The following is a 279,147-nucleotide window of genomic DNA, read 5'->3' as shown; positions in this document are numbered from 1 at the left end:
GCCCACCTGGGGTTGCCTGGCTTTCCTGGCAAACACCCCCAGTGCCACCATCACAGGAGCAGAAGACGAGAGCCAGCGCCCAGACAGACCAGCCGTGCCTGCAGTCGGAGTGCTCGGAGGACCAGGCCAGGCACACGTCCTGCCTGGGACAACAGGGTGGCCGCTGCCAGCCACTGGGGTGGGGGAGGATCGTGTGTCCTGTATCACGTGCAATGCAACTTGCAGCTCCTTGGCCTGGGAGGGTCAGGGCTCGCACCAATCTGTCACCCTGTGTCACAGGTGTCTGCTGTTTCATCTCCCTCACTGGACCCACTCCTACAGGGGTCAGGGTGCGCTGGGGCAGCTCCCATGCTGATGTCCTGACAGCAGGGCCCCTGCACAGGGCCCAGAGACAGGAACCCCAGCCCCAGCACGGCCACGTCCACCCACCCCAGAGAAGTGGATTTGCCAGTGAGTGGCTTTGGTCTTTGAAGTGGGAGGTGAGGCAGGGCACCCGCACCTGTAGTGCCAACACCCTGGGAAGCCGAAGCAGGAGCATCGCTTGAACCTAGGAATTCAGGGCCAGATGAGGCAATAGTGAGGACCATCTCTGAAAATAAAAGTGGGAAATGGGAAAAATGTTACAAAAACATTCACCTGTCTCAAGCATTTTATCATCTCTGCTGTATGCAGCAGCAAGACCTCTAAAAAGGAGGGCTTCAGGGTTTTAGAACAAGAGAACCACGTGGAAGAGTGCGGCCAGTGCTTCCTAGCACCTCACACTGCTCTTCCGAGCCCACGGGCAGGAGCGAGGACTCTGTGAGGAGAGCAGGGAGAGCTCTCGGTCCAGGCAGGACACCCAGGAGCACATTTGACCCGAATGGTGCCCCAGAGCCGAGAGAAGCTCTGCCTGTCCTGACCACAGGAGGACGTCCCTGAGAAGAGCTGGGACCTGGAGCTAGAACTAGGGCAACTCCTGTCCCTGGTGCCAGGTGGCCACCCTAGGGGGCACACACACTCCTCCTTGTCTGTATGTCTTATCTGTCTGTCTGCCCTCCGGTGGCCTTGCCCTGTTCAGGTGGCCACAGCTTTTCCGAGCTGTTCCATGTGAGAGGCCTTGGCTCTGTGTCCCATCCCCAGCTCCAACAGCTGACCATGGCTCTGAGAGGCCCTGTCCTGCACAAGAGAGGACTGAGGCCAGGCCACCCTGGGCAGGCTCTGTCAAGGCAGCCTCAGAGAACAGAGCCACACAGGACACAGCTGGTTCCTCTGGGTGGAGCTGGGAGGCCACTCCAGAGGGCTACAGTCACAGGAACTCCAGCCTAATGGCCCCCAGGCCTGCGGCCTCTCAGGCTTCCCTGGGTGCCAGCCAGCCTGTGCTCACCTCAGAAAAGAGCCTCATCCTCCAACCGACCGCCAACACGGCCGCTCCAATGGAGAAGACCACAGCCTGCACGCCAGGTGCATCCCAGGCACGACGGCCTCCACGGGGAACGAGGACTGTGAGAAGAGCGTGGAGCACCTTCTCTCCTCAAAACTGTCTGTGATCTCTCTCCTGATAGTCCCTGGGACACCTGGCCACCAGCTGGGTTTGCCCCAGACTGCAGCTGAGTGACAGGTGGGGCCTTGAGCAGCTGCTCTTGCCTGTCATGCTCAGAATGCAGCAGAGTCCTGAGAACCCCAAGGCAGGAAGGCAGCTGGCAGGAAGCATACCAGGGCCCCTACCTTTCTGCCTGCCCTGCAGCTTGGGATGCTGCCTCCTGGCAGGAGGGAGGTGTGATGGGCTGTAACTGATGCCATGAGGCTCAAAGCCTCCACACCTCAGCTTGGGAGGGCAGGAGGGTGTCTGGAGCCCTTTCCAGCCTTCAGACACCTGGTCCCATGGCACGGAGTTCCAGAATTGCGCTGGGTGAGTTCTGAGGCAGACGAAACTGTGGTTAAGAAGTATGGAGAGCAGTCCCCTCTGGGTGGGGGAAGGGACCACACAGACCAAACAGCTGCTCAGGGTTCCCAGTCCCAAACCACAGAACCAGCCATGGGGGAGATGAGAAAAAACTGAGAGGCTTGTGCCCTGGAGAAGCCAGCAAACCATGGGGCGAACCCGAAACCGGAATGGGGAGCTTCACAAGCAGCACTGACCTCCTCACAGCGCCCAGGTCCAGATCCAGGTGTCGGCGACCCCCACAAGGGCCCCCGTGCCCCAGCCCTGGCTGCCCTTGGTGGTGGGCAGATCCCCAGCTTCCATCACCATGCAGCAACCCCTCCCCGCCTGGCCACCCAAGGCTGCCTCTCAAGAGGACACCAGTTGTGATGGTTGACCGACTGAGTCAGCTTGCGTTAAGTAATGCCCCGAAAACAGCTCAGGGAGGCTCTGGGCATGAAAAACCCACGGGCTCCTCACCACCTGCTCCAAAGGGAGGCAGGAAGCAAAGCTTGCTGCCGACTTCAGAGGAGGAACTCCAGTCTTCGTCTTCGCCTTGGCCAGCATCTCCTACCTTCATCTAGATCCCATGGCCTCATGACAGGGACTCCAGTAGGACCCTGCACAGAGGCCCTGGCCTCCGCCTGGGTCCCTCAGTCCCCAGCATGCAGACAGCACCTGTATGAGCTGGACATATGCCACTGTGCTTGTTTACTTGTGAAGAATTTCTAGAGGAGGAATGCTCTTGTCACTGGCAACCAGCTCTGGCAAGCAGGCCAGACAGCTTTTGTTCATGCTCAGGAGGGAGGTATGATGGGCTGTTTGAAGGTGACGTTAGTCAGCTTTCTGTCACTGTGACCAAACTTGCCTGAGAGAATAAGCTTACCCAGAGCAAGGGTGGTTTTGGTCCAGGGTCTGGGTCTGCGGTCCTGGCTGGCACGAGGCTGTACCTCTGAATCTGGGGGAGACAGAGAGAGAGTGAGACAGAGAGCCAGAAGGAGAGACGGTGGAGACAGCTACACAGACACAAACACAGGCACATGGACTGACCGGCTCAGGAGAGGTCCACTGGGTCAGGCGACAGAGCTTCATTTCAGTTCTCGAGGCTGAGCTGTCTCTCGCGGGCTCTTTCTCAGCGCCTGTGGTTAAGGTAAATTTATCACCAGATCTCAAATCAAAATAGCCCGTACACCCGGAACCCTCTAAAGTTCCCTGCCCAGCCTGCTGGCACTGGAGCCCCTCTTGGCTGTCCCTGGGCTGCTGGCCAAGCAGCTGCCCCATCCTCAGCACCGCATCCCCGGGCTCACAAACACTGTGACCCTGTGAGCTGCCATATGGGGGGAGTGGCTCTGATGTAAGACCCTGAGGACATCCTTCCCTTGCAGCAGATCCCGCAGAGCAGAGGGCTGGGGCCTGTGGCATGCAGCAGGGTGTCTCTCAGATGCAGACCTCAGAGCCTCCTCCATGTCCAGAGGAAAGCCGAGATGAGCGAGATGCAGGTGAGGCTGCGGGTGTCCAGGCCAAGTTGCACCCCACAGCATGCCGAGACCAGGCACAGTCTGGTGGCTCCAGACCCAGCACATAGGACGGACTCCAGGACATCAGTCTTCCCGTTCCCTTCTGACATGGACAGAGATAGGGAGAGGGTGCTGTGTGGAGCTGAACGGAACCCGGCTGGGGGAGATGACTTCCCACAGCTGGGACAGATGACTTCCCACAGCTGGGACTGGGCGTCCTCCAGGGCCATACATGTCCTTGTCCACTCTGTGCCCCAAGCGCCACGTCCTTTACCTCAGTGTCCCTCCCTCAGCAGCTCTGGGCCACCTCGTTCTGATGGAAACTGGACACCCACTCTCCCTGATCTCCCACCACCTCTTGTGGGGTGACTGAATTCTGCACCAGATGCCACGCTGTGATCTGCATGTTGGCTGCTCCTCCTCTAGCAGCAGCAGGAGCAGCAAGGGCAACAAATACTCCCAACTTCTGTGGTGGTGACACTGACTGCTGTGCCTTAGAATCTGGTAGCTGGTGCCGTCTTCAAGATATTCCTGGTTTATCCTTGGTTTAGCTGTGTAAGCCGCAAAATCAGCTTTCAAAGGTGTGAAGACGGGCTCCAATTCTGACTGATTTCATGGCCTCTCTGGCTCAGGGCTCGGGGTGTCTTAGGTGTGTTAAGCCTTTCAATTTACAAACACAGTCAACACCACTGTCCTTTTTTTAGGCCTTCCCGTTTCCTCCAGTAGTGGCTTTGGATTTTTGTCAGACTTGTTCCTGATATCTGATGGTTTGCAGTGATATAAGTAACTTTACATATTTTTCCTTTTTTAAAATTCTGTTTCCCATGCAGAGACCGTTGCTTTCCCACAGGGCCCTCTGTCTACTGACTTTATGTGCAGTCACTTGGTGTCCCGTGATGAATCCTTTGTGGAGTCGAGGCCTCGATGACCGTGGCCGCTCAGCCTCCTTCTCTCGGCCCTGGGCACAGGGTGGGCAGCAGTGCAGATGGCCGGCCTCACGTTCGGTAACTCTGGCTGGCAGTGCCCAGCGAGCCAGCGTTTCTCTCATGTGGGGCAAAGCAGCCATGACACTGGGAGAGACCAGTAGCAAAGGGCTTGGCCAGGTGGGCATTAGCGTCCTAGAGACAGTGAGAACAAAGGGAGGGAAGGCCAATGACCTTATCACAGCTGGGGAAGCCAGAGCCAGGTTGGGACCAGCCTGTAGCCACTCCATGTTCTGGGGCTCCTGCCAGCCCGCGCCTCCTTCTCTGGGATGGCCAGGGTTGAGCTGACCTTGAGTGCCAAGTCAGCTACCACTTAGTCGTGCCACTTAGCTCTGTCCCCTGTGCTGCCAGTGCCCAAGGAGGGGTGCACAGCTCAGGCCTGCTGACTCACTGGAAGGATGGAGACACCATGTCTGGCCACGCTCTGTGCAGCAGTCCACTCCATCAGGTCCAGTAGGGCTTGTCCCTAGCACCCCGTGGCAATGGGACAGACTGCACATCACCCATGATAGTCAGAGGACTTAGCCTGGGGTCCCCGGAGCTTGTCCACACAAGGGCAGAGCCTAGAAAAGCCGAGCAAAGTCACAGAGGATGCCTAGAGATGGCTGTGTGCTCTGTCCCTTTCTGGATAGGACAGGGACCTTCCTCCCTCTGTCCTCACAGCTGAAGGTCTGAGTGGGTCACTTCTTCCCACCCTTTTGGTCTCCTAGGCCACCCATTCCCCTGCCACCTCGGCCAGGCCAGTGTGGGTGAAATTGCTTGGAACCCTGGGTGGTCTCCCAGGTCGCTCTGTAGGAGCAGGCCTTGCACCTAGAGCTACAGCCTGGACCTGTACTGTGCGGACCCTGCTGGCCTCCCAGCTGTCCCTATATGTCCCCAGCACTGGCCCTGTTCTCTGATGCCTCCTCCCAGATGCATTTCCTGCTCAATTGGACCAGGCTGGGGTTGGGGGACAGCCTCTTGGCAGTGACCCTCCCCTGCTGTGCCCCTCCCCTTTGTGCCCCACCTGGGCTTGGCCACATGGATCTGTGCACTGCCCCTCAGATTTGCCTTGTGTTTTGGCTTAGCCTTTGTCTGGAATTACTTCTTGGAACAAGTTAATTATAAAATTCTCTGCTGACTTAATCAACAGAGAATTAGAAGTAATTGAGTTAAAAATACTTACTGAGCCCAGGACGGTGCTGCTGATTAACAGAATCCTCTTACCCTAGTCTCCGTCTCCATCACTGAAAGCTGTTCTCCCTTAATTAACCTTCTGGATTTTCTTAAAGCTCTCAGTCAGCCACTGACTGCTCCATGCTGTGGAGGCCCACAGGCTGCAGGGCAGGCCAATCTGTCAGGGAGAGGCACGGCTCCACCTTCACGCTGTGGCCATCAGGCTGTGGCGGGTCACAGTGCCTAGCAGGAAGGACCCTGGGGCCCCCATGATGGCTGTGAGGGTCCCCTTCCCAGATCTCAGCCTCAGGACAAGGAGCTTGCTCTCAGACCCTGGCAAGGCCGGCTCAGTGCACGTTAACCCGGCTTCTGGGGAGCGAGCAGTGGGGACCGAAGCCTATACACGGTCGAGGAGTTTCCTGTCTGGACGGCCTGGGAAGTGGGGCACGTGGCCCTCAGGGGTCCCTGAAGCTTGGGGGCAGAGCCAGGAGCTATGTGGGCAGAGCTCAGCCTCAGGCCCCACTTCTCGAGGGGACAAGCGTTGGTGCTGGATATCGCCTGGCAGGTGGGGGAGGGAGTGTTGATTCTTCCTCTCCAACATACAGCATATAGGAAGTAGGTGGTAAGCAAACACTATTCAATCTGCTCCATCCTGGAAGCCAGCCAGGAGACCTCATGGCCGCTTGAGGTGGCCGAGGTGAGCAAGGCAGCCGCTGTTCCAGGCATGGTATCCAGGGCTGCTGGCCTGAGGTGATGGTGTGGCTGAGGGAGGAGGCCAGCAGTCAGATCTGAGTGGCAAGGCAACAGTCAGGAGCCACTGCCACAGCCAGCAGTATGCACGGTCAGTCGTGGCAGAATCCACGCACCAGCATCCCACTGGAAATTCACTGGCCCCCTCCAGCACCAGGCAGTGTGGCTGGCTCACGGCAGGTGGGATGTGGGACAGTGACCCCATGGATCAGGGCTGGCCCGTGCTGGAGCTCCTTTGAGGCAGGGCTGGATGCCATCTCTTGGGTCACTGACTGGTTTCTCTATTAGTGACCAATGGCCTGGGGCCAAGCATGCTGTGCCAGAGCCCTTGGAAGCATCTCTTGGTGTCTCTGGCAGAGGAGCTGCCATGGGTAGTGGGCACGTTGTGTAGATGAAGGAGGAACGCTGAACATGGAGGGGCCGCTTCTGAAAAGGCGGTCCCCTCTCCCTAGAGGGGTACCGGACACCTGGCACACACAGCGGGCCAGCCAGAAGGCACTCGTGCACATGGGAGGCTGGATTCTCGACTCACAGGAGCCCTTGCTGCACAGGTTGCCCTCCCTCCCACCTGCCCAGGCCCTGCTGGAAGACGGCGTCCTTCCCAAGGTCCAGACAGTACTCATCCCTCGATCTGTGCAAGCCCTGGGGTGCTGAACAGGCAGGGTGGATCCTGGTTTCCTGTTCAGGCCTAGGTGGGCTCTGCCCCACAGCGACCTTGTGCACAGCTCCAGTTCTGAGTGTGAGGCCATGATGAGTGCGGGTGGACGGGGCAGGATTCACATGCCCTAGAGACACACAGCACCACCACCTCTCGACCTGCATGTGCCACTGTCCCCAGACACAGGGCACTGTCCCTGCCCCATGCTCCTGGGACTGCTGCATCTGCTCATGTGGCCATGGGCACAAGGACAGCAGAGCCCTGCTGGGCTTGGTGTGCATGCGGGGAGCTTGCTGTACAGCTCTGGCCCTCGGAATGGAATGCACAGGCCTCTAGGCCATTAGGGTAGCACAGGATGCTGGGCTGCAGGTGCTGGGAAAGGCAGTGGCCTTCCCAGGACTGTCACCTGGGGCTGACCACAAGGCTGGTTCATAAGAGCACAGCACAGCCTCCGCGTCTGTGGGGTGTTGGGAGGGCATGGCGCACTGTGGGCATGGCTGAGTGTGGCGAATGGTGTTTATGTGGTGGGTGTGCACCATGTGTGCATTCGGGGTGGGTAGATAGCAGGTTTGGGGTATGGGGTGGTGTTGCCTGTGTTCATGGGGGTGTGTGGGATGCATGCACAGAGTGGTTTGTGCAAAGCTGTGCATGTGTGAATGCCATGTTGTGTGGAATGTGTGTAGAGTGTGCTGTGTGTCTAAGTGTCTGTGCAGGTATGTATGAGAGCAGTGTGTGGGAAGTGTGTGTAAGGGTGGGGCACTGTGGAATGTGTGTGATGTGTGTGTGTGTATGTGTGCTTTGTGAGCAGTGTGTGTGGTATGCAGTGTGGTGTAGAATGGACGCCGTGTGTGTAGAGTGTGTGGTGTGATATGTGTGTCCCGGTGTGACACGTGTGCGATGTGTTGAATGCACATTGTGCTGTGTGTGCATTGTGTGAGTGCATATCTATGACATAGCCTCTCGACCCCGCCCGCAATGTGGCGCCCAGCCTCCTGGGACGAGCGTGGAGCTGCACTGCAGGGCCAAACCCAGCTGGGCCCAGACCTGCCCAGAGCTACCAGAGCGAGTTGCTCCCACCCTGCTGGGGCAGCACATGCGGCTCTGCTTTCCCGCTCCTGTTCCTTTGCTTCCTGTTTTCATCAACTGTGTTTAATGGAAAGAAAAGCTGTCATTGAATCCCGGCTTCCTCATGGAGCTCATGTCCTGGCAGGAGGCAGTGCCACTGTGGGCAGGGATTCAGGGTTGCAAACTTGCCGTGACCCAGGCCTTTGTCTTCAAGGGCAGCTGAATTTCCCTCCTCAAAGGTGTTGGGAGCTCCCGGCTGAGTTCTGAGCCACTGGGGCACTGTCAGCCGTGTGTGTGTGTGTGTGTGTGTGTGTGTGTGTGTGTGTGTGTGTGTGAAAATAGCCTAGGACTTTTTGTCCTTTTAACTAAGAGAAAATGCACACGTGTATTTTCTGACATCCACCACTCAAAGACAGCTGAAGCAGTTTTAGTTTACTTTCCCCCGCAGAAGATCACTACAGCTGTGACGCAGATCTGGAACCCATCCCAGAGAATCCTATTCCATAAAAGCTAAGCACAGTGAGAGCCAGGAGCAGTGGAAAGCTCCCTGGCAAGCGCTGCGGAGCCCTCAGTAGCCCAGCAGCTGGGAGCCAAGAGCCCAGAGCTGCAGGGCTGGAGGAGCAAGGCTCTGGCCCTTTCGGCCTCTTCAGGTCTGGGCGGCCCTGCTTCCCATCGGAACCCAGAATGGGATGAGATTGCGCATGCACACTGACACACACTAGTTTAGCTCTGAAAAGCCTGGTGGAAAAGGTCTTCCAAAGGCACAGACAGCAGGATGTGTCCAGCCGGGAGCAGATGCCCATCTGGCCGGCAGCTCAGGGTAGACTCGGGACTTGGTCCTGGGGTGTTTGGCCTCTGCTTCTTCCAAATCCAAGAACATCCTGCACCCGGTCCTGCACACAGCTGTGGCCTGGCAGGGCCTCAGTCTGCTGCCTCTACGCCCTGCAAGTTCCCAGGGAGCCTGCACCCACATGCAGTCTTGCTCACCCCACAGTGTGGTCCTTCCGAGGGGCCTTGCCCTCAGCCCCATGGGCTCTCCCCTCCAGCTTGGCCTCCCTAACTTGGAATCAGGCCTTGCCCCACCAATCTCCCTCCTGAACACCCTTGGGCCCACTGGTCAGTGTAGCCCACACTCGCCGGCCCACTCAGCCTCCTGTCTCCTGGCACTGCTGCAGTGGTTTCCTCGTGTGTCCTGGAGTTGTCGCTGACCCCACTGAGTCACTGCCAGGGGCATCTATTGGGCCTCACCTCGTGTGATTTCCATACTGCCTTCCACAGTGATCGTGCATCCATCTGTCCGTTCCTCTGCCTATCTATCCACCCACAAGCGCATCAGGAGGTTGTTCCATGTTTTGTCTGGCTCAGGCTTCCTGGCTTCTGCTCTGGCCCCGCACACCTCCCCTGCCATCCTCTGGATCCCGCACCCAGCCCCTTCTCCTATGCACCGTGCCCCCTTGCCACACACCCCTACCTTGCCTGTCTACAGAAAGGTGTGGAAGGATCAACCTAGCAGCTTCATTTCCAACACTAACCACTGGAACAGCCAGGTGCATCTCAGCGGAGGCTGGGTGCATAAGTGAGGGCGCAGCACAGCAAGAACAAACCGCACGGGCTGGTGGGCTAGAAGCACCTTTTCATCGGAAAAGCCACGAATGTGGGCTCAAGTGTGAGTCGAGGACCACTGGACAGTAGTCTATGGTCAGCACCCCAGCAAGGAGCACCTGCTTCCCTCGGGGGCGACGAGCCACCTGCCCCAGCACCTCTGTGAGCCAGCACCCTCCCCCGCAGATGCGGGCCATGCCAGGAGAAGGAACCTGATTTCCTTGGACCAAGTCCCCAAATTTAGGAATAAACCCCTTTGTCAGCACCTCCTGAGCCCAGGTGCTCACGGGGACCTTAGCCAATTCTTTCCATGGAGATTTCTGTAAAGTGAAAAATGTTTCATTTCTGAGAAGCATGACCTAATCACAAGTTATTGTGGCCATTGAGAAATGAAATGTTTAATTGCTAAGTAAAACAAATTAAAATTCATTTAATCTCAAGAAAAATAAAATTGAACAAAACTTTACACATGTGTAAACACACACACATATATTGCATGTATATTCACCTGATGAAGTACTTTTATTTCATGGGTGGCTTAATTGTAAAATTCAGATTCTCTGTCTTCCATCTGCTCTGCGTGAGCAGGCTTTTCTTGCCTGTCTTGAGTCCTGGTTTGAGATGCAAAATGACACCAGAGGCCCGTGGGGAGCACTGCTGTCCTCCGCCCCTTCCTAGCAGCACTCAGTCCCCAGGTCCCCACGCTTTGCCTGAGCTTCCCTGGCAGGGCACTTGGCAGTGGCCCTGACAAGAATGAGGCATCTGAGGAGAGCACCCCACTTGTTCTACACAAATCAGTGCACCACGTCTTATTTCTTTAACAACTACAGCAAATCTGATTTAAAAAATTTTTTGTTTTGAAATTGAAACAAAAGACCTTACAAAAAAGTGAATGAATTGGTGGGTAAAGATAAAATATGATTGAAATTATGGTTAATATTCAAATTAGAAAAAAATCATTACAGTAAAGATAATTGCCCATGAATCCCCTCACAACCCTCCCCTGGTTCCAGTCACACTCATCCCATCACTCCTGTGGCTTTCTGAAGCCCGCTGGAGTCCTCTTTCCTGAGGGTCTTCTGCTGTGCTGCCCTGGTTGTCTGAAGGTATCTTTTCAGGGTCATTTTTACTTTGGGCTTTGGGGAAAAGACAGCAGTCACGTGGTGTCAGAGCCAGGCCGGTGGATAAGGTGGATGACGACACTATGTCTTGGTTTCTTCCTCTTCCTCCTCCTCCTAGTTCTCTTCCTCCTCCTCCTCTTTCTCCTCCTATTCTTTTTTTTTTTTTAGACAGGGTCTTGCTATGCAGCTTGAACCCACCGTGTAGCCCAGGCTGGTCTTGAACTCACAGACTCATGTTTTTGTCTGACAGAAACTGCTATAGGCATTCTGAACCAATTCAGGACATTGACAAAAAGACACTCACAACAGAAGACTTACAGAGCTGCTCCGGAAAGCGACCAGAATGATGGGCCCGTGTTTGCAGTGAGGGGAGGGCGTGTGCTCTCCCTGTGACACCGTGTTTTGAACTGAGTGTTCACTGTGTATTCTGGTGTCCTTGTATCATCACTAAGTGAGCTCACTGTCCCCAGGGGGCAAGGGCAGCATTGCACCTCAGAAGTCCCTCGGCCCTCCCGCCGCTCCCCCAAGGCCACCGTCAATGCCACCATTGCCCTAGGTGAGTGCTGTCTTTCTGAGACTTCTAAGTCAGCGACATGCAGCACAGAGTCACCGGCACCTTCCCTCCCTGGCCTAACAGTCTTGTGAAGTCACTCGTGGTGCTCTGCGCAGCTGGACTTGGCTGTCCTCGGTGCTTGCTTCCACTGACTCCCGTTCTCCCGCTGTATGGCTAAGGGGTGCGTGCCTGTGCCAGTGCTGGCTGAGCAGGCAGCGCACTGAAGATGGTTCTCTGTGCCCTCTGCACAGAGTCCGCCTGGGATTCTGTGGCCTACACACCCGTGAGTAAAGCACGACGCTCTCGTGGCCTTTGCTCCAGTAGGTGGCACCGCCTGCGGCCCCATTAACGATTTGCTCTCCCCCACTGGCCTCCTTCCTGCAGGGCAGTGTTTCACTGCCCTGCAGGAAGGCCCTAGGTGGTTTTAATTTGCACTTTTCTGATGACTAAGGGGTCAGAGGTTTTTCCATTTGCTTTTTGTGACACTCCATCAGGGTCCATTTTTCCATTCTGATGTCTTGCTTCCCGATGTATGTGTGTCCTCACAGTGCATCCTCTGCAGACACAGCCATGCAGACGTCTTCCACTTGAGGCTCTGCCCTGCTCTGCGTCTCCCCCTCCATGCACTCTGCCTGGTCCCTCTCCCCAGACTTGGCTCTGCCGGCTGCCCTGTAGGTCTCCGGGGCCTTTAAAAGATTCCCCAGCTTTCTTGGGTGTTTCAGAGAAGAACCTGAGAAACTCCCGGCAATGGCCACTCACCCTTCAGGTTCACTCTTCCAGCGTTTTCATGCTTCTAGACATGTCCCCCAGTGTCATTTCTAGACTTAATATTGTAAACATTCTACATTAATTTTTATTGCAGATGGCTGTTTAGTGACCTTACACCTGGGCAGTGGCATTCTGTGGTTTACAGCTTGAAGCCCCTTTTATTGAAACTATGTTACACGCTATTCACTGCAGGTGCATGAGGTTGACGGGAATTTCCCAAGTCAGCTGTATTGGCAGTGATGAGTGCTAAGCCCCTTGAAGCTTACAATGGCCCCAGTCAGTATTCTAAATCTTCTAGAATACTCTCAGTTTCTAATACAGTGAGCAGTAGGTAGCCTCATATTCCTAGATGAGTTCCCACTCTTTCAGTGTACCCCAGGGGCCCCGCCCTGTGGATGGCAGAGTTTGGGCCTGGGATGTCTCCCACGGCCCATGTGTTGAAAGGCTGTCCCCAGAGTGGCACCACGGGAGGCACGGGACCTTTAGAAGCAGGGCCTCATGGGGGGTCTTGGGCTGCCTGTGTGCTCAAAGGGCTCTGTAAGACCCAGGCCCCTTCTGTCTCTCTTTTCTCCCGTTTCTGGCTGTGCAGTGGACATCTCGCTCCAGCACACCCACCTGCATGTGTACTTCCTGTCCGCAGACCGAGAGCAGGGGCCACACTCATGGAGTGGACCATCCAAACCAAGGATTAGGATGGCCACTACCTCCTCCACACTGGTCACCTTGGGGAGGGTGAGTTTATTGTGTCCTGGAGTCTGACCTCGAGTTTCCACGTGCCAGATCCCCCTTCCTGTTCTGGCGCTCTTGGCCTATCCCTTGAGCATCCTTCAAAATGACTTCTTGGGAAATGGCCTCAAAATGATTTCTAGCTGTAGGGCCTGGTGACAGAAGATAAATGAAACAAATTGGGAAAAACTTCAGGTCTTTGCTGAAAAGGATTTTTGGTGCAGTAGACATGATTGATTCATGGGTGCAAGACAGGTGACGTGACCGGGTCCCCCTGAGCTCTGTGTGAATCAAGGGTCGAAGGCTCTCCCAAGGGTGTCACACCTGCTGTGTGTGCTTCAGCATGGCTGGGACAAGCTGTAAGAGGCATCACATCCATCGCAGGCTGCTGTTTCTATGGATATGCGTGTCTGCAGGGCAGGTCTGGAAATCAGGGTCACGGCCATGGTCTCCAAAGCAGGGTCCCTAGTACTGCATGTTGGGCCCTGCCGGCCTCCTCTCTCCTCTGGGCTGCCAGCCCTGCAAGAGACTCCGGATGCAGGTGCAGAGTAATCACAACACACCTTTGGTTTATGTTTTCTTAATGAATAAAAAAAGCCTGTATTAATAAGCATAAAAAAAGGATTGGAATGCAAAATACACATAGGTCCCTTTTAGGATTAAAAAGCCCCAATGTCGACGGTGCAGAAAGCTCTGGTGTGTGAGTCCCTTTGGGGCCTGAATGCCCTGGGCCCAGGTGAGTCCCGCAGCAGCTTTAGGCAGTGTGATGGCCCAGGCACCCCAGTGATCCCTGAGACAGAGTGTGAGGATGCCACAGGCCATCTTCCCTATGGCGGAGAAGGAAGCACACCTCTCCTGTTTGTTTCCTGTTTAGAGTTGGTTTGCAGAGCACAAGGACTCGGAATCACTGTGCAGCCCACTCTGCAACAGAGCCCCAGGGAGCATGGGGCCATCTGTCACTTCTCCCAAGATATCCCTGCCACACTCGGAGGCTGGCTGTCCACACAGCATGACAGAAAGGCCACACCGGGCCTGAGAGGAAGTCAATGGGGAGTGGCTCACAGCTTTACAGCATGTCCTTTCCCATTTGGGGGCAGGAAAATCAAAAGGCAGATGTGCTCTTCACAGCAAGAAGGAGACCCTGAAAGGACTCTCAAGGGGCAACTCGGCACAGACTCAGGGCTTGCTGTGAGCCACACTTTCCCCTAGGACATGGAGGCCACAGTTTGCAGCTGAAAGCCACTGTCTTCCTGCTTTCCCCTCTCTGTATTTAGTATGCGCGGAGAGAGTTTACTGAGAAACCAGCCCACATCCTGGAGGTCCTCAGGCCACCTCAAGTACTACTGCTTCTGCACAAAGCCTCGGATGGTTGCATGTCTCATCAGCTCGTATGCGGACAGCGACCCCCCTCCCCACCACCACGATGAGCACACGCCGGAGGTCGGACACGCACCTGTCCTGGGCATAGCTGAAGGCCTCTAGGTACCACCCGTCATAGAGGAAGTGCCTGCTCACAAGGCACACGACCTTCCTGCTGCTCCAGACGGCCGCCTGCAGGTTGGTGACGTGGTCTTCCCTGGGCACGAAGTCTCTCTCTTCAAAGCACAGGTTCACCCTGTTTTAGTCATCATACTGGTCCCAGCACCACATGCTCTAGTCCCAGCCACCTCTGAAAAGCCCCACCTGGGACATCGAGACACGAGCTACATAACGCCTTGTCAATCCCAGCCTTCACTGATGGCAACAGAATTATTTATAGGTTCACACTACTCAGTGACACTTTGGACACACAGCAGTGGTGCTCTCCAGGATTACATGCACCTGAAAACCATCACTGTGCAATTTGCCTGCATCTTGTCTGAGTGAGGATGTTTGTGGTAATAGCGATCCTGTGGTACATAGCGATCCCATGCTGTGCCTGCACATGACCTAGGGGCTGTGGCTCCCGCAAAGCTCTGTGCACCAGGATCTTGCCCTTCCAAGGTGCCCCATGCACAGTTGTCCACGGTTCCCTTATTAAGTGGCACATGACAATATCGTGATGTGGGCAGACACCAGCATTAAAGATAAGACATGAACACTACCACCCCATGCTCTTCGAAGTTTTTAAGGAGTTTCATGGTTCTCTTGTCTTTTGCTTTTTTTTTTTTTTACCTTTTGGATGTTAATTATGTTCATAAACAGTGACATGAGAACAAGGTGGTCTAAGGCTCACACACTAGCTCTAGGTGAAAGGGTGACACACCCGATAACAACAAGGCTAGTATAGCTTTTCCCGAAATAGCCAGCTCTCTACATTCAGGGTGGCCATGTTCTGCAGAATTCTGCCACTTTCTGTAGAATTTCTGTACAAATTCTCTGCCGCTTTCTGTAGAAATACTGATTTACTCTCTGAAGTTCCCAGTGTTTCCTAGAACTGATTCAAATAGGGAGGACATGGAGTGTTCTATTTATTTCCAGGTAAACTCTTTACATTTCCTGGCTTCTGAAAGTTCTCCTTTCACAGATCGTTTTAAACATAGTTACAAAAATTTTCTATGAAACGCAACAAGTTAAATCCAACAGTACATCAAAAGGAGACACATTGTAATATTTGGGGTATCTCAAGAATTGAGTGTCCCTATCACAACAGATGGGGTTATCTCAAGAATGCAAAGTTCAGGGCCAGGGATTTAGCTCAGCTATGCGAGTGCCTGCCTAGCAAGTACCAGATCATGAGTTTGGTCCCTGGTATGAAAAAAAAAAAAAAAAAAAAGCAAAGTTCCTTTATAATTTGAAAATTAATGGGGTAACTTACCAAACTGATAAACTTTGTATTTTTTGTTTTGTTTTGGAACTGGGAATTGAACTCAGGACCTCATACTTCCCAGGCAGGTGCAATGCTACTGAGCTATATCCCCAGCCCCTGGTAAACTTTAAAAACATAACCTATATGTTGAACTCAGGAGACACCAAAACCAAACAATCACATTTTTGTCAAGCATGGTGGTGCATGCCAGTAATCTTAGCTACCCAAGAAGCTGGGGAGGCTGAAGCAGGAGGATTGTAAATTCAAGGCCAACCTAGGCATTTTGTCTACAAAAACAAAACAAAACAAAACAAAAAAAGGCTTGGGATTCCAGCTCAGTGCTAAAGGGCTTGCCTAGCGGGTATAAAGTCCTGGGCTCAGTCCCCAGCACTGCCACACAAAATGGTCAACAAACTAAGAATAGAAAGGGATATAAACCAGCCTCTGATACCATCTTACAGCTAACCTCAGGATTAGTGGTGAATAATTGGGTGCTTTTCCCCAAGATCAAAAACCGAACAAGATTTCCATTCTTACTACAGCAATTCACCACTGGTGAGGGGTGCACCGAGGAAAGAAAATTTATCCAGATTGGAAAATATAAACTTTAATCTGTATTTTTAGACAACATGAGTATATATGAATAAAATCAGGTAAGATCTAAATGAAAGTTAGAAGTAGGAACTTTGTTTTTTATATATATAGCAGAATATACAATTATCTTCTTTATTCATAGCATACTTATTCAAAAGCTGTTTTATTAATAGACATTTTGTTTCCAGTCTTTTGTTGTTACAAATAATTGTGGAATTACAAAGTTTCGTGAATGTATCTTTCCAATATTTGTGTTTTGTATTCTGTCTTTGAAATACGTTTTCAGAAGTTGGGATTGTTGGGCGCAAGGTGTGGTTTGGTGGTAGAGAGCTTGCATCGCATGTGCGAGACACTGGATTTTATCTCCAGCACCACGGAGAAAGAGAGATTGGGTCCATAGGAAAATCTGGAGGCGGGTCCAGGCAAGGTTGGCAGCGGTCATTTAGGGCTCTTGTCATTCCACACAGCGAGGCACGTGGGAGAGCGCCCCCAACCCATCTCTCTCCAGTGTTGTTCAGGGCTCGGAAGTCTCAGTGCGGGTTTGTGCATTAGGAGCCATGCAGCGCGTGTTCACGTGGCACAGCTACTTACACATCTTTTCTGAGCCTCACTAGCTTGTTCTCTGTGTGTTTTGTTTCTATAGGCAGGGGCTGAACGAGCTTTGATTTTTTTTCACTTCAATTAGATATTATTGGCACATTTAGGGTCATCAGAAAGGATTTGTACCTATACATGGTGCTGTTTTCTTTCCCATTCACCTACTCTCTCTTCAACGTCTCCTTCCCTTACCCATTTACAAAATTTCGTTTCCACGTTTTCTGTTTTGTGTTACGTAATCAGATTTACAGTCTTTCCCCTTTTTGCTTCTTGATTTTTGAGTCATAATCAGGAAAGACCTGTTGAGTACGTAGAAAAAAATCACCCAACGCTTTTTTGACATAGACGTTTGCTTCTGCCATCAGTTGCTGATCCTTCTTCTTCTTTTTCTATTTATCAGTACCAGGGATCAAACTCACGACTGCCTGCTTGCAAGGCAGGCGCTTATGCCACTGAGCTAAATCCCCAGCCCCCAGTTGCTGATCCTTTTAATCCACACTGTGAATAACGCAAGGAGGCTCCTTCACCTATGATGCCCGCCACCTGCCACGCGGCGGGCCGCGGTGCGCTGGAGCCCAGCAGCCGCCCCGTTCGGAGGTGACCCGCCACGCCAGGGGTCTGTATCCGGAACTTTGACGCGTGGCCCGCCCCAACCCGGGGAAGGTGCCAGCCAGGCCGGCAGCCACAGAGTAGCGCGCGCGAGGCCAGGCTCCTAGGTCCAGCGGTAAGGGCGCGGGAGCCTGGTGCCCATAGCTCGGCTACCCGCCGGGCGTGGCTCTGCGGCCACGGGACCCCGCCCCCGGCCTCGCTCATTGGGCGCTCCCCCGGCCCCCCGCGGTGCCCAGGTTTGGCCCCGCCCCTCTCTGCAGGCACGCGGCCCCATCGTGCTGGAGACCGTGTGTTAACGGCTCAGAGCGCAGCTGGAAGGGGAGGGTGTAGCTGTGCAGTCCCGCCCCTGCCACCTCTGGGAAGGACAGTGCTTGACGCTGTCGGTCGGCCCTTGCGGCCGGTCCGCAGGGAACGGTCCTTTGCGATGGACGCGGTGTCAGCCACTGGGCTCGGGGTCACCGTGTCCCAGGGCTTTGCCAAGCTGCTGCAGCCTCTGCAGATGCTGTACGCGGCCCTCATAGCCCGGCTGCTGAGGGTGAGGCCGGGAACCAGGGCCGGGCAAGGGGCGCGGGTCGCCCGCCAGGGGGAGCTGGGCTGCGGGTCCCCTCGGAAGAGCAGTACCCGACCAGCAGGCAGGAGCGCGGTGTGGACGGCAGAGGGGCCGGCTGTCCTGAGGAAGCGGCTGGGGCGAAGGCAGCCATCGCCTTGGGAGCAGCGTTCACGCCCCACCTGTGTGTGCAGCCTAAGGGTGCAGCAAATTGAGACACAGCATCCTGGAGGACTGATGCCTGATTTGTGGCGATCATTGTCATAGTGGTTTTGTTTGCAGCCGCATAAACCGATGGTTTCTATCATGTATTTACAATGTGTGGGGTGTGTGCGTGTGTGCAGTAATAGAAAACAGCTCACTTAAGCATGATCCGGACACATTCTGGCCATGTGTGAGACACCGCGATGAAGAAGGGCCTGTTGCCAACTGGGAAATAGGCTCAACTCACTCCCTAAGTTTAGAGACTCCACATACCTGACAACAACGCGAGCCTGCCTGTATCCCCTTTCCCGCAGTTTCATCAGGGCACCTGGAAGGTGGTTTAGACTATTGAGAGGAGATTGAGAGTATCTGTGATGATCCTTTGTGATTGCTCTGCCAGTTCTGTTAACGTTTCCATTATTTGTGCCCGCCCTTTTCAGCTGGTTGCTACCTTGCCTGAGCATGTTCAGCCCGGGCCTGACTTTTATGGGCTTCCCTGGAACCCTGTGTTGTTTACTGTCTGTCTGGGAATCGTTTCGTTGCCCATTTTCTTCTGGAGGACGGTCCTTGCTGTGAGTGAATTAACTTGGTCTTTGACTTCTGAATACATCGAGCATTCTATTATCATTGGCCCTTTCGGTTATTTACATAAACAAATCAGTAGTTATAATTCAAGCTAGTTTTCTGAAATAATTTAATGTAATCTTGATATTGGCAAGGACTGAAGAGCAAGCTAAGCATATCCACTTGTTAGTAGAGTTGGGGACTCATACAGACATCCTGAAAAGCCATTTAATAATTCTATATAGCACAAGCCTTTAAAATGGGATACAACAGAAGATAAGAAATATACATTCTTTTCATGTGGTATGATAATATCAGTACACAAACTTAAAGAAATAAATTACATGTTAAGATTTTATACAAAGGTGTTAGATGAAATAGTATTTAATAGAGTGATAAGTTGGCAAAACCTAAATGATCTATACTAGGCAATATCATGTTTCATCTTATTTATATCCACAGAACAGAATAATTAGGCTGCTGTGTGTATTTCAAAGGCAGGGGGCAAAGAAGGGGTTCACAATTTAACGTGAAGTGGGAAAAGTGGAAACGGACCGTGAGGTGTCGATAAACTGTGTTGTAGAAACCTACAGGGCAAGAAACACAGTAAGATGGTAGAAACTTCGAGGCAAGACCAGGCATAGTGGTGCGTGTATTCCTGCAGCCCTGGTGGAGAGGGAGGCTGAGGCAGGAGAAGTGCAAGTGTGAGCCCAGCCTGGGCAACTTGGTCACTTACCAAGAGCCTGTCTCAAGAATTAATGGGAAGGCTGAGAATGTAGTTCGTTGTGAAGGCCCTGTCCGCGGTACCCAAAACGACCCCAAAACAGCACTTTATTAAAGATTCCTGTGAGGACTTCTAGAATCTCACTGAACAGCTTTTTGCATGAAAGAACACCTGGAAGGGTAAGCAGAAGTGTGCGTGTGGGTGAAAACGTGCTGCTCCCCTGATCCTCTCCTTCTGCTCCCCTGCAGCTGCTCCCCAGCAGGGCTCTCAGGCTCAGCCCTGCAGCTTCACACCCTGCACCTGGGCTCACTTCCTCCCACTCCCTGAGCTCGCGTGGCTCTGAGGCACTACTCCTCATCCTGGAGAGGACAGTCGTCCCCCACACCCCACCCCGTGGCCACTGCGCTCTGCTGTCCTACACATTTTTATAGCACTCGGAAGGAGAAGACAAGAGTCTGTATTACAGAGAAGTGCAGTGATCGCTGCTGTGGTATTTAATTAGTTACAGTTTAGGATTTATGACCCCAGAAGTCACTGGGAGGAAGAACTGGGTCTGTGCTCCTCCTGGGAGCCCTTAGCTGTCATTTCTCTGTGTTCTTCCGGTGTCTTCCCTTCCGCTTAGATTTATTACTGTTTTTGTGGTCTGGGGAAATCAGATGATGAGGCGTATTAAATTATTTCTTAATTGCGTGAATAGATCACTTGAAATAGGGTTTCTGAGGTATCTTCCAGTGAGTGAGAGCCGTATCTTTGTGCAAAGATTATGCTGGTAATCTCGCTCGCCAATCTTTCATATGATCACCATTTCTAGACTGCATGCTCGCTGTTCAGGATTGTCAAGTAATTCTGAGTAAATAATAATGTGCGTATTATAAAAACAAGCATTTCAATGTTGAAGACAAAGGCTCATCTCATAAGCTTGGTGTTCACTTGGTACTGGCACATAAACCTGTGTGTAGCTGTGGAGTAAGTCACACTCCTTACTGTTATTCTGTACCAGAGGCTATTTATAAGCTATTTTTAATTGTATGGATTTATCCTGAACTAAACAGTTGCTAAATTTTCATTTGGTTATGATCCTGACTTGTGTCAGGAACTATGTATTTCTTTTAATCAAATGTTTGACATCAAATTTAATTCTCTCTTTCTCTTCTAGGTGAAGGAGAGAATATACCAAGGTAAATCTCTTCCTGTTGGTGTTTGGGAGGACTTTTAGGCAGGCTAGGAGACACAGTGACTTTGGTGTCTGATATGACTTACTAACTGCTCCACATTTTACTGTTGCTACTAACCATGGTATAGCGGGGAGGATGATGGTACTGGCTGAGGTACGAGATGTGAGGGCAGGGGGGTGACTGCTTACATGGAGCAGACCGAGCGTGGCTGGACCACACAGGTGTGGAGAGAGGACAGTGTGTCTGTGCTAGGGACACCTCGGCCCCTATAGGTTCATCAGCACAGGAGCTCGAGAGACAGCAGTGAAGATCAGTAGCCTGAAGTTGCTGTTTCTCTTTGCAAATGACATTCATTTGAAGTGATTCCGTTGTCAGAGGACAAGTGCCTTTTGTGAAGTGAGCCTCTCCAACTATGTAACATTTTACTGTACCTCCTGCCTTTGCAGTAAATTGCTATCTCATCAAAACAAGTGTTACTATAATTTTCTTAAAGTTTAACAGTGTCCTGTGCACTGTTGCTGTTAGCTGCGGGTCTCTCTGGAAAGGCAGGTAGCTGTGCGAAGCTCTGTCTCTCACGGAGCCTCACGCGAGTCCTTGCTGCTGAGACACTGTGCAGCTCAGTTCCATGTAGTGCTCCTAATGCTGGCTTTTTCCTCTTTTTATAGTCACTGAACAGCAGATGGCTGAGAAGCTAAAGAATACCACAAAGGACAATGAAGAACTTGTCCAAAAGATGTCAAGTTATAAACGGAAGGTAGAAACTGTTTTCACGGCCCCTCCTCTAGCGTGTCTCTGGTGTAGCTCAGTTATTACGGTATTTTGGCCTATGTTCTCACTTCATCATTTCCCCTGAGCCCGCCAGATCTTACGCACCATCATGTATAAAGCGAATGCTCTGCTTGCTTCCTCGGAATAAGGTTTGTTTTAGTAGCACAGTGACTTCTGTTACTTAGTTCTGAATGTGCTTTTACATAGATGGCAGAATTCAAGATGCTTATTGTGAAGACCAAGGACAAGAGTTCTCAGCAAACAATTACATACAAGGTAAAAGTCCTTCTCTGTTTGGGATTATAGTCTAAAACTGAAGCAGGCATTAATGCATATTGTTACTTTTAATATCTTTTCTTGTAGGCTGAAATCGAGGTTCTTCAAGAAAGAAATCAATTTCTGATGGGTATTGCCAAAACTCTTGGTGTTATATTCCAATCTAAGAGGAAAAGAAACGTGCAAAATCAGGATTTGGTGAGTTCTGCTGCTGCGTGTTACCACAGTTGTATTTTTAGCTATTTCATAAATTAGCTGAACTGTGTCCATGCTGTTAACTCTTTAAGATTAGGAATAACAGAACTGAACTTGCCTGTACCCATTTTGTGGGATTTTTAGTTCTAACCCAGTAGGACATTTGTATAGGCACGGGAAGTGTTTTGATCCTGAATCTTGGATAATTTCATAGCTGAGTCCTCCAGAACACACAGAGTCACTAAGAAACTGGTCCAGTTGAGTAGTCTGTGTAAACTGGTTTTATTTCACAATAGACTCTGTGCCTTTCGAATAGTTTTAAAATCTCCTAAGTGGAAATGTAGTGAGGAGAGTTCTCATGCTTCCCGCCTCCTGTGTGGCCTGGTCCTTTGCTCAGCACAGAGCTGGAAAGTTGTCCATTTTCAGTCCTTTGTGCACCATGCTCTTTGGCAGGAAGTCACGACACACAACCTGCAGTTAAAAGAACGGTGGGTTAGGGTCACCCCTTGAGCCTGGATTGTCATAAATATTGAGAAATCCTGCACATGAGATTTTTCTCTTCCCCCAGAAACACTTTTTTTGTGTTGTTTTGTTTTGGTTTTGTCTTTTTGAAACTGGGTTTTGTTATGCAGTTCAGGCTGGCTGTGAACTCACTTTGTAGCGTAGGCGGGCCTTAAACTCTCCTCTCCTGCCTCAGCCTCCCAAGTGCTGGGATTACAGGCATCCACCATACCCAGCATTCTTACCGTTCATACAAGAAAATGTTTAAAGTGATTTTGGAGCTTTTTTGGGGGGGGCAGGGATGGAACTCATGACCCAGTGCTTGGCGGGCAGGCACGTATGCTGCTGAGCTAAATCTCCAGCCCTTTTGGGGCTTTTTTGTTTCCATGCCACCAGAAAAGCTGTTCATTTTCCGTGGTTTGCTTGAACATTTCTTTATACTATGTTGTGTGGTCACCCCAAAGTTGGAGGGTACCATGAAATGCTTGACTTCAGTTTTTACCCTCAGCTCTTTTTTTTGTTTTAAGAAAGACTAAACAAAACAGAAAATGGGTAGAAATAATACATAATTTCAAAGAAAAAATAAACAGTAAGAAATCACTAATGGATGATTACACATTGTCTCCGTACAAATAATTATTGAAGATAATCAAGTAGAGCTTATAAAGTGGGATTCAAACAGTGAGATTGCAACGAGTTCTGTTCAACTATCCAACAAAAACTTAGAAATATGGTTATCAACCCTACACACTTAAACATACATGCAGTTATTCATCTTTTCAATTATGTTGAGATTGAATAAACCCAAGCAGGCTAATATCACTCTGAACAAAGAATAATACTATTGCTGGGTTTCACATTATGACACTCCAGGATCACCACTGGGTATTTTAGTGTCTCTTTTTCTTCACATTATCTGTTCATTTCATCATGTGTCATATGTTCAGTTTTCATAAACTGTTTATTGATTCTACACATGCATGAGTCTTAACATGTATTTCTATCTTTGCTATATTAGAGGGAGAAACAAAACAAAGCAAGGCAAGACAAAACATATTCCTATAAACACATGAAACAAATAAATAAGACCATTGTACAAATCATTCTACCATAGTTTCCGTGTTGTCTCTTGTTATCTCCAATAGAACTGGCTATATCATCAGACAGAGTATGATTGAATATGTTAGTACTAACAGTATTAATAAAAACAGAACTTTGTATATAGTATAGAACTTCAAAATCTGGCAGTTATCAAACCAGAATGTGTATCATTGAGTCTTGTCAACTTCAGGGTAGTTGTCTATACTCTCAGACTTGATACTATCGATCGTATCAGTTGTGAATAAAATCTTCTCTGCCTCATTTCTGTTATGCTCTTTTTTTGTCATCTGTTGTCTGCTTATCTTCTTCATTCTGTTTTCTGTTCCATTCATTGAGGCCTCTCTGCCACTGTTCCTGGAGTCCTAATACTTTTCTCTCTCTCTAGAATGCCCTGGAGTATTCTCTGTAGAGTTGGTTTAGTGGCTGCAAATTTCCCAAGTTCCTCTTTGTCTTGGAAGCACCTTGTCTCTCCATTAATTTCTAGAGACAGTTTATCAGGGTATATCAATCTGGGTTGGAAGTTATTTTCTTTCAGGGCTTGGAATAATTTGCTCCAGGCTCTTCTTGACTTGATGGTGTATGTCAAGAAGTCTGCCGTTTTTCAGATGGGCCTTCCTCTGTAGGTTATCTGTTTCTTGTCTCTAACAGCTTTTAATATTCTGTTCTTATATTGAATTTCTGGGGTCTTGATTATTATATGCCTGGGTGTAGATCTGTTTTGATTGTAGGTGGCTGGAGTTCTGTATGCCTCATATATCAGAATATCATTTCCTTTTCCTATGTTTGGGAAGTTTTCCTTAATTATTTCTGTGAATAACCTTTGTAGTTCCTTTGTTTGTATCCCAGATTCTTCACTTACATTCTTTATTCTCAAGTTATAAATTCTTTTGTCATCTTCTAGCCTTTGTATTGTCACTGCTTGTTTCCTTGTTATTTTTAAAGTTCTCCCTTTCATAGTCCCACATGGGAAAATTGTCCTCCAGTTTGGATAATCTATCCTTAGGTTCTTTCAAGCTGACTTGCCATCTTTCCATAGAGTTTTTAACTTCCTGGTCATCTCTTTGAATCTGCTTCATGTATTCTATGTTTTTTGTATTCTTCACCAAATGGTACTCTCCTGTGTTTGAGTTCCTCCCTTCTTCCGTCTGCTTGAGGGGTGCCGGGTATCTCTTTTATTAATCTTCTTACATCTTGCTTTATTTGGCTAAACGTTTCACTTGTGAACTCGTCTATGAGGTTCCAAATATATCTCTTTATGTACACTGGTGCTGTGTCTGATATTGCACGTTTGCTGTTCTCATTCTCCTTTGTATTTACCTGTCCTGGGTCAGTGTTCTCAGGGTTGGGGCCTGGGGCTTTTTGTTGTTGCTTCATCTTCCCATCTTTTTTGCTTCTTCCAGGAGGCCCCAGTTTCCTTCTTCGTTGGTTACAATTCTTCTGAAGCGTGTTGGCTAGATGACCCTTCACACTGCAGTGTGCTAGTGAGTTGCAGACAGGGACAGTGTATGCTGGCCCCTCCCCTCCAGATCAGTCAGGCTGCTGTGGCCTACCTTACTGTATTACTTTGCATGGCCCCCCCTCCAGACCAGCCAAACCTCCGAGGCCCCACTTGGCCAGTGTGGTTAGAGTGCGACACCGCTGCAGGGACTTGACCTCAGATAACTTATTGGGTCTCAGCCGGTTCAAGTGACCCAGGCCTAGCTCACTCCACCAATCCCATTCGGGAAGGGGACAATTGACTGAAGTCACTGCTGCCCCTTGTACTTGCCAGTCCTGCCAGGTCCCAGAACGTCATCTGCCAGAACCCCCTATTTATGAAATGACTCCACTCCCGTCACTCCCCACAGGTCGATGTAGGTTCCCCGCCAACTCAGCTCTCCTTTCAGCTCGCTGACCCTCCAACTCAATATAACGTCGCCTCCAGTGAGTCCAAGCAGCTGGACCTCCGAAGGCTTGGCAAGTCACGGCGGGATCCCGGCAAGTCACAGCGAGGCCCCGGCAAGTCACGGCGGAACCCCGGCCAGTGGCGCTGGAAGCTTTGCAAGGTGTGGTGGGGACCCGGCAATGCGTGGCGGGGACCCGGCAAGCCCTCTCGGGGACCCAGCAAGGTGCAGCCGGACTCAGCAGGACGCAGCGAGACCCTGGCAGGACGCGGCAGGACCTCGGCAAGTCACAGCATCAGCCAGTCACAGCAGGACCTCAGATGGTTGGCAAGTCACCTTAATTTCTTCTTGGGACGAGAGAATTCATCTCCCTCTGTTTGGGGCTCCCCACTCTGTATTATGTTGAATTCTAAGTTGACTATCTCAGGGAGCTTCCTTAGCCAGTTCTTATCTATCCGCCTTCTTTGCTCCAGGATCTGCCTCAGCTCTTTAACCTGATTTTCATTTTCCCTAGACCGCATTGAATCCTGAATTTACCTAAAACATAGTGGATGGCTTTGCTAAGCCTCCTCTGATGGTTACTGCCTCACATTGGCCATTGGAAGGTTAGATCAGGGATCTGGGTTCAACACACCCACAATGAGGCCAGAATTCCCATGGCTAGCTGCCAGCATCTCCCATTTGAATGGGACACACGTGTCCACCTGCTAGGGGGAACACACAGGATAGTCCCATTAGGTGGTATGGACAGTCCTGCATGCCTTGCAGCACTTCATGCCAGTGGGAATGTGTTAAGCCCCAACAATACATGCCCACGTGTGCATCTGGAAGTCAGGCATTTGAGTCAGCAGGCATTTTTCAGAAGGACCTGATGGATGGGATCAGCTTCCTTGACAGCTCAGGGTGGAAGCCATGCTCCACGGTCCTGAAGCAAGTCTTAGCCTCTGCAATGGGGCAAGGAGGGACATGACTCCTGCTTCCCCATCCCTCTTGCATGATCCTGTGTCTCTGTGGAGTCCCCAGTCCACAGGGATCCTTGCATGTGACTTTCAGCTAGAGCAGGAAGCTGAAGACCGCAAGAAGGTGCACGCTGAACTCAGCGAGGAAATCAGGTCCTTAGAGATCACTCAGAGGCATCTGGAAGCTGCTCTGGCTCATAAGCCTGCAAGACCGTTAGAGTCATGGTAAGTGGATGGTGATCCTTTCTCTTCTTTTCTGGCACGGGTCAGGCATTAAGTAATCATAAATGCTTTGTGTCAAGTTTAAGTAAAGCTTTAAAGACAAGAGAGACAAAGGCTAAAGAAAAAGATTTATTGCAGCACTTTCAATTTATTCATAAGGTTTGCCCTTGGTTTCCTTTAGAGGGCTCTACTGATGCAAAAAGATGGGAAAGAGTAGGAGATGCATTAAAAGATTACTAGTGGGTCTTTTGTCCTGAAAAGGTCCGGTTACAGCCTTTGCCTACTGGAACCTAATCTCGGAGCTACTTACACAGTGCTGCTGAGACTCTCAAATTTATAAAACAATCACCCATGATGAAGCCGCCTTATGCGCTTCCACTTCGTCAACATCGCTCCCTTCAGGAGATGAGCCTAAACCTTCTTGCCTCTCCAATGAGTCAAATGATATGTTTAAAAATAAGCAAGATAGCAGCCTGACTCCATCGGAGCCACTACCACCTGAGGCCCACCACAACTCTTTATATCACAACCTTGCTCCTTTACAAGTGGTCGATTGCAAACAATTGGCATATCACTCGGACCCTATTGTAGCCTCCGTTTACATAAAACAACCTCCTCCCTACGATAAGATACCCAAACTGTCCAGTCTCTCTACTGAACTTCTCGACTTACAATCAGAGATTTATGACTTGCAACAACAGGTCCAATTAGAACAACACAAACAAAGACTCATTCTGCAACTCCAAAGTTTACGAATGAGCAATTTAGACGCCACCCCTAAGATGGCACCAGCTTCTTAAATGGTGTGGCCTCTCTTCCACCACATCAGGGTGGGCCCCCTCCCCAAAATGGCGTTCCCGGTGATGGAAACAAACGTACCTCCCAAAGGTGGTGCCACACAGCCACAAGACAGCGTCGCGCTGCTAGCTCCACAAGTCATTAGGACCCATATGCCATTCACAGTGGCAGCTATAAAAGAATTAAAGACAGCCATTGCCCAAAAAGGCCCTACAGCTGCTTTCACTCTTGCTGTTTTAGATTCTATGACCCAAGGTTGGATCATTCCAAATGAATGGAGGAATTTAGCCAAAGCTACTCTCTCTGGGGGCAATTATTTACTCTGGAAGTCTGAATTTATGGAACAATATGAAAATATTGCTAAAGATAATGCTGCTAGACAAAACCCCTGGACCCTTCTCACATTAATGGGAAACTGGGGATTTTAACACCAAAGAGGCCCAAACGAGATATGATCCCAGCCTCTTTGCACAAGTTAACGTGACCGCTACGAGGGCTTGGAGAAAACTTCCCTCCAGGGGTGATGTAACCTCCTCCCTCACCCAAATTAGACAAAAGCCAGACGAACCATTCTCTGATTTTTTCAACCGCCTCGTACAGGCAGCCAAGCAACTTTTTGGCACCGTCAAAACTAATGCGGCCCTAATTAAACAATTAGCCTATGAAAATGCAAAATCAGCTTGCCAAGCTGCAATTCGGCTTCATACAATAAAGGAAGATCGGGGCTAGAGATTCCGCTCAGCAGCATAAGCCCCTGCCTTGCAAGCAGGCAGTCATGAGTTCGATCTCCGGTACCGATAAAAAAGGAAAAAGGAAAAAGACAAACAAAAAAGGAAGATCTATTTGGCTACATAAGCCTCTGTGCTGACATAGGCCCCGCCTACCACCAGGTTCTAGCTATGGTCACCACGGTCAAACAAGACTTTCTTGCAAATAAAAAAAAGAATGGTAAATGCTTTAAATGTGACAATCAGGGCATTTTGCCTGGGACTGCCCTCAAAGCTAAAACAAGATCCAACAAACCCCACAAAAAAAAAAAACCCAGGCCTCTGCCCTATATGTAAAAGGGGATCACTGGGCCAATGAATGCTGGTCCAAAAAGGATGTTCATGGTAACCCTCTACACCTGCAGGGAAATGAAAATCGGGGCCAGCCCCAGGGCCCCAACTACTACCAAAAATCTGGGGCACCAAGGTTCATTCCAACCAAAACAATACATTTCAGACCTCATCAGGGCAACCCCAGAAGGCGCAGGACTGGATCTCTCTTCCACCTCCAACACAGTATTAACCCCTGATATGGGCCTCCATGCCATCCCCACTACAACCTTTGGCTCCCCTCCCCCTGGGTGCATTGGACTTATTATAGGGCACTGCAGCTCCACGTTACAGGGACTGCAAGTATTGCCTGGTGTTATAGACTCAGATTATACAGGGCAAATTAAGGTTATGGTCACTATCTCCACACCTTCCGGCGTTGTGTCTATGAAGGCTAACCAGCGCCTCGCCCAATTGCTCCTGTTACAGTGCGTCTCTACCCCCAATCCATTCATGTCATCTCATAGGGTTGCTTCCCTCCCTGGGTCCTCAGATGTATATTGGGCTCACTAAATATCTAAAGATAAGCCCCTTATGGTCCTACAACTAGATGGAAAGGGTTTTTCAGGCCTCATAGATACAGGCGCTGATGTGACTATTATCAAAAAGGAAGACTGGCCTCTCACGTGGCCCTTAGGGACAACTATAACACATCTACAGGGAATTGGACAATCAAAAAACCCACAGCGTAGTGCCAACCTCCTTACCTGGAAAGACCAAGAAGGTAACCAGGGACACATACAGCCCTATGTCATTGCAGGACTACCTCTTAATCTATGGGGCAGAGATTTACTAACCCAAATGGGAATGATTATGGGTAGCCCTAATAATGTAGTCACAGCACAAATGCTCAAAAGCGGATTTCTCCCAAATCAAGGCCTAGGAAAACAGGGCACAGGCATTAAAATTCCTATCTCCCCCATTCCAAATCTAACAAAAACAGGATTAGGCCATTTTCACTAGAGGCCATTGATCTTGCTGTAATCCACGCAGACAAAATCACCTGGCTCTCAGATGATCCTGTATGGGTTGATCAATGGCCTCTTGCTCAATCAAAACTCTCCCCCGTCCAACAGCTGGTGCAGGAACAGCTTGCCCTGGGACATATCATCCCAAGTAACTCCCCGTGGAACACACCCATCTTGCTATTAAGAAAAAGTCAGGAAATTGGCGCCTATTACAAGACCTTAGGGCCATCAATAAGACCATGGTTCTCATGGGGGCCCTGCGGCCAGGCCTCCCTTCCCCCTCTGCTATTCCGCTAGGCCATTATAAGATCATCATTGATCTTAAAGACTGCTTTTTCTCTATTCCCCTTCACCCAGAAGACCAAAAGAGGTTTGTGTTCAGTGTCCCAGCCCCAAATTTCCAAGCCCCCATGCAAAGGTTTCAATGGCTCACCCTCCCCCAGGGGATGGCAAATAGCCCCACCCTATGCCAGTCTTTTGTGGCTTCTGCCTTACAACACGTGAGAAATAATTGGCCACAACTCCACATCCTCCATTATGTGGGTGGTATTCTGGTCGCGGGACAACACGTTTTCCTATGTTACTCAGATCTCCAAGAGGCCCTCCACACAAAAGGCCTTACTATTGCCCCAGACAAGGTCCAGCTGACAGACCCATACACCTACCTAGGTTTTCAATTGAGGGGCACCCGCCTCTTCTCCCCAAAGCCCCAACTAAGACTTGATGGCTTAAAAACCCTAAATGATTTCCAAAAGCTCCTAAGAGACATCAATTGGCTCATTCCATACCTAAAGATAAGTAAACATGACCTCCCACCCCTTTATGACCTGTTGCGAGGAGATCCAAATCCGACCTCTCCCTGACCGCTTACCCCAATGGCCACACAGTCTATCTCAGCTGTAGAAGAGGCCACCTCTAATCAGACCATTTCCTTTATGGACTATAGCCAACCTCTACAATTCCTCATCTTTAATACCAAACATTCTCCCACCGCTGTGTTTTGGCAGCGGGCACCCCTCATGTGGGTTCACCTGCCGATCAATGCAAAGCGAATGTTTAATCCTTACTATCAGGCTGTCTTAGGCCTAATCATCCAAGGCCCAAAACAAGCTAAATGCTACTTTGGCAAAGATCCCGATATCATCATACAACCCTACACAAAAAATCAAATAGACTGGCTATTCGAGGCAACTGAGTCCTGGCCCATTGCCCTGGCTGCATTTAAAGGACAAATTGATAACCATTACCTATCTGATAAGCTTTTAGATTTTTCCAACCACAACACTTTCATTTTTCCAAAGGCTACAGCCTCTCAGCCCCTTCCCAACGTCCTGGTGCTATTCACTCACAGATTCCTCCTCGGGCAGAGCCGCTTATGCCTTCCAAGATAAGGTGGTTTCCTTCCAAACCACTCCCACCTCAGCCCAACTAATGGAACTCCAGGCCATCCTGGCTGTTTTCTCCACCTTCCCCCTCCAGCCTTTCAACCTCTATACAGATAGTTCCTATTTGGCTCACTCTGTCCCCCTATTGGAGAAACTAGGTGCTATTTGTCAGGCCTCCCCAGCAGCAAACCTATTTACTAAATTACAAAGCCATATATGGCTCTGCCACCACAAGTTTTTCACTGGGCACCTAAGAGCCCACTCAGGCCTTCCTGGTCCCCTAACAAGGGGCAACCACCTTGCAGATCTAGCCACACGAGCACAGATCTTTTTTCAAGATTCTGATCCCCCAGGCAATAAGGTAGACCAAAACATCTTAGACGCCCAACACACTCACTGGCTGCACCACCTTAATGCCCAGTCCCTTCCCCTCCTCCATAAAATTACCGATGACCAAGCCAGACAGATTGTAAAAGACTGCCCATCCTGTGCTATCCACCTACCCGTGCAACACTTAGGGGTTAATCCAAGGGGCCTTGTCCCCAATGCCCTGTGGCAAATGAATGTCACTCATATCCCAGAGTGTGGCAACCTAAAATATGTCCATGCGAGTGTTGATGTATACAGTGGCTTTATCCTCGCCACCCTCCAAACCGGAGAGGCTACTAAACATATCATTGCACACATGCTGTCAGCTTTATCAGTGCCTGGAAACCCTCATCCACTTAAGACCGACAATAGGCCTGGATATACTAGCACTTCCTTTGCCCACTTCTGCAAGTGCCTCAACATCCTCCATACAACAGGAATACCTTACAATCCACAAGGCCAAGGTTATTGTTGAACGTGCACATCGTTCTCTCAAACTCACTATTGATAAAGTCAAAGGGGGATCATGGTACCCTACCCAAGGATCCCCCAGAAATATTCTATCTCATGCCTTATCCATCCTTAATTTTTTAAATTTGGATGCTTCTGGACAGTCAGCAGCCATGCGTTATTGGCACACTGAAACACAAAAGCAATTTGCTTCTGTACTATGGAGGAACTCCCTGACTAATTCATGGCACGGCCCTGACAACCTGTCTCATATGGGGACGTGGTTCAGTGTGCATATACTCCCGCCAAGACAAAGAGGCTAGATGGTTCCCCGAATGCCTCGTTAGGCAAATTAATGAGCCAAATAATAATAACTCAAAAAAGGCCCAGAAGTAAACACATACCCTGAGGCAACTTCTTCTGCTTCCTTACAGAAAATGCCAAACCGATGGATTACGTGGTGCCTTCTCGAGAACCTCCTTGGACCACCCTTGACCAAGGGTGGATTTGGACCTCCTGTCACAAATGGCCTCTAACCATGCTCTGGGGAGGGCTCTTCCCCTACCTAGCACCCTTCCTGGGGCCCCTAGCTGCCTTGTTGCTTCTCCTCTCTGTGGGTCCTTGTATTTTTCAGAGGATTACGGTGCTCATTAATAACCGGATAGACGCGTTCATGGCAAAGCCCATTCAGGTACACTATCAGCAGCTGGAGATGGCAGATCAAAAAACCTACCGGGAAAGAATTCCCATGAGTGGCCCATATGACGATGTGGCCTGACTGCTCTGAGACAATGGACAGACAGCCAGAGACGGGCAACTAGGACATACATGCCACACCACCGGTCACCTAAGACAGGCACAGGGCCAACTGCTGTCCTGCAAGCCCATGATGGGTAAGGCCCGGTTGGGTTCATGTAAAGAGGTCCTTGACCTAAGACAGGCGCTGTCCTCACAGGGCCTGCCATACTCCTGATTAAAAGATATAGAAAGGGAGGAGATGTAGGGAGCGGTGTCACCGCCCCGCTGCTGTCTCCCCGCCTGTCCCTCATATGGGCACATAATGCGCATACATTAACCATAATCCTCTCCTACTTACATCCTGTACACCCACGAGACGATGACCCCCTCAGAGATCACCCCATAGCCTCTTCCTGTCCCACTGACCCGCTCCTGCCCTATAAAAGCAGCAACCACTTTATCAATAAATGAGCCTCGATCGGACTTCCTCGACTTCTCTCCAGCTCTGTGTCTCCTACTCTGCATCTGTCAATCCCCGTTCCTTCACCAGGAAACTGCCCCCCGGATCTGGATTGATCCGTGGGCTGAGTCAGAAATATGTGTTCCTCAACTATTTCCAGAGGAAATAGTCATTTTTATGACATTCTGAATCATTTTGTACATACCTATGCTATATTAACTAAAACACAGGGATCATTATTGCACATTTCAAAATTGGAACGTCACTCTAGCTTAAGAGGCAATTTTTAGATAGGAAGATGAGACTTCTGTATTGTTTCGCTTGAAAATGTACACCGTTCAAGGCAGGTTAGTAATAAAATCCTTTTAAAATGAACTGGGCCTCCAAAACCAATAAAAGCCTTGGCCCTGTGATTAGTGAGGCCATTATGCACTCTGCCTCAGAGTGTGGGCAGGTTCTCGGCTGCTTTGCGGTGAGGCTGGGGCCTCTTTGGGCTCCAAGAGCAGGGGCTCCCCTGCGGCAGGCGGCGGTGGGTAGTCCAGGGGCCCGGCGGGTGGTGCTGGCATTCGAGGACCAGGAATGAGCGGGCCTCGAGGCCTGAATGGCACAGGTCCCGGCAAGAACTCACGGGGGTGCAGCGGCACGTCGCAGCGTCCGGGCAGGATGCGGGCGCATATTCTCTTAAGCCCAATGGTGGGCCCATGCATGAGACTGGAAAGCAAGAGGGACACGCGGACACATCCTGAGGAGCAGCCCAAGTGTGCTCAACGTGTTTCCGTTCCCCTGAGCCAGGAAGCCGAGTGATGCATCAGACTTCACAGATAAGGGAAACTGAGGCTCAGTACAGCTCAACTACAGCCTGACCCTCCCTTCTCGCATTGCCACACGCCCATGGTGGCCCGGGTGACCACCCCGGTGGGACTGGCACTTCGGCTCTGCGGGAAGGACCCTTCTGGTCTGAGCAGCTGTCCGGAGGCTGCACTGGGCTCAGAGTGCTGGACCTCGTGCTGCGAGTCTGCGGGGCTGCAGCTGCGGATCAGGACAGGAGAGGAGAGGACAGGGCAGGCGGTGGTGCCAGCCCAAGTGTCCTACCGTACCAAATGTCAGCGGTCGTGGCGGAGGCATCGGCCGAGGCCCGAAAGGCCCGCAGAGCCTTGGCTGTGGCGGAGGTCCATAGTCCACGAGGCGCGGCATGGGGCCTCCCAGGAACGGGGGCCCTGGATAGGCTGGGGGACCCTTCGCAGCCATGCTCACCTGCGAACAGCAGCAAGCCCAGTTCCGAGCGTAGCAGTGACACCGGGTGCCCATCCCGAGAGGAGTCAAGGGATCCTGGGCCCTGCCGGCCCCTATGTGAGCAGCATGCCACCCAGCGGGCACGCCCACCATGCTGTCCCCACTCTCCTGTGGAGAGATGAGCTCCAGAGGGGCCTGCGGGCGCTGCACCAGTTCGCATACTCCTGCCAGCACGAGTGTGGCCCTGGGCATGACAGGGGCAACGCAAGGGCTCCCAGGGGCCGGGGGGTCCCTGGGGAGAACAGGGAGCTGCCTCGGCCAGTGACACTGCACAGTGAGGGCCTGGTGGAGGTGCCTGTGCCTGCGCTGACCAGAAGGCAGGCCAGAGACCTCTGACCATCGCAGGTGGGCCCCGTGCATTGGGAAGGTTGCTGAGGCGGCAGCGTCAGGACCAAGGAGGCACAGCAGCCTGGGCCGCCCAGGACCCGGGGACCTGGTTCATGGGTCCCTGACCCCACCAGAGCACCAGAGCCGACACCCACTCATTCTGATCATTCCAAGGGTCTGCCTAGCACAGACCCCGAGGACCCTCACAGCTGCTCCCCAATAAATCACACACCCGTCATCCCGGCACTCGGGTGGCTGAGGCAGGAGGACTGCTAGGGAACTGGAGGTCAGCTCTGGGTACTGTGAGGTCAAGGCTAGTTTGAGCTACATAAGGAAACTCTGACTCAAAATAAGTAACAAGCAAAAGACATAAGGCACCGGCTGCCCAGGGTGTGAGGGGCGCTTTGCCCCAGAACTCAGCACGTGCCCCGCGAAGGCCCGAGTCAGATGGCGACAGCTGAGTGAGCCTGGGGTCTCTACGCCCAGGCCCGCTGAAGAACAGAGAGGATACCGAGGGCGCGTGGAGTGGCTTGGGTGTGGGCTCCCAGGCTCACCTTGCCATTGTCCATGCCCTTTGCCAGGGAGGAGCCGCGGGAATCGCTGTTGGCCACAGGCCTGGGGCCGGGATCTGGGGACAGAGAAGGCACTCCGAGGACTCTCCCAGGCCGAGGACGGAAAGAGGCCGCGCGCGCACTCTCGGACATGCACCCTCGGGGATGAGGCAGATCCCCATCCACTGGCCCTGGAGGGAGCTGAGGCTGGGCCGGCTCTGACTGGGCAGCTGCAAGGCCACCCTGCTCACGCACTGCAATCGGGGTGGACCCGCACATGGCCCAAGGCTAAGTGAAAACCTCGAGCTCAGAGTACCCGGGCTCTGTACCAGAGCTCAGGGAACTGTGCCCAGGGCAGGTGGCACGGTGTCCCTGAGTCTGGGCCTCGAGGCCTCGGAGAGACTCAACTGAGTTGGCTCTCGCGATGTTGCGGCCTGCAAAGTTCAGGCTGGCAGAGGGCTGCCTTGCTGGGGGCTCTGCACCTGTGGGCGGGGAGCACTCATCACTGCTCACAGGGTATGGGCCAAAGGAGCCTTTCTGGCTCAGGGGACCTGTGGCGACAATGCGCGATGGTTACCACTTCTCTGCAGTGGCTAAGTTCCCTGAGCCGCACTCAGAAGGACAGAGCGCCCACCTCTGCGGGGTGCATTCTGCACTCCTGGCCGGTCCGGCATCGGCTTGCCGATCACAGGCTCCTCTTGACGCATAGCCAGCTTCTAGGTCATCTCCACGAGCCTGCATGCAGACAGAGTGGGGCTGGGGTGACCATAGCCACTCCGAGCGGGCTGAAACGTGGGCGCCACGCGTCACGCCACGTGGCTGCTCACCTGTGCCGCAGGCTGACGGCCTCCCGCTTCTCCGCTGCAATTAGGCGCTCAGTATGCCGGGCTATGACCTGTGGAGACAGAGGGGCCAGCTCAGCACAGAGGCTGAGTGAAGCTGGAGGGGGCGAGGCCAGGAGGCGGCTCTTACCCAGTTCTCGTGGGCTTTCTCCTCATGAATAGCAAGCTGCAAGAGAACAAGGCAAGACGCAGGTTGAGGGACTCGGCACCATGGCCACAGCCCACCGCTGCAGCCCTCCTATGTCTGTGTGGGGAATTAACGCATGCTGTCACCACACGGCTGTCTATTCCTTACCTGGTTTTTAAATGAGCTCTCTGTTTTCTGTAATTCTTGCTTGATTTCATGAGTTCTCTGCCTAAAAATAATACTTAGCAGTTAGAACCAAATAAAATCTGAAACAATCTGACCATGTCTGATCTTTAAAGACCTCATCATACAGAAACGTTTCATAACGTGACGAGTGCACTGTGAACAACCTCAGTTTCCTGATTTTTCATTTAATGGCTAGAGATTATGAGTTGATAACTTGTAAACTTCCTTAACTCTCCTTGTAATAACGTTCTCAAAATAATCTGGCTAAGGGTACCTTTCCCATAAAGGTTTTCCCTCAAATTATAGCCACAAGAATGATCCAAAATGCGGCCCCTGGCCTGTCGGGGCACCGAGACTCTGGTGGGTGTGGACACGTGGCAGAAGCATGCCGCTTTCCTAAAGATGGGCACAGGACACATCTGCAAAACAGCTTCGCTGTTAACAAGCTTCCGTCTTGAGTTAATGCGTTAACTCCCGCTCCGTGTGAGTTAAATGCATTCCATGCTTGGACTATCCATATGCTTCTGTGCCCATCTCTTCTATGTAACAAAGCAACTCAGCCCAGCTCCTTTGCCTTGGATGCCACACTCAGTTGTAGACTTTCACCTCCTCTGTGGCCAGCACCACCTTCTCATCCGCAGCCGACAGCCGCTGGTCTCGCTCCAGCAGCTCAAATTCTGCCTGAATCAGCTTCCTAGGAGAAAGGCAGCTGCCGGGGGCGAGCTCGGCCCACAGGCCACTTCCCCACCCAACAGCATGCACGGGGTCTCAGGAGGGAAGTCAAGCTCCAGGCTCTGGGCCATTTGCTTGTGTTCTTGTATTCTCTTACATCTCCTTGTAATTGTCTAATCAGCAATCAGAACAAGCTAAGAGCAAAGCATGCGCTAGGTGCCAGCTGCCTGCGTGGGAGATGAGTGCACCCTGAGGGAAGCCAGGATTGCCCAGCAGAGCTGGCTGGGAAAGCAATAGCTTGAGGCCCCCCCCCCACTCCCACCCTCCATGCTGTCTGGGAGAGCTGTTCCTCTAGACCTAGGCCATGATAAACACACAGGGAATGCCACATGGGTGGACGGGAGCCTGTGGCCCCAGCCAGAAAGTGACCTGTGGGCCCCAGAGGCCAGTGCTGCCCTCCTTCACCCACACATTGAGGACAATGCCAAAGACGCTGAACTGAGCCCTCGACAAATCCCTAGGCTTTAAGAAACAGGCAGTGGAGCTGAGGCTACAGAGGCAAGGACGCCGGGCTGAATTGCTAGCTGGATGATGGTGATGGCCGACAGGCAGGAGCATCCTTGGGTTGCAAAGCCAGCAGCACCCTGAGCCCCAAGGTTCCTCTATGATCACTGCACATCGATGCTGCTAGGCAATCAGAAGTGACAGGAATGGCCAGCATGAGACACTGGGCAAAATCTCTCGGACTCACTTCTGCAGTTCCATCTCCTTCTCTTGGTACAGCTCCTTCAGGATCTCGACCTTCTGCTGCAGCATCCTACACTCCTCCTCCAGCCCGGGCTTGGCTGCCTGCAGCGTGTCACAGTCCTCATTCAGCTTCTTGATCTGGTCTGGGAGGTGAGACGTATCACCAAGGGCACCGCCAAAGACACAGAACCAGGCTGCCAGCATCCTTGCCTCATCCATGCCGGCGCTCAGCCTGACCACCATGTGGTCAGGGACCTACCTTTCAGGTCAACGTTGGCAGACAGGGAAGCTCTCAGCTTCACTTGCAGGAGTTTGAGATCCTCCTGAACCACGGATATTTTCGCTTGTGTCTGAAAATTGTGAGGGAGAGGCACAGGCTTGAAAGTGAGGCACAGTCAAGACTCATGGACCCCTGGGGGCACACTGTGAAGGGACTCACTCCGGACATATCCATCAGCTGGTGAATGCGAATCTTCAGCTTACTCTCCTCACCTACAAAGAGAACAAGTGTGGCTGTTTCTTCCTGTGCCATTTCTAACACTGTTGTCCTGACTTCCACAAAACTAAACTAATGCTCATCAAACACTTAAAGAAAAACAATTCACCAACAGAACTGGCACACTGACTTTTATGACAGCTGCACCCTTAGATTTTGTGAGCTCCTGCCAAGACAGCATGCCACCTGGGCTGTGGCTGAGCAAGCCTAGCTCTGCCACACGATGGTCTAGGGAGAGCCGGCCGGCGTGGGTCCAGACTCGCACCCTGAGCACCCTCTGCAGCTGGGGTGGTGCCCTGAACACTTTCCTCCTCTCACACGCTGCTGCTCTCCAGCCTCTGTCCTCACAGCCTGAGCTGTGGCTCCCCCATCCCCATACTCTAGGTGACCCTTGGCCAAGGGCCTGAGAACCGCAGAATAGCAGAGGCCATGAGTGTGGACCCAAGTGTCATCTGCAGGAAGCTGAGAAAGTTTCCTCTCCGGCTGTCATGCTTTATGTCTGTGGCCCCCAGGCCTCATGACTTTGCATTGTACATTTGTGATTGGTTCATTGTCTAGTGCTTGGATTGATAGTGGCAGTGCTACATGCACAGAGGGGTGGAGCCAGGGTGTGATGTAATGGCCGGAGGGTGGTGTGTCTTGGTCTTTTGCCAGTTTCGGCCTTGCTGTTTGGAGCCGCCATGAACTGTGGCTCTGCCATGCTACCTGCCTTGGAGCCAACTGAGTATGGACTGAAACCTCCACAACTGTAAGAAATAAACCTTTCCTTCCTCAACTTTAGGCTTCAGATATTTTGTCTCCGCAATGAGTACAAAGTAACTAAGACACTGGAACAGGGGCCAACACAAAGGCAAAAGGCTCCAGCGTACACATCCGGTTCTCAAGGGGTGGAAAAGCAGCTTTCCCCGCTTGCCTGCTGCTACTGCACCCCAGTGACCCAGACATGAGTATGAATCATTCAGATGTTGGGAGCCATTGAAGCTGGAAACCTACCACATGTGCAGGGCCGGGTATGACTGTCCCAAGAACAATGAGCCCTGGGGCTGCCACGTGAAGAAGCTACCTCAGCCCAGAGAACACCAAGCCCCAAGACAATCTGAACAGTGGGCTGCTAGGACAACAGGGTGTCACATGACATTAAGTTGCTAAAAGATATAAATAAACACCCCTGCAGTGAGGGACCAGTTCCTTTATTCCCATCAGGAGGGTAAGGGCTCCACAGGACCCCTGATTTGTCTGTCTATTTTCTCATCCTCTCGTGAGCCTTCACACTAAAAACCTAAAGAGCTGCATGGGTCGGGGCAAGAAGAAAGTCAGCTGAGAAGCAGCATCCGTGTATGGAATTAAAGACAAGTATGCTTAGGAGGCTGAGGTGGAAGATTTGCTGTGGGTTTGAGGCCAGTGTGGGCTACACAGTGAGTTCAAGACCAGCCACTACATAGAGACCTTGTTTAAAATCATAGTAAAGACAAGAAGACAAAAACGGGGGCCTTGAAGGGCTGGGGATTTAGCTCAGTGGCGCAAGGTCATGAGTTTGAACCCTGGTTCAAAAAAAGAAAAAAAAGGCCCTTGGGCTAGGGCCAGTCTTACCTCCCACTTCTCCATCAGCTAATTCACCTGGCTCACATCTGCCTGGACCTGGAGATCCACTCTCAAACTGATTCAACTGTATGATGCAGTTGGTCAGAGCCTAGCAGAGAAGCAAGAGGCAGTTAAGAGCCTCTCCATCCTCACGGTGAGTGTGTTTGCCAAGTGTTCACGAACAGGCTGGGTTGGCCAGGGTAACTTACACCGATTCTATCATCCTTATGAGCCAGAGCAGCTTCCAGATGCCTCTGAGTGATCTCTAAGGACCTGATTTCCTCGCTGAGTTCAGCGTGCACCTTCTTGCGGTCTTCAGCTTCCTGCTCTAGCTGAAAGTCACATGCAAGGATCCCTGTGGACTGGGGACTCCACAGAGACACAGGACCATGCAAGAGGGATGGGGAAGCAGGAGTCACGTCCCTCCTTGCCCCATTGCAGAGGCTAAGACTTGCTTCAGGACCGTGGAGCATGGCTTCCACCCTGAGCTGTCAAGGAAGCTGATCCCATCCATCAGGTCCTTCTGAAAAATGCCTGCTGACTCAAATGCCTGACTTCCAGATGCACACGTGGGCATGTATTGTTGGGGCTTAACACATTCCCACTGGCATGAAGTGCTGCAAGGCATGCAGGACTGTCCATCCCACCTAATGGGACTATCCTGTGTGTTCCCCCTAGCAGGTGGACATGTGTGTCCCATTCAAATGGGAGCTGCTGGCAGCTAGCCATGGGACTTCTGGCCTCATTGTGGGTGTGTTGAACCCAGATCCCTGATCTAACCTTCCAATGGCCAATGTGAGGCAGTAACTATCAGAGGAGGCTTAGCAAAGCCATCCACTATGTTTTAGGTAAAATAGGGATTCAATGCGGTCTAGGGAAATAAAAATCAGGTTAAAGAGCTGAGGCAGATCCTGGAGCAAAGAAGGCGGATAGATAACAACTGGCTAAGGAAGCTCCCTGAGATAGTCAACTTAGAATTCAACATAATACAGAGTGGGGAGCCCCAAACAGAGGGAGATGAATTCTCTCGTCCCAAGAAGAAATTAAGGTGACTTGCCATTTTCCATCTGAGGACCTGCTGTGACTGGCTGACGCTGTGACTTGCCGAGGTCCTGCCGCGTCCTGCCAGGGTCCCACCACGACTTACCAGGGTCTCGCTGCGTCCTGCTGGGTCCTGCTGCACCTTGCCGGGTCCCCGAGGGGGCTTGCCGGGTCCCCCCCACGCCTTGCCGGGTCCCCAACACACCTTGCCGGGTCCCCAACACACCTTGCCGGGCTTCCACCGCCACTGGCCGGGGTTCTGCCGTGACTTGCCGGGGCCTCGCCGTGACTTGCCGGGATCCCGCCGTGACTTGCCAAGCCTTCGGAGGTCCCACTGCTTCGACTCACTGGAGGCACCGTTATATTGAGTTGGAGGGTCAGCGAGCTGAAAGGAGAGCTGAGTTGGCGGGGAACCTACATTGACCTGTGGGGAGTGATGGGAGTGGAGTCATTTCATAAATAGGGGGTTCTGGCAGATGACGTTCTGGGACCTGGCAGGACTGGCAAGTACAAGGGGCAGCAGTGACTTCAGTCAATTGTCCCCTTCCCAAATGGGATTGGTGGAGTGAGCTAGGCTTGGGTCACTTGAACCGGCTGAGACCCAATAAGTTATCTGAGGTCAAGTCCCTGCAGCGGTGTCGCACTCTAACCACACTGGCCCAGTGGGGCCTCGGAGGTTTGGCTGGTCTGGAAGGGGGGCCATGCAAAGTAATACAGTAAGGTAGGCCACAGCAGCTTGACTGATCTGGAGGGGAGGGGCCAGCATACACTGTCCCTGTCTGCAACTCACTAGCACACTGCAGTGTGAAGGGTCATCTAGCCAACACGCTTCAGAAGAATTGTAACCAATGAAGAAGGAAACTGGGGCCTCCTGGAAGAAGCAAAAAAGATGGGAAGATGAAGCAACAACAAAAAGCCCCAGGCCCCAACCCTGAGAACACTGACCCAGGACAGGTAAATACAAAGGAGAATGAGAACAGCAAACATGCAATATCAGACACAGCAGCAGTGTACATATTTGGAACCTCATAGACGAGTTCACAAGTGAAACGTTTAGCCAAATAAAGCAAGATGTAAGAAGATAAATAAAAGACATACCCGGCACCCCTCAAGCAGACGGAAGAAGGGAGGAACTCAAACACAGGAGAGTACCATTTGGTGAAGAATACAAAAAACATAGAATACATGAAGCAGATTCAAAGAGATGACCAGGAAGTTAAAAACTCTATGGAAAGATGGCAAATCAGCTTGAAAGAACCTAAGGATAGATTATCCAAACTGGAGGACAATTTTGCCATGTGGGACTATGAAAGGGAGAACTTTAAAAATAACAAGGAAACAAGCAGTGACAATACAAAGGCTAGAAGATGACAAAAGGATATATAACTTGAGAATAAAGAATGTAAGTGAAGAATCTGGGATACAAACAAAGGAACTACAAAGGTTATTCACAGAAATAATTAAGGAAAACTTCCCAAACATAGGAAAAGGAAATGATATTCTGATATATGAGGCATACAGAACTCCAGCCACCTACAATCAAAACAGATCTACACCCAGGCATATAATAATCAAGACCCCAGAAATTCAATATAAGAACAGAATATTAAAAGCTGTTAGAGACAAGAAACAGATAACCTACAGAGGAAGGCCCATCTGAAAAACGGCAGACTTCTTGACATACACCATCAAGTCAAGAAGAGCCTGGAGCAAATTATTCCAAGCCCTGAAAGAAAATAACTTCCAACCCAGATTGATATACCCTGATAAACTGTCTCTAGAAATTAATGGAGAGACAAGATACTTCCAAGACAAAGAGGAACTTGGGAAATTTGCAGCCACTAAACCAACTCTACAGAGAATACCCTAGGGCATTCTAGATGAGAGAAAACTATTAGGACTCCAGGAACCGTGGCAGAGAGGCCTCAATGAATGGAACAGAAAACAGAATGAAGAAGATAAGCAGACAACAGATGACAAAAAAAGAGCATAACAGAAATGAGGCAGAGAAGATTTTATTCACAACTGATACGATCGATAGTATCAAGTCTGAGAGTACAGACAACTACCCTGAAGATGACAAGACTCAATGATACACATTCTGGTTTGATAACTGCCAGTTTTTGAAGTTCTATACTATGTACAAAGTTCTGTTTTTATTAATACTGTTAGTAGTAACATATTCAATCATACTCTGTCTGATGATATAGCCAGTTCTATTGGAGATAACAAGAGACAACACGGAAACTATGGTAGAATGATTTGTACAATGGTCTTATTTATTTGTTTCATGTGTTTATAGGAATATGTTTTGTTTTGCCTTGCTTTGTTTTGTTTCTCCCTCTAATATAGCAATGATAGAAATACATGTTAAGACTCATGCATGTGTAGAATCTATAAACAGTTTATGAAAACTGAACATATGACACATGATGAAATGAACAGATAATGTGAAGAAAAAGAAACACTAAAAAACCCAGTGGTGATCCTGGAGTGTCATAATGTGAAACCCAGCAATAGTATTATTCTTTGTTCAGAGTGATATTAGCCTGCTTGGGTTTATTCAATCTCAACATAATTGAAAAGATGAATAACTGCATGTATGTTTAAGTGTGTAGGGTTGATAACCATATTTCTAAGTTTTTGTTGGACAGTTGAACAGAACTCGTTGCAATCTCACTGTTTGAATCCCACTTTATAAGCTCCACTTGATTATCTTCAATAACTATTTGTACGGAGACAATCTGTAATCATCCATTAGTGATTTCTTACTGTTTATTTTTTTTCTTTGAAATTATGTATTATTTCTACCCCTTTTCTGTTTTGTTTAGTATTTCTTTAAACAAAAAAAAGAGCTGGGGTAAAAACTGAAGTCAAGCATTTCATGGTACCCTCCAACTTCGGGGTGACCACACAACATAGTATAAAGAAATGTTCAAGCAAACCACGGAAAATGAACAGCTTTTCTGGTGGCATGGAAACAAAAAAGCCCCAAAAGGGCTGGAGATTTAGCTCAGCAGCATACGTGCCTGCCCGCCAAGCACTGGGTCATGAGTTCCATCCCTGCCCCCCCCAAAAAAGCTCCAAAATCACTTTAAACATTTTCTTGTATGAACGGTAAGAATGCTGGGTATGGTGGATGCCTGTAATCCCAGCACTTGGGAGGCTGAGGCAGGAGAGGAGAGTTTAAGGCCCGCCTACGCTACAAAGTGAGTTCACAGCCAGCCTGAACTGCATAACAAAACCCAGTTTCAAAAAGACAAAACCAAAACAAAACAACACAAAAAAAGTGTTTCTGGGGGAAGAGAAAAATCTCATGTGCAGGATTTCTCAATATTTATGACAATCCAGGCTCAAGGGGTGACCCTAACCCACCGTTCTTTTAACTGCAGGTTGTGTGTCGTGACTTCCTGCCAAAGAGCATGGTGCACAAAGGACTGAAAATGGACAACTTTCCAGCTCTGTGCTGAGCAAAGGACCAGGCCACACAGGAGGCGGGAAGCATGAGAACTCTCCTCACTACATTTCCACTTAGGAGATTTTAAAACTATTCGAAAGGCACAGAGTCTATTGTGAAATAAAACCAGTTTACACAGACTACTCAACTGGACCAGTTTCTTAGTGACTCTGTGTGTTCTGGAGGACTCAGCTATGAAATTATCCAAGTTTCAGGATCAAAACACTTCCCGTGCCTATACAAAGGTCCTACTGGGTTAGAACTAAAAATCCCACAAAATGGGTACAGGCAAGTTCAGTTCTGTTATTCCTAATCTTAAAGAGTTAACAGCATGGACACAGTTCAGCTAATTTATGAAATAGCTAAAAATACAACTGTGGTAACACGCAGCAGCAGAACTCACCAAATCCTGATTTTGCACGTTTCTTTTCCTCTTAGATTGGAATATAACACCAAGAGTTTTGGCAATACCCATCAGAAACTGATTTCTTTCTTGAAGAACCTCGATTTCAGCCTACAAGAAAAGATATTAAAAGTAACAATATGCATTAATGCCTGCTTCAGTTTTAGACTATAATCCCAAACAGAGAAGGACTTTTACCTTGTATTTAATTGTTTGCTGAGAACTCTTGTCCTTGGTCTTCAGAATAAGCATCTTGAATTCTGCCATCTATGTAAAACACATTCAGAACTAAGTAACAGAAGTCACTGTGCTACTAAAACAAACCTTGTTCCGAGGAAGCAAGCAGAGCATTCGCTTTATACATGATGGTGCGTAAGATCTGGCGGGCTCAGGGGAAATGATGAAGTGAGAACATAGGCCAAAATACCGTAATAACTGAGCTACACCAGAGACACGCTAGAGGAGGGGCCGTGAAAACAGTTTCTACCTTCCGTTTATAACTTGACATCTTTTGGACAAGTTCTTCATTGTCCTTTGTGGTATTCTTCAGCTTCTCAGCCATCTGCTGTTCAGTGACTATAAAAAGAGGAAAAAGCCAGCATTAGGAGCACTACATGGAACTGAGCTGCACAGTGTCTCAGCAGCAAGGACTCGCGTGAGGCTCCGTGAGAGACAGAGCTTCGCACAGCTACCTGCCTTTCCAGAGAGTCCCGCAGCTAACAGCAACAGTGCACAGGACACTGTTAAACTTTAAGAAAACTATAGTAACACTTGTTTTGACCAGATAGCAATTTACTGCAAAGGCAGGAGGTACAGTAAAATGTTACATAGTTGGAGAGGCTCACTTCACAAAAGGCACTTGTCCTCTGACAACGGAATCACTTCAAATGAATGTCATTTGCAAAGAGAAACAGCAACTTCAGGCTACTGATCTTCACTGCTGTCTCTCGAGCTCCTGTGCTGATGAACCTATAGGGGCCGAAGTGTCCCTAGCACAGACATACTGTCCTCTCTCCACACCTGTGTGGTCCAGCCACGCTTGGTCTGCTCCATGTAAGCAGTCACCCCCCTGCCCTCACATCTCGTACCTCAGCCAGTACCATCATCCTCCCCGCTATACCATGGTTAGTAGCAACAGTAAAATGTGGAGCAGTTAGTAAGTCATATCAGACACCAAAGTCACTGTGTCTCCTAGCCTGCCTAAAAGTCCTCCCAAACACCAACAGGAAGAGATTTACCTTGGTATATTCTCTCCTTCACCTAGAAGAGAAAGAGAATTAAATTTGATGTCAAACATTTGATTAAAAGAAATACATAGTTCCTGACACAAGTCAGGATCATAACCAAATGAAAATTTAGCAACTGTTTAGTTCAGGATAAATCCATACAATTAAAAATAGCTTATAAATAGCCTCTGGTACAGAATAACAGTAAGGAGTGTGACTTACTCCACAGCTACACACAGGTTTATGTGCCAGTACCAAGTGAACACCAAGCTTATGAGATGAGCCTTTGTCTTCAACATTGAAATGCTTGTTTTTATAATACGCACATTATTATTTACTCAGAATTACTTGACAATCCTGAACAGCGAGCATGCAGTCTAGAAATGGTGATCATATGAAAGATTGGCGAGCGAGATTACCAGCATAATCTTTGCACAAAGATACGGCTCTCACTCACTGGAAGATACCTCAGAAACCCTATTTCAAGTGATCTATTCATGCAATTAAGAAATAATTTAATACGCCTCATCATCTGCTTTCCCCAGACCACAAAAACAGTAATAAATCTAAGCGGAAGGGAAGACACCGGAAGAACACAGAGAAATGACAGCTAAGGGCTCCCAGGAGGAGCACAGACCCAGTTCTTCCTCCCAGTGACTTCTGGGGTCATAAATCCTAAACTGTAACTAATTAAATACCACAGCAGCGATCACTGCACTTCTCTGTAATACAGACTCTTGTCTTCTCCTTCCGAGTGCTATAAAAATGTGTAGGACAGCAGAGCGCAGTGGCCACGGGGTGGGGTGTGGGGGACGACTGTCCTCTCCAGGATGAGGAGTAGTGCCTCAGAGCCACGCGAGCTCAGGGAGTGGGAGGAAGTGAGCCCAGGTGCAGGGTGTGAAGCTGCAGGGCTGAGCCTGAGAGCCCTGCTGGGGAGCAGCTGCAGGGGAGCAGAAGGAGAGGATCAGGGGAGCAGCACGTTTTCACCCACACGCACACTTCTGCTTACCCTTCCAGGTGTTCTTTCATGCAAAAAGCTGTTCAGTGAGATTCTAGAAGTCCTCACAGGAATCTTTAATAAAGTGCTGTTTTGGGGTCGTTTTGGGTACCGCGGACAGGGCCTTCACAACGAACTACATTCTCAGCCTTCCCATTAATTCTTGAGACAGGCTCTTGGTAAGTGACCAAGTTGCCCAGGCTGGGCTCACACTTGCACTTCTCCTGCCTCAGCCTCCCTCTCCACCAGGGCTGCAGGAGTACACGCACCACTATGCCTGGTCTTGCCTCGAAGTTTCTACCATTTTACTGTGTTTCTTGCCCTGTACGTTTCTACAACACAGTTTATCGACACCTCACGGTCCATTTGCACTTTTCCCACTTCACGTTAAATTGTGAACCCCTTCTTTGCCCCCTGCCTTTGAAATACACACAGCAGCCTAATTATTCTGTTCTGTGGATATAAATAAGATGAAACATGATATTGCCAAATATAGATCATTTAGGTTTTGCCAACTTATTACTCTATTAAATCCTATTTCATCTAACGCCGTTGTATAAAATCTTAACATGTAATTTATTTCTTTAAGATAGTGTACTGATATTATCATACCATATGAAAAGAATTTATATTTCTTATCCTCTTTTGTATCCCATTTTAAAGGCTTGTGATATATAGAATTATTAAATGGCTTTTCAGGATGTCTGTATGAGTCCCCAACTCTACTAACAAGTGGATATGCTTAGCTTGCTCTTCAGTCCTTGCCAATATCAAGATTACATTAAATTATTTCAGAAAACTAGCTTGAATTATAACTACTGATTTGTTTATGTAAATAACCGAAAGGGCCAATGATAATAGAATGCTCGATGTATTCAGAAGTCAAAGACCAAGTTAATTCACTCACAGCAAGGACCGTCCTCCAGAAGAAAATGGGCAACGAAACGATTCCCAGACAGACAGTAAACAACACAGGGTTCCAGGGAAGCCCATAAAAGTCAGGCCCGGGCTGAACATGCTCAGGCAAGGTAGCAACCAGCTGAAAAGGGCGGGCACAAATAATGGAAACGTTAACAGAACTGGCAGAGCAATCACAAAGGATCATCACAGATACTCTCAATCTCCTCTCAATAGTCTAAACCACCTTCCAGGTGCCCTGATGAAACTGCGGGAAAGGGGATACAGGCAGGCTCGCGTTGTTGTCAGGTATGTGGAGTCTCTAAACTTAGGGAGTGAGTTGAGCCTATTTCCTAGTTGGCAACAGGCCCTTCTTCATCGCGGTGTCTCACACATGGCCAGAATGTGTCCGGATCATGCTTAGGTGAGCTGTTTTCTATTACTGCACACACGCACACACCCCACACATTGTAAATACATGATAGAAACCATCAGTTTATGCGGCTGCAAGCAAAACCACTATGACAATGATCGCCACAAATCAGGCATCAGTCCTCCAGGATGCTGTGTCTCAATTCGCTGCAACCTTAGGCTGCACACACAGGTGGGGCGTGAACGCGGCTCCCAAGGCGATGGCTGCCTTCGCCCCAGCCGCTTCCTCAGGACATCCCGCCCCTCTGTGGTCCACACCGCGCTCCTGCCTGCTGGTCGGGTACTGCTCTTCCGAGGGGACCCGCAGCCCGGCTCCCCCTGGCGGGCGACCCGCGCCCCTCGCCTGGCCCTGGTTTCCGGCCTCACCCTCAGCAGCCGGGCTATGAGGGCCGCGTACAGCATCTGCAAGAGGCTGCAGCAGCTTGGCAAAGCCCTGGGACACGGTGACCCCGAACCCAGTGGCTGACACCACGTCCATCGCAAAGGACCGTTCCCTGCGGACCGGCCGCAAGGGCCGACCCACAGCAGCAAGCACTGTCCTTCCCAGAGGCGGCAGGGGCGGGACTGCACAGCCACACCCTCCCCTTCCAGCTGAGCTCTGAGCCCTTAACACACGGTCTCCAGCACGATGGGGCCGCGTGCCTGCAGAGAGGGGCGGGGCCAAACCTGGGCACCGCGGGGGGCCGGGGGAGCGCCCAATGAGCGAGGCTGGCGGCTGCAGCGCCCAATGAGTGAGGCCGGGGGCGGGGTCCCGTGGCCGCAGAGCCACGCCCGCCGGGTAACCCAGCTAGGGCACCAGGCTCCCGCGCCCTTCCCGCTGGACCTGGGCGCCTGGCCTCGCGCGTGCCGCCTCGTGGCTCCCTCTCTCCCTACCCTTTGGTGAATGTTCTTAGATCTTAGCCTGGTATGTTTTTCCAGGCTGAAAAGTTCCGAAGGGTTGCAAATCAGAACCCAGTGGTACTGATCAGACTTCGAATTTTGTTTCGTGAGCAGGCAAGTGTTAGGAAACTAGTCGACTCTGTAGCTGCACAATGAAATTTCATTAATGTTTTGTCACCGTTGACTTACTCGTGACTATAATTGTCATCATTCTGTGTTGAAACTCCTAGTATAGTATATCTTTTCTTGTGCCGTGGCAAGCACCACTCTGCTTTGTGTTTCTTGGGTTTTTTGTTGTTGTTGTTTATTTTTTTTGTTGTTGTTGTTGTTTTGTTCTTGCCTTTTTGAGACAGGGTCTCCCTATGAAGTTTAGGCTAGCCTTTGGCTCACTTTGTAGCCCAGGCTGGTCTCAAACTTGTAACGATTCACCTGCCTCAGCCTCCTAAGTGCCGGAATTACAGGAGTGTACGGCCACAGCCGGCTTCTGCTTTATGTTTCTATAAGGTTGACTTACTAACAATCTGTGTACGTAGTGTTCTGTGACTGCCTTATTTCAGACGCATAATTTCCTCAAGATTATGGCTGTTGTAGCAGGTATCAGAATTTTGTTTCTTTTTAAGGTGACTAGTATTGAATTGTATGGATTTCTGTTTTTTAGTCCTTGTGCTGTGACTCAAATCCAGATCTGGACGCATGCAGAGGCAAATGTTTGCACTGGGCTCTATCCCAACTTGAATATTTGGGTTGTTTCCATTTTTTGTCTATTGTGAACAGTGATGACACGGACATATGTGTATATGCTTGCATGTACATTTTTTGAAGTCTATGGTTTTTTAAAATAGGATCTCACATGCGCCTAGGCAAGTACTCCACTATTGAGGTATGCTTCTTTTTCAGGCCTTTTTAAAGATTTCTTTTGGTAGTGGACTCTTTTTTTTTTTTTTTTTAATCTTTTCGAGACTGTCTCACTATGTAGTTCAGGCTGGCCTGAGCTCACTTTGTAGCCCAGGCTGGTCTGGAACTTGCAATCCTCAGCATCCTGAGTGCTGGGATTACAGGTGTGTGCCACCATGCTCGGCTGGTATTGGACTTTGATTCTTGTCTCTGTACTGAGATACAGCCCTGGCCCGTTTGTCTTCTTCTTCTTCTTCTTCTTCTTCTTCTTCTTCTTCTTCTTCTTCTTCTTCTCCTTCTCCTTCTCCTTCTCCTTCTTCTTCCTCCTCCTCCTCCCTCTGCTCCTCCTCTTCCTCCTCCTCCTCCTCCTCCTCTTCTTCTTCTTCTGTTCCTTCTCCTGCTCCTTCTCTTCTCTTTTCTTTTTTTGTACCAGCCAATTTAACTCACAACTTAACATTTGCCAAGTAGACACTTATGCCATTAAGCTAAACAACTGACCCCCTTTCTGCTTGTTCATTAATTTTTAACCTTGAGTTTTTTTCAGAGAGTGTTGCTATGTAGTTCATGCTGACTTTGAAGTCACTATGTAGTCCCAGGCTAGCCTCAAACTTGCAGGGATCCTCCTGCCTCACCCTCCTGAGTAACTGTGATTAGAAGCATGTACTACCATGTTCAGCTGATTTTTTATTTTGGAATAAGGCCTAAGTTCTTGCCCAGACATGACCCCAACCTGTAGCCTTCCTGCCTCAGTGCTCTGGAGTGCTGGGATTAGAGACATGGGTCACCCTATTTCGCTGTTTATTTTTCGTTATAGCTGTATTTTACAGGTTGGTCCTCCTTCCTCAACCTCTCAAATAACTGACATTGTTCATGTGTGCCACGTTGTCTGGCTTTTGATTATGTTATAGTTTGGGTTTTTAAAACATTTAAGTACCACAGCCGGGCATAGTGGCTCACGCCTGTAATCCCAGCCCTCAGGAGGCTGAGGTGGGAGGATCCTTATGAGTTCGAGACCAGCCTGCGCCACAAAGTGAGCTCAAGGCCAGCCTGAATTGCATAGCAAGACCCCATCTCAAAAAATACAAAAAAATTGTAAGTACTTTTTGTTGTAGATCTATAGTCTTCTTTTAACATGAACAATAGCTAAAACATTCTGTGTATAACACAAGTACTATACTCATTATTAGACTAACATTAGAATCCATGTTCTTGCTGAATGTGGTAGGCAGGTGCCTTCTAATTCCAGCATTTAGGAAGCTGAAGCAGGAGGATTGCTGCAAGTTCCAGGCCAGCATGGGTCACCTACTGAGTTCAAGGCCAGTGTGGCATATATAGTGAGACATTGTCTCAACAAAAAAAGAGGGGGAAAAATGATTTACTTGTTTTAACCTTTCAGAGATCAGTCCATGGTGGGCTGGCTCCAAGGCAGAAACTTCACGATGAAAGGGAATGGAGCAGAACTGCTCACTTCACAGCAATGGGAAGCAGAGCACAGGAGACAAGCCCCAAAGAGGAAAGGACCAGGCGCCCAATATAGTCTCCAAGCCAAACCTCCATGACCACTCAGATTGTATGCTTTAGTTATCCTGTAATGCATCTCTCAAGCCAATCAAGATTCACCATCATAATCCTAAATGGATGCTGAATTTTGTTAACTTTTTTTTCTCAATCCATTTGATAACACTCATGAGGGTAGATGTTTATGTAGTGTACACAAGAACCCCAACAGAAATGGATGAATTAGAGATACAAGTTTAGAAGGAAAAAAATCACTTTATTAGAAAGGGAAGTGAAATGAGGAAGCAAAATCATTTTATTGGGAGAGGAGAGATAGATAGATAGATAGATAGATAGATAGATAGACAGATGGATAGATAGATAGATAGATAGATAGACAGATAGATAGACAGATGGATAGATAGATAGCTACCTTATCAGAGTAAGGTAGGGAGCCAGAGCTGGCACAGGGTGGGGTGCGGTGGGGGTGTCTTTGTTCTCTACCACTTTTATAAGGCAAGAAAGGGACTCTTCCTCCTGGAGAGCTATTACAGCTTGACTGGCTGTTCTGGGGTCTGAGACACCTGATTTGGCCATTGCCCTTCCCTTGCCTACAAGTACATTGTTGGAGAAGCACTTGTTTGGGCTCTTTGTGCTGTCCAGGTGCTTATCTTGTGAGATTTACAGCAGGGTTACATTCAAGGCTGAATTAGTAAAAAGATACATGTACATTTGGTGTATTACTATAGTGAGAAATATATATGTATATATTTATACGGAACGATGTGTAAGTGTCTGGGAATGTGGTTTTTTAAATACTATAGACCCCTCCCACTTGTTTCTTTTGTGCTGAGTTGGAGATGGAGGAAGGAGGGAATTTTGTCATGGCATGAAGTGAGTCAGGCTGCCTTTTCAGCTGTTTTTCTTAGCTACTTTCATGAGTAGGAATTTAACTCTTTATTTGCCAAAAACTTCACCAAGTTTTCCTGCCTGTCCCCCAGTTTTCCTTACAAATTTATTCTTAGGCTATTGAGTTACATGGAATTTTTTTTGGTAATGTTGAACCAGTTTTGCATTCCTAGGAATATATGCCACTTGATCATGATGTGTTACTCTTTTGTATTGCTGGATTTAGCATCTATTTTTCTAAAAAACATAATTTTGTGTATATGTCTAAGATGGGTAGTGGTCTATAAGTTTTATTTTGTGCCTGTCTGGCTCAGTTATCAGAGTGCTATTAGTGTCATAAAATAGGGAACTACACTATTCCCTCTTCCATATCCTCATAGTTTGTATGAGGTTAGTATTGAGGATTTTGAATAGAAAAGGGTCACTGTCTGACTGAAGTCAGCTTTAACAGGCTGTCTCTGACTGTTGTGTTAATAGACTGAGGGGGCAAGGGCCAAAGAAGGAAGATAGAGGGGCTTTGGCAATCTTGGAAGGAGGCAAGAAAGGTTTGTTTAAAGTGGTAGCACTGGCAGTGGCAAGAGGGGAGCGGGTTCGAAACATATGTATAATATTTAGTCACTCTTACAGATTTGTTTATTTTAAGTGAAGTTCTTGCTGAGTCACTGTTGCTCAGGCTGGGCTTGAACCTGTCTTCCTGCTTGTCTCAGTTTTGCAGAGTCTAAATACAATTTTTAGGGAATAACAAGACAGTTTGCTGGTGGATTAGATGGAGGGTCTATGAAAAAAGAAAGCAGAAAAGAATGATCTTTAAATCTGATCTGTTTTTCTCTTCAATGCTTTTTTTTTGTTAATCTATTGCAAAATAGAATCCAAGTGACCATTCTTTATTCCTCTTCTCTATTGACTCCTGTTCACACTCAGGTAGGTTAAGGTATCAACCTATAAAGGCACCTAGAATCAGGAGAACAGAAGTGGTTTTCCTTCTGAATTTTTCTTCGTAAAGTTACATTATGAAAAGTTTCTTAGCCAGACCTGGTAACACACACCTGTAATCTCAGGAGTCTGTAAGAAAGAGAATGATCCCAACTTTGAACCCTGGCTGGGCAAATTGGCAATTTAGGGAGACCTTGTCTCAAATGAAAATTTTTTAAAAAGGGCTAGGGAAAAATAAAAAGCACTAGGGGAATGTAACTCAGTGTTAAGGCCCTGTATTCAAAGAAAGGGAGAGAAAAACTGAAGCTTCTAATATAAACTAAAATACAATAATTTTATGTATACTCATTTAACTGTACTAACTTTAATGATCAATTTATTTTTTAATCAGATTTTATTGGTACATTTTTGGTACCAGGGATCAAACTCTCTACCCTGCACTTGCTAGGCAAGTGCTTATGCCGCTGAGCTAAATCCCCGGCCCATATAGATCTATGGTCATAGTCATCACAGAGCAGTTATACAACTTAAATCTGAATTTGTTTTCCTTTAGTCCCTAAATCATTGTTGTTTTGAGGCCGATTCCATATTTCATAGTACAGGTTGAGTATTCCTCATCTGATTTTTCTTTTCTTTTTTGAGACATGGTCTTGCTACGTAGTTCTGACTGGCCTCCAACTTGTAGCAGTTCTTCTAGCTCAGCTTCTCGAGGGCTGGGATTATAGTAATTCACCACGGTGCATGGCTCCTCATCTAAAATGATTGTGAGTAGAAAAGGAACTATTTTTAGATTTTTAAGGGTTTTTTTGTTTGTTTTAAATACTTGCATTGACTTTTGTGGTTGAAGATTTCTAATCTGTAAGCCTAAAATCTGAACTGCTATGTGTTACGTCAGCTGTTAAGTTTCAGATGTCAGAGCACTTTACATTTTGGCATTTGTTTGTTTGTTTTGTTTTTTGAGACAGGATCTTGTGTAGTTCAGGCTGCCCTGAACTCCCTGTATAGCCCAAATTGGCCTCAAAATTCCAGCAAACCTCCTGCTTCAGCCTCTAGAGTGCTGGTATTACAGATGTGTGCCACTGTGACTATCTCAGTTTTAAATTTTTTTTTTGAGATAACGTCTCACTCAGGCTGGTCTTGAAATCACTGTGGAGGCCAGACTGGCCTCAATCTTGGCAGTGATCCTCTTCCCTCAGCCTTCTGAGTGCTGGGATTACAAATGTGTTCTGAAAGGGTTTTGGCCCAGACAGGACACTGTAGCCAGGAAAGCCTCAACCGGAAGCAGGAAGCCCCTATCTCCCCTGCCCCTAAGAAGTTACCTGTGACGCCATCTTCCCACATCTTTCCATTTCCCTGGAAATTTACATATGGTGCCAAACCTAGGACCAATGGGCTACCTGTGCATCCCTAATGCCTGCCTTAGGTTCCACCCCAAACCGAGGCTATTTACATACCCGCACACCATGTGTCCGCCAGAGAGATTGCTGGACGCGCAAGTCGTGGGGATGCTGGTCATCTCTCCGTGTTCTCAGAATAAAGGCCGCTTTTTATTTTATACTTCCCATCTTTTGGAAATAATCCTAGCATTTGGGGCCATGACTCGGATTGGCAGGCGATTGACTCCTGGGACACACCCAGTTGAGTCCCCTACCCGGTAACCAGATAACATCCTGGATTAATTCCGAGCTTTTTCCTCTCCAGAGACCCTCACTGTCAATGGGCGCCCCCTTGTGGCTCCTCTTGTGAACTGCAACCATCTGCTGGTGTTTCCCAGGGTGACCCGCAGCAACTCTGTAGCCGCTCTACAGATGATTGCTCACACTTGCCTACCAGACAGATGGCTGCTCAATGGCCCTCTACTCCGGAATCTTCTGCTCAGGCTCTGCTACCACTTTGGGAGCAAGCTGGCTCCAAGAAACTTAAAAACATCCATGTGCCTTTTTTCCTTTCTGATCTATCTCAGATTACCCATAAATTACATAGCTTCTCTATTGCACTGCAGAATTATATAAGGAAATTTAAATTTGTTACTAATTGTTATGATTTACATTTTAAGGATGTTTATGTTATTCTAAATACCACTCTCAGCTCACAAGAATGGAATCAGCTGTGGCAAACAGCTCAAAAAAGAAGCTGATCACAGACATAAGGTAAACACTGCTGATAATGACCCTGGGCCTATAGCTGTGCCAGAGCAGGACAAGCATACTAACTATAACAAACTTTTAAAACAGGACCAGGAGGACAATCAAAACCCAGCTGTGTTCCTAAATTGGCTTTCTAATCCTCGCGCCCTGCGAGCAGTTCCAGCTTCGCACGCTGCATCATGCCACCTCCCAGCCCCTCCCTCCCCAGAGCGCCCTCATCGCTGACACCTTACACGTTTCCAGGGGCAGTCCCAGCCCTCCCCTGCATGCTACATCCTGGAGCTCGCCCCTCCCCCATGCTGGGTGTGCTCTGCCGGTGCACCGCAAAACAGCAGCTCAGCGGCTCCGCTCGGCATGCTTTTTTTTACAATTCGGCTCCACTCAAGAGATGCTATTTTTTTTATCACAATTCTCAAACCATTTAATCAAAGTTACTGGCCACCTGATAATTTTACCAGTCTTGCTTATTGATCAAAGCCTTCACCAATCTCCTGTTTAACAACTAAGGTTCTAAATTCCTTTTTGCTGGGAACCACTAGCTCTATTTGAAGACAAGGGTTTTCTTCAAAGTTTTATTTTATTTGTCTTGGTTCATACTAGTGCAAATAACAACTTTAAAAAGTACATGTGTTCAAAATTTGACAGTATTAGATCAGTTTTGATAGATTTATTCATAAGACTGCTAAACCCTTACTGCAAAATGTTTCCATTAAAGCCTTTTTGGGCAGACTAAAGCTTTTTTTGTGAATTCCATGTGGCACCCTATTAAAAATAAAAGCAGTGTGCCATCAAGATAAAGCCTGCTCTCTGATCTGAAATAAATTCCTGCATACTTAATTCTACTATAGTCCAAATCCCAAACAAAAGGGCAAAACTTAACCTTCAAACCTTATAGAGATCTTAATATGGTTTATCATATTTTTAACACTTGTGACACTTGGAGTTCTGAGGCAGGTAAACCTACACAAGGTGGAGCTGCCTGGCGCCTGCATGGACCACACTCAAGTGCAGCAGAAGACATTGGACAACAAAGTGCCCCATCCTGGCGTTCTTTGAGACCTTACTCCAGGGCTGCTGGACTGTCCTAGCCACCAGAGTGTGGGTAAGCCATCCTAACTTCTAGCCCTCACAGGAAATGTGCAAACTGCCAGATTCGTCACCAACAGAAAATTGCTGCTGAAGACTAAGGGGACTCAGGGCCAGCAGCCCCCTTTGTGGGTGTCCGTCTCAGAGTCCAAATTCCATGAAAACTCTCAGGTAAGACATTCTCTATATTTGTGGACATAGTGGCCATATGTACAGAGTTCTTCCTGAGTTTTCAGGCTGCTATATTAAGTCCTCAATCTCTATGACGGGGTATTGGTGGTCAACCTATGCCATTTATAAGAATAGCCAGGAAAGCCTCAACTGGAAGGAGGAAGCCCCTATCTCTCCTGTCCCTAGGAAGTTACCTGTGATGCCATCTTCCCGCCCCTGGATACATGATAACACTTGCAGTTCTTTTTACCCTCAGCTGTTGGTTAAATTGACATCCCTAAAAGCCTAAGCCCTTACCTTCCCTATACTGGGACAGCCACCGCCTTCCCTGCTCCCCCTATTTTTTCCAGTTCACCTCCTGGACTGGAGACAAGTTTTATATACTTACCGTCTTAACTTTTATGCTTTCAGATGGGGGAGTAATCACCTCTCATAACTTCACTCCTCCTAATCCCACATTTAATTTTCAGAATTCTGCCTTACTGTGGAACATGTCTAAATCAAAAGCACCTTTCCCTCTACCTCACTTGGGTCCTTAAATATGACTGTGCCATGTCTCCTCATAACATCTTGTCTCTTTGTTTTTCCAGTCTAACATACGTGCATTCACCAGTGAAGTTGTCCTGGCCAAAACACCTGGCACCAGCTTCTACCTGGGCATCAACCATCATCCCGTCGACTCCCCTAGGTTCCAGTGCAGCACCCTCTGCCAGCAGGAAGTAGTTAAAGAGAGAAATCTTGCCACTTTTCATAATAATAATCATAAGACGGGATATGAAAGGGTTTTGGCCCAGACAGGATACTGTAGCCAGGAAAGCCTCAACTGGAAGCAGGAAGCCCCTATCTCTCCTGTCCCTAGGAAGTTACCTGTGACGCCATCTTCCCGCCCCTGGAAATTTGCATATGGCACCAAACCTAGGACCAATGGGCTACCTGTGCATCCCTAATGCCCGCCTTAGGTTCCACCCCAAACTGTGACTATTTACATACCCCCACGCCACTTGTCCGCCAGAGAGATGGCCAGATGCCAGTGGTGGGGGGTGCCGGTCATCTCTCTCCATGTTCTCAGAATAAAGGCCACTTTTTTATTTTATACTTCTCATCATTTGGAAATATTTTTCATCTTTGGAAATAATCCTAGCATCTTCCACTGTGCTTGACTAGTTTCTTTCATGTAGTATGTTTTTGAGGCTTATGAATATTGTTACATTTATTGCTAGTTCTGATTTATTGCTGAATAATATTGCTGAATGGGAATATCATATGTTGTTTATCCTTCTCTATGTGGACTCCTAGGTTATTCTACTTTTGGGCTATAGTGAATAATGCTGCAGTGGACATTTGCATAAATGCATTAAGTAAATGTGGTTGTTTCTCTTGGATAAATACATAGGAGTGGAATGTTTAAGCCACACAGTAAGCATATGCTTGTCTTTTTCAAAATGTCAAACTGTTTTCTACAGTGGTGTTGCCTTTTTACATTCTTACCAAGACAGTTCAGATTCTTTCACCTCTCAAAGGTTTGGAGAAGAAGGGTTATGTGTGAAGAATGGTCTGCAATACTTCTTTTGTTATGGAACTTAAGCGGGCTGTTACAGATGTATAGTTTTCTAGCACAGAAAGAGTTGTGGGGTTCCTGTTACCTACAAGGCGTTCCTAGGCGAGTTACCTTGATGTTATGAAAGGAAGAATGCTGCAGTATAGTTAAATGTCTTTTTTCTTCCTGTTTATGAAGAACGTGCCTCATCCCAGTACCTTAATAAACATGATTTAGGTTGATGTGTCTGTTTGTTGGCAGAGGTGGGAATAGGCATTGACCTTTGTCGCTTACCACTTTACAATTCATTGCTCAGGAATTGGATTTTATTTCTTCACAAGAGCACAGGAGCTTGGATTTTATTTCTTCCCCTTATGTGGTAACAGGCAAATACGGTTGAGAGCACTGAAGGCATTAGCCCTTCTTTGAACAAAGGGCACCTGGGCCAAGCCATCTGAAGAAGGTGCTTCAGCCCCAAAATCACTAAGCCCGAAGACAATCCAAACAGTGGGTTGCTAGAACAGGGTGTCATATGGACATTATGTTGCTAAAAAGGTATAAATAAAAGGCCCTGAAGTCAAGGGGCCTTTGCTTTTGTCTCTTCTTTATTTTTTCTTATCCTCTTGTAGTCTTGATCACCTTAAGAACCTCAAGAGTCCTGCGGGTTACAGCAGGATACAAAACTTGTAAGAGTTTTCTGTAACTCACTGGTAGAGCATTTGCTCAAGGTAAGCAGTGTCCTGCACTCAATCCATCACAGTACCTAGAAACAAAACAAAGCAAACCCAAAACCTGAAAACAGAATTGCTTCGAAGCAAGAAAACTAGGCATCTGGTTGGTGTTGGCGGCCTTTAAAATGTCTTTTGTCATTTGTTTTCCTCTTTTGCCTCCCATTTATGTATTTTTGTTCATTTTGGCTTTTGGACAAGTGTCTTACTGTGTCGCCCACATTGATGTCACACTGGCTGTGTAGCTAAGGCTGATCTCAAAATTGTCATCATTCTGCCCCAGCATCCTGAGGGCAGGGATTGCACATAGGAGTTGCTGTGCCTTACTTTACATTTCTTTTTCAATCAAAGAAAGGAAGCTCCTCAGCTGATTCTGATGTGCAGCCAGATAAGGAAACTATGGCTGTACACAACCCCCTGCTTATATCTGCACACAGTGAGTTTGTCCCTTCACGCTGCACATAATAGTGTATAATGGTAGAAAAGTCACTTTTCTGTTGCTGGTACAAAATGTTCAACAACTGCAATTTAAAGGAGGAGAGGTTTATTTGGCTCACAGTTTCCACTGCATCCAGTCCACGGTTGGCTGGCTCCAAAGCACAAAATCATGGCAGAAGGGTATGGCGGAGGAAACACAGTAGCCAGGAAACGCAGAAGGGAGGAGCTGAGGAGGCAAAGAGACCTTCTGTATTTATTACAAATAGGTGCTCAGTGTTTGTTGAATGACTGGATGCGTCTAAGTGAAGGGACAGTTTAAAATCGTATATAGAGCAGGGTTTACCACTCTATTTGTTCCAGATTACTGGAAGCTAAGGGGTTTGTACTTTCTGTTCTGAGTATCACAGACTTGAGGAAAGCTGACAGGATCCAAGACACTGGTCAGTGCTGCAGTGACATCTGTTGTTGAAAAGAAGGCATAACAATTTCTTTTGCTTTTGCTCTCATAGAAGTTTGGTTCCTAGAGTAAAATGGGACTTTAGAGATCATGGACACACACACACACACACTCACACATACCCAGTACTGAGGCTCAACCCTGGGCTCTGTCCGTGCTAAGCAAGGACTCTGGCCCTGAGGTACATCCTTAGCCTATTCTTACCCTTTTATAGATGAGGAAGCAGGCCTAGAGTGCTGAGAAGTTACCTACCTGGTTAGAGGCATAGGTGTGGCTCGAGCCAGGTGGTGGAAGATCCCTCTGAGCTTCAGGAACAGGGTGGATTTGAGGTTGTGTTGGGGAAGAGGATCTCTGGGAGGCTACAAAGTGGAGCCAAGAGGCCAGAGTGATAAGGCCAGAAGTGAACTGCACCAAGGAGCTGAGCTGAGGTCAGCAGCTGGTCAGTCGAGGGGACAGAAGGGAACCAGGATTGATGGGAACCACACAGGTGTGGCGAGAAGGTGCAAGTCCTCATTTGGGCTTGTTGACTCAGGATGGAACTTGAGGCAGAAATGTCAGTCAGCAAGCATTTTCAGCCCTGACACTACTCTTCTTTGAAAGCTGATGACATCAGTTGATTATCCAAGAATCCAAACCAGCTTTCAAAGTTGCATTGATTTTTGTTAACAGTCTACTTATTGTGAGTTTATTGAATGTCGTTGTTAAGAGCAGCATTCCATGTCTTGGTGTAAAAGTGCTGGAGCAGGTTTTCCTCTTCTGCTCCTTCAGGGAGTCTTCAGACCTGGACTTGATCTTGCAAGCGGTGTCCTCTAGCTTCAGGCAAGTGTAATTTTAATGATGACAGAGTTGATGAATACCACTTAGTGACGGCCAGAAAAGAAGTCCCCTACCCTCCGCTGGGTTTAACAGAAACAAGGAAGGATTATAAGAGATGAAGGTGACAGGAAATAAAGGAAAGGATTTTAATTCTGAGGAACACTATGTATTTAGGGAAGTTGTTTGAAGTCTGAGAAGCACATCCTGTCCTGAACACTCCGTTACCATTTCTGGGGACTGGAAGTGTAGCTCTGTGATAGGGCACCTACTTACCTGTGTGGAACAGCTGAGCTGTGGCTGAGGTGGAGGTCAGTGAACTCCCTGGGACTAGAGCAAAGCTGGTCCCAGGAACATGGAATGCCAGAAGCATTCCCCGCACGTGTGAACAAGTTGACCTCTAGCTTGGCTGCGTATCACCAGGTGTCCAGCCTTGCTGTCCCTTCCTGTTAATTATAGCACAGATAATCTGAAAATGTTCCCTTTTTTGTGTTGTTACCAGGACCTTGCCCTTTCGACCCTGTCGCATGCTTTCCTTTTTACTGTGTATAAATGAGGATGCTGGTATGCATCACTACTTCCCATTGGAGGGCCACGTGTCGGCCAGTCCCAGCTTTCTTGTGTGTTTTGTCTTCTCTTAATCTTGCGCTGTCCTGTCAGTGCCCGCATTGTTTGCACGGGATGTGGCACTTAACATTTATGAGGCTCTGGGTTCAAACCCAGCAGCACAAGCAAAGCAATGATTATATCCTCTTGAAACTAATATGATTTGTATTGGTTTAATGTATAGTTATAAAAAGAATATATAAATACAGTAAATGTCAACATTAAATAATATTTGCATGTAGATCTCTTCTGTTTGCAGTGCACAAGGTCACATCTTAGCTATTTGGCAATAGAAATGAAACTTTAGTAACAGATTCATGGCCTCTTCTATGTGTGGTACTGCAGACTGAAATCAACACCTCACTGAGCTGCATCCTTGGCTCTTTTTACTTTAATTTTTTTTTGTCTTTTTCGTTTTTATCGGAACCAGGGGTCGAACTCATGACTGCCTGCTTGCAAGGCAGGTACTTATGCCGCTGAGCTAAATCCCCAGCCCCTTTACTTTAATTTTTAAAAATTTGAAACATCTCACCCAGTCTCTGTTTTGCTGAAGTTGGCCTTGAGCATGCTATCCTCTTGCTGTAGCCTCTACGACTGGTCAGGTTATAGATATGCACCATCGTACCTTCACTACTTCATGGCTTCTAAATTTCCTTGCTGTCTGTCAAATGCTATAGACAAGAAGAATTATTCGGGGAAATTTGCTCAAAGTCTGAGAAACCCATCCTGGCCTGTAAAATACATTCTTATGCCAGGCCATCAACTAACACTGTTAAGTAGTTCCCTTGCTTTTTAAGCACTTGTTTATTCTTATTATGGAGACTGAACTCAGCTCTGGGTTATATCTACAACCTTTATTATTCTTACTATGATTTTTGCTGTGTGCGCGATAGGGTCTTGCTAAGCTGTCCAGACTGAACTCCTCTTGTGTCATCATTCCTAGTACCTTGGATGACAGGTGTGCACCACCACTCTGGGCCCATGATCTGTATGATTCTCATGAAAATCGTGTGCAGATGTCAACACGGACCTGACCTGACCTGAAGACTCTTATTGGTCCAGGGGATTTTGAGGGTGTATTGCCCAGTTCACCAAAGGCAAACGCAGAGGCAATGAGACTGGAAAATCTGAAAGCCCCCACCACGTCTCTCTGAAGCAGTAACAAAGCAATTGCGTGAGGCTCTGGGAAAAAATGAAATCAGATATAATCTCACAAATAACTACAGAGATCACCAAGATACATACCATGCTTAGTGATGTTAGAGCAGACACAGACAAAAAAAGATGAGCTTAAACAAGTTATGGAAGCACAGCATAACACAGGAAAGAGATGGAATCCCTGAAGCAGATCCAAACAGATCTCCAGGAGGATAAAACTCCACTGAAAATATTTGAAGCAGATTAGGCCAATGTGAGGACAGGGTCTCAGATACTTAAGACAGGCTTGCAGTTAGTGACCGGGAAAAGAAAGATTTCTTAAAACCAGCAAAGAAACATGAGACATCAATCCAGTAGCTGCTAGATGAGACCAAGATGAATAACTTAAGATTAATTGGAGTCAATGAACAAACAGGAGATACCACAAATGACATTAAAAACATGTTCACAGACATTGTGACAGAAAAGAATTTGACATACAAATAAATGAGGCATATAGAACTCTAATTAGCAATGATCAAAAAAAAAATCCACATCCAGGCATGTCATAGTCATGATTCCAGAAATTCAACACAAGAGTAGAATTTTAAAAGCTGTTAGGAAAAATAAACAAATCACTTATAAAGGAAAGCCCATCAGAATCACAGCTGACTTCTCAGCACAAATTCTCAAGTCAAGAAAACCTTGGAGTGAAGTACTCCAGATTCTAAAGGAAAACAACTTTCAGTCCAGACTAATGTATCCTGCAAAACCATCTTTCAAAACTGATGGAGAAATAAGATACTTCCATGACAAAATCTGAGGAAATGTGTGACCACCAAACCAGCACTCCAAAATGTTCTGAAGGACATTCTAGAAAGAGATAATAAGGACTACAACCCCATGCACCCCAACAGAAGGAATCCACCAGGAAAGGCAAACGATTAGAGGGAAGGGGGGAGGAGGAGCCAATAATAGGAAAATGACATGACAAGGATAAGTTAATACATACCAGTTTTACCCATCAATGTTAATGGCCTCAATCACCAGTCAAAAGACACAGACTGGCAGAACAGAAAAAGAAGCAAGATCCAACAATAGTCTGCAAGAAATACATTTAATTCAAAAAGAAATTCACAGACTGAATGTCAAAGGATGGAAGACAATACTCCGTGCAACAGGAATTCAGAAAAAAGCAGGGGTTGCTATTCTATTTTCAGATAAAGTGAATTTCAAGCCAAGACTGATTAAGAGAGATAAAAATGGTCACTACATCCTGGTAAAGGGAACAAGCAAACAGGAAGAGATAATTATCCAGTTATATGAAACAATTATTAATGGACATGAAAAATCAAATGAGCCTTAATACAATCGTATTAGGAGACCTTAATGCTCTGCTGTCACAAAAAAAAAAACACAAAAAATCAATATTGAAATATTAAAACTAAACCAAATTTTTGAGCAAATGGACTTAGTATATGTCTATGCAGTGTTCCACCCTACAACATCAGAATACACATTCTTCTTACTGCACATGGGACATTCTCCAAAATAGACCACATACTGGCTCATTGAACATGCTTAAGTAAATGCAAAGGAACTCAAATCCCATGCATGCTACCAGACACAGTGCAATGAAATTGGAAATCCATGCCAAAGGGAAACCACAAGAACTTCACAAACACATGGATGATAAATAGCATCCTGCTGAACAACCAATGGGTCACAGATGAAATTAAAGAAGAAACTAGACAGTTTTTACAGTTCAACGATAATGATAATACAATATACTGGAACTTGTGGGACACATTGAAAGCAGTATTAAGAGGGAAATTTATAGCAGTAAATACCCATATCAGGAAAACAAAGAAAGCATATATAAACAACTTAATGTTGAACCTCAAGCTTCTAGAAAAAGAAAAGCAGACTAATCCAAAAGCTCATACAAGAGAGGAAATTATAAAGGTCAGAACAGAAATTGATGCACTGGAGAATAAAAAACCAATACAAAGAATCAATGAATCAAAGGATTGGTTTTTTGAGAGATTAAGTAAAATTGACAAATCCTTAGCCAACCTTATCAAAAAAAGGAAAGAAAAGGCTCAAGTACATACAATTAGGAATGAAATCATAACAGATCCTGTAGAAATCCAGAAGATCACGTATACCTACTTTAAAAACTTATATTCTAATAAAATGGAAAATACAGAACAAATGGACAGATTCCTAGATACGTATAAACTACCAAAACTGAGTAAAGAAGCTATGAAAATTTAATTTTATATTAAATTTAACTATATTAATAAAGAAGCTATGAAAATTCTCAATAACCCAATATCAATAAATAAAATTACAGATGTAATTTAAACCTATCAACAAAGAAAAGCCCAGGCCCTGATGGATTTACTGATGATTTCTACAAGAAGCTTAGTGAAGATCTAATACCACTACTTCTCAAACTCTTTAATGACATTGAAACGGAAGCAATACTCCCAAATTCATTCCTGGAAGCAAGCATTACTCTGATTCCAAAACCAGAGGACCCAACTAAGAAAGAGAAGTATAGGCCAATCTGCCTAATGAAGACTGATGCAAAAATCTCCAGTAAAAATTTCCAGTAAGATATTGGCAAACAGACTATAGTAAAGTATCAAGAAGATTGTACACCATGATCAAGTGAGATTCATTCCAGGGATGCAGGGATCCATAAGTGTAATGCATCATATTAACAGAGCTAAGGACAAAAATCATAGTATCATCTAAACAGATGCAGAAAAAGCTTTGATAAAGTCCAGCACTGATTCATGACAAAAATCCTACAGAAAAGTGGAATAGATGGTCTTTATCTCATCCTGATAAAAGGCATCTATGACAAACCAACAGTCAACATCATACTAAATGGACAAAAAATTACAACTATCTCTCTAAAATCAGGGACTAAACTAGGATGTCCACTGTCTCTTCTCTAATTCAACACAGTCCTGGAAAGTTTAGCTGGAGCATTAAGCAAGAGAAAAAAACAAAAGGAGTAAAGATAGGAAAGAAAGAAGTTAAACTATTATCATTTGAAGATGACATGATACTCTACTTAAAAGACCCCAAAAACTCTACCAAAAGGCTACTAGATTTAATAAGCAAATTCAGTAATGTAGCTAGATACAGAGTCAACACTCAAAAACCAATAGCCTTCCTATACACAAATAATACATTTGCTGAGAGAGAATCAAGGAAACTTTTCACAATAGCATCCCCCCTAAAGGAAAGAAAACCTAGGAATCAATCTAATGAAGGATGTAAAAGACTTCTACATTGAAAACTATAGTAAAGGAGATTGAAGGTATTAGAAAATGGAGAGAGATGCTGTGTTCTTGGGTAGGAGAAACCAATATAGTGAAAATGGCTACACTTCCAAAACTGTTACACAGATTCAATGCAATCCCAATCAAAATTCCAATTGTATATTTCACAGAATTAGAGAAAACAATCCTAAAATTTATCTGAAACCAGAAGAGACCTAGAATAGCAAAGGGGATACTGGGCAACAAAGACAAGGCAGGGGGCATCACAATCCCTGACTTGAAATTATACTATAAAGTTACTGTGATAAAACAGTGTGGCACTGGCAAAAAACCAGACCTGATGATCAGTGGAACGCATTAGAAGATATAGAGACAACTGCAGACGCACTAAGATATCTTATCTTTGACAAAGGTGCCAAACACATTCTCTGGTAGAAAGACAGCCTCTATAATAAATAGTGTTGGAAAACTGGCTCTGCACATGCCGAAGATTAAAACTGGGCCCATGTCTTTCACCATGCACTAAGCTAAAATCAGAATAGGTCAAAGATCTTAATATTAAAACAAATATTAAATCTGCTGGAAGACAGTGAAGGTAAAACTCTTGAAGACTGGTATAGGCAAAGGCTTCATGAACAAATCCCAGAATGCACAGGACTTACTGCAAAGAATCAACAAGTTGGATCTTATCCTACTGAAAAGCATTTGTATAGCAAGAGCAATCACCAACAGAGTGAAGAGATAACCCATAATGTGGGAGAAAATATTTGCCACCTGTTCCTCAGATAAAGGATTACTACTGAGAACATTTAAAGAACTCAAAAAAAAATCAGTGCTCCCAAATTTAAAGACCCAATCCAAAACTGGGCCTCTGAGATGAATACACACATTTCTCAGATGGAGAAATATGAACAGCAAATAAGTAAGTAAAAATGTTCAACAGCACTGATTATTCTAGAGTTGCAAATTAAAACAACACTGCAATTCCACCTCACCCCAGAAAGAATGGCTATCATAAAGAAATCAACCAGTAACAAATGCTGGAAAGGCTGTATGGAAAAAGGAATCTTCCTGTACTGTTGGTGGGAGTGTAGACTGGTGCAACCACTGTGGAAATCAGTGTGGAGATGCCTCAAAAGACTAGGACTAGAGGTCTCATTCAACCTAGCTCTTCCCCTTTGTGTATCTTCCTAAAAGAGTTAAAAACATCATACCACAGTGATATATGTGCACCCGTGTTTATAGCAGCAGTTTGTAATTAACCAGATCTTAGAAACAACCCAAATGCCCATCAACTGAGGAATGGATAAGAAAGATGTGGTATTTCTATACAATGGAGTACTGCTCAGCCGTAAAGGAGGACAAGCTGGACACTTTTATAGGTAAATGGATGCATCTTGAGAACATACAAGTGAAATAAATGACATGTGTAAATATCATTGTTTCGTTATATGTCAAGCAGAAGGAAAAAACATGTATATTAAAAAATAAGTCAAGATAGTTAAAAAAAGAAGGAAGCAGCATAATGACCTCCTTTGTCATCGACATGGCCTGTGCAGAAGCAAATTCAGTGCCTCCCTTCACTGAACACCTCTGTAGGTCCTGTCTTTCCTTTTATACCTTGTCCCAGTCACTTTGTCCCAGAGAGAATGATCTGAGCCAAAGCAACGACTCAGGTCACACCTGCCTTTGTTTTAACTAACCCACTGGGTGACATTTTGAGTTGACTTTTGGATGTCTTAAGAAATTTTTGGTGTGCTATAAGGTTTGGGTTTTTTGCATGTGGATGTCCAGTTGTTCCAGTGTATTTATTAAAGGTATAATCCTTTTGTCACTTAATTGCTTTTGTATCTTTGCCAGAAATCAATTGTCTGCTACAGGGGAGTCTATTTTGGGACTTCATATTGATTCCTTGGTGGTTTGTCGATCTTGATATCAGTGCTGTTCTGTCCTGATTAGTGTAACTTTGTGATAAGTCATGGGATTGGGGAGGGTTAGAGCTCTAATTTTGTTCCTTTAGCAAAGTTTTAAAAAATTAAAAATAAAATCAAATAAAACAGAATAAAACCAATCAAAATAAAAGAATGAAAGTGTATTTTATTTTATTTTATTTTATTTTATTTTATTTTATTTATTTGGTACCAGGGATTGAACTCATGACCTCACATTTGCCAGGCAGGTGCTTATGCCACTGAGCTAAATCCCCAGCCCCTGAAAGTATATTTTAAAGAGAATAAAACCAAACAAAATAAAGTGAAACAGTAAAAACGATACAGGATTTCAAGACAGGACACTAGGAAATCAACAATGGCTACCATAATATCTTGTTATCTTCAAAATTGCTGCCCTTACCAACAGATATAAAATCAAACAAAACAGAACCGAATAAAACCAACCAAAACAGAACACTGAATAAAACAAAACAGTAAAGTGCAACAAAAACAGTGAGAACAATATTGGATTTCAAAAACAAGACAAGGGAAACCCCCTTATTTGCTGTAGTACATACTGTTAACCTCTTAATAGATGCTCAGACTACTGGCCTTAGGCCTGGAAAGTCAATCAAACAATATAAGCATTAAGTGATTTTGGTACCTCAGATGCTGTCAGCTCAGCCTGTTCTCCAAATCAGCCAGTTGCTTACGGGGTGGGGGCTGGTGGTGTTCTTGTCTCCCTGTCCGCATCTCATTTGGCTCACAGGAAGGGTGAACCGGCTTCTTGTTACTTCTCCCAGGCCCAGCCTGGTGGAGAGAATTTTTTAAATGAAGATCAGCAAACCACAGATCAGGGCCCCACCACCTCACAACCACAGGAGCCTGCCTTGCTGAGCAGGGTGGTGCTGTCTCAGGGATCTTCAGGCCACAGCACCCCTATTATTTGGCAGGGCTGTGGCAGGCCCCACTGGAGTTTCCTGGAATAGGTCAGCCTTCCACATCAGTTTCACATTGAAACTCATTTTCCCAATGGTAGCCTCATCTCCGCAATGTTTCGCTTAAGACACAGATAATGGCTGTGCTGCCCTCACAGGTGCAGCAGTGCAATCTCCGGCAAAATGCCCCTCACATTTGCAGCTGAACAACTGACCTTTTTTTTCTTCTAGGTTCAGATAAATACCCTGAATGACAGTTGTCCCCAAGGTCTGCACAAACTGAACCAGCTCAGTCTACTTTTTATGGGCTCCTAAAGTCTCTTTACACTGTTTGCATTTTTAAAGGCTAATTGTTGAGCAATTAAAGCATGACTTTTATTTTAACAAGGGTGGAAACTGCAGTCTGTGATGCAGCAACATTTCCCTGAACTGAGAAGGTGGGAATTGCTGCTTGTGGCTCAGTTAAGGTTTCAAGGTGGCTGTTGTTCCACCATCTTTTTCCCACTCTTTTTTAAAAACAGTGCTCCACGCCAAATCCTCTGTGGCTATCCCATCAAACTTGTGACCATTAAGACACTCTGTAATCCAAATCCACAGAAAGAAAGTAAATGTGGAATTCAACAGAACAAGCATTTCCATATACATCTGTGATTTTTAAGAACATGTTTGCCCCCATTTTACCCCTGCTATCAGTATTAATACACCTCACTCACTATTTCTTCTTACCCTGGTCCTTGTTCAGGCACCAATATGCCATGGCCAGCACAAAGTTCCCAGGGGGAAGGACAGCAAGAGGGTGGAGAAATACAGACAAGGGAGAAAGCTTAGGTCTGGTGGAGCCCTCTCTCTGGCTGGGAAGAGAGGAACTGCTAAACCCTCTGTAGCACATTTATTTATACACTCAGGAGGTTGATATCAACTTTTTTCTTTTTTTATTTAAGGAGAAAAAAACAGAGAAAGGGTACAAGTAATACAAAATTTTAAAAATATACAGTAAGAAATCACTAGTTAATAGATTACATATTCTCATCTTAGGAATAGTTGTTCAAGTTACAAAATTAAAGCACATAAACTGGACTTTCAAACAGTGAGAGTAAAAATAGTTTTGTTCAATGATCCAAAAAAAACTCAGTAATATGGTTATCCATCTTATACACTCAAACGTATATGCAGTTATAACTTTTAGAGCATCTTCTTTTCTTTTCTTTTCTTTTGTACAATGACAATTACATATTTTGGGTTTTATTACTTCCACAGTTCTTATTACTTTTTTTGAAGAGAGTAAAACCAAATGTGACATATCAGAACAGAGTCAGTCAAATCAAAAGGATGGACATACATAATAGAGAATGTAAAAACAAACTACAAGGTGATCAACAATGATTACCATACTGCCTCTTGCTGTCTTAAGAATTGCCTATATCATCAGTTATAATAAGATTGAACAAAACAGTAGAGAATACAACCAAAACATTGGAGACTTTACAGGACTTTAAAACAAGATAATAGTCAACCAGAATGGGTGTCATAATGGATCTTATTGTCTTCACAGTTGTTGCCTATACTTTCGAACTTGGTACTATCAAGCAAAGCAGAATAGGGGAAAATCAGTCAAAGCAAGATGGTGAGAGCAATACAGGATTTTAAATCAAGTGAATAGGAAATCAATGTAGGTTACTATAATGTTTCCTGCTATTTTTTATTTTTCCCTTAATCAAAAAGATAAAAAAAGAAATAATTTTAAAAAAGAAAAACAAGGGGGGGATTGAGATAAAAGAGGGCATAACAACAGAACAGCGCAGGTCAAAACATAACCATTTAAGCAAAATAGTGTTTCACCTCAAGATACCTTGACATAAAAGTAGTTACCACAGTGACTTTTTCCTTGATATCTTTGAATATAAATTCATATACTGTAGCATCAGACCTATCAACACACTGTAAAACCATTCAAGAGAATGACATTATTACAGGGTATTTAGAACCAGCTAACAGAAAATGAAAAATGTTTTCTGCATAATCTCCTAGTCTATAAAAGTTTTTGTTTATATTATCATGTATAATAAAATCCACTAAGAAACAACCTTTAAGACTGATGGAGAGAGAAGAATACAAGCTTGATGGGACTTCAAAAAAGATGATACTAAATCAGCACTAGCTATTATGATGTTTTGTTTTCTCCAAAATAGCTGTTCCTACCATCTGATCTTCTTTGCCTCATTTCTGTTGAGATCTTTTTCTGTCATTTGTTGTCAGTTTGTCTTCTTCGTTTTGCTTTCTGCTCCATTCATTGTGGCCTCTCTGCCATTATTTCTGGAATCTTGGTATTTTTCTTTTTTAGAACATCCTGCAGTATTCTCTGTAGAGTTGAATTGGTGGTTGCATATTCCCCTAGTTCCTCTTTATCCTGGAAGCACCTTGTTTTTCCATCAATCTCCAGGGACAGTTGTGCAGGATGTATCAATCTTGGCTGGAGGTTATTATCTTTCAAAGCTTGAATTATTTCCCCCCCCACTCTTTGTGATTTGATGGTTTGTGCTGAGAAGTCTGCTGTAATTCTGATGGGTGTTCCCTTGTAAGTGATCTGTTTCTTGTCTCTGATGGCTTTTAATATTCTGTTCTTATAATGGATTTCTGGAGTTTTTATTATTATATGCCTGGGTGTAGCTCTGTTTGGGTTGTAGGTGCCTGGGGTCCTGTATGCCTCATACATCTGAGTATCTTTACCTTTTGCTAAATTAGGGAAATTCTCTTGGATTATTTCTGTGAATAGCTTTTGTAGTCCATTTGTTTGTGTCCCTACTTCTTCTTTTATGTTCTTAATTCTTAAGTTATAGATCCTCTTATCATCTTCTAGCCTTTGTTTTATTGCTGTTTGGGTTTTTTTGTTGTTGTTGTTATTTTTAAGAAGTTTTTCATTTCATGCTCCCATATTACGAATCTGCCCTCCAGTTCAGATAATCTATCTTTAGTTTCTTTCAAGCTGTTATGCCAGCTTTTGAGAGAGTTTTTAGTTTCCTGGTAATCTCTTTGAACTTGCTTCATGTATTCCATGTTTTCTCTATTTTCTCCATCAAACAATTCTCCTCTTTTTTTCTGTTCTTCCATTCCACCATCTGTTTTTTCTTGGGCAGTGCTTAGCATTTCTCTAACTATTCTACGTATATCTTGCTTTAGGTTGTTAATAACTTCATTCCTAAACTCGTCTATGAGGCTCTGGAGATATCGCTTTATGTATTGGTGCTGTGTCTACTATTGCATGTTTCTCAGGCTTGGGGGCCGAGGATCCTTTCTTGTTGCTCTCTCTTCCCATATTTTTTGTTCCTGCTATACAAGCGTATATAGGAGGCTCAGTTTCTTTCTTTGTCGGTTACAGTTGGTTTGAATTGTTCTGGTGAGGTATTCCTGCCCACTGCAGTATACTAGGGAGACACAGACCTGGGCAGCCTCTGCTGGGCCTGCCCCTCCAGGTCAATCTACTGAAGGCTTCACTGCTAGGGTGCACCTCCAGGCACTGGGACCCGGTTTGGGCTAGCCCACTGGGTCTTAAGTCAGCAGCGTCACCCAGGCCAGGCACTCCCCACCAATCCCACTTGAGAGGGGACTATATTCCTAAGGACACTGCAGCCTCCTGTTCCGGCTAATCTGCCCGGTCCCAGTGTGTCCTTTGCTGAAGCCTCCTACTCTGTGGAAGACTCTCCAATCTTCTCACTCACCGCAGGTTATTGCAGGGCTCCTGGCCAGTCCTGCTCTCAACTCCATTCACTGATTGCCACTCTCAGAGCTTTCGCACCTCTCTCCTTGCCATGCTGATTGGGATGCAGCAGCGGCTGCAGGAAATTCAAATCGTGACTGCCAGTGGCGTGGGCTCCAGCTTCCATGCTGAGACTATATCTGTTCCTGTTATATCATCAGGATTGCGTTTCCAGTTGGCCTCTCTTGGTTTAGTCCATTCTTGGGTAAGCAGGGTGTATCTCCCCTTGCTTAGGACTTCACACCCAGCACCATTCCTGGATTTTAAGTGTGGTTTCTCAGAGAGCCTCCGAAGTTGCTGCTATCTATCCACCATGTTCTGCTGGAAGTCCTGTTAAATGTCGGGGATATCAATTTAAACCCTGCTGCCTAGCAACTTGTCTACCTGACTAGCCTGGGCCCTTTGCCTTCTTGAAACTGGAACAGCCTGTTTAAGTGGCTTGCCTTGGGCTCGCTGTGTTCTCAGGGCTGGCCTTGCTTTAGCCCCCAGTGTGTGATCAACCTCCAGCTTTGGCCACTCCCACCGGCAACTTACTGAACCCTTGCCTCAAATAGAAGATCGGCTCTGAATGTAGCTCAGTATGAAGGCCCTGGGTTCAATACCCAGTACTGGAAAAAAACAGAACAGGAATGATGGGCCCACAGCAGACAACATACTGTATTCCAGAGGGCACTGAGCCAACATACTGAACCATCCTGCCTCATGGTTGCGCCAGGGAGACACTGACACAGCAGCTGTTGTCACCAGGATACAGATCTGCTCAGTGGGAACTGAGGCACTCAGGCCCAGCCTATGCTGATGGGAAAAGCTAACAGGAGGAGCGACATTGGTCCAACAGGATGAAAGCTACTGTTCAGTATCGCCTGCTTCAAGGCAGTGGTTCTTTGGTTCTTCAAACTGCAGCAGAGCTGTGATGCCACAGTCTCTTACTCCACCACTGATCCTGTGCTCTGTCCACTGGGTCAGTTCCTTCCTTCCCCCCAGCAGCAAAGTGGGATCACTGTCTCAGCCACCGCTTCAGGAGGGGCCAGGCGCCAACTCTCCTGACCTGCTGCCTTCATGTGTCCCTGAGCAGCCTTTTCTGTGTGCCCTTCGAGCCCCTGAGGACCCTGTCCACGGTCCACAGACTCTTCCAAGCTGACCCTCTGCCACGCCCTCGCTCCCTGTGCTGGAGCCCTTGCCTGTTCTCCTGTAAAGATAGGTTCTAATCTGGGACCTGAACAGCCGGATTGCCCAGCACAGGTTTTCTTACCCTTGAGTTTTTTCTGAATCCTGCATCTAACCAATTTCACAATGAATACAGTGTTTAAATTGATTTCTGTAAATCAAATTGTTGGATTCAGGCATAAAGATTGTCTGCATAAATATTTTTCTTCTTTTTTTTTTTTTTTTTTTTTTTTTTTGAGATGGAGTTTCACTATGCAGTTCAAGCTAGACTTGAACTCAATCTGTAGGCCAGGCTGGCTTCCAACTCACAGCAATCCTTTTAGCACAGCCTTCCAAGTGCTGGCATGCTTGTGATACCACACACAGCTTCTTTTTCAGCTACGATGGGAAATTATCTCCTTCTTGTGCATTCAGGGTTGAGACCTAGGGAGGATTGCAGGAAGCTTGCAAATTGAAGCCCACGTTGAACTCCTTATACACAGTTACCAAGGCGAGACCTGCTTTTAAGGCCCATACATCCTGTGGGGTCCAGACTGGCAGCAGGACAGAGTGTCCCTGCCCCACGTGAAACTGAGGGTCCTCTGAGCCCCCCAGGTGTCTAAGACACTTGTCCTGTCTCTCCTCGTGGGTCAGTGCGAGGGGAGCACATGGCTCAGGGGACCCATCCTTCCTCCCTCCTGACCCCAGCTGCCCGTGATGCTGAGCTTCTCACTTGGGAGGGAGCTGTCACCCAGAGTGCCTCACTCAATAGCAATTTTTCTCTTCGGTAAAGTAAGTTACTGAGGAATAACTTGTGGGTGAATAACCTGAGGTAAGTGAAGATCCCACCGCCCTGAGGCCTTTCTCTCCAGCTGCACATCCCATCTGCAGTAAGCCTTGCCTGAACCCATTATCACACCACTGACACTGAGTTGACAATTTCCAACTCTAGCGTTCCTTCTTCGCCTCTTAGCTGCTATCATTCTGTTAAAACATGGCCACCCTTTTCTTTTTGAGGCTCATTATGAATTCATGTGCTCTTCCTCGCCTTGCCCCCACTTTCCTTCCCTCCCTCTCCTCTTTGTAGTTCTGAGGTCCAAACCTAGACCCGGGAGGCGCTAGGCCAGCTCTGCCCCGAGCTGCACCCCAGCCCTCCTCACAGGCTCCAGTGCCATCTCTGTGGTTACTAAACACCACCCCGAGGGTAAACCAAGGCGTTTCCCGGCGCAGGGGGCGCCCTCCTGTTCCCCACTTCCCAAAGCAGTGGGCGCGGGCCTTTCTAAGACTCAGCACAGCGGCTGCTTCTCCCATCTCTCCCTGTGCACGCCCTTGGCTGAGCCAGGCTTTGCAGCTGGGTAGAGATGCTCCTGCAGGAAGCGGCAGCTTGTCCCGGGACCTAAGTCCCACCCGGCCCGTGGGCCGGCCCCACTCACTGCCTGGTTCACCCCTGGGGCCGCGGACCGCCCGTTTGAGCATGTGCAGTGTTCCTGAGCAGTCCTGGGACGGGGGCATCCCCCAGGCGCCAGGCCGGCTTCGGAGATGTCTCTGCAGAGCCCTGGGGGCCTGGCTTGTGCCTCCCATCGCTGCGGGAGCCCCTCTGCTCACTCGCTTCTCCGTGCTTCTCCTTGCTCTGCGCACAGGATGCACCTTGACAACAGCAGGGATTCAGCTGGTCCTTGGCTCCCTCACAATCCGTCATGCTGGGAGCTTTCTGAAGGCAAAAACGCGCCAACTACCACCTTGCACCACTACGCCTGCAGGACGAATAGGATGCACTGCGGCTGCGCATCGCATCGCGGCATACTACGCCTGCCTCAGACCCTCCTGACTCCTTTTTTTAAAAGGCAAGAGAGGTTGCGGGGCGTGATGGACTAGTGCGAAATGGGCTAGGATTTGTACCTGTGCTCCAGCCACTCTGTCCCAGCGTCTGCCAGCCTCAAGCTTCCATCCAAGCTCGTTTTTAGGGTCGAGTTCTAAAGGCGCCCCACGGCATGGAAGGCACAGATGCTGTATAGCAACCAGCTTCCTCCTCCGCCCCGAGCAGACTGGAGCAGCCGGCAGGGGGCATCACATGCAGGGGAGGGCGCGGAAGCGGGCTCTGAAGCCGCCCTCTCTCGGGGAAGAATGTCCGGAGGCTCAAGTAAGACCAGAGGGCGTGATCGGTGGCGAGCGCCTTGCTGTGGCACCGGCCTTCCTGAGCCCGACTGCAAATACCCGCACCGATGGGCCCAGTGTGGACTGAAGATCTCGCGGATTCCCCTGCGCAGGCGCGAGCTGAGCCCCGCTGAGGCGAGCCTCGCGCAGCAGGTGCACGCGGGGGCGCTATTTCGGGAGGCTTTGGGCTGAAGCCTGAAGATACCCGCTTCCTACTGCATGTGTAGCGGGGCCCGTGGGAGGTTCACGCTGCTGTGTGCATGCGTGCTGACGTGGCGGGCGAAACCCACGTGAGCAACCTCAGGGATCTGCAGGTGCACTGGGGCTCCCAGGTGTCAGAGGGGATGCGGGAGACTGGTGGGCTTCCCTTTCCTGCTTCCAGAGCTGGAGACAAGGTCCAGGGCTGAAGGTGGGCTGTGCATGTGTGTGCAAGTCTGTGTGATCCCTTCCGTAGGTGCTCAAGACTCTGGGCACCAAGACAGGGAAGAAGAACAAGACCAACCTGCCCTTTCTGCTGGGCACAAACACTCTCACTCTCAAGGATTTTGGTTTGGAAGTAGGGCAGTATTTGAGACAAGTAAGAGGTATACAAATTTGAGATGCAGGAGGAGAATATCAGCTAAGAAGATGTAATTAAATATCTATTAACAAAGAAAGGCCCAGGCCCTGACAGATTCACTGATGTATTCTATGAGAAATTTAGAGAAGAGCTAATACTTCTACTTCTCAAACTCTTCAATGAAATTAAAAGGGAAGCGACACTCTCACATTGATTCCTGGAAGCAAACATTACTCTGATGCCAAAAGCAGAGAAGGGCCCAACTAAGAAAGAGAACTATCGGCCTTAATCTCTTTAATGAACATAGATGCAGAAATTCGCAATAAGATACTGGCAAACAGAATACAGGAAATCATCAAGATTATACACCAAAAAAAAAAAAAAAAAAAAGATTATACACCGTGACCAAGTGGGATTCATCACAGGGGTGCAGGGATGGTTTGACATATGTAAATCAATAAACATAACATACCATATTAACGAAGCCAAGGACCAAAACCTTACAAACCTCTCAAGAGATGCAGAAAAAGCTTTTGACAAAGTCCAACACCCATTCATGATAAAAACTATACAGAAAATTGGAACAGATGGTCTTTATCTCAATCTGATAGAAATCATCTATGACAAACCAACAGCCAGCATTCATATGAAACAAACAAAAATTGAAAACTTCTACTCTAAAATCAGGAACAAACAAGGATGTGTGCTGACACCATTCTTATTCAACAAGTATCTAGAAAATTTAGCCAAAGCAATTAGGATAAGGAAAAAGGATTAAAAAAAGAAGTCAAATTATCATTATTGAAGTATGCTGTGATACTCTACATAGAAGACCCCCAAAAGTCCACCAAAAGGCTTCTAGATTGAATACCAAATTGAGTAGCATAGCCAGATACAAAGTCAAAACTTAAAAGCCAATAGCCTTCTGATGCTGGGACTGACCAACCAGCCAGTTTTTCTGGTGAGCCGTGTCAGCTGTGCAGGTTCCAGGGAGAGAGTCGTCCAGACAGCTCCTCCCGAGAGCCTACTGATGCATGGGCTGGGTACCAAACACTGTGCCCCTCCACTACCACCCCCGTAAGCATCAGGCTAGTTTGGAGGACAGGCTGAGTTGAGAGCAACTAAGGTACAGAAAACTTGTCTTGCCTGGATGACTTTTCAGGCCTGGGGCCAGCAGTCTGAGTGGTTCTTGGGAGGATGACCGTGTACAATATAGCAAATATGGGGGATATCCTTCTGTCTTCTCTTTGGAGTTCAATATTGTTCTGTTTTCCTTTGTTTTGATTGTTTTTGCTTTACCCAATATTCTGTTTTGATTGATTTTATTCTATTTTGTGGTTGGTTTGATTGTGCTATACCTGATGAAATGAACAACTATTGTGAAGATAACAAGACATACTGTGGTAGCTATGGTTGTTTTCGTAGTATTCTGCTTTGAAGTGCTGTACCAATTTTGCTGCATTGTTTTGATTGGCTTTGTTCTGTTTCATTTCCTTGGATTTTACTATCATTAAAATAAAAAAGGGGCTGGGGATTTAGCTTAGTGGCTTAAGTGCCTGCCTGGCAAGCACAAGGTCATGAGTTCAATCCCCAGTACCACAAAAAATAAAAAATACAAAAAATTTTTTAAAATCAACAGCCTTTCAGTACATGAGTAACAAACTCACTGAGATAGAAATTAGGAAAACAACAATTTGTACCATAGCATCCAAAAAATGAAACAATTGGAAATCAACCTAACAAAGGAAGTAAGAGACCACTACATTGAAAACTACAGTGCTCTGATATTGAAGATGATATCTGAAAATAGAAAGATATCCCTTTTATTTTGGCTAGGGAGAACCAATACAGTGCAAAATGCCCATATTTTGAAAGTTGTTATATAGATTTAATGTAATCTTGATAAAAATCCCAACAGCATATCACACAGAATTACAATTCATTTGGGGCCAGAAGAGACTTAGAATAACAAAGCCAATTCTAGGTAAGGCTGGGGGCATCACAATCCCAGAGTAAAAATTATAGTACAAAAGCTACTGTGATAAAAATAATACAGTACTAGAAAAATAAAAATTCCAAAATAGACCCAAGGATCGATGGAACAGATTAGAAGATGCAGAAAAAACTGCAGACATATTCAGGCACCTTACTTTTGACAAAGGTACCAAACACATTCACTGGGAGAAGGATAGTCTTTTTAATAAATGGTGCTGGAAAAACTGACTTTCCACATGCTGGATATTAAAAGTTGACCCATATGTTTCACCATGCAGTAAATCAAAGTCAAAATGCACCAAAGATCTCAATACTGGGGAAAAATCCAAATATTGAAACAAGCATTAAATCTGCAGGAAGACAGACTAGGTAGATGTCTCTTGAAGACATTGCTGTTGGCAAAGATTTTTTATGAATGAAACCCCAATTGCACAGGAGCTATCACAAAGTATCACCAACTCAGATCTCATTTATTAAAAAGGTTTTGCATAGTAACAGAAAACACCAATAGAGTAAAAAGACAACCCACAGTTTGGGAAAAATGTTTTGCCCGCTGTTCCTCCAACAAAAGAGGAATTATTATTATTTAGAATTATTATTATTATTATTTAGAATTTAGAATTATTATTAAAATTATTATTCTTATTATTTAGAATATATAAGGAAAACACACAAAAAAATCCAGACTCCCCAAATTTAAACACACCATCCAAAATGGGCATGTGAGATGGATATGTACTTCTGAGATGAAGTACAAATAGCAAGTAAATATATTAGAAATGTTCACTGTCACTAGTGATTCGAGAGATGCAAAGTAAAACAATGCTGAGATTCTATATCTCCCCTGAGAGAATGGCCATTATCAAGAAATCAACCAATAACAAGTTCCAGCAAGGCTATGTGGAAAAAGCAACGTTTTCCACTGTAGGTGGAAGCATAAACTGGTGCAACCACTGTGTAAATCACTGTGGAGATTCCTCAAAACCTAAGAGTAGATGTTCCATATGACCCGACTATTTCCCTCCTTAAAAGCATCATACTGGGCTGGGTACAAAGCTCAGTGGCACGAGTGCCTTCTTGGCAAGTCCAAGGGCGTGAGTTCAATTTCTGGTAAAAAAAAAAAAAAAAAAAAAAAACAAAACCAGAAGACAACAGCAATATATTCACAGCCAGGTTACAGCAACACAGTTTATAACAGCTACAACTTGTAAACAGCCCAAATGCCCATCAACTCGTGAATGGATAAGGAAGATGTGAAGGTGTTTTTTAATACAATGGAGCACGTCCATGCATAAAGAAAGATAAGTCTGAGACATTGCTAGATAAGGGGATGCAAGTTGAGACTATACTTTGGTTTTTTTTTATTTAAAGAAAAAAACAAAAAGGGTGGAAATAATACATAATTTAAAAAACAGTAAGAAGTCATTAGTTGATGATTTCATATTGTCCTCTTACAAATAGTTGTTCAAGTTACAGAAGTGAAGCATACAAAGTGAGCATTCAAACAATGAGACTGCAAACAGTTCTGTTCAATACAACACAAACTTAGTGATACAGTTATCAATCCCACACACTTAACAATACATGCAGTTACATCCTTTAGAGCACTTTCTTTTCCTCTATTACAATAGCAATTTCACATTCTGGATTTTATTACTCCAACATTTTTTACTACTTTGTACACTAGAGAGACAATGTGATATTTATAAATATGATTCTTATTTATTTCAATAATGAGGATAGCCTCAAGTTGTCTCCATTTGCCTATGAAGGCCTCAAGATAATCCTTTTTATAGCTGAGTAATATTCCATTGTATAAAAATATCACATCTTTTTCATCCAATCTGCGATTGATGGGCATCCTGGTTGTTTCCAAAATTTAGCTATTACAAATTGTGCTATGAATGTGGGTGCACACATATCACTATGATATGACCTTTTCAGTTTTTCTGGGAAAATACCCAGGAAGGGAATAGCTGGGTTGAATTGAACTTCTGATCCTAATCTTCTGAGAAATCTCCATACTGATTTCCACAGTGGTCACACCAGTCTGCACTCTCACCAACAGTGGAGCAGTGTTCCTTTTCCCCTGCAGCCTCACCAACATTTGTTATCATTTGATTTCTTGATGGCAGCCATTCTTTCTGGAGTGAGATGAAATCTCAGTGCTGTTTTATTTTGCATTTCTTGAATGACCAGTGATGGTGAACAATTCTTCATGCATTTATTTGCCATTTGTATATCTTCATCTGAGAACTGCGTGTTCATCTCAGGTGCCCATTTTTGGAGAGGGTCTTTGAATTTTGGGGGCTTGATGATTTTCAATTCTTTATATGTTCTGGACACCAGTCCTTTGTCTGAGGGGTTGATGGCTAAATTTCTTTCCCATATTGTGGGTTTTCTTTTCATTTTGTTGGTGATTTCTTTTGAAATGCAGAAACTTTTCAATAATATGAGATCCTGGTTGTTGATTATCTGAAATGTTTCCCATGCAGTTTGCATTTTGTTCATGAATTCTCTGCCTACCCCTATGTCTCCAAGACTTATAAGACTTATTGTCTTCCAATTGATTTAGTATTTCTGGTTTTTTGGGGTTTTGGTGGTTTTTTTTTTTTTTTTTTTTTTTTTGGTACTGGGAATTGAACTCACAACTGCATGCTTGCCAGGCAGATAATTAAGCCACTGAGCTAAATCCTCAGACCCTCTGTTTTAATATTTAGGCCTTTGATCCATTTAGACTTTAGTTTAGTGCATGGTGATAGGCATGGACCTAGTTTTGGTCTTTGGGATGTGGTAGGCATGGATCTATTTTCGGTCTTTGGCATGTGGAGAGCCAATTTTTCCAACACCATTTATTAAAGAGGCTATCCTTCTTCCAATGAACGTGTTTAGCACCTTTGTCGAATATCAGATGGCTGAATGTCTTTGTAGTTGAGCTTGCATCTTCTAATCTGTTTCATTGAAACTCGGGTCTATTTGTTTACCAGTATCATGCTGATTTTATCACTGTGGCTTTGTAGTATAGTTTCAAGTCAAGAATTGAGATTCCTCCTGTCTTGCCTTTGTTGCCCAGAATAGTCTTTGCTATTCTAGGTTTCTTCTGTCTCCAAGTGAATTTTAGGAGTGTTTTCTTTAGATCTGTGAAGTATGTTAATGGTATTTTGATTGGGATTGCATTACATCTGTATAAAAGTTTTGGGAGTATGGCCATTTTCACAATGTTGGTTCTTTCTAGCCAAGAGCAAGGAATATCCTTCCATTTTCTAACATCCTCTTCAATCTCCTTTTTTAGCATAGCATAATTTCAGCATATATGTGTTTTACATTCTTAGGTTGATTCCTAAGTATTCCATTTTTTAGATGCTATTGTGAAGGGCTATATTTCCATAATTTCTTTTGCAGTGAGTTGTGTACAGGAATGCTATTGATTTTTGAGCACTGTCTTTCTATCCAGCTACACTGTTGAATTTATTACTTCTAGTAGTCTTTTAATGAAGTTTTTTGGATCTTCTATATAAAGCATCATGTCATCTGCAAATAGTGATAATTTAACGTATTCCTTTCCTATCTTTATTCCTTTTCTCTCTCTTGTCCAATTGCTCTAGCTAGCATTTCCAAAACTATGTTGAATAGAAGCGATGATAGTGGACATCCTTGTCTTGTTCCTGATTTAAAGTGAAAGCTTCCAGTTTTTGTCCATTTAGTATAATGCTGGCTGTTGGTTTGTCATACATGGCCTTGATTAGATTGAGGTAGACACCATGTATTCTGAGTTTCTGAAGGGTTTTTATCATGAACATATGTTGGGCTTTATTGAAAGCTTTATCTGCATCTATTGAGATAACCATGGGGTTTTTGTTTTTGGCTCTGTTGATGTAGTGTATTACATTTATTGATTTGCATATGTTAGATCATCCCTGCAGTTCTGGGATGAATCCCACTTGGTCATAATGCATAATCTTCTTGATGATTTGCTGCATTCTATTTGCCAGTATTTTATTGAGAATTTTTTCATCAGTGTTCATTAGTGAGATTGGCCTATAGTTTTCCTTTTTTGGTTGGATCTTTCTCTGGTTTTGGTATCAGAGTAATACTTGCCTTAGAGAGGATTGTTTCCTTTTCAATTTCACTGAAGAGTTTAAGGAGTATTGGCATCAAGTCTTCTTTAAATTTCTTGTAGAATTGAGTTGTGAATCAATCAGAATCTGGGCTTTTCTTTGTTGGTAAGTTTTTAATTACATTTTCAATTTCAATAGCTGATATTGGATTATTCAAAATAGCTATATCTTCTTCGTTGAGCTTTGGTGGTTAATATGTTTCTGGAAATCTGTCCCTTTCCTCTGTGATTTCCACTCCATATAAGTAGAGATTTTTTTTTCTTTTTGGTCTTTTTCCTTTTTATCAGTACCAGGGATTGAACTCACAACCGCCTGCTTGCAAGGCAGGTGCTTATGCCACTGAGCTAAATCCCCAGCCCCATGAGTAGAAATTTTCAAAGTAAGCATTTATGATCATTTATACTACCATAGGATCTGTCGGAATTTCCCCATTTTCAGTCACTATTGCGTGAATTTGGGTTTTTTTCTATTTTTTAATAAGCTAGAGGTTTGTCAATTTTGTTTATACTCTCAAGAAAACAGCTTTTTGATTCATTAATTCTTTGTATTGTTTTTGTAGTTTCAATTGTATTGATCTCTGCTCTAATCTTTACAATATCCACTATTCTATGAGCTTTGGGTTTAACTTGCTCTTCTTTTTATAGAAGCTTGAGGTGAAGAATTAGGTTATTTGTGCTCATTGTGTTTTCTTGATATGAAAATTTATTGCTACATATTTCCCTCTTAGAGACTATACACTTAAGTAACATAAATCAGACACACATTGTAAATATCACATTGTATCTCTGGTGTGCCAACCCAAGACAGTAAACAAGGACCAAAACATATATTAGGTATTGTGAAATAGGAAGAAAATGCTTCCATGGGGAGGAGAACAAGGCATAGGATTGGAAAGCAAAGAAAGGAAAAGTGAAGAAAATGAGAAACAAAGAAAGGGAAACAAAGCTTTGTAAGTGGGGAGGGTAGGAGAATGGGGGGGAAGTTGTATCATGTACAGGTAGAAATTCCCTATGATGAATGCGATTATGTATATCTAAAATGGACTAATAAAATCTGATTGAAAAGTAAAATACCACGCAAGCCCATTCCTGTAAGCCCAGCAGTCTGGGAGGCTGAGACAGGATCACAAGTTCTAGTCTCACAGGGGTAACTTATGTAGCGAGACCTTGTCTCCCTCCCTCTCTCTGTCTCTGTCTCTCTGCTCCATCACTGCTTTTGCTGTTTTCTGCTGACACGAATGGTGGTTCCTTTGCCATATACCACTCTGCTTTGGAGCTGATATGGGGTAAAACCTCCACAACTGTGAGCAAATAAAGCAATCTATTCCTCCTTAACTTTGGGTGTCTGGTGTTTTTTTCTCAGCAACAAGAGAACCATAACTAAGACACACTGTGGTACTAGAGAGGTGGGGTCATCGCTGTGACTGTACCAGCCCACATGGTACAAAGGCCTTTGGGAATGGTTTGTGGGAAGAGTTTGGAATGATTCAGAGATACCAGCTGAAACATAGAGCTGGAATGCCTGGGGATGTTCTGTATGGGAGATTCTGGTCAGAACTCAGGAGACTAGAAGGCTGACAGAAATCCTGCTGATAACAACCAGTCTCCAATGGTTCTTCCTGGGAAGGACTGCATTGGATGCTGGACTCCACAGTGTGTGTGTTATGGCTTGGCAGACAAAGTCTGTGTGCATTTTGATCATGTCCAGAGACTTTGCCTAAGATTAAGGGTAGGAGACTAGTTAAGGTGGCACAAGAAATTTCAAGGCAGTCTAATGTTGAAGTGTGGCAGGGTTACTGTTAGGGGCTTTCTGCTAGATTTATTTTGAGAAACAAGAGCAAAGAGCCCAGCAGGATGATTTAACATGTTCTGAGTTTGGTCACAATGGAAGCTCCAACAAAGCTGTGGATTGCAAAGATAGATCTGGGGAGATCTTGACTGCTGAGGTGGGATCAAGAGAGTCAAAATGATGATCTGTGGGGCTGCAGATTTAGCTCAGTGGCATAAGCGCCTGCCTAGCAAGCGTGTGGCCATGAGTTGGATCCCTGGTACCGGTTTAAAAAAAAAAAAAAAAAAAGGTCTCTCTTGCCTGGGGGCCATGTCACAGCTTCCTGCCAGGAACAGTGAGGTGGGCCGAGCTGCAGGACCCCATCCCAGCCTGGCGGCCTGCTCTCTCTCACCTGGGGGCCATGCCGTGGCTTCCTGGGGGGAACAGTGAGGTGGGCCGAGCCACAGGACCCCATTCCAGCCTGGTGGCCCACTCTCACCTGCGGGCCACACCACAGCTCCTGCCAGGAAGAGTGAAGTGGGCTGAGCTTCGGGACCCATTCTAGCCTTGCTGACCATCCTGTCTCACCTGGAGGGCACACAGCAGCTGCCCCAGCTGAAGGAGGGAACTGGGCCAAGCTGCGGGAAATTGCTCCAACCTTACCTGCGACCTTCTTTCAGCCTGGAGAGCTCCAGCACTACTGCCACCACCTGGAGGAGGGAGCAGCCCTGCTGAGGAGGGAAGCTTTGCTGCCACAGCGGGGTAGCTGTATAGCTTGGGGAGGCTTTAGGTCTACCTGAGAAGAAAATGGCAGCTAACTAGAGGATCGGGCGGAGAGTCTCTCCGGAGAAATCATATTAAAAGCTAGAATATCACAACATGGAGAGGGCCAGACAAATGGATAACGATTCTTATTAACCAAGACAGTGCAGCTGGAGGATTTAAAGTCATGCTGAGACTGTGAAGGCTGAAAACGGGAAGATGCAAATCCCGCGCCTTTAAATCAACAGTTTAACCCATGGACGCAACAGGAAAAGCTGTGTTGGCTTTTGACTGCCCAGCTACACCAGAGGAGATTGTGAAAGACTCTCGAGCTCCAAAGCCAAACGCTGCTCCGCACTGTGCTGGGAGGGCACGCCGCGCGGGTTTCTGAGCCTGACAACTTTCTCTTAATCCGAGGGCTTCACTGCCCAAGGACAGAGCTACACTACCAGAAGAGTCCCAGGAGTCCAGGACATAGGAGATAATTTCCAACATACCCAGGGGAAGCTTGGAACAACACTTGAAGCTTGAAAATCTATGAAAATGACAAAAGACCAAAATGCAATCTCAAACATCCAGCCCATCCCAAGAAAGCCTAGGAGCCATGTACATAAAAGAAAATGCATGCCACATACCTGAAATACCTGAAATAATAGTAACCAAAATAAAGAAGCAACTCTGGGAAGCCTTAAAGGAATTCAAACTAGAAATAATCTCTCAGGTAAAAGAAGAAATGATAAAAGAAATTAAAAGGGTTTTGGCCCAGACAGGACACTGTAGCCAGGAAAGCCTCAACCGGAAACAGGAAGCCCCTATCTTCCCCACCCCTAGGAATTTACCTGTGACGCCATCTTCCCACCCCTGGAAATTTACCTATGGCACCAAACCCAGGACTAATGGGCTACCTGTGTATCCCTAATGCCCTCCTTAGGTTCCACCCCAAACCGAGGCTACTTACATACCCCCACGCTACATGTCCGCCAGAGAAATTGTTGGACGCCAGTCATCTCTCTCCATATTCTCAGAATAAAGGCTGCTTTTTGTTTTATACTTCTCATCTTTTGGAAATATTTTTCATCTTTTGGAAATAATCTTATCAGAAATGAAGGAGATGCTGAACATATCTAAAGAAGACACAGTTAAAAAACTGGAGGAACTAAACAAAAAGAATCCCTGGATGAACAATATAAAAAACAAACAGAATATATAAAGCAGATGCAAAGAGATATACAGGAAATAAAAAATTCCATTGAAAGTTGTAAAAACCGCCTCAATGAATGTGAAGATAGAATTTCAGACCTCGAAGACAAGATTGCAGCCAGTGAACAGGAAAGGAAAGATCTTTTAAAAATAACAAGAAATCAGGAAATAAGAATTCAACACCTGCAAGATGATGCAAAGAGGAACAACATAAGGTTGATAGGGATAAATGAAAAAGGGGACAACATAAAGGATGTAAAGAGGATATTTAGAGAAGTGATAGCTGAAAATTTCCCAAACATAAGATTGGAAACTGATATCAAGATCAATGAAGCATATAGAACTCCAAATAGTCATATCCAAAATGAAACTACACCCAGACATATAACAATCGCCATCCCAGAAATCGAACAAAAGAATAGAATATTAAAAGCTGTCAGAGAGAAAAGACAGATCACCTATAAAGGAAAACCTATCAGAATCACAGCAGACTTCTCAGCACAAACAATAAAGTCAAGAAGAGCATGGAGTGAAGTATTTCAGATCCTAAAGGAAAATGATTTCCAACCTAGATTGATGTACCCTGAAAAAATGTCCTTCAAAATCAATGGAGAAATAAGATACTTCCATGACAAAGAACAGCTGAAGAAATTCATGATCACCAAGCCAACTCTGCAAAGAATACTGAAAGACAGCCTAGATACATTTAGGAAAAAACCACTAAACAAAGCAGACAATTACACAGAACAGAAAGATAAAGATGCAACAGCAGAAAGATAACATGTCAACAATAAACCAATATATAACCATTATAACCATTAATGTAAATGGTCTCAATGCACCAATTAAAAGAAACAGACTGGCAGAATGGATCAAGAAACAAAATCCAACCATATGCTGTCTATAAGAAACCCATCTTACCCAAAAGGATACTCACAGACTAAAAGTCAAAGGATGGAAAACAATACTTCACGCAACAGGAACCCAAAAATAAGCAGGGGTAGCTATTCTGTTTGCAGACAATGTGAACTTCAAACTAATAATGATCAGAAGGGATAAAGAAGGTCACTACATACTGGTTAGGGGAAAACTTCAAGAGGAAGAGATAACTATCTTAAATATATATGCACCAAATTCCAGGGCACCCAGTTATATAAAAGAAGTATTAACAGAAATGAAAAACCAAATTAGCAGTAACACAATTCTAACAGGAGATCTTAACAGACCTTGACACCAATGGACAGATCAACCAGACAGAAAATCAGCAAGGAAATAAAAGAACTGAATCACACCTGTGAACAAATGGACTTGATAGACATATACAGAGTATTCCACCCAACAACAACAGAATACACATTCTTTCCAGCAGTATATGGTTCATTCTCTAAAACAGACCATATATTAACTCACAGAACATATTTAAATAAATGCAAAAGGGTTGAAATTATCCCTTGCATGCTATCGGATGATAGTGCTATGAAATTAGAAATTAATGATAAAAGATACTGCAAAAATCCCACAAACACATGGAAACTGAATAACACACTCTTGAGTAATCAGTGGGTCACAGAGGAAACTAAAGAAGAAATTAAACAATACCTACAAACAAATGAAAATACAAATACAACTTACCGGAATGTGTGGGATGCAATGAAAGCTGTCCCCAGAGGAAAATTTATTGCACTGAGATCCCACATCAGGAAAACAGAACAAACACAAATAAATAACCTGATGTTACACCTCAAACATCTAGAAAAAGAAGAGCAGGTCAAGCCCAAAGCCAAAAGAAGAGAGGGTATTATAAAAATCAGAGCAGAAATCAATGCAATAGAGACTAAAAAAAATCCAAAAAATCAGTGAATCAAAGAGTTGGTTCTTTGAAAGAATAAATAAAATTGACAAGCCCCTAGCCAACCTTATTTTTAAAAGGGAAGAAAAAGCTCAAATTCATGCAATAAAGAATGAAACAGGAGAAATCACTACAGACCCTATAGAAATGCAGAAGATCATCAACACTTATTTTGAAAACCTCTACTCTCAAAGGTTTGATAACAAAGAGGAAATAGACAGATTCCTAGAAGCATATGAAGTACCAAAACTAAGTCATGAAGATGTAAAATTGCTGAATAACCCAATTTCTATTAATGAAATTGAAAACATAATAAATCCTTACATAATAAGTCCATACAAAGAAGAGCCCAGGCCCAGACAGATTCACTGCAGAATTCTACAAGAAATACAAAGAAGACCTAATGCCAACACTCCTCAAACTCTTAATGAAACTGAAAGGGAAGCAATCCTTTCTAAATCATTCCTAGAAGCAAATATTACTCCAGTACCAAAACCTGAGAAGGACCCAAGTGAAAAAGAGAACTACAGACCAATCTCCCTAATGAACACAGATGCAAAAATCCTCAATAAAATATTGGCAAATAGGATGCAGCAAATCATCAAGATCATACACCATTACCAACTGGGATTAATCCCAGGCATGTGGGGATGGTTCGCTATACATAAATCAATAAATGTAACCCACCATATCAATAGAGCCAAAAGTAAGAATCACATGATCATTTCTATAGATGCAGAAAAAGTTTTGGATAAGGTCTAACATTGATTTATGATAAGAACCTTGCAGAAAATTGGAATAGATGGGTCTTTACCTCAATATAATAAAGGCCATCAATGACAAACCAACAGACAGTATCATACTAAATGACCAAAAATTGAAGGCCTTTATTTTTTTTTGTTTTTGAGGCAGGGTCTCGTTATGCAGTTCAGGCTGGCCTTGAGCTCACTTTGTAGCTCAGACTAGTCTCAAACTCGCAATGATCCTCCCACCTCAGCCTCCTGAGTGCTGTGATTACAGCTGTGAGCCACCACGCCCAGCTGAAGGCCTTTACTTTAAAATCAGGCACAAGACAAGGATGTCCCTTATCACCGCTCATATTTAATATAGTACTGGAAATACTAGCCAGAGCAATTAGACAAGAGAGAGAAATAAAAAGAGTAAAAATAGGAAAAAAAGTAAATTATCATTATTTGCAGATGACATGATACTCTACATAGAAGATCCCAAAAACTCCATTGAAAGACTAATAGATATAATAAATAAATTCAGCAATGTAGCTGGATACAAAATCAATACTCAAAAATCAATAGCATTCCTATATACTAACAACAAAATCACAGAGAGAGAACTAAGAGAAGCCACACCCTTCACACTAGCAACCAAAAAAATGAAATATTTCCAAATTACTCTCACGAAAGAAGTGAAAGACCTATACAGGGAAAATTATAATAAACTGAAAAATGAAATTGAAGATGCTCTCAGAAAATGGGAAGACATCCCTTGCTCATGGTTAGGAAGAATAAATATTGTGAAAATGGCCATTCTCCCAAAACTCTTATACAGATTCAATGCAATCCCGATAAAAATATAATCAACATACCTCCTAGATATCGAGAAATCCCTCCTAAAATTCATCTGGAGAGAGAAGAGACCTAGAATAGCAAGGAAAGTTCTAAACAGCAAAGGCAAGGCAGGAGGCATCACAATCCCTGACTTGAAGTTATACTACAAAGCAACTGTAGTAAAATTAACATGGTACTGGAACCAAAACAGAGCCGAAGATCAGTGGAATAGATTAGAAGATACAATCACAACTACAAACACACTCAACCACCTTATTTTTGATAAAGGGGCCATACATGTTCACTGGAAGAATGACCGTCTTTTTAATAAATAGTGTTGGAAAAACTGGCTTTCCATATGCCGAAAACTAAAACTAGACCCATGCCTATCACCGTGTACTAAAATAAAATCTAAATGGATCAAAGATCTAAATATTAAAACAGAAACACTAAATCTATTGGAAGACAATTGGGTAAAAACCTTGAAGACATAGGAGTAGGTAGAGAATTCATGAACAGGACTCAAACCACACAGGAAATACTTCCCAGAGTCAATAATGGGATCACCTCTTATTAAAAAGTTTCTACACGTCAAGAGAAATCTCCAGCATAGTGAAAAGAAAATCCACAAACTGGGAAAAAAATCTTAGTGAACTGTCCCTCATACAAAGGACTTCTAAAACATATAAAGAATTTTTAAAAATCAGACCCCCAAAATTCAAAGACCCAATCCAAAAATGGGCATCTGAGATGAATACACAATTCTCAGATGAAGAAATAACAAACGGCAAATAAATACATGAAAAAATGTTCATCATCATTAGTCATTAGAGAAATGCAAATTAAAACCACACTGAGATTTCATCTCACTCCTGAAAAGAATGGCCAAGATCAAGAAAACCACCAACAACAAATGCTGGATAGGCTGTGGGGAAAAAGGAACTCTCCTGCAATGTTGGTGGGAGTGTAGACTGGTGCAACCATTGTGGAGGTCAGTCTGGAGATTTCTCAGAAAGCTGGGATTGGAAGCCCCATTTGACCCAGCTATTCCACTTCTAGTCATATTCCCAGAAGAACTGAAAGCATCATACCACAGTGATACATGTGCACCCATGTTTATAGCAGCACAATTTGTAATAGCCAGATCTTGGAAACAACCTAAGTGTCCATCAACTGAGGAACGGATAAAAAAAGTTGTGGTATTTTTATACAATGGAGTACTAGTCAGCTATAAAGAATGATCACATTGAGATATTTATAAATAAATGGACACAGCTTGAGACCATACTCATAAGTGAAATAAATCAAACTCACATGCACAAATACCAAATAGTTTCCCTAGTGTAAGAAATGATAAGAATACATAAAAGTGGTAATCATGATTCCCAATCATATTGGTTTGAAGCCATATAATGTTTTCATTCATTAATTGGAATGGCTTTAATCTGGGTTGTTTGATTTTATTGTCTGTGATAGTACAAATAGCTATTTTGAAGAAAACAAGACATCATAATAGCTAGTGCTGATTTAATAGCATCTTGTTTTGAAGTCCCATCAAGCTGTTGTCTGTTTTCATTGGTTTTAACTTGTATCTTATTATATTTTACTATATGCGATAGTATAAACAAAATTTTTATAGGCAAAGAGATAATATAGAAACCATTGTTAGTTTTCTGTTAGCTGGTTCTAAATACCCTATAATTCTTTCATTCTCTCGAATGGCTTCACACTGTCTTGATATGTCTGATGCTATAGTGTATGAAGTTTACTCAAATAATTCAAGGAAATAGACACTAGGGTGACTACTATTATGTCAGGTTATCTGGTGGTGAAACACAATAATGCTCAAATTGTTTGGTTCTGACCTATGTTGTTCTGTTACTATGTCCTCTTTTATCTCAATCTCCCCCCTTTTTTATTAAATATTTTTAACTTTTTAATTAAGGGAAAACTAAATTAAAAATTAGTGGGATATATTATAGTAACTTTTTTGTTTTCCTGTTAACCTGATTTGAACCCCAGTATTGCTCTCCCCATCTTGTTCTGTCTGATTTTACTACATTCTGTTTTGTTTGATAGTATCAAGTTTGAGGGTATAGGCAACCACTTTGAAGTCAATAACATTTACTATGGTGCCCATTATGGCTTGACTATTATCTTCTTTTGAATTCCTGTAAGGTCTCCAGTGTAGGTTTTATTGGTCTTGTTCTCTACTGTTTTGTTCAATTCTACTATACCTGATGATATAGGCAACTCTTTTTTAAGATAGCAACAGGCATAATGGTAACCATTTTTGATCACCTGATATTCTATTTTTGCATCATGTACTATGTCCATCCTTCTGTTCTGACTCTGTTTTGTTTTGTCATATTTGATTTTATTTTCTTCAAAAAAAAAAGTAATAAGAACTGTGGGAGTAATAAAACCCAAAAACTGTAATTGTCATTGTAAAAAAAGAGGAAAAGAAAGTGGCCTAAAGGATATAACAGCATGTATATTTAAGTGTGTAGGACAGAAAACTATAATATTGAGATTTTGTTGGATCATTGAACAGAACTGTCTGCAATCTCACTGTATGAATGTCCACTTTGTATGCTTTAATTTTCTAATTTGGATACATGTTTCTAAGATGACAATATGTAGTCTATTAACTAGTGATTTCTGACTGTATATTTTTTTCGCGAAATTCTGTATTACTTGTAGCATTTTACTGCTTTTTTTTTTCTTTTTAAATAAAGAAAAGTTGATCCGAGGGTGCCACAAGTAGCATCAGGGTTCCACCCTTTGCAGCCTCAGAATTACAACCGTTTCATTCCAGTACTGAAAAAACAAAGCAAAATTATATCAAAATTAAAGACTGCTACAAGAGGAGAGCCTCAGCAAGCTATGTTCCAGTATAGTGGCAGTCTAGAGAATTTCTTCTTCAGATTTTGATTCAGGGCACTCAGAAATGCAGGCACTTGAGTACAGGCAAGAGAGAGAGGAACCTGGTGACTGCTGCAGCTGGTAGCAGATCTTGGCATCATCTACATGGCCGTGGTTTTAGGCACATGCAGAATGCAAGAGTTGTGGGATCAGGGGGGCTTCCAGTCCCATTTCAGAAGATGGCCCGGGAGGCCAGCCCGTGTGCTCCTATAGGGCCGTGTGGGAAGATGTGTAAAGCTGAAGGTGCAGTGGAGATGCCAGGCTTTTGGAGAAGCTGGATTGGTGGATTCCCTTAGAAAAATTGCAATGTGGGGGCAGAACAGGTCCCAGAGAAGCCATGGGAGCTAGGGCCACTAGAAGTGACACACAAGCCATGTGTCTTTTTGGGACAGGGTTTCCCTATGCAGTTCAGGCTGGCCTTGAATTCATTTTGTAGCCGAAACTGGCCTGGAACTCATAGCAATCCTCCTGCCTCAGTGTCTGAGTGCTGGCATAACAGGCATGAGCATCTGTGCCAAGCTCTGTCAGTTTTGAAGGAAGCAGAGCTTAGTGCACTGAGCACTGAGCAGAGGATGAGCCTCTGTTCCCAAAGTGACTCTCCTGGGACACGAGGGTGAGAAGCCCATGCCACCTCCCCAAAGGATGCAGGTGGCCTTGAGGGGCAGGCATGGCAGCCCATGTTCTGCTCACCTCTGGCTCTGTGCACATGGGTAGTTCAGTGCCTGCTCTGTCCGTGCCACCATGGGTGAGGAGCAGTTATGAGTGGCTTACATTTTTCTTTCAGAAAAATTCTTTTTATTACCAATGGAAAAATAAGATTTGCTGGTGCCCAGGTTGGGGGGGGGGGTATCACCGCAGGGGCTCCTCCATCAGGTCATCATTCCTGCATGTTGGTCACATTGTCAGCCGCCATTTCCTCGTTGCCTGGTTCCACAGGAGGCGTCTTCACACTGGGCCTCCTGGGGGAAGACAGCACGAAGTCCGGGCATCTTCCTGTCCTCCTCCCCTGGGAACTGACATGCTGCCCAGCCACCCTGCATCCTCAGGGCCAGCCCCATCCTGTGGGGAGGCCCCTATCCTGGAGTTGCTGGGCCCTGCTGCTCTTCTGCCTGTTCAGGCAGGCACCCTTCTGCAGTAAACACGCTGCTGGGAAGAGCACGCTCACCTGACCTTTTCCCCTCACCCCCTTCCCACTGAGTCCCATGGGCATCCACTGAGATGAGGGAGAAGGGGCATTTCTTTTCCTTGCCTAGTCATCCTACAGAGGAGTCCCAGGAAGCCTGGAGCCAGTGCCACCTAGGGGAGCTGTCTAGCTCGTGGGTTTTCATGCTGAGTGCAGTCACTCAGAGTGGGACAGGAAATCAGTTTCAAGGAGACAGCTAGCACCAAAACACAAGATGTCATTTGTGAACCGGACTAGTGGTGCACACCTTTCATCCAAGCACTCTGGGGGCTGAGGCAGCAGGAGGATCACTAATTCAGGCCCAGCCTGGGGAGTTTAGCAACTTAGGAAGGCTGTGTCTCAAAACAAGAAACAAAATATAAAACAAAAAAGCAGCAGCCAGAGATACAGCTCAGCGCTAAGACCTTCAATCCCATTACAAAAGGGAAAAACACACAAACACAACACATGGCCAAAGGAGGCTTTTGGGACAGGAGCCTGATCAAAATTCCAACAGCATATCACAACAGAATTAGAATTCATTTGGGGCCAGCAGAGCCCTAGAAGAGCAAAGGAAATTGTGGGAAAGACTGGAGCATCACAATCCCAGAGTTGAAATTATAGTGAAAAGCTACTGTGATAAAACAGTTTGGTACTAGAAAAATAGAAAAAGTCCAAAAGAGACCCAAGGATGAAAGGAACAGATTAGAAGATGCAGAAAAAACTGGAGACATACTCAGGCACCTTACTTTTGACAAAGGTACCAAACACATTCACTGGGAGAAGGATAGTCTTTTTAATAAATGGTGCTGGAAAAACTGACTTTCCACATGCTGGATATTAAAAGTTGACCCATATGTTTCACCATGCAGTAAATCAAAATCAAAATGCACCAAAGATCTAAATACTGGGGAAAAAATCTAAATATTGAAACAAGCATTAAAACTGCTGGAAGACAGACTAGGTAGAACTCTTGAAGACACGGCTGTAGGCAAAGATTTTTATGAATGAAACCCCAGTTGCATAGCAGCTATCACAAAGAATCACCAGCTCCAAAAAAAAAAAAAAATCACCAGCTCAGATCTCATCTTTTTAAAAAGGTTTTGCACAGTAACAGAAAACACCGATAGAGTAAGGAGACAAGCCACAGTTTGGGAAAAATGTTTCGCCAACTGTTCCTCAGACAAAGGGTTACTACTTAGAATATATAAAGAACACGCACAAAAAAATCAAGACTCCCAAAATTTAAACACAGGATCCAAAAATGGGCATCTCAAATGAATACATACTTCTGAGATGAAGTATATATAGCATGTAAATATACTAAAAATGGTCAACATCATTGGTGATTCCAGAGATGCAAGTAAAACAATGCTGAGATTCCATGTCTCCCCAGAGAGAATGGCTATTATCAAGAAATCAACCAATAACAAGTTCCAGCAACGCTACGGGAAAAAGCAACGTTTTCCATTGGAGGTGGGAGCATATCCTGGTGCAACCACTGTGTAAATCACTGTGGAAATTCCTCAAAACCTAAGAGAACAGGATCCATGTCACCCAGCTCTCTCCCTCCTTTAAAGCAGCATTCGGGGCTGGGGATAAGGCTCAGTGGCATGAGTGCCTTCCTGGAAGTCCAAGGGCCGAGTTCAATTTCTGGTAAAAAACAAGACAAAACAAAAACCCTAGCAGACAACAGCAATATATTCACAGCCATGTTTACAGCAACATGTTTAAAACAGCTTGTAAACAGCCCAAATGCCCATCAACTGGTGAATGGATAAAGAAGATGTGAAGGTGTTTTAATACAATGGAGTACTTCTATGCATGAAGAAGAACAAGTCTGAGATATTTCTAGATAAAGGGATGCAAGTTGAGACTATACTCTTAAGTGACATAAATCAGACACACATTGTAAATATCACATTGTACTTCTGGTGTGAGAACCCAAGAGTGTAAATAAGGACCAAAACTTATAGTAGGTATTGTGAAACGGGAAGAAAATGTTCACATGGGGAGAACAAAGTATGGGAGAGGAAAGCAAAGAAAGGAAAAGTGAAGAAAATGAGAAACGAAGAAAGGGAAGCAAAGCTTTGTAAATGGGGAGGGTAGGAGAATGGGGGGGAAGTTGTATCATGTACAGGTAGAAATTCTCTATGATGAGTGTGATTATGTATATCTAAAATGGACTAATAAAACCTGATTGAAAAGCAAAATACCACGCAAGCCCATTCCTGTAAGCCCAGCAGTCTGGGAGGCTGAGACAGGATAACAAGCTCTAGTCCTACATTGGTAACTTATGTAGGGAGACTTTGTCTCAAATTTTTAAAATAACAAGGGCTGTCTCCCTCCCGCTGTCTCTGTCTCTCTCCTCCATCAATGCTTTTGCTGTTTTCTGCTGCCACGAATGGTTGCTCCTTTGCCAGGCACCACTCTGCTTTGGAGCCAACTGATTATGGGGTGAAACCTCTACAACTGTGAGCTAAATCAAACCTTTTCCTCCTTAACGTTGGGTGTCTGGTGTTTTTTCTCGGCCACAGTAGAACCGTAACTAAAACACACTGTGGTACTAGAGAGGCGGGGTCACTGCTGTGACTGTACCAGCCCATGTGGTGCAAGGGCCTTTGGGAATGGCTTGTGGGAAGAGTTTGGAATGATCCAGAGATGCCAGCTAAAAAGTAGAGCTATAATGCCTGGGGATGTTCTGTATGGGAGATTCTGGTCAGAGCTCAGGAGACTAGAAGGCTGACAGAAATCCTGCTGATAACAACCAGTCTCCAAAGGTTCCTCCTGGGAAGAAAGACTGCATTGGGTGTTGGACTCCAGAGTGTGTGTGTTATGGCTTGGCAGAGAAAGTTTGTGTGCATTTTGATCATGTCCAGAGACTTTGCCTAAGATTAAGGGTAGGAGACTAATTAAGGTTGCACAAGAAATTTCAAGGCAGTCTAATGTTGATGTGCGGCAGGGTTACTGCTGGGGGCTTTCTGCTAGATTTATGTTAAGAATCAACAGCAAAGAGCCCAGCAGGATGATTTAAAATATTTTCAGTTTGGTCAGAAGGGAAGCTCCAGCAAAGCTGTGGATTGCATAGATAGACCTGGGGAGTCTTTACTCCCGAGGCAGATAAGAGAATTAAAAGATGACCCAAGGGCATGACAAGTAGCATCAGGGTTCCACCCTTTCCAGCCTCAGAATTACAACCGTTTCATTCCAGTACTGAAAAAACAAAACAAAATTATATCAAAATTAAAGACTGCTATAAGAGGAGAGCCTCAGCAAGCTATGTTCCAGTATAGTGGCAGTCTAGAGAATTTCTTCTTCAGATTTTGATTCAGGGCACTCAGAAATGCAGGCACTTGAGTACAGGCAAGAGAGAGAGGAACCTGGTGACTGCTGCAGCTGGTAGCAGATCTTGGCATCATCTACATGGTCGTGGTTTTAGGCACATGCAGAATGCAAGAGTTGTGGGATCAGGGGGGCTTCCAGTCCCATTTCAGAAGATGGCCCGGGAGGCCAGCCCATGTGCTCCTATAGGGCCGTGTGGGAAGATGTGTAAAGCTGAAGGTGCAGTGGAGATGCCAGATGTTTGGAGAAGCCGGATTGGTGGATTCCCTTAGAAAAATTGCAATGTGGGGGCAGAACAGGTCCCAGAGAAGCCATGGGAGCTAGGGCCACTAGAAGTGACACACAAGCCATGTGTCTTTTTGGGACAGGGTTTCCCTATGCAGTTCAGGCTGGCCTTGAATTCATTTTGTAGCCGAAACTGGCCTGGAACTCATTGCAATCCTCCTGCCTCAGTGTCCCAGTGCTGGCATAATAGGCATGAGCCTCTGTGCCTAGCTCTGTCAGTTCTGAAGGAAGCAGAGCTTAGTGCACTGAGCACTGAGCAGAGGATGAGCCTCTGTCCCCAAAGGCCGAGTAGCCTGGGACAGAATGGGAAGGATCCCATGGTCTCTCACCAGAGGCAGCAAGGCAGCTGTGAGTGGTTTGCACCATAGCACATCTTCTGCCCTTGTCTGGCTCTAGGCACAGGCAGAATTCACACCCTTCACTGTGCATGCAGCTGTGGGCTGGGAGTGCTTATGGTTTTTCTTTTAGAACACTCGTTTTCATCAGCAGTGGAAAAATAATTTTCCCAGTCTACAGGAGAGGGTAGTCACCTGCTGGGCACCTGCACCACGTCTTCATTTTTCACCTTGGTCACCGTGTTTCCCTCCTTGTCCTCGATGGCCAACTCTGCAGGAGGGGTCTTCACACTGGGCTGCCTGGGGGAAGACAGCACCTAGTCTGGGCATCATCTTTTCCTTCTCCCCTGGGGATTCAGGTTCTGACAAGCCACCCTGCCTCCTCAGAGCCAGCCTCAGACTTGGGGAGGACCCTGTCCTGGAGCTGCTGGGCACTGCCACTCTTCTGCCTCTTCAGCCAGGCACCGTTCTGCAGTGAACATGCTACTGGGCAGAAGCGTTTCTGCTCCCCCATACATTTCCTTCATCCACTTTGCACTGAGTCCCATGGGTGCCCTCTGGGGTGAGGGAGAAGGGCCATTTCTTTTCCTGGCCTAGTCATCCTACTGAGGAGTCCCAGGAAGCTTGTGGCCAGGGCCACCTAGAGAACCTGTCTAGCTCAAGGATTTTCATTCTAAGTGTAGTCACTCAGCGAGGGACAGAAAATCAATTTCAAGGACACAACTAGCACCAAACATAAAAGGTCCTTTGTGAACCAGACTGGTGGTGCACACCTGTGATCCCAGCACTCTGGGGACTGAGGCAACTGATGGATCTCTAATTCAAGCCCAGCCTGGGCAGTTTAGCAACTTAGTAAGGCTGTGTCTCAAAACAAGAAACAAAATATAAAACAAAAAAGCAGCAGCCAGTGATGTAGCTCAGGTCTAAGGCCTTCAATCCCTTTACAAAAGGGAAAAAACACCCACAAAAAAAAATACATGGCCAAAGAACCTTTTAGGACAGGAATAGGCTGGGTGCCCTCTGCCTCACCTGTTATATAGATTTCATGTAATCCTGATCAAAATTCCAATAGCATATCTCACAGAATTAGAATTCATTTGGGGCCAGCAGAGACCTAGAATAGCAAAGGCAATTCTGGGAAAGGCAGGGAGCATCACAATCCCAGAGTTGAAATTATAGTACAAAGCTACTGTGATAAAAACAGTACGGCACTGGCTAAACAAAAAATCCAAAACAGATCCCTAGGGTCAATGGAACAGACTAGAAGATGCAGGAAAACCTGCATATATATTCAGGCACCTTACTTTTGACAAAGGTACCAAACACCATAACTGGAGAAAGATAGCATCTTTAATAAATGGTGCTGGAAAAACCAACTTTCCACATACTGAATATTAAAATTAGACTCATATCTTTCACTATGCAATAAACTAAAATCACAGTGGATCAAAGATCTAAATTTGGGGGGAAAAAACCCTAAATTTTGAACCAGAAGCATTAAATGTGCCAGAAGATAGCCTAAGTAGAAGTCTTTAACACATTGATGTAAGCAATGACTTTATGAATGAAACCCCAGTTGCACAGCAGCTATCACAAAGCATCAAAAACTCAGATCTCATCTTATTTAAAAGCTTTTTCACAGTAACAAAAAACACCAACAGAGTAAAGAGACAACCCACAGTGTGGGAAAAATGGTTTGCCAGCTATTCCTCAGACAAAGGATATTACTAAGAATATATAAAGAACATACACACAAAAAAATCAAGACTCCCCAAATTTAAACACACGATTCAAAAATGGGCATCTGAGATAAATATACACTTCTGAGACGCAATACAAATACCAAGAAAATATATATTAAAAATGTTGAACTTCGTTGGTGATTCCAGAGATGCAAGTAAAACAATGCTGAGATTCCATGTCTCCCCAGAGAGAATGGCTATTATCAAGAAATCAACCAATAACAAGTTCCAGCAACGCTACGGGAAAAAGCAACGTTTTCCATTGGAGGTGGGAGCATATCCTGGTGCAACCACTGTGTAAATCACTGTGGAAATTCCTCAAAACCTAAGAGAACAGGATCCATGTCACCCAGCTCTCTCCCTCCTTTAAAGCAGCATTCGGGGCTGGGGATAAGGCTCAGTGGCATGAGTGCCTTCCTGGAAGTCCAAGGGCCGAGTTCAATTTCTGGTAAAAAACAAGACAAAACAAAAACCCTAGCAGACAACAGCAATATATTCACAGCCATGTTTACAGCAACACAGTTTAAAACAGCTTGTAAACAGCCCAAATGCCCATCAACTGGTGAATGGATAAAGAAGATGTGAAGGTGTTTTAATACAATGGAGTACTTCTATGCATGAAGAACAAGTCTGAGATATTTCTAGATAAAGGGATGCAAGTTGAGACTATACTCTTAAGTGACATAAATCAGACACACATTGTAAATATCACATTGTACTTCTGGTGTGAGAACCCAAGAGTGTAAATAAGGACCAAAACTTATAGTAGGTATTGTGAAACGGGAAGAAAATGTTCACATGGGGAGAACAAAGTATGGGAGAGGAAAGCAAAGAAAGGAAAAGTGAAGAAAATGAGAAACGAAGAAAGGGAAGCAAAGCTTTGTAAGTGGGGAGGGTAGGAGAATGGGGGGGAAGTTGTATCATGTACAGGTAGAAATTCTCTATGATGAATGTGATTATGCATATCTAAAATGGACTAATAAAATATGACTGAAATACAAAATACCACGCAAGCCCATTCCTGTAGGCCCAGCAGTCTGGGAGGCTGAGACAAGAGGATCACAAGCTCTAGCCTCACGGGGGCAACTTATGTAGCAAGACCTTGTCTCAAATTAAAAAAATAACAAGGGCTGTCTCCCTCTCTCTCTCTCTCTCTGTCTCTCTGTCTCTGTCTCTCTCTTCCATCACTGCGTTTGCTGTTTTCTGCTGCCATGAAGGGTTGCTCCTTTGTCATGTACCACTCTGCTTTGGAGCCAACTGATTATGGGGTGAAACCTCTACAACTGTGAGCAAATGAATCAACCTTTTCGTCTTTAACTTTGGGTGTCTGGTGTTTTGTCTCAGCAACAAGAGAACTGTACGTAAGACACACTAGAGAGGTGATACTAGAGAGGTGGGGTCATTGCTGTGACTGTACCAGCCCACGTGGTGCAGGGGCCTTTGGGAATGGCTTGTGGGAAAAGTTTGGAATGATTCAGAGATGCCAGCTGAAAAGTAGAGTTGGAATGCTTGAGGCTGTTCTGTATGGGAGATTCTGGTCAGAGCTCAGGAGACAAAAATCCTGCTGATAACAACCAGTCTCCAAAGGTTCCTCCTGGGAAGAAAGACTGCATTGGGTGCTGGACTCCAGAGTGTGTGTGTTATGGCTTGGCAGAGAAAGTCTGTGTGCATTTTGATCATGTCCAGAGACTTTGCCTAAGATTCAGGGTGGCAGACTAGTTAAGGTGGCACAAGAAATTTCAAGGCAGTCTAATGTTGAAGTGTGGCAGGGTTACTGCTGGGGGCTTTCTGCTAGATTTATGTTGAGAATCAAGAGCAAAGATCCCAGCAGGATGATTTAAAATGTTCTGAGTTTGGTCAGAAGGGAAGCTCCATCAAAGCTTGCATAGATAGAGCTGGGGAGATCTTTACTGATTAGGGAGACAAGAGAATTAAAAGATGACCCGAGGGCATGACAAGGAGCAGCAAGGTTCCACCTTTTGCAGCCTCAAAATTTCAACAGTTTGATTCCCAGTACTGAAAAAACAAAACAAAATGACATGAAAATGAAAGACTTTGCTATGAGAACAGAGTCCTAGCAAGCTATGTTCCAGGAAAGTGGCAGTTTTGAGAATTTGTTTCTCAGATTTTGATTCAGAGCACCCAGAAATGCAGGCACTTGAGATTTACAGGCAAGAGAGACAGAAACCTGGCGACTGCTGCAGCTGGCAGCAGATTTTGGCATCATGTACATGGCCCTGATTTTAGGCACATGCAGAATGCAAGAGTTGTGGGATCAGGAGGGCTTCCAGTCCCATTTCAGAAGATGGCCTGGGAGGCCAGCCCGTGTGTCCATAAGAGGGCAGTGTGGGAAGATGTGAGTGTAAAGCTGAAAGTAGAGTGGAGATGCCAGACATTTAAGAAGCGGGAATGGTGGATTGCCTGAGAAAAACTACAACGCTGGAGCAGATCAGGCGTGAGAGAAACCATGACAGCCATGATCACCAGAAGTGAAACAAGTCCTTTGTCTTTTTGAGACAGGGTTTCACTATGTAGTTTAGGCTGGAAGCACACTCACTTTGAAGCCAAGACTGGCCTGTAACTCACAGCAATCCTCCTGCCTCAGTGTCTAAGTGCTAGCATGACAGGCATTAGAGTCGGTGCCTGACTCTAACTTCTCAAGGAATCAGAGCACAGAGCACTGAGCACTGTGCGGAGGATGAACGTCTGACTCTAAGGGCCAACTGGCCTGGGGTCCATAGGGGAGGACCCTACGCTGCCTCCCCACAGGAAGCAGGGAGGTTGAGTGGGTCCCACCACAGCCTGTCTTCTCCCCATGCCTGGCTCTGTGCACACGCTGACTTCACAGCCTGAGATGGGAGTGGTTATGAATGGTTTAATTATTCTTCCACAAAGGTCATGTTCTTGGGTATTTTTGGTGTTTTAGTATAGGGAATAGAAATCATGACCTTGCAGTTGCCAGACTGGCACTTATGCCACTGAGCTAAATCTTCGGCCCAAGACATACCCTTTTTATTAAGAGAAAAGTAAGATTTTCTGGTCCCCAGGGCAGGGGCGTCACCTGATGGGCACTCGGTCTTCACTCTTCACCTTGGTCACCATGTAGCCCATCTTATCGCTGCTGGCCATTCTCACAGGAGGTGTCTTCATATTGGGCTTCCTGGGGGAAGACAGTACCAAGCTCTGGCATTGTGCTATCCACCTCCCTTGGGGATTCAAGCCCTGCCCAACCACTGTGCATCCTCAGGGCAAGCCCCATCCTGTGGGGGCCCTGTCCTGCAACTGCTGGGCCCTGTTGCTCTTCCGCCTCATCAGCCATGAAACCTTCTGCAGTGAACATGCTTCTGGGTAAAAGCTCACTCACCTGACCTTTCCATGTCAACACATTCCACCGAGTCTCATGGGCACCCTGGGGTGAGGGAAAAGGGCCATTTCTTTTCCTGGCCTAATCATCCTCCCGGGAAGTCCCAGGAAGCCTGTGGCCAGTGCCACCTAGGGGAGCTGTCTAGCTCATGGGTTTTCATGCTGAGTGTAGTCACTCAGGGTGGGACAGGGAATCAGTTTCAAGCATACAGGTGTCACAAATGTCATTTGTGAACCAGACTGGTGGTGCACACTTGTGATCCCTGCACTCTGGGGGCTGAGGTGGCAGGAGGATCACTAATTCAACCCCAGCCTGAGCAGTTTAGCAACTTAGTAAGGCTGTCTCTCAAAACAAGAAACAAAATACAAAACAAAAAGAAGCAGCCAGATATGTAGCTCAGCGCTCAGACCTTCAATCTCATTAGTAAAGGGGAAAACACACAAACTAACAAAACACACAGTCAAAGGTGCCTTTTAGAAGAGGAGCAGGCTAGGTATCCTTTGCCTCACCTGTTATTCAGATTTCATGTAATCCTGATCAAAATTCCAACAGCATAGTTTACAGAATTAGAATTCATCTGGGGCCAGAAGAGACCTAGAATAGCAAAGGCAATTCTGGGAAAGGCAGGGAGCATCACAATCCCAGAGTTGAAATTATAGTACAAAGCTACATGATAAAAAGAGTATGGCACTGGAAAAATAAAAACTCAAAATAGACCAGAGGATCAATGGAACAGATTAGAAGATGCAGAAAAAACTGCAGACATATTCAGGCACCTTACTTTTGACAAAGATACTAAACACACTGACTGGCAGAAAGATAGTCTCTTTAATAAATGGTACTGGAAAAAATGACTTTCCACATGCTGAATATTAAAAGTAGACCCAATATGTTTCAGTATGCAGTAAATGCAAATCAAAATGCACCTAAGAGCTAAATACTGAAAATAAACCTATATACTGAAACAGAAGCATTAAATCTGCTGTAAGACAGACTAGCTAGAACTCTTGAAGACATTGCTGTAGGCAAAGATTTTATGAATGAAACCCCAACTGCACCTATCACAAAGCATCAAAAATTCAGTCTCATCTTATTAAAAAGCTTTTTCACGGTAAGAGAAAACACCAACACAGTAAAGATGCAACCCACAGCTTGGGAAAAATGTTTGCCAGGTGCTTCCCAGAAAAAGGGTTGCTATTTACAATATGTAAAGAAATAAAAAAAACCCAAGACTCCCCAAATTTAAAGACACAATCCAAAAATGGGCATCTGAGATAAATACATACTTCTGAGATTAAGTACAAATACCATGTAAATATATTAGAAATGTTCAATGTCATTGGTGATTCGAGAGATGCAAAGTACAAAAATGTTGAGATTCTGTATCTCCCCTGAGAGAATGGCTATTATCAAGAAATCAGACACTTGGAGAACTGCTGAGCTCCCGACGGGTGGGCGGGCCCACACTATCAGCCTAGCCCAGCCTGTTTAGCTGCCGCGCCTGGCCATCGGTGTGCAGAGGAGGAGCTGGGCAGATCTGGGGTGCCCTCACCGGCCTCTCTGCATGTCTGGAGGACTCTGGATATCTCCGCCCAGACTGCTGGAGTCCCCCCAGGCTTCCAGGTGCAGTGAAGGGGAGAGGTGGGTTTGAGGCTTCCACATCAGCCTCCCCATTCCGGTTACACTTGAAGAACTGCTGAGCTCCCGACGGGTGGGCCGGCCCACACTATCAGCCAAGCCCAGCCTGTTTTGCGGCCACGCCTAGCCATCAGTGTACAGAGGAGGAGCTGGGCAGATCTGGGGTGCCTGCATCGGCCTCTCCGTGTGTCTGGAGGACTGTGGATATCTCTGCAAGCAGGGAGGGTCCACAGGTTCCTGAGGCACTGCGGCCTGTGGTGCGTACCCTAACCCGGCTGCGGTTGAAGAATTGTGGAGCTTCCAAGGGGCAGGTGGGCGCACAGTGTCCCTGAGGCCCAGCTTGTCTGGAACTGCGGAGTTCTGAGCAGGCAGAGGAGAGCCACTGGTTCTGTAGGCCCAATGGCTTGGGGTAGTGCGGTGCCAGAGTCTCAGTAGCTACAAACATAGAAGGGGATTTTCAACAGATCCTGAGGAAGCTTTCAAATAACACTTGAAACACAGAAATATAGGAAAATGACAAAACGAAAGACCAAATCACCTCAAACCTCCAGCCCATCTCAAGGAACCCTAGGAGCGATGTATATAGAAGAAAATATATCCCATCCACCTCATATATCGGACACAATAGCTACTGAGATTGACAAGCAACTCCAGGAAGCTTTAAATAAATTCAAATTCGAAATAATCTCCCAGATAAAAGAAGAAATGATAAAAGAAATGAAAGAGATTCTAAATATATCTAAAGAAAACACAGATAAAAAATTGGAGGAACTAAACAAAAAGATAGAATCCCTAGACGAGCAATATAAGAAACAAACAGAATACATAATGCAGATGCACAGAGATATACAGGAAATAAAAAACTCCACTGAAAGTTGTAAAAACCGCCTTAATGAAAGTGAAGATAGAATTTCAGACCTTGAAGACAGGATTGCAGCTAGTGAACAGGAAAGGAAAGATCTTTTAAAAATAACAAGGAATCAGGAAACAACAATTCAACAACTGCAAGACGATGCAAAGAAGAATAACATAAGAATGATAGGGATTAATGAAAGATAGGGAGACAACATGAAGGATGTCAGGAGGATATTTAGAGAAGTAATAGCTGAAAATTTCCCAAGCATAAGATCAGAAACTGACATCAGGATCAGTGAAGCATATAGAACTCCAAACAGTCAAAACCAAAATAAAACTACACCCAGACATATAATAATCACCATCCCAGAAATCCAACACAAGAATAGATTATTAAAAGCTGTCAGAGAGAAAAGACAGATCACTTATAAAGGAAAACCTATCAGAATCACAGCAGACTTCTCAGCACAAACGATAAAGTCAAGAAGAGCATGGAGTGAAGTATTCCAGATCCTAAAGCAAAATGATTTCCAACCAAGACTGATATAGCCTGCAAAACTATCATTCAAAATAGATGGTGCAATACGATACTTCCATGACAAAGAACAGCTGAAGAACTTCATGAACACCAAACCAACCCTGCAAAAAATATTGAAAGACAGTTTAGATACACAAAGGAAAAAACCACTAAGCAAAGCAAATAATTAAACAGAACAGAAAGATAAAGATGCAACAGCAGAGAGATAACATTCCTACAATTAACCAGCATTTAACAGTAATAACCATTAATGTAAATGGTCTCAATGCACCAATCAAAAGAAACAGACTAGCAGAATGGATCAAGAAACAAAATCCAACCATATGCTGTTTACAGGAAACCCATCTAACCCAGAAGGATACTCACAGACTGAAAGTCAAAGGATGGAAAACAATTCTTCATGCAGCAGGAATCCAAAAAAAAGGCAGGAGTAACCATTCTGTTTGCAGACAATGTGAACTTTAAACCAACAATGACCATAAAGGACAAAGAAGGTCACTACATACTCGTAAGGGGAAAACTCCAAGAGGAAGAGATAACTATCTTAAATATATACGCACCAAACTCCAGAGCACCCAGTTATATAAAACAATTATTAACAGAAATGAAAACTCAAATTATCAGTAACACAATTGTAACAGGAGACCTTAATACACCACTGACACCAAGGGACAGATCAACCAGACAGAAAATGAGCAAAGAAATAACAGAACTGAATCACACCTGTGAACAAATGGGTTTGATAGACATATACAGAATGTTCCACCCAACAACATCAGAATACACATTCTTCTCAGCAGTACATGGATCATTTTCTAAAATAGACCATATATTAGCTCACAGAACATATTTAAGCAAATGCAAAAGAGTTGAAATCATCCCTTGCATATTATCGGATCATAGCGCTCTGAAATTAGAAATTAATGATAAAAGATACTGCAAAAATTCCGCAAACACATGGAAACTAAATAACACACTCTTGAGTAATCAGTGGGTCACAGAAGAAATTAAAGAAGAAATTAAACAATACCTAAAAGAAAATGAAAATGCAGATACAACTTACCGGAATCTGTGGGATGCAATGAAAGCCGTCCTGAGAGGAAAATTTATTGCACTGAGTTCCCACATCAGGAAAACAGAACGAATACAAATAAATAACTTGATGCTACACCTCAAACAGCTAGAAAAAGAAGAGCAAGTCAAGCCCAAAGCCAAAAGAAGAGAGGAAATTATAAAAATCAGAGCAGAAATCAATGCAATAGAGACTAAGAAAACAATCCAAAGAATCAATGAATCAAAGAGTTGGTTCTTTGAAAGAATAAATAAAATCAATAAGCCCCTATCCAACCTTATTTAAAAAAAGGGAAGAAAAAGCTCAAATTCATGCAATAAGAAATGAAAAAGGAGAAATCACTACAGACCCAATAGAAATACAGAGGATCATCAACACCTATTTCAAAAACCTCTACTCTCAAAAGTTTGATAACACAGAAGAAATAGACAGATTCTTAGAAGCATATGAAGTACCAAAGCTAGATCAAGAGGATGTAAAACTGTTGAATAACCCAATCTCTGTTACTGAAATTGAAAATGTAATTAAGTCCTTACCCACCAAGAAGAGCCCCGGCCCAGATGGATTCACTGCAGAATTCTACAAGAAATATAAAGAAGACCTAATGCCGACACTCCTCAAACTATTCAATGAAATTGAAAGGGAAGCAATCCTTCCTAAGTCATTCCTGGAAGCAAATATTACTCTAGTACCAAAACCTGAGAAAGACCCAACTATAAAAGAGAACTATAGACCGATCTCCCTAATGAACACAGATACAAAAATCCTCAATAAAATATTGGCAAATAGGATCCAGCAAATCATCAAGAAGATTATACACCATGACCAAGTGGGATTCATCCCAGGAATGCAAAGATGGTTCAACATACGCAAATCAATAAATGTAATCCACCATATCAATAAAGCCAAAAATAAGAATCACATGATCATTTCTATAGATGCAGAAAAAGCCTTCAATAAGGTCCAACACTTATTCATGATAAGAACTTTACAGAAAATTGGAATAAATGGTCTTTACCTCAATATAATGAAGGCCATTTATGACAAACCAACAGCCAGCATCATACTAAATGGCCAAAAATTGAAAGCCTTTACTTTAAAATCGGGCACAAGACAAGGATGTCCTTTATCACCACTCCTATTTAATATAGTACTGGAAGTACTAGCCAGAGCAATTAGGCAAGAAAGAGAAATAAAAGGGGTAAAGATAGGAAAAGAAGAAGTTAAATTATCATTGTTTGCAGATGACATGATACTCTACATAGAAGACCCCCTAAACTCCATTGAAAGACTCTTAGATACAATAAATAAATTCAGTAATGTGGCTGGATACAAAATCAATACTCAGAAATCAATAGCATTCCTATACACGAACAACAAAATTACAGAGAGGGAAATAAGAGAAACTGGACTATTCACATTAGCAAGCAAAAAAATGAAATATTTAGGAATTACTCTTACAAAAGAAGTGAAAGACTTATACAGTGAAAATTATAATACACTGAAAAAGGAAATTGAAGATGATCTCAGAAAATGGAAAGACATCCCTTGCTCATGGATAGGAAGAACAAACATTGTGAAAATGGCCATTCTCCCAAAACTGTTATACAGATTCAATGCAATCCCAATAGAAATACCATCAACATACCTTATAGATCTAGAGAAATCATTCCTAAATTTCATCTGGAACCAGAAGAGACCTAGAATCGCAAAGGCAATTCTAAGCAGCAAAGACAAAGCAGGAGGCATCACAATCCCTGACTTGAAGTTATACTTCAAGTATACAAAGCAACAGTAGTAAAATCAACATGGTATTGGAATCAAAACAAAGCCAAAGATCAGTGGAATAGATTAGGAGATACAACCACAACTACAAACACACTCAACCACCTTATCTTTGATAAAGGAGCCAAGCAGGTTCACTGGAAGAACGACAGTCTCTTTAATAAATGGTGCTGGAAAAACTGGCTCTCCATTTGCCGAAAACTAAAGCTAGACCCATGTCTATCACCATGTACTAAATTAAAATCTAAATGGGTCAAAGATCTGAATATTAAAACAGAAACACTAAATCTATTGGAAGACAAATTAGGTAGAAACCTTGGAGACATAGGAGTAGGTAAAGAATTCATGAATAGGACTCAAACCGCACGGGAAATACTTCCCAGAATCAATAACTGGGACCACTTCTTATTTAAAAGTTTCTGCATGTCAAAAGAAATCTCCAGCATAGTGAAAAGAAAACCCACAAACTGGGAAAAGATTTTAGTGAACTCTCTCTCAGACAAGGGCCTCTTGTCTAAAACATATAAAGAATTAAAGAAACTCAGACCTCCAAAATTCAAAGATCCAATCCAAAAATGGGCATCTGAGATGAATACGCAATTCACAGATGAAGAAATGCAAATGGCAAATAAATACATGAAAAAATGCTCATCATCATTGGTCATTAGAGAAATGCAAATTAAAACCACACTGAGATACCATCTCACTCCTGAAAGAATGGCCAGGATCAAGAAAACCAACAACAAATGCTGGAGAGGCTGTGGGGAAAAAGGAACTCTCCTGCACTGCTGGTGGGAGTGTAGACTGGTACAGCCTTTGTGGAGATCTGTCTGGAGATTTCTCAAAAAGTTGGGACTGGAAATCCCATTTATTCCAGCTATTCCACTTCTAGGCATATTCCCAGAAGAACTGAAAGCATCATACCACAGTGATATATGTGCACCTATGTTTATAGCAGCACAATTTGTTTTTTTTGTTTTTTTTTTAATTTTATTTAAGGAAAAAAGAAAAAAAAAAGCAGAGAAAGGGTACAAGTTATACAGATTTGCAGAAAAAAAATGAACAGTAGGAAATCACTAGTTAATGGATTATATACTGTCATCTTAGAAATAATTGTTCAAGTCACAAAATTAAAGCTTGTAAAGTGGACATTCCATCAATGATACTGCAAACAGTTCTGTTCAATGATCCAATAAATCTCTGTGATATCATATTCTATCTTATACACTTAAATATACATGCAGTTATATAGTTTAGAGCACTTTCTTTTCCTCTCTTTTGTACAATGACTATTACACATTTTGGGTTTCATTGCTCTCACGGTTCTTATTACTTTTTTGGAAGAGAGTAAAACCAAATGTGACATAACAGAACAGAATCGGTCAAGTCAAAAGGGTGGACATAATAGATAATGTGAAAACATAATACAAGGTGATCAACAATGGTTACCATAATGCCTCCCACTATCTCTAATAGAATTGCCTATACCATTAGTTATAATACAATTGAACAAAACAGTAAAGAACAAAACCGACAAAGCCAAACCATTGGAGACATTGTAGGTCTTCAAAAGTAGATAAAAGTCAACGAGAATGGGCGTTATAATGAATCTCATTATCTTCACAGCTGATGCCTAAATTTTCGAACCTGATACTATCCAGCAAAACAGAATAGGGGAACATCAGTTAGCAGCACAATTTGTAATCGCCAGATCTTGGAAACAACCCAAGTGTCCATCAACTGAGGAATGGATAAAAAAGTTGTGGTATTTCTATACAATGGAGTATTATTCAGCTATAAAGAAGGATCACATTGAGATATTTATCAATAAATGGGCGCAGCTTGAGACCATACTCATAAGTGAAATAAATCACTCTCACATGTGTGAATACCGAATAGTTTCCCTAATGTAAGTAATGATTCAAATATATAAAAATATGTGGTAATCATGATTCCCCATTAGGTGGCCTTGAAGCCTTATAAAGTTTTCACTCATTAATTAGAAAGGCTTTATTCTGGGATTCTTGATATGGAAATATTTGAAGCTAGAGTATATGAAGTTTTATCCAAATATTTCAAGGAAAAAGACAGACACTATGGTAACTACTATTAAGTCGGGTTATATGGTGGTGAAGTACTAGGTTGCTGAAACAGTCATGCTTTGACCTCTATCGTTATATTGTTATGTCCTGTTTTATCTCAATCTCCCCCTTATTCTTTTAAAAAAATTTAGTCATTTCTTATGTTTGTCTTAAAGAAAAAATTTAAAAAATTAGGATATATAAATAGTAACTCTTTTTGATTTCCTATTAACTTGTTTTGAAGTCCTGTAATACTCCCACGATCTTGTTTTGACTGATTAGACTCTGTTCCATTCTATATGATAGTATCAAGTTTGAAGACATAGGCAACTACTTTGAAGGCAGTAAGATTCACTAAGATACCCATTCTGGTTCGACTATTGTCTTCTTTGGAAGTCCTGTAATGTTTACAATGCCTAAGTTTTATTGGTCTTGTTCTCTACTGTTTTGTCCAACTTTATAATATCTAATGAGATAGACAATTCTTTTTAAGGAAACAAGAGACAATGTTGATAACCATTGTTGATAACCTTGTACTCTGTTCTACACCATGTGCTATGTCTATCCTTGGTTTTGACTGACAGCTTTGTTTTGCCATATTTGACTGTATTCTCTCCCCCCAAAAAATAGTAATAAGCACTAAGGAGTAATAAAATCCAAAATGTGTAAATTTTGTTGTAAAAAAGAGAGGGAAAAAAAGAAAAAGAGCTCTAACGGATATAACAGCAAGTGTGTTTAGGGGTGTTAAATAGCTGACTATATCAATGTTTTTGGATCATTGAACACAGCTGTTTGCAGTCTCCCTGTTTGAATGTCCACCTTGTATTCTTTGATACTGTGATTTGAGCAACTATTTTCAAGATGATAATATGTAATCTACTAACAGGTGATTTCTTACTGTTATGTTTTTTTTTTTTTTTGTAGTTCTGTATTACGTGTACCCTTACACCGCTTTGTTTTCTTTTGTGTTTTTCTCTTTTTCCTCTTAAATAAAAAAAAAAAAAAAGAAATCAACCAAGCGGGGTTGGTGGCTCACGCCTGTAACTCAGCACTTGGGAGGCTGAGGCATGAGGATGGTTGTAAGTTGAAGACCAGCCTGGGCTACAAAGTGAGCTCAAGGCCAGGCTGAATTGCAGAGAAAAACCATGTCTCAAAAAGACAAAAAAAAGGAATCAACCAATAACAAGTTCCAGCAAGGCTATGGGGAAAAGCAACGTTTTCCACTGTAGGTGGGAGCATACACTGGTACAACCACTGTGTAAATCACTGTGGAAATTCCTCAAAACCTAGGAGAACAGGATCCATGTCACCCAGCTCTGTCCCTCCTTTAAAGCAGCATTCCAGGCTGGGGATAAAGCTCAGTGGCATTTGTGACTTCCTGGCAAGTCCAAGGGCCGAGTTCAATTTCTGGTATAAAAAAAAACAGCAGACAATAGCAATATATTCCACAGCCATGTTTACAGCAACACAGTTTAAAACAGCTTGTAAACAGCCCAAATGCCCATCAAGTGGTGAATGGATAAAGAAGATGTGAAGGTGTTTTAATACAATGGAGTACTTCTATGCATGAAGAAGAACAAGTCTGAGATATTTCTAGATAAAGGGATGCAAGTTGAGACTATACTCTTAAGTGACATAAATCAGACACACATTGTAAATATCACATTGTACTTCTGGTATGAGAACCCAAGAGTGTAAATAAGGACCAAAACTTATAGTAGGTATTGTGAAACGGGAAGAAAATGTTCACATGGGGAGAACAAAGTATGGGAGAGGAAAGCAAAGAAAGGAAAAGTGAAGAAAATGAGAAACGAAGAAAGGGAAGCAAAGCTTTGTAAGTGGGGAGGGTAGGAGAATGGGGGGGAAGTTGTATCATGTACAGGTAGAAATTCTCTATGATGAATGTGATTATGCATATCTAAAATGGACTAATAAAATATGACTGAAATACAAAATACCACGCAAGCCCATTCCTGTAGGCCCAGCAGTCTGGGAGGCTGAGACAAGAGGATCACAAGCTCTAGCCTCACGGGGGCAACTTATGTAGCAAGACCTTGTCTCAAATTAAAAAAATAACAAGGGCTGTCTCCCTCTCTCTCTCTCTCTGTCTCTCTGTCTCTGTCTCTCTCTTCCATCACTGCGTTTGCTGTTTTCTGCTGCCATGAAGGGTTGCTCCTTTGTCATGTACCACTCTGCTTCGGAGCCAACTGATTATGGGGTGAAACCTCTACAACTGTGAGCAAATGAATCAACCTTTTCGTCTTTAACTTTGGGTGTCTGGTGTTTTGTCTCAGCAACAAGAGAACTGTACGTAAGATACACTAGAGAGGTGGTACTAGAGAGGCGGGGTCATTGCTGTGACTGTACCAGCCCACGTGGTGCAGGGGCCTTTGGGAATGGCTTGTGGGAAAAGTTTGGAATGATTCAGAGATGCCAGCTGAAAAGTAGAGTTGGAATGCTTGAGGCTGTTCTGTATGGGAGATTCTGGTCAGAGCTCAGGAGACAAAAATCCTGCTGATAACAACCAGTCTCCAAAGGTTCCTCCTGGGAAGAAAGACTGCATTGGGTGCTGGACTCCAGAGTGTGTGTGTTATGGCTTGGCAGAGAAAGTCTGTGTGCATTTTGATCATGTCCAGAGACTTTGCCTAAGATTCAGGGTGGCAGACTAGTTAAGGTGGCACAAGAAATTTCAAGGCAGTCTAATGTTGAAGTGTGGCAGGGTTACTGCTGGGGGCTTTCTGCTAGATTTATGTTGAGAATCAAGAGCAAAGATCCCAGCAGGATGATTTAAAATGTTCTGAGTTTGGTCAGAAGGGAAGCTCCATCAAAGCTTGCATAGATAGAGCTGGGGAGATCTTTACTGATTAGGGAGACAAGAGAATTAAAAGATGACCCGAGGGCATGACAAGGAGCAGCAAGGTTCCACCTTTTGCAGCCTCAAAATTTCAACAGTTTGATTCCCAGTACTGAAAAAAACAAAACAAAATGACATGAAAATGAAAGACTTTGCTATGAGAACAGAGTCCCAGCAAGCTATGTTCCAGGAAAGTGGCAGTTTTGAGAATTTGTTTCTCAGATTTTGATTCAGAGCACCCAAGGCACTTAACGTCTACAGGCAAGAGAGACAGAAACCTGGTGACTGCTGCAGCCGGCAGCAGATCTTGGCATCATGTACATGGCCCTGATTTTAGGCACATGCAGAATGCAAGAGTTGTGGGATCAGGAGGGCTTCCAGTCCCATTTCAGAAGATGGCCTGGGAGGCCAGCCCGTGTGTCCATAAGAGGGCAGTGTGGGAAGATGTGAGTGTAAAGCTGAAAGTAGAGTGGACATGCCAGAAGTTTGGAGAAGCCAGGATCCTGGACTGCCTGAAAAAAACTTCAAGGTGGGAGCAGAACAGGTCCCAGAGAAGCCATGGCCACCAGAAGTGACATGGAAGTACTTTGTCTCCTTATGACAGAACTTTGCTATGCAATTCAGGCAGGATTCAAACTCACTTAGTACCTCAGACAGGCCTGGAAATCTCAGCAATGTGCCTGCCTCAGTGTCTGAGTGCTGGCATAACAGGCATGAGACTCTGTGCCCAGCTCTGTCAGTTCTGAAGGAAGCAGAGCTTAGTGCACTGAGCACTGAGCAGAGGATGAGCCTCTGTCCCCAAAGTGACTCTCCTGGGACACGCGGTCGAGAAGCCCACACCACCTCCCCAAAGGAAGCAGGTGGCCATGAGTGGCAGCCATGGCAGCCCATGTTCTCCACACCCCTAGCTCCGTGCACATGGGTAGATGGGACTGCCTGCACTGTCCGTGCCACCATGGGCGGGGAGTTTTCTGAGTGGTTTACATTTTTCTTTCAGAAAAATTGCTTTTATTAGCAATGGAAAAAGATTTGCTGGCGCCCAGGGCAGGGTGGTTACCTCAGGGGCACCTCCATCAGGTCGTCACTCTCTGCATCACTTTCTGTGTCGGCTTCCTTGTCCTCGCTGGCAGGTTCTGTAGGAGGCGCCTCCACACTGGGCTTCCTGGAAGAAGATAGCACCAAGTCCAGGCATCTTCCTGTCCTCCTCTCCTGGGGATTCATGTCCTGCCCAGCCACCCTGCATCCTCGGGCCAGCCCTATCCTGTGGGGAGGGCCCTGTCCTGCAACTGCTGGGCCCTGCTGCTCTTCTGCCTATTCAGCCAGGCACCCTTCTGCAGTGAACACGCTGCTGGGAAGAGCACGCTCACCTGACCTTTTCCCCTCACCTCCTTCCACTGAGTCCCATGGTGGCCTCTGGGGTGAGGGAGAAGGGGCATTTCTTTTCCTGGCCTCCTCATCCTACCAGGAAGTCCCAGGAAACCTGTGGCCAGTGCCACCTAGGGGAGCTGTGTAGCTCAAGGGTTTTCATGCTGAGTGCAGTCACTCAGGGTGGGACAGGGAAGCAGTTTCAAGGACACAGCTAGCACCAAAACACAAGAGGTCATTTGTGAACCGGACTGGTGGTGCACACCTGTGATCCAAGCACTTTGGGGGCTGAGGCGGCAGGAGGATCACTAATTCAGGCCCAGCCTGGGCAGTTTAGCAACTTAGGAAGGCTGTATCTCAAAACAAGAAACAAATTATAAAACAAAAAAGCAGCAGCCAGAGATGTAGCTCAGGGCTAAGGCCTTCAATTGCATTACTAAAGAGGAAAACACACAAACTAACACAACACACTGTCAAAGGAGGCTTTCAGGACAGGAGCAGGTGAGGTCCCCACTGCTGTCATTGGTATCACATGCTGAGGACCACAGAGCCCGAGCACAAAGTATGCAGTGATGGAGGGCACTCGCGGGATCCGAGCTGCTCCTCCTGGCACTCGGGAGGGGGCTGTCGCTTGGGCAGGTTGCTCCCCCAAAGCCTCCCTGGCCTTTCCTGCTACATGCTCGCATCACTGCGGTGAGGTCAATGCCCAGGGTCAGAAGACTCGGCCTCCCCTGGTACCCCCACCCTAGGTTGTACCCCTTGGACCCCTTTGGACTCCTTTACCTCCAGGACTCTCGCTCTGTCGCCAAGGCTTTTCGGTGGTAACTCTGGGAAGAAAACGCCATCCTGAGTGTCACCCGCTGCGACTGCTGCCTCCTCAGGGGCTCGTTCCAGGGGCACATCCTGCTCTCCGGGGCTGGACCCCATCCTGTTCTCTGCCTCTGCCACAGCCCACGAGAGGAGGGCCTCACACACAGCTCATATTTAGTGTTTTCTCTGTGGCACTGGGGGAGAACCCAGGGCCTTCACCCAGAGCTACATCCTCAGCCCAGGTTTTATTTTTTTTCTTTTGGGACACAGCTTTGGTAAGTTGTTGCCTGGATGGACTCAGACTCACCATCCTTCCTCAGCCTCCAAGAGGGCTGGGGTGACAAGTATGTGCCTCCACTCCACAGTTCACCCAGGCCTGTGACTCTAGCACTCTGGGAGGCTGCTCAGGCCAGAGGAATGTAAGTTTGAGACCAGTCTGAACAACTTAGCAACTTAATGAAAAGAAAATTAAATACTCGAATACAAAAATGGGCACAGAGGGTAGTTCACTGCAAAGGCCCTGCGTTCAATACTCAGCACCACAAAAATTAAGTAAATAACACAAAAAATAAGACTACATCAAGAAAGAGAGTACAATGCCTATCATTCCTGGTACTGTTTATCCTTCTCCAAGGTCCTAACCAGGGCAGAGAAATAACTAGGATGGCAGAGGTTGGAGAGGATGAGCGAAACCATCACGGTCTGTGTAAGCGACGTGAGACCACCCAGAAGCCCAGGCGATCTGCGGTTGGCATCACAGTGGAGACGCGCACTCTGCAAGGAGCCCAGCAGGAAATGAGGTGGTCACTTGTCCACGGCCAGTGCCCTTCTGTGTTCTGCCCACTACCAGGAAAATGCGAGAGGGGTCTCAGGCAAGCAGCACTGGAGATGCAGCAGACAACAGCTCGAAGGAAACTTGGTGAACACAGGCAGGTCCTCGTGGACCTGAGTGTGCCCCGAGTGCCCAACCAGACACGCCAGCCACCAGAACACTGGACAGATGACAGCCCACATGCAAGTGGTGTGCATGTTCAGTGCAACCTCAGTTACACACAAGGCAGGTTGTTTTTCTTTGGGGCAGGGCCTTGGATAGTGGTTGCCCTGGCCTGCCCAGGCTCAAACTCACCAGAAGGGACCGGAGCCGACTCTGGCAGGGGAAATACGTGAGAGCAGCTCCAACGTGCGTGAAGGAGTGGCAGATGTTCAGCCGGGCTCTGCAGCAAGCAGGCAGCCACTAGCCCGGCTGTATCTACGCCCTGCTCCTCACCTGCTGACCTTGGCGTCTCTCCTGGGAGCCGCCTCTCCCCCACGGTCTACCATGGTTTCAGTTCTCAGAGCTTCACTGTGGCCACAGGAAATGAGGTTGAATGTGATAGAGGGCCCAGGAGGCAGAACTGCAGTGGGCTCTGAGGGTTCTTGGGATCTACAGGTGGGTGAGATGGGGAGGTCTCGGGGATAGAGGTGTTGACACAGGCAGCAGTGGGCCCCGAGGGGCTGCGTGGACGTGGAAAGCTTGGTTACTTGGTCACCCTGCTGGTGAACTGTAACAGCAGGGTAGAGCCTGTCAGCTTATTACATTGCTCTTGTGATAGTCTAGCCTCAGCCTGTGGAGAAATGAGCTAAACCACTGTGCAATCGAAAGTTGACCTGAGGTAAGGCCCCAGAGCAAGTTACGGTCCACGGGCCCCAATTTCCAGCAGCATAAGGTAGAGCCGGCAGCCAGGTTTAACTGAACCTGGAAGCCTACGCCTCGAACCAGGGGCGGGGCACAGGCCCATGCCTTCTCTCCAGAGAGATGGATACTCGCAGGGGGATGCTCATGGGACTGGAGAGGTCCTCAGACTGCAGATGCAGTTTTAGCTTGGAGAAGGCACATGGCCGTGTCCCCTCCGGCTGCCACACTTACCTGCCCAGGACGGGTTAGCCGAGAGCCAGCTTGGCCTCTGTTCCTCAGGGATCCCGGGAGCTCATTTAAAACCTCGCTACTACACTTTTCAGTGAAAGAACGGGGATCAACTCGATCTTAGTGGCTGCACAGGGACGCCGGGCAGGAGGCAGAAGTGGCGCAGACGTTCAGTTCGTGCATTCCGAATCTGTTACCAGGTCAGACGCAGGCCGCAAACGTGAATCAATGGTCCTTACCTGCATGATACAGATGGCGACGATGACAGCCATCAGGATCACAGACAGGGCTGCCAGTGCCAGGATGATGTACATGTAGATGTAAGAGCATTCAGGAACATGCTGTTTGAACTGAAAAAAGAAAAAAAAGGACAATATTGGTTAAACAGCAAAGTGGGGAGGATGATCTTTCACTGCTCAGTGTGCCCTGCTTCGGGGAGCGGCACAGCTGTAGGACCACCCGTCCCTTAGTATGCAGCTGATGCTATGTCCTGTCCCCTGGCTTGGCTCTTTCCTTCTCCCCAGCAGTGAAGCAGGATCATCTTGGCCAAAGCTATGCAGCTGGGACAAGGCGGCGGCTGGAGGCCTGGTCTCCCTGCTGTGGGGCAGACACTGCATGCAGACCCCCGTGGGGGCCTCACCATCACTTGCTCCTGTGGCCCCTTTGGTGTGCTCTGGGCCGTGGTGCCCTGGGTCTCGGTGCCCTGGCTGACGGGGGCAGCCGTATCCAGCTGCTCCAGCTCCCACTGGGCCTGCAACACCTTGGCTTCCTGTTGCTGGCTGAGCAGTGTCAGCAGGTAGCGTGTCCTGGAGAAGAGCTGGGCACAGGCCCGGGTCACTGGGGGCTTGGTGCAGTCTGTTTTCCAAGTGTGGATGATGTGGGAAATGAGCCCTCTCAGGTCCTCATCAGGAATGATCAGCTGGAGCTGCTGGTTCAGCTGAGTTTCTAAGCCATCATCCAGGGACTGCAGCACGGGGGAGGCTGAGACCCTGGGTGGTGAGTCTGTGTCAGAAGTAGAGGCTGCAGCAGAGGTGCGTGATCCTTCTAGCACAGACAGGAAGCGTTGGGCAGGGGAGTCAATGAGGCGCCTCAGTGCCGGGAAATGGGGCCTCTTTGCAGGGCTCTGACCACGGTGCACGCTTCCTTTAGGGAGCTGAGCACCCAGCTTGGCTTGGACTGTTCCAAAGGCCACTGGGGAAACAGTTCTAGCCAGGCGGTGGTGACCCTGCCGTGGACGCAAGGCAGGTACAGTTTGCTTCATTCTCAGGACCCTGTCCTGCGCGTGCTCTATGACCCACATGCTGTGGGTGAAGTCTTCCCCCCTGTTCCTCACCACTGGTGGGGCTTTGGCAGGGGTGGCAGTGGGGGACCTGCCCAGAGGGGGAGCTCGCAGGGAGGTAGAGGCGGCTGCCCGCTGTGCCTGTGTGTGGACGGGGTTTCTGGCCAGGTTCCTGGGCCTAGGTGCCCCTGTGCTGCTACTCCAGGTCCGTGGCACTGGGGACCCCAAGGCTTCTATGAAGGGCCGGGCAGCCCGCCTCTCCCTGACCTGCTGCTTCCCCATGTCCTTGAGCAGTCTTTTCAAGATGCCCTTCGGGCCCCTGTGGACCCTGTCCCCTGTCCACAGTCTTCTCCTTCCATGCTGATCCTCAGCCATGCTGTCTCCCTGTGTTTGAGCCTTTTTCAATGTTTTGGAAGAAACTTGGGGTTGCAATTTGGGGCCCAAAAGACTGGGCTGCGTAAGAGTGAGACTGTCCTCTTCCTTCTTAACCTGTTTGATTTTTTTCTGAATTTCTGCATCCAACCAATTTTGGAGGAAATACAGCCATTGTAATTTATTTTTGTAAGCTGAACTGTTGGACTCAGGCATAAAGGACTTCCTTATATTCTTTTTTAAAGAAGCCTGATCATTGTCTGGCTCTAGTGTATTCATGAAAAGCAGCTCAATGAGCGGCATGAGCCTGGCCTTCAGGTCCCCAGGGTCTCCCTTTGAGAAGAACGGCAGGATGTAACTGAGCGCGTTGATCACATCACTTCCGTTATGGAAGTCGAGCTGCTGGTCCACGAAGCCTGACCAACTGACACTGCCTTCCTGGGAAGGTGACCTTGCAGATTTGATGGTCAGCTCGATACTGGTGGCCTTCTTCCGGGCCTGGAATGCCTTCATGAGCGGCCCTTCCACGTTCCCCATAGCTGCCGCTTCAACTGCCGGAAAAGGAGAGACGGGTTTTGGTCAGGGATACTTCCACCCACGGCCACATGTTCCGGCCACCTAAAATAGGGGTCACTTAGAAGGCAGAAAACTAAACCCAGACTTAACCAGCAGCAGCAGAGAGAGGAAAGACTGCTTTCAGCAGGACCCATCAGGAGGGCTTGTGGGGCCACAGGGCCGGCCACTCTCAGGACAGCCGCTGGGTGTGGCAGGGAGCAGTGGGCCAGTAGGCTCTTCACTTCCCAGGGCCGCTAGTGTCCACTCCAGCTACACAGGGAGTGCAAGGCTCCCCTTGGCACCTGCTCCCGTGTGTCATGTTCTCACTGCCATCATAGATAACCACGATGGATGACAGCCTTCTTAGGGATAGCAAGGCACGCATGAGGAAGCAGAGGTCCCTTTTGCTCACAGGTCCTTCCCTTGGTCCCCGCCCCCAACTATCACAGCCCCAAAACAAAAGGCTCCTCGCAGAAAGATGTATTATGTCTGCCCTGATTCATTCTTTTTGTTTGTTTTGTCTTTTTCCTTTTTATCGGTACCGGGGATTAAACTCATGACTGCCTGCTTGCAAGGCAGGCACTTATGCCGCTGAGCTAAATCCCCAGCCCCTGCCCTGATTCATTCTTCATTTTGGCAGAGATCTGGGGTACAGATTAAGAGATTTTTAATTTGCTCAGTTTTGTACCTATGCAGACTAAAGTGGGGTAAGTCTACAGAAGGCTGGCAATTTCCAGATAAACATTACTTTGTACAAGAGGACTGGGGTGCAGCTCAGTGGCACAGCATTCAATTCCCGGCAGCAAAAAAAAAAAAAAAAAAGTCCAACAGAAGCAGCTGCTTCTCAGCCGCCCGCTTCCTTTCCATCCACCCCTGCCGCTCTCCGAGGGAACCAGCCAATGTGTCTGACTGCGTGGAGGGAAGGTGCCATCGTGCGACTGAATCTCTTTCTCACAACAGAGGTGCGTGGGCTGAGGGGAGCCCAGGTGTGGGGACAGAGAGCCCGGCACCTCTGGTCCTGTTCTCTTGTTTTGTGTGAGGAGGTGAGAAGCCTATTTTACTCTCTTCTAGCAAGAAGAAAAAACGGAATGGGGGAGACTCATCCCCCCTGGGACATGCGCCGCCAAAGCCAGGGCAAGCATTGCTTTTCTGTAAGCAGCGAGCGCGGTTTCTCTACTGTCCCAGCCAGCAGAGTCCTGTCCTATCTGAGGGGAAATCAATCCGCGCTGGCACCATTACATGGATACGAAGGAAGTGGAAACGTGGAATGCACAGAAGCCCCCAGACTCACGTGGGTGGAAAGAGGACGCTTCGAGCAGCGTGGAGCGGGCCGGTGAGCCATGGGGCGCCCTCTTCCCTTCCAGGAGCAGGGCCAGTTTCTGCTTATGGGATCAGAAACTCAGCTTCACATGCAAGAGCCTCCCTTATTCTCCCAGGAAACCACACACACCAATAGAGCTCTCAGATCTGGACACGAGGGAGCTGCCTGCTGCACATCAGCACTTGCAAGCCATGGGCACCGCTGAGGGCGCCGGGCAGCTGCAGCAAGGACATCCTTATTTAAACACCTATCACCACCACTTCGAGGTTAAAGATGGGAAACCAAGGAAGAACGACAACGGGGCCTCGGGTCCCCGACACTCACTGCACTGCGTGGTGTTGGACACGCAGGCGCCGTTGCAGTGCAGCTTCACTGTCTGGCACACGACCTCGATGTCGCTTTTAAACTGGCAGAGGCAGCAGACCATGTGGCTTGGTAAGATCCTGAGGCCAGAGCACGGAGAAGCAAATCAGTGGAGAGGCTCCCACAGCGAGGGAGGCATGCACCCACTGCTTTGGGAAGTGGGGAACAGGAGGGCGCGCCCTGCGCCGGGAAACGCCTTGGTTTACCCTCGGGGTGGTGTTTAGTAACCACAGAGATGGCACTGGAGCCTGTGAGGGGGGCTGGGGTGCAGCTCGGGGCAGAGCTGGCCTGGCGCCTCCCGGGTCTAGGTTTGGACCTCAGAACTACAAAGAGGAGGAGGAGGGAAGGAAAGTGGGGACAAGGCGAGGAAGAGCACATGAATTCATAATGAGCCTCAAAAAGAAAAGGGGTGGCCGTTTTTTAACAGAATGATAGCAGCTAAGAGGCGAAGAAGGAACGCTAGAGTTGGAAATTGTCAACTCAGTGTCAGTGGTGTGATAATGGGTTCAGGCAAGGCTTCCTGCAGATGGGATGTGCAGCTGGAGAGAAAGGCCTCAGGGCGGTGGGATCTTCACTTACCTCAGGTTATTCACCCACAAGTTATTCCTCAGTAACTTACTTTACCGAAGAGAAAAATCGCTATAGAGTGAGGCACTCTGGGTGACAGCTCCCTCCCAAGTGAGAAGCTCAGCATCACGGGCAGCTGGGGTCAGGAGGGAGGAAGGACGGGTCCCCTGTGCCATGTGCTCCCCCAAATGCTTAACTCGCACTGACCCACGAGGAGAGCAGACTACTCACAGGACAAGTGTCTTAGACACCCGGGAGGCTCAGAGGACCCTCAGTTTCACATGGGGCAGGGACACTCTGTCCTGCTGCCAGCCTGGACCCCGTAGGACACATGGGCCTCACACTCAGGTCCTGCTATAGCCTCCGTGAACAGGGAGCTTCAGACTAAAGGCTGCTATGGCAGCACCGCCTCACAGATCCTCCATGATGGGTCCCAGCTCAGTCAAATGGCTTGGGGTGACATCGCCCCAAATACAAGCAAATATACATATACAAGCGGGTTTTTAAGAGGATACAAATATGTCATGCCCAACAAATTAAAATTATCTTTTGGAGTCTAATAAATTTATTGGGAGGTAATCCCAGCAATAGGGAGGTTGAGGCAGGAGGATCACTGTAAATTTGAGGCTAGCCTAGGTTACACAGTGAACTATGTAACTCTTCCAAAAAGAAAAAGAAATTACTCAGTAATCAAAGAAGTAAGAAAATATGGTCCATGACTTGGTTAGAGGCCATAACCAACAAAACAGGTATTCAGGATGAGCTAATAAAGACATTAAGTTATTTATCATAAATGTGCGCACCTCAGACTCTCACCACAGAGACTGAACATGTCCACAGAGCAGGCTGGTGCCTGTCCTTCCCAGGGAGCCCTGGTCAAGGCCCTGTCCTCAGGGCCTCAGGGCTGAGAAGGCCAGTGGGCAGCGCTTTAGCTGCAGAGGGAGGCGCCAAGTGATTTGGGCAAGGCTGAAGAGGAGACCAGGTTGGACTCTGGAGCTGTGAACACCTCAGGGGTCAGCAGCAGATGTGGTGACACAAAGCCCGCCTCAGGTCAGAGCCTCTTTCTGAAGGGGTCCTGTGCAATCTTCTGCCCACTGAGTGCCAAGTGAACTCCACCTCCCTCACAAGAGGGTGTGTGGGCTGCTGATGGGACACACAGCATCTCCACAGGCCTTACAGAAACACTGCTCATAATAAGAACCCAGACAGGAATCCACCAGGGAAAACAAACAATTATAGGGAGGAGAAAAAAGAAGGAACCAACAGCAGCAAAATAACATGACAAGGGAAGTCAATATGTATCCATTATAACTATCAATGTTAATGGTCTCAATTTACCAGTCAAGAGACACAGACTGGCAGAATGGGTCAAGAAGCAAGATCCAATAATATCCTGCATAGAAGAAACATATCTAATTCAAAAATAAATTCATAGATTGAAAGTCAAAGGATGGAAAAGCAATACTTCATGCAACAGGAACCCAGAAAAAATCAGAGTAGCTATTCTATTTGCAGACAAAGCAGATTTCAAGCACAAACTGCATAAGAGACAAAAAAAAGGTCACTATGTCCTTAAAAAAGAACAACCCAAGAGGAAGAGATAAGAGTCATAACTATATGTACACTCGATTATGCAAAACAAATATTAACAGACACAAAAAGTCAAATAGGCATTAATACAACCCCCACTGTAACAAATAGATCAACTAGACAAAAAAAATCAATGAAATACTAGAACTGAACCAAACTTTTGAACAAATGGACTTGTAGATGTCTGCAGTGTATTTCAACCCACAACATCAGAATACACATTCTCAGCTGCACATGGAATGTTCTCCAAAATAGACCACACATTAACTCATGGAACAAGCTTAAGTAAATGCAAAGGAATTGAAATTATCCCATGCATATTATCAAACCATAATGCAATGAAGTTGGAAATCAGTTGCAAAAGAAACTGAGAAGTTCATAAGCACATGGAAATTAAATAACACTCTGCTGAACAACCAATGGGTCACAGATGAAATTAAAGACAAAATGAGAGTGTTTCTACAATTAAACAATAAGTCTGATACAATGTACTAGAACTCATGGGACACAAAGCAGTCTGACAAAGGAAATTTACAGTGGGAATACCCATATCAGGAAACAGAACAAGCTCATACAAACAACTTAATGGTGAACCGCAAACATCTAGAAAAAGAAGAGCAGGCTAAGCCAAAAGGTCATACCAGGGAGGAAATTATAAAGATCAGAGCAGAAATTAACACACTGTGACTAAAAATACAAAGAATCAATGAATCATAGAGTTGGTTCTTTGAAAGATTAAATAAAATTTACAAATCCTTAGCCAATCTTATTTTAAAAAAGAAAATAAAAGACTCAAATCCATGCAACTAGGAATGAAAAGGGTGAAATCACCAACAGACCCTGCAGAAATCCAGACCATCATCTATACCTACTTTGAGAACTTGTGTTCTAATAAGATGGAAAATGCAGAAGAAATGGAAAGATTTCTAGATACATACAAATTGCCAAAACTGAGTCAAGAAGATATAAAAACCCTAAAAAAAAGTATCAGCCAATAAAATCGAAGACGTAGTTAAAACCTATCAACAAAGAAAAGCCCAGGCCCTGACGGATTCACTGCTGAATTCTATGAGAAATTTAGAGAAGACCTCACACTGCTATTTCTCAAACTCTTTAATGAAATTGAATGGGAAACAATATTTCCAAATTTATTCCTGGAAGAAAGCATCACCCTGATACTAAAACCAGAAAAAAAAACCAACTAAGAAAGGGCATTACAGACCAATTTCCCTAATGAACATTGATGCAAAAATCCTCTGTGAAATACTGGCAAATAGACTGCAGCAAATAGTCAAGAAGATTATACACTGTGATCATCCCAAGGATTCAGGGGTGGTTCAACATATATAAATTCATAAATGTAATACACCATATTAACAGCCAAGTACAAAAATCATATGATCATCTCAATAGATGCAGAAAAAGCTTTTGACAAAGTCCAGCACTGATTCATGACAAAAATCCTACAGAAAATTGGAACAGATGGTCTTTATCTCAATCCAATAAAAGCCATCTACGACAAACCAACAGTCACCATCATACTAAATGGACAAAAACTGAAAACTATTTTTCTAAAACCAGAAACAGAACTAAAATGTTCACTGTCTCCATTCTAATTCAACATAGTCCTGGAAACTTTACCTGGAGCAAGTAGACAAAAGAAAGAAGAGGAATAAAATAGGAAAGAAAGAAGTTAAACTATCATTATTTGCAGATGACAAGATACTCCACTTAGAAGACCCCAAAAACTCCACCAAAAGATTACTAGATTTAATAAGAAAATTCGGTAACGTAGCTGGTTATAAAGTCAACACTCAAAAACCAATAGCCTTTCTGTACATGAATAATAAATTCACTGAGAGAGAATAAAGGAAACCGCACCTTTCACAATAGCATCCAAAAAATTGCAATACCTAGAAATGAATCTAACAAAGAATGTAAAACAGATATTAAAAACTATAATAGAGATACTAAAACTACAGTACTCTGAAAAAGGAGACTGAAGAAGATATTAGAAAATGGAGAGATATGCTGTGCTCTTGGGTAGGAACAACCAATATAGTGAAAATAGCCATGCTTTCAAAACTGTTACAGTTTTCAGTGCAATCCCAATCAAAATTCCAATAGCATATCTCATAGAATTCAGAGAAAACAATCCTAAAATTCATCCGGTATCAGAAGAGACCTAGAATAGCAAAGGGGATACTGGGCAACAAAGACAAGGCAGGGGGCCTCACAATCCCTGACTTGAAATTATACTATAAAGCTCCTGTGATAAAAACAGTACAGTACTGGAGAAAAAAAAATACCACCAGACCCGAAGATCAATGAAACAGATGAGAAGATGCAGAAACAACTCCAGACATACTAAGTCATCTTATGTTTGACAAAGGTGCCACACATTCACTGGAGGAAAGATAACCTCTGTAATAAATGGTGCTGGAAAAACTGGCTCTACACATGCCAAAGATTAAAATTGGACTCATATCTTTCACCATGCTAAAATCTTTCACTAAGCTAAAGTCAGAATGGATCAAAGATCTTACTATTTGGGGGGGGGGGAGCACCAAGGATCAAACTCATGACCTCATGCTTGCCAGGTAGGTGCTTATGCCATTGAGCTAAATCCCTAGTCCCAAAAATATTAATATTAAAACAGAAGCATTAAATCTTCTGGAAGACAGTAGGTAAAACTCTTGAAGACACTGGTGTAGGCAAAGACTTTATGAACAAAATCCTGACTGCACAAGAATTATCACAGAGAATCAACAACTGGGACCTCATCTTACTGAAAAGCTTTTGCACAGGAGAGAAACCACCAACAGAGTGAAGAGACAACATGGGAGAAAACGTTTGTCAGCTGCTCCTCAGACAAAGTATTACTATTGAGAACATAAAAAGAACTCAAAACAGGGCTGGGGATTTGGCATAAGTGCCTGCCTGGCAAGTGTGAGGTCACGAGTTCAATCCCCAGTACCAAAATTTTAAAAAAAAAAACCTCAAAACAATCAGTTCTCCCAGATTTAAAGACCCAGTTAAAAACCGGGCATCTGGAGCTGGTGATTTAGCTCAGCGGCATAAGCACCTGCCTTGCAAGCAGGCGGCCGTGAGTTCGATCCCCGGTACCAATAAAAATGAAAAAGACAAAAAAAAAAAAAAAAAAAAAAAAAAACGGGCATCTGACATGAGTATACACTTCTCAGATGAGGAAATATGAGCAGCAAGTAAATATGTGAAAAAATGTTCAACAGCACTGGTTATTCTAGAGATGCAAATTAAAATAACACTGTGGTTCCACCTCACCCCAGAAAGAATGGCTATCATAAAAAAATCAACCAGTAACAAATGCTGGAAAGGCTGTAGGGAAAAAGCAATCTTTCTGTACTGTTGGTGGGAGTGCAGACTGGTGCAACCACTGTGGAAATCAGTGTGGAGATGCCTCAAAAAACTAGGACTAGAGGTCCCATTCAACCCATCTATTTCCCTTTTGTGTGTCTTCCCAAACGAGTTAAAAACGTCATACCACAGTGAAGTATGTGTACCCATGTTTATAGCAGCACAGTTTGTAATAGCCAAATCTTGGTTTTAGCTTTTTTTTTTTTTTTTTGTAGTACTGGGGATTGAACTCATGACCTTGTGCTTACCAGGCAGGCACTTACACCACTGAGCTAAATCCCCAGCAATAGCCAAATCTTGGAAACAACCTCAATGCCCATCGACTGAGGAATAGATAAAAAGGTGGTATTTTTATGCAGTGGAACACTATTCAGCCATAAAGAAGAATAAACTGGAGACTTTTATAGGCAAATGGAGAAGACCATACTAAAAAGTGAAATAAATAAGACACACCTGTGTAAACTTGTTCCTCAGAACAAAAAAGCCACAATCAGAAAAAACATTCTCTAAACACAAGTCAGTGAAAAGGGCCATGTATCTGGGTACACAAAGAACACTTCGTTTTGCTTCAGCATTTCAGATAGCGTCTTGCTCTAGAGTTTAGGTTCCCCTCAGCCTCACTCCATAGCCCAGGCTAAACTGTACCTTGCAGGACCCTTACTCGTGCTAAGTGAATAAAAGCGAGTCACAAGAGGCTAGTACTGCATGGTTTCATTTCTTTTTCTATTTTTTTTTTATCAGTACCGGGGATCGAACTCACAACTGCACGCTTGCAAGGCAGGCGCTTATGCTGCTGAGCTAAATCCCTAGCCCCCGTGGCTTCATTTCTAAACTGCGCCAGCAAAGGGGGAACTCTGGGGTCGGAAGTGAAGGTTGGCAGTTTGCAGGGCTGCTTATGGGAAGAGCAGATGGGTGGCAAAGGAACACTGGGAGCTCTGCATGGCCACCCCACGTGGTTTACAGCACTACTGGGGTCACACCATGGGCTCCTTCATTCCACTGTGCCTGGGAACACTGGGGATTTATGACATGGCTGCCAGACCTCAGCAATCCCCATTTAGGAGAACAGTGAGCCAAGCCTGGAGGGCTGGTGCAGCACGTCTGCAGTCCCAGCAATCGGGAGGCTGAGGCAGGAGGACCGCTGCAAATTCCAGGCCACCTGGGGCTATAGAGTGAGTTCAGGACGCCCGCCAGAAAGTCGGAGAGAGACACAGACACAGATAGAGACACAGACACAGACACACAGACAGTGAGAGACAGAGGACAGTAAAACCTGACAAAATAAAAATGAAGTGAAACAATCTAGGGAAGGACTTACAGCATCTCCAGCTCCCGCGTCACAGTGAGGACATTCTCCAGGACCACCAGGCGCACGTGCGTGGCTCCCAAGTCTCTAAAGGAGGAGAAGAGAGCCTGATGGAGTCACGGGGACCCCTGCCTTTCGGCAGGTGCCCCCCGGCCGAGCCAGGGCTTCAGTCTTGCCTCCCCCCGTGCGAAAGTTTATGTATCCCAGAGGAAGATCCCAGCGGCCTCTTCAGGAAGACACTGAACATCTGCCTCCTCCCAGTAATGGTCTTACCATCGAAGAGCAGGACCTGTGTTAAACCGGCTGCTGCTCATTCCCATATGGGCATCCCCTCCCGGCTCCCAATCGCTTGGGTTTTAGTCATAGCACTCTGCTTTCCCGGATGGGCAACGTCCTCACACCCGAGTGCCTGTCCCAGACCCATAGCCCTCAGCATAGCTTCTACCCCCCAAGTCTCCTGCCCATTACACGTCCATCCATCTGTCCTTCCTTCCTGTCTTTTTTTTAGATGGGGTCTCCCTATCTGTCCTTGAATTCGAGAAAATCCTCCTGTCTCAGCCTCCTGAATGCTGGGATTACAGGTGTGCACCACCACGCCCAGCTATACATCATTTTAACCTTTCTTTTGCTAGTTATTTTTTTCAATAACCCGATTAAAATTAACATTAGATTCAATACTTAACCTTTGATGGAAGGAACTGAGAAGGGCAGAAGCCTGAGCATGGCTTGTAAGAGTACGGCTGTACTTACAGGTATTTTAAAGCTGGTAATTTAAAAAGAGATGGATCTTCGATAGTTGTCAGAGGGTTATGGTTGAGAATTCTGAAAAAGGCAATGGAATTAAAATCATCTAGAGTTTCAACATGTATGAGACAACATGAAAAGTATATATTCCTTTTTTGACAGTGAACTAACAGATTAAACATCGCCTGCTGTGACTACCTGTGAGTAACCCTGAGAGCCCGGAGAGCCCTGTTCCTTTGAGAACGAGAACGAGGCAGGGAAGGGCAGGGAAACAGTGGGCAGAAGAAAAAAGGAGCGAAAAGACAAAACTTCTCCGAGTGGCGGCCCTGGTGGAGGCCCTTGCCTGCAGGACTGGGGTTAGTGTCCTCCGAGATTTGAGGTGCTTGTCTTCCATCTTTAGAAATTGCAAACAGCTCATGGTCTAGTTCAGTTAAAAAAAAAAAACTGGGCTAATTGTGGCAAATCTGAGAGGAGCAGCCAAGTCAAAACATTGTCCCATCACACACTTGCACTTGAGGCCTGCTCTCGCACGCTGGCTCTGGCACGTGAGGCGCAGTTGCCTGGGGGTCACTGTCAGGGCTGTGCCGGCTGCAGCGCCTGGGCTTTACTGGGCTTTCCCATGTTGGCTCAATAAGTACCTAATATTCGGTTTTCATACCAAAAAAGGAATAAATTCTCTCTCTTCCTCTTCTCTTCCTTCTTCTTCCTCCTCCCTCCCCTCCCCTCCCAGACTTACCCAGACTGCCTGCAGCCTTGTAGGGTAATAGAGGGGTCTGAGCCCCTCATTTGCACCCTGCACCACCACAGCAAGCTCTCCAGGAAGATTCCTTGCCCCTTGCACCCTGGGCCGCTCTAAATGCGCTGGTGATTTCTCTCTCTGGTGGGCATGAACAAGAGCAAACCACCACTCCAAACTATTAGCGCCAAAGCGCTCTGGAGACCAGCAGCCAGCAGAGACCTGTGGTGGAGACTGGTGCCTGGCAGAGTGCCCACACAAGCTGGCATTGGGGGGATGGCCAGCAGCTGGCTGGGTCCACTGTTGGCAACATGAGGACTGCTAGCAGAGCTGCATGTGGCCCAGTGGCAATTTCCATTTGAGTCTAGCAAGAGAATCCCAGGCTGACTGGGAACATTATTAATCTGAAGCACATGTCATTTAAGACATTAATGATGACCTGTAGGGAAACCACTAAAAATACAACTCAGAACACACAGTAAAAAGAAGGGAACTGAAATAGTACACTAGCAAATATCTAACACAGAGAAGGAAGCCATGGAGGAAAGGAGAAGAATAAAAAAGAAAAAAACCAATGGTAAAATGGGAAATATACACCTTACCCCATCACCAAGTGCACTGAGGAAACTCTCCCATGAAAAAGCTGAAATGGGCAGAATGAACTTTGAAAAACATGTCCAGCGGTACTCTGTGGACAAGAAACTCACTGTAGGGTTAAAGACACAAATCAGCTGACAGTGAAAGGGAGGGATGGAAGAAGATACAGGATGCATAGCAGAACTAGCAGAGCACCGAGTGGCTCTGAGAATACCATCCAGACAGAGCTCCCCAGGAACCATCACGAGGCACAGCAACAACCACTCAGAATGGCAAAAGGCACAGTAAGTTAAGAGGATGAATGGGCACCAGATCAGCGAGGAAACACGGGATGAAGCAGCGTAAACCAAGTGGACTTGAGAGCCATCCAGAGAACACTTTGCAACAAACAGCTGAAGGCCTTTTCTTCTCCATGGCACAAAGCACATTTCCCAGCATAGACCTGTGTGTCAGAAACACGTGTGATCTCGGTACATTCTTTTGCTTGACATAGCAGTGTAGCCCAGATCAGCCTTGAGCTCCTGACCCTTCTGCCTCAGCCTCCCGAGTACTGAACTGGGATTATCAGCATGTGTCTCCATACCTGTGCTCAAATCTCAGACTTAAAAGGAAGAACACCATACAAGGTATATTCTCCAACCAAAGTACAATGGAATCAGAAATCAGTAAGAAAAATTAATTTAGGAAATTTGTAAATATGTAGACATTGAACACACACACACATACCCAAATGAATCAAAGAAGGAATCACAAGAAATACTAGAAAATACTCTGACATTGCTGGATGTTGTGAATTTCAGACCAGCCTGGGCTATAAAGTGAGCTCAAGGCCAGCCTGGACTTTATAGTGAGACCCTGTCTCAAAACGACCACAAGAAAAAAAGAAAAGAAAAGAAAGAAAAAGAAAAAACTCTGACATTAATGATAATAAACATACAACACACCAACCCTGGGGTCCAGCTAGAGCAGTGCTCAGAGGGAAAGGCACAGATGAAAATGCAGTATGAAAAAGAATCTCACTGAGAGCATAAACTTCCTCCTGAATAAAGTAAGAAAAAAAAACCCAGCACACTAAACCCAGGGCAAAAAGGAAGGAAGAAAAAGGAAGGAAAGAATAAAGATCAGAGCAGAAAAAAATGAAATAGAAAACAGAAAAAAATCAGCATAAACAAAAATTGGTTTTTTAAAATAAACAAAACTGATAAGCCAGATCAATAAAGAAGAAACAGAAGACTGAAATTAGTAGAATCAGCAATGGAAGAAAGGACATTATTACCAAAGCTATGGCTGTGTCTAAAAGTCCCCCCAAAACCTCCTGTGGTCAAAGGTCATTTTCAGAGGTAGCTGAATCTAGCACGTGTAACCGACTCACAGTGCAATGCTAGGGTTCAGGGTGGGTGACTGCTGGCTCAGTCCACTGATTAGATTGGCACTGCCTGACCCAGGGAGACCGGATACAATATAAGGGGAACAGACTCATCAACCAATTTGCACTGAAACCTCTACAAACTGTGAGCCAAATAAACCTTCCTCCTTTAATTTTGGGTGTTGGGTGTTTTGTCTCAGCAAGAAGAAACGTAACCATGACACCAATCTTATAGACATGGGATGATGAATTTTAAGGGAAAACTATCAAAAGTTGTTTGCGAATATATTATACACCGGGATGAAATCAATACAGTCCTAGAAACTGATTTAAGAAAAAGCAAAATTGGGGCTGGAGATTTAGTTCAGTGGTGTAAAGCACCTGCCTGACAAGCATGAGGTCATGATTTCGATTCCGATATCCCCACCCCCCGCAAAAAAAAGAAAGAAAAGAAAAAGCAAAATTTGCACAGATATATTGAGTTAAAAAAAAAAGAACAGAAGGGTCACCAGCCTGGGTTACATAGTGAGACACTGTCTCAAAACAAACAAACAAACAAACATCCCTCCAAAGAACATTATGAATCAGTATCTCTTGTGAAAATAGATGTAAAATCCTCAGCAAATACTTCAAGAGTGAGGAATACCATGACCAGGTGGGATGAGCCTAGGCATGCAAGGTCAGCTCGACAGATAAAAGCCAATGTAATGCATTATACTGACATACTAAAGGAGACATGATCATTTAACTTCATGTAGTAAAAACATTTAAGACTGACACCCACTGATTATAAAAACATCAACAATCTAGGAATAGAAGGAAATATTAACAGATGACAGCTACCAAAACACAACACAACACAGCACTGCTAACGTCTCACTTAATGGCAAATGCCCAGAAGGTCAAGGACACAGCAAGGATTCACTCTGCTCAGGTCTATGAAACTTTGTCCTGGAAGTTCTAACAAGGCCACTGGGGGAAGAGCATAAGAGGGCATCCACTTGGGAACAGGACTAAAACCACGTGTGTGTGCTTGCATGTGACATGATCTCACATGCAGAGAAAAATAAAGAGGCTGGGTGTGGAGGCATAGGTCTCTCATCCAGGAGGCTGAGACAGGATTGCAAGCTAAGTAGCCCCTTAGTGAAACCTAGTCTCAAAATAAACCATTTGTTTAAAACCGAGGGTCGAACTCAAGACTTTACACTTGCCAGGCGGGTGCTTATTCCACTGAGCTATGTCCCCAGCTAACTAAACAATTTTTAAAAAAGAAGGCCAAGGAATGTAGCTCAGTGTGAAGGCCCTGGATTCAGCCCTCAGCCCAAGACAGGAAGGAAGGAGCGAAGGTAGGAAGAAAGGGAGAACCACAGAGAACATATACACAGATGAAAACTAGCACTAATTTAGTATGGCCCCTTGACCTGTCACATGAATTTTAGAACACACACCTCGATTTCTGGTAAGACTCCAGCTGAGATTTTATATTGGTTTATTTTCTTCCTTTTGTGGTCCTGGGAGTCAAACCGATGCCCTCATGCCTTCCAGGCAAGTGCTCTGCCACGGAGGGACAGCCTGGCCCAGTTGGCTGGGACTTGGGCAGGAAAAAGCTGTACATTAATTTGGAGACTGAGTCAGTCTCAAGAATGGACTCCACAAACATGGATGTCTGTCCATCAATTTAAATTTTTAATGTCTTATTGTCTTTGACATACTGTAAATGTGAGTGGGGTTTTTTTGTCTTTGTTGTTTTGTTTTGGTTTGGTTTTTTGGATACTAGGGCTCAAACTTACGACCTGCATTTGCCAGGCAGGTGCTTATGTGACTGAGCTAAATCCCCAGCCCAGACTTTAAGATACAATCCTGTACTTTTTTGGCTAATTTACTCCCAACTATTTTCTTCTTTCTAAACACTATAATATATAAACATAAATATATAATATAAACAATATTATATATATGGGATTTTTTGTTAATATCACTTGTAATTTTCTCTGGTGCTGGAGATCAAGCCCTGCATCTTGCACATGCTAGGAAAGCATTCTACCATTGAGTTTCACCCCAGCCCAGAAATACAGCTAATTTCTGCAAGGTGATTTCATGTTTTGTGTCTGACATAAAAGCAGAATGGGAAGGGAAGATCGCAGGCTGCGCTGGGAACCTCCCAGGACCAGCTGTGCTGCAGCCAGCTTTCCTGACAGGACCCTGGCTCTTATCATCATCACCAGCGCTTAGATCCTCACTGTCACCAGGGATGGCTGTGGTTCTCTTCGCAGGAGCTCTGGTCCTTACCTTGAGCATGGTACCTGGCTCCATGCAGATCCCTCAGTCTGTGACACAGACCCTTCATCCACCGGCCCAGACTTTTTGGCTTCTACTGCTACCCCGTGGGCCTTCCTAGTGCAAGATCTTTTTTTTTTTTTCACGGTATTTTTTTTCAAATCCATTTTATTTCAAGGAATAAAAACTAATACAAAATTTCAAAATACATCAATCAGGGGACAAGAATAGTACACACACTGTGCATTGTCATCCCCAAGTCACCCAGAGCACGAGACAATTGTCTGAACAACACCAGCACAAATCTTTCTCTTCTCTGAACTCAGAGAAATCAGCAGTATATCTTAACTATTTTATATACATATACATACACATATACACACATTCTCTCTTTCAGCTTCTCACACTAATGAGATGATCCTATGTTTACACATGTGTGTCTTATTTATATCACTAATCAATATGGTCTCATTCGTTTACCTACAAAAGTCTCCATCTTATTCTTCTTTATGGCTGAGTAGTACTTCATTGTATAGAAATACCACATCTTCTTTATCCATTCCTCAGTCAATGAGCATTTAGCTTGTTTCCAAGATCCAGGTATTACAAACTGTGCTGTTGTCAACATGGGTGCACATATGTCGTGGTATGATGTTTTTAATTCATCTGGGAAGAGCTGGGTCTAATGGGACCTCCCATCCTATTTTTTTTGAGGGATTTCCACACTAATTCCCACAGTGGCTGCACCAGTCTACACTCCCACCAACAGTGGAAAAGGGGTCCTTTTCCCCCTGCATGTTATTGCTTGATTTCTGGACAACAACCATTCTTTCTGGGGTGAGGTGGAATCTCAGTGTTGTTTTAATTTGTATTTCTTGAATGACCAGATGTGTTGAGCATTTTTTTCATGTATTTATTTGCTGTTCATATTTCTTCATCTGAGAACTGTGTATTCATATCAGATGCCCATTTTTTGGATTGGGTCTTTAAATCTGGGAGAACTGAGTTCTTTATATGTTCTCAACAGTAATCCTTTGTCTGAGGAACAGCTGGCAGACATTTTCTCTCACTCTGTGGGTTGACTCTTCACTCTGTTGGTGGTTTCCTTGCTGTGTAAAAGCTTTTCAATAAGGTGAGATCCCTGTTGTTGATTCTCTGTGATAGCTTCTGTGCAATCAGGGTTTTGTTCATAAAGTCTTTGCCTACACCAGTGTCAAGAGTTTTACCTAATCTATCTTCCAGCAGATTTAATGTTTCTGTTTTAATATTAAGATTTTGATCCATTCCTGTTTTCGTTTAGTGCTTGGTGAAAGACATGAGTCCAGTTTTAATCTTCAGTATGCGCAGAGCCAGTTTTTCCAGTGTCATTTACTAACGAGGCTGGCTTTCTTCCAGTGAATGTGTTTGGCACCTTTGTCAAAGATAAGGTAGCTTAGTGTATCTGCAAGTCATTTCTGCATCTTCTAATCTGTCCCATTGATCTTTGGTCTGTTTTGTTGTTGTTTTCGGTTTTGGGTTTTTTTGCTGTTTTTGTCACAGTAGCTTTAGAGTATAATTTCAAGTCACGGATTGTGATGCCACGTGTCTCGTCTTTGTTGCTCAGGATTGCCCTTGCTATTCTGGGTCTCTTCTGGTTCCAGATAAATTTTAGGATTGTTTTCTCTAATTCTGTGAAATATGCAATTGGAATTTTGATTGGTATAGCACTGAATCTGTGTAACAGTTTTGGAGGTATGGCCATTTTCACTATGCTGGTTCTTCTTACCCAAGACTCAGTGAGATCCTTGACACAGACTTGCATGAGGCACTGTCATAGGCTCCAGTCCTCTGGCTGGACTTCTCTCTCTCTCTCTCTCTCTCTCTCTCTCTCTCTCTCTCTCTCTCTCTCTCTCCCCGTCTCATCTTTTTGAGACAGGGTGTCCCTATGCAGTTTGGACTGGTCTTGAACTCACTTTGTAGCCCAGGTTGGTCTTGAACTTACAACAATCCTCCTGCCTCAGCCTCCCAAGTGCTGGGATTACAGGTGTGAACCACCATGCTGGGTTTTTGGAGAAATCTCTTTCACTCTTTTGCATCTGACTTTTTGGGTGAATATTAAAAAAAAAAATCCTATAACTTATGTGCCCTATATCAAATGCTTTCCATCCAAACTACTAACTGCAACAAATGCTCAGTGCCTTGCCATTCCCTAATGCAAACAAGTCAAAGCTACAATAGGAGGCTTGTTTCTGCTCACTTTTGACTATGATAAAAAGATAACAAGTGTTGGCAAAACTATGGGAGAACTAGAACCCTCCTGCAGCACATGTGGAAGTATAAAATGCTGTAGCCACAGTGGAAAACAGTTTAGGGTCTCAAAGAAGTTAACCACAGAATTGCAAATGACCCAGCAATTTCACTCCTCACTATGCACCCAAGAATTAAAAATGCATAGAAACAAAAACGTGCATGTAAAGTGATCATGGCAGCATTACTCACAGGAGCCCCAAATGGAAAAACCTAAATGTCCATTAGCTAGTGAGTCGGTAAAGTGGTATAGGCTGCATCTTTACAATAGAATAGCATCAATATTTGGGTTTTTGAGATAGGATCTTGCTATGTGGTTCAGACTGATCTTGAACTCGCTATGTAGCCCAGGCTGGCCTTGAACTCACAGTGATCCTCCTGTCTCAACCTCTCAATTGCTGGGACTATAGGTTACAAAATGGAAAATCATTCAGGCTTAGGAATACAGTACTTATATATGTGACAACATAGATGAACTTTGAAAACTGCCACCTGAAAGAAAATGGACGCCAAAGGGCATGTACCCTATGATTTGCTTCTGTGAGACTTTCAGAATAGGCAAACCCCATAAGACCAACACTAGCCTAGCAGCTGCCTGGTCTGGGGAGGGAGGGGATGGAGAGTGACAGATAACGCAGCAGTCAGTGCTGCTTTGGGGGCCAACACAGACATCTGGGGATCAGACAGTGGAGGCCGGGGTTGAGCCTGTGGATGCACTAAACGCTACAGACATTACTAAACATCATAATGTCTGTCGCATGGTGACTAGAAGGGAGCAGCTCCCAATTTTTATTTTTTATTTTTTATTTTTATTTTATTTTATTTTTTCATACTGGGAATTAAGCTCAGACCCTGTTCTTGCTGGGCAGGTGCTTATGCTGCTGAGATATATCCCAAATCCCCAGTTTGTAAAAGAGAGGCATGTTGTACTATTCCAAGCACCAAGTGCCACAAGTCCAGGCAGGCTGGTGGATGGGAACAGAAGCGATTTTTCAGACTCTGGCTGGAGCAAGGCCAGACTGGCCATACGCTGCTGCCTGAGCACAGGGGGCTCCTCCCAGGGAGGCCAGATGTGGTGCTTCTCGGCGGTTTCATTGCAACATTACAACTCAACAGGTGATGTTACCAGAGGAAGAAAGTGACAGCCACACAACTGGCCGAGCACTTGTCCTTAAAGAAGGGCTTTATCCCTTTTGGGCAGGGGCATTAACCCTGGAGAGGCCACTCTGGTGGACTCTGTGGAAGTGAGCTCCTGCCCCACTCCCTGCCCGCCAGCCATTAAGAATGATTCTGAAAGGCTTGGTGTGGGGGCACACGCCTGTAACCCCAGGCAGCAGGAGAACTGCAAGTGTGAGCTCAGTCTGTGTAATTTAAAAGACTTAAGTCAGACCCCGTCTCAAAATAAAAATAAGGGGTGGTGATGCAGCTCAAGGTAAAGGCCCTGGAGTTCAATCAACAGTACCTCAAAAAGAGAAGGAGGAGGAGGAGGAGAAAGAGAGGAAGAAAAAAAGAAGAAAAAGCAAACGAAAGAACTGTATTACTGACATCCCATCTATACTGGCTGCCCAAAAGGGTGTGGTAGGACTTCTAGAAACATCAAATCCATACAAGAAAACAGAGCTCTCTGCTTCAAAGTCCGACTCAAGTCAGAAATCCATTTAAAGATGCAAAGCACAAGAAGTCAAATTGCTCGCAGTTAGCCCCTATTTCCATGGAACAAAGCTGCATAGGCAAAGCCCCTAAGTGGCCTGGCACCTATTCACAGTGTGAGTAGTCCAAGATCCCTGGGTTTCAACAGTCTCCTCTGCAGAACGGAGACAGGGACACCGACAGGAGGAGAGTTGCTGGGAGAATGAAAAGAAAGTAACATGCATTGAGCATTTCCCACATGCAAGCACAAGAACTCCCAGGCCATTATCGGACTCGTACACACATGGAACGTGTAGTACCTGGGGCACCAGAAACGCCTCATGACTGGAGGAGTCACAGAAATGCAATGGGCTGAGGAGGAAGCCCTCAGCCTCCACGAGCAAAGGTGATGACTTGCTGTCCTGAGGCAGGGAATGAGACGCAGTTGGGAGAAGGATGGCAGGATAAACGCTGGGAGTGGCACCCTAAAACTTTTGAACCATTATAAAATGCGACAGCCCACCTAGGTCAGCCCAAAGGACAAAACTGAGGTGCTGTCTGCATCTGTGGTGTGTGTGCCTCTGGATCTGAGAAGATGCTGCCAGGACACCAGGACAGACCACACAGCGATGCCTGGCCCACGTGGGGGAGCTTGAGCAGCTGCAGAACCCCCGGGAAACTGTGGCGAGGGCCTGATAGGAGCAGGTGTCTGGGAGGCAGCTCACTAGCTTCTACACTCCGGCCACGCAGGCCTTGAGCTTCTGCTCGAGGGAGAAAGCTGGGCTCCCCCTACTCCTCTTCAGTGCTTCTACCCTTGACTCAGGCAGGCACTCCGCAGCTGCTCAGCCTGAGTGCATCCAACCAGGTTGGGGGATCGCCACCTGCAAACCCTGCGGCCTCCAAACGCTCAGGGAGCGTGCGCTGTCAGGGGAGTGGAATCTGCAAACACGGTGGCAGAGCTGGACCATGGGGCTCAGCCAAGAACTGGATGGGACTTTTAACACACAAATACTGTTTGTGATTTGACACGTGTTTATCTTTCATGTCACTTACACTTGTTGTAAAAACTGCATTCTGTGCCATGCCTCAAATGTTCCAAAGCCCAGTTCTGTAAGTAAATTGCAACGGAGATTTCTAAAAAAAAAAAGTGAAAAAAAAAAAAGACATAAGCCCAATGAAGGGAGAAAGGGAGAAAAGAAGGGTGAGAAGGGTGAGGAATCTGTTCTGAACTTTTATCGTTAGGCAGTGATTCTGACTCATATATAACGAAACATTACCTCACTGCTTCCTGCACATGCACTGAAGCCATTTCACTGTGGCCTGGGCCAGCTTAGGACTGATGCGTGGGTATCTACACGCATGCTGCGTTAGGTGCAGCACAGTGAATGCTCCTCCAGTCCTTGTGCTGCGCACCCTTTCTTGCTCTGGAGCAGGGCTTCGCAGCATCACCGCTCTGCCTCTGGGGCTGGCTGCGTCTCTGCCTTGGAAGCATCTCCAGCACTGCAGGTTCAGCAGCCTCTGCCCAGCAGGCACCCACAGCACATCCTCTCACCCAGTGTCACCTGGCTGCAAAATCACACCTCCCAGGAGCCCACTGCCACCACTAACTCTGACCTGGCAATGACCCTTGCAAAGCTTAGCCAGGAATTTAAAAGTCCGTATATAATTTAGTAATATTCTACCAGTAAAATTTTAACCATGTTCCAATGTAGGTAGGTGAAGTGTGTGTAATATTCAAAATATGAATTTCTATTTGGAACTTACATGAACTGCAAAAAAGACATTGATTCAAATGTTCCTCTTTCAATTGACTGTATCTTATTGCAGGATAAATCTCTAGGAAAAAGAAAAAGATTTCCTCAATTAGCTGGAAGATACCTAATTAACATGATAAACAGACTTCTGAGTTTATACTATTGAACACAATTTTTCTTTAAACTCAATCTTCCCACCCATAGTCAAGCTTTCTGGAGGCCCTAGGTTAGCATTTCTCCTAGAGTCTTTCCTTCATTATCTCTATAAACAAAATCCACAACTGTAGTACTAGATCCAACTTGGAAGTAATATTTCCTGACAGTAGGAGAATGTTTAAGTCACTTTGTATAGTCTTGTCTTGGTTACTTTTCTCCGGTTGCTGAGACAAAAACACCTGACACCCAAAATGAAGGAAAGGTTTATTTTAGCTCAGTTTGTGGAGGTTTCAGTCAATACTCAGCTGGCTCTAACGCAGGGACTGCGGGGCTGAGGGGCAGCAGTCCATGGCAGCTGCAGCAGACTCCAAAAGCCACAAGAACAAAAGGGTAAAGGGGGAAGAGCACCCCCCCTCCCCCACCTTACATTGATGCCATCTCCCTGCCTTGGGCAGGTACAGCGTTCATACTACCAATGCAAGTGCTAAACAAGCCACCTCCAAGAGGCCCAGCCCCCATATATCAGGCTTTTATATACAGATATAAAATGTATCAGTTTCATCAAATCCAAGATCATGCATTCAAAGTTTTAATCTCTGTATGCAATTTCTGGTAACAAAGGCATATTCTCATATTTCCATAGCTTCCTGGTTGCACTCTGTTTTGATAAGCCAGTTCAGTACCAATGGGAATAAGAGAGAACCTTTCATGTCACTTAAAAGGCAGGTACTCTTCTAATTCATACACAGTTCTGAACTAACTCAGAATTTTACTTCCTATCATAGGAATGGAAATTCATTTTTGGCTTCATATTGCCTTAATGTTCTGTGAACAACATTCACAGGCCTGGATCCCATGGACAAAGCATATAAATCAAATTTTCACCCCAAAGAACACGATGTCTTCTCATTGCCTTTTTTTTTTTTCTTTTTTGAGGCAGGGTCTCAGTATGCAGTTCAGGCTGGCCTTGAAATCACTTTGTAGCCCAGGCTGGTCTGGAATTTGCAAAGATCCTCCTGCCTCGGCCTCCTGAGCGCTGGGATTACAGATGTGTGCCACTATCACTGGCTGACATCTTATTTCTAAACTAACAGAAATACCATGCAACTATTTTCTCCTTGGCAACAGGTAGGAGAGAAGTTTGTTTTGTAACTGGTAAAAAGTTAAGAGTTATGACATGCTTTCTGGGTACATACATGTTTAGCTAAACTACTTAGCCTTTCTGATACTTATTTTAAACATGCGTATGCACAATTCCTACCCTGAAATGCTTTTCTTCTGGTAGCTTAATCACCTTGATAATATTATTTATGTAATTTATCTACCTAGTTAATTATGTAGCATTTAAGTGTTGGTGTAATTCAGGTTAAATGATCAAAACTTTCTGGCTTGGTAGCACTGAAATATAAATTTGAATAGTTGACATTTTGTTTTCCTGAAGTTGGCACTATTTGTTCTATAACCCAACTTTTTTTTTTCTTTTTTGGTATTGGGGATCAAATTCACGACCTCACACTTGCCAAGCAGGCACTTATGCCACTGAGCTAAATCCCCCCAGGCACTAACCTAACTTTCTTGTAAATGCCAGATAGTAAATATTTCCTGCTCTTCAGGCTAAATACAGTGGCCTTTTTCATTCACAGCATTTTAAAGATTTAACACCATTCTTAACTTATGGCCTAGATAAAAACAGGCCATAGATGTGGTTTGATCCACAGACTAAATGTGGACACACAGGTGGCAGGAGAGCACTTAGCAAACAGGGCATCAGCGAGCACCCAGTTTCTGCTGCCATTCCTCCTCTGCACGCAGTGTCTTTCCCATTTGAATCTGCTTGATAAAGTTTAAAAATTGAAAATGAGCAGGCGGTATTTGGCGCTCAAGGTATGCTGAGATCTGCACAGAATCACACAACTGTAATTTTACTGCTTGAGGAGAATATAGAGACGATCTGACTTAAGCTTCCTGCTCATTTCATGGATAACTCATCAACAACTCATTAATACCTATGATGAACCAGCTAACTTACAAATACCGGAGGGACACCAGGCCTTCAAATGAATCTTTTCGTAATTCAGTCAGGGAATTTTCACTGAGGTTTCTGGAAGATGAAAAAGTTATTTCTGGATCAAATTTTGGGAAAAAGGCAGAAAATGTATAGTAGTTAAGAGAACATGAATACTGTCATACTCTGGCATCTGGAGTGTAAACTGGCAAACTATTGTTTGGGGATTAAAGTTTCATATCTACAACAGTGATCACCACAACAGTCCCATTTCTGCGTTTCTGTTCTGAAGAATGACCTACCAAGGTTCACAGAGAGGCACACACAGGGATGCTCACGGCATCTACACACGTAAATGTGAAAACTGGACATGTTCTGAATATTGCTCATAGGGGAATTATTAACTCTGCCATGATGGATACGTCCTGTGGAATATTATGCAGGAGTGCAAATGTATCGGGTGACCCTCTACACATGGGAAAGGTAAGAACCCTGACATATCTAAGGAAAAGACTCAAGTTGTGGGATGCCACCCTTTGGGTAGAAAGATAAAAGATCTGGACACACCTGGGCTTCTATATGTAAACTTGTACATAGGCAAACACTTGGGGACAGTCTGAAAAGATGTGTACCCAACTCAGCAGAGTTTACCTCGGGATGGGGAGTTAGGGAACACAGGGGATTTCACTTTACTGTATCTCACTGTTACCCATTAAGAATGCAATCATGCTTATTTGTATAACTGATGATAAACATAAATTGCTTCTTATTTCAAGCAGATTCCACACGATTTATTTATTTTTTGCCGCAATGCTGGGTATGGAACCCAGAACCTGAGTCATGCCAGAAACGTGTGCTACCAATGAGCACACCTGAAATTTCCTTTTTACAATAATCAGAATTTCAAACCACAGAGGTTGCTTTGGAATACAGAGGAGGAAAACTTGTTTTCACAGGTATCGACATCAAGATTCTGGACCGAGAAGCTTGCTACAAGGCAAATTTCTCAATTCCTATACTCACAGTTTCTCGGTCCACCGGTATGTTGTCCAAATAGTCTTATTAAGGTAAGAAATAGCATTTCCTTGGAAATTTCTGTAAGCAATAAAAATAAACAGAATATGTAAAAGAGTTGTGGTTACTGGTGGGGGACATTTACATACAGGAAGGAAACACTGGCTTTGTGCTGCCCTGTGCTATCGGCTGCCCAGTCCATGTGGGCAAGCACATGGGTCCAGCTGGTGCAGTGGGGAGGCCTCTCCATTGTTCCTCCCAGCATCTCCTCTGTCCATGCTCCGGTGTGAGGAATGCCAGCCACACACTTGCAGTGCACTGCCACTCCTCAGGACCTGGCCGCTTTTCCTCACAATCACCTCATGACTTAATTCTGAACAAGGATGGCACTGCAGCCTATGTCCTCTTTAGCACGCACTTACATACGCGCTCCCCTACCACCTCCACATTAAAAGAATTTTTTCCATTTTATTTCTTGTTTGTGACAGTCTCACTAAGTCATTAAGTTTCCCAGGCTGACCCTAAAACTGTAATCATCCCGTCTCAGCCTCCCAGAGTGCTGGGCTTACAGGTGTGCCACCCTGTCCCCTTTCCTTCCCATCCATAAGCTTCATGGTTCAGGAGGCAGAGTCAGCCTTCTACGGCTCCCACTGAACTTAGCCCTTGGCCGTGCACCAGAATGGATGCCATATGGACACAGCCCTGGACTCGTGTGAAGGTGAACGTCAAGCTGTGGTGGAAGGGTGCCATCTGTTCCCTTTTCCACTCAAAGTTTTGCCAGCCTAGAAAATGGCAACTATCACAATTCCCACTTTATAGATGAGGAAACTGAGTTACAGAAGCCAGTATCTGCTCAATGCCACAAAATAAACAGACAAACCACTGGGTTCAAACCCAGGTGCCTGGTTCCCCAGTCTTCTCCTCCTCCTCCTCCTCCTCTCTTCCTTTGGGCTGCGGATGGAACCCGGGGCCTCCCTCTGGGTGAGGCCCAAGCCTGTGATCTACTCTTCCCCACCAAGTTGTCATCAGCAATGGGAACAGTGGCAAGGCGTGTGGAGAAAAGTGGGAGAACACTGGTGGGGCTAAATCCAAATGGGCATGGAAAAAAAAACCTGGAAATGGAGCACAAGAGAAAGAAGGCCAGGATAAAGAATGTGGCTAAGGATCCATCCTCGTGGCTGGGGGTGAGGATGGCCCAGGGAGACCTAGAGGGAAGGTGGCCACCCATGGCAGGCACAACGGGGCCACCGCGGAGCACGGGGATCTTACACGACGATGAAGACGCTGTTGTAGGTCTTGAGCTCGAGGGCAGGGATTTGCTGCAGCCTCTTTGCTGGGCTGAGGCCTGTGCATGACAGGGTCTCCCTCTTGCAGGAGCAGAGCTTACAGACATTGGTGCGCCTCAATGAACTCTTTCCCTTCCGCAAAGGTAGAGGCTTCACCACCACACGTGGAGTGGCAACTCCAGTCGGTCTTTGATGCCGATGCCAATGCCCAGTCACAACCGGGGCTGGGGGCAGAAATGTCACCCCAAGATGCACTGCAGGAGGGTTTTGCAGGGTTATGAAGTATGTGGCCTTGGCAGTAGGGGTGTTACCCATGCCTGACAGTGTGACACCGGGTGATGGGGGATGCGGAGCAGGCCGCTGGCCAGGAAGAGCTGGAATGCTCATCTCTGGTGGCTCTGGAGACTGAGTCACAGTCTCCGTAGGGGCTTCTGTTGGCCTTAAAGCCTGAATCACAGTCTCCCTAGGGGCTTCTGCCAGCCTTGGAGCCTGAGTCATGGTCCCCCCAGAGGCTTCTGGCAGCCTTGGAGACTGAGTCACGGTCCCACTAGGGGTTTCTGGCGGCGTTGGAGTCAGTGTCACGGTCTCCATAGGGGCTTCTGGTGGCCTTGGAGCCTGAGTCACAGTCCCTGTAGGAGTCTCTTGTGGCCTTGGAGCCTGAGTCACGGTCTCCCTAGGGGTTTCTGGTGGCCTTGGAGACTGAGTCACGGTCCCCCTAGGGGTTTCTGGAGGCCTTGGAGCACGAGTCACAGTCTCCATGGGGGTCTCTGGTGGCCCTGGAGCCTGAGGCATGGTCTCCCTAGGGGTTTCTGGCAGTCCTGGAGTCTGAGTCATGGTCTCCATAGGCATTTCTGGCGGCCCTGGAGCCTGAGTCATAGTCTCTCTAGGGGTTTCTGGTAGCCCTGGAACCCGAGGCATGGTCTCCCTAGGGGTTTCTTGCAGCCCTGGAGCCCGAGTGATGGTCTCCCTAGGGGTTTCTGTTGACCCTGGAGCCCGAGTGATGGTCTCCCTAGGGGTTTCTGGCTGCTCTTGAGCTCGAGTGATGGTCTCCTTAGGGGTTTCTGGTGGCCCTGGAGCCCGAGTGATGGTCTCCCTAGGGGTTTCTGGCTGCTCTTGAGCTCGAGTGATGGTCTCCCTAGGGGTTTCTGTCGACCCTGGAGCCCAAGTGATGGTCTCCCTAGGGGTTTCTTGCAGCCCTGGAGCCTGAGTGATGGTCTCCCTAGGGGTTTCTGGCTGCTCTTGAGCTCGAGTGATGGTCTCCTTAGGGGTTTCTGGTGGCCCTGGAGCCTGAGTGATGGTCTCCCTAGGGATTTCTGTCGACCCTGGAGCCCGAGTGATGGTCTCCCTAGGGGTTTCTGGCTGCTCTTGAGCTCGAGTGATGGTCTCCCTAGGGGTTTCTGGCTGCTCTTGAACTCGAGTGATGGTCTCCTTAGGGGTTTCTGGTGGCCCTGGAGCCCGAGTGATGGTCTCCCTAGGGGTTTCTGTCGACCCTGGAGCCCGAGTGATGGTCTCCCTAGGGGTTTCTGTCGACCCTGGAGCCCAAGTGATGGTCTCCCTAGGGGTTTCTGGCGGCCCTAGAGTCTGACTCAAGATCTCACTAGGGGTTTCTGGCAGCCCTGGAGCCCGAGTCAAGATCTCACTAGGGGCTTCTGGTGGCCCTGGAGTCAGAGTCATGGTCTCCATAGGGGTTTCTGGCGGCCCTGGAGTCAGAGTCATGGTCTCCATAGGGGTTTCTGGCGGCCCTGGAGCCCGAGTCAAGGTCTCCATAGGGGTTTCTGGCGGCCCTGGAACCCGAGTCAAGGTCTCACTGGGGGTTTCTGGCGGCCCTGGAGCCCGAGTCAAGGTCTCACTGGGGGTTTCTGGCAGTCCTGGAGCCCGAGTCAAGGTCTCACTGGGGGTTTCTGGCAGTCCTGGAGCCCGAGTCAAGGTCTCATTGGGGGTTTCTGGCGGTCCTGGAGCCCGAGTCAAGGTCTCACTGGGGGTTTCTGGCGGTCCTGGAGCCCGAGTCAAGGTCTCACTGGGGGTTTCTGGCGGTCCTGGAGCCCGAGTCAAGGTCTCATTAGGGGTTTCTGGCAGTCCTGTAGCCCGAGTCAAGGTCTCATTAGGGGTTTCTGGCAGTCCTGGAGCCTGAGTCAAGGTCTCATTAGGGGTTTCTGGTGGCTCCGGAGTCTGAGTCACAGTTTCCCTATGGGCTTCTGAAGACAGAGAGGGGGTCTCCAGGACAGTGGGAGAAGGGCTAGCTTTTGTAGTAGATTGTGCAGTGCTGTCAAGTTCCAGGTCCAAAGGTCTGACTGTAGCCAGAGTCAAGTTTGGATTCTGAGCCGGAACAGGGCCTGGAGGCGGAAGCGTCACCCCAGGGTACGTTGCTGGTGGAACTATAGGTTTCTGTAGGGTGATACTGTGTATGGCTTCTGAGGTGGACACTGGAGCTGTGGTCAGCTCCTGGTCCACAGGCTGGCCCGTTATCCTAGCTGATGCTGGACCCTGAGTAGGACTTTGACCTGGTGTTTGAACTCTGACCTCGCCAGGTGCTGGAGTCTGAGTGGCAGCCTCCTTGGCTGGGGTTGGGGACTGAGAGGAGGCCTGCTGCACAGTTGGAGAAGCTCTCAATTCTGCAGTTGATGGTGGAGTCATGGTAAGCTCTGGGGCTGGAAGTCCAGTTGTGCTCAGAGTCTGGTTTTGGTTGGGAAGCATCACCTCAGGGAACCCTGGAGAAAGAAATGTAAGTTTCCCCTCCGTGGTGGGTTCTATAGTGACGGCAATATCCAGGTCTGGAGGTTGAGACGTGACACTGGACAGTGGTGGCAGCACACTTTCACTGGGGGGCTGCTGTGGTTGAGATGGGCCCAGCATTGGGGTTGCAGAAAGTTCCACCTCCTCAGGAGGCTCCGCAGGGGGGGACGGGGTTGGCAGCAGCACTGGCAGAGGGCTCTCCACCTCTGGGAATTCTTCGGGCTCAGGTGGAACCACTTGCTGAGCTGGAGAAGTTTCCATCACGTTAGACGGCTCCGAAGGTGAGGCCGCAGGCTCCAGGGGAGTAGGGAATGGCTCTGTGTCCTCGGGTGATATTGGAGGCTGGCCTGCAAACGTTACCCTTCCTGTGAACTTAAAAGTGACAGCACTCACAGAGGGTGTCCAAGGCTGAGCTGAGAGCTGGTGCTCAACTGCTTCCAGTGCAAATCCTGCATCGGTGTTTGGGGACAGAGCCAAGTCCTCAGGAAACTCTGTGGGCTGACTTGACTCCATGCTATAGGATGGAGGTGTCTCCTCCACGGCAGAGTCAGCCTGCTCAGTTAGACCCTCTTCCTTGGCAGTGAAAGTTCCAAACAGCTCAGGGGTCACTGAGGACTGAGCTGTGGCCTCCTGTCCTGTCGAGCTTTCAATTTCAACCTCGTTAGTTACCTCTGGAGGCTCTACAGTGACTCTGTGCAAGACCGGAGGCTGCACTTGGTCATTAACTAGAGGAGAAACGGTTGCCTCATAAGGTTCTGGAAGCTGAGCCGCAACTTCGAGAGGGAGCTCTGGAGGAGCCAGCTCTTCAGGAGTTTGTAGATGTGCATCTGTGCCCTCCTGCAGGGCTGAGGAAGGTCCACCCTGCTCAGGAGCCTGGAGATGCCCTTCTGAGGTCTCCTGCTGGCTGGGAGAGGCTTGTTCATCCTCAAGAGATCCTGAAGGTGCAACTGGAATCCCCTGCTGGAAGGCTTCAAGCTCTTCAGAGGGCTCTGGGGACAGAGTTGGGGCCTCCATCAGGATCACAGGAGAGTCCGTGTCGGCCGGTGGAACTGCGTATTGTGCTGTAGTCTCATGACGGGTGAGGGGAGCTGGCACCTCCGCAGTGGATTCTGGTGTTACAGTGAACTGTAGGTATGGAGATGTCACTGTTGTCTTGGGTGAGTGTGAATAGTGTTGTGGAGTTGAAATTGTTACTTCCTGGTGTGACAGATTCTCATTTAGAGTCTCCAGAAGGGCCACTGAAGCTGTAGCATCCTCCTGGACTGGAGGTGTGTCTTCCTCAGGAAACCCAGCAGGCTGAGCTGGAGTTCCCAGCTGGTCTCTGGAAGATCCAGCCTCCTCAGCAGCCTGGGACAATTGAGCCAGCTGCTCCTGCTCATGGGGAGGTTCCACCTCTGCAGGAAAACCAAAAGGATGAGACACGGTCTCCTGCTGGGCCAAAGAAGGGTCAGCCTCCCAGGAAGGCTCTGAAGTCATAAGTTCCACATCCCCCGGCCTAACTGTCACATTATATAGGTTATGGTCAGGGGCTAGCTCCTGATCTGGAGGTCGCAGTGTCACCTCCTGAAGTAGGGGAATTTCACCTGTACTCTCCTGAAGGGCCTCTGAGTCTCCATCATCTTCCTGGACTGGAAGTTTAACTTCTACTGGGGAATCTTCAATTTGAGGTGGGGCTTCCAACTGGCTTCCAGAAGATTCTGCCTCCTTGTCAGCCTCTGAAGATTGAGTTGGCTGCTCCTGCTGATGGGGAGAAGAGTCAGCCATTATAGGTGAGTCTAGAGGCTGATATGGGGCCTCTTGCTGGGCGGGAGAAGAATCTACCTCCTCGGTGGGCTCAAATGTTAGATCCATTGGCTGAACTGTCACGTTGGACAAATTATGATCAGGAGCTGGATCCTGACCTGGAGGCTGGGCTGTCACTTCATGAAGTAGAGGAACCTCACCTATACTATCCAAAGGGGCCTCTGGAGCTCCAGTATCATCTTCCTGGACTAGAGGTTCCAGCTGGCTTCCCAAAGTTTCCACCTCCTCAGGAGCCTCAAAACGTTGAGTTGGCTGTTCCTGACCATGAGGAGAAGCTTCAATCTCTCCAAGAGAGCTGGGAGGCTGAGACAGGGCCTGCTGGGCAGGAGAAGATTCCATCTCCTCAGGACTGTCTGCAGGTGAGACTAGGGCCTGCTGTTGGCTTGGAGTAGGTTCCATCTCCTCAGGACTCTCTGCAGGTGAGGCTGAGGCCCCCTGATGGCTTGGAGTAGGTTCCATCTCCTCAGGACTCTCTGCAGGTAAAGCTGGGGCCCCCTGATGGCTTGCAGAAGGTTCCATCTCCTCAGGACTCTCTGCAGGTGAGTCTAGGGCCCCCTGCTGGCTTGGAGTAGGTTCTATCTCCTCAGCACTCTCTGCAGGCGAAGCTGGGGCCCCCTGATGGCTTGCAGAAGATTCTATCTCCTCAGGACTGTCTACAGATGAGACTAGGGCCTGCTTCTGGCTTAGAGTAGGTTTCACCTCCTCAGCACTCTCTGCAGGCAAAGCTGTGGCTCCCTGATGGCTTAGACTAGATTGAGCCTCCTTCCTTGCCTGGTCAGTTACTGTAACCTCCATCACCACATTAACTGTGACAAATGCTGAGTGTGAGTGAGGAGCTTCACTCCTGCATGGAGTTGGAGCTTTCCCCTCCTGGGGCATCAGCAGCTGATCTTCACAGTCCTCAGCAGCAAGTTCCCCCTGAGCCTGGGCCTCCTGTTGGGTGGAAGACGCTTCTGCATCCTTGGGGGGCTGTGAGAGTGGACCTTCGACTTCTTGCTCAGGTGAAGGGGATTCAACCTGGGGAGTCTGGGCCTCCTGCTGGAACTGAGAAGGTGCAGTTTGCCCAGGGGGCTCTGGAGGCTCATCTGGGTTCTGGGATTCTAGATCAAGGCTGTCGTGGTCAGCTGCATCTGATATCAGGTTAACATAGTCATCCTGCGCGGTCTGCTTCTGAAGCTTAGATTTTGCAAGCTGAGGCCCTGGGTATGAGGCCCAGCCTGGCTGTGGAGCAGCTGGGACCCACAGCCACAAGTGTGGCCACACCAGCACCCCTGCAGCCCAGAAGTGCAGCAGAAACATGAAAGGGTGAAGTTCGGCTGCAGAGATCTGAGCCAATATGCTAGGTCTGCTAGAACCTTTCTGGCAGCTGCCTGGGTGGCAAGTGCCTCGGTAACTGTGCACACCATGCCTGCCCTTTATGACATCATAGTTTAGGAAACCTTTATTAAGGCTTGCCCAGCAGTGACTTCTTTTCCCTTAGAAAGTGACAGTGACCTTTCATGGGCTGCTTCCCCCACAGCAACACATGTGCAACTGCATTGGGTGGATGGTTTTGGATGTCCAGTAGGTTGGGGAAGGTGGGGTAGAGCTTCCCATGGAAGTCAAGACTGGGCCTTGGGGTTCTCAGAAGTACTGGTCCTTCCCTGGCAACTGGAGCTCTTTCTCCTCCATGCTGAAACCTCACAGAGACTGTCTTCCTCTGACCATGCCATATCCAAAACAACTGATCTCCAAAATCAGGACCAGTTAGGTGGAGTCAGGAGGACACACATGAAGGCAATTTATTCCACAGGGTTGCTATTTGCTTTGAACTCAGTAAGGGGTTCCACGTTTCATAATTCATTCCTCTTTGTCAGACTGGAGCTCCATAGACTCCATGATGATGCCACAATTTCTGCAGGAGGGCTTTGGGTGGCAGGCAGTTTTACCCTGAGTGACAGGGTTTGAATCAGTGCACAGCTCTTTACATTAGTATGGAGAACTCACCCCATCCCGCCAGGGCTCAATGCAGTCATGTATAGACATGACACTGATAACCAGAGCTCTCCCCAGTGTGCACACATAGAGAAGACACTTAAACACTAAAGTCTATGGGTTAAACACTTTTCTAGAAATACTACTCCAAACCTACTTACTTCAGTTTTTTAATGAAAAGAAATTCATAACAAAATAATAGGAGAATAACAATAGTTAATACACTGCATATTGTCATCTTTAAAGTAGTTACTCAGAGTATAAAATATGGGCATAAAAAATTCCCCAATCAAATTAGCATGACCCTTCCTTTCCAACAATCTAAGAGACATTAAGTAGTACAACTAATTTGCACTTTTTCCCCACATAGCTTCATAAGAGGTTTTAATATGAGTAATTTACAGAAAGGTTCTTCAGCACAATATTGAATCCCAGGTGCAGGGAGAAGCTGAGAACTACAAACACACCATACTGAAAGGCAGCACTGTTTAAAGCTACAGTGCAACTGTACTTAAGGCTATGGTACCTCTGACCCTGGAATCCTGCCCCAGGGGAGTTTAGGGACTTCCCCAGACCCTTGAGAAAAGCCTAGCCCCTCTCCTGGGTCCACGACTAGAGGAACATCTGAGAGGCCTCAATTATGTTCCCCAAATTTCAAACTAGGGGCCAGGACCCAGGGCAGGGGTTTATGAAAAGTCTCAGATATTCCCTGTACCCCACAGCATTTTCGAGATACATATGAAATCTTCCAAATCCTGCTTGATAGGTCTTTAGTTTCTTAGGTGTATTTCTGCAATATAAAGCTTGAACCTAGGAGATCTTCCACGCAGCAAGAGCCCCACTCCTGAGTTTCATCCCTACCCTTTTTATTCGCTACTGCTGATGGTTTTGAATCTTGGGCACACTGGTTACTTCCACATGGAATTAAACTCTACAGTTCTGCTTCACTTCTGGCAGCTATGGTCTCTTCCCTGGATTGTGTGCATCACAGCTATTTAGTACTCTCTGAAATGAAGTTAACTAGGGTCAACTCAGACCTTCTCTTATTCTAAAACTTTCTGCGTAGAGTGGTAACATCTAAGAGAGACATCCTTTCAATGTATAAATGCATATCCGTAACAACTGTCCTTGTTAAAAAATCTGTATGAAGTGTCAATTGGGTGTGTTTCACAGAATTTTGTGGTCTCAGAGATAGGAACTAACATGTGTTGACTTTGTATCCAGTTACACTACTGAATCTTGTTATTTAGGCTACAAGTCTTTTGGCAGTTTTGGGGGTCTTCTACGTAGTGTATCATGTCATCCTGAGTAATGGTAATTTAACTTCTTTTCTTATCCTTATTGCTTTTATTTTTTTATTTTATCACCCTAGCTAATGTTTCTAGAACTATACTGAGTAACAGCGGTGAAGGGGGACATGCCTGTCCTGTTCCTGAGTTTACAGTGAAAGCTTTCAGTTTTTGTCTGTTTAGTATGATGTGTTTGTCATAGATGATTTTTATCAGATTGAGATAAAGACCATCTATTCCAATTTTCTGTAGTTTTTTATCATGAATGAGTGTTGGACTTTGTCAAATGCCTTTTCTGCATCTACTGAGATGGTCACGTAGTTTTTGTCCTTGGTTCTGTTAATATGGTGTATCACCTTTATTGATTTATGCATGTTGAACCATCCTGCATCCCTGGGATGAATCCTACTTGGTCATGATGTACAATCTTGATGACTTGCTGCATTATGTTTGCCAGTAGATTATTAAGAATTTTTGCATCTATGTTCACTGGGGAGATTGGCCTGTAGGTCTCTTTTTTGGCTGGATCATTCTTTGGTTTTAATATCAGGATAATGCTTGCATCCAGGAATGAATTTGAGAGTATCACTTCCCTTTCAATTTCATTAAAGAGTTTGAGAAGTAGGAGTATTAGGTCTTCTCTAAATTTCTTGCAGACTTCATCAGTGAGTCTGTCAGGGCCTGGGCTTTTCTTTGTTGATGGGTTTTTAATTACATCTTCGATTTAACTTACTCATATTGCTTTATTTAGAATGTTTACATTTTCTTTATTTAGCTTTGGTAATTCATATGTATCTAGGTATCTGTCCATTTCTCTGTTTCCCATCTTACTTGAATATAGCTTCTCAAAGGAAGTATAGATGATCTTCTGGATTTCTGCAGGATCTGTTGCAATTTCATGCTTTTCATTCCTAATTGCATGGATTTGAATCTTTCCTTTTCTTGATAAGGTTGACTAAGGACTTGTCAATTTTATTTAATCTTTCAAAGAACCTATTCTCTCATTCATTGATCCTCTGTACTGTTTTACTAATCTCCATCCATTAATTTCTGCTCTGATCTTTAAAATTTCTTCTTGAAATTATAAGCCCTTGAGTTTTGGGCTTCACTTTCTCTTCTTTTTTTTTTAGAAGCCTGAGGTTCAACATCAGGTTTTTTATTTGAGCTTGCTTTTTTTTCCCTGATCTGGGTATTCACTGCTGTAAATTTCCTTCATCAGACTGCTTTGTGTCCCATGAGTTCCAGTACACTGTATCAGCCTTATTGTTTAATTGTAGAAACGCTCTCATTTTGTCTTTAATTTCATCTGTGGCCCAGTGGTTGTTCAGCAGGGCATTATTTAATTTCCATGTGCTTATGAAGTTCTGTTTCTTTTGCAACTGATTTCCAACTTCACTGCATTATGATTTGGTAATATGCATGGGATAATTTCAATTCCTTTGCATTTACTTAAGCTTTTTCTATGAGCTAGTGTGTAGTCTATTTTGGAGAACATCCCATATGCAGCTCAGAATGTGTATTCTGATGTTGTGGGTTGAAATACACTGCAGACATCTACAAGTCCATTTGTTCAAAAGTTTGGTTCAGGTCTAATATTTCATTGAGTTTTTGTCTAGTTGACCTATCTGTGACAGTGGGGCTGAGAGGTCCCCTATTACCATTGTATTAGTGCATGACTTTTCATGTCCATTAATATTTTACATAATTGGGTGCACATAAATTTATAATTGTTATCTCTTCCTCTTGAATTGTTCCCTTTTCAAGGATGTAGTGACTCAGTCTGTGCTTGAAATCTACTTTGTCTGCAAAATGGAATAGCTGCCCTGATTATCTTGGGTTCCTGTTGCATATGTTTCTTGTATGCAACATACTGTTTCTTCTCCATCCATTCTGCCAGTCTGTTTTGAGTGGTAGATGAAATAATTAACATTGATGATATGTACTGAATTATCCTTGTCATGTTATTTACCTTTGCTGCCTTTCTTTACCCCCTCAGTTTAATTTGCTTGCCTTGCCTAGTGGATTCACTCTGTTGGGGTTCATGGAGTTGTAATTCTTATTATCTGTTTCTATAATATTCTTCCAGACTTTTTGGAGTGCTGGTTTGTTGATCATGAATTTCCTTAGGTGTTTCTTGTTATAGAAGTATCTAATTTTTACATCAAGTTTGAAAGATAAGTTTTGTGGACTACATCAATCTGGGTTGTATGCTGTTTTCTTTTAAGCCTTGATATTATTCACTCCAAACTCTTCTTGACTTGAAGATTTGTATGGAGAGTCTGTTATGATTCCAATAGGTCACCTTTATAGGTGATCTGTTTCTTCTCTAAGTTATCCTTTGTTTTACTGTGTTGAATTTCAGGAATCTGGACTATTATATCCCTTGGTACAGTTTTTTGATCATGTCTAACAGGAATTCTATACACCTCAATTATCTGTATGTAAAATTCTTCATTTCCACAGGATCTGTTTTGATTTCATCCTTTTTTTTTTTTTTTTTTTTTTTTTTTTTTTTTTTTGTACCAGGGATAAAACTCATGACCTTGTGCTTGCCAGGCAAGGGCTTACGCAGCTGAGTTAAACCCCCTGCCCTCCGTATCTCAGATTCTTTATTCCTGTTTGGCAAGTTTTCTGCCATGACTTCTCTGCACAGGTTTTTTTTGTGTGTGTGTGTTGTTTGCACTATCTCCTGCATTTTCATTAACTCTAATCAATCTTATTCTTTCCATTATCTAGCAGCTGCTATGATTTCTCATGGCCCCTTGCTATTTTAATCTTTCTTTTCATGATCATTAACCACAAGCCTGTCTTCTATATCTGAAATTCTGTCCTCATTCTGCTGCATATACTTTGAATTTTTAATCACCTGGATATCTTTTTTGACTGTTTCATAGATTCCATTACTTTATGTTGGGCATTCATAGTTTTATCCTTTTTTTAAGCTCTTTTTAAAATCTGTATCTGTTCTAAAGTTACTCAGCATGTCTTTCATTATATTCACTGTCTCTGTAGCTATCTCGAGAAATTATTTCTGATCTGATTTTTTTCTAGAACCTCACTCATGTGCTTCATTAATTCTGCTGTCACAACTTCAGAGTTCAGGTGAGTGGCTATCAAATTGTTCCATCTTACTGCCTTCTGGGTTTGCCTTTGAAGAGCAGGAAGTCTGGGATTGTATCTTGCTTAAGTGTGTTTTGATTTTCTATTTTTTTAGTTTAATTCTTGGGTTGATGCTTATAAATTGCCTATGGTAAGTATCTTTATCGCTAATATTTAGAACACTTAAGAAATTAGTACTTCTCAGAGATGTCTTCCACGTGGAGCTGGCTTTTGACTTTTGAATCTGTTATAAGATCCTATGTCTTGAGCCGGGTATGGTGGCTCACACCTGTAATCCCAGCACTTGGGAGGCTGAGGTAGGAGGATCATTGCAAGTTTGAGACCAGCCTGGGCTACAAAGTGAGCTCAAGGCCAGCCTGAACTGCACAGACAAAAAGACCAAAAAAAAAAAAAAAAAAAGGATCCTATCTCTTTGGGGATTGAGAAGTTGCTTCCTATTTTGGCCTAGCCCACGGTTCTTTGGCACTGGCCTATAGTACTGTTTATGACCATCAGGCAATCTCAGTTTTGGTAAGCCAGAAAGAACAACTGATTTGAATAATTATGTCACCTTGGCTAAAGTAGTAGAAGCAGCAATAACAATACTATCAAACACAGTTTTTATGGATTAAGAACTGGTGGTCAATTTCATTCCAGCTGTATTACATCAGCATGGCACTGAGCTAAGATGCTCCACCTGAGGAAAGTTGCCAGCATAAATAGGTAGAGAAGGAGAAGGAGGACATTAAGGTGTTAATGAGTTGTTGCGTTGACACATTGTGGGTTCTCTTGGAGAAGCTTTGTCCTCACATTGAGCATTGCTTCCTGGCTCTGGAGGGGAAGACATGTGCCGCTTGGTCTCCAAGATGAACTCGTCACGCTGCTTCCTGGCATGTACTTGACTGTGCTTGTTGTCAGAGGAGCTCAGAGCCTCCGTGTTGCTGAGAATGGCTATGGTGCTTTTCAGGACAGCCTTGGTCCTTGTTGTGTGACTTCTTGGCTCCAGCACAGCTCATCCCACCAGCACAGCTCCTTCACCCCACTGGCATGGACTTTCTGGCTTCCACCACTGACCTTTGGGCCTTCCCGGCACAGATCCATAAAAAGAGAGTGGTGTGAGCCCTTCTTGTGGGCTCTGGACCTCCTGTTGGACTCTTGGGAGGCATTGTCATGAGTTCTGGGTTTTCATCTGGACTCATGTGGGACATTGCTGTGGGATTTAGGCCCTTGACTAAATATTCTATGTCTTTAGTGTTGCAGATAGATTTCCTGCATTTTCTTGTGTTAACTCCCGGTGACCATTATAAAAATAATATTATAAACTCCATGTCCTGATTCTAATCACTCTCTGTGCACAACCCCTGACTATAACAACAGTCTAAAAAATGACAAACTGTGCTATTTGCCACCTTTTTCTGTATGAACTAGATTTGTGGTTATACAAGAAAATCTAATGCAACACAGAAAATAATATATAGTAAATAAGACTTCAATATGGTGACTTTACCCTCAGGGGAGAAAGTTTAAAAGGTGGTAGGGGAAAAAACAGAAAAATAGAAGAAATTAGAACCAAAGCTGAAGGATAAAAGAATATATTATCCAAACTTTGGGAAACTGGTGAAGAAAATAGAAGGGAAAGAGAAAATGAAGAGATAAAAACAAGAACAGAACAGAACAGCAACAACAACCAAAACACCCTAGAAACAATGTTCACACTCATAAAAACAAGAACAGTCAAGAAAAATAAAAGAAGTTGGACATGGTGTGCATGTCCATAACCCCAGCACTCAGGAGGCTGAAGCAAGAGGGTCATTGCAAGTTCAAGACCAGTCTGGGTTACAAAGTGACATCAAAGCCAGCCTGAAATACACAGTGAGACCCTGTGTCAAAAAGATAAAAAAAAAAAAAAGCAAAGGTAAGAAAAGGAACAAAATAATGCCCACTTTCAAAGCATGTTTCTGCTGTCACAGGTAGAACAATGTGGGCAAACAGAGTCCATGTTTGCTGATCTCAGCAAGTCAGCTGGAGCTTTATGGTGCTGCAATGGGTAACTCCAGCAAGCCTGCACTTTTAGTTCCACTGAAGTTCAAGCTGGTTTCTGGCTGTGAGGCTAGAATCTGATGTGCCTCCTGCAGCCTGAAATCAGCTCTCTGACCTCCTGCTGACTTGAACTGGGCAGCCTCAATCTGACACTGGCAGGTGCTAGATGGAGCCAGCTCACAGCTGTTGAGTTCTGAGCTTAAGTGGCCCCTCTCCAAGCTGGCTACCGGCCAGTTGCCCTCTTCTAGAGCGCATCTGAACCCGAATAACTCACCAGCCACTGCACTCTGCTGCATCCACTGCTCTTGTCCACTGGTACATTTCTCTGTGGAGGCCTCTAGTGTAGCCAGTAGTCACCATGAGTCTGCAGGTTTGAGCTTCCCCTCCCATTCAGCAAGTCAGGGCTCAGAGGGAAAGTACTGCTTGTCACCTCCTTATTCTTCATTGAAGTTTCTCTCCCTTCATTCTCCCAATGGGCTTTAATTTTCACTTCAGATCCTTCCTGGGTCCTGGGTACTCACTTCCCACCTTCTTCTCTTCTTCATGTTGTTATATTCCAGTGTCTTCCCACCATTTTCACACTGACAACTGGAAGCCACTGCCGCCCACCTGCTACAGACCCAGACAGCTATGCATCTGGACTGGAATCACAGTGAGAAGGGCTTGGAGGTAGAGCAGGTGGCTGGCTGCTCCCTGCTCAGCAGCCACAGCAGCCTGTCTACTCCAGTCCAACAGCCTGCTCTGGACTTAGCCCCAAGCAGAAGGCTGTGGATTCTCGTCACTCATTATCTATTGGCACATCCTCCAAGTATCCATATTCCACTCTTTTTCTGATCAAGCCATTTCATAAGTAGACAAAGGAATGAATATTTACACAAATGTTTATAGAAATCTTTTTGTTTGTTTTAGTTCAACTGGACACTGAATTTAAGATCTTTTAGGTCTGGAGATTTAGCTCAGTGGCATAAGCGCCTGCCTTGCAAGCTCCTGGTCATGAGTTCGATCCCTGGTGCTGACTAAAAAAATAAATAAATAAATCCTCATCTTCTATGGGGCTGGGGATTTAGCTCAGGGGCTGGGGATTTAGCTCAGCGGCATAAGCACCTGCCTTGCAAGCAGGCGGTCATGAGTTCGATCCCCGGTACTGATAAAATTGAAAAAGATAAAAAAAAAAAAAAAAGATCTTCCCTTGAGGTACATGCCCTGAGTAGTATGATTCTGGAAATGACAGAATAGATTCAATGACAGAATGGATTCAATTCAAAGTCTTCAAGAGGAAAGACTCACGCTAGGTGTGGGTGGTGCCAACCAATAGACTTGCAGCCTGTATGGAATAAAAGGGAAAGGTGGCTGCTGCTGCTTGCTGCCTGCCACACCATGAACTGTTTCTCCTCTGCCATGCCCCTCAGCCATGATGACCTGCTTGAGAGTCATTTTGCTCTGGACTGAATCCTCTATGAACTGTGAACCAAATTAAAACTTTCCTCCTTTAATTTGTGAGTGTCAGGTATTTTGTCCAAACAACAAGAAAATAACTAAGACAGATTTTGGTACCAGAGAAGTGGGGTCATTGCATGATGATATCTGATCATGTTGTTTAGAAGTTTTTGGAACTGGCTTGTGGAAAGTTTGGAAAGGTTTGGAAGTGCCAACTAGACCAGCAGCCCCTGACTTCTATAAGCTTAGCTTTATGGGAGATTCTGGTCAGAGCTCAAAAGACCAAAATACTGAAAAAAATGCAGCCAGTGAAGACTAGCTTCAGGAGATTTCAGTTAGGAAGAAGAATCACATTGGCTATTGGACTCCAGATCATGTGTGCTATTCTCTGGCTGAAAATCTGTCTGCATTTTGCTCTTGTCAAAAGACACTGCAGGAGACTAGAATTATAGGCAGTGAAATAATTAAGAAATTTCAAGGCTGTCTAATGTTGAGATGGCAGCATGGCTACTGGATTTTTTGGTTTTTTTAGTGTGGTGGTCTTTTTTTTTTTTTTTGTCAGCTGTACCTTCAGAATCAAGAGCAAATGGCCTAGCAGTTTGATTTAAAGTATTTGAGTTTTCCCAGAAAGGAAGCTCTGGTAAAGTGAAGGCCTGCAGAGATGAAGCAGAGGAGAACCCGGTTTTCAAAAAGGAAGAAGACAATAGAAAAAGGCTTGAGGGCATCATGAGAACCAACAGGACTCCACCCTTTGCAGTCTCAAAATTGTAAAAATGAGAAAAGAGTCCCAGGTTGACTACTTCCAGGATGGTGGTGGCCAAGGAATTTGTTCTTGGGACTGGGTTCATAGAACTCAGCAATGCATACACTTGACCCCTACAGCTGGGATAAAGGAGCTTGGCTACTGCTCCAGCTGACAGCAGACACTGGTGTCATGTATGTGGTGCTGGTTTTAAGTCCATGAAGAATGTGAGTGTTGTGGGGTCAAGAAGGTTTCCAGTCAAATTTCAGAAGGAGACTTAGAAGGCCATGCAGCATGCCCCAGAGAGGGCAGTGCATGAAGCTACAGGAAGCTGAAGTGCAGGCGAGACTCCAGAAGGTTAAAGAAACCATAAATGTGGATGATGGGAGGAAAGATGCAAGGAGGGAACACAGATAGCCCAAGAGAGAAGCTATGAGGGCTATAATTACTGGCAGTACTGTAGGGTGGAACAATCAAAGTCCCTTTGGAGCTGCTATGTTGCCCCAGGTTGCCCTTCATGCTGGACATGGAACCATAGGATTTAATATTTGCCCTGCTGGACTTCAGTCTTGCACTGGTCCCATTCCTTTCTATCCTGCCCCACTTTTGTACCTTATGAAATGGAAATGTTTACCTTATTTTATTGTAAATTGGGAGTATATAACTTCCTTTTCATTTTTATGAAGCTGAGAGAATTTAGACTTATACTTTTAAGCAATGCTGAAACTGTTCAAACACTGGCAACCTTTAGAAAAGGAATAAATTCATTTTGCATAAAGGAATGCACATGCATCTTTTGGGGGCCAGGGATGGAATTTTGTTTTATATCTAAAACATGCCCCCAAAACCTTTGAGCTCCTTTCAGAGAATTCTGGGAGGCAACTGGATCGTAGGTGTGTGGTTCTAAATTAGTTGATGGCTGGGTTTAGTGGAGTTCTGAATGTGACTGAATGGATTCAATAGAAGAGGGAAGACTCACCCCAGGTGTGGGTGACAACAAACAACAGGCTTGTAGCCTGGATGGAAGGGAAAGGAAGCTGTTGCTGCTGCTTGTTGCCTCCTTCCTGCCACACCATAAACTGCCTCCCCTGTGCCATGCTCCCCTGCCTTGCTGCCCTGGCTTGGAACATCTCACTATGGTCTTGAACCTCTAAGAAGCATGAACTCAAGTTAACCTTTACCCTTTAACTTGTGAGTGTCATGTATTTTGTTCCAACAAGAAAGTAACCAAGACAGCACTGAACCCAGGATCTCACATAAGCAAGGCAATCATTCCGCCACTTTGCTGTGTAAAAAAAAAACTTCAATAATTCCTGCTAAAAGGTGAGGTGTCATAGTTTCAAAATCAAGTATGACTTGGCAAATTAATCACTGTATGTAGACCACCCTTCTTTATGGCATACTACACAAATAGTGGAGAAAATGACAAACGAAACCATCCATGGGGCTGAGATGACTGTTATTTCTAACAGGCCTGAGTCTTTGTTATTTTTATTTCTGCTTCTCTTAGGATAACAAAAGAAGGACTGGCCCTGGGGTGTTGCCCAAATTCAGGTGGGTGGAGGGGGAATGGTCTCCCAGACCCAACTATGCTATCTTTACTATTCTCCATGCTTCCCAGAAATCTGTAAGGGACTGCAGAAGGAGGAAGGTCCATCTTCCATGGCTACTTCTGGCTGAATAGGGGTGTTGGCTCTACCTAGGTGGAGATCAAGGCATTTTCACCCTGCTTGATCCAAAGGGCATGAGAATCCCACTCCCCCTCCAAGGATTTCTCGATGAGCCATGAAAGTGAGGTTTGGGCTTAGGCCAGCACAAGTAGTTTAATAACTGTCAAACAAGGAAAAACGAGTTTGCCTAAGATTAAGTATGTAAGATCTAAATGATAAGGTTATGAGATCATAAGATCAAGTCCAGTGCAATAACCAAGATGCCCAGGTTTGGATATTCAGACAAGTACCGCATCTCTTTCTAGTCCTCAACTCTCTTGCACTTTCCCTAGATCACATCACAAAACGATATGATTCTTGTGACAAAACTTCACAATGTAAAATCAGGCAAGATAACTTAATCATCACACATAGCTTACACATCCTTTTAGATAGGGACATAATGCTGAGGCCAAAGTTATCCCAGCAAAAGCAGAACCAAGTAGAATGGAGAGAGGAAGAGAGCTAGAGAAATAACCCCAGGATGAGCTAGCCACAGGCTGGCTCTAGGGCTAGGAGAATACCATTGCCAAAGCCACCTCTGCAGCTTGAGACAGAACTTTTAAAACACACTGGAGCTGGGGATATAGCTCAGTGGTACAGAGCCTGCCAGGCAAACATGAGGTCATGAGTTCAACTCCTGATACCCCCACCCCCAAAAACAAAAAAACAAAAATTCACTACGTTAGTCCTTCACCTTCCAACTCTGCCTCTCTCAGTTGACTAGTACCATAAAAAAAGCCAAAGAATTTGCGTTCCCTGACAGACAAAGGTTGGGGGCACAGGGATAAGAAGGGAACTGGACTTCCTCCGGAGGAGAAAGAGATGGAATACAAACCCCGAAAAGGGCACCCACTCCATGTGAGCCCACAGGTTCCACCAGGCCTCACAAACAATCCTGGTAACTCCCCAAGTGCCACCCAAATCCACATGGTCCAGGGCATGCTGCCAACTAACCCTCACCCCAAATAAGAAATAGTATCAGGTAGATGTCCCCAAGACTCTTTGTCCTCAGAGAAAGATTAGGAAAGTGGCCTGGGGAATCCTGCTGCCCCAGCTATGGCGTCCCAAACTCTGTGGGCTGGCATGGAGACCCAGAGGGCAACCCCTGGCAGTCTGCAGCTCTGAAAGCTGTGCCACTTGTCAGCCATCTCCATTCGGCTGGCCTCAACACCATGAGCACAGAAGTGTGGGAAACCATGGCCACTGAAGGCTGTAACAAATTGCGAAAAGGGGGGTCACATAAACACAAACCACCTGTCCACTCAATGGGGCACTCCCGGCCCCCACAAAGGCCAAAACCTTTCACCCCAAAGCCTGCTCATCTCCTTCCTTTGGGAGTCCTCCCCAAGGCAGCAACTACTCCAAATGGCCATCAGGTCAGCAGTCTGTTCTGTGTCCTCAAGAGACCCTGGTCGCTTATAATAGGGACAAGAGAGAAAATAGTGACCCCTAAAGGAATTTACCTTCCTTCCTGGCTGCACTCCTGGCTGCTAGCTCCTGCTGCACTTGCCAAGAAACACACCATGGGATCCCTCCCTGCTTTTCTGGTGATTCTCACCTCACTCCCTGATCCTCCCCACCACCATCAACCTTAGTTCTCCTGGGAAATAAACTCAGTCACATGATGACTCCTTGACTCCCCACACAGTCAAAGATTTGGGTGTTCCCTAAGAGTGACAAGTGTTAGAAAAGAAATGAAAGCCAGTCAAGTATCTGATAGAAGTAGGTTTTTCCCTTGTACATTTTTAGGATAAAGTAATATTTATTCAGAAATCGCCATCATTCTGTAGATTTATCCCACATTAGTCCAAATACGTACAAAATTGGGCAAATTAAAAATCTCTTACCCTATAACCCCGTGTGTGTGTGTGTGTGTGTGTGTGTAATGCCTTTTGTTTTGGTTGTTTGGGAGCAGGGAGAAAACTATCACCATTATTCACAGCCATTCAGGATCCCCAAATTTTTACAAGAAAATTGGTAAGGGGCCTGTTGTGGCTTGTGTCTAGATATCCCTCCAAAGCCTCAGGAGGTGGGGCTTTTTGGAGACAGCTGGATCCAGAGTGTCTAATGCTGGGATCCAGGATATATAGTTTCTAAATTAATCCACTGACTGGCTTGGCATAGTTCTGGAAGTGGATAATGGGAAAGTTACCCTAAGAACAGGTATCCTGGACAGAGTATAAGGGATACAAAGATGGCTGCTGTGGCCACCTGCTGCTTGCTGTGTCTCTGCTTTGGTGCCTCCTCTGCTGTGCCACCCTGCCTTGGTGCCAGCCAACTACGAAATGAAACCTCTACAAACTGTGAGCTACAAATGCTTTCCACCCGTAACCTCAGGTGTTGGGGTATTTTGTCTCAGCAACAAAAGAAGCCTCAGACGCCCCCGGCCTGTGCCAGAGCTCATCTGCTGGACGCTTGTTGATGCTGCTCACTGAGCAGCAGGAAGCTCAGGTATCATAGGTCCAGGGGAGCTGAAGCAGCTGGATACTGCCGCCCCATCATGAGGGCATCGAGGCCCAGGGCAAGCTGAATGCAACATCTTCTCGAATGCATCAGTGCCAACACATCTGCCTCGGCGTTGGCAGCCCCACTTGCATTCCGATGCCCGGCGTCAGAGCCCGGTGTCAGCAAGGAACGGTTGCTGATCCGGGTTTGCTACCCACATCCCGTCCTGGGAACAGATTCAGAAACGCACCCCAACTTCCGCCTCTTACCTGACATTCCCCTTCGGACACTAAGATCCAAGCTGTGCCTTGTTCTTCATTGAACAGTGTGCGCGAGTGATTTTAAAACGCACTCCACCCCCAGGAGATGTCTGAGGAAGGGACGCCAGCACCGGGCAGTCCTGCTGGTCCCCAGGAGGCCAAGTCCTTGAGCAGAGGCGCTGAGGCAGGAGTCCATGATCCTCTCAGGAGGAGCGTCCTCTTCCTTAACTCTCCTAGTTTTGGCTCAACTGAAGGGCCCAGGGGCGATTAACTCTCAGTTAAGGTTTTGCCTCTGCAGTGGCAACCACAAGGATGACCAGCCACTATCATGCACCACTGTCTAACTTTTGGCAGTACTGCACCTGCGCAGCTGTGTTTCATGCAGTACTGCACTTGCGCAGCTGAGTGCAAGCAGTACTGCGCCTGCGCAGTTGAGTTCCATAGTACTGTGCCTGCGCAGCTGCGACTCATGCCATAGTGCACCTGCGCTGATCAGGCCCGCCATTTTAGAAAGGAAGAACGTGAGGCCAGGCACGGTAGCACAGGTCTGTGGGCCCAATGCTGGAAAGGTTGAGGCATGAAGAGTGCTGTGAGTTCCAGGCCACCCTGAATAACACTGTCTCAAAAAACAAACAAAAAGGCAGCATGTAAGCAATCCATGCCGGAACTGGACTCGATGGGGTGGGGCAGGCGATGCGAGGCAGCCCCGTCGCACCAGTCCATGTCTCTGTGCCTGTACTACAGCCACTCTGCCCCAGCGTCCACCAGCTGCATGCTTCCATCCAGGCCTGTTTTTAGGGTTGAGTTCTAAAGGCGCCCCACGGGATGGAAGGCACAGACGCTGTATAGCAGCCAGCTTTCTCCTCCGCTCCGAGCAGACTGGAGCAGCCGGCAGCGGGCATCGCAGGGGAGGACGCGGGAGGGGACTCTGAAGCCGCCCTTCCTTGGGAAGTGTGTCCAGAGGTTCAAGCATGGCCAGAGAGCAGGATCAGTGGTGAGCACCTGTGGCACCGGCCTTCCTGAGCCCGACTGCAAATCCCCCGCACCAATGGGCCAGGAATGCATTTAAGCTTATGAAGCTTTCCGTGCGCAGGTGCGAGCTGAGCCCTGAGGAGCCAAAAGTTTCCAGGGCAGCAGGTGCGTGCGGCTGGGGCACTGCACCACAAGGCTCTGGGTTGAAGCCGGAAGATGCCCGCTGCCTGCAGGAGGATCACGCCGCTGTGTGCGTGTTGATGTCACTGGTTGGACCCACGTGAGCAACCTCAGGGTGCCTCAGGCACAACCTGCAGGTGTGCCGAGACTTCAGGGTGTCAGAGGGAATGCAGGAGACAGTCAGACTCCCCTTTCCTGCTTCCAGAGCTGAGGACAAGGTCCAGGGCCGAAGGTGGGCTATGCGTATTGCCCAAGTCTGTGTACTCCTGTAGTCTTAAAGACCCTGAGCACGGAGAAGGGAAAAAAGAACGACCAACCTGCTCTTCTTGGCCAGGCAGCTGCATGCTGAAGTGGGTGGAGCAGAGCCACTCAAGTGGAAAGGTTCTGACTGAGCTGCTCAAGGACATCTTTCCAGTCCCTGTCCTGTCTGTGGCCCTGTTTTTGGCTCAGTCAGTGCCCCAGCATAGGCCCTTAGCTCTGGCCCTGCAGGGTGAGCATCCGCAGGAAGACGGATGTAGGTGAGGCCCACCCAGAGTTCCTTCTGTGTCCCCCACCCGGCCCTCCTGGACCTGCTCCCAGAACCCTAGGCCAGGCAGCAGGCACCTTCTTCCCCTCCCACAGGTGTGGGGCCGAGAACCACATGCAAGCAGTGACCAAGCTCCAGAGCTCTGTGAAGCTCCTGCAGAAGGTGACTGGTCCATGGGTGCGGAGAGGACCTGCCCCACCTAGAGTGGATGTTCTCCACTTTGGCCTAAACAGATGTTCAGTTTTCCAGGGGGTCAGGAAAGAACAGTGAGGGTGGGAAGATGGCTACCTGTTCTGTCCGCTCCATTCCAGAACAACCTGAACCTGCTCAGAGACCTGGTCGTGCATGTGAGGCACAGCCTCATGGCTGATCCAGACTGGGGCACAGGGTGGAGGTGGAGAGTGAGGGGTGGCACTGCACAGGTGAGGAGCTGGGTGAACAGTCAGCTTGTCCTGGATGGAGGATGTGTGGCACGTGGAAGGTACTTCTCTTTTCCTGGCCTAGTCATCCTACAGAGGCGTCCCAGGAAACACATGGCCAATGCCAACTAGCGGAGGTGTCTAGTGCAAAGATTTTCATGCTGAGGGCCATCACTCCAGGTAAAATGGGCAATTGATTTCAAGCACAACTAGCACGAAAACACAGAATGTCCTTTGCAAATTGGACTGGTGATGCACACCTGTGATCCCAGCACTCTGAGGATGATAGTAGGTTCAAGGCCAACCTGGACATCTTATTGAGGCCCTGTCATAAAAAAATAAAATATAATGAAATAATAAAATGAAATGAAATGGGCTGGAGACAAAGCTCAGTGGCAGAGCACTGGCTTAGCCTGGGGTTTGAGCCCAGGTACTCAAGGAAGAGAGCGAGCGTTATATGTGCTTAGTACAGAATAATTGAGACAAAAGAGAAACATGCAAAGACCCAAAAATAGCCATGATTCCTCCACCCAGGGACAGTTGATGTGGACATCAGTCTCATTCACTTGAAGTCATAGAGACAGGGTCAAATATGTCTACACACAAAAATGTATACATGCTTCAGGAAAACAAAAACAGTATGTGACATGCTTTCAACAGATGGAGTTGCCCTTGTATGTGGGACCCTAGAAGATGTCATGTATTGCAGAAAACCCACAACACTGCTGACCCTTTAGAGAAGAAATTGGAAATACATGGGCAGCAGTCTCCACGACCCAGGTTACCCAAGCATAGTTCCCTGTGCTAATGAACTTCTGGAAGCTCATGGTCCCCACTTTGAGCTCCTCTTGTAATTACAGGGGCCAAAACTAACTTGTATTAATCTCATGATGTCTCAGTAAATTTAGTATTAAAATATTTATATAAGTTTTTTGTTTCCTGAAGCATATATACATTTTAGTGGATAATATAAAGATAGTTTTTGCAATTTAATTAGATATGTTTGTATAAGATGTTTCTATTTATTTATTTATCGACAGGGTTTCACTGTATAGTCCTGGCTGAGCTTCATCTTACTATGTAGTCCAATCTGACCTCAAACCTTTGGCGATCCTCCTATCTCAGCCTCGTGCGTGCTAGGATTAGTGGTGTGTTGCACTACACCTGGCTTTCGCAGCGCAGATGAATATTCAGGAAACAGAAGTGATTTGAAACATTCAGAACTTTAAAAGAAAACCTAAAATCCAGTTGTGGTGTTCCCACCTGCAATCCTAGCACTTGGGAGGCTGAGGCAGAAGGATTGCCAAGAGTTCAAGACCAGCCTGGGCTACATAGTGAAACCCTGTCTCAAAAACCCAAACCAAGCCTAACCGAACAAACAAAGATTATTTGGTTCAGGATTCTGGAAAGTCTAAATTGAACAGATTCAGAATCTGCTGAGAGCACCTGGTGTGGCCCAGCTGAGTGACACTGAAAAAGAGGGGAGGCAGGGACATTGGCATATGGGTAGCCTTGCAATAAAGAACTGATCCCATCACAAACAACAGGACCATTCCACAGGACCAGCATCTGCCCAGAGCCCCTCTGAGCGCCCTACCTCTGGGGTGGCGCCAGACCTTGGCTATGCCAGTTTCCTTCAGGAGCCTGAAGTCTCTGCGCATTCTTTGGGGTTTTGTTTACTTACTCGTTCGCACCGCTGGAGCCAGAACCCAGAGCTAAGCATTTATGCACAGCTTTTATTTCTTTGTTTTTTGAGAGAGAGTCTTGCTGTGCAGCTGTCATGGTTTATGTCTGTGTCCCCCAGGCCTCATGAGTTTGCATTGTGTATTTGTGATTGGTTCATTGTCTAATGCTTGGATTGATGGTGTCAGTGCTCCACCTACCTAGGAGTAGAGCCAGGATGTGATGTAATGGCAGGAAGAAGGTGTGTCCTGCTCTTTGCCCCTTCCGGCTTGCTGTTTGCAGCTGCCATGAACAGCGGCCCAGCCATGCCTACCTGCCTTGGAGCCAACTGAGTGTGGACTGAAACCTCCAAAAACTGTAAAAAATAAACCTTTCCTTTCCCAACTTGGGCATCAGGTATTTTGTCTCAGCGACAAGTAAAAAGTAACCAAGACAGCAGCCCAGGCTGGCCTGGAACTCACAACAGTCTCTTGTCTTAGCCTCCCGAGTGTTGGGATGACAGGCATGCATCTCATACCTGGCTATTTCTTTTCCTTTGCAGCTGGGCTCTTGCTACGTTTTCCTGGCTGTGCCGCTGGCTCTCAAACAAAGGCTGCTGACCTCGCTCCCTCTGCTGGTGACTGCAGGCCTACAGCTGCCTGGGACAAGTTACTCATGACTCCACCAGCGAGAGCCCCTCCCGGCTACAGAAAGAGTGTATTGCCATCTTGTGTTTTGTTTTAAACTTTTGCAACTCTTTCCCCTACTGAAGAGGACAGGAGGAGAAGGTAGGGTTTTTGGTTTTGGTTTTGGTTTTTGGGTTTTTTTGGTACTGGAGATCACACTTGCAAGGCAGGCACTTATGCCTCTGAGCTAAATCCTCAGCTGATGAGATACTGCTTGAGCTGCTAGGATGCCTCAGGGCTGCCTAGGGGGTGCTCTGGCTGCGCAGCAAACCAAGAGCTATGAAACTTTTGGAACCTTTGACTCAGTGATCCCAATGTGGGACTCTGCCCCAAGGAAATCATAACTCAGAAGGAAAAAAATATAATTTATGCAACGATTTCCATGTGCTGTTTATAAGAGCAGAGAACTGGGAGTAATCCAAAGGCCGAATAAGGGAAAGGGCCGGCCTGAGCTGCACCAAGGAAGGGTTAGGGTTAGGGTTAGGCTCTGGGAGACTCGATTATTTTAAGCCATCTTTCCAAAAGGAAAAGCCAGAGCTGTGTAAAACGTGTGTTCTGTGAAACGTTCTGAGACAGGTGTGAAGAAGGGAAAAGGAAGTGCGGAGCTGGTGTCCGCCGAGTCTCCAGCTCTTGCTGCAAGGTCTCAGTCTGCGACCTACGGCTGCCCCAGCCCAGCTGACATCCACAACACACACGTAGATGTGTGCAGTCTCGTAACAAAAACCTCAACATCATTACCGCCCAAGCCAGCCAAGAGGGCACCCATGTCTGAACTCCGCCCTGGGGCTGGGGGTACAGCACAGTGTTCAGCTCAGCCCGCCTATGCGAGGCCTTGCTCCCCAGCACTGCAAGAAAAAAAAGAAAATAAAGGAGATGCATTCGCTACAGAATCCAGGAGCTCGGGGCAGGCTGGTAGAGGAGCCTCCAAGAAGCCAGACCTCCATGCTCTGGGGGATCAGTGCCGGCCCAGGCCAAGGGCTGGTGACAGCCAGCCAAGGGGCAAGGACTTGTTTTTTTAAGTGACAAAATAGAAGCAAATTTGATTTCAGAAGGCAAAAATAAATCAGAGGTGCCAAACAAACTTTTCCAAAAAGCTAATACAGGCTCTTTCCTTGTGGTTCTGGTCTCAGGCTCCCAGCAGAGAGGCACTTCTTTTAAAAAAAGAAAAACAGTTGACACAGTGGTTCCCAGTAGGAAGCCGAGGAAGAGGGGGTACCGCTCAGTGGCACAAATGCTTGCTTGACAGTAGGAAGCTAGAGACAGTCAGATCCAGCAACTTAAGTAGGCTGGGGACATAGCTCTTGACACAGCGCTTGCCTACCACAGGCAGGGCCCCAGGTTCCATCTCTATTCCGGAGAAAACAAACAAAAACAGAGCCAGGCCTGGTGGCCCATCCCTGTCATTCTGGCACTCTGGAAGGCTGAGGCAGGAGGATGACAAGTTTGCACCTACCTTGGGCAGCTTAGTGACTTAGACCCTGTCTCAGAATAAAGAAGAGTTGGACATGTACCTCAATGCAGAGGCCCTGGGTTCGATCCCAGATGCTGCCAGGAAATAAAGAAATAAACACGGGAGAAATAGATAAATACTTGTTGGAAGATTTAAACATTACGGTTAGTGAATATGAGTTAATATTTAACAACTAGGAAGCAGGGATGTGTTCACTAGAGTGAAGGATGATTATTTAAAATTTGCATAGCATTTAAATCCACTTCTCTTGTGACTTACTACTTTAAAACATCAGAAGGCTATCTAGCCTGAAATTTTCTTTCTTTCTTTCCTTCTTTCTTTCTTTTTCTCATAACAATTAAGTTGTGGGTTTTCATTAGTGCCTAACAGAAAATTATACCAACAATAATGAGTTTTGTTTTGTTTTTGTTCTGGGGATTAAACCCAGGGCCTTCTCACTGAGCTACATTTCAGTCCTTTTTCACATTAAATTTTAAGACAGTATCTTGCTAAATCACAGTTACACAGGCTGGGTTTGAATTTGTCATCCCAGCCTCCCAGAGTGCTGGGATGACATGTATCACCCTACACCTGGCTAGTGGTAGATGTTGAGTCTGGTAGTAATGTGACATCAGAGACACATGTCTCAGGCTGGGGTGTAGCTCAGCGAGGGAGCTCTTTGCTAGTGTGTGCGAGGTCCTGGGTTTAATTTCCAGCAGGAAAAGAATATAGCTATTTCATCTCCTGGGCACCAAGAAAAGCAGAACCCAGGTGCTGAGCACCAGGTCTGGAGCTTTGTCTTAGCCACACTTTGTGTTGCCCTTGGTTTCCGAACAGCGGGTCACTGAGGGGGAGTTTACCCGTCCCTCCCACCCGGCTCTGGGCTTCTAGCCACCAGCCACACCACATCCTGTCAGTAACGACATCCACAGCTGTGGCCACCAGGTTCTGCAAAACACCCAGAGCCACGAGCAGCTCAGGGGAGGCCGCTGTTGGACCAGCTCTTTCCAAGGCCACTGTGACCTGGGACACCAGCCACCTGCACTGTGGAGCCCATTGGAGGCTGCAGTGCGGGGCATCTTGGAGAGACAGAGCCGTGGCAGTCACATTACAGTCCACCAAGGATGAGCTTAGCAGCTTGAAGACATGACCCAGGCAAGAATCCTGGGAGTGCTGACGCACACCTGTCATCCCACCGCTCAGGAGAGTGAGGCAGGAGGACCTCTGCAAGTTCAAGGCCAGCCAGGGTAGCCTAGTGAGACTCAGTCTCAACAAAACAAAGCCAAGCCAAACCAAACAGTAGAGAAAAGGAAAAGAAAGTTGGGATTGGGCTGAGCTACTGTGAAGACAACGCCTACAAGCTGAGAAGACAGAAAAGAGACATGACACAACAATGGTTCTTAAACCAGCCTCGCATCCCCGGTTAGGGGGCTCACCTTGGCGCCTGCTCAGGAGTAATACAGGGACAGATGATCGGAGCTGCCTTGCAGACTTTGAGAGAACCAAGTGCTTATAGTTTGTTTGGGTTTCTTTTGTACCTGGGATGGAACTCACAACAGTGTCCTTGCAAAGCGGGTGCTTGTGCCGCTGCACTAAATCCCCAGCCCTGTTTTATCTTCCTTTAATGCTGGAGTACAGTCAGCATTTGGCACCCTTTATCTGTCATCGCATGTCCTTAGCCTTGCAAACTGCCAGAGGCCTCTTTTTGTTTATTTGTTGTTCAGTTTCATTTTTTGAGACAGGGTCTCACTATATAGTCCAGGTCTTGAATTCACTATGTAGCCCAGACTGACCTCAAACTAGCAGCAACTCTCCTGCCTCAGCCTCCCAAGTACTGGGCTCACAAGAATGTGCCACCATACCTGGCTCAAGAATCCTCTTGCAAGGAACCTGAATTTGGTCCCTGGGAACAAATGGAACTTGAAGGATGGGGCCAGACCTAGCTCCAGGGATGAGTTCAGACAGATGGAGATCATGTCCTTTGTCAGAGGCACTTCATCCCGACTGCCAGGGAGCCAGAATCTAGTGGAAGGACCCCCTTTTCCGGAGTTCCGAGGTAGATTAGTAGCCCTGGCAGCTGACCTGGGGGGCTGGCCACAGTCAAGGCCTTTGGTGGGGAACCCTGCACCCGGGAGGAAGGCACCTGCTCTGCAGAAAACCTACACGAACTTCCTTGACCTGTGACCCCAGGCCTCGCTTGCCCCAGCTCACTGGACTCTAGGGCTTGGCTTGCTCTGTGCCGGGTCTCTGCCAGGAGGGATGCCCTCGCATCTGCCCGTTGCAGTCTGAGCCTTAGGGAGTGGAGGTGACCTCTGGTCCAGTCTCAGCTGACACTGCAGCCTCCCTGCCTCTGTCCATGGCTGTCAGAGCAGGTGTTTCCTCTCCTCACCGTGACTGTGGTGATCGCTGGGCCACGGGAGCCCCCCTCCAGCCCACCACCCTGTGATGTCCAGGAACTGCAAGTGGCAACTAATTGGCAACAAGAAGAGGATTCGAGGCTCTCGAGGTCTACAGAATGAAAAGGGTCTCAACACCAGCCAGACAGCTATACGCACCTCTCATCCCAGCATTCAGGGAGGCTGAGGCAGGAGGATCGCATACTTCATGTTTGAGGCCAGCCTGGGTTTCAAAGTGAGTTCAAGGGCAGCCTGAACTGCTTAGCAAGACCCTGTCTCCAAAAATGAAAAGAGAAAAGCACCTTATGACGAGGTGATCTGCCCCAGGTCAGCTCCAGGAAGGGCCCTCGGCTGCCACCTCTCACCAGCTGGCAGATTGCAGCCCTGTTCATTCTCTGCCACCACCCTGGCCTCCCCCAACCACCTCCCACAGGATGGCAAGCTGACCGGTCCACACGTGACACCAGCGCTGTACCTGTGCTGTCCCCTGCCAATGTGCTCAGCACTTCTGTGGGAACCCTGGGTAACCAGGACTGAGCCCCCTTCCCATCCCCCAGGAAAAAGGAAGGCGCTGAGGAGCCAAGTTATGTAAGGAAACAGAGAAAGATCTAGAAATTTAGCTGGCTCAGGAGTTGAACCTGGGACGAGGGATATAACAGCAGCATACCTGCCCAGCAAGCACAAGGTTATGAGTTCAATTTCCGGTACCAAAAAAAAAAAAACCAAACAAAAATACAGTGGAACCTTCCAATCACATTTTGTGTAAAGCACAGTAATACTCAAGACTTTATCTTTAAATAAAATGCTTTAATAGAAGACAGCACATGAGCTTTTCTCCCAGGGTATGAAGTGCAGCTCAGTTGGGTGAATGACAGTGCATGACATTCAGCATTGTCACAAACACAGACTCTTAGGTGACAGGCTGTGGCACCTTTGGTGTCGAGGTATATTCTGTAAACTGGCATGAGGAATGGCTGTTCGTCTGCAGTGGTGGCCAGGGTGGCTTGGGGTAGAGAAAGGAGTTGTGTGCACCCTGCAGGGGTCGAGAGTGACACTGGAGTGACCTTCCTCAGAGGAGCCCTGGCCACCTGCCAGGGGCCCACAGCTTAACCAAAGCCAACAAAGCACCACCAAAGAATCACCCACCAGGCTCTAGCGGGGCAGATGCAGGGACAGGATGATTCTGGGAACGGCAGGGCTGGACTAACAGAAAGGAAGATTCAGGAGACACAAGAGAAGTCAGTGCCCACACATGCCCGAATGTGCAGACCTGACCCAGTATCTTAGGCACTGCAACCATTGGGAAATCGACACGATGGCCACGCAAGGAGAGTAGAAAAATACCGGAGGCAGAATTTTGTTCTTTAATGCATAGCAACAGGGATTGAATCCAGGCCCTTCATACTGAGCTACACCCCTAGCCCTCTCCTAGTTATTTTTTTTTATTTTGAGACAAGGTCTCTCTTAGGTTATTAAGTTGCCTAGGTTCAATTCAAACTTGCAATCCTTCTGCCTCAGCCTCTCAAGTGCAGGGATGTGCCACCACACCCAGCTGGTCTAGCATTATTGAGAGCACCACAGCTAAGGCTTCAAATGTCATTGAAACCATTTAGACCCTGCTTGGCATCTAAAAACTATGTGCCAGATACAAAAGTCCCTCTTTGGCCTAACCTCCTTTCCCTAGCATATCTACCTCGCCTTTCTCCTTTGGAGGTGAGGACTACACAGCAGGGAATCTCGGCTGTGAACTCTGTCCTGGGCTCATGAGCTCCACCCAGAGGTCTGGCTGTGTCCCCTGGACAGGAGAATAAGAAAAATTCTCAGGACATCAAGAAAGTCACAGCTTCTGACAGACCAGGCTTCCAACGCCGGGCTCATCGGCTTCTTAAAACCATCGCGCATCATGATGGGGACCATGGAGCGGCAGAGGCTCTCAGCAGCCGGCCTCATACCTCTGACCCAAAAGGCCCAGCAGGAGGCCCTGGTCCTCTGGTCTTTGCAAGTCACTGGCTTGGATGCGCAGCCCCCGTGCACCTCACAGCACCTTCCCATGCGGCCGGCCTAGGAGCTGGGCCAGGCAGTAAGGGATGAGGCTGACAGATGCCAAGGGCACCGCGGCGCTCTTGCAGAAGGACAGGATGTAGAAGACTAGCTCGACCTGGGCTGGAGGCTTCCAGGTGTCCAAGAGGTGCAGGAGCACGAGCGAGGCCCCGATGCAGCCCAGGCGGAAGGGGAGTCCATGGAGCCGGCTACCACAGCTCTGGCGGTACATGCCCGAGTGCAGGGCCAGCCCCAGGCCCAGCAGGGTCCCCAGGTTCTTGAGGAGGCTGGCGAAGGGCGTGGTGTCGATATGTACCCACTCAGGTCGCTCACACCACCGCCTGGCTTTCTCCAGCGTCCACAGGAGGTCCACGCCCAGCACCCTGAGCAGCAGGTAGAAGCCCACAGCGAAGCCAAACAGGAAGCCGGTGACCAGGATGTACTTCCTGAGGCTGGCATTGTAAATGCCCCGAACGTGGTAGGAAGTTTCTGCAACAGCAATGCCTGGGCGTGGGGCGGGATAGCGGTGTGAGGCTTGGGGAAGACCCGAGATCTCAAGGCTGGTGGACGGGAGCGATGGTGACCGTCACAGGCTCCAGCCTCCCACTGCACCTAAGCTTCCTGTTGCCTTCCTGCCCCCCAGTGCAACCTGGAAGTCACTTCCATGGTTACCAGGAAGCCGCCTTCTCCCTTGTTCTCTGTGCCCTTCTGGGGTGGCTGCTATGTTCTGCTCTGGGAACTCCAGGGACAAAATTCCTTAAAATCTGATACTCAGGAAGCTTGCACAAAGTTGAGAAATTCTGCTCTATGCTTACCTTAAAATCTTTTAGCCCCTTTATTAATCAGATCTCAGGGAATGCAGGTATGCAAAACTTTGAGCCTACAGCAGGGCATCTGCAGATACTAGGCATCTGCAGATTATATATATATATATTTTTTTTTTTGAGACAGGATCTCAGTTTTTGGCGTTTTGTTTTGTTTTGTTTTGTTTTGTTTTGTTTTGGATCTCAGTTCTGACTGGCCTTGAACTTACTTTGTAGCCCAGGCTGGTCTCAAACTCAAAAGAATCCTCCTGCCTCAACCTCCCAAGTGCTGGGATTGCAGGTGTGTGCCACCACACCCAGCAGAAGAATATATTAAGAACTTTCCTGAGACATGATGTGAGTGCATTTAAATTTGGTAGTTCCCTGAAAATGCAGTTAGGGCCCACTTCCCGTGGAAGATCAGTAAGAAATAAAGCCTGTGAAAATCCTGGCGTGTTCAAGCTAATTTGGTTGGGCTATGCTAATGCACTGCTTTTATGGAGCATATTTAATTGCATAGGACTGAGTGATGCTCTAGAGAGTAATTCAAACTTCACTCTGTCTCTGTCTCTCTCTTTTCTGGCTGCATACTGGAGACTGAACTCAAGGCCTGACCACTGAGCTCCTCCCTTTTTTTGTTGTTGTTTGAGTCTCCCTAAGTCCCTGAGTTGCCCAGGTTGGGCTTCAAGTTGCCATCCTCCTGCCTCAGCCTCTCCACCCTTGATTTTGAAACTCCTATAGTCTACCAGTGTGGAGGATGTGTAGAGCGTGGCTGGAATGCAGGGGTTTCATCCTGATTCAGAGGGAGGAGAGAGTCAGGTACCTGACAGGACTCCAGCGACAACCTGGTGCGGGAAGTGCGCCGCAAGGTAGATCCGGGACAGACACACGCTCAGCTGCACGACCCAGAATGCCAGCCACAGAGTGACATTCAGGCACCTGCAGAGGAAGAGGCCAAGAGGGCAGAGCTGGCCCCTGAGCCCTGGAAGCCCCCACCCCCCGTGTCAGGCCCCATTCTCTTGTCTGAAAGACAAAGGTCACTCGAGCGGGTCCCGTCCAGCCCTGACATTCTGTGACTTCAGTGTTCACCCTCAGCAGAAGTGCCCCAGCTCCCAAGCACAGGAAGGGGCCAGCAAAGTGGAAAAGAGCACATAGTGTCAGCCGGGCCACCTCCTGCCACCACCCCCACCCCAGGGGGCTCTTACCGAAATCTGTATGTTGGCTTTTTCTTCCCCCGAAAGATAGAGAGGATCGATGTGACCATTACATAGTATACACCTGCCGTGCCCATAGCATGGCCAGAAGGGCTCCCTGAAGGGCAGGAAAGATGAATGGACTGAACACGAGAATTTCTCCATCTGAGGGACCACCAAAGGCATCACTTACCCATCCTTTCATCCTTCTATCCATCCTCCCATCAGTACCATCTTCCCATCCATCCATCCTCCATGGATGCATCCTCCCATCCATCTACCATCTTCCCATCTTCCCACCCCACCCATCCATTCATCTTCCCAATGATGCATCCTCCCATCTGTTCATCTATCTTCCCACTCATCTATCCATCCACCATCCTCCCATCTATCCTCACATCCTTCCATCCTTCATCCATGATTCCTCCCATCCATGTATCCTCCCACCCATTCATCCATCCAATATCCTCCCATCCACCATGCTCCTATTTATTAATCCATCCTCCCATGCATTCTCTATCCAGTCAACCTCCCATCCATTCAACCTCCCATGCATCCAACCTCCCATCCTTCCATCCTCCCACTCATACATCCACCCTCTCATCCACCTACCCTCCTATCCATCCATCCGTCCCTCTATCCTCCATGCAACCTCCCATCCATCCATTCTCCCATCTATCCATCCACCATCCTCCCATCCATCTATCCACTTCCCATCCATCCATCCTTCTGTCCATCCTCCCATCCATTCATCTACCCTTCATCCATCCTCCTACTCACCCGTTCATCTACCATTCATTCATCCATCAACCTCCCATCCATCCTCCATTCGTGCAATCTCCTATCCATGCAACTTCCCATCCATCCATGCTCCCATTCATCCATCCACTATCCTCCCATCCTCCCTCCTTCCATCCTCCCATCTGCCCATCATCCATCTTCCCTTTTCTCCATCTATTCTCTCATCTATCCATCTATCTCCCCATTTGTTATCCCAACCACTGTCCTCCCATGCATTCTATCAACCTCCCATCCATCCATCCACCCTCCCATCTTCCCATCCATCCATCCACCCTCCCATCCATCCAACCATCCATTAATCTACCTTCCTATCCATCCATCCAACTGTCCATCCTCCCATTCATTCATCCATTTACCCATCCATTTGCCTGCCCTACTTCCATTCATTTATACCTAGCTTACTTGTTTAACAAATATCTTTTCCTACTATGGGCCAAGCATTGCTCAAAGCTCTGGGGGCACAGAAGGGAGCAGGCCTGAGAAGACACTGGCTGCTGCAGTCACGCCCAGCCTGGAGATTGCACAGGACATTGCACGCTGGATGTGACTCTTGCGCGGCCCTGCCTGGCACTGACTTTCTTTTTTCCTCCTGCCCTTTGCTCCCTGTTCTGGCCACACTGCTGCCTCGCTCTGCTTTAAGCTTGCCTGGTGGACCCCGCTCCAGGGCCTTGGCATTGCTGTGCTCTCTGACCAGATAGCTCTTCCCTGAGTCCCTCAACCAAGTCCCTGGTTCCTTCATGTGTTGGCGCAGATCCCTCCTTAGCAGTGGGTCCCCGCAGGCCACCCCATTCAACCCCACAGTCACTTCCTGTGGCTGATCCTTCTGCCACAGCCATGCAGGGCCCTGCATTCCTCGGAACCCCCGGGCTGAGGCTGTGGTGCAGACGGCCCTTGGCTTCCCTGGGCACTGCCAGGCCTGGTGGCCACCTTGAGCAAGGCCACCTCTTCCTCCCGGTAGCCTGTACCCAGTAACCGGTCTGCACCGGGCCATAAAGGCCAGGTGCTGGGGCCACAGGGCGATGATGAAGGCTGCCCCATCTCCCTGTCAGCCAAGCCACCCTGGACATCTCCACTGGCCACCCAGTCTCCCTGTGGGCCGAGCCACCGTGGATACCTCCACTGCCCTTTCTTCATATTAGCATAAGCGTCATCACCTCCTCCTCCACTGTCACTTATTATGCCTCTTGCGTGTCACATGCCCCTTGCTGCTGTCTCCTCGGGCTGGGACTCACCTGGTCCCGTCTCACAGGTGACAGAGAACTGCTTGATCAGCGGCGCAGAGGTGTTGCTGTAGTAATCCGTGTCCCGGACCCACCAGTACGGGCGCTGCCCAAAGAGAATCCTGGGAGGAGCAGAGGAGTCTGTCTGGAGCAGTCCTGCAGACACATCTGCCCAGAGCCCGCACTTCTGGGAGGAGAAGGGGGCTTGAGGACCCCATACCCGCTCCAGGCAAGGGACTGGGTGGCCGGGGAGGGGCTTGGGAAGACTTTTATGACATGGCCTTTAGGTAACTTTTGAAAGTCAAGTGTTTTATCTATTTGAACCTAAATAAATCAGGAGTCAAGCATGGTGGTGCATCCTGGAGTTCCAGCTACTCAGGAGGCTGAGGCAGGAGGATTGCATGAGCTCAGGAGTTTAGGGGTATCCTGGGCAACGCAGCAAACCCCGTCTTTTTCTCTTTTTCTCGATTTTATGGGGGTGGGTGCTGGAATTGAACATGGGCTCACACGTGCTGGGTGCCTGCTCCACCACTGAGCTGCACACTCAGTGCCGTATTTCTCATTTGGAGACTTGTTCTCCTGAGCCTCCCAGGTAGCTGAAGTTACTGCCCTGTGCCACCAAGTCGGGCTCGAGATCCCATTTCTCAATACGAATAAATAAATAAACAAGTAAAATAAAAACCAAGATAGACTATTTCATATCGGTAGCAGCTAAGTGATTTTTTTTAACCCCCAGAAGAATTTGTCTGGGAAAGATGCGTCAAGAAAAGCATTTCCCCATGGGGGCCTGCTTATAACAGCGGACTCGGTCTTCTCCAGGCCTCAGGGGATCGGGTGTTCCCTGTGACATCTGAGGACATGGGCAGCCCCGTGGGCACCTCGCAGGAGGCCTGGCCTCTGTCCCCTTCAGAATCGTCCCTTTGGGGTGGCACATGTGCCAGCAGCCTCCTGCCCCCTCTGTCTTGAAGCTGAACTTCTCAGATGCCCCTTCTGCCTCGAGAGTGCTGGGTCCAGTCGTCACAGTGAAGACAGGCATTGAAAGGCCTGGTGGTGCTGATGGTCAGCACAGAGACAGCCGCCAGCCCCATCTCTGCGCACCCCGAATCATCCATGGCTCTTCCATGAGACTGCCGACCCTGTGTCTTCCTATTTTTTAGATCATGCCACTGAGTAGGGGAAGATAAACTTTGACAACTTTTAAACCAAGGTTTCAAGAGTCTTAAGCTTTGCCTGATCACACTTTTCCCTTACCCTAGAGGACTTTTATTGTGTGTACGGCCTGACACTATCAGAACTGGGAGTTTGTGTTTCTGCTTTCTTGAGACAAAGTCTGAATGGCCGAAGCTGGCCTAAGTTTTGGTCTTCCTGCCTCAGCCTCCTGAGAGGCTGAGATTAAAAGCATGACCACCAGTCTCAGGCTTGAAATCGCCCTCGGACTCTCCCAGGGCAGAGGCAGAGCTTGAGGCAGAGGTGTTGCTCAGTGTGTGCCAGCACAGGGCCGGATTCCCCGTATCACAAACATAAATAAGAAAAAATAAACCTGCTTTTGTCCTGACAGTTCCCTCTGGCCGTAGCTAATGAAGCCAGGCAGGGTGGCCCAAGTGCCGAGGCTGGGGCATCACCAGCCCAGTCAGTCTGGGGCCTTGGTCTCTCTTGAGATACCATAGGAACCGCGAATGACCCAGCATGACACGTGTCTAACATGCATTCATGGTGATCACCCAGGTGCTGGAGGTAACCAGGGCCCACAGACTGCAAAGCAGGAGCTCAGAGAGCTGCAGGGCCCTGCAAGGTTCCCGCAGAAGGGCAGGCGAGGGCACAGAGCCCATGTCCCTACCAGTGCAACGGGGTTCCCGGCCACCCCATATGTCATCTACCTTCGTGGTCTCAGTTCTCTCTTTTCTTTCCCTTCACAGTCCTGGGGATGGAACCCAGGGCCTCATCACGCTGGGCAAGCTGCACCCCAACCCTGACTCTCTTTCCAGGTCATCTGAGTGATTTTTTGCGTAAAGCCTGAAACAGCACAGGGCTGTGACCAACCTCCCCGCTGCAGCTCTCCAGTGAAACCGGCCACCCTGTGGACAATGCTGTCTCTATCATGGCCCCCAAGGGGGAGCAGCGCAGGGCTCCCTGGCAGCCAGGGATGGGCTATGGACACCCCGCTCCCCAACCTGGCTTCTTCCTCCCCATCCCTGCTGCAGCCACTCACCACTTGAAGACCAAGTTGAGCCAGTCTCCAATGACAGCGACCCACAGCAGCCTGATGCCCACGGCCTCCTGCAGGTGGAACCAGATGGGGAAGAGCACGTAGAAGGCGTTCCTGAGGTCGGCGAGCACAGACACCAGGATGAACCAGTCCTGGGAGTCTCTGTAGTTCACCTGCAGGTAGTGCGTAGACTGGATGCCAAAGTCGTGCAGCGCATCCATCCCCAGCGCCATCCTCGCACTAGGCTCCTCGGAAAAGGCCGGGGCTGTAGGGCCTGCAGGCCGTGAGGCAAGCGCTCTGCTATCAGCCTGCGCCTTGCCCCATGTTTTATATGCCCTGCAGCTGGTCCACAGGCCAGCCCAGCCCTGATCTTTGGACCTGAAAACCACTTTTGTCTAAATTCTATTGATCAAAGGTACACCATCAGGAGGCTGATGCAGACGTGTTCAGGTGATTTACGTAAAATGGCAAAACAGCCACACACGAAAACAGCCTGGTCGGGCCCTGGCAGGGCCAATCATTAACCTGGGCATGCTGCTTAGGGGGCAAGGGGCTGCCCTTCTGGTTCCTGCAGCAGCCCGGGCCACAGGGCAGAGTTGAGTTCCACCCCAGGTCAGGCTCCTGGTCTCAGTCTGCAGCCCTGCTACCTGGGGCCAAGGAAAGCTGTGGCCGGGCCGCCACTGGGGTTTCACTCCTCTTAGAATGCATGGTGACTGTCCCGGGCCCTGTCCTTTTCTGGGCCTGCCTCCCTTCTCTGGGAGCTGGAGTGACTTCTGTCCAGTTTGGGGGATCAACCCTCTTCCCACTGATTGCTCCGTGTCTCACAGGACATGGAATTTGTGACCTCAGTGAACACATGAATGTGATGAACTCGCTCATAGCCTTCACGTTAGGCGTTCTGTGTGCATATGGTAAGCAGTGGAGTTAGTAACGTGCCTTCACACCGAAGGACACCAGCAAATTGGTAACTGGGGACTCTGGAGAAAAAGTGAGGAGTCCTGGGGCCTCTCAGGACGATGGGCTTCAGCACGGTGCACGCACTTGTGGGTTCCTTTACAGAAGCAGCCCGAGAGAGCCCAGAACTCCCAGAGGACCCAAAAGGGAGCAGGGGAGTGTGTGGGTGACCAGGTCACACATTTTCAAGGATCGGGCCTGACTGTCCCATCAGGAAGCCTGTAGTGGCCAGTAAGGGGTGGACTGGGGACAGCCAAAAGAAACCCAGAGCTCAGGTAGCAAAGACGGATGTCGTCTTCTGCTGGAAATGACTTCAACCTCATCCAGGAACTGTGACCAGGCCCTCACCCCCACCCAGGTCCCCACCACTGCAGCCCACAGACCCCAGTTGTCCTCAAGCTCAGTCTCTACCAGGCCACATATCCTTCTGTGCCAGCTGGCTGGCCGGGGAGGTGGGGGTCACCGGTGGAGAAATCGGTGCTTGGGGCATGGACTTGTGTGCTGTACACCGTGGTGACACAGGTGGTGTACACCTTGGTGTACACTGACTAAGTTGGTGGCCTCACCAGGAGAGGCAACTGCCTCCTCCACCAGGAAGTCTGCCAGACAGCATTGAGCAACCACGGTGGCGATGCCTGGACCCAGAATGTTCATGGTTGGAGGGAAACTCAGGGTGAACGGGGCAGACAGGTGCTGTCACACTACATCCAAGGTCACCCTTTGGGGTCCCTGAAGGCCAGCGCAGGGTCAGTCCTGTGCTCAGTAGAGTGGGAGGACTTGGGGAGCCCAGGAGAAATCTGAAAGCCCTGGGGGCCTGCATCACCCAGGTGTCTTCTTGGGCTAAAGATCCATCCTGAGAGGCAGAGGCAGGAGGAGCCTCTGCTGAGTGGGCAACTCTGGGACCCCGTTGCTCAGAACCTCTGTGGTTACTCAGTGACATATGCAGGGCCTCCATCTTCTGACCCTTCAGTCCTTCTCTCTTCCTGCAGCAGATTTTTATCATGTGCAGAAGGAGGGGCACCCTGAGGCCATGGAGCACTGACCAGAGAGAAAACTTGACTTTAAAGGCTTCAGGTGATGCAGACTGCAGATGAAAACATATGAAGCTTTTCTTTTCTTTTTTTTTTTTTTTTTTTTTTTTTTTGGAAACAAGGGCTCCCTATGTGGCCCAGGATGGCCTTGAACTCACAGCAACCCTCCTGCCTCAGCTTTCGGAGTGCTGAGATTGCAGACACGTGCCACTGAGCCCGGCTCCAGAGGAGGAAACACATGAGTTCCTGCAATTCTGCTCTGCTAAGAACCTACCCATTTGTGGAGCTATGGTGGGCTGGCGTGTGACATAGTGCTAAAGCTCTGTCCTGTCCTGTGTGAAGCCCGGTTCCCTCCCCATGCAGAACACAAAACAAAAGAACTATTTCCAGGCAGGAGGCCCCACCCTTTCCCCAACGGGGCCTCCAGTCTCCCTCCAATGGGGTAAACTCTGGTTGCCCTTGGGATTTCAGCAGTCCAGGGACTCCGGGAGGTGAAGGGGAAGAACTGAATCTCGGTCATAGATCACCGAGCTCCTCCTTCTTAGCACCCCAGGGAGATGCTCATGAAGCCAGGGAGTAGTGGGAAATTAGGGCTCCTCGAGGTTGGGACCCTTGCAAAGCACTTCCCAGGCATTTTCGCCAAAAACAGAAATCCGGAGGTCTAGGGGAAACATGAAGGGGCAGAGACAGAAAGTACAGCCTGGCCCAGGACGAGAAAGCCTGACAATGGCCAGCACCAGGCTGGCTTCTCCTGCCAGGACAAAGTGACCCAACTCTGTTGCAGTGGAAAGCAAGGAGGGGACAGAGCCAGCGGCACCATTCCAGCATCCAAAGATTTAATTTAAAACACTGTTTTTGTTTGCAGGCTGGCTTCAGAGCCCAGGCTGGCCTTGAACTCACAGCAGTCCTCCTGCCTCAGCCTCCTGAGTGAGGAAGTACAGGTAGGCATCACCACACCCAGCCAAAAGTTGCACTTACTACCCAAAGAAAACCTGGCTTCCTCTGTCCCTGCAGGTGCTCTGGATTCTGTGCAGGGAGTTGCTAGCTTCACTTTTACCGTTAGCACCACTAGGAAGGAGTCTGTCTCTACAGGAGCTCGGGACCCAAATCCGGCTTCAAGCCCAGCTTTGTATGAGCAGCAGATGGTCCTCCAGGCTGCAGCCCCAGCAGCTGGGGAAGGGGGAACACTGAGGGCATGTGATGCCCATCTCGTGTCCCAGCTCCCCGTGAGAAAGGTGATCATCGTCTACTGAAAGAGTGGCCACATCAAATCAAAATTTAAAAACAAATAAAACAAAATTAGATAAAAAGATGTACAGCCTGATTTATTTAGTTTTTTCTGCTGGGCGTGGTAGTGCACACCTGTAATCCCAGCATTCAGGAGGCTGAGGCGGGAGGATCGCTGTGAGTTTGAGGCCAACCTGAGCTGCATAACAAAACCCAGTCTCCAAAAAACTTTTTTTGTTCTTTGCGGTGTTTAGGTGCTGTATTCCTCCAGCTGAGCAATGAAAGAAGAAGAAACCCAGCACTGTCATCCACGCTGTGAGTGACCCTTCATCTGCCAGAAAAACAGACGGGAAGGTTAATGATTGTCAGCCGGGAAAATGGCTGAGTTATCACTGGCACAGTGAGAAAGTTCAGCTCGAGGACCTTGACCTGTGCATCTGTTGACCAGGTGGCAGGAGCCTGGTGTCAGGCAGGGGGACATCGTGTCCACAGGAAAGGCCCTGAAGGCCCATCGTGTCCACAGGAAAGGCCCTGAAGGCCGTGGCCACACGCTGGATCAGGTGTCCCTTCCTCCACCAAAAGCCAGCAGAGCTCCAGGCCTCCATGGGAACCCAACCCCTTCCCTAGTTCCCGGGAAGCAGAAAGTGTCCTTGGGCCAGAAAGTCTGGTTTCCACATCACTGGTTCCTGCCGGGCAGGCAGGTGGTGGATTCTTCTCCCTCCTAGCGCCTGAGCTCTCAGCCAACAGGCAGCCCCTTCCCACTGCCGGCGACACTCGGCCCACAGTAGCAGAGGTGAGCAAGGCAGCATGCAAAACTGGGGTCTGCTGGGCGTGGTGGCACAAGCCTGTAATCCCAGCTCCCAAGAGGCTGAGTCAGGAGGATCCTTTGAGCCCAGGGGTTCAAGGTCAGTTTGGACAACATAGTGAGCCCCAGTTTCTTAAGGAGAAAAAGAAAAATGTCCCAAAAGAAATACATTTACTTTTAATCCATAATAAACTGAGGGGAAAAAAAAGAAATACATTTACATGATTTTTTTTAAACAGGCTTCAAAAGAGTCCTCAGTGGAGGCCTTCTCCCCCTCCCACCCAGGGCTCCGCCACAGGCTGAGGAACCAGGGGCTGGCAGAAGTTGCTCCCAGGCAGAGTCCCTCTGCCTCTGCTCCTGGCTCCCCAGCTCTGTCCTTTGGGACCTTCGACCTCTGGAATGCCTGGATGTCCTCCAGGCCCTCCAGCCAAGAGCAACGGTCAGGGGAGCTGCAGGAGAGGGGGTTGGGCTACAGCCGCCCCGCACCCCCTCCCCCCCGTGGGAGGGAAACCAGGCTAGAGTGAGGAGAAAGCGCAATGCAGTGTGTATGTGCACGTGTGTGTGACTATTGTGCGATGTGGAAAGCCCGCAGGGCTCTGCTAGGAAGTCAACAGCAAGCTCATTTCCCGCCTGATCTTGCCTGAGTGGGCACAGGGCCAGCAGGGGCTCCTATGTTTTCCACATCAGAGCGTGTGCAGCCCGTCCTGTCCCGCCCAGCCAGGGCCTCCACCACCTGGGTCACCTCTGTCACCTCAGCTCCCACGACTGCAGCTGCCTCTACTGCGGGGACACCACCCTGGGCTCATCACCCTGGGTGCTCTGCTGGGCCTTCGCTCGGCCTCTTGTTCCCCAGGCACCCAGTCATGTCTGCCGGCCTCATTGCCCATATCATAGGAGTTGCCGCTCCTGCCCTTTTCCGTCCTCCTTAGACAAGGGACCTCAGACCATGGGCAGCCACCCTTGGGTCACCACCATGAGCTACATCCCCAAGGCTTCTTATTCTTTTAAATTTTGAAACCGCAACTGGCTGAGTGAAAATACCCCAGCTGAGCTCAAACTCCCGGTCCTCCTGCCTCAGCCTCCCAGGGTGTTGGGATTTCAGGCCCCTGCGCCGCCGCACCCAGCCAGCGATGCGGTCCTTGTCCCTGGAAGTACATGCAGCGCCTCCCAGCCACCTGCACATGAGTTTGGGCCCCATCCACCCAGGCAGCCTCAGCTACCCTTCCTGTCTGTGCCTTCCTGTCTGTGGGGTCCCTCTGTGACCCCACACCCCACATCCTGGATGAGCTCGAATTTCCAAAGCCTCAGTTTCCCTAACTCAGCATCTCTCCACCTGGCATCCCGTGGTCCCCGTGCCCAAACATCCAGGTTCCAACCTGTCTCAAGGCCCAGCTACGGAAGCCCCACCCACCTGCCCAGCCCATGATTGGAGCCCCCTCCCTTCCCCTGCTCCTGCCTGAGGGAACACTAATGTCACACAGTCTCTAAGCAACTGCTAAGCAAAACACTGGCAGCATCACAATTACCCCAGTTCCCAGACCCCAGGGGGACCCCGCACCCAAAGGTCGCTCTGCCTTCGCTCCTACAATAAACCGCGCCGACCTCATACGGTCTGCGCATCCCTCTGAACTCATTCCTACCTGGACCCGACTGTTGCCCTGCCCACGTCCACCCCTTAGAACCGCTGACCTGGTCCCCTCCTCCTGCAGCCTTCTCAGTATCACAGTCCAGGAAGGAAATGCCGGGGCCTCTGTGTCAGTGACACCCTTTGGCCTTATGTCCCAGCCCGATCTGGACAGCACGGGACTGTTTGTTTGACTTGAATTTTTGGACTTCCTTCTATCTTTCCTTTTGAGATAATCCAAGGAGAAGATGAATGTGAGGTGGATTTTATTATTTCTGTTTAGACAAGGTTGAGCTATGTTGCCCAGGCTGGCCCCAACCAAACTCCTGGGCTCAAGGGCCCCTCCTGCCATAGCACCCCACACAGCTGGGGTTTTAGGCAGGTGCTGTTGTGCTCACTTCTGACATGGCTTTCAAAAAGGCAAGAAATAATTGGAATGTAACAATTATTGTTTATTAAATGGCAACAAAGACATGTTTAAGGCCCACAAAGGGCAGCATGCCATACTGGACACAGGGCCACCTGGACAAGGGGCCTGCCACTCTAGGGAGCTCCGGGTCAGCCCCGCCCTGGGTTCCAGGCAGACCAATACAACTCTTCGTCCCCATGAGGGGGTTTTGGGCATTGATGAGGCGTCAGTGGGTGTGGGAGGCACACGGCCACATGGTCCAGCGGTCTGGCCAGGAGCCTCGGATGGTGGGGTCTGTGGTTCCCGCATGCACACCACAGAGCACTGGAGCTCCGAAGTCTGAGGGCCAAGGGAAGACAACAGGAAGAGAGGAGGACAGGGACATTTGTACTCCGGCAGGAGCCTGTTATGGATTAAAAACTGGTGGTCAGTTTAACACCAGCTGGATTAAATCAGCAAGGTGCTGAGTGTAGATGGCCCAGCTGAGGAAAGTTGGCAGCATAAGGGGAGACATGGAGAAGGAGAGGAAGACATTGTGGGTTTTCCTAAGTGTTGCTGTTTGAGCCATTGGTTCTCCTGGAGGAGCTCGTCATGCTGGCTTCCCCAGTGTGAGTTTGACCATTGTGATCGAAGGAGCTGGGGACCTTGATGGTGAGAGTGGCTGTGGTTCACTGTGGGGGAGCACTGGGCCTTACCCTGAGCATCGATTCCTGGCTCCAGAGGAGAAGACGTGTGCCATTTACTCTCCAGAAGAAGCCTGTCACACTGGCTTCCTTGCACGTACTTGACTGTTCTTATCATCAGAGGGGCTCAGAAGCTCCGTGTTGCTAAGGATGGCTGTAGTGCTTTTCAGGGCAGCCCTGGTCCTTATTTTGAGGATCACTTCTTGGCGCCAGGATAGAATTCTCAACGCGCTGGCACAGCTCCTTCACCCTGCTGGCATAGACTTTCTAGCTTCCATTGCTGATCTTTGGGCCTTCCCAGTGCAGATCTGTAAAAGAGACTGGGGTGAATCCTTGTCGTGGGCTCTAGACCTCCAGTTGGACTCGAGGGAAGCATTGTCGTGGGTTCAGGCCTTCATCTGGACTCATGCAGGACACGGTTGTAGGATCCAGTCCTTGGCTGAATGTTCTGGGTCTTTGGTGTTGTGGATAGATTTCCTGCACTTTCTTGTGTTTAACTCTGGGTGACCATCATAAAGTCACATCATAAATTCTGTGTCTTGATTCTGAATGTTCTCTGCACAACCCGACCACAACAGAGTGTCAACACCCAGCGGTTACCAGCAGGACATAGCTGGGTTCTTCTGCATCCGGAGCTGAGTGACCGGTGTGTCTCCTTCCCAGAAGGGGGTCTCCCTGACCTCATAGCACCCTGAGCTCAGAAGAGGCCTTGGAAAGCAGGTGAATGTGGGTCCACAGCTGACTAGCTGTGAGGAGGCAGGGTCGGTGGGAAGGACCGTCCACTGGGGGCGTGGCCCGTAGCCCCTCCCTCCCCGGCTCCTCCCTTCTCTCACTGCTTAAGGTTCCCCATGCTCTCAGCCCCTCTCCTCCGCAGGACCCTTCAAGCGCACTGCAACCACGCAAGGACTGAAACTTCTGAAACCTGCGCTGCAATGAAACCTCTCCACCCAATGACAAGGACAGTGACGGAGACTGGAGGGATGCTGGGGGAGCGACTGGCTTGTTGAGCAGCAGTCAGAAGCAGCAGTTGGTCCCACAGCGGGCTCCGCGGGGCCAGTCCTCCTGTCCCCTACCTCGGGTGCCTGCAGGGCTGGGCAGGCCAGGCCTCAGGCAGGTCTCCTGCTCCTGGGATGCATACCTTCGTGGTTCCTCCCGAGCAGGCTCTGCAGTGTTCTTCTCTGAGACTTCAGGTCAGTGCCTTCTTGGTGTATTGCAGGCTTTCTGCTCAGTGCAGTCTCTGGCAGCCACAGGAGGCTGAGAACAGTTTGAACAGTTGGGCAAAGCAGCAGTCCTACAGCCAGGCAGTGACTGCTGGCCTCCCTTGTCCCCAGCACCTAACATGGGGCCTGCTGTGTCAGGGATGGGAATGCAGCCTCCACATCCCTGAGACAGGCTGGCCATCTCCCCAGGGCTCCAGAGTCTGCTTGCCCCGGAACCCCTGTGCTTGTGACCGAGGAGAACAAGAGGGTGCAGCAGCTACTTCTGTCTGCCAGAACACCAGAAGAACCCTGTTGGACCTCACTGTCTTCAAATATGGGACAGGGAGCTAGGTGTGGTGGCACACGTCTGTCATCCCAGCAACTTGGGAGGCTGAGGCAGGAGGATCACTGCAAGTTCGAGACCAGCCTGGGCTACAAAATGAGCTCACAGGCAGCCTGAACTGCATAGCAAGATCTTGTCTCAAAATGACAAAAGCAAAAACACCCAATATGGCATAGGGAAGGACTCCTGGTGCCAGAAAAAAAAAAAAAAACCCAGACACCTCAAAAGCTTTGGAGTGATTCTGATGTGCAATCACTTGGTACTGAGGAGGGGCCCTGGTGGGTGGGGGCTCATGTTGGGCTCGGGGAGGGACCTGGGTGATGGCAGCGCAGAGCCTGGGCATGTGGATATCTGCCACATGATGCCATCATCTAAAGCCGTCCACCAATGCCAGCATCCTGTGGACACATGTCTGGTCCTCTGTCTCCTATTTTGTTCTATTGTTGTTGGTTTTTTGAGATAGGGTCTCGTCATGTAGTCCAGGCTGGGACTCAAGGGAATCCTCCTGCCTCAGCCTTTCCAGTGCTGGGATGACAGGTACATTATACCACACCCAGCCTTCCATCTCTTACCTGGTACTGAGAATGGAACCCAGGGCCTCCACACCACCTCTGTACCCAGTGACAGCTGGCACTCACACACACTGCTCTGCCTGGCCCCCTCACTGGGGCTGGTTCTCTTCTCCCAGCACACTCTGGGACTGTACTCAACTCCTCCATGGCTTTGAAACATCACCACCAGGACAAGGGACAGAGTGGAAACTCAGAGCAAAGCCAGGGTGGCGGAGCTGGAGTCCAGTGGGTGCCGCTTTCTTGAGGCTTACGTTGCCTTCCCACGGCCAGGCCGTTTGTAGCAAAGCACTCAGCGGGCTTCGCTGCACTCAGCTTGCCTGACCCTCACTGCAGGGGTAGCCGTTTGTGCTTTTGAAGATTTTCCCGTGTGTTTCACTCAAATACATGAGCGAACACAACACACACACAACCTTCACCTCCGCTGGGAAGCCCCCAACCCCGCCCTGCAGTTTGTCACGGAGCCCTGATTTAGGGGTGCCAGTCTCGGTTCTGATCCCTACATTTTGTTTACACCCTGCTTCAAGCTTACTGAGGGACAGGATGATGGGGTTCCCCTCTGTCATACATTAGTGTGAGTCTGGGGTTCAAAACACATCTAAAAAGTGTTTGATGAGTGAATGCATGACATTGGGACAGTCCCCATTGCTACCCCCCCAACCTTATACCCAGACAGCTTCACTCCCTGTGTGGTGGTGACATCAGGAGGGAGCAAAGTCACAGACCACGGTGACAGTTGCTGTGGAGGAGCGGGAAGCCTGTGTCAGGGACAAGGAGGGGAGGGGGTCCCTCCAGCAGCATGGGGGTGGGGGGGTGGAGCATGGACCAGAGCACCTGCAGAGCCTCTGCAGAGGAAGCTGGTTCTGTGTACACATGTGTGTGTGCGCGTGTGCATATGTGTGTGTGGCTGAGGCCCCTGGATGCCCTGTCCTACACCCCCATACAGGCCAGACCTCAGCCAGGAGCTGGGAGTCCCCATCCAAGTCTACCCTGGTGGAGGTAGGTGTGGTGTCTTTCTGAATTTGTTTTGGGAGCAAGACAGTATTTTTAGCCATCATGGCCCAAATTTCTTTAAACAAGAAAAAAAAATGATTTTTCTGGGCTGAGAGAGTAAAGAGAAGCTGAATCACTTAAGCAAGATGAAAAGAGCCATCTCTCATTCCAGCACTCAGGAGGCTAAGGCAGGAGGATCACGAGTTCAAGGCCAGCCTGGGACAGACAGGGAGACCCTTTCTCAAAAAAAAAAAAAAAAAAAAGAGCAAAGATGGGAAGATCCAGTAACCCAGTGGACAGCTCTGCCTGCCCTACCCCATCCATGGAGCACCGTCCCCGCCCCAGAGGTCCCTGAGTCAGGGCTCCCGAGTGAGCTAGGGTCCAGCGCGCGGCCTGAGCCCCACGCTGCAAACATCTTCCAGTCACAAGCTGAGCGCCTGGCTCTGTGTCCCAGGCCCCCCTGTGGCACTGAGCCAGCTCTGGGGCACTGATGCCGGCTGCACAGCGTGTTCCGAAGGGACCCGAAGCAAGCCCCGTCCTGTGAGCCACGTCCCAGGTGAGCGCCCTGCTGCTTCTCTGCTCCCCTCACCTCCACACCTGCCCTGCCCTGCCAAGCCATCCCTGCGCCAGGGCCTGAGCAATGGGCCACACGTGTCACCTGGGTTGCGGCCCCCAGGCCTGGGGACCCAGGAGCTTTCAGCTGCCCACAACAGGGTGCCCAGAGCTGCAGCTGCTGCTGCTGCTGGAGGGAGGGACTGCAAGACCCACAGCACAGGGACTCCCCAGGACCAAACGGAGACAGTGCAGACTGGCTTTGCAGGCAGAGTATGTTGGGCAGAACGCAGACACCTTCCCCAGACGCAAGATGACATAGCAGCCCTGTGGGGCCCAAGCCCTGCAGCCTGGCCACAGCAGGTCCTGAGCCCCATCTTACTATTGTAAACCCAGGTCAGGACCATGCAAGCTTCCAAGTGCACTGAAGCCACTGAAATATGTCTGAAACCAGGATTTCAATGTGTATTTTATGCCCTAAAAAGGGCTAAAGCAGTGACGTGGAGGAGCTGGCAGGTCCTGACCGGGTCACACCAGCTCTACCCCCATTTCCAGCAGCTCCTGAGCTGGGTGTGGCTGCGGGGGACACACATGCCCCAGGTGTCACCCGAAGGAGGAGACAAGGCAGACATGAGATGGACAAATCCCAGCTCCACCACCTGTGTGCTCAGCAGTTAGGGGCCAGGCAGGCGACAACTGACTCCTGAGGACAAGCGTTCACTTTCAAACAAGCAACAACAAAACAAATACGATCCAAAGTCTAACATCATGTACTGGAATATTACTGTGCAGAGAGCAAGGAAGCACTGATTGTTAATACTCTAGAGCCTCCTCAGAGAAGGCACCAGTCAGAAGGGAGACTGTATCAGTTGCAGGTATTTCTACAAAATGTTCAGGTCCTCGGCGACAGGAAGGAGATTCAATGGTGCCCAGACCTGGGGAAAGACTCGGAGGAGTAGTATGATGGCTGATGGCAACGAGGTTTCTCTCTGTGGCCATGAGAATGTTCTGGAATAACTGGCTCTGCTTGTATCACTTTGAGCCTGGATGGAAAATTATCACCGAGGCACTTTCAGTAGTGAGCTAAGTCTCATTTGTGAAAACAAGGGAGAACCCAGGAGAAGGCATCATCTGGGAGCAGCTTGGCCACCACTGGGCTCTGGCCGGGCCGCCCCCTCCTGCCTGGTGGGACCTGTGGCCCTCCAACAGGTACCCCAAGCTCAGAAGCCCCCAGAAGGAGATGGGCGCAGAGACAGCGGGAGGAGGGTTGTGCAGGGGCCAGCAGGGCTGAGGTAGGACTCGGGGAGCCAGGCTGGCCCATCCCTCACCTGCCACTAGTGGTGCGAGAAGCCCCTGTGGGAGAAGGCAGGAACGTGGGGCTGCAGGTGGCGACCTGGGGCAGGCAGGCCTGGGGGTTCAGCTCTCAAGTGCTGGCGTCCTGCTCCCCCTGGAAGTACATGGAGTCTGCAGAGCGAAAGGAGGGGTCCTTGTCAAAGAAGTTATAAGGCTGCAGGAAGAAGCCCACGCCATTGCCCACTGTCACCGTGTTGGGGACGTCCTCTGAGTGTGGGATGTGCAGAAATTCAGCCATCATCCAGGCCACCAGATCCTGGCAGGGGACAGGAAAGGCGACCCTAAAGCCTGGCTTTGCTTCAGGGGCACGCCTGCCTCCCACAGTGGCCTTTGGGGACAGCTTTCCTGTGCTGGATGAAGCACTCAATTTCTCAGGAAAAAGGAAATCATAAAGTATTTTTCCAAACCAGGAGTGATGGCCCATACAGGTAATCCCAGAACTTGGGAGGCTGAGACAGGAGAATCAAGACTAGTCTAGTCTGCTTAGCAAGCCCTGCCCACCCCACTTTTCTTCATGGGCTCTAAAGGTCCCTCAAGGATGTGGTGGGGAGAGCCAGGTGCCCCGTGATGGTCTCATTGTTGATGAAGTCACTGAAGTCCACAGCTGGTATCCAGGGGTCATTCAAGTTGTAGATGCTGGAGCTGCTGGGCTCCTCCTCCTCCCACTGGGTCACAGCCACCTGGTACCTGCAGCAATGTTGATGACAGTGACAACATCGTCCAGGGTCTCCCTGCCCCAAGTGGTGCAGGAGTGAGAACAGACTGTCATACATCTTCCTCCCCCCAGGTCCAAGCCAAAGTGCAGCCCGATCCCTGTCCCAGGCCACACTCAGAACCTCATTGTCTACACAGTGACCCCGCCCCATCTATCTCCCTTTTATCCTTTGTTTCTTTGCTTTTACCCTTTACTGTGAACATTTTAAGAGTACAGAGAAGGCTAATCCGAGTGCAGTGGTGTTTACAACTAATTGATCACAACCAGTTACAGATTTCTTTGTTTCTTCTCCACTCCCACTGTTTCACTTGACTAGCCTTAAAAAAAAAAAAAAAAAAAAAAAGTACAGAGAAGGCCACACATGGTGGCACCCAGCTGTCAGCCCAGCACCCTGAAAACAGAGGCAGGAGGGTCGCCAGGAGGTTGAGGCTGGCCTGGGCTAGGCAGCAAGATGCTGTCTCAAAATTCAAAAGTATAGGAGAAGAGCGGGGCATGGTGGCATACTCCTAAAATCGCAGCACTCACCAGGCTGAGGCAGGAGGACCATTGCAAGTTCCAGACCAGCCTGAGCTACAAAGTGAGCCCAAGGACAGCCTGAACTGTATAGTGAGACCCTGTCTCCGAAAGACAAAAAAAAAAAAAAAAAAAAAACACAGACGAGCTGGAAGACTCTCTGGTAAAAACCCCATGGGCCCTTGCACTAGAGGCTGCCATTGGTGTCCTATTACATCTGTGTCCAGATGTGGCAGCTGCCCTTCACCATCCACCCATGCAAAGGGGAGGGTGTGTGCCATGCCATGCACCCAGGAAACGAGTCCAGGGGCCTCCATTTACCCCCTCATTGACCCACTCACCACCCCTAGCTGAAGGCACCCTCATGGAGCTATTCTCGGGCAGCAGCTTCCCCAGGGAGCCCAGAGGCTGCACCTGGTAGCCCCACAAGTGCCCCCACTTGCTGCTGTGGTAGCTGGCCAGGTACAGGTAGCACAGGGTGGCCCCACCCAGGGGGAAGGCGGCCTGCTCCTCTGTCTCCAGCAGCTTGCGGGTCACCTACAGCCTCTGGATCTGCTGCTCAGGGTGCCAGGGCAGGGTCTCAGGGACAAAGGCCAGGTCCTCGGCCCAGGCCCAGTTCTCAGCTCCTATGGGGTGTGAGGGGCTGGTCAGTCAATGTCTGGGGCCCTCTGGACTGTGCCCACCCCTGCATCAGAGTGGGGGCCACAGAGCAGCGGGGCCAATGGTAGTCAAGTACGCCCACCCTCTGCCCACGTCGTGCCCCACCAGCCTCCTCCCTCCAGGGCCCTGAGGTGGGTGAAGGTTGCTGGGATCCTCGCCTGGGTCAGCGCTCTGGACTGTCCCGAACTGGGTGCGCTGTCCCTCCACCCCCTTGGCCAAGGTAAAGCTGGGCCATGGCTCAGGGGTGGATCACTTGCCTAGCAAGATTTGAGCCCCCCCCCCCCGCCGCCCAAATATCCTCGTGGTCTTTCTCAGGATGACCCCCCCCCCCCAAGAGCTCATGTGCTCCTGGACAGCGCTATTGGGCACAGATGGAATTCAGAGGTTCACAGCAGCCTTGCTGGCAGGGGGTGGAGCCTTGAGGAGGGGCGGTCCCTGGGAGTGTGGCCTCGAAGAGTTGGGCTCCTCCCAGCTCTCTCTGCTTCCTGTTGTCCCACCTTGAGCAGCTCTCCTCCACCAAACCCCTGTGCCATGGTTCCATTTTGGAGCCAGGGGACCATGGACTGAAACCTCTACAAAATGAAAACCAAGCAAGCCCCTCCTCTGTTACACAGTAGATGTTGGCACTCTGTCCCAGTAACAGAGAAAATAACTAACACAAATGCATAAGCAAATGAAAAAGGAGGGATAATTCTACCTTACGGGGAATTCTAACATATTTAAGGAAGAAGGAAAAATGAATGGGGATAGACACTCGGATACATGCACACAATGAAATACTATTCAGCCCTTAAGAGGAAGGAAGTCCTCTTGTTTACAGCCACACGGGTAGACCTAGAGGATGCCATGAGGAGGCACAGGTTGCAGGATCTCAGCCATGCATAGTCGCAAAAGCAGCAGAGAAGGTGGCTGTGGAGCTGGGTGGAGGGCCAGATATTAGGGACCTATTGGTCAGAGGGTATAAAATCTCCATCCTATAAGAGCGTAATGCCATATTAGACTCCTGAAGATTGCTGAGAGAGGAGATGTTAAGGGTTCTCCCCCCAAAATAATGATAGCACCTGACAGTACACCTGTGTTAATGAGTTCCACTGAGCCATTCTACAATGCCTGGTATTTCAAAACAGCATGGTGGGTGTGGCAGTGCAAGCCTGTAATCCCAGCACTCAGGAGGCTGAGGCAAGACAAACTCTTATGAGTTCAAGGCCAGACAAGGCTATATAGGTGAGTTCAAGGCCAGCTTGAACTATATAGTGAGACCCTGTCTCAAAAAATAAAATAGAATGGTGTTTATGATCAATATATACATTTGTATTTGTCAATTTTAAAGTCCTGGTTTTTATGTTTATATATATATATATATATATATATATATATATTCTTTGATAATAGGGGTGGAACCCAGGACATTTACACTAAGCCACATCCCTAGCCCTTTTCCCATTTTTATTATTATTGGGGATCCTCCTAGAGCACAGACATTGCAGGCAGGGACCACCACCCCTGGCTAAGAAAATCTTCCACAAAGGAGCAAAGTTTAATGACTGCTGGGAAAGACTGTAGTAATACCTGTTGCAGGAAAAATCCACCAAGAGATGCTTAAAAAAATGGGCAAAAGTTTGAGGAAAAAAAAGGTAGGACATTTGCATAGCATCAAATTATTTTCCCCCAACCATTTGAGTTGCAAGAGTGAAATAATTGGCTTTTAGGATGGACAAACCTGAACACAGGACCCTTGTGTGCCTGAAGAGAGGGCTTATCCACGTCAGGCACCTGCATGGTACGTGCTGAGCCAAGGGCCCCATTTTCATGATTTTCCTGGCTCTGCCCCAAGGAATCATCTCAGGGCAATCAAGGCAAAGCATCAGAGAAACCCAAGCTGAGGGGTGTTCCACAAAATCAGTGACCAGTGCTCCGCAACCGACATCACAAAAAGCCCAAGAGCCATCCCTGCTGAGGGGCTCAAGGGAGGTGCACCCTTGAAATGCACGGTGGCCTCCAGGCCTTCAGGGGCACATGAGAGGAGGGTGAGGAGCATGAGTCACAAAATCCCAGCAGCCGTGGTGATTAGCACAGTCTGATCCCTTCCTCTGCTCTGTTCATGGCTGCCTGCGGTTAGGTGAGACAGTCATCGTGGGACAGTGGGGTGGGGGCAAACAGTAACAGGGCTTGGCTATTATCTGCACCGTTTAAATGGTTTCAAGCCGGGCACAGTGGTGCACACCTGTCATCCTAGCACTCAGAAGGCTAAGACAGAAGGGTCATTGCGAGTTCAAGACCAGCCTGGGGTACACAGTGAGCTCAAGCCTGAACTGCAGAGAGAGAACCTGTCTCAAAAAGACAAAATACATACATACATACATACATACATACATACATACAATGATTTCAAAAGAAAACAGTTTTCAAGAGAGTTATTCTCCCCCACAGCAATCCTATGCGGAAGGCACTATTCTGTCATCTCCAGGAACTCTCCAGGAGCTCATTGTGCTCCCCAACCAGCAGATGTGCTGTTCAAGTTGGGGTGTGTAGTGGGGCACTGGGCACAGGTTTTCCCCCAAGTGCAGGTTCCTTTTGGCTCTGGACTCCACCTCCCTGCCTCCCTGGATCCAGAGGTCAAACCACCCGCTTTGCTTTTTTGCGCATGCACCAATGCTCCTCCAATCAGCTGTCACTACGTCATTTCACCGCCCTATTTACCTCCACCCCTGTCAAATTCCAAATAAAGCCACAGTTTTTCCTGAAGCTTCCAGAGGGAGCCTGCAACTCTTCAGCAGCCCACCCTTGCCCTCGGGAAAGGCCTTCCCCCACCCCTTCTGTTTTCTCCTTCCCACCAAGAAGACCAAACAGAAACAGGGGTCGCCACTCCAATGATGCTGTCATGGGAAAAACAGAAATGGCTGAACGAATGTGCACCGCAGTCCTGTCCTGAGATGTGGAGGAGAGAATGCGTCAACGTCGTGCGGACTCATAGACACCAGCAAGTCCTGCTGCTCCACAGGACACAGTGTGGTCCATGCTAGACGATGGAGGCAGCGTTTAAAGGAGGAATTCTGTTTAAGCTCGGGAGGACACCCAACCTGCTAACAGGAAAAGCCTTCATGTGACTTTCACAGTGTCTTCACTTTCTGCATTGTTAACTATTCAAAGCAAACTCTTTGAGCTGGGCACTGAACCCTCAGACCACTCCCCCACATTTGCCCCCAGGGGGACGTCTCACCTGCTACATCCAGGTCCACCTCGATGTGGACGCTGTGGGTGTGGACTGTTCCCAACGTGTGCTCCTCAACTCGGTTCCCATACAACCGGGCAGCCCTGAAGAGGAAGGAGCTGATGTAGCCCGTGGCGTGGACCTTGACCTCGATGGCCCCATTGGGGTGGAAGATCATGTCCCACACATAGTCATAGTTGAGCAAGGTGGCCAGGGACCGGAATACCAGAACCGTGTCCACGACACCCCCATAATAATGGGAGTACAGATCAGAGTGGTGTCGCCGCAGGCAGGCCCTGGTTCCGTTCAAATACACATCACGGACAGTCCTTGGACCCTGCGACTCCACCAGGAAGTGCCAGTCCACATAGATGGCCAAGTAGGGGCAGTCCACTCCGCGGGTCAGGGGTGTGGAGAAGTGACCCAAGCCAAAGCCACTGTCTAGGGACTGGCCACGTAAAGCAGCAGGGGAATTTCCCCCATAGACGGCCAGGGCCTCCTGGACACTGACCTCATAGGCTACCCTCTCACCCTGAAAGTGAATGTCAAAGACCCTCGGGCCACTGAAGGTTCCTAGGCCAAGGGAGAAAGTCCACAGAGAGGAAGTCACACAACTGCCCTGAACGCTGAAGCGGGGGCCCTCAGGGTGGAACTGCAGAGGGGGAGCTGGGCCCGGGGGCACCGGCGACTTCAGGGACCAGGCCCCACCTGTGCCTTTGTCAGGGACCTGCACCGGCTTCACCTGGCCAGCCACAAATTTGTCCTCCAGCTGGGCCAGGCTGTCATAGTAGTGGCCCTGGAAGAATACCTTCTGGACAGTCCAGCGGGCTGGGTCCAGAGCCCCATGGTCTACCAGAAGCTCCAGCCCCACGGGGTGCAGGAAGATGCCAGTGCCTGAGATGTTGTAGTAGAGACCAAACCAGGTGGCCCGGTCTCCTGACTGCAGGCCACGGGGTGCCGTGGTCACTGTCACCAAGCGGCCTCCCTGGGGTGTATAGGAGCAGCAGTGGTAGAGAAGCCCTGCGACCTTGGGCAGCTCTTGCTTGAAGATCATGTGGTTGATGTCCTGGTACTCTCTGGTCAGCACAGAGCACTGGTGGTAGGGCAGGGGGCTGCCATAGCACTGCATGGTGACATCCCGCAGGTAGGACAGCCAGGTAGCAGGCCCCACCAGCAGCTTGCTCACGTTGGGCTGGGTTTGGGCCCCGAAGAACAGGATGGCCAGCGCCTCGAGGGTGGGAGGGGGACCCCGTCCCTCCAGTGAGCCAGGGCTGCCACCTTGGGGGGCAGCTGCAGCTCCACTGAGTAGATGCAGGTGTCTGAGGGCTGCGCCTGGGCTGCATCCACTAGGCCTGGGCCCAGTCTTGGCATCAGAAGCCCATCATGGCCTCTAGCTCCTCTGGGCTCAGGTCTGCAAAGAGCTGGCCAGGACCTAAGTGTGTGTGGGGCCAGGCAGGGTGCACAGTTGATGGGCACAAGGGTGCCAGGCCCTGATCACATCCCCCATGGGTGTTTCTGTCACTCCAGGCCCCACCTTCATCCAGCGCTGTCAGCAGAATACTCCACAGGGGCAAAATCGTGAGCAGAGCCATAGCTAAAGCTGGGTGGCTTCCAACTGCGGCACAGAAGGCAGAGGTGCTTGGCTCTGCCGGGACCAGGCACAGGATACTCCACCTCGCAGGGTCCCAGTTTCTGGCTGCCTGGCAGGAGGAAGCAGGGTCAGGGACACGGTCAATGGGGGATGGTATGGCTAGAGGCTTGGGTCAGCTGAGTGTAGGAGGAGGGTTAGGGGTGGGACCTGGACTTTGTATAGTCACATCAGCCTGTGTCCTCTTGGCCCAAATCAAACAGCACACTCAGCTCAGGGGACGGGGATGCAGCTGGCAGGGCAGGGATTGGATTTGGCCCGGGGCACCGTTCCTTAACCTGGAGTCCTGAACAGAGAACTGGACAAGACCCAGAGGACAGCCCCGAACCTGGAGTCATCTGGGGCCTGGTGTCCCGTGTGTCTTCAATTTTGGAAAACACTCTGTTAGCGGGGGTCCTGTGAGCTACACTTTTCCTTCCAGGGGGCTCTGGGGGTTGTTCCATCCTGCCTTGGGATTCCCCTCCTTCCACCTCACTTCAAACGCCCTCCTGGCTCTGTTTCCCCTCCAGTAGCAGCATCCTCGGGCAGTAGAGGGGACCCCTGGATCCTTGGATCAGGTATAGAAGTTTCTGAAATGTTCGTGCTACCAGCCAAACTTTTACAGGAAATTCAGCATGATTCCCTGTCACTCATCCCTGAAAGCTGGAAGAGGAGGAGCAGGCTCCTTCCAAAGATGAGAAAAGTGAGGTCCCTCTTCCTCTTGGGTGGAATTTTAACCCAGTAGCCTTCTCTCCAGAGGCCACCCCTCTTTAACCCCCAATATAACAGGAACTGGGTTTTCCCCAGCTGAGCTGATTTTTATGCTTTGCAGCAGCTCTCTATGAAAAGCAGCTTTTTCCATAATGTGAATTTTTTTTCCAAACAATCCAGCACAAATCCTTTTTAGTGAATGCAGCAAAATCAGTAGTATAACTGTCTTATCTTTTTTATATGCATACACATACACATATGTATACATACACATATACATATGTTGTTTCAGTGTCACACACTAGTGAGACAATATGATGTTCACACGTGTGTCTGATTTATTTCACTTCTGAGTACAGTCTCAAGTTACATCCATTTACCTATAAAAGTCTCCAGTTTTACCCTTATTTATGGCTGAGTAATACTCTATTGTATAAAAATACCACATCTTCTTTATCCATTTCTCAGTTGATGGGCTTTTAGGTTGTTTCTAGGATCTGGCTATTACAAACTCTGCTGCTACAAACATGGGTGCACATATGTCACTGTGGTATGATGTTTTAATTCTTCCGGGAAGATACCTAGAAGGAGAAGAGCTGGGTCAAATGGGACCTCCAATTCTAGTTTTTTGAGGAATTTCCACACTGATTTCCACAGTGGTTGTACCAGTCTACACTCCCCACAGTGAAGAAGGTGTCCTTTTTCCCTACAGCCCCTCCAGCATTTGTTACTGGTTGATTTCTTGATAACAGCCATTCTTTCTGGGATGAGGTGGGATCTCGGTGTTGTTTTAATTTGCATCTCTGAAATGATCAGCTGTGTTGAACATTTTTTCACATATTTATTTGCTGTTTGTATTTCTTCACCTGAGAAGCATGTATTTATCCCAGTGGCCCATTTTTGTACTAGGTCTTTGAATTTGAGGATCTGAGTTTTTTCAATTCTTTATATGTTCTTGAAAGCAATCCTTTGTCTGAGGAGCAGCTACAAACATTTTCTCCCACATTGTGGGTTGTCTCTTCACTCTGTTGGTGTTTTCTCTTGCTGATTAAAAGCTTTTCAGTAGGATGCGATCCCAGTTGTTGATTCTTTGTGATAGTTCCTATGCAATCAGGGTTTTGTTCATAAAGCCTTTGCCTATACCAATGTCTTCAAGAGTTTTACCTACTCTGCCTTCCAGCAGATTTGTTTCTGTTTTAATATTAAGATCTTTAATCTTAATATTAATTAAGCTAATAATTTTAGCTTAGTGCATGGTGAAAGACATGGGTCCAGTTTTAATCTTCGACATATGAAGAGCCAGTTTTTCCAGCACTATTTATTAAAGAGGCTGTCTTTCTTCCAGTGAATGTGTTTGGCACCTTTGTCAAAGATAAGGTGGCTTGGGGCTGGGGATTTAGCTCAGTGGCATAAGCACCTGCCTTGCAAGCAGGCGGTCGTGAGTTCGATCCCTGGTACTGATAAAAATGAAAAAGACAAAAAAAAAAAAAGATAAGGTGGCTTAGTGTATCTGGAGTCATTTTTACATCTACTAATCTGTCCCATTGATCTTTAGGTCTGGTTTTTTGTTTTTACTACTACCTAACTTTTTATCACAGGAGCTGTATACATTTTATACATGTACAATTATACATTTCGAGTCAGGGATTGTGATGCCCCCTGTCTTGTCTTTGTTGCCCAGGATCACCTTTGCTATTCTAGATCTCTTCTGATTCCAGATGAATTTTAGGATTGTTTTCTCTAATTCTGTGATACGTGCTATTAGAATTTTGATTAGGATTGCATTGAATCTGTGTAACACTTTTGGAAGTATGGCCATTTTCTCTATATTGGTTCTTCCTACTCAAGAGCACAGCCTATCTCCATTTTCTTTTTTTTTTTTTTTTTTTTTTTTTTTTGGTCTTTTTCATTTTTATTGGTACCAGGGATCAAACTCATGACCGCCTGCTTGCAAGGCAGGTGCTTATGCCACTGAGCTAAATCCCCAGCCCCCTATCTCCATTTTCTAATATCCTCTTCAGTCTCCTTTTTCAGTGTACTATAGTAGTAGAGGTCTTTTGCATCCTTCATTAGATTGATTCCTAGGTATTTCTTTTCTTTTTCTTTCTTTTTTTTTTTTCTTTTTTCTTTTTTTTTTTTTTTTGATGCTGTTGTGAAAGGTTGTTTCCCTGATTTCTCTCAGTGAATTTATTATTCGTGTATAAGGCGGCTATTGATTTTCAAGTGTTAACTTTGTATCCAGCTACACTGCTTGATGACTTGTGTCTTTTCATTTTTCCTTTCTTGTTTTTAGTTTAATTCCTGTAGTAATGTTTGTAAAATGCCTTTGGTGGTTTACTTTTATTGCTAGTATTTAGGACCCTTAAGTGATGACTTCTTCTCTGAGGTACCTTCCAGGTGTAGCTGTTTTTTGGGCTGAGTCTGTTGGAAGATCTCACCTCCTCAGTTAGAGATGAGGAGTTGTTTGGTCCGGTCCCTGGTTCTCTGGCACTATGCCACGGTATTTTCTGTGACCCTTAGTCAGTCTTGGTCATGGAACACCGGAACCAGCAGCTCCTTAGCACAATTATGTGACTTTTGCCTGTAGCAGTACTGATAGCATCAAACACAGCCTAGTGAATGACAAACTGAGCTGACCCTTAATTTGCCACTTTCAACCATATGAACTAGGTTTGTGATTATACAACAAAATCTAAAACAAACCAGAAAATTATACACAGTATACAAGTCAATTTTGCCCTCAAATGTTAGAATTTAAAATAGATCAAGGAGATGTGGAAGAAGAGGAAGACGTTAGAAGCGAGGTCAGAGGACAAAGGGGGATTGCACCAGCTTTGGGAAACTGGTGCAGAAGCCTGAAGGAAAAGAGAAATGGAAGACAGAAACGGAACAGAGCAGAACAGAACCACACCCACAGAGAGGTTAGGAACCACTTCCACACTCTATAAAAATGAAGGAGAAAGAGAAAACAAGTGAAAAGTAAAGAAAAAAAGTCCACTCTCCTGACTCACTAGTAGACAGCTATGGAGCCAGAGTCCTGACCTGTGCCAATCTCTCCCAGCAGGCCAGCAGCAGTTTTTTGGCAGGGTAGTGAATAATCTCAGCAGGCAACCCTGAGACCAGAACACTGGGCTCTCCACCTTCCAAGCAATTTCCAGGGGCCTGAGCCCAGCCTGGATCTGCTAGATGGAGCCGGCTGCAGTTCTGGGTTCCAAGTTCAGCTGACTCATCTCCAGAATGGCTCCTAGCTAATTGCTTTTTCCCTCAGGGGAACTAAGTCCTCTGCACTCACCACTAGCCAGTGCAGTCCCTCAGCTCTGCTGCTCCCCTCCACTGCTGTGTGTCTCTTCAGAGGCTGCTGGGGTCACTGGCTGTGACTGTTACCTTGGCTCTGCAGGCTTGAACTACTCCTCTTAGGGAGAAGGTGTCACCTGCTACCAACCCTCTTTGTTGGAGTTTCTTCACTCTCTCCATGGGCTTCAATTCATCCTTCAGACTCTTCCTGGATTCCAGGGGACCCACTTCCTTCCTTCTTGTCTTCCTCACAATGCTGTATTCCAGTGTCCGCACAGTGACTCTCAGAGAGGCTGCTTACCCCTCCAATATCAATTAAACTTTTAATACCTTTTTATTTTTTGGTAATAGGAATTGAACTCAGGACCTTGCATTTTCCAGGCAGCTGCTGTGCCCCTGAGCTATATCCCTGGCCCCTAAATCTAGTCTATATTTAGAAAATATACATACGGAGGCTGGGCATAAGCCCCTGCCTGGCAAGCTTGAGATTGTGAGTTCAATCCCTGGCACCACAAAAAAAATACATATTAATAAATATAGGACCCCTTCTGTCATTTCAGCCTTTCTCTTCTTTGCATGATGGATGTGTGTCTTATTTTTCTCTCATTGCTGAGATAAAATACCTGACATCCAAAGTTAAAGGAGGAAAGGTGTATTTAGCTCACTGTTTGTGGAGGTTTCAGGTCATAATCACCTGGCTCCAAGGCAGGTTGGCATGGAAGAGGGGCAACAGTTCATGGCATCTGAGGCAGCAGAAGCAGCAAGAACAAGAAGGAGAGCAGCCTCTTTTCCTCCCTTATACTGCTTGCAGGCCAAGGGCAGGTGTGGCACTCACCTCTTCAATCCCAGCACTACATGATGAGCCAATCACAAATTCTAGGTTCAGCTGCCTCCAAAAAGCCTGTCCCATGACCACCTGGGGCTTTGGGGGCATCCAGACACAAACCATAGCAATGTGCTTTTAACCATGCTTGCTAGGTAACAAGTATAAGTTTAACCTGTGAGCGTCAGAGACATAGAAATTTTGGATTGTACTTTAAACAAAACACAGCCTTGTCATGCTGCTAAATGAGTTCCTGGATGATTAGACAGATAACACAGATGTCCTGGAGGTTTCTCCACCAGAGCAGAATTCCTTTGAACCATTTATTTGCTTCCTTCTACCTGTAGAGGTGTTTGAAAAACAGAAAAAGGATGATATCTCTAGAGAAAATCTCCTTCACAAGGTAAAAAGTGCGCCAACTATTTCCAGTTGGCTTTTTGATACTTTCTCACTGTCTCTCAAAAAATTAAAAAACAGCAGGAATATAGCTCAATGGCATAAGTGCCTGCCTGGCAGACACAAGGCCATGAGTCCAATCACTGGTACCAAAAAACAATTGTAAACAATGACCTAGATCTCTTGATTATTAGCCTTGCTACTAATGCTTCCTTCTTCAAACATGACTGTCACAGCTCAAAATAGTTCTAACTTATGTTAACCCTGGCTCCTTCCCAGACCTTGTTAGCTTAGCTGCTGAGGACGGAAGCTGCCCAGGGACTCTGGAGGCCCCAGGACATCTCAGAGGCAAACTCTGGGTAATTCACAGAGGAGGGCAAGTCCATCCCATTTTTGATCCATACAAGCACTGCTGCTCCACCTTGCCTTCCTTCCAACCTCCTTGGCCTCCTTGAGCATTGACAATAAATTCTCCCCAGTCTGGTGCCCAGGGGGTCAGCACCTCTTCCCACACTTGCTTTGAGTTGCCCCTGTCTGTCCCTCTCCCTTTTTGGATGAGACACCATAACCGAGTCGTCACCTACTCCGACCGTCACCAGGATGCTACAATGCTCACAGCTGCCCTAATGACGCTGTCCCTGTGCTCCACCATGGCTGCCAATGTTCCCCTAGGTGGGGACATTCCCGCCCCATCCCTAGCTTCACCCCAACAGCCACTTACCATCCTTCACAGGCCTAACCACTCCTACCCTGCCCAGCTGCAGGATCTCACCCTTCTCCTGGGCTTACGGGGACCACAGCCCACTAATTCTCACTTACTGCAACATGGTCTTCAAACCCCTTCGACTCCCCTTACAGTGTTCCCATTCTCCTGGTGCAAAAGGCAGATGGTTCTCACAGGCTGATACAGGATCTCCATGCTCTCAGTCAGGTTGTCCTTCCCATCCCCCCGGGCCTGGTGCCTGCCACCTGCTGAGGGACTCCTCTCCCTCCGATGTATAACAAGGTCCTTCCAGCTTTCCTCTCGTCACTCAGCCCCTCCGCAAACTCAGAGGGGACCCCACTAAGCTCTTAGATCACAAGACCTTTCCTCACTCGTTTTCTCAGACTTTCACAGAGGTCTTGTTGCTCCTGGAAGTACTGGAAATCCTGTCCAGGGCCCACTCATCCTCTACGCCTCCCATGACCTCAAGGGGCTCCCATCTTCTGCCCACCTCTCACACCTGCCCCCTGCCCCTCTCCTGCCTCGCCACCCTCCCAGCCACAGCCACAGAGACAGGCTTGTCCCATTTCCCATGCCTTTTAACCCCAGTGCTGGTCACGGAACACCCTCCAGGAAGAACTGTCTTCCCTTGGTGTCCGGTTAACTGGAGGTGCCTGCCCCAGCCACTCCCCAAGGCTCTGTGATGACTGAGTCCCAGCTGGAGAAGTCCACTGTGGACCTTGTCGCTGCTCTCATTTCCACATGTCAGACACGAGTGACCTCTCTCTGCTCTCCCAGGGAAACCTTCCCTCTTCCATCCCCCAGCCTTCCCCCTACCCTGTTTCCCCAGAACCCCAAAGCCTGCCCGCCCCCACTGACTCCTTCATCCACAAGGTAAAGGGAGATGATGACCCCTGGAGGCTCACCTAGTTAAGCGCATGCCAGCTCCAAGAAGCAGGTTTCCTACTCCTGATAGCTCTGCTGGCATCCCAGCCACTCCCCTCAGAAACCTACAAGATGCGGTCCATTCAAATTTTTATATGGTCATACCCTCTGCTTGGGGCAAACCTCACCTCAGAGGCCAGCCCCTCAGAGACTCTCTCCCAGTACCTGTGATGAGTCTGGAAAGAAAGATAACACACTGCAACCTCTGGCCCTCTCCTGACACCCAGGCTTACAAAACAGCCTGAGTTGGCCACACCTGTCATCCCAGCACTCTGGGACACTGAGACAGGAGGATCTCTGCAAATTCGAGGCCAGCCTGGGCTAAACAGTGAGTTCAGGGCAGCCTGAGCTGCATAGGGAGACCCTGTCTCAAAGAGACAATGATAATAAATAGCCTGACAAACAAATTAAATGTTTAAACACACGGGCCCTGTAGCCTAAGTGGACAGTACTCTGATGGTATCCATCTACAAGACACTCCCAGGGGGACACTGAACCCAGGGAAAGCTGCATCCTGCTGATAACCTGCCTGAGTCTGTGGTCTCCCCGACTTCCCCAGGCTGACCCAGAGGCCCACTGACCTGCCGCTTCTCCTGCGGCCTTGCCTCAGTCTTTGTCAGGTCACCCCTCAGAGGCCCACTGCTGTGTCACTTCTTGTGTCAATAAAGGACATCCTCCTTAGGGACACCTTGTGACTTCTCCCATCGGGTCAAATGATCCTCCTACTCCTTCCTGTCCCTTTCTCCACACCCCATGGCCACACCCCCGACACTCCCCTTCACCTCTATAGCACCCCTGACCTGGCCCAGCACCTCTTCAGCTGAGATCACTAGCTCTGCATCTCGGCATCTTCAGCCACCTGCGTGGCTACTCTGGTCACTCCCCAGGTCTGGGTCCTTATTAACCTTGAGCCCCATCCTGCCCCCAGGAACTCTCCCAACTGAGGCACCCACACCGCCCACCAGTCCCAAACGGAGAAGCCACAAGAAACAGCTCCCACCTCCTCTACTATTTTTTTCCTCTGTGACAAAAAAGAGACAAGCATGTCACAGCCAACAGGAGAGGTCCATAGCAGCAGGCACAGGAGAAACAGAGAAACAAAGCCACACCCACCCGCACATTCTTTCCCCCCAAATTCCTCAAGGCAGCAAACTCCTCCCCCACCATTTAATTTGTATTTTAGAGGGAGTCCAGGGATCAAACTCAAGGCCTTGGGCTTGCCAGGCAGGCGCTGCAGTCCCTATTGCTCGCCTGCCATTTAACCCTTGGTTCTACCCTGGCTTCCCCAGGGCGCAAATGCCAGACCCTCCTCCTGCAGGCCTGCAGCACTCCTTCCTGGCACCTGGAGCCAGAGCCCTTCCTTGGGGCTCCCAGAGGAGAGGGAGGGGTCACAGGCCATGTCCCTCCCCGGGTTCCCATGTCCGAGGCCTGAGGGAGCCTGTCACCCAAGCCTTGCCCCCACCTTGTCCAGCTCCTCCTTCCCAGGACAAGGCCCCACCCTAAGAGCTAAGCACCGCTCAGGGCAGCCCCCATCTCTTCATCCAGCCATGCTGCCCCCTAGCTGCTGTTCATGCCTAGATGCTTACAGCCCAAGGCCAAGGCCAAGGCCGGCTGAAATCTGTGGCCTGCAAGGCATCTGCATATCCCCCCACCCCCGCTGCCTCCCACCCCCTTCATGGCTGAGGTTCCAATGCTCTCGATGTTCATCCTGCCTCCCTCCTAGGGTGAGGGGCTCCACTCTCAGACAGGACCGCCCTGCACACAGCGTCTGGAGTGCTGGCCAGACAGAGATCAAGGGGTGGCAGGCGCCTTGCTGTGCTGCTCTTCTGGCCAGCACTGACCATGGGGCACCGGCCCAGAGGAGGAGCCAAGAACGGAGACCATGGCTGCGCACATCAAGGGGTGTCGGATTCTTCAGTCAGGAGGTATGGCTAGCTGGACACCCTTTCCCCTCTGTGTCCTCTCAGAATCTCCTGTTCACCTCCTTCCGGTTCTGTTCTCTAGCCAGACCTACCAGAGCATCTCTGTAACCCCAGCATTCTGGGAGGCTGAGGCAGGAGGACCACGAGTTCAACCCCAGCCTAGGCAATTTAGCTCTTTAGTGAGGCCTTGTTTCAAAGTTAGAAAGGGCTGAGAATGTAATTCAGTACAAAGGCCCTGAGTTCAATCTCAGCAGTGGAAAAAATATAGACTAAAAATAAACAGTGGAAGCCAGGTGGGGTGGTACATATTTGTGACCCCAGCACATGGGAAGCTGAGGCAGGAGGCTCACTGTGAGTTCAAGGCCAACGGCTGCATAGTGAATTCAAGGCCAATCTGCACTACAGAGTGTGATCCTGTCTCAAAAATAATCTAAAAGGAGAGGGGAGTAAGCCTGCTCCAAATCTTCTGTTTTGGGGGGCCTATTTCTCTCCAACTCACAGACCCCTCCCAAGCTGCTGTACCATTGATCTAGGGGTGGATGTGGGTTGGGACAGGACAGACAGAAGACAGCAGAGACCTCCATGGGGTATGAACCCAGTCTCCTCCAGTCAGAAGCCAAGCAGCACCTGGAACCATTCTGGGCAGGTGGCCTTCCACCTGCTCTGGCCTCTAGTACTGGAGCAGGAAGAATGCGGCCAAGCGAGCCTCTGAGACATGCAAGAAGAAAGGCCGAGGAGCTGGCCTGGTGGTGCACACCTGTGACCTGAGAACTCGGGAGGCTGAGGCAGAAAGACTGTGACAAGTTCCAAGCAGCCTGGCTACATAGTGAGACCTTGTCTCAAAATAATAAGGAAGAAAGGAAGGAAGGAAGGAAGGAAGGAAGGAAGGAAGGAAGGAAGGAAGGAAGGGAGGAAGGAAGGAAGGGAGGAAGGAAGGGAGGGAGGGAGGAAGGGTGGGAGGGTAGAAAGAAAGTGTCAGCTCTGGGCTCGCCCAATGCCCAATGAAGAGAGAAAAACTCCCCAAGTGGCTCCATTGTTTACACTGGGGAGTGCTAAGTCCCACAGGAAGCCAGTGGCTGCCCACACAGCTCCACCTGCAGAGAGCTGGTTCCACGGAAACCACAGGAGATCCTGTGCCTGCCAGCAGCCCTGTGCCCAACCCTGTCACCCAACCCTAGACCCCTGACTCAGAGACACCCTCAGCAATGCCCCACCCTACAAAACTCCCTGTAAAACACCCACACCCTTCACTCAGGACCAACGGTCTTTTTACCCTGGCCTGACAGCACCCGGTCTGCAAAAAAGCCCTCGCCAGCTGCTCCAGCCTTGGCCGCCCCAGTGGTCTCAGTTGCACCTCAACTTCCCTGAAAGAAAGAAAGAAAGAAAGAAAGAAAGAAAGAAAGAAAGAAAGAAAGAAAGAAAGAAATAGAGGCCCTGGAGGCCAAAGCCACCTCTGGCTGTGAGGAACTTGGGAACCCGGCCCCTCCCCTAACCCACTTCGTTCCACCTTTGCCCACCTGTCCCAAGAAGTAGGAAAAAGCAGCTCCGGCCTGTTTGGGCCCAGACATGATTTATTCCACTCGGCAAGGCAGGCGGGGCATGCAGAGGGCTCAGCCTAACTACAGAGGCGGGGTATGCAGGCTCCTCTTAAACTTAACGTGCGCAGGGTACATGCTCCCACACCCTGCATGTCTCCCTCACACTGGCAGATGACGCCCAGGTACAGAGTGGCAGAGAAGAAGCCTTCAGTGGCATGGTGGCATCTCAGCATGCAGGGGGCGTAGCCTCTTCAGTCCCCTCCCTGGCACACAGCCAGGCCCCACCCACCCGAAGCCCTGGCTCATCAGCATGCCTGAAGGTGACTGGTCAGCCCTGCCCAGGGGGCGTAGTCTCCAGAACTTTCTGCTTCTGGCCCCAGGTACCCACCACAGTTCCTGACCAGCTCCCACTCCCCACTGGTTCCACTCTGGTCACCTGCAGGCCTGGCACTAAATGACCAGTGTCACTCATCACCTGCTATGCTACTCTGAGCTGCCCTCTCACTGTAAGCTCCCTTCTTGAGGGCTAGAGGGCTTGTGGCCCCAGCAGGACAAGGTCTAGGCATGAGAGTCCACTGTGGGTCACCCTTGTCCAGGAGGCAGTCCTGGCATCTTTGGGACTTCTACAGGCTCAGGACGGAAGAGGTTGGGGTTGTGAACTGAGGGCTGGACCCCCTCAGGGCCGGGAGGGAGGGAGCTCATCCAGGGCAAGGAGTGGAGGAGGGGGTGAGGGCACAGGGTCCATGCGGCCACCTGAGGGTGTGCAGGACCAGGAGTCTGCCCTGGGGCTACCGTGGGGGAGGGGGAGAGGGGTCACCCCACTGTGCAGCCCTCGGGGCAGCCTGTAATGCTTTGGGAAAGCCATAAAGCATAAGAAAGGGACTCATCTGGGAGCAGCTTGACCACTTCTGTGCTCTGGCCGGGCAACCCCTTCTTCCCTGGCGGGACCTGTGCCCCTCATACAGGCACCCGAAGTTCAAAAGCCCCCAGAGGGAGACAAGCGCAGAGACAGTGGGAGGAGGGTTGTGCAGGGGCCAGCAGGGCTGAGGAAGGACTCGGGGAGCCAGGTTGGCCCATCCCTCACCCGCCACTAGTGGTGCAAGAAGCCCCCGTGAGAGTAGGGGGGGACGTAGGGGCTGCAGGCAGCGACCTGGGGCAGGCAGGCCTGGGGGTTCAGCTCACAGACGCTGGCATCCTGCTCCCCTTGGAAGTACACGGAGTCTGTGGAGCGGAAGGAAGGGTCCTCATCAAAGAAGTTATAAGGCCGCAAGAAGAAGCCCACGCCATTGCCCACTGTCACCGTGTTGGGGACGTCCTCTGAGTGTGGGATGTGCAGAAATCCAGCCGTCACCCAGGCCACCAGATCCTGGCAGGGGACAGGAAAGGCGACCGTGTAGACCAGCTTTGCCAAGGTCAGGCTCCCCTCCCACGGATCTTGAGTCTAAAGTTTTTCCTCTGGCCAAGAAGCCGAATCAAAGGATCCATTGGAGATGGGGAGTGGCACCTGCACCTGTCTCCGGGACACTTCCTACCCTGCCTTGGGGACACACCCCTGAGGGTGATACCCCCAGGCTACCATCCTGAGAATTTCCAGACTATCACCAGCATGGGGAGCCATCAGGGCTCTGGCAGCCGAAGCAGGCTGACGCAGAAAAAGCCACTGTTCCCTGGTCCCAGCAGCAGTGGGGGAAGCTGGGGTTCTGGGTCCATGCGCTTCCCTGGAAGCTTCCACCCCTCAAATCTAGGGGCCCTGACTGGGCTCTGTGTGTCAGCGAAATCCCGACACTCATGACATTTGGGGGCTCCACTGACTTGCAGAGGCAGGAATTGGCTCCACCCAAAGGCCGGAGAAGTTTAGGCACCCTCCCAGGGACAGTGAGGCCTGAGCTGGCCCCTGCCCATCCCGCTCAGGGTCCACTCACCTCCCCCTGGATGGTTTCCTTGTTGATGAAATCAGCGAAATTCACAGTGGGCGTCCAGGGGTCATTCTGATTAAAGATGCTGGAGCTCTTGGGCTCCGCCTCCTTCCGCCGGGTCACAGCGAACTGGTACCTGCAGGGACAGCAGTCACTGAAGCTGTCCTCTGCAACGGGATTATGATGCAAATGCTCACCTTCCTACACAGCTCAGGCTGTAGAGTCCCTGAGATGACGCCAGAGGTCCTGTCCCTGTCCCTTCTGGTCCCTGCCCAGCACACAGCTCCCCTCCACTTCTGCCCACCCTGGCTGCTCTGCTGCCTTGAATACCTGGGGCTTCTTTCTTCCCAAGGCCCCCAACCCACTACTCACCGCCCCCAGCTGAAGGCGCCTGCCATGGAGCTGTTCTCGGGCAGCAGCTTCCCTGGGGAACCCAGAGGCTGCACCCGGTAGCCCCGCAAGTGCCCCCACTTGTTGCTGTGGTTGCTGGTCAGGTAAAGGTAGCGCGGGGTGGCCCTGCCCAGAGGGAAGGCGGCCTGCTCCTCCGTCTCCAGCAGCTTTCGGGTCACCTGCAGTCTCTGGATCTGCTGCTCAGGGCGCCAGGGCAGGGTCTCAGGGACAAAGGCCAGGTCCTCGGCCCAGGCCCAGTTCTCAGGTCCTGTGGGGTGTGATGAGCTCATCAGGCAGTGGCCAGGGCCCTCTGGACTGCACCCACCCTGCAGCAGGACGATGCATCGGGTGCTCCCCACCTTCTGCCCAGGATCTCCCCAAATAGAAAGGCTTCTTCCAGGATTTCCTCATGTACCCTTGCAATGTTCCTTAGCTCCCAGGAATCCTGCATTCACTGATGGAGACAGAGCTCAAGGCACACGTGCTTCCCTCCCTCTCCCGCAGGGACGCATACAGGCCAAATGCCACCATGCCTGCAGTGAGTGCTGGGAAGCCTGGACACAGGTACAGGGACAGTGTCCTCCAGAGCCACTCTTTGGCCTGGCCCTAAAGGGGATCACAAGATGGGCTGGATGGGTGCCTTAGGCAAGGCCAAGGCCAAGACGGTCTCGGACTGTGTGCCACCAACGTGAGGGCGGGGTACAGCTGTGGCAAGCACAAGCAAGATTTTCAGGGCAGGCAGCACTGGTCTCCTTGGGAAGAGCACCCTGCAGCTCATCCTGCCCCTGGGGAACATCTAGCTGGTGCACAGCAGGCTGGCACCAGCTCCCAGCGCAGCATGGACCCTGCATCTCAGAACAGGCAGTGCAGCTCACAGAGAGGGCAGCAGTGGGACCCGAAAGAGTGCAAAGCGATTTCAGAAGCAGGATGGAAAAAAGATCTGGCACTGAGAACGCAGAGGAGGAAAGCGAAAAGACAAAGATGAGACCCCAGACATCAAGGCATCCAGCCTCTACCCTGACGCCCACTCCGAGGACTTCCCTAAACTCTGCATGGGGGCTATGCCACCCCCCACTCAACGGACAGGTGGCAAATCAGGAGGTGAAGGTTCCACTTGCAGGAAACACACGCCAGCTGGGTCATCCCGAGCTGGCCCCAGCCGGAGCAGAAGCCCTCAGGACTCCACTACACAGCACCGACAGACACAGCCAGGTGCAGAGAGCACAGGACGGAAGAGGCAACAGAAGAGGCATGGGCCACCCTGTGACTCTGGTCCTGCCCCTGCCAGAGCTCAGCCACAGCCGGGACTGTGGAAGGAGGGAGGCCAATAGACTGTGTACCCGATGCTGAGCGAGAGGGAAATCAGCGCCAGGGCAGCTCACGCCCAAGCACCCCAGGGAAGCAGGGACCCCCAAGTCTCTTTCCTGGAGAAACCACATGACACAAAGCAGTAGGGACAGCTCTTCAGCCATTCTGGCAGGAGCCTCAATCACCCAGAACATCTCACCTGTCACGTCCAGGTCCACCTTGAAGTGGACGCTGTGGGTGTGGACCGTGCCCAACGTGTGCTCCCCAACTCGGTTCCCATACAACCGGGCATCCCCAAAGAGGAAGGAGGAGCTGATGTAGCCCGTGGCGTGGACCTTGACCTCGATGGCCCCATTGGGGTGGAAGATCATGTCCCACACATAGTCATAGTTGAGCAAGGTGGCCAGGGACCGGAACACCAGAACCGTGTCCACGACACCCCCATAATAATGGGAGTACAGATCAGAGTGATGTCGCCGCAGGGGCAGGCCCTGGTTCTGTTCAAACACACAAAGGGCATCACGGACAGTCCTTGGACCCTGCGACTCCACCAGGAAGTGCCAGTCCATGTAGGTAGCCAAGTAGGGGCAGTCCACTCCGCGGGTCAGGGGTGTGGAGAATCTGCCAATGCCAAAGCTGCCGTCCAAGTAGTGGGTCAGCACTGCTCCTGGGGAATTTCCCCCATAGACAGCCAGGGCTTCCTGGACACTGACTTCATAGGCTATCCTCTCACCCTGGAAGCGAATGTCAAAGACCCTCGGGCCACTGAAGGTTCCTAGGCCAAGGGAGAAAGTCCACAGAGAGGAAGTCACACAACTGCCCTGAACGCTGAAGCGGGGGCCCTCAGGGTGGAACTGCAGAGGGGGAGCCGGGCCCGGGGGCACCGGCGACTTCAGGGACCAGGCCCCACCTGTGCCTTTGTCAGGGACCTGCACCGGCTTCACCTGGCCAGCCACAAATTTGTCCTCCAGCTGGGCCAGGCTGTCGTAGTAGTGGCCCTGGAAGAATACCTTCTGGACAGTCCAGCGGGCTGGGTCCAGAGCCCCATGGTCTACCAGAAGCTCCAGCCCCACGGGGTGCAGGAAGATGCCAGTGCCTGAGATGTTGTAGTAGAGACCAAACCAGGTGGCCCGGTCTCCTGACTGCAGGCCACGGGGCGCCGTGGTCACTGTCACCAGGCGGCCTCCCTGGGGTGTATAGGAGCAGCAGTAGTGGAGAAGCCCTGCGACCTTGGGCAGCTCTTGCTTGAAGATCATGTGGTCGATGTCCTGGTACTCTCTGGTCAGCACAGGGCGCCGGTGGTAGGGCAGGGGGCCGCCATAGCGCTGCACGGTGACATCCCGCAGGTAGGACGGCCGGGGCAGCGGCCCTACCAGCAGCTCGCTCACGTTGGGCTGGGTTTGAGCCCCGAAGAACACGATGGCCAGCGCCTCGCGGGTGGGAGGAGGACTCCGTCCCTCCAGGTAGGCCAAGGCTGCGGCCTTGGGGGGCAGCTGCAGCTCCACTGAGTAGATGCAGGTGTCCGAGGGCTGCGCCTGGGCTGCATCCACTAGGCCTGGGCCCAGCCTTGGGGTCAGGAAGCCCATCACGGCCTCCAGCTCCTCTGGGCTCAGGTCTGCAAAAAGCTGGCCAGGGTCAGGGTGAGTGTGGGCTTGGGCAGGGTGTGGGGCCAACGGGCATGAGGGTGGCTTGCTGGGTTGGCCCCCATCTCCACTCCTGCCGGCCAGCAGGACACAAACCAAAACGAAGATGGTGATGACGGCCAGTGCCAGCAGCACCAGGGTGGTCTTCTGGTTCATGGTCCCTCGAGGACAGCTGGGCTCCCCCAGCCTGGCACTATGTTCTCAGCTGTACTGATAGAACTGGGCTGCTTGGGGTGGTGCTGGGATTTGGGCTGAGGCCCTCAGCCTGCAGGCGGCTGCTGCAGGCTGGAAGGAAGTGGGGTGGGGCGGAGGCGGGTCTGGGCCACTGCCAGTTTCCGCAGACCCTACGTGGCCTGGTCCTCAGCCCAAGTCAGACTCTGCCTTCTGGGTCAGGGTTGGAGCTGGGGGAAAGGGTGCAGCCGGTCTGGGAGCCTCTACCCCCAGGAGCAGCTGGGTACCCCTACACACCCTGGGTCTCCAGCCTGCTGTTCCCATCCCACTTTCCCAGTGGCCAGACATCCTCTTCTGTCACTGGGAGGCACCCACTTCCAGCCCCTTCTGCTGCCTGAGCCAGAGGCATTCCTTGGCCTGGTCCCAGCCCAGCCTCTCCTCCATTGCTGATCTTTTTGGCCCAGTTCCTGCACATTCCCAGGGGTACTGAAGACACTTAAAAAGTCGAACAGAAACAGCTCAAGGGAAATTCTTGGAAGACTTCTTATCATCACTTTCACAGAACACCCATTCCCTCAGAAGGCCCACGACCACCAGCTAATTCTGAAGGGAAAGATTGCTAGTATTTTTGCATGTATATTTCACAAACATTTTGATAAATCTGTCTCAAACAGAACTGAGCAGGGCCGGGCATTTAGCTCAGCAGCACCTGCCTGGGAAGCACAAGGTCATGAGTTCAATTTCTGGTACAAAAAAAAAAAAAATTGAGCAGAGCTGGGAGTGGTGGAGGCTGAGGCAGGAGGACACCCTGAGTTCAAGGCCAGCCTGGGCTACACAGAGAGACCTTGTCTCAAAACAAACAAACAAAAACTGAGCAGAAAGTAATAATTCTTACCAAAGAGACATGTGGGACCCCGTGTGGGGGCTCTGTTTCCTCAGGAGTCTGGAGAGCAGATGTGACAGATTCACAGGGTTACAGAGGGGAAGGTACATGTGTCCTCTACCCACAATGGCCTGTCATACCCACTGCAGGCCTAAAAGCCTTGGTGAGAGAAAGGGGCAGGTCAGGGCACAGGCTGCCAGGTGGGGGTCGCAGGCTGCAGGCTGCCCTATCCCCACCCATCACAGCAGAGGCTGGCAGGGATGCAGCCGAGGGGAGGGTCTTTACCAGGATGCCACAGGGCAAGGAATCCCCCCCCCCACGGCCACCATGCTCCGGAGTGAAGGAGATGGGGTCCCCTGGGTCACCAAACCCTGCAGAAGGAGGGTGAGCTGGGCGCTGGGGAGGCAAGACTGGGCCTCTGGGCCATACCGCCCAGCCTCTGCCAGGCCTGTCCACACCACAAGCACGGGACCCCAATGGCAGTGTCCAGGCTGGTCACCTGCCAAGGGACGAACCCTTGGCCCCGAATTTGAGGCCTCCAGACTATGGCCAGGTCGGCGGGCACAGAAGCGCCCTGTGCCCTTTGCACTACCAAACCCTCCCGAGAGGCTCTCCATGTGACAAAGGCCACTTGGGCATCCAGAAGTCATTCTGGTGGCAGCTGTGATGCTCCTCGGTGCCTCCTCTCTCCCCTGGGTCCCCACAAGCTGGTATCTGGCCAGAGTTGTACAAAAGTAGAACTGAAAAGGTCAAGGACCCTTAGGCCCAGCCGTCCTCTAGACCGGGCTCTGTGAAATCTGCTGCCACGCGGACTACTGGGTTGTGGGCCAGTTTGGGGGACATGGCCAGCTATGGGTGCCAAGTCGGGTTTCCAGGCGTGGGACAGCCGCTCCTCCCTGTCCCCGCAGGCCTGTGGCTCACCCACCCCTGGCTGAGGGTCAGGCGTAGGCCTGGGGGGCTGCAGGTCTGGATGCAGTGCCCATGCTGGTGACCCCAGGCCTTGGTAGCAGGGAAGGGGTTCCCCAGGGAAAACGCTGCCAGGTCCTCCCTGCCAGGACCTGCCAGTCAGCTGTAGGCACTGCAGCCAGCCCTGCACTCCAGGGGCCTCCACTCACTTAAACACCACATCTTCCACCACCACCCAGTGGTGCAGGCGGGGCAGGGGAGGGAGAGGGGCTCCATGCCACTAGAGGCCCCTCATCTCCCCTGCAGTGTCCGTGGCAGCCAGTGACCACAGCATCACTGTCCACATCCAGTGCTAAGAGCCAGAAGGGCTGGGCCAGTACTAGTCCAGCCTCTAACTGGCCACATCCAGTAGGACAAGTCCCATGTGGCTACTTAAATCCAAATTTCAGCCAGGTGTGGTGCTGCACACCTGTCATCCCAGCACTTGGGAGGCTGAAGCAGGAGGATCCCTGTGAGTTCAAAGCCAGCCTGAAGTAAGGAGTGAGACCCTGTCTGGCATACAGCCTCCCAGAGCTCCTTGCTACATACAGCTGAGGGCCTGGAGAAATATCCCAGTGCACGGCCCTGCTACAGTCACAGAAAGTTACCCCAGCAGTGGGCCCCAGGCCCAGGACCCCCAGGTTTCATGCTCCTGTGATCCCAAGACCTAATGAACGCCAAGCTGTGACCGTGCTCAACCAATGGAGAAACACCCTCCGCTGCCGGGCACCGCACTGTCCCTAGATCATGAAGACCATTCGGCTCAGAGAAGCCGGCCGGGCAGACCCAGCTCCCAGCCACTGTGCATGTGTCTGTCCCGCTCTGAGATGTGGCCCTCTCCCCCTGCTGGGCAGCAGGCAGTTCTGGGCTCCAGGATGGTGAGCTGACTTCTGCCCCTCCGAAGTCGGGGAGCCCCTGGAATCTACTGTACCACAGGCTGCGGTGTCCTGAGCAGTGCAAGTCATCGTCTCCCCAAAGGGCAGGAAGGCTCATCCCCTAACGGTGACCCACGCAAGGCCCCACAGGGAGGTGCTCACCCAAGCCAGCACCTCTGCGGCTGGCACCCTCGAGAACTATGACCCTGGGCAACTCCCCTAGGGGCTCTCTGGTGCCAGCGATGCTGAGGCTTCCAGCTGGGAATTGGCCACAGTCCGGTGTGCGGGAACCCAGCATATGTGGCCTGGTCAGCATCCCTGTTTCTCCCTGCCCCCAAGCTGCTACAGGCCACAGGCTCTCAGGGTGCTGGTGTTTCTGAGAAGCTCACTTCCCTTCATGGTGCTAACCCCCACTCCAAATTCACTTCTGGCACCTCTCCCTGGCTGCCTCAGTTTCCATGGTTGTCAGGCCAGGTCTTGACGGATTTCTTTTTTGTAGCAGGAATTGAACTCAGGACCTTACACTTGTCAGCAGGCACCTGTGCCGCTGAGCTGTATCCCCAGCCCTGGCAGATTTCTGTGATCTAATGGGCTCTGTCTCCAGGGAGTCAGCCAGGAGTAGCAAATCCTGTGCTTGAGCTCCCTTGGGCAATACCCTCCATCCAACCCTGGCCAGCAGCCCATCTCAGCATCCCAGGGACGTGGCACCAGGGGGCTCACCACCAGCACCCCTAGCCACAGCACCCATGCTCCAGCCCACCACCACATCTGCTCTATTCACCAACATATGGAGCCTCGCACAGGGCCAGCTCACTCCCCAGGCTGCTCCATGCCCAGAGGCTGAGGTGTTAAGACACAGGCACCATCACATCCCAGCCAGTGGCGCCATAGCAAGGCTACAGGGCTGGACACGGGGCGGGCAGGAGCCTGGCGCCTCTGACCAGACCCCAGCTCCTGGCAGACTGAGGCCAGCTAGGCATGGCCAGCCCTTGCCCTCGCCTGCGCCATCGCCAGATCTGGAATCTCCTGGCCGCCACCCCAGCCCAGCCCTCCCTCTGCACCCCCACCCGCCTGCCACAGCCAGCTCCACCTTGAGGCGGGCACATATGTCCTCCACTTGGTCCCAGAGGCAGCTATCTGCACCCCGTGGCATGCCACCCAGGGGCGTCAGCATGTAGTCCCACATGTAGCCATAGCTCCCCACAGAGGACCTCAGACCTGACCCACACAGAGGCCTCTCAGAGTACCTGCGGCTTCTCCACAGGGCAGGCCCCGGCAGGTGCATGTTTGCAGGGGCAGTGGATATCCAAGCCTGTAGGTGCTGTCCAAATTGCATCATGGTCTCGGGTGTCAGCACCACAGATGGTCAGCCTCTCCTGGACGCTGCTTCATAGGCCACTTGCTCACCCTGAAGCCGGACATTGGACATCCTCAGACCACTGACACCTGCAGCCAAAGAGTGGGAACACTGAGTGCCCTTGTGCACTGCACTGGGTTGCTGTGGTAAGAACTGCAGAGAGGCAGAGGACCTGGGGGACCCAGGTCACATTTAGGCCAGGCAAGGGCACCCTGACCACCCCCAGCCAGCCTTAAACTCCCTCCGCAGCTGGCCAAGGTGGCACAGTAGCAGCCAAGGTAGACCTGCTGGATAGCCTGGCAAGCAAGGTCCAGGCCCCACTGTCCACCCTGAGCCTAGGATGTGATGGCAGAGGCTGCGCCATGTGGCCCAGTCCCAAAGTGCACGTTTCTGGGGTGGTGTGCAGAGGTGGCAAGGCAGCGCCACTGTGGTAGGGATGGAAGCTAGGAGCTGGGCCCTGGGGAGTGCCCCCTCTTAGAGGCTCCCTGTCTGCATATCAGCTGCAAGCATGGCCAGGTGTAGGGCAGGGGCTGCCATAGTGCTCTGCGGTGACTTCCTGCAGGTGGACGGCCAGGGCAGTGGTCCCACCACCACTTGCTCACACTGAGCTGTACTTGGGCCCCAAAGAACACGATGGCCAGCACCTCATGGGCATGTGGGGCATCCTGTTTGTCCTGGTGGGCCAGGGCCATGGTCTTGGGGGGCAGTTGAAGCTCCACCAAATAGACACAGGCATCTAAGAGCCATGCCTGGGCTGCGTCCACCAGGCCTGGGCCCAGCCACAGCGTCAGGAAGCCCATCACAACCTCCAGCTCCTCTGGGCTCAGGTCTGCAAAGAGCTGGCCAGGGTCAAGCTGCATGCTGGGCTGGGTAGGCTGCACACTGGCTAGTATCACATCTGGTCAGCAACACAAAGGCCTGAGCCAGGACAGTGACAAGGGTCAGCACCAGAAACACCAGCAGTTCATGGGGTTCATGGTGGTGCTGGGAGCAGGAATGTCCTAGCATGGCCACCCAGGTCCTGCACTGCCCAGGCCTGGCCTGAGCAACACAGGCATGGAGGAGGCACCAGTCCACCTTGGGATTTGGAACTCAGTTCTGACTCTGTCCTGCACTTTGGTCACGGTCCCCCTCCATACAGAGAGCCCTTCAAGGCCCTGAGCTCCACAGGTGACAGCAGGCACCAGCTGCAGCACTGCTGCCCAGAAGCGCAGGGCACAAGGCAGAGCCACCCAGCACATATCATACAGCAGCAGCCCCACTCCGAGACCCAGGTCATGTCTCAGGTGCCAAGGGAGGCCAGGCTGGGCCTTCAGATCTGCAGAGACCCCAACTTCCAGGCCCAAGATCAGGGGACTTGCTCAACTGTCAGAGTCACTGGCTATACCCTGCAAATGGCAGGCAGGAGTCACCACTGGTAGTGAATCCTGAGGGAGGTGCCCGCTGAAGGTGCCAAAACCTTCAGAGAGGTCAGGAGTCCTCAGCAGCAGCACCCCCCCGCCAAGGAATTCCAGGAGTCCCCCAGAGAGCTGTGGTTCACCAGTGAGGGCAAAACGCTAGGAGGGCGCTGGGCCAGCCAAGCTACACAAGGACACTGCACCCTCTGTTGACAGCATGAGCAGGTAGGATTGGGACCCTTCCTAGGGGCACAGGTAGCACAGGTCCCACAGGAGCCAGCTTCAGGCACAGACTGGGCAGAGGGACCATCACGGTGGCGAGGGCAGAGGCAGGGTGGGGCCTGGACACGTGCACACCAGTGCAACTGTTCCTCATCACCAGAGCATGGCACAGGGTCTGCAACTTTAGAAAGAGGTCCAAGTACCTGTATTTTAATTATTTCTTGACATGGCAAAAGAATTTTACATTATGATCCAAGGGGCACGGGTCATGGGGCAGCAAACAAAGGTATAGGAGGCGGCGGCAGTGGGCTGTCGGCCAGGAGCCGGCTCTGGGGCTCCGAAGGGGGAAGGGTGTGCTCCAGGCGGACACGGACAGGGCACAGAAGGACAGGAGGACTCAGTGGGCAGCGGCTCCCAGTGATCCTGGTGGGACAGAACAGCTAGGACCAGGGGTCCCTACACAGCCTGTGACAGTGAGCGGCATCTCCAGAGTGTCAGGAGGCGGCAACTCTTCTATGCCAGGAACTCCCAGCACACACATGCACACACACACACACACACTCACACCCACAGGCGTGCACACACACACACACTAGCAATGCTCTCCCCTAGAAGCATGAGGCCATAAATAGGAGCCAGTCCCCAGAGATGGCCTGGCCTGGCCTGGCCACAAGGTGCAGGCCCTCGGCTTCTCGGTGCTGGCTCCTCCTGCAGCTCCTGGCACCCGGTGGCCACCACCCTGGACTACAGCCTCTATGAATGGTGCCTCAGGGAGTTCAGGGGTCTGGAGGCAGTATCCAGGTGTGGCCACACCACATGGGTGCACCCTGGGAGGGGAGGAAGGGTCTCAGCCAAAGGCCTGCAGGCTCCGTGCCAGGGCTGAGTTCAAGACCAGACGGGTGCAGAGGGAAGCCCTAAGTCATCACCGGGGTGACAGGAGACACCAGCCTTATGATAGGAAGCGGGGTCCGTCTCACCATAGCCCCAGTTCCTAAGAACACCGAGCCCCTTCCTGCAGCCCCTCCCTGCAGCCCCTTGGCTGCCACCCAGCTGGTCACGGAAAGGAAGAGACTCGGAGGGCCCAGGCAGGGCAGCCAGCGTGCGCACAGGCAGGGTGGGGAGACCAGAGTTCCTGAGGCCTGAAAAAAGAGGTACCACGTCACAGGACTAGATGAGAGTTTCATTAGACTCTAACTAAAAACAGAGAGGTGTGATCGCTCCTTCCAGCCGGGTCCTCGTCGCCACAGTCAGGTGACCAACCGAGGAAGGCAGTGTCGGTCTCGGGCCAGACTCACAGAGCCCTGCCACCTCAGTACAGCGTCTCCGCATTGCTGCTCCGAGGCCGTTTGATCTTCTCGATGTTTTTCAGGATCATGTCGTGTAGAGTGACCTGCAATGTGGGAGCCAGGGGTCAGGCGCCCTCAGCCACTACACCTAGCCCTGCAGTCACCAGGGCTGCCCCACTTTCTGTAAAAGCCTGCCATGCAGGGCACAGTGGGGACAGTCACCCCACTGCACACGCAAGCCCGGCCCTGGCAGAAGGCACCAGCCAGGCCCCAAGATTCTCGAGGTGCTTGGTACCAAGTGTGTGAGCAGAAAGCACTGGGCGCATGTTTGGAGCTGGGGAGTTGCAGCCCATCTTGGCCTCCAGGCACTGGGTCCCCAGGTACACAGCTCCTCTAGCCTCGGGCTCTCAGGGAAGCCAGCACTGTGGATGGGACGAGGGCCACTCACGTATTGGTTCCTCAGCTCTGAGATGATGAGGCGCAGGCTGATATACTCCTTCTCGTCGATCTCCGTCACCGTGCGGCGATAATCCTCCTGCCGGGACAGGCACAGGGCTCGTCCCCAGCTGCTGGGCAGGCAGCTCGCCCGTAAGGCACCCTCTACCCCAAAGCCCAAACTTACCACGTGGGGGTATTTAGCTATTTTAGATACCAATTTGGCTCTGGTAATGTAATATCTGGAAGGAGAGAAGAGAGGGAGCTGTGGGGATGGGACTGGTGGGGCCGGCACTCCGCCCCATCCCGGGCCTCGCCCACACAGCCGCACCTGGAGATCTGGTCCAGGTAGGACGCAGCTTCGCTCTCAACAGTTCTTAGCTCTGCAACTGTCTCCTCCTGGGAAAAAAAGCGAGTCAAAAGCGACTTCCGAGCTGGCAGAGTGGCACATGCTTGTAAGCCCAGCGCTCTGGGAGGCCAATGCAGAAGGATTACAAGTTCAGACCCAGCCAGGGCATCTTACAGAAACTCTATCTCAAACTTTTAAAGAGGAACTTGGATGTCTGTCAAAGGCCCCGGGTTCAATGTCCAGGACTACAGAAGAAAAAGGAGTCACTTTTCTGTCACCAAATGGCAGTCCCAAAGAAAAGGTACAGACAAGGCAAGGCGGGGTAAAGTCTCTCCCAAAGCCTTCTCCCTGCAGGTGACCAAGCATAGTACCTGAATGGACACCCCGAAGTTGTTGCCATCTTCTATCCTGGGAATCAGGAGCTGTACCCACATTTTGACCTGGACGGGGAGATGATGAAAGCGCATGTGTGAGGCTTCAGCCTTTCCTGCAACTCAGGGACATACTTCATGCTGCCGGGTAGCGCACCAGGAACACAGAAGCCAAGCCCACCACCGCCCATGCCCACGGCCTCCGCACCGTGTTGCACTTCTCGATCAGCAGCCGGATCTCAGGCTTCACCTTCTCAATGATGTCCACCAGCTGCTGGTTGCTCTTCAGCATCCCATTGGGCATCACAAACACCTTGGTTCCTGGAGGGGAGGTGAAGGCCAAGCCGTGAGGGCGGACCACAGGCCCCACCCACCACCCCAGCTTTCTCTGCTTCCCCAGATGCAGGAGCTGCTGAGCCCCCGGCCTTTGCTCGTCACGGCCCTCCTGTGACACCGCTACCAGAGTCAAAGAGAGACTGTGAATCCACAGAGCCACAGCTGGACTACGCCAGAGGTGTCAAGAATACAGAACAACTTTTATTTCTCGGTACTGGGGACTATGCCCAGGACCTTCACACTGAGCGATATTCCAGATGTTTTTTCCCTCTGCCCCGGCAGGGCTTGAGGTTGTGATCCTCCTGCCTCAGGCTCCCAGAATGCTGGAATTACTGGCATGTGTCACCACACCCAACTGCAACAAATGACATTAAAAGGGAGGAAAAAAAAAAAAATCACATGGACAGTGTGGTCTCCATCTCTAAAACACTCTCCCTGGCATCTTATGCCATGTGCAGTACTCTGCTCTTAGAAGACTCAGTTTAGGGTGCTAAATAAGAACCATGTCTGAGGAACTTGTATGTGGATCCGGATGCTGGGAAAGGAAAGCAATGTCCCTTCCTGTCCTGGAGGACACCAGACACATCTACTTCTCACGGCTGCTGGCCACCAAGGTGACTCAGGTGAACTGGGACCTTACCTTGCAAAGCCTCTTCACACTCATCCAACTTCCGCTTCTTGTAAGTGGGCTATGGTACAGAAAGGCCAAAATTAGCCAGTGCTCACATCCACACACCAGCCCAAAGAAGCCCTCGAGCGAGCTTCCTACCTTCCTCGACCCCATGGGTTGTCTCATGCACTTCTGGACAATCTCCCAAACAGCTTTAACAAGCTTTTTTGCCAGAAAGCAACTTGTACCATGTTGAGAAGCCCAAACTTAGAAGAAATATGACACATTTAAATCAAGGAGAGGGAAAGGATACTGTAAAGCACAGAGAAAAGCAATCAAGGCAGGTTGAGAACAACAAAGGGAGTGTGTACAATCTGCTAGTTCTACAAACAAGCACAATATCCAATCAACGAATGTGGAATCAGCACCTGCTACGTAGCAAGAACAAAGCTAGGAGCTGAAGATACAAAACATTTATCAGGACTGCTCCTGCCCTCCAGATGTGCAAGGTGGATCAACAAGAAAGGGCTGGGGATTTAGCTCAGTGGCATAAGTACTTGCCTTGCAAGCAGGCGGTCGTGGGTTCAATCCCCAGTACCGGTAAAAAAAAAAAAAAAAAAAAAAAGAACAAGATGGCCAGGCAGACAGAGAACATTCCAGCTCCACACGGGTGATAAAAACCATGTGGATATGTGACTGATAAAGACAGGATGCTGAAGAGTCAGAGCAAAGACAGGGAACACAGCAAGGAGCAGGACTTCTCGTGCCATAACGAGACTAAGCGGTAGGACTGCTCAGAGCAGGGAACATGAGGGAACCCGTAGCCCAGTCTCAGGTGAGACTCACTGCAACAGAGAATAACATTGGTATTCACCTCATGTTATAAAGGACACCAAGAATGAAAAGGAACACACAGGAGTCATTTTTTCTGTTAACACTTGGTGGTCTTAGTTCCCACAAATCAACTCCACTGTCTTTCAAGTTAGCAGGGCCAGGTATGGTGGTGCACACCTGTAATTCCATCACTCAGGAGGCTAAGGCAGGAGGATGGCTATGAGTTCAAGACCAATCTAAGCTACAAAGTGAGCTCACAGCCAGCCTGAACTGCAAAGCGAGATCCTGTCTCAAAAAGCTAAATAAATAAATACAAAGTTAGTAAGAAATAGATGAACAAAACCTATTGCTTAAGAATGCTATGATGGACACTTACACCATCCAGCCCATCGTGGCTATTGGTGAGGAGAATGGGGTCAGGGACGGGGAGATTCATGTCCGAGTGGATCTGAGTTAGGTCATGGATGTTTAGGATTGGTTCCTGAAAGACACAGCCGCCCCCAAAACAACATTAGTCTTTTCAAGATAAACAAATAAGTATTTTTTAAGAACAAGAAATGAGAGTACCCCCAGTACAAAACAAAACAGATTCAACACAATTCATTCCATTTCCCAGAAAGACCAGGCCCAAAACCCAGAGAAATTCGGGGGGGAAAATGTCTCTCACCTTTAAAAAACTATCAAGTTCTAACAACTTCTTTGGAAAAAAATTTGCCACCAAGTCCTCTGCCTGGATAAGGGGAGAGACATCCCAGTCAGTAACTGTGCGAAGGTCTCCATACAAGAAATTCCCTGCTATTGATAATCACATTCATTTTGCTACTTCACTTACCTCACTTGTGATCCGCTCCCGGAAAGAATCAACCTGAAGCAACAAAGACAGAGACTCAATAGTAGTTCAGTATTTGGCAGCAGAGGCAAGGACAGGACAGGGGATTCCACATACAGCTGTCTTTCCCTCACCCTGAAGTTATAATGAGAAGCTGAGAGGCCCCCCGACTGCAAGTATTTTCTTTTCTTGAGGACCCATTTTTCCATGTCGGGAGAGGCAAATGTGCCTCCTCTCTCCTCTTCCCTCTCCCCTTCCTCCCTCTCTCCCCGTGTCTGGAGCTCTGTGAATCTCCTAAGCAGAGAAAAGACAGCTACGGGGCGGGGAAGCCGTGAGCTCACAAACGCTCAACCCCGCCAGACCTGGCGGTGACACGGGACAGGCGGGCCCCCAGGAGCAGGGTCGGGACAGCGCCTGGGGGCGGGGACGGCGACTGGCTGAAGACCCGGCCGGTGACGGCCGCGGTTGCAAGAGGAGCACGTGTCGCGGAGCCCGGCCTGGCTCCATGCCCCCGCCCAGGCCCAAGAAGCCTCCCCTCGCTCCGCCCGACCCGCGATGCCCATGCCGGAGTTGGGGGCTGGACCGAGCCGCGCGGAGACGCCGAATTGTGTCCCCAAGGAGACAAAGACGCCGCGGGGCGCGGGGAGCCGTCCGGGCGGCCCGGGGCTCGAGGCGAGGAGTGAGGAGGGCCGAAGGGGAGCCGCTACCTTGAGCTTCACTTCCTGATCCACCTTCAGCAACGAGGCCATGGCCGGGCCGGGCCGTGTCCGTTCCGTTGGAGACCGGAGGCGCTGAGGGCTCCGGGGAGGGGGCCGGAGGGACCTGAGGAGTCTCCGCTGCCCTCGGGACCCGGCCGCCCTCGCAGGCTCTCTGGCCGCTCGCTCGCTCGCTCCCTCCGTGCCGGCGCCCGCCCGCCGCCCGCTGCCCGCCGTCTGCCGCCTGCAGCTCCCCTGCTCGCCCTCCCGGCTTTCGCCGCTCACGCCGGAAGTTGCGTCAGAGGCCGTCGCCGGGACTCCACGGGAAGGCGCGCGCGTGGTTCGCGCAGGCGCACTGCAGCTCGACCGGCGCAGGGGCGGAGCCCTCGGCTCTCGAGCTCCTGGATTCGGGAAACGGCGAGGTGACAGTGGGGGCACTGACGGCTAGGGATTGCTGATGAGAGAGCTCTCGAGAGACCTAGGGACGGTTGGACCTCCGTTGGCCCAGAACTCGTCTTCAGCAGAGATCTACACCACTGCCGCCCTCAGGTCGACACCGTCGCACCTCAGTGACGTAGCGGGAGGAAGCAGGTGGCCGGACTGAGTTCGGGGTCGCTCTGCGGTTCCCGCCCCGCCACCCCCGCAGCCGCCGCCGAGGACTGAGGCCACACAGACTGGTTCTGTTGTGCCCGTTTCCCGCCCCTGACGATGAGCTCCAGGCCTCGGAGACCATCAGCCTGATGAGCAGGTCGATGCCCAGAGTAGGGCAGGGCTGGGTAAGGCGACGTGGTGTGGACAGTGGATCTGGACCGGAACCAAGGCTGAGTCCATTTTCTCTTGGAAACCTGAGACCGCGTCTCTTCGTTCACCAGCGCACTCAGTGTCTCTCTTAGCTCCGTAAAACGGGCCAGGATACTGCAGGGTGCCAGGCTCCGATACAGGTTACAATCTTTTAATAATCACAATTTAAAATTTATTTATTTTGGTACTGGTAATCAAACTCAGGACCTTGCGCTTGTCAGGCAGGCGCTGTGCCGCTGAGCTACATCCCCGGCAAAGTAAATCACTTTTTTTTTTTTAATCTTTTTGAGAGGCTGGGGATTTAGCTCAGCGTCAAAAGCGGCCACTTGGCAAGCGCAAGGTCTTGTTCCATCCCTGATTCCGAAAAAAAAAAAATCTTTTTGAGATGGTTCCCGCTCTGCAGTTGAGGCTGACCTTGAGCTCACTTTGTGGTCCAGGCTGGTCTTTGAACTCACAAGGATCCATCTGCTTCAGCCTCCCCAGTGCTGGGATTACAGGCCTGTGCCACCACACCTAGCTTTCAGTAATCACATTTTAAACAGGAAATGAGGAAAGATGAAATTAACTATATGTTAGGTACAGTTTATGCAATCAGTCTTCTGTGTTTTGAATCCACAGAATCCAAACATCGAAAACAAATTGCACATACCCAGATTTTTAAGTTGTGGTTATTCCCTAAACAATGCATTGTAACTGTTTGCTTACTCTCTTCATTGTATAGTACCCATCTCCCAAGGACTCCAAGGTATAACTATTGTTTCAACATGTGATCTGTATAAAAAATACCAGAGACACACGAAGTGGTGGCACATGCCTAGAATCCCACCACTCGGGAAGCTGAAGCAGGAGGATCAACACAAGTTTGAAGCCAATCTGAGCTATAGAGTGAGTCCATGATCAGCCTGGACTACACAGCACAAAAAAAAATTTTTTTTTTGCATTCTTCAATACTCAGTGTCTGTTTTTACACTTAACCTTACATGTCTTAAGTGGCAGCGCCACATTTGTGATCCTCAATAGCTACTTGTGGCTCAGCTCTGAGAAATAAAAGATAAAACCCTACGTCCCCTGTCTGGTAGGGCTTAATACTGGGCAGACAGCAGAGTAAACTCACAATATCGTTGCAAATTTTGATTAATGAGCCAGGCATGGTGATGCACAGCTATAATCCCAGCACTCACGAGGCTGAGGCAGGAGGATTGCTGTGAGTTTGAGGCCAGTCTGGGCTACAAACTTGAGTTCAAAGCTAGCCTGACTTGCATAGCGAGACCCTGTCTCAAAAAGATTAAAAAAAAAAAAAGGTTTTAAGCCAAGTGGGTAGGACATGAGTCTTGGCCACATTTCCCTCAATGGGACACAATACCTGACACCCTCAACTAGGAGGCCTTTATTTCGCTCACGCTTCCAGTCCAGGCCTGTACAGCAGGGCAGAGCAGCCTGGCGCAGCCAGGAGGTGAAGGGAGGAGCAGGTTAGGGCTGCCTCTAGCCCAGCCGCAGCCCCTGACAGCAATCCACGGTGCGTACAGCTCCCGGGGAGCAGTCCCCTTCCATGCGGGAGGCTTTGGGGACACTGCAGAGCTGAGCCATAACAACGTGTGCCCCCTCTGCGGCGGTCCTAGGCGCCCTGCCTCCCCAAGAGCCTGCTGCTCCTCCAGGCGCGATGACAGCTGTTAGTGACAGACAGGCAGGACCTGCAGTAGACGCCAGGTGCAGCTGGGAAGGCCGCGGGTGTGATTCCAACCCAGCTCCGCTAGGGGGCGCATCTCGCGCTGGGAGATGGCAGTGGAGTGGGGATCAGAAGTTTACACACTCAGCAATAGCAGCGCAAGTCCAAGTGGGGAAGTCGGTTCCGAAAGTGGGAGTGTTTCTCTGAGCAACAGAGATTACCAGGGAAACAAGCAGATTTTGTTTTGAGATAGGGTCTCCTTTTTTTTTCAGTTCAGAGATTCTCCTGCCTCAGGCTCCCAAGTGCTGGGTCACCATGCCCGGCCAACAAGTACATTTGACTTTGTAAAATTAAAAAATTTTGTACACATAGAAAATATCTTAAAATTGCTAATCCATTCATGAAAATTAATATATTTTGAGGAAAAGATTAGGAATGCTAGAGCAGGGGATTTAGCTCAGCCTTGTAAGCACCTGCCTGGTAAGTACAAGGTTGTGAGTTCGATCCCCAGTATCAAAAAAAAAAAAAAAAATTAGGAATGCAATAGTTAAATAGGCAAAGGATGCAAACAATTCATAAAAGAGGAACCGCAATAGGCAGGATTATTGGCCTTCCCAGTGGCTGGTGATGGCAGTTTAAACACCAGGGAAGTGTCTTTCTTTGTGCTTTTATTTTCCCTCAGATGTATGGTTCACAATACTGCTCCAGGCATCAAAAACAGCTCCCTCAAACATTACTGGAGATGCAACAGAATTATGGGCAACCGCTCTGAAAACAGTTGTCAATGTTAATCAAAAGATGTGACAAGGACATCTCTGCACTCGCTGCCCCCAGCCCTGAGGCACTATTGTAAGGGAGCAAGCCACTCTCCACAGTGGCACTGTCCTCACCAAAGCTGGAAGGAATGGAAATCTTCAACAATAAGGAAATATGTTAAAGCCACCTGAGGCTTACTCCCCAGGAGGCTGAGGCAGGAGGAGCACAGGTTCAAGGTCAGTCTGGGCAATCTAGTAAGACCTTGTCTCAAAGTATATAAAGGGCTGGGGATTGGGGCTGGGGATTTAGCTCAATGGCCTAAACACCTGCCTGGCAAGTGTGAGGTCATGAGTTCGATCCCCAGCACCAAAAAAAAAAAAGGACTGGGGATGGAGCTCAGTGGTAGAGCACCCCTAGGTTTAATCTCCACCCCCTTAAAAAAAACAAGTAGGCCATAGTCTGGAAGGTCTAGCTCAGTGATAGAGCACACGCTTAGCATGTGTAAGGCACTGGGTTGAATTCCCAAGCACCAAAACAGATTTGAGGGGAGGGAGAAAAGACAGAAAAAGAAGGGAAAACCACACAACTATAATAAAAAAGGTAAATGTTGGCCAAGATACGAAGAAATTGAGATCCTCACGCACTGCTTGGGAGAATCATAAAATGGTGTGGTGGTTTTGGAAACTAGCCTTGAACGGGTACACAGTGTAGCCATGTGACCCTTCGTCCCACCTGCAGATATGGATGCCTGTGAGAAATGAAGGCAGGCAGATGTCCATGAACAAGCTTGTGGACAGAGGCTCACAGCAGCACAGTGCAGAACACCACAGCAGAGACAGTGCACATGTGCACCAACTGAAGAATGGAATAGATATGGTAGACCTGAAAAGTGAAATATTACTTGGATATAAAAAGGAATGAAACTGGGCCTGGTGGCTCATGCCTGTAATCCCAGTGTTCAGGAGGCTGAGGCAAGAGGATCACCATGAGTTTGAGATTAGCCTGGGTTACACAGTGAGTCCAAGGCCAGCCTGAACTGCGTACTGAAGCACTGTCTCAAGAAAAAAAAAAAGAGTGGCTGGTAAATGCTACAACATGGGTGAATTTTTAAAACTATGCTAAGTGAAAGTAGCCACAAGGTGCCAAATGAGTTGCAGTAATATTTACATAAAAACCTATACAATCTAGAGGAATAGGAAATACAGTACTAGTTGTCTAGAACTGAGTGAGTGAGAGCAAAGTGGGGAGTAACTGTTAGTGGGTTTGGGGTTTTTTAAGGGAGATAATATAGCTGGGCGTGTGGCACACACCTACAACCCCAGCACTCAGGAGGTTGAGGCAGGAGAAGCACTGTGAGTTTGAGGCCTATCTGAACTACATAGCAAGAACCTGTCTCAAAAATTTTAAAGTAAATAATAATATAATAATAATAAAGGGTTGGGGGCCGGGGATTTAGCTCAGCAGAGTAAGCGCCAGACTGGCAAGCATTAAGTCGTAACTTCGATCCCCGGTACAGAAATAACAAAGGGTTGGGGACGCAGTTCAGGGTGCAGGCCTTGGGTTCACTCCCCATCTTGGAGAAACAAAAACTAAGCTGTATCAAAACAAGGCCACGAGACACGGAAGGCACAACATGAGTTGCAGTGCCCGACACAGCTCCCGGGGCTTCGAAAACACAGGAACCCCGCCCCGCCTCCGCCCCTTCGCACTCAGCCTCCGCCTCTGGGACTTAGTGTCCCGGCCCCGCCTCGGGGCGCGGCGACGTCACGTCCGGCCCTGACCGGAAGTCCTCCGCGACTCCCGGAAGCGCCGGAGCCTGGACGATGGCTGACCTGGACGCTTCCCTCCGGGGCGTACCCGAAGCCCCGGCGCCGCCACGGTAGCGCGGACCTGGGTCTCCAGGTGAAAAGCGTCGGGTGAACGGGGTCTTAGAAAGAAGCGTGAGGTCTCCCAGCCTCTCCGCAGCCCTCTCTGGACCCTGGCTTCTCCCCTGCCCCGGCACCCGGGCTGCCCCGAACCCCGTCCGCCCCGGCGCCTCGGTCTCCCGCAGGCACAGCGGTTGGTAGCCCCGGCCGGGGAGCCTTGACGTCGCCTCCTCGAACCCGCTGCAGGCATGGAAGGCTCCAAGGCGTCCAGCAGCACCATGCAGGTGAGCTTCGTGTGCCAGCGCTGCAGCCAGCCCCTGAAACTGGACACCAGCTTCAAGATCCTGGACCGCGTTACCATCCAGGAGCTCACAGGTCAGCGACAACCGCGAAACGGGGTGGCCAGGACGTGGTCTGGTCACCTCCCCGGGCCCCTGTTTCTCATCGGGCACAGGAGGGCACTGTGACAGAGCGTGCCCTGCGAGGCAGGAATGTCCGTACTCCCTGCTTCTGCCCTCTCAGGGGAGAGGCGGGTGTGGTGATACCCGCGGCAGTGTCGGGATCTCACTACCGAGTGCCGCATGCCGAACTTCACTCAGTTCCCGCAGCATCCCCTGTGGCGAGCGTTACCTCCCAGCACAGGGGAGGAATCCAGGCTCAGGCAGGTGAGCTAACTGCCGGTAACCCAGCAGCCAGTCGGGAGCAGTCGTTTCCCAAGCGCAGCAAGTGAGATGTACACAGACAGACGCGGCAGAACTGTCCGCGGAGATTAGCCGCTGGGCATGTAGTCAGCCTGCTTGGGTCTACATCTGGCTGACAGGCACCGAATGACTTTCTGCAGTGACTTCACCTCTAAACCTTGGCATCTTTCTTGAAAGTCTAAAACTACCTCATAAAGTAGCTGTAAAGATTATTTCGTGTTTGTTTTTGAGGCTCATTTGGCAGGGTTGGTTGGTTTGGTTTTGAGACCAGGTCTGGTTCAGGCCGGCCTGGAACTCACAGCGATCCTCCTGCTTTTTGTGGGTTTTTGTTTTTGTTTTTGTTTTTGTTTTTTTTGAGAAAAGGCCTCAGTAGTAGCCCAGGCTAGACTCAAAAGCATGGTGATCCCTCCTGATTGCTGGGTTACAAGCGTGTACCCCTGTTCCTGGCATCTCCTCCTAATTATGGCATCCATTCTTTCTCTAAGTCACTGTATTTGTGCAGTGTGATGTGATATTTCAGTCCTCACACAGGCTATGCACTGTTGCCTGTGTCTTCTGACAGTTACCGTTTCTTTGTGGTGAGAACACTAAAGCCTCTCCTCCTACCTCTTTGGAGATGCACAGTGTGTCCCTGTTCCTGGGGTTACTGCTCTGTGCAGTAGGACACAGAACCAACCTTTCCTCTCTGGCTGGAACTTGGTACCTCCCCAGGAGCCCCCACTGCTCCGCCCCATCCCAGCCCGGGCCCCCCACGATGTGCTTTCCGTGTCTAAGTGAGATCGAGCCCCAGACTGCACATATTCATGGATTCAGCAGTGTTTGTCTTCCACGCCAGGCCCTTTTCACTCAGCATAACATCCCCTCATTCCACCCCATATCACAAATGACAGTGCTGTTTACTTTTTTTTTTTCCTAAATAGAATTTCACTGTGTACATGGGCTGCACGCTTTTCATGAGTAGGGGCACTCACATAACCCTGATGACTGCAAAGTAGCAGGCTTCCTTTCCACTTCTCACGTTTCTCTCACAGTGTTCCAAGGGAAAGGTGAGGTCAGCCTGGTGGAGGAGACTTCAGAGGCAGCAACCAGCCCCTCGTGTGAGCACCCTGCTCCAGGGGCATTTGTGGCTAGGACCCAGCTTTATGTATCTTATCACCCCTCCATACTACTGCAGATCAAGGCCTCCCCACAATTGTTTCGAAGCAAATCCCTCCCAGATACAGATCATAAATATTTATGTATCTTTGAAAGATAAGGGTTCTTTCTAAAATAATCATGTTACCCATTATTAATCCCTTTAAATTGCAGGGTGCAATCACACATGCTTTTAAACCCCAGCACTCTGGGAGACCAAGGCGGGAGGACTGCAGTTCAAATTGGGCAACTTAGTGAGACTGTCTGAAAATAAAAGGCCTGGAGTGTATCTTGCCTGTGCAAGACCTTGAGTTCAATCCACAGTGATACAAAGTATAAAGCAAAAAATTTCAACATCTTCTTAACCTGATTTAATAAGCAGAAGGAAGAAGACAATGTTACTTAAAGTAAATGTTAAAGAATAAAAAATTTAAAAATGAATAAAAATAGGCTTGCTGATGAGGATATTTAATAAATTCTCTGGCTTATATAAGACTGTTTCTTGCTGGGTGTGGTGGTGCATGCCTATAACCCAGCACTTAGGAAGCTGAGGCAGGAGAATTGCCATGAGTTTGAGGCTAACCTGGGCTACTTAGTGAGATTATTTCAAAAAAGGAAGAAAGAAAGAAAGACCTGTTTCTTGCTCAGTATTTTTCTTTCTTCTAGCTCCATTACTTACTGCAGGCCAAGCGAAACCAGCAATGGTCCAGGAGGAAGCGGCTAACCCAGGCGAGGTAATAAAAGTGCCCTCCACACTTCTCCTTACACAGTTCGTGTGCTGTGGGGCGACCCAAGGTGCCAGTCAGAACCAGGCTGTAAGTACAAGTCACTCATGTGGGAGGGGACCCTAGGAGGCTGCCCTTGGAAGCAGGAGTGTCACAGGAAGCAAAGGGGTGTGGCTGGGCCCAGGATACCTATGAGGTCCGTGTGTAGGGGCCACTTCCTGAGGAGTGGTGCTGCACACACCCAAGGCTTGCCCTGCCCAGGTGACAGGGGACTTCTGCAGGTGGCCAGAGAAGGACCCCAGGCAGAGGGCCCTGTGTAATCCTGTCCCAGTGCTGAAGGCGGAACCGTGCATGTGGCCCTTGCCCAGCACTGTGACTAGGCTTTCTCTCCCCTACCTGGCTGCTGCATGTTCAAAACTGCAGATTCCATAAACTGGGTAATGGTAGCCAGAAATGCTTTTCCCCCACAAAACAGACAAGCAGGACCTGTGGTTCATCTGCATGAGGGTCCTTTCTTCGCTGCCTAGAAAATCCCATTTCCCATGGCTCAGGCTTCCTGGGGCCCATGAGATTGGAGGGCAGAGCCGAGTGGGGCTGCCAGGTCCTGACCCTCTGCTCCCTTTGCCAGGAGCTGTTTGTGGAAACGCGCCAGGACGGCGTCTCCCGCAGGTTCATTCCCCCAGCCAGGTGCCTGCCCCTCCTTGCCCTGCTCCCTGCCCCAGGCTAGGGTCTCAGAGGGGGAAGGCGGGGCCAGACGAGTGGTCACCAGCCTCAGGCTCTTGTAGGGAGGTCTCCACAGGGCCTTCCCCAAGAGAGAGGCGCCCCTTGGGTGGTGGGCAGGCATGGGTCTGAGGAGGCCTCCGAGCCCCTCACGTGGCCTTGGGCTGGGGTTTCTGCAGAATGCTGTCCACGGAAAGCGCCAACAGCTTCACACTCATCGGGGAGGCTTCAGACGGTGGCACCATGGAGAACCTCAGCCGCAGGCTGAAGGCAAGCGGCTGGCTGGGCGGAGGAGCAGCAGCGGGCTGTTGGTGCAGGGTGGCCCACCCTGACCTTCCCACCCTCCAGGTCACCGGGGATCTTTTCGACATCATGTCGGGCCAGACAGATGTGGACCACCCGCTGTGTGAGGAGTGCACGGACACGCTCCTGGACCAGCTGGACACGCAGCTCAATGTCACTGAGAACGAGTGTCAGAACTACAAGTGAGCACGGGGCCGTGGTGGGGGCCAGGCTGGGCCTGGCACGGCCCTGCCTCCCTCTCCCGCCACCCCATCCCTCAGGCGCTGTCTGGAGCTCCTGGAGCAGATGGGCGAGGATGACAGTGAGCAGCTGCAGGAGGAGCTGCGGGAGCTAGCCCTGGAAGAGGAGCGGCTGCTCCAGGAGCTGGAGGAAGTAGAGAGGAGCCGCCAGGGGGTGGCCGAGGACCTGGAGACCGTGCAGGCTGAGGCTGAGCAGCTGGATCAGGAAGAAGCCCAGTGAGTGCCCACGGCGAGGGCAGATTGCACCTGTCTCATGCCAAGCCTGGCCACTTGCACTCCAGGTCCCATTTGTTGTTTCCAGATCTTTCTTCTGAGGCTTTGGGAGATCAGGGATGAAAGGCCAGTGTGATCCCATGACAAAGGGGTTCCTTATCCCTCAGGGAGGCACGGTGTCCACGCTGAAGGATTGAGGACCCGGGGACCTTTCACTAAGCGCCGTGATGAGCGCACTGGTGTTGGTGCTGGGAGGATGGCAGTGTGGAGCAACCAGGGTTGGGGGTCACTTCTGGCTGTTTGTGGAGGCAGCTGCTCGGCTTGCTTGGAAGATGCAGCAGCACAGGAACATCTGTGTCCAGTCACGAGGGGTCCTTTCCTCCACCCTTTTGCTTCTGGGCAGTGGGAACTGTGAGATGTTTCTGTGCCTCCCACGCAGAACAGCTAAGGCACACGTGCTCTGTGTGGGGTCCCCCACGACTCCCATGGGCCTGGCTGTCGCAGGTACCAGCGGGAATACAGCGAATTCAAACGGCAGCAGCTGGAGCTGGATGACGAGCTCAAGAGTGTGGAGAACCAGATGCGCTATGCCCAGGTGCAGCTGGACAAGCTGAAGAAGACCAACGTCTTCAACGCCACCTTCCACATCTGGTAAGGCGGGAAGGGAGGCGCACGCGGCCAGAGCGCTACAGACCCGGACCCTCGCTGCGGACCCTGCACCGGGGACCCCCTCCCTCAGAAGCGGGATGACAGGTCACCTCCACCCCCGCCAGGTGCCCGCTGTATCCACAGCCCTATGGGGCTTGTGCTCACTTATGGGGAGGGGTTTGGGGGAAGGGCACCAGGACCCCCATCCCTGGGACAACAGACAAAGGGGAAGTCACACTGTGGTGAGAAAGGGACGGAAGCCGACAGATGTGGGAGCCCACAGGGTCTTCCCACTTTTTTTTTTTTTTTTTTTTTTTTTGGTACCAGAGATCAAATTCACAACCTCACGCTTGCCAGGCAGGTGCTTACGACACCGAGCTAAACCTCTGGCCCTATTTTTTTTTTTTTTTGGTGCTGGGGGTCAAACCTAGGGTCTCATGCATGTAAGTCAAGAGCTCTGCCACTGAGCCACACCCCCAGCCCATGCCTGCAGGTGTTCAAGGACCGGGTTTCTGCTTTAACACCTGAGCTGAGGGAAACACGGGCCATGCCAGCTGGAGCTCAGGCATGTGACCCTGAAGCTAAGGGGGAGATGCACTCAAGCTGGGGGCGTGGCGGGGGTGGCTCTGTTGGTGTCATACCTGTGTCCCCTTCCTCCACAGGCACAGTGGCCAGTTTGGTACAATCAACAACTTCAGGCTGGGCCGCCTGCCCAGCGTCCCTGTGGAGTGGAATGAGATCAATGCCGCGTGGGGGCAGACCGTGCTGCTGCTGCACGCCCTAGCCAACAAGATGGGCCTGAAGTTCCAGAGGTAAGGACACACTCCAAGAGGTGCATTATGACCCTTGGTGGTCCCCATGGGCGAGTCTGGTTTTCCACCTGTCACTGGATTTTTCCCACTGACAGGGCGATCGGTGGTCCCAGGCTTACAAAACCTCAGTGTTCAGGGCTGGGGATTTAGCTCAGCGGCATAAGCGCCTGCCTTGTAAAGCAGGCAGTCGTAAGTTCGATCCTTGGTACCAATAAAAAGGAAAAAGACAAAAAAAAAAAAAAAAAAAAAAAAAAAACCTCAGTGTTCCTCAACAGAGTTTCAGTTATTACTTTTTAAATCTGATCCCTCAGGAGGCTGAGGCAGGAGGATCGCTGTTTGAGGCCAGCCTGGGCTATAAAGTGAGTTCAAGGCCAGGCTGAACCACATAGTAAAACCCTGATTCAAAAAAACAAAAAAAAAATCTAACTCCAAACACACTAGTCTGTGAAAAGCCCCCATAGGTTTATGTAATAAATGTAACTATTTTTAAAAGTCTGTTTCATTCATTTGTGTTTTGAGATATGTCTTGCTATGTGGTCCAGATTGGCCTTTAACTGGTGTAGCCTGGGTAGCCTCAAACCTGAGGTCCTCTTGCCTCATCATCCCGGTACCAGGATTACAGGCATGTGCCACCACACTCCACAGCAGTCTTTTAACCCAGTCCTGTGGGGCGGCGGGAGAGGAGGCTGGTACGGGAAGCAGATTGGAAAGCTAGCGGTCACCATGGAAGAGCCACGTACACATCTCCACTTTCGTTTCATTTCAGGTATCGACTTGTTCCCTATGGAAACCACTCATACCTGGAGTCCCTGGCAGACAAATCCAAGGTACTCGGGAGGCGCCATCTTCACTGGGTTACAAAATTCATAATCCTCTGCGCTTTGGGCCCCGTAAGCCCTTGCGTGGCTTACACAGAGCATCAGCTTCCACCCCAGCACTGAAAAGACAAAGGGTCTGCCTGCAACAGTGGCATCAGGGGGCGTCCTTCAGGTACTAGTGAAGGGCCAGTGCCTCACACAGGCGCAGCTTGGTGCAGAGGAAGTGGAGAAGGGCAGGGCGGTCTGCACCCTGGTGTGAGGCACCACTGGCGTGCCCCTGCGCAGAAACACTGCTGAGACTGCGTTTGCCCAAGGTTATTGTCACCGATCGAGGTCGTGCATGCGTATTTTCAGTGGACACAGCTGGAGGACAGCAGGAGGGGCCATCAGGACTGGGAGTGGTCCCAGTTCCCCAACCTCTCATCGTGTCCACGGCTGTTCTCTTGCCTGCACAGGAGTTGCCGCTGTACTGTTCTGGAGGGCTGCGGTTTTTCTGGGACAATAAGTTCGACCATGCCATGGTGGCCTTCCTGGACTGTGTACAGCAGTTCAAAGAAGAGGTGGAGAAGGGCGAGACGCGCTTTTGTCTCCCGTACAGGTCAGTGCCCCTGCACCGAGGGACCTCGAAGTGGGGCCAGGTTGGTGGTACCAACGGGAGGTGAGAAGGCGACAGGGCGGTGTCCATGGGGGAGGCAGAGGCCTGGCCCAGGCTGCGGGGCCCGAGTCGCAGCTGGTTCTGGGATGCTCTTGGCACAGAGCTGAGCCTGCTGGCCAGTGTCTCGGGTCCCCCTGCAGCCTCTGGAAGTGAACAGGGGATGCCGTTCGGGAGGGCGGGGCAGGAGAAGTAGCCCTGGATGGGAAGGTGGGGCTGGGCATGTCACCTGACACAGGCTGCTCTTCTCACATGAGCGCAGGGACACCCGGGACACGGGACAGTGCCATGACCCGCCCTCAGCCCTGCAGGCTGCTCAGTGGTCTGGGTGTGTGTCCTGTCCCTGCGCCCTGCAGTGACAGTGAGGCTCTTGTGACAGCCTTCTTGATGTTGGACTTTCAAGCAAATCCAAACTGCAGCACGGTTCCCCGCCAAGCGCACTGTCAGATAGGGTGACAGGACGGTCCTGTGACCTGTCCCCACCCACCTGGCTTGGGCCTTAGTTACCGAGCATCTCTGCCGCCCGCCCGCCTGCAGGATGGACGTGGAGAAGGGCAAGATCGAGGACACGGGCGGCAGCGGCGGCTCCTACTCCATCAAGACCCAGTTCAACTCAGAGGAACAGTGGACGAAGGCGCTCAAGTTTATGCTGACCAACCTGAAGTGGGGCCTGGCCTGGGTCTCCTCGCAGTTCTACAACAAATGACTTCCTTTTCTCCTTAAGGAGACGTTGGCCTTGCAGGCTTTATATTTTGTTTTGTTTGAAAAAGAAAAGTTTATAAACTTTAGGCGATACCAATACCAAGAGACAAAAGCCAGGAAAGCCCTTTATCATAAGCAGCCCTGTGGCTGGTGGGCTCTGGATTGTGGCCTGCTGCCAGCCCCAGCAAGGTCCCCTGGAGCCCAGGCCTCCCTGGCTCCTAGGAAAATGCATTTAAGTTTCTTTTTTTTTTTTTTTTTTAACTGAGTCAAAGTTGATGTGCTTTCCCTGGATTTTATGTCCCTCAACTTGCTGCAAGTAAAACATGGAATAGAAACTTTGCTCTCTGCTGCAATGCCAAGCTGTGGGAGGTACACCGCCGGGTGACGGAAGTGACACCTGGGTTCTGCCAAGCCACCCAGAGCCTGAGACAGAGCTGCTGCCCCCGGCTCCATAGTCGGGTGTTGGTAATAGAAGGTTTTGGGGGTCACCATGTGCTGTGCCCTGCATGGACAGGCTCCAGGGGGGTGCAGGTGCCCAGGGTTTAGTAACTAGCGGGGGGCAGGGTGGTGTGTGTGGGTCCAGCAAAGGGAAAACAGATAGCGGAGAATGGCTACTACGTTGCTTTTAGTGACACAACAGGGATTTTACACCAAAAGAAACATGGGGACCTGGTGACAGGGTCACCCAGAGAGTCCCCTTCCTGGGGCCCTTGGCTTATTTAAAGGCAGACCAGGAATATCTTGTTTAAAGTAAACCAACATTACAGATCCACCTTGGCCCAGTCCTGGACACTCCTGGTCTGAAGTGACAGAAGGGACACACTTGGGTCCCTCAGCTCCTTCCCTGGCAGCCGTGGCCTCTCCAGGGGCTTGGTCCTCAGCAGCTTGAGTGCACACGTCCCTGTCACTCAGCAAGGGAGGCTGGTGGCCTCTGCAGCCTGTGCCCAACGCGCTGCGCTGCGGGAGGGGACAGCAGCGCAGGAGCCCAGGCGGCCTGGAGGGGCGGGACAGCAGTAGGGCTAACTCCCACGCCATGGGTCAGGACAGCATAGGAGAACTCCGCTATACTCTCTGAGGCGATGCCAGTGATGCTCTGCAAGTGCCGCACCACCTGCGGAGTAGAGCAGCCTCCAGTCACATGGTTCGGCATGTTAGCACACACATGTGCATGAACACACATGCACATACACTGCCTGGGGTGTTCTCTACAGCAGGTGTGGACTTCTTTTCCCTCAGCCCACTGGGGTGGTGGATTCGGACCCCAGTACTCTGGAGATTCTTCGGTCACAGAGAACCCACAAGCTCAGCATGGGCGGGGGCTCATCTCCATGGGCAACAGTAGAGACTGCACTCCAGTCCTGCCAGTCTCCCCACCCGAGGACCTGTCCTTGGCCTGCTGCCCCGTCCCAAGCCCAGAACTAGGCTAACGACCTCAGCAGGGGTCTCTGCAGTCACACCCAGGGCACCTACCTGGCTCCAGCATGCGTGGCTCTGCACAAAGGCACTTGCCGCAATGACCCCCACTGCCAGCAGCATGAAGTCTTCCTGCACCGGGCTGAACTGCTCCCTAGGGGAGTAAGCCAGCCACGGCTGAGCCCTGCAGTTCTGGAGCCTCACAGGACTCTCGGTGCATGTGTAGTCTGGCAGGAAGTGGCCAAGAGCTGGCTTCAACCTGCGCCTGTGCTGGCCACACAGCAGGGCTCAACACAAGCCTCCAGCCAGGTGGCCTACAGCTTCTGTGGCCACTGTATCCCCATCAGACACAGTGAGGCTCTGGACAGCTGATGTACAGTAACTGAACACCAGTAAACCTGACAGCTTTCTGGGCCTTCCTGAGTGGGGCCTATGTGCCAGAAGCTGAAGGAACCAGGCTGAGCCTGCTGTGCACCACCCCGGTGCAACCCCTAGGGCCTTATACCCCTGCAGCTGGCTGGGCGTGGCGCTCCCCACAGCAGATCTCAGCAGGCTCTCGTACACAGGACCGTGCAGAAGGTAGACCAGGTCGAGCAGGCTCAGGCAGGTGGCATGCAGCCGTGTGGCGGGGACCACGCAGCCATTGTACCCTGGATGGAACAGGCATGACAGGGCACTGAGCGGCGGTTCTCTGCCCATCAGTCCCAGCTGTGACTGGAAGTGTTCAGCCAAGTCCCATGAGCAGGTCAGCTTTAAACGACGAAAGAATCAGAAAGCCTCCACTTGTAGCCTATATGCCATCCCAGGGGGTTGTTGCCCTTTTTTTTATTTTCATCTTTTTGAGACAGGGTCTCACTATGCAACTCAGGCTGGCCTCAAACTCACAGCAGTCCTCCTGCCTCAGCCTCCCGAATGCTAGGATCACAGGTGTACACTGCCACGCTTGGCTGTTCCTCTTACCTTATTCCTGTTCGAAACACCTACTATGACCCTGCAGCAAGGGAAGTTCCTCCGAGCTGCTTTCGCTAACAGTGCAGAGGAAACACCGCACCCATCCAGGGCACTGCAACCTTTCTGCTCTCCCTGGTAGGTCCTGACCCCCGGCCCCAAGGTTTGGGGCACATTTCTAGTGCTCTCTATGAAATCTCCAGGCTGCATCCCAGCACAGTAAAGTACCTAAAACTTCCAGCAGTGTTTCCACATACTCCAGGGGAGTGGAGCGGTTGATCTGGAAATCTAGGGACTTCAACACATCCAGCTCGGACTCTAGCAGCTCCTCCTTAGTGTACTGGTACCCCAGGGCCTGGAGGAAGTGCAAGGCCGTGAGGTTGTTGATGATCTGGGCAAAGGAAAACCACAGGTGGGATTCAGATATATGGCTCGCATCTCGAGCCATGCAGAAATCTCTACTTGTCCTCATTGCCAGCCTCCCCTTGCTTGGGTTAAGAGGGTTGGGATCAGCTTTCTCTGGGAATTCTCACGCCCTGAAGCAAGCCCTGGTGGTGGGATCTTTTCCTATTCCACAGGAATTCCTCAGGCACATGGCAGTATTTTCGGTGCTGCAGCCCTGGTACCCAGCGTGGCACCTGGTCACGGAGGAAACCCAACATTTGCAGCACAAATGACACATGACAGCCCAGGCAGAGGAGTGATGCTGTCACACTGTGTCCTTTCTTAGTGGAACCACCCGCCTCTCAGGCTGCCAAGCTGGCACTCGGGGCACCTTACATAAAATGTCCTTGAGGCCAAGGGAAGGACAGGTGACCTGTGTGAATGGTGGCACCTGTCCAGCAGTTACACTTTGGAAACAGGATGTGGAGCTATTTAATTACTGTCCCTATGTGAGTGTGTGTGCTTAAGAGGGTACACTGGGAGCTCTCTAGACCTGCCACCTGGGCAGTGTCATCTGATCTGTGTGTAGGCTTCCCACAGCCACCTCCCTGAGTGGCCCCGGCTTACTTTGTAGTGAAAAGAAAGCTTGCTGGCTAGCTGGACACATGACACCAGGCGGAGAATGAACTTGCTGCAGAGCTGCTCCTTACGAGCCCTCCAGTTCTGTGCCTCTGTCCACTCGCTGTCTCCTAGCTGGGCCACTGCCTGTGCACAGATGGCCTCGGCCTGCTTGACCATAAACCTGTGGGGATGGGGAGGGGCATGAGCCACCCACACCCACACCCGCAAATAAAGGGTGCCTGTGCCACCACCTGCTCCACTTTATCCTCCCAGGTATCAGGTGCTGGCTGAGGCATTTGTTTGCAGTTAAAGGAGGGAGCAATACCAGCCCTGCAGGAGGACACCCAGGTTTCCACCCAGAGTGGCTGTTAGCCACTCTGCTTGTTAGGCCCCCAATCAGGGTTTACCTTTCCAGGATTTCTACAGCCTGGTAGCTCACAGATTTCTCCAGACACCATTGTTCAGACAGGAGAAAAATGAACTCTGCCAAACAGGAAAGAAGAGGCTCATTCACAAGTACAGCCCGCACTGCACTGTGCAATCTTGGTGCTGCATAAAAGCTCAGGAGGGGAGAAAGACCAGCTGGCCAGCTGAAGCGGGGCTAGGTTCCTGTGCAGCCAGCAGCCATCAGAGGCAGGACAGGGGCCAAAGGTGCAGGACACCCCACCCATGTCACTCAAGCCCCCAGGCCCACTGATGAAAGGTTTGGCCAGTAGCATATAAACACCAGCTGGAACTCCTGCAGGCAGGGCTCGGGCTCTGGCTTCAGGGTGGTGCTGCGGGCCAGGAAGGCGCCTCTTGCAGCTCCGGGTCCTTGTGACCTTGTTTGTTCAGCTGCCACCCTCTGGAGGTGCCCACAGCTGGACACTGTGTGTCGGTCTGGGAGGGGCGGGAAGCCCAGGGCACTGGGGCAGGTTTGTCACCAGGAGTGAGCTGCACTAAAGACAGGGCCAGAGCCAGGGAACGAGGCCCGACCACTGGGAGGCAGGAAGGACAGGGCACCTCGGCCAAGCAGTTCCCAGCCCTTTTCCCTTTGAAGAACAGCCCCAAAGAAAATTCTGCTTGGCTTGCACCATCATGAGATGGGCAGGTGTGAGCCCTCCACAAAGAGGGCGCCAGAGGAACTGGGGACTTTTATCACAGGCAGTGAAGAGCCACAGTTGAGTGGCTTTATCGGAAATGCTCCAAACCAGTGTTTCAAATCCTGGGTTGTTCTGTTTTGTTTTCTGTAGATTTTAGCATTTGCATTTTGCCAGGCCCAGTGGCATATGCCTGTAATCCCAGCACTCGAGAGGCTGGGGCAGGAGGATTGCTGAGTTCGAGGCCAGCCTGGGCTACATAGCAAGCCCTGTCTCAAAAAGGTGGAAGAGAATATTTGGATTTGTAATCTGAAATCTGAAATGGTCCAAAATTGAACACCATGTTGACACAAAGAATTAGAAAGTTTTGGAATAGAGATGCTCACAATTGTACACATATGATCAAATTATGTTTTCAAATGAAAACTGACTTTCCCAGAGGAAAAGCTATTTTTCTTTCTTTTTTGTAAAATTTTTCGCTACCCAAGATCAAACTCATGACTGCGCGCTTTAAGGCAGGTGCTTACACCACTGAGCTGAATCTCTAGTCCAAGAAAAGCTATTTTTGTTGTTGTTTTTGGTACTGGGGATCAAACTCACAACCTCGAGCTTGCAAGGCAGGCAATTATACTGCTGAGCTAAATCCTCAACCCTAAGAAAAGCTTTTTTTAAAAAATCAAGCTAGGGCTGGGGATTTAGCTCAGCAGCATAAGTGCCTGCCTTGCAAGTGTGCAGCTATAAGTTCAATCCCGGTATCAATTTTTTTAAAAAGACAAAAAAAAAAAACTCAGCGAGCATGATAGGGCAGACATGTTCTCTCAGCACTCTGGGAGGCTGAGGCAGGAGGACTACAAGTTTGAACCTAGCTTTGTGACTTAGCAATTCAGCAAGACTCTCTCAAATAAGTAAATAAATAGAGCCAGGGATGTAGTTCAGGTAAAGGCTCTAGATTCAATCCTCAGTACTGATAAAGAAAGAGGGAAAAAACCCTCAATTTAGCACAAGACAGTCAAACAATCTGCTTGACACACATTACACAGATGCATGAACAAAACCTTAACTGACACAGGCCACAGCCCTGCTGGTATTGTCCCACCCAGGAAACAATTGGTTTAAGTAATTTAGCAAAATGTCCTAGGACACATAATTGTGTGTTACTACCTAATCCTTTTATCACTGGACTTTAGGCTTCGTTTTGTTCTTTCTCCAGCTATTTGTTTTGGTTTTCATCTAAATTATCTACTCTATTTTCCAAGAAAATTGAGCTTGGGCTGGGGGAATGGGTAATAGTTACACCTCCTCCTTTATACTGGTGCCTCTACTCTCTACTACTGTAAACAGCACACACCCCCTCCAGCTTCTAGGACTCCATCTCTCTCCTTCTCATAGCTTTAAATTTTCTTTTTTGGGGGGAGGTGTACCAGGAATCAAACTCAAGCCCTCACATTTGCCAGGCAAGCACTGTACCATTGAGCTAAATCACCAGCCTTAATTTTCTTGATTTTCACTTTTTTTGAGACTGAGTCTCCCTATATCTGGATTTAAACTCACTCTGGCTGGCCTCACACTTGCAGTGATCCTCCTGCCTCAGCCTCCCAAGTGCTGGGTTTATACCTATGCGTCACCATCCCTGGCTTGCAGTCAGTTTTCCTGAAAGCCTGACTGATACATCTGATGCTGCCACTTCCTCCTTCACTCTGGAGTAATCTTCTGTAATCTGGATTCCACCTTTCCCAGATGGCTAAAATGACCACCTGGAAGGCCAACAGGGTGCCCCACTGCTGAGCCGTTGTGGCCAGTCCATCCTTACTCCTGCAGGGTTTCCTGCAGCAGGGACACTGCTGGAGCTTCCCCCACACCTTCCAAAGCCCCCTGGTACTCCTTCCACCTTGTCTACCATTTGCCTCCTCACTTTTTCCTCCCCAGTCTCCTTCCCACTCTAACTCCCTGGACACAGACTGCTCCCCGATGCGTGGTCCCTGGTGAGCTATTTTCTCCTGCTAAGAGCTCATCTTTTGCCACGCTGCAACAATGCCAGTATGAAGATAACTCACAAACTGTTTGCTCTAGTTCTGAACACTTCTTAGAAAACCTGCTCACAACCTTCCTCTACATACATTTCAAGTGCCTGAAACTTAGCAGATCCAAAACCAAAGCAGTTGTTTTCACAAACACGTCACACTTCTTCGTCATTATTTTAGCAGTGTGTCATCTTGGGTTTTTGTTGTTGTTTTGGTTTGGTTTTTGGTAGTACCTGGGATTGAACCCAGGGCTTCACTCTTGCTAGGCAAACGCTCCAGCACTGAGCTACTGCTCCTCGTATTTTCTTTTAAAACAGCATTGTGCTAAACTGCCCGGGCTAGATTTGAACTTGCAACCCTCCTGCCTCAGGCTCCCGAGTAGCTGGGATCCCAGGCATGCGCTGCATGCCAGCTGCTTCTCCTAACGGCATCGTTGGACGCCCAGACTCTGGGTACACTCATCTTTTCCCTCCTGTTTTCTTAGATTTACCCAGGACAGACCCCTGGATTGCTCCTCGAGAGACAGCTTAGTGCAGCTTTTCTGTCCTCAGCATGTTTCTTCCCTCTCGCGCCACTTATGTACCCGCACTATACCCTGGCATCTGCTGTTAGCTTTACTATCTCCCAGGGATCGTACGGGGATCCCTACTGCATCTTTCCGTCCCAGGCAGGATGGGGGAGAACACGTGGTAAAGAATCAAGGACAGGATCCCGGTGGGGCACACCTGTCATCCCTCCACTGGGGAGGCTGACGCAGGTCACTGCCTCCAGTTTGAGGCCAGCCTGGGGTACACCGCCAAAACCCCAGGAAACAACGCTAAAAGTTAAAAAACTGAAAACGGAACGCGGAAACAAGTCTTGCCGAGAGACCCAGCCCCTCGCGCCCGCGCGTGCAGCACACCCACGAAGCGCGTCTCCCGGAAGCGGAAGTGGCCGTGGCTGCCCACGGCCTCGCGCACAGCCTGCTCGTTCTGCCGGGCCAAGTGCAGCAGCGCGTCCTCGATGGTCTCGGTGGCCACTGCCCCGAACTGGAAGTTTCCCAAGGAGGCCGACCTGGGCCCCGCAGCCCTGTCCATGTTAAGCAGCCGTCTGTGGGCTTCCAGAGCACCCGCAGCGTGTCCGTCTTCGCCTCACGCCTGAGGGAAACCAACGTCGCCGCCGCGACGAGCTTTTTCAGCTTTTCCCGCTCCAACGGTCGCCGACCCCTCAGCCAATCAGAAGGCCCGACCTCTTCCCGTTGTCCCGCCCCCTCCAAGAGGCGGGATAATACGGGAAAAAAGTACAGACTACAACTCCCAGGATCCCTTGCGGCGGCGAAGGCCTACTATTCCCAACGAGCTCCGCGCTTGCAGCTGTTGGAGGGGCAACATGGCGGCGCCGGGAGCTGGTGACCCCCTGGATGCCAAGGAGGGAAGGGCTCCAATCGCTCACCGTATCGACCCAACTCGCGAGAAATTGACTCCCGCGCAACTGCACTTCATGCGGCAGGCACAGCTCGCCCATTGGCAGAAGACGCTGCCTCAGCGGCGGACCCGGAACATCGTAACTGGCCTGGGCATCGGGGCCCTGGTGTTGGGCATTTGTATCCACCCTGTCTGTGCCGCTTATGGGATGGGGGCCGGTGGACAGAAGCGCATCGTGTTTGGGATATAGTGGGCTCCATGCTCAATTTTTTCCTGCTTTCTTTTTCGAGGCTTTGTGATCCAGTCTGGGCCTGGATCAAGCCTAGAACCTCTGGCGGATCTCGATTTCGAGATCGTCCTGTCTCAGCTTCTCAAGCGCTAGAATACAGGCGTGCCCCACCACGCCTGACCTAAACATTTATTATCCCTAAACTGCCCTTTTCGTGTGCTGTATTAATAACGGAGTTGAGGTCGTGGTTCAAAAAGAGCAGAAGGAGGGACTCTGAAATCACTGAGGTGGAGGTTGGCAGGGAGGGAATGTTTCTGTCCCTAGTGGTTTCCTGAGCCGCCTCCCCAGATGCCTACACCATCTACTCCATATCCCAGGAGCGTTTCCTCGACGAGCTGGAAGATGAGGTCAAAGCTGCCCGTGCTCGAGCTGTTGAAAGGGCATCAGTACCCTGAACCTGGGCATTGCCAGTCTGCAGCCTGCCGGAGCCCGTAGAGCCCTTCACGTGGCGGGTGCCACCGAGACCCTGTGGAAACTGACGCCTTCTCACAGCACCCCTGGCCTGCTTATTAACTGGACCATGATTGGGCCCAAGAAACAAGGGACAGAATTGGGCCACTGTCCTTGTGACATTCGTTGTTTCCCTTGCACTGTGCCCAGTGCCTAAGCCCTTGTTTCCTTGTTTGAGAGGTATGCGACCTTGGCTTCCCCCAAACTTCCTGACTTTGTGGTTTCCCCCTTCACCTCCCAGGCCCCAGTTAGAGAGGGTGGGTATGGCAGCTCTGTGCAGTGCTGGAGCCTAGAATGGGAAAGAACAGTCAGTTAAGAACAATAAACTTGAGTCATCTCCCCTGGAGCTAAGCTAGTTGGGTAGGTGGGTGGGGTGTTGGGAGGCTGCATGGCTTAGCACTGGGTAATGCTTAGCCACAGTGGTGGCATTGCCCCAGGGAATGTAAATGTTTAACTAGAATTACTTTTTCCATGAGATCCTTCAACCTGATTTAAGGGAGAGATCACTGGGCTGTTTGATATTGAAACAGGTCTTTGGGGGAAGGAAGGTCACTCTTCTGTCCTTTACCCTCAAAAACACTATCAGCCTAATCTTTACTGCTTCTCCCAGCTCTGGTTCAGTGGGTGAAGGAGAAGAAATCATTGCTGGGTTTTTTTGGTTACCCGGGATCAAACTCATGACCTTGCACTTGCCAGGCAGGTGCTTATGCTGCTGAGCTAAACCCTCTCCCCAATCAGTGGCTTTTGTTTTTTTTTACTTTCTCTGGTGCCCGTCTGTCCACACAAACCTAGGGTAGGTCTGGCGGAGATCTTAATTGGCCAGGTGGATTACTGAGCCTGCAGTTTCCTCCTCAGCTGCTGGCAGGAAGCTGACAGCTGGTCAGCTTCCACCCATGTCCCTTGGTTGTGTTGTTTTGTCAGAGACAGGCTCCGTGTTGTCCAGGCTGGCCTTGAACTCCTGGTGATACTTCTGGCTCAGCCTCCCAAGGGTTGGATCACAGGCATGTGCCACAACCCCCAATCTACCCATGCCCCTTGAGAAAGGTATGTCCCTTCTCCATCCTCCTCTGCTTCACTCAAGAATGCCCAGTTGCTAAAGCAGGACAGGAACAGATTCGTGGTCCTTATCTCCAGCAGTTTTTATTGGCTACTGCTAACTGTGGTTGGCCACGAGTGCACCCTCTAGAAGCATCTGGGCTTGGGTGGGACAGTGGAGTGGTCAGCCCTTGACTGGAGCCAGGGTGAAAGGCAGGCAACAAGGCTACAGACCTCCACCTCCTTGTGGCAGCACAGTCCCTGTGTGTGTGGGTAACTGCCCTCTCTGTGCCTGTCCCCTGCGTGCTGGTCCTCCTTGCTGAGCCGGTCAGAAAAGCATCTAGTCCGGAGAGCACAGGCGCTGAAGTGGGCCCTGGTACGGGAGATGCTGGCTTCTGTTCTGAATTCACTGCAGGATAAAGGGGTGCTGAAGAAGCCTTCAGGTAGGCGGAAGGCAGACCTGCTGGGCGCCCCCACCCATGGCCGCCCTCACCATCCTGCCAGCATCCCCGGTGAACGTCAGCCCCTTGCTTGCCCGCTGCTCCGGGGAGCTGGTGCTGCTGGCACTCAGGGAGTTTCTGTGCATGATGCCTGGAGCAGGACCGAGAGGGTGGTTGAGGGCCGTGCTGGGCCCAACCACAGGCAGAAATGGCCCAGCCTGGCGGCAGGAAGCAGAAGGGGCATCAGCAGAGAGGAGGAGGCTGGGCAGCTTCGGGCTCACCAGGGCCCGAGGGCTCGGAGCGCTGCAGGCTGTTGCGGCGGGATGAGGAGAAGCTGCCCTTGGACAGGCGGCGCTGGCGGCTGGAGAGCATGGCGGCCGGGGCCACGATGCCTGGTGGGGGCTGCTTGCCCAGCCGGCTGTACAGGTCCTCAATCTCCTGCTTCTGGAGTGTCTGGAGTGCCTCCACCTCAGAAAGGTGCCTGTGGACGCGAAAAGCACGAATGGCCACTGCCACCTCGCAGTGGGCACTACCACCACTGCCTGCCCCACTCACTTCTGCCGCAGGCTCTGCAGCTCTGCCCAGAGCTCCTCGTCCTCCCCACTGCTCTCCGACTCCTCGCTGCTCAGGCACAAGCTGCTGTAGGAGCAGCTCATCCACACTGGGCTGGGGTGGCCCAGGCCCAGAGCGCTGTCCCCCATATGGGGCTCAAGCCCCGTATCCCTGTTCTCCTCCACGGGACTCCCTGGGCCCTCGGCAGTGCAGGTGCTCTTGGCCACAGCCTCCCCGGTGTCCGGCCCCGGCCCAGCCGCATCCTGGGTGTTTGAGCTGCCCAGGTTCAGTAGAGGGGTTGGCAGCTTAGGGCAGCTGGGGGGCTCAGGGCTCACTGGGCGCATGGGAGGGTGTGTCGCTGGGTCCTTGGGCGAGGTCACCTGGAAGCGCCCAACGAGCTGGGGCTTCTCTGTGGGGGACAGAGGGACGCAAAGCGAGCTGTGGGATGCACAGGGGGTAGGGGTGAGGGCAAGGGAAGACGAGCACCAGACCAGAGGCCTCACCTTCCGAGATGGGTGCCAGTCTGGCTTCGCCCAGGAGTGGCCATGTGGGACCCAGGGAGGCCTGCACAGTACAGGGGTGTGAAGGAGTGGCTGGCTAGGGCTCCCCGGTCAGCAAGCCCCCTGGCTTCCTTACCTTACTCTCTGCCTCTGCCTCGGCCATCTGGGGAAAAAGGCTTTCCTGGCCTCCAGGGGCAAGTGGAGACAAAGGCAGCGGCAGTGGGCCTGGGGGCACTGGGGGATCCTGGGCAAGAACCCCGGGGGAGGGGGACAGCAAGGACTGGGCAACAGTCATCACAGCCAGTGAGAAGGCACTGGCCAGGGACAGAAGGGGGCCAGCGGTGGTGGTGGTGGTGGCAGCAGGCAGGGAGGTGGCAGGCAGGGAGGGACAGAGAGGGAGAGGAGAGGGGCTCTGTGGGCTGCTAGGGGGAGAGCCCCTGGAAAGTGGGGAGCAGGGTGACTGTAGAGGGGGACTAGAGGGCTGGCCGCAAGTGAGGGGCCATGGAGAGGAAGCGACGGGAAAGCTGGGGGCTGCAGGGGACAAGGGTGTCCCAGGCAGAGATGGGGTGTCAGAGAAGGTCCAGCTCCACTGGCCCAGGCCGGGGCCACAGCCACAGCCACAGCCACAACTGCTCTGGAGCTCTGCTGGGGTGGTGGTGGCCTGAGGTTCTGGTCCCCAGTGTCCCTTCCCAGAAGGGTCCCGAGGTGGGACCCAGTCCACACTGCTGGAGGGCTCCTGCTGAGAAACACAACAGTCACAGAGCAGAGGCTGAGGGACCAGAGCCTGGGGACGGAATCAGGATGGGAGCGCTGGGATACAGGGCTGCTGGGATGTACCCCAGAGGGTGCGCACAGGCAGGCAGAGGGAAGGGAGAAGCTAAGGCCTCAAAACCCTTCACAGCTGGCAGATCTGGAAGAAGTTGCCTAGTCCTATTCCCTGAGCAGTCCCTGTGACATCCTCCGCAGTCTGAAATTACCTCAAAATATAGCTTTTTAACGAAAAGAATACAGTTTACATTCACCACTTTTCTCTAGGAGTCCCCAGCTCCCATCACACTGCTGGGGGTGGGGGTGGGGCAGCCTGCCAGTCCCCGAGGGAGGGAAAGGGAGTTGACCCCAGGACCCTATGAGGACCAGGGCCAAGCGGGCCTGACCTGGAGGCCTGGGGCAGCCTCATGGTCTCTCTTGAGCAGTGTCTCCACCCGCTGGATGACCTCCCGGATCCGCCTCAGGAAGCCTTCACGCTCGGATGGCAGGATGAACTCGTTGTACACCTGGGAAGTCACAGGGCAGGGTCAGCTTGATCCTGGGGCCTCCACGCCTACCTCTGGGGAGTGGTCACTCAGTCCCGCTGTGGTCACATCATGAGCACGCCAGGCGCCTGGAACAAGCACCACACTCGCCAGTGACAGCTGGCTTTGGGGTCTTACGCCTCCTGCCAAGGTGGGGACAGTTTACACACGGACCAGCAGCAGCCAAAGTCACGCCCAGACCTGAGTCCCCTATGCTGCTGCCTTGGTCCCTGCCCTCCTCAGGCCCCTGAGGCAGACGCAGAGGGCCCAATACACACATGACAGTTAGGTGGAAATAAGCCCCTTGGCAGTGACAGTCACATTCCACTGCCCAAGCATCAGGCACCCACTGTCAGCCACACAGGTGGCTGAGCACTGCATTTACAGAGAAGCAAGAACTTCGGCCCCAAACTCCGTGGAGACAGCTCTGCACTGCTACCTCCTGCAGGCCAGCCAGTGACAGCCGATGACAGGCAGGACACTTGGGAACCTTGCCCACAGTGATTGGACAGAAACTCCAGGGTGATGGCAGCTCAGCAATGCAAAGTGAAAGCACTCTGCAGGCTGCATCACAGCCAAGGAGACCCCGCCACACTGCATACCCCATGCTCAAAATAGCTACTGTGGGAAACTGACCTATGCACTGATTCTGAGGTGGGGTCTTGCTACGTAGCTCAGGCTGAATGCTAATTCACTACGTAGCCCAGCTGACCTCAAATTCGTGGCAATCCTGCCTCAGCAGCTTCCCGAGTGTTAGGATTACGGGTGTGCATCGCCTTGAGTGGTATTCTGTTGTTTATCCCACTACCACCACCATCACACACACACAAAACACAACCAAAAAACCTATAGCCAGTGTGATGACATGCATGTAATTTCAGCATGCTGGGAGGTTGAGGCAGGAGGATTGCAAACTGGAGCCCGGCCTGGGTAACTGAGTAACATTGAGAACCTGTCTCAAGCAAAAACTGAACTGGGGAGGGAACTCAGTGCAAAAGCCCTCGGTTCAATTTCTGTACAAAAACCATACCACACCTAGTATCTGTACTGGTCACCAATCACCCTTCCCCCAGCCCCCAAAAAACAGTGCTATCCCAGTGACCTCCTGAGCCAGGTCACACAACTCCAGGGACGGTCTGCCTGTGGTGTCACTATGAAGAACTCTTTGAGACTGGACCTGCCTTTTTTTCTTTTTGAGACAGGATTTCACTATGCAGTTCAGGCTGGTCTGAACTCACTTTGTAGCCAGGCTGGCCTCAAACTTGCAGTGACCCTCCTGCCTCAGCCTCCCCAGTGGGCTTACAGGCAGGCACCATGCAGGGCTTGGACCTGACTCCTTTGGCTGAGAAAAGCAGCCCTTCGAAGAGCATTGTGTGGCCACTTCTCATGCACTCTTGGCTTATCAGCTCAAAGCATCTTTGCCAGACAAGTATTAGCACCTGCCCAGCAACCGACTGGGCCAGATGTAGCCCTGGGCTTAACCCCAGCTCCACAGGAAGCCAGGAAAGGAAGGGAGGAGGGTAGAAGGGAAGAAACTTGCCCAGGTTCCTTGAATTCCAACAGAGAACATGGAACTGCACAGGCCACACAAGCCTGGCCTTTCCTCAGTTCCACCCTGCTGGTCACCAAGAGATGAGACCACAGGGCAGGGAGGACAGTGACATGGCTTAGAGCGGAGACCAGGAAGGGGGGTGGGCGGTAACTCTGCATTCGGTCCTTACTCCAGAACCACGAACAGCCACCAGAGACTTGGGGTGAAAAGCCACCAGCTCAGACCCACATCTTGGGGGCGCTCTGTTGCCACAGATCGGACTGGTCAGGCAGGGAGGAGGACCACTGGGCTTTCCCGATGCCAGCTGGACACAAAGACCCAGTGAGAAGGCTCTGGGGTGACGGACCCCAAGCATCCAGCTGCCCAGAGTGCTGGTGGCCTGTTGGAAGGTGGTGGAGCTTGAAAGTCCCAAGTGCCTGCCCCTGTCACCCAGGGTGGTGTCCCCTGCCACACAGCAGTGCTCCCAGGTGATGCCTCAGCTCTCCCAGAACGTCTCCCTGTGGGAGCCAGGGTGGCCTACTGTGGCTGCACCTGTGCCACCTTCCTGAAACACTTCACTGGCTCTGCCTGATGTCCTCCTGCCACTGCCTCTGCATCCGTGTCTTCCGATGACCCAGCCTCGCCTCCCACCCAGGACAGGGACAGTGCCCGGCGGCAGTGCTCTCCAGGCCTCTGGGCTCCTCTCCAGCCCAGGCTGCCAAGGATGCTGCCACTGTCCCTCTGCCCTGCACCCCGACTGCTCTCTGGGTTGTCCCTCTCCCTGGCTCCGCACCTGCGCAGCCAATCTTCATGGGGCTCCACGCCAGCTACAGGCTCAGCCTGTGTCACCAGAGCCTGAGCGGCTGGTTTTCTGGAAACAGCCTTCTTCCCTTTTGCCGTAACCCGTCCTCTCCTTCATCCAGGCCCAGTCCCGTAAAAATCATCTCTGTGTTGCCATGTCACCCTGGCCTTGCTTACATCCTCCGCTGACTGGTGCCCCTCTGCCTGTCCAGACCTGTGTCCTCCTGCTCCCAGGACTCTTCCTGCCAGCGACAGCGGCTCCTTCTGGAGTCCTTCTGAGCATGCCAGGCAGCTCCTCCTGGGGAAGCCTCTGCCTGGGCTGCACCTCTGGCTGGAGGTCTCTGCTGCCCACCCACCCCACCCTGACAGCCAGTGTGTCATGGCACCCAGGGACCCAGATCCCATGCATCTCCATGGCACCTGCATCTTCCCTGAGGCAGAGGTGACCTTGGGTTGTGAGCTGCCAGTGGCCAGCGTGGGCACCCAAGCTGTGGGCTCAGGTTCCACAGCACCACAGGGCTCCAGGAGAACCCATCACAGGGCCCTCATCCCCTCACCATGGCAGCTGCAATCTCTTCTGGGCTGTCCCCGTCCAGATCGAAGCGGAAGGTCACCATCTTGCTGTTGTGGGTCTGCAGCTGGCACTCAACCACTCTGTCACTCTGGTTGGAGACCTTCAGAGTCAAAGTCAGACAGGGCAAGGTCGATGCCTGTGACCGAACCACGTGAGGCCGCTCTGCCGGGCCCACTCCTGCCCAGCGCCTGCCTGCACAGGGCCTGGCTGCCCCAGGGCATGAGCCACACATCCTGACCCCTTTCCCTCATCGCTGCTCCCCATTCTCCAGTGCCAGTGCCCCTCGTACACTTGTGACCCACAGCCGGGAGCGGGGTCTGCGCCGGGGAGTCTTCCCTACGGGTCTGCGCGTGTGCCCCGTCCCCTCGCTCACGTTGCTGAGGCCTGACACTACGTCTGAGGCACAGCTGCAAAGGGGAAGAGAAACAGGGTGTCTGAGGGGACTCTGGGACAGTGTTTCAGCCTGGCATCCCAACTCCCCCCAGAGCATACCTGTCCCCAGGGGAGAAGTCACTGCTGGGACCAGACCTTGGGATGGAGACCGAGAAAGCCTGAAACCAGGTTTGTGAGGTCAGGCGCAGCTGGCTGCTGGGGTCAGGGAGACAACCCCGACACGCCTGAGGACACCAGAGGGGAGAACGAGCAGGGCGTTCATAGTAGGGGGTATGGGTCAGAGGTTTCCAAAAACCAGGGCCCCAGACCACAACCCCCACTCACCGAGGGCAGATGGAGCTGGGGCTCCACCAGGCTAGAGGGCACCTCCTCAGGGGTCACCAGGGCAGGGTCTGCAGCGTCCAGGAAGCCAGAGGAGCTGAGGTAGCCGTCGGTCTCGCAGTCCGCTGGTGGGGGACAACGGGATCACACAGAGCACAAAGGTGGGGTGGCAGAGCAGGGGCCGCCTGGACTTCAGGGTCTGTGGGGAGCAGGGCCTCGGGCTGTGGCCCCACCCTGGGTGACTCACAGGTGGTAGATGAGTAGCTGGTGTGGCGGAAGAGGAAGGACTGGTGCTGGTCTGCCTCTGGCTCCTCTGGCTCCAGAGGGAATGCGCCAGAGGCTGCAGGAGCCTCAAGGACTTTCGTGGGCACAGGCCCTGGCTTGGGAGGCAGGGCCTCCAGCTCCTGAGCTCTCCGAAGCTTCTCGCGCTTCCGCTGGATGGCAGTGACCCGCTCACGCACAGCCCGGGCCACCGGCTGGTAATCAGCCTCACAGACCAAGCCCAGGGCCACCTGGAGATGGGGGACAAGGAGACATGGGACCCACTATGACACCGGCAGAGGCCTCCAGGATTCAGGGATAGAGGAGGAAGCCATCAGTGAGCAGTCACTGAGCTGGGGCACTGGTGACTCCCCAGTACAGCCATCAACATGTCCTGTCAGTGACACTGGGAGACACCTGGCCATCCTCGAGACTGCCACTCCTCTAGAGGATCCCAAATTCCACCCTTCCCCCTGCCAGGCCTCCAAGTCCAGCCCCCAGCCTTCTGCCCCCATCTCCCAGGTCCACATCCACAGCCCCTCCCACCAGCATCCACCCCACCGCCTTCTAATCCTCCCCATTCACTTCAGCGTGAGCTCTGCTGGGTGAGGTAATCACAAGCCAGGGTGAGCTGACTTAGCACCTTGGCACTCAGTGCAGTCCTGGCCAGGCATAATGGCGCCCACCTGCAATCCCAGCACCCTGGAGGCTGAGGCAGGAGGATTGCTGAGTTTGAGTCCAGCCTGACCAACACAATGAGTTCAAGCCCAGCCTGGACTGCACAGTGAGACCCTGTCTCAAAAAACCAACAAAATCTAAGCCCCTCGTGGTAATGAAGGAAGGACCATACCAGAGCAGGTGGTTTTGAGCATGGAGGAAGATGAGAAAAAGAACAAGGGAGAGAAGAAAGGGGAGTGGGTAAATCAAACCGGCGAGCAGGGCCGCAGGGTAGAGAGGCTGCAGGAGGCCAGGACTCTGCCATAGGTGCAGGGAGTTAGGGCTGGAACACCCGCAGGAGACACTGCAAGGACTGCTCCTGTCTCCGCTCACCATCTCCTGGGCCACCTCCTCAGCCACATCCCGACCCAGCTGGAACAGGAACTCGATGGCCTGGTTGTCCCTCGGGCGCCCCCCTCGCCGCACGTCCTCCATGCGCAGCCAGAGCTTGAGGTCCAGCTTCTGGCCATCGTCCTCCTCAGCCAGCTCCACATGCACCCCACGCTCCTCACGGAAGAAGGCGTGGGCCAGCAGGTCCTGGATGGTGAACCTGGGGGGGGGCAGGTGAGCGGGCAGTGCAAGGCAGACACCTGCCCTGCCCTCCCCACCCTTGTTCTCGCCTGCCTGGCCTCACCGCTCCTTTCTGTCTGTGCGGATGCAACCTTCAATGATCTCCTTCACTTCTGGCATCTTCACCTTGTAGAAGCTGTTCGGCTTGGTGCCCTGCAGGGACAAGGATGTGAGGCGAGGCCTCTCAGATGGGTGTGGTGCCTGCTGCCCAGCGTGGGAGCCAGCATGAACCCAAACAGGGCAACTGCTGAACCTTATGCCTCTACCTGCCCAGCCCCTGGGTAACCAGAAGGATCTGACAGGAGGTGGGACACAAGCTTATAAATGCTCAGGAGCTGTGTGTTATTATTCTAATACCTGTGTGGGTTTGTGCCCCTGTGTATCCACCTATCCAGTACCCTTCAGTGTGCGCCAAGGTACCATGGACAGGGTTTGGTTATGTAGGCCAGGCTGGCCTCTGAGTGATCCTCCTGTCTCAGCCTCCCAAGTGTATACCAGAGGATTTTTTTACCCAGTCCATCCTCAGGAACAAAAGGGCACTACTACAGCCCGACTGGAGCAGGAAACCAGCCAGAGCCTGCTCCCTAGCCCCTCTCTCACCGACGTGACCTTGCGGTAGATCTGCGCAGCGTTCTGGCACTCGGAGTACGGGTACTCAGAGGTGGCCATCTCCAGCATGCACATGCCAAACGCATACACGTCCACGGCTTCATCATACTTCTCCTCGTACATCTCGGGGGCCATGAATTCTGGGGTCCCTGTGGGGTCCATGGCAGGGGTCAGACTGCTGGGCCTTTCCCAGGGGCCCAGCCTTCCACCTGGGCACACACAGGCCTCCCATGGTCCCCTGAATCCATGCAGCAGGAAGCCCTGAGGGAGGCGGGGAAGGGCCCAGGCTTATTGCCCAGCAGGGTGGGGGCCATGGCACAGGCCTCCTAGAGGGGCACACCAATGACACTCTTGGCAAAGGAGGCACGCTTGAGTGTGGCCAAGCCCAGGTCCCCGATTTTGACAGAGCCCGTAGGACCAGTGATGAAGACGTTGTCGCACTTGAGGTCCCGGTGCAGGATGGGGGGTACCCGAGAGTGCAAGAAGTGCAGGCCCCGAAGGATCTGGCGGCTCCAGCGCTGAAGGACCCTGGGCTTCATCTCCCGGAAGCGCCGCAGGTATCTGGGCATGGGCAACACCAGGGTCGAGGTGGGGAAAGGACCCTCTTCCCACCCAGCTGCTGGCTCTGCATCCACCACCCACGTCACAGCCCAGTCAGGCCCTCGGGAGAAACTGAGTCAGGGTTGGAGAATGGGCACCAGGGAACAGGAAGGCGTGAGTAAAGCTCTTACGACTTGAAGGAGGCCAAGTCAAGGGTGAGGGGGATAGGACAGAGGCTCCCCAGGCAGAGGGGACCCACGCTTGTGCTTGGAGGGAAGCAGGGACAGGGCCAATTACAGGGTGAGGTGGGAGGAAGTGCTGGGAACTTGGTTTGCCTGGAATTGGGCTGGGGCATGACTTTGACAGTAGGTTAGCAATGTGGTCTTTATTCCTAGGGTCAGGGAAACCTTGAAAGGGTTTAAGGCAGGAGTCCCAGGTCCGATCCTCTGGGCTGCAGGAAGAGGGAGGGCAGAGCCAGCCTGCAGGACACTGCGGGGGGGGGGGGTGCAAAGGGAGCAGCAGGACAGGAGCAAGGCAGGGAAAGCCCAGGGCCGGAGACAAGGCCTTCTCCCAGGACAAGACCTGGCTGTGTGGGAAGCAGTGAGGGGTGGCGGGGAGCAGGAAGCAGGGCCCCCACACCATCTCAAAGCTCACGTCTTGAGCGTGCCAGAGGTCATGAGTTCGGTGACCAGCACGATGCAAACCTGGCCCCTCTGCACTGACTTCCAGGAGTCGTAGAAGCGGACAATGTTGGGGTGCTGCAGCCCCTTGAGCATCTCCACCTCCTCGGAGAAGCGCTGCCGCTCAGCACGTGACAGTTTCCGAGTCTGTGGGTGGGGGATGGGAGACGAGGTCAGGTCAGCTCCGTGGGACTCCAGGGATGGGAGGAAACAGCATGGAGAGCGCCCCAGAGAGGGCAAGGGCCCAGCCTACAGGTGGGGTTAACCCCTACTCTGCTCCTGGGTCCCCTCAGGTAGCCCCAGGACACGCCTATTCTGGGCTGGCTGGGACCCCTGCTGAACACAAGCGCCTTTATGCAGCCCCGTCAGGGATTTCTCAGCTCAATAGTGCCTTTGTGGCCAGCCTGGTGGCCACTGGGCTAGCAGCGGGCAGGCAGCAGGCAGACCACTGGCAAGGATCTGGGGCCACTGAAGGGTTGGCCCCAGAAATTGGGAACTGCCAAATTCAGACAGACGGTGAGGGCACGAAGGAAAGTACATGGAAGGATCCAAGACCTGGGCCAGAGCTACCCCCCACCCCAGTCTCACTCCCTCCCCGTCCCTCCCCTCTCAGCATTGGCCCCAAGCCTGAGCGCAGCCCTGGCACCAGCAAAGAGACAGGGGCCCTGCCAGGGTTAAAGAGGGGGAACCCTCCCCAGGGGTGTGCACTCTATCTGAAGCTGGAGCTTCCGGGGCACAGCTGGCTGGGTCCTCCCCACCCACATCAGAGTGGGAGCATGAAGAGGGAGGTCCTGCCAAGCAGTGTCCTCTGGGTTCCGGAAGGACAAGCCCAGGGGACAGAGGAATTCGAGGCAGCACTCTGGTCCTCTTCCCACAGCTGGGGAGAAGCCCAGCAGTTGGCCTGCTGCAGACCACCCTGAACCCCTCTGGAGTGGGCAGACCTGGCACAACAGCCTCCAGCCTCCCGACCTTTGTCCACGAAGGGAATGGGTTGCTGTGCAATTCTCAAGTGGAAAAGGTGGACAGTGAGGGCAGGAGACTGAGGGGCTGGCCCCAGCCTTGAACTGGCTCCCCGCCCAATTTTCAGCTCTCAGGGAGCTGCAGGGACACTTCACAGTGAGAGTGTGTGCCTGCAGAGAAGCTGCTGCATGCTCCTGCCTCAGTTTCTCCTTCTGGGCCCAGCTGTGGTCCCAGAGAACTCATCCTCCCTGGCTGCGGCCCCTACCAGTCCCCGGGTCCTGCCCCGCCCCCCGGGGCATTGCGGCACCTGCAGCTCGCACCACGCCACCTCCACCGTGGTGTCTGTGTCCAGCCCGCGGTACACGGTCTTGAAGGAGCCGCGCCCAATCTCGATGTCAAACTTGAGGTACCGGCCATCCGGGGACGTCGCCACAGCCTGAGTCTCTGTCTCCTCCTCCTCCAGCTCCCGCTGTCGCTCCCAGGCTGTGGCATCAGAGACCTGTGGTGGTTCTCCTGGCCCGGGTCTCCCCGGTGCCGGCGCAAGCTTGGTAAGCACAGAACCTGTGGGCGGCGTCGGGGCGGCTGTGGGCCACGCGCCCTCGGGGGGCTCCTGGGAGCCGGGCGGTGAGCTGTGCGCAGGGCCTGCGCCCACGAGGTCTGGTGAGTTTAGGGGTTCGGGGCTGGGTGCCACAGACTGTGACCAGAGGCTCAGCAGCCCCAGGTCCACGGAGCTGCGGCGGCCGGGGCACAGGGCGCGTGGCCGGGGTTCAGTCCGTCCTGAGAAGCGGCGCGTGCGGCGGGTAGGGGGCCCCGGACGGGACGGCCCCACGGGACCTGGGGGTGGCGGGGGCCGCAAGCCTAAGTCGGCCTCAGTCTGGGACATAGGGACCGCGGGCTCTCCAGCCCAGGGCACCAGCATCAGAAGATCCGGGCGCTGCGAGCCTGGAGACCCGACCGGCGCGGGGCGACAGCAGCTGGCGAGTGCGCAGCGCCCCGTGGAGCCCGGCCCCGCCCTGCCACCTGGCCCCGCCCCCCTCCCGCGTCGTTCCTCGTGCTGACAGAGCTCCGAGCGTGGACCTGTTGGGTGTAGGGCACAGGGACAGGGGCAGCAGCGGAAGTGCTCGCATGGTCCCGGGCGTGCGGGGGGTGGGGGGGAGGCCCCCGCAGCCTGCGCGCCCCAGATAAGGCCGGCTCCCCGTCCTATCAGCTGGAGTGGCCCCAGGCAGACACGAAGGTCAGTGGAAAGGACTGGGTTTGCTGGCTTCCCCCGCTGGTCAGCGCAGGGCAGGGTGTGCCCGCCGGGGGCAGGGCGAGCCCTCCCATCCCCACAGTCCTGCCAGCCCCAGCTGGCCGGGCCAGACAGCCAGTTTTCACCGTGGGCTTTCTCTCTTCTGTTTGCCAAAGTCCCCGATAAACCAAAGTCCACATCCGGTTTACCGTTCAGCTTCCCTGGTCACCACCATCCAGGACGGCAAGAGGGGCCTGTGGGCTGGGCTGCCTCCCACCACACGGCCTACCCAGGCCTTGCTTCACTTCCCGGGCCCCCTCAGCCCCTCAGGCAGTAACACACAGGCAGGCAGCAGCAGGAGTTGAGACTTTAGTAGCATAAAACAGCGGAGCCACACACATCACACAGGTCACTGCCCGACCTTGGGGCTCAGGGTCTGCACTTTGCTGGGAAGGCACCAGCAGCCAGGGCTCCCCCACCCCTCAGAAGCACCAGCACCAGCCCAAGAGGGTAGATGGACACTGCCCAGGCACTTGCTTGCCAGTTGCCTCTGCACGTCAGGCTAAGGGACAAGCAGGGAGGACAAGACAGGCGTCTCTCATTCCCGCACCCCAGGCTCCCTTATCCCACAAGACAGACAAGTGGGCCGGGGACCCCCATCCCTGTGTCCCAGCCTCGGCCTGGAGCCCTGTGAGGTCCAGTGGGGTCACAGATCCAGTCTGTGGGGACCCTGGAGCCCTGGCAAAGTCGGCGGTGAGCGTATGGAGGCGGCTCTGCTAGAAGAACTTGACACCACGGCCATCACCCAGCGTGATGATCTCAGCCTTGTGCTCCTGCTGCAGGGCTTGCAGAGCCCTCAAGAGGGTCGCCTCATCCAGCCCATGGAACTCTGGACAGGAACAGAGGGGCATTCAGGGGCACTCGGTTCCTCAGGGGACTGTGGATGGCCATCGCCTGGAGCTGAGCCTCCCAGGTTAAGGTATGAGGTGGCCACCTGCGCCACTGCAGCTACTGCCCCACTTCCCAGTATGTCTTAGGAGTAGGGGTGGAAGGAGGCTGAGTCAGGCTTATTTCCCCCTCCCTGGAATTCCTGGAAACTGCCCCCAAGCTCTTTCCCCTCCCCCACTATTTGATGCCCTGGTTAGACACCTGCAGCCACAAAAAAGGAGCCCTGATGACGTAGGGCCAGGCCCTTGTAGCTGAGCATGGAACCTGGCCACGTACTGGTACAGGTCAACAGGCCCCATCCTGACACTGAGTCTAGCCAGTACCAAGCTGCACTCTTCAGAGCTGGACAAGATTGGGGCTGGGTGCCCAGGGCCAGCTGTGGATCTGGAGATGTGGCAGATACGAGAGAGCGGGGAGACAGGTGAGGCAGCGGGCAAGCCCTGGCAGGCTGGCTCACCTCACCCCCTCAAGCTCAGTGCAAGCCAAGAGCTGGCATTCTGAGGAAGCCCCAGCGGTGGGCTGGGCCCAGCTCCAAGGCCGAGCTGAAGTCATGGGGTGATGATGGGAGCGGCAAGCAGAGGCCTGCAGGCAGAACCTGCAGCCAAAAACCAGAGACTGTGGGGCAACCGGGGCCTGGCAGGGGAAGAGGCAGACCCTAGGGCCCCTGGTGAAGACTGAAACTACTGGAGACCTTGGGAATCAGGACCAGAGAAAAGAGCTAAGCAAGTGTGTACACTCTGTAAAAAATCAGAGCCAAGCCCAAAACCAGAGTATTTAAATGGGCTGGGGTGTTAGCCCAATCCCTTCAGCTGACACCCACGAATCTTGAGCCCTCTATAAAAATAAGGGGTGATTTTATCTGGACTCATGTGGGTAAAAAAAAAAAAAAAAATAAGGGGTGAAAGACAGCCTGAGTCAGCAAGCAGATGATTTCAGGCTTCATCGTCCACACCGGGCCCTTGGCTGGCATCCACAGCAGCAAACCTCAACTTCTGGGTCACCTGTACCCCTAAGATCAGGTAACATGTGGGCTGTACCCCTGGGAAACTGCACGTACAGCCCTGCAAACAAAACTAAGGAGTTTTCCAAATTTGGGTGGTAGACAGAATATTCGGTGTGGGCTAAGAACTTTTCTAGCCTGGGATGCAGGGGCAGAAAAATGGGAAGTCTGAGTATCAGGGAAACCAAGATCAGGCAGCTTTCTGAGGACACTGAGATAGGAAAAGCATTACCTTCACCCTCAGTATCCTCCCCACTGGTCAGTTCATACAGGGTGAACACGGAGTTGTTCTGGCCACTCCTGGAAACCTGTGGATACCGAAAACCAGGGTTGAATGAGGACCAAGAGTCTCTTGGGAGGGGGCAAGGTCAGCAGCTCCGCAGCTTTCACCTAGGATTGGTCCCTATTCCCAAACCAGGGTTGTCACCCCTGCAGTAGCCCCAAACCACAAACCCTGCAGGTGCTATATTTGTGTGTGTACACATACACGGCGAACCACCAGACCACAGGACTTCAAGTATCCGCAGAATGACCTCTCGCTCAGCCTGCTTCCCTGCTTAGGGATGGGTGGGGTGTTTGTTATATTTAGGTTGCTGATGCTCCCTCCTCTCCCCTTTCCCACGGGAAGATGTGGGGCTGCTGCTGGTGGCTAGAAATTTGGGGGCCAGTGTTCTGTCCCCACATCCACACTAGCTTAGAATGTCAAGTTGATGTGGACAACCCCATAAAAGCTGCACTGCAGGAGAGGGCCCCATTTCTTTGCCCTTTTTTCCCCAGTTAACTGTGGCCATTTATCTGTGGCCAGAAGCTCAGGCCAACAGCACTTCTGGGTCCCAGTGCCACAGTCTCCAAACACGGTCTCACCCTGCCTCTGGCTTCCCCCTGGAAAAGGAGATTCTATACAGTCAGAGAAACTGAGTCACTGAAAGGCGACTGCCCAGAGGGTCTACACTTGCACTTTCTGCCACTTTCGCATTTGGCCAGTGTGTTCTGGAAACACTAGTATCTTTGGCACAGGGACTATTCCCTCCACCATGGGTCACTGCTCAGTATGTGGATGCAGGATGGTCTCACCCACTGATAAATGAGCTTCCCCCATTCTTCTGGCCTCCGCCACATGATCAGGAAGCTAGACTTGTTCTTATCCAACCATTCCAGGTTCCCTGTAAAACAGAGACTTAGGAAATCATGCTCTAAGCCAGGAGTGGTGGCACCCTCCTATAATCCCAGCACTGGGGGGCTGAGGCAGAAGGGTCATTGTGAGTTCAAGACCAGTCTGGCTACAAAGTGAGCTCAAGGCCAGCCTGAACTGCATAGTGAAACCCTGTCTCAAAAAACAAAAAAACTGCATAGTGAGACCCTGTATCAAAAAGACAAAAAAAAGGGGGGGGGGAAATCATACTCTTTTTAAAAAAGGACTGAAGAGGCCAACATCAAGGTGGGTCAATGTGGAAAAGATTCTGCTTTGAGAATGAGAGACTCTATATTTATTTTTCTAATACTATTGACAAGACACTCATTCTTATTCTACCTCTTCAGAGTCAGGGCACAGGTAAGAGCTATTTCCATTGGGGAGAGCCAGAAATCAAGCTGTCTACTGTATAGAATACTGGGCTTCAAGCCCGTGCAGAGGAAAAAGTTATTAAGGAGACCTGTCCTAATCTGCCCTCAGGGAAATTCAAGTAGGAGGAAATATAAGGAACCGGGAGGAACTGAACCCACCTTTTTTCCTCAGTTCCTCTAAAACAATCTGGATCGATTCCACAGGGAGCTTCCCTGGTTAAGGGTTAAGGAATGGCATACATGGGAATTAAACTGGCTAAAAATTCTCAGCCAATCCCATGCTGAGAACCACCTGTCCGCTACACCACCCAACCATGCAATTTCTGAACATGATACACATTAGCATTTTGTGACTACGAGGGAGGGTGGATGTCTTCCACTGAGAAGCACCGTAGCAGGTGAAAGTGTCATTCGTTCAGCCTTCAGCCTTTCTCCATAGATGTTTTGGGAATGCATCAAACATAAAATAAGCCTTACTTCTCGGAAGGTGTGGGACAGGTGGAGAAAACTACTAAAGGTCCATCAGGTTTGAACCTCCCCCAGAGAGGACCAGAGATCCAAATAGCGAAAAGGGCTGTGGTTTAGAGCTCCGGTCAGCCTCAGGGCACCGACTCTAAGAACCAAGCACTGGACACTGCCCAGGCCGAGAGGGCTGGGTGTGGCATGTGCGGACAAATGGGTGTCGGCTCTTCCCGGTATCCAGGCTACCGGGAAGCTGCCTGCCCGGGCGGGGGCGGGGGCGGGAGGAGCCATCCGGGCTCGGGGCGAGCGTGCAGCACGCAGGATACGCTGCAGCTTGACGTTGTTGAAGAGCGGGCTCTCCTGCGCCTCCATCACCGTCATGCTCGATTGTTTGTGCAGGCGGCAGAAGGACAGCACCAGCGAGCACCAGGCGGCCAGCTGTTTCTGCCGCGTGTCCACATTGGGCTGTAACCTGCAGGCGGGGTCAGAGGGCGTGGGGTCAGTCCTCGCCCTGGCGCATGTGGGGAGAAGCGAGGAGTCGAAGGAGGGGGCGGCGGCGGCGGGGTCCTCTCCCCCTCCCAAGCGAAGCATCGGGGCCGAACCCAGGGCCCCAGGAAGAGGAGGGAGACACAACGGGGCTTTCCGGGGTTGGAGCCTCACGTAAAGAAGGGCGGGAAGCGATACTGCCACGGCCACTCGAAACTCATCGCCATCGTAGTAGCCCCGAAAACCCGGAAACTCTGCAAGGGACTTCCGGTGTCCACTTCAGCGCGTCCGCCTGGCAAGTGCAGCGCAAAGGTTCCGGGAAGCTGAGAGGCCCAAAGGGTCCCGGGCCCTTGTCCTACGGGGTTTTGGCCAATGGAACGGAAAGAGGCCTAGGGAGCCTCCTGGCTCAACTCCAGAAAAAAGTAATGAATTCCTGAGAGCAGCGCAGCTGTAAGAATGCAAGCAGATTCGGTCTCCTCCTGGCGGCTGTCTATAATCGCAGCAATATCGCAGCAATCGGGAGGCTGAGGCAGGAGTGCAGTGAGTTCAAGGCCACCTGGAAGTGCCTTGCCTGTCAGTCTCTAAACCAGGATTATCCCGCTTCCATGGAGTATTGCTGGAGGAGCAGGTACCAAACATAGTCACTAAGCCTCGGACTCCCTGGCAGGTCTCAGTCCTGGGCTCTCAGAGCATCCCAGGGACCATATGGTTTCCATCGAGTCCCCTTTACCCAAAAGTAAACACTCAGACTTTTCCGTGCTCTTCAGCCTGCTACACTTGCTCTCTGTTCTCTGCAGAGTGCCTTTCACTCCAGTCTCCCAAGACTGAGGCTGTCTCCCTTTTTGTCCCTCTTTGTCCCGCTTTCTCGCTCCCTTTAGTCACCAGGTTCAGGCCATCCCTCAAACATTGCTCCCCACTTTTACAAGTCTTCCCTTTTGGACTCAGAGGAAGAAGCATGACTGTTTCTTCACAAACTCAAGCCTGTAGTATATCTCCTTGCTCTCCTCTCCGGCTTCCTCTTTACCTTCTTACCTCTCTCCCTTTGCCCTAGCTGCTCTCACTGAGGCTGCAAACATGTTCAGGTCATACTATCTCTTAGTTACTTTTCCCTTGTTGCTGAAACAAAATACCTGACACCCCAAATTAAGGGAGGACAAGTTTATTTAACTCACAGTTTGTGGAGGTTTCAGTCCATTATCAACTGGCTCCAAGGAAGGGAGAGTAGCAGAGGGGCAGCCATTCATGGCAGCAGAAGACAGCAAGAGCCACGGGGGAAACATCCTTCTTTCTGCCCTTTTTCTCTTATCTGAACTGTTGGGATTAGGGTGGGGACAGTCCAGTCAGTGGACCGACCCTCTGTCACCCAGCCTTAATCCCAGCATTGCACTAGGAATCAGTCACAGACTGGATTCAGCTACCTTTGAAAAAGCCTGCTCCCCATAACTGCATGGGGGGACATCTAGACACAAACCATAACACCCCACTTTAAGAACATATGCAGCAGGCTGGGGATTTAGCTCAACAGCATAAGCACCTGCCTTGCAAGCAGGCTGTCATGAGTTCCATCTCTGGTATCGATAAAAAAAAAAAAAAAGAACATATGTAGCCTTCAACTCTGCCTCCTCCATGTCACATGTTCCCTAACGTTTTCTCTGCCAGAGCCGCCCTTCATCCTGGTCCACAGGGAGACCCACATTCACTGAGTGAGTGGGGTAAGCTTTCAGAGGGCCCCCGCTTCCTCCAAGACCACTATTTCCTGACCCATTTTATCCCTTCTACACCACCTCCCTGACCTTCCCTCTGTCTCCTTCCTTCCCCCGTCTTTTTTTTTTTTTTTTTTTTTTTTTTTTTGTACTGGCAATTCAACTCATGACCGTGAACCTGCCAGGCATGTGCTGTCCCCGCTGAGCTGTCCCCCAGCTCCCTTCCTCCTCATGCTTCCATTCCTTTTTGCTGCACCTTCTCTCTTCAGGCTCTTATCTCTCTTATGGGCTCATATTCTATTTCTATGCAAAAGGTTCCCAAGCCTCTCCTTCCACATCCAACCTCTTCCCACCTCTCCGACCCTCATTTCCAATGCTCTGTGAGACACTGGAACCTCTTCCACTGTCACTCTTCCTCTGCAGGAGTGACATTTTCTATCACTGCTGTCATCTTCTGTCTAGTAACCTACATGCAAAGTCCAAGCCACCCATCGAAAACGTATCTTCTTCATCCCTCAGACCCAAGTGCTGCTGCTTGGACTCTCTGCCTGTCTTTAATCCTCCCCCCTGCACAGATTTCTTTCCTGCTTCCCCATTTCCAATTCACCTTCCCCACCTGGACTATGGTCATCATTCTTTGCAGGGTTTCTATATCTTTGGACACAGGTCAGCTTCCTGACCAGATGAACCCCAAAGAGGGCAGAATCCAGCCAGTATCTTTGCAGCACAGTGTGCACATAAGGGCTTTGCACAGCAGGCTCCTGATGGATATTAGTAAGATGCATGAAGACAAATGCAAATGCAAAGAAGGGGTGGATACCACTTGGGAAAGGAAAATGTATTCGTAGAAAAAGAGCAAAGGTTTAGCTCAACTGAAAATTCAACAGTTCCTTGGAAACCCATATCTCTGGAGGGAGACATGGATCTCAACATGAGTAGGAGCATTCTGAAAACACGTCAGAAGGTGGCTATGCACATGCTCAGGAGGAAGTAGTGTGGCTGAAGGTGCCTCCAGGAGACAGGTGTCCCAGCTGAGAAGGGACTTGTTCTTGGTGCCCGGCAAGATGTGTCCTGGAGAGGGCTGGACAGGGGTGCCCTCTGATGGGAACTGGCCTGACTGGGAAATACTGTTCACATCTAGAAGGGGTCAGTGGCAGGGAGGGCCAGGCAAACCCCTAGATTGGCAATGTCTCAGGAGACAGCCGGAAGGGTCCAGGTGAGACTGGAGATCACAATGGAAATGAAGGTTCCCTGACTCCAAAGCCCAGCGCACCTCAGCCTAAGCTTTTTCCCTATCACATACATCATCCGGTCATTGGCCCTAGTGGGCACCAGGGGGCAGCGTTTGGCCGGGCTGTAGGCTGCAATGGCACTGGACAATGCAGGATGAAGGCCAGGGACCCGGGGTGGGGGCAGTGGTAGGCCCTCTCTCCTGCTGCCTCTGGCTGCCATTCTGAGGTCCTTAGGCAGAGACTGTGCTGCTCCCCTGGTTTTCCCTGGGAGTGGGGGAGGCATGAAGAGGAGGAAAGGCTGAGTGTGCAGGTAGCCTCCCCGCCCCCCCTCAGCCCCATCTTCTCTGCCCTTCCCCCAGCCTCCCCAGTCCTGGGCCCTGCGCCCTCCTGAGACCGGAAGGGAGTCTCTTCCTGCTCACTTCCCAGAGCTGGGTCTGGACACAGGCAGGAAAGGCCCCTCCCCTCCCAGGAGGAAGGAGTAAAAGGCTGCGGCTTTGGCCTGGGGGTGGGGGACAGGTAAAGGGAAGCCAACTGAGGGCCAGCACCTGATGCTTGTGTGATTGGCATCGATTCCTCTAGGGAGGTGACACTGTACAAAAAACAAAACGTTTTATTTTGAAGGTTACAAAACTGGCACCAGGATCCCAGTGCCAGGCTCTGAAATGGCAATGAAGGGTAGGGGACAGAGAGAGGAGGCAGGGACAGGAGAGGTTGCAACTGACCCTCCAGGCAGTGCTACCCACTTCAGGTCTTCAGCTCCGTGCCCTTGCTCCTCCACACCACCAGCGTGACGAAGAAGGGGATAAGGCAGATGGGGGCTATGATCATGGCCAGGAGCACATCTTCTGGGGGGTCGCATAAGGTGGGCTGCTCCAGCGAGCAGTTCGAGAAGTGCAGCTGGTGGGTCTCAAAGATGACCCTCTCGGCCAGGGGGTTGGGGAAGCCCAGGCTAAAGACTTCCGCCTCCACCTCTAAGCAATCACGCAGGGCACTGTAGGGCCTGGACAGAGAGGACCTGGGTGAGCACCAGGTGCATGTCCCACCCGGGCTCTGCCACCTGCCACTGTCCTACCTGCTGATCACGGTCCAGTTACACCAATCCTTTTCCAGTAGGTCCATGTGCTCCTTATAATCGGCCCAGCACAGCTGGGCACTGGCTTCATAGCTGTCCACCACCTGGCCTGTGGGTACAGATGTTCAGGGTGCATCCACATCCTGTCTTCAAACACAGGACTCCTCCTAAAGTGTCTCCCAATAAGACCCCAAGAGGAGGGTCCCGGCACTGGAGTCTTATTAATGACTTCCAGGTGTATATCCGCCAATCCCACCATACACACCCTTTCTGGAATCTTCTTCCCGACCTGTCTGGGCAGCCGGCCCAATGTCAAGCACGGCCTTTGCAGGAGGAGACTGAGAAAGCTGGTGGGGAACCCTGAAGATTCTGGGGGTTTGGAAAGAGAAACCCCCCACACCCCACTGCACCCCACCCCGCCCCACCAGCTTTGGCTTTCCTGCTTAGGGTGCCCCGCCCATGCCTTCGGTACCCACCTTCTGACTTCCAGGTGTCTGTGGTGGGGAGAGGCTGAGCCAGGGTCTCCTGGGGGCACAGGGCAGCTGTGGGAAGCAGAAGGGAGCAGGGTGGGTGCCAGGGGTTTGGCAGGGGGTTGGGGTGAGTGTGGGAGTTGAGACCCTGAAAGCCTTGTGGCCTTGGCAGGACAGGAGCTCTCCTGGAGGAGGGGAAGGGGAGCATTGCCGTGGCCCCCTCACATCCTGGCCCAAAGCCCCTGCACCCTCGCCAGCGGTCTGCAGATGGTGCCGCGGCCTGAGCTTCGCCCTCCCAACCGGGGTCGCCCCCATCCCCTCCCCCGACGCCTGATCCCGGGATTCCGGGCGTGCTCACTACCCAGGGCGAGCAGAGCCAGCAGCGGACGGAGGCGCGCGGCCATCGCGAACAGTGGGCGCCCCTCTCTGTCCCAGTGGCGCAGGAAGCCGCGCGTTTCCTCGCGGCCAGGCAGCGGCGGCCACGTGGGGGGCGGGGGCCGGGCCTGCTGGACAGTTCCCCCGCCCTGCTTGCTGTGGGCCCTCCCGGTGCAGTGCGAGCCAGGCAGGGCGGAGCCGGAGCCAGGGCCTTTCCCGGGGACACCCACGGGTGTCAGCCACACCAGGGAGGAGAAGCCAGGGGCTCCACTGAGCCCCGGGCAGAGGGGAAAGCCAGGTCCATACATCCCTTCCTGGGGTCCACCAAGTATGGGCCGCAGGAAGAAGCTGGGACCCAGGCCGCTGGGCTCTATGGTGGATGCACTGCCCTGTGTGTTCGTGGCACTGAGCTCGGAGCCTGGCTCCCCCAACCCCACACGACTACATGATGACCACCAACTACAGAGGAAGCCAGTGCTCATGGGTGGAGCCCAGTACTGGAGTTCACCAGATCTGGGCCCCAGTTCCAGCTTCCTGCTCCCCAGCTGTGCCGCCTCAAAGGTCTCTGGCTTTCTGTAAAATTCAGGCATCGCCCCCCGCCCTCCGCCACAGCATCGGTCACCCTCATGGCGCACACACTGGTCCTTCCCTGGAGACTTGCCGAACTCACAGCCCAGGAAACCCCAAGACAGAAGCAGGAGCCCCCCAGGACTGCTGCCTCAGCGCCCGGGATCTGGAGCAGCCGAGGAGCCTGGGAGCTGCCTCTCCAAAAGCTAGTCCCGACTCCCAGACACACCCACTCAGCACCTAGCACCTGCCAGATGCTGCTTGTCCTCCCAGTGTATGGCCTGGCTTCCACCAGGGCTGCCCCTTTCACTCTTCATCTCTGGATTCAGACTTACCTCACAGCCACAGACAGCCTGTTATCCTCTATGGCCCGAGTGTCATCCTCAGCCAAGGCAGAGGGGATGAATGCCCCCAAGGCCTCTTGGTAGTGACCATTCTTGCGTGATGCAGAAAAGAGCCAGCAGCCTCAGAGCCACTGCAACCAGAGATCAGACCTGTCCTGCCCTCCCCGCCAGGAGCCTCCGTTGCTGGGAGCAGGCTTCAGAGAGAGGCTGTGCAGGCAGGGACGAGGCAGGCTAGAAGCCCTGGCCACTGGGGCTGAGGACTGTGGCTGGCACCGATATCCAAGTTATCAAGAACTAATGCTGGGTTTTAATTAGGGCAGCCTGGCATAATGGACACAAAGACAAACACTAGTTACAATTAATCTTGTTCATGATAGGGTCACACTATGTTAGCCAGGCTGGCCTCAAACCCAGGCAGCCCTCCTGCCTCAGCCTCTTCAGTGCTGGGATTGCAGGCACGCACTGCCACACCCAGCCCCTGGTTAAGATTTTGAAGGCAGCTTCTTGTGTGGTCTCTGCTTCGTGTCAGGGCCTTGGGCAGGTTGGTTCCCAATTCTAGAGCTGAACATCTTCATTTGATCTTAGAATCAAAAAGGGTTCCTTTGGGTTGTTCTGTTTTGTTTTGTTTTTGTCATTTTGAGACAGGGTCTCGCTATGCAGCTCAAATTGGCCTGTCTCCTACTCTGTAGCCCAGGCTGTTCAGGAACTTACAAGGATCCTCCTGCCTCAGCCTCCTGAGTGCTGGGATTATAGGAGTGTGCCTCCCACCCCGCCCCGTTTAGGAATTGTTCTTTTCAGTGTGCAGTGGAGGTGAAGTTTGTCTAATACTGTGGAACTCTGTAAGGAACAGCTTCTTCCAATCATTCCTGAGTTTGGGCAAACCCTTGAGTTGGACAATCTGGGAATTTTCTTTCCTGTTGATTTTTCTCCTCCCACTCACTTTCCACACCAGTTGGAGGGCTGGAAGCTTCCACTGGTCCTCAGAGGCACTTGGTCACCTCCAGCTGCTCTGGGGCTTCTTCGGAACTGAAAAGGGACTGAAGCCCTCATCTCCTCTTCCAAAGGACACATGGGGTTCCACAGCAGCAGGAAGAGGCTGAGCTTGCTTCTCAAGGCCCCACCCATCACGGATCTTTTCTTCCCCTTTCCAAGCCCACTTCTACTTTTAGTATGGCATGGTGTCACACACCTGTCATCCCAGCACTCAGGAGGATCGCTGAGAGTCGGGGGCCAGGCTGGGCTACCTAGTGAGATCCTGGGCCCCACCAAAAAAAGTTTTTTTTTTTTTTTTTTTTGTCTTTTTCGTTTTTTTATCGGTACCAGGGATCGAACTCATGACTGCCTGCTTGCAAGGCAGGCGCTTATGCCGCTGAGCTAAATCCCCAGCCCCCCAAAAAAGTTTTTAAGTGCAAATAATACAAGAGACACTTGAGTTATGAAACAGTGCATCTGGGTGTCTTTCTGTGACCCTACACACGACGTGCCCTTCTCTTTCCTCTTAAGGCCTCGTCGTGATGGCTTCAGTTTCCCTTTGTATTCAGTGGAACCTATCTTTAAGGTTCTCACAAGTTCCCTTGTTTCTCTGCATCCATTTTGGTGGGGGGTACTGGGAATTGAACTCAGCACCTTGCTTTGTTTACCAGGCAGGCACTGTGCCACTGAGCTACATCCCCAGTTCCTCTGCACCCCTCCCAGCCCCGCCATGCCAGTGCTTGGCGAAGAGAGATCTGGCCCTGCTGAAGATCTCTCACCTGGAGACAGCCAGGTTGCTCCTGAGCAGGGTCCTGCTGAAGGCCCAGGGGGAGCTTGCCCCACAGACACACCCAGGCCCAGGGCAGCACTGGCACTGGCCCCGGGGAGGGGTAAGAAGCATCCGCCCCCCCCCCAGATTGAGCAAATCCACGCAGAGCAGCCCCCATGGGGTTACATAGCTGGCCACGGCCCAGAGGCCTGTGAACAGACTGAGCCTAGGGGACACAGAGGAACCAGAGCCCAGGCCCTGGCTGGGCCTGGCTTTGGGAGTGGAGGAGGTGGCAGCGGGGAGCAGGGGAGCGTGCTGGAGCCAGCTGACGAGGGAGCTGCTCTGCTCCAGAGCCACCGTCCACCTGGTGCGGGAGCCTGGATCCTGCAGGGAGAACATGTCTGCTCCAGGCTGCTTTACTCCCCAACCCCTGGGAATGGAATAGTAGGTTTGATTTGTTGAACACACACTGACTGTTGCATGCTGTGTGCTTTGATGCCCCTGCTAAATGCTGCGTGTGTGTGTGTGTGTGTGTGCGCGTGCGTGCGTGTGTGTGTGTGTGTGTGTGTGTGTGTATGTGTGTAACTGACCCAGGGCCTTACACTCAGCCCCTGAGCTACACTCCTAGGCCCCCCCCCACATATTTAAACCTCCCCACCCTGACACCAGCATTATCTTTTCTGTGGAGAAATGAGCAGGGAGCACCAGGTCCAGAGCCAGCAACGGGCAGAGCCAGGACCAGACCCTAGTGATTCATATCTTTACTGCTTGCCTTTAGCTTTCTTTCTTTCTTTCTTTCTTTCTTTCTTTCTTTCTTTCTTTCTTTCTTTCTGTTGTCTTTTTGAAACGAGGTCTCGCTATGCAATTCAGGCTGGCCTGGAGCTCACTTTGTAGTCCGGACTAGTCTCCAGTTTGTAAGGGTTACAGACTTGCACCACCACACCTGGCTGTTTTAATCTTTAATTATATCTTTCTGTCTTCCCTCTTGCTCTAGATCTGAACAGTGATCTTTTTGGAGGGATGGCTGGGGATTGAGCTTGGACCTTGATATACTACACATGTGCTCTGTTGAGCTCACCCAGCTGTCATCACTGGGCCAGGAGAGGAAGAGAGAAGGACAGCTTCTTCCAGGACCTGCTGGACTCTCCCAGAATTTAGAAGATCCCAGGACAAGGCCACAAGCCATGTACCCAGTCCTGGACCCAGACATCACATAGCAAAGGGTATTTTTTGCAGAGCTCAGGCCACATTTACAAGAGAACAGTCACACAGTCTGACTGTGAAGGCCAAGTGTCCATGGTACCTGCCTAGCTGTGCTGAGAACACAGCCATCTTCCAGCACCCGGGGCTGACTCACAGCTGCTGGGGGGACACCTCCTGCCAACTCCACTGCCTGTGTTCACATTGCCTGGGAGGATGCTGTGTGTATAAAGGCTGTTAGAGCTGGGGTCCAAGCAACCCATTTTACAGATGAGGAAACTGAGCCTTAGCAAGGTTAAATAATTTGGTTGAGGCCCCATAACTATCGTTGCCAGATGCTTGCAGCTATGCAACCCTGAAGCCTGAGCTTTTAACTTCCACTCTGCAAAACTTGATGGGAGCCAGGGCTGGGGATTTAGTTCAGCGGCATAAGCCTGCCTTGCAAGGGTGCGGTCATGAGTTCAATCCCTGGTACTGATAAAAAAGAAAAAAAAAAAACTTGATGGGAGTCAAACTGCTAGACAGTCAGGAAAGGGGAATGGCTGGAAGGAGGACAGGGACCCTGGCCCTGAGGACCTTCCCCACCCAGTCTCTCCCCACCCCACTGTTTCTGCAATAGCGCCTTTGCATGTCCTTCCCCTAATTAAGACCCTAATGCCCTGGGTGTGGTGATGCAAACCTAGAATCATACCTACTTGGGAGGCCAAAGCAGGAAGACCCCAAATTGTGCTCCACACCAGGCGATTTAGTGACTTAATGAAACACCTAGTCAGAACACAACAAAACAAAACCCAAAAGGTACAAAGCACTGAGCTGGGCCTGGTGGCATATGCCTCTAATCCCAACTCCTCAGAGGACCAATTTAGTGGGACTTTTCCTCCAAAAATAAATTAATTAATTAAAAGGTAGGAGAGCTAGGGCTTTAGCTTAGTGGCAGAATACCCGAGTTCAATCCTCAGTACCACAAAAATGGGAAGGAAGCAGGGTGAGGGAGAGTAAGGGAGAGAGAAATAAACTGAGGCAAGATGTGGTCCCTGCCAGCATGGGAGATTATCATGGTGCATGGCTCTCCTGGCTCACTGCATATGCCCGTTGGGGTTGAGAGGGCCTGGGTGTACCCCAGACCCTTTGTTAACGTAGCTGTGTGTGACTCTGTACAGAGGACCTGGCTTTAGGGACCTGCTCTGTGGCTGCACAATGGGGTCTGCCTATTGTGCATTGCTGCAGGCCATGGCTGGATGCCGAGGGCTTGGACCCAATGCCAGGCCCATGGTAAGCATGTGGTGCGTGGCAGAGCTGCCCAAATGTGCGGCATGTGTACTCGTGACAGCTGCATTTTCGAGATCTCCGAGGCCTTAGCAGCCTCGGATTCCTGTTCTTTTCATCGGGCCACACTCCTCTGATGGAGAAAAATGCAGATTTTGGAGGTAGTAATGTAGACCTGGTTGAATGCCTGCTTTCTTCACTGCCAGGTGGCCAACGGCCATGCTGAAAGTTTCTGTGGGCTCAGGGTCCCCTGTGTAAAACTAGAGTGACACAGACATCTTACAAAGGTTCCCTGGATCTGTGTCTGATAGGTGAATGCTAAAAGCAGTTATGTTCACTTGTTTACTTATTTACTTGGTATTTTGAGACAGTCTCACTATGTAACGTGGGCTGGCCTCCAACCAGCGCAATCTTCCTCTCTCAGTGTGGGGAACCTCTGGGACAACTCTCCTTGAAAGAAGAGTAGTTTTTCCATTTTGGTTAAACTGGAGCTGCTGTGTCATCTCTGAAGCAAGGTGACCAGTCAGTGTCACCCCGCCCAGCAACTCCCCACATATGTGGCTGACCCGGGTGGGATATTGAGCCATGCTTCATGCTGTGGGCTGGGACTGAGCCTCCAGAAAGGGGCCATGACTCCCTGGCAAACAGGACTGTGCATCCCAGCTGAGTCACCAGCCCCAGAACATTAGCTACTAGCTCAGCTGTGTTTGCAGGTTACTTTCTGTATTTCCTGCCCTCTGCGTGTGGCAGGGGTGACCTCAGGCCTCCTACCCAGCCCAGCTCAGGGCAGTCATGCATTTCCCCACCTCTCTCACTGTCACTCATCCCTAAGCCCGTCCCCTCATGCAGAATTAATAAACCTCGACTTGGGTCCTGGGTGTGGCCTTGGTTCCAGTGAGCCTTCATCCGGCTGGACTTAGGACCCCGTGGCTCCCCACAACTGTAACTATGCCTTAGGGTCTCTATTTATTTTTATTTTGAAGGTAGTAAAATGCAACAGAGCAAGACAGAATAAAGCCAACTGAGACAGTGTGTGAAAATGGTACAGAACTGCACAGCAGGTTATTGGGATAACAGTAATAGGTATCACAGTATATCTTATTATCTTCACAATAGTTGTTCTTTTGATTGTGCATATCAAAATAAAGTGAAATGCAGCGCATTATATAACTTAGCAAAACAGAATATTGAATAAAGCAGTACCATTAATCAGAATAAAGCAAAACACTAATAAAAATATTTGCTTTCAAAGAGATGGTAGAAGGAAATCCCCCTTATTTGCTATGGTCAGACTCCCAAGAGATGCTCAGATCCCTGGTTCCCATTTGCTAATGGGGGGCAGGGGAAGTGGAGTAGGGGTGTAGGGGAAGTAGGATGTTTGACTCTCAGCCCGTGCAACAGTAAGCTCACTATTGCTTAGCAGGGAGGCAGCTGGTTGCTTGGTTTCCCAGCTCCCTAAGTTCCAACATGGCACGGATCTCAGGAGTTGCTGGTCTTTCTTCCCCTGGCGGGGCTGCAGCCAGCCTTAGGGTCTTTATTCTTGCCTTGGTTTTACTAAAGTGGTAGATGGGCATTAATTGCAACAATCCCACTAAGTTCTCCATGGGACTGGAAACACAAACCCTCCAGACTGAGACAAGATCCAGGAAAGGGCTCTCTATACCTCAGCATTGCAAGCACTGGTGATATAGGGGAATGAAACTCCCAGCCTACCATGTCTAGTACGAGTTCATGTTCTCTAAAATCGAAGAATGAATTTTATGAACAACGGAGGTTAAGAGCAGAAACATTTATTGAGAGAGACAGAAGGGGTCCTGAGTGGGTTGCCAAGGACTCTGTCTTCTCCAGAGACCTTTACAGAGTAAAATCATAGGTCAGATGGGACAAAAGTGGGAAAAATGGAAATTTTCAAGGTGGGCATTAAGGTAGGACAGAACTGTGGTCAACCAATAAGATTAACTGCTCATGTAAAATTGATTAAATTAGGAGCAAATGGGGGAGCCAGTCGCGTAGTAAGTGGGCATGCTTACCAGCAGTGGCCCTTCCTGTAGGTGGGGAGCTGACTCCTGGCTTCTTAGGGTGACAAAGGACTATCTGGACTGTGAATCCTTAGGATGTGGTTGTGTTTGCTTTGTCTTTTGTCTTGAGATCTGGCCCCAGCAGGAGATGATTGTCTCTTCCAAGGCTGCAAGGCATCTGAACTTCTGCTCTGGCCCCTTTGAGGGCCCAGCCCTGTATGACTGCCTGTAATGTTTCTAACTCAGCTGCTTGCAACACTAGGATTGCAGGTCGAGCTGCCCAGCTTTGACTGTGTTTCTCTCTGTGTAGTCTCACAGTTGTAATCACACAGATATCACAAGTAGAGTGGACACTCAGCTTGCAACAAACTTCTCTGGACCTGGGAGTCCCAGGTGAACCATGCTGGGTTCCAAGGACCAGGGTCCCACATCGATGAAGCAGGGACAGGAGAAGGGGCCCTCCCTTCCTGCCAGCCGGGATCTGTTTGCTCCGAGGGCTCCTCTGACTGGCAGGAGGCTCTGTGGGGCCCCACATTGATTGGTATCTCGGGAACAAAGAAAGTGTAGGGCTGTTTTCCTCAGCGCTGCTGACTGGCGTCCAGACACATTTTCCTCTGGCACCACCAACAGGAGCCTGGTCCAGGGCCATGATGTTAGGGCTAGAAGCCCACTGGGGGAGGGTGGGATGCAGAGGCTCAAGTCGGGGAGAGGAGCCCCAGAAGCTGGGTACAGATCTGGGGCCAGCCTGGCATCGCCAGCCATAAAGTGAGAATTGGGAAAACTCCCAGCTTCCTGTCCCATGTGGTGCTCTTTCTCACGGCAGGCACAGCGCGGCAGCGTTTGTGGCCACTCTTGCTTCTCCTTACTCTGCCACGTCACCTTCACGGTCAATGCGCTGGTGGCCAGAAGGGAAGCACAGTGCATTACCCGCCTGTGTCCCAGGCAGCCTGTGCCAAAGGCCTGTCCAGCGCAGTCCTTGCCCCCCATTAACTGTGCCAACTCCTGAGAGGGGCCAGGCAGCACCGCCCCAACTGAGGCTCAGAGCTTTTGGGGCTTTTGTGAATTAAATTCTGACTCCCACCCACAGGATACCCTGCTTAGGAAGCGCCAACCTGCTGGAATTATTTTGTAATTAACAAAGGCAAAGGAAGCCCAGCCTCATAATTTGGCTGCGAGGAGTTGAGGGTTTGTTGCTGGCCTGTCTCTGCTTACTGAATCAGCCCATTGTTATGAACCCTAAGCCTAAGTCATCGAGGTCAGGCAGAGAGCAGGTTTCTGAGATCACAGGACAAAGTATCCGGCCATGGCAGTGGAGAGGCCTCTGGCACGGGTGACGAGGTTTCCAGGCTCCACTCAGGCTCAGCCAGATCCGGAGCTGTGTGGCCCCCGAGGGTCACTCCAAGTGCGCAGGGAGGGTCTGGCACTTCCAGTGGCTGCGCCAAGCCTGGGCAGCAGCCCCAGTTCCCGTGCACAACTTGTGCTTTGCTTTGTTTTCCTATTTCCCTCCCCCTGGCTGGGAGGCCTCCACTTCTGGGTGGGATCCAGGGGAGGAGGACACTGCTCCAGCTCTGCTCAGTCTGTCCACAGCTGTGTTTACACTCCCCACTCCAGGGCTGCCTACAGCCTGGTCCTCCCCAGCCCTGGTGTCCCCCTCAAGCCTTGCAATCTGATAGCAGCAGCGGCAGGGATGGGAGGAGGAAGGGCAGTTCTGGGAATCGGCCTCTCCTTCCCTTTCTACCAGTGGGCAGAGGCCCAGCAGGGACTGAAAGTCCCTTAGATGCCACCCGCCCAGAAGGAACAGACACGCACGTGTAGCTCGGGTCTCTGGGGCTTGTGGACCCTGGCTTTGGGACAGGGAGCGGCCTTCCTGCCACCATGGTCCAAGATATAGCACCTGGAAGCCGGGGGTCCCTGTGGAAACAAGCAGACTGAAAAGGACTTGAAAAAACAATGCTGTGAATAATGCGGGAGAGCATGTGGAGCCGCCACAGCGGACTCTGGCCAAGCCTGGGAAAAGCAGGCATATTGGGTTTCATAAGTGAAACACGTCATTTTGTTTTCCTGCACAGGGGACTTTCAGAAAAAGAACGAGTCCTAGTAGAAGGCCTCGGCACACTGTGTCCAGTTTGTCAGCCCCAGAGGCCTCGATTTAAGAGCAGAACAAACAGCCAGAGCCCTGAGTGACCTGTTCGTGGCCTGGAGGTGGGCGTGGGGTGGGGTTGCTCCACTCTGTGGCCAGGGAGGAGGGGCCAAGGGGCAGCCTAGGAGCCCTGCATTTATTGTGATGTGGGAAGTCGACTTTCTCTATTTTGTTTGTTCAATTTTTTTTGTACTGGGAATCGAACTCATGACCTAGTACTTGATAGGCAGGCGCTGTGCCACTGAGCTATATTCTCAGCCCCTATTTGATATTTTTGAGACAGGCCCTTGCTATGTAGCCCAGGCTGGCCTCATAGTGACAGCGATCCTCCTGCCTTAGCCTGCTGAGTGGTGGCATTATAGGTGAGGTCACAGCAGAGGCTGTTTCCTAACTCTTCAGTGCACAGGATTGCTTGCCTGAGTTGAGTCCTGCTCTGAGCACTGCAGTAGCTGCGTAGAGGTATGCGGTATGGTCAGGTACAGGG

General features: G+C 49.5%; 13 protein-coding genes and 4 long non-coding RNA genes across 46 annotated transcripts; 6 read left to right on the top strand and 11 right to left on the bottom strand.

The window, feature by feature from the left end:
• The first annotated feature begins 17,703 nt into the window (after positions 1-17,703).
• LOC106027034 (transport and Golgi organization protein 1 homolog) lies at positions 17,704-22,349 on the top strand. The gene is made up of 7 exons (XM_063249770.1): positions 17,704-17,921; positions 18,578-18,709; positions 20,582-20,603; positions 21,266-21,354; positions 21,576-21,644; positions 21,732-21,842; positions 22,293-22,349. The coding sequence occupies exons 1-7, from the start codon at positions 17,811-17,813 to the stop codon at positions 22,347-22,349; spliced, it is 591 nt and encodes a 196-aa protein (XP_063105840.1). The 5' UTR covers positions 17,704-17,810.
• A 2,673-nt stretch (positions 22,350-25,022) lies between these two features.
• LOC134476563 (uncharacterized) lies at positions 25,023-32,551 on the top strand. Its single transcript, XR_010048363.1, has 2 exons — positions 25,023-26,508; positions 32,007-32,551. It is a non-coding gene; the product is annotated as an uncharacterized LOC134476563 (long non-coding RNA).
• Positions 26,620-47,844, bottom strand: LOC134476562 (transport and Golgi organization protein 1 homolog). Its single transcript, XM_063251630.1, is given in 20 exon segments — positions 26,620-33,437; positions 33,440-33,481; positions 33,868-34,024; positions 34,945-35,018; positions 35,576-35,676; positions 35,769-35,836; positions 35,914-35,949; positions 36,079-36,139; positions 37,520-37,658; positions 37,775-37,865; positions 37,955-38,007; positions 39,602-39,701; positions 39,802-39,924; positions 40,860-41,018; positions 41,424-41,504; positions 44,494-44,604; positions 44,692-44,760; positions 44,981-45,069; positions 45,732-45,753; positions 47,624-47,844. Coding segments are annotated over 20 exon segments (2,016 nt in total). The 5' UTR covers positions 47,822-47,844; the 3' UTR covers positions 26,620-33,195.
• Positions 47,845-59,353: 11,509 nt separating this feature from the next.
• LOC134476560 (uncharacterized) lies at positions 59,354-75,846 on the bottom strand. Of its 7 annotated transcripts, none has more exons than XR_010048355.1 (4): positions 75,245-75,846; positions 68,172-68,317; positions 60,811-61,811; positions 59,354-60,617 (listed from the first exon to the last, which is right to left on the bottom strand). It is a non-coding gene; the product is annotated as an uncharacterized LOC134476560 (long non-coding RNA). The 7 variants fall into 7 exon arrangements; XR_010048357.1 differs by having other exon boundaries at positions 59,354-59,784; positions 59,974-61,811; positions 75,245-75,844; XR_010048358.1 differs by having other exon boundaries at positions 59,354-59,723; positions 59,974-61,811; positions 75,245-75,844.
• A 17,165-nt stretch (positions 75,847-93,011) lies between these two features.
• LOC101788968 (mucin-2-like) lies at positions 93,012-167,556 on the bottom strand. Of its 7 annotated transcripts, XM_063251615.1 has the most exons (16): positions 167,285-167,556; positions 163,513-165,925; positions 142,693-142,764; positions 141,694-141,765; positions 139,519-139,590; positions 138,808-138,888; positions 128,870-128,941; positions 128,132-128,206; positions 121,222-121,340; positions 118,011-119,572; positions 117,610-117,720; positions 115,441-115,598; positions 114,350-114,454; positions 102,167-102,265; positions 97,559-97,663; positions 93,012-93,198 (listed from the first exon to the last, which is right to left on the bottom strand). In XM_063251615.1, the coding sequence occupies exons 5-16, from the start codon at positions 139,536-139,538 to the stop codon at positions 93,117-93,119; spliced, it is 2,589 nt and encodes an 862-aa protein (XP_063107685.1). In that variant the 5' UTR covers positions 139,539-139,590; positions 141,694-141,765; positions 142,693-142,764; positions 163,513-165,925; positions 167,285-167,556; the 3' UTR covers positions 93,012-93,116. The 7 variants fall into 7 exon arrangements, 6 of the variants coding, with proteins under 6 accessions (XP_063107685.1, XP_063107683.1, XP_063107679.1 ...); XR_010048349.1 differs by lacking the exons at positions 163,513-165,925; positions 167,285-167,556 and adding an exon at positions 143,953-150,126 and having other exon boundaries at positions 97,559-97,659; XM_063251613.1 differs by lacking the exons at positions 163,513-165,925; positions 167,285-167,556 and adding an exon at positions 143,953-150,124 and having other exon boundaries at positions 115,441-115,484.
• Positions 167,557-167,559: 3 nt separating this feature from the next.
• Positions 167,560-189,043, top strand: LOC106027082 (uncharacterized). Of its 3 annotated transcripts, none has more exons than XR_010048359.1 (6): positions 167,560-168,050; positions 182,908-182,983; positions 183,524-184,062; positions 187,369-187,510; positions 187,649-187,980; positions 188,200-189,038. It is a non-coding gene; the product is annotated as an uncharacterized LOC106027082 (long non-coding RNA). The 3 variants fall into 3 exon arrangements; XR_010048361.1 differs by having other exon boundaries at positions 167,561-168,050; positions 183,524-183,584; positions 188,200-189,039; XR_010048360.1 differs by having other exon boundaries at positions 167,799-168,050; positions 183,057-187,510; positions 188,200-189,043.
• Positions 172,581-180,441, bottom strand: G6pc1 (glucose-6-phosphatase catalytic subunit 1). The gene is made up of 5 exons (XM_003467130.4): positions 180,061-180,441; positions 177,864-177,973; positions 175,843-175,948; positions 175,461-175,576; positions 172,581-174,338 (listed from the first exon to the last, which is right to left on the bottom strand). The coding sequence occupies exons 1-5, from the start codon at positions 180,288-180,290 to the stop codon at positions 173,830-173,832; spliced, it is 1,071 nt and encodes a 356-aa protein (XP_003467178.1). The 5' UTR covers positions 180,291-180,441; the 3' UTR covers positions 172,581-173,829.
• Positions 186,136-205,277, bottom strand: LOC100720137 (primary amine oxidase, lung isozyme-like). The gene is given in 6 exon segments (XM_013149686.3): positions 186,136-186,510; positions 186,803-188,044; positions 191,775-192,486; positions 196,908-198,158; positions 198,161-198,271; positions 198,274-205,277. Coding segments are annotated over 4 exon segments (1,596 nt in total). The 5' UTR covers positions 198,491-205,277; the 3' UTR covers positions 186,136-186,510; positions 186,803-188,044; positions 191,775-192,469.
• Positions 205,278-208,872: 3,595 nt separating this feature from the next.
• Positions 208,873-217,964, bottom strand: LOC100721976 (membrane primary amine oxidase). 2 transcript variants are annotated; one of them, XM_063251620.1, is made up of 4 exons: positions 212,671-217,964; positions 211,146-211,431; positions 210,780-210,909; positions 208,873-210,078 (listed from the first exon to the last, which is right to left on the bottom strand). In XM_063251620.1, the coding sequence occupies exons 1-4, from the start codon at positions 214,268-214,270 to the stop codon at positions 210,031-210,033; spliced, it is 2,064 nt and encodes a 687-aa protein (XP_063107690.1). In that variant the 5' UTR covers positions 214,271-217,964; the 3' UTR covers positions 208,873-210,030. The 2 variants fall into 2 exon arrangements, with proteins under 2 accessions (XP_063107690.1, XP_003467052.1); XM_003467004.5 differs by having other exon boundaries at positions 208,873-210,223; positions 212,671-217,944.
• Positions 217,965-220,146: 2,182 nt separating this feature from the next.
• Psme3 (proteasome activator subunit 3) lies at positions 220,147-225,999 on the bottom strand. Its single transcript, XM_003467002.5, has 11 exons — positions 225,722-225,999; positions 225,018-225,050; positions 224,853-224,915; positions 224,562-224,666; positions 223,382-223,430; positions 222,614-222,726; positions 222,406-222,474; positions 222,017-222,084; positions 221,873-221,927; positions 221,699-221,785; positions 220,147-221,354 (listed from the first exon to the last, which is right to left on the bottom strand). Exons 1-11 carry the CDS (start codon positions 225,761-225,763, stop codon positions 221,274-221,276), a joined length of 765 nt encoding a protein of 254 aa, XP_003467050.1. The 5' UTR covers positions 225,764-225,999; the 3' UTR covers positions 220,147-221,273.
• Positions 226,000-226,160: 161 nt separating this feature from the next.
• Positions 226,161-238,799, top strand: Becn1 (beclin 1). Of its 7 annotated transcripts, none has more exons than XM_063251622.1 (12): positions 226,161-226,650; positions 231,044-231,172; positions 233,299-233,447; positions 233,986-234,044; positions 234,257-234,347; positions 234,426-234,562; positions 234,641-234,835; positions 235,337-235,483; positions 236,143-236,292; positions 237,059-237,119; positions 237,566-237,708; positions 238,300-238,799. In XM_063251622.1, the coding sequence occupies exons 2-12, from the start codon at positions 231,046-231,048 to the stop codon at positions 238,466-238,468; spliced, it is 1,428 nt and encodes a 475-aa protein (XP_063107692.1). In that variant the 5' UTR covers positions 226,161-226,650; positions 231,044-231,045; the 3' UTR covers positions 238,469-238,799. The 7 variants fall into 7 exon arrangements, with proteins under 7 accessions (XP_063107692.1, XP_063107694.1, XP_063107695.1 ...); XM_063251624.1 differs by lacking the exon at positions 226,161-226,650 and adding an exon at positions 230,676-230,834 and having other exon boundaries at positions 238,142-238,327; XM_063251625.1 differs by lacking the exons at positions 226,161-226,650; positions 238,300-238,799 and adding exons at positions 230,676-230,834; positions 238,025-238,205.
• On the bottom strand, positions 238,702-246,233 carry Cntd1 (cyclin N-terminal domain containing 1). 2 transcript variants are annotated; one of them, XM_003467129.4, is made up of 7 exons: positions 245,832-246,233; positions 242,238-242,313; positions 241,837-242,011; positions 241,054-241,216; positions 240,383-240,527; positions 239,935-240,031; positions 238,702-239,575 (listed from the first exon to the last, which is right to left on the bottom strand). In XM_003467129.4, the coding sequence occupies exons 1-7, from the start codon at positions 246,004-246,006 to the stop codon at positions 239,369-239,371; spliced, it is 1,038 nt and encodes a 345-aa protein (XP_003467177.1). In that variant the 5' UTR covers positions 246,007-246,233; the 3' UTR covers positions 238,702-239,368. The 2 variants fall into 2 exon arrangements, with proteins under 2 accessions (XP_003467177.1, XP_063107697.1); XM_063251627.1 differs by having other exon boundaries at positions 241,054-241,180; positions 245,832-246,173.
• Positions 246,234-246,254: 21 nt separating this feature from the next.
• Positions 246,255-247,418, top strand: LOC100719591 (cytochrome c oxidase assembly factor 3 homolog, mitochondrial). Its single transcript, XM_003467128.5, has 2 exons — positions 246,255-246,512; positions 246,911-247,418. Exons 1-2 carry the CDS (start codon positions 246,299-246,301, stop codon positions 247,015-247,017), a joined length of 321 nt encoding a protein of 106 aa, XP_003467176.1. The 5' UTR covers positions 246,255-246,298; the 3' UTR covers positions 247,018-247,418.
• Positions 247,419-248,193: 775 nt separating this feature from the next.
• Positions 248,194-259,916, bottom strand: Wnk4 (WNK lysine deficient protein kinase 4). 6 transcript variants are annotated; one of them, XM_063251616.1, is made up of 18 exons: positions 259,156-259,916; positions 257,863-258,035; positions 257,009-257,229; positions 256,660-256,817; positions 256,124-256,212; positions 255,823-256,039; positions 254,759-255,023; positions 254,515-254,636; positions 254,290-254,414; positions 254,087-254,204; positions 253,781-253,897; positions 250,754-250,873; positions 249,736-250,338; positions 249,603-249,663; positions 249,103-249,508; positions 248,829-249,028; positions 248,601-248,698; positions 248,194-248,534 (listed from the first exon to the last, which is right to left on the bottom strand). In XM_063251616.1, the coding sequence occupies exons 1-18, from the start codon at positions 259,765-259,767 to the stop codon at positions 248,514-248,516; spliced, it is 3,726 nt and encodes a 1,241-aa protein (XP_063107686.1). In that variant the 5' UTR covers positions 259,768-259,916; the 3' UTR covers positions 248,194-248,513. The 6 variants fall into 6 exon arrangements, 4 of the variants coding, with proteins under 4 accessions (XP_063107686.1, XP_063107688.1, XP_063107687.1 ...); XM_063251618.1 differs by having other exon boundaries at positions 248,194-248,516; XM_063251617.1 differs by having other exon boundaries at positions 249,736-250,335.
• Positions 259,917-260,432: 516 nt separating this feature from the next.
• Positions 260,433-264,934, bottom strand: Vps25 (vacuolar protein sorting 25 homolog). 2 transcript variants are annotated; one of them, XM_063251628.1, is made up of 7 exons: positions 264,710-264,934; positions 264,376-264,521; positions 263,747-263,800; positions 263,099-263,187; positions 262,512-262,577; positions 262,257-262,332; positions 260,433-260,965 (listed from the first exon to the last, which is right to left on the bottom strand). In XM_063251628.1, the coding sequence occupies exons 1-7, from the start codon at positions 264,760-264,762 to the stop codon at positions 260,853-260,855; spliced, it is 597 nt and encodes a 198-aa protein (XP_063107698.1). In that variant the 5' UTR covers positions 264,763-264,934; the 3' UTR covers positions 260,433-260,852. The 2 variants fall into 2 exon arrangements, with proteins under 2 accessions (XP_063107698.1, XP_003467048.1); XM_003467000.5 differs by lacking the exon at positions 262,512-262,577 and having other exon boundaries at positions 264,710-264,914.
• Positions 264,935-265,025: 91 nt separating this feature from the next.
• LOC134476561 (uncharacterized) lies at positions 265,026-274,677 on the top strand. Its single transcript, XR_010048362.1, has 2 exons — positions 265,026-265,163; positions 273,034-274,677. It is a non-coding gene; the product is annotated as an uncharacterized LOC134476561 (long non-coding RNA).
• Ramp2 (receptor activity modifying protein 2) lies at positions 268,063-269,710 on the bottom strand. Of its 2 annotated transcripts, none has more exons than XM_013149406.2 (4): positions 269,371-269,710; positions 269,019-269,084; positions 268,543-268,651; positions 268,063-268,470 (listed from the first exon to the last, which is right to left on the bottom strand). In XM_013149406.2, exons 1-4 carry the CDS (start codon positions 269,693-269,695, stop codon positions 268,215-268,217), a joined length of 756 nt encoding a protein of 251 aa, XP_013004860.2. In that variant the 5' UTR covers positions 269,696-269,710; the 3' UTR covers positions 268,063-268,214.
• Positions 274,678-279,147: the final 4,470 nt, after the last annotated feature.

Source organism: Cavia porcellus, unplaced genomic scaffold (assembly GCF_034190915.1).
Source record: "Cavia porcellus strain 051 isolate PalLab524CR breed Dunkin Hartley unplaced genomic scaffold, mCavPor4.1 scaffold_6, whole genome shotgun sequence".
NCBI classification, from domain to species: domain Eukaryota; kingdom Metazoa; phylum Chordata; class Mammalia; order Rodentia; family Caviidae; genus Cavia; species Cavia porcellus.
The sequence above is the reverse complement of the archived record's forward strand: the minus strand, read 5'-3'. Positions and strand labels throughout refer to the sequence as shown.

Coding starts and splice junctions, on each gene's coding strand:
- LOC106027034 (XM_063249770.1), top strand. CDS start 17,811: ATGGACGCGGTGTCAGCCACTGGGCTCGGGGTCACCGTGTCCCAGGGC. Junction 17,922..18,577: donor TCATAGCCCGGCTGCTGAGG/GTGAGGCCGGGA, acceptor CGCCCTTTTCAG/CTGGTTGCTACCTTGCCTGA. Junction 21,843..22,292: donor ACGTGCAAAATCAGGATTTG/GTGAGTTCTGCT, acceptor GCTCTTTGGCAG/GAAGTCACGACACACAACCT.
- LOC101788968 (XM_063251609.1), bottom strand. CDS start 149,804: ATGTTTCTGCTGCACTTCTGGGCTGCAGGGGTGCTGGTGTGGCCACAC. Junction 138,889..139,518: donor ATGTCTTTTTTGCAGTTCAT/GTAAGTTCCAAA, acceptor TTTTTTTTTTAG/AAATCTCCGTTGCAATTTAC. Junction 117,721..118,010: donor GGCCACAGGAGCAAGTGATG/GTGAGGCCCCCA, acceptor TTCTTTTTTCAG/TTCAAACAGCATGTTCCTGA.
- G6pc1 (XM_003467130.4), bottom strand. CDS start 180,290: ATGGCGCTGGGGATGGATGCGCTGCACGACTTTGGCATCCAGTCTACG. Junction 177,974..180,060: donor CTCAACTTGGTCTTCAAGTG/GTGAGTGGCTGC, acceptor TGCTCCTCCCAG/GATTCTCTTTGGGCAGCGCC. Junction 174,339..175,460: donor TGTCGCTGGAGTCCTGTCAG/GTACCTGACTCT, acceptor CCCCACGCCCAG/GCATTGCTGTTGCAGAAACT.
- LOC100721976 (XM_003467004.5), bottom strand. CDS start 214,270: ATGAACCAGAAGACCACCCTGGTGCTGCTGGCACTGGCCGTCATCACC. Junction 211,432..212,670: donor GGTGGACCTGGACGTGACAG/GTGAGATGTTCT, acceptor CACACCCCACAG/GACCTGAGAACTGGGCCTGG. Junction 210,224..210,779: donor AGGAAACCATCCAGGGGGAG/GTGAGTGGACCC, acceptor GTCCCCTGCCAG/GATCTGGTGGCCTGGGTGAC.
- Psme3 (XM_003467002.5), bottom strand. CDS start 225,763: ATGGCCTCGTTGCTGAAGGTGGATCAGGAAGTGAAGCTCAAG. Junction 224,916..225,017: donor GGGAGCGGATCACAAGTGAG/GTAAGTGAAGTA, acceptor CCCCTTATCCAG/GCAGAGGACTTGGTGGCAAA. Junction 223,431..224,561: donor GCCACGATGGGCTGGATGGT/GTAAGTGTCCAT, acceptor TCTGTACCATAG/CCCACTTACAAGAAGCGGAA.
- Becn1 (XM_063251622.1), top strand. CDS start 231,046: ATGGAAGGCTCCAAGGCGTCCAGCAGCACCATGCAGGTGAGCTTCGTG. Junction 234,563..234,640: donor AACGAGTGTCAGAACTACAA/GTGAGCACGGGG, acceptor CCCATCCCTCAG/GCGCTGTCTGGAGCTCCTGG. Junction 236,293..237,058: donor ATGGGCCTGAAGTTCCAGAG/GTAAGGACACAC, acceptor GTTTCATTTCAG/GTATCGACTTGTTCCCTATG.
- Cntd1 (XM_003467129.4), bottom strand. CDS start 246,006: ATGGACAGGGCTGCGGGGCCCAGGTCGGCCTCCTTGGGAAACTTCCAG. Junction 242,012..242,237: donor GCTGTAGAAATCCTGGAAAG/GTAAACCCTGAT, acceptor CCATCCCCACAG/GTTTATGGTCAAGCAGGCCG. Junction 239,576..239,934: donor GCCACGCATGCTGGAGCCAG/GTAGGTGCCCTG, acceptor TCTACTCCGCAG/GTGGTGCGGCACTTGCAGAG.
- LOC100719591 (XM_003467128.5), top strand. CDS start 246,299: ATGGCGGCGCCGGGAGCTGGTGACCCCCTGGATGCCAAGGAGGGAAGG. Junction 246,513..246,910: donor GGCCCTGGTGTTGGGCATTT/GTATCCACCCTG, acceptor CCGCCTCCCCAG/ATGCCTACACCATCTACTCC.
- Wnk4 (XM_063251616.1), bottom strand. CDS start 259,767: ATGCTGGTGCCCTGGGCTGGAGAGCCCGCGGTCCCTATGTCCCAGACT. Junction 257,230..257,862: donor ACCTCTGGCACGCTCAAGAC/GTGAGCTTTGAG, acceptor GCCCATGCCCAG/ATACCTGCGGCGCTTCCGGG. Junction 256,213..256,659: donor TCTACCGCAAGGTCACGTCG/GTGAGAGAGGGG, acceptor TTGTCCCTGCAG/GGCACCAAGCCGAACAGCTT.
- Vps25 (XM_063251628.1), bottom strand. CDS start 264,762: ATGGCGATGAGTTTCGAGTGGCCGTGGCAGTATCGCTTCCCGCCCTTC. Junction 263,188..263,746: donor AGAGGAACTGAGGAAAAAAG/GTGGGTTCAGTT, acceptor TCTGTTTTACAG/GGAACCTGGAATGGTTGGAT. Junction 262,333..262,511: donor GTGGTCTGGTGGTTCGCCGT/GTATGTGTACAC, acceptor CGGTATCCACAG/GTTTCCAGGAGTGGCCAGAA.
- Ramp2 (XM_013149406.2), bottom strand. CDS start 269,695: ATGTATGGACCTGGCTTTCCCCTCTGCCCGGGGCTCAGTGGAGCCCCT. Junction 268,652..269,018: donor AGACACCTGGAAGTCAGAAG/GTGGGTACCGAA, acceptor CTGTACCCACAG/GCCAGGTGGTGGACAGCTAT. Junction 268,471..268,542: donor AACTGGACCGTGATCAGCAG/GTAGGACAGTGG, acceptor CTCTCTGTCCAG/GCCCTACAGTGCCCTGCGTG.